This window comes from Rhinopithecus roxellana, chromosome 17 (assembly GCF_007565055.1).
Source record: "Rhinopithecus roxellana isolate Shanxi Qingling chromosome 17, ASM756505v1, whole genome shotgun sequence".
Taxonomy (NCBI): domain Eukaryota; kingdom Metazoa; phylum Chordata; class Mammalia; order Primates; family Cercopithecidae; genus Rhinopithecus; species Rhinopithecus roxellana.
Genome location: NC_044565.1, coordinates 46,624,697 through 46,857,938, shown reverse-complemented (window position 1 = coordinate 46,857,938; position 233,242 = coordinate 46,624,697). Strand labels below are relative to the sequence as shown.

Sequence of the window (233,242 nt, the reverse complement as noted above, 5' to 3'; positions counted from 1 at the left end):
TGACCTGAGGTCAGGAGTTTGAGACCAGCCTGACCAACATGGTGAAACCCCATCTCTACTAAAAATACAAAAATTAGCTGGGCGTGGTGAGGGGTGTCTGTAATCCCAGCTATTCAGGAGGCTGAAGCAAGAAGAATCACTTGAACCCAGGGGGCAGAGGTTGCAGTGAGCTGAGGGCCTGCCATTGCACTCCAGCCTGGGTGACAGAGTGAGACTCCATCTCAAAAAACAAAAACAAAAATTAGCTGGGCATAGTGGTGGGCATCTGTAATCCCAGCTACTCAAAAGGCTGAGGCAAGAGAATCACTTGAACCTGAGAGAAGGAGGTTGCAGTGAGCCCGGATCACGCCATTGTACCCCAGCCTAGGCGACAAGAGAAACTGGATTGTCTCTGAAGGGGAATTGGGCTTCCAGGAGCTGGGCTGTCCTGTGGACCCTGGGGCTGGAGGGGATACTTAATTGTTGTCCAGGTAGCTCAGGGAGCCCCTCTGGTATCCAAGTCACCCTGTCTTCAGTTGTTCACTTGAGTCCTCTGCTTCTGAATCTCACTCTCCACTCCCTCCCTCAAGCCTCACTGTGCCCCTCGCACACCTCACCAGCTTGCCCGCCAAGTAGTTGCCTTGGCTCAGAGCCATGCTTTGGATGGGCGAGGGGTTGGCAGTGCAGGCCTCCACAACCTGTCCTCACACCCAGGCATGCCTGGATTTCCTGCCTCCTGCACCTTGGCCTGCACAGGTGTGCAGGCTTGGCCTAGTCCCATCCCTGCAGCCTTGGAGGCACTGAGGCCCAAATCTGCCCAGTCCTGGGGCCACGCCAGGAGGCCCCGGTGGCAGCCTTTACTGGACCCAGGGACCTGTCAGTGCGTCATGCCACTCTCTCCCCAACAGACCTCTCTGGCTGTTTTGCCCAATGACTTGCTGTAATTACGATGGAAATTAACCCATCTATCTTCCACTCTTTCTGAGGCTCCTCAGTTGAACTCTATGCACCCAGCCCCTCTGGGGCCTCTGGAAAACCAGTCACCGGACCGGAGTGCAGTGCTGGGTGTGCTGTGTAGCTGGGAGTCAGAGACTCAAGCAAGGCATGGCAGGCATTTAGTTCTCTAGGTCATGGGGGACAGCAAGGGTATTTTAGAGGCCTGGGTGCCCCATATCATAGAACTCTAGACATAATTTTGCAGTCGTTTTCTCTCTTCCTTTTTTCTTTTGAGACGGAGTCTCGCTCTGCCGCCCAGGCTGGAGTGCAGTGGCCCGATCTCGGCTCACTGCAAGCTCCGCCTCCCAGGTTCACACCATTCTCCTGCCTCAGCCTCCTGAGTAGCTGGGACTACAGGCACCCGCCATACGGCCGACTAATTTTTTGTATTTTTAGTAGAGACGGGGTTTCACCGTGTTAGTCACCATGGTCTCGATCTTCTGACCTCGTGATCTGCCCGCCTTGGCCTCCCGAAGTGTTAGAATTACAGGCGTGAGCCACTGCGCCTAGCCCTCTCTTCCTTTCTTTCCTTTCCTCCTTCCCTCCGTTTCTTTTTTTTAAATAAAAATGGGGTATCGGGCTGGACGTGCTGGCTTAGGCCTGTAATACCAGCACTTTGGGAGGCCGAGGTAGGCAGATCACGAGGTCAGGAGTTTGAAACCAGCCTGGCCAGCATGGTGAAACCCCGTTTCTACTAAAAATGCAAAAATTAGCCGGGCATGCTGGCACGTGCCTGTAGTTCCAGCTACTTGGAAGGCTGAGGCAGGAGAATCGCTTGAACTCAGGAGGCGGAGGTTGTGGTGAGCCGATATCACACCATTGCACGCCAGCCTGGGCAACACAGCGAGATTCACACACACACACGCACACACACAAAAAGATGGGGGTCTCACTATGTTGCCCAGGCTGGTCTCCAACTGCTAGGCTCAAGCGATCCTCCTGACTGCACCTCCCGAGGCGCTTGGATTACAGTGCGGGCCACTGCGCCCGGGCTACTTCTGCAGCTTAAGCACAGGTTCACTGACTCTTCCGAGAATGCAGCTAACATACACGTTGCTGAAACAGTACTTGTTCACTACGGAAAGCACATTCCCCTACCAGAACATCCCTTGGGGCCGAGTCCCCACATGTGACCCACTGCGTTCTGTGGAGGAGGAGTGCACCTTATTCCGTCCCCACAGCCAAATGCTCGTGAATGTATCGTCAGTCTTCTATCTGGACCCTACGTGCGTTTTTCACAGTTGAGCGTGTGAGCAGGCTGTGTGTGTGAATTTCAGGAGGAATTGGGGCGGCGGCACAGCTCGTCCACCTTGAGAGGCGAGGGCGGCACGCGGGCTGCAGTCCAGAAGACCCCACCCAGGGCGCGCTGCGACCCCGGCCTCCTGGGTCCCCGCCTCCTGCGAGGAGGAACGGGGTCCCCATCAGGCACTCCCCGGGCCGGGCAGAGGGCTCCACGCACGGGCCAACCCCGGCGTCCGGGAAGATAACTCCTCGGGTCCGACGCCCCAGTTGTCGCCGCGTCCCCGCCAGCTCCTCCCACACTAGAACTTCGAGGACGTCGCGGGCGGGCGGACCGTACTTCCCAGCATGCCCCGCGCCCACCGCCGCCGTCGAGGGGCGGGGCCTGCGTGTCGGCGGCGAGGGGCGGGGCCGCGGCGCAGCGCGGGAAGTCCAGATCCCGCGGCGACCGGAGCATGAGCCTAGAGCGCGAGCTTCGCCGTGAGTCCCTCGGGGGTCCCTTGCGCCGGGGGCGCGGAGGCTAGGGAGGGTTTGGGACTCGGCACCGGCCCCGAACCCCGCCGCGGAGGCTCAGCCCTCCTCTTCCTCCCACAGAGCTGAGCAAGGCGAAGGCCAAGGCGCAGAGGGCCGGGCAGCGGCGCGAGGAGGCAGCGCTTTGCCACCAGCTGGGGGAGCTCCTGGCCGGCCATGGTGAGCGCCGGGACCAGGAAGCGGGAGGCAGGGCCGGGGGCTGGGGGCTGGGGCCCTGGCCGGGGTCGGGGGCCGGGGGTCGACGGGCTCTTCCTGCAGACGCCGCCCCAGGTCCGCCCTCGCACCCGCGACGCCTGCCAGGCCGTGCTGTGTCCCCGCCTAGGCCGCTACGCCGAAGCCCTGGAGCAGCATTGGCAGGAGCTGCGGCTCCGGGAGAGCGCTGACGACCCCCTGGGCTGTGCCGTGGCCCACCGCAAGATCGGAGAGCGCCTGGCCGAGATGGAGGACTACCCGACTGCCTTGCAGGTGCAGGCGCCCTCACTGGCCTCGCCCAGCCTGGTCGGCCTCTGTTTGGAGCCCTTTTCTGAGGAGGGAGGCCCGGTCTTCGCCTTCAGGAGCCTCGGGCTGGAAGGGACACCTGGCCTGACGCAGCCTTAACTTCACCGCGCCAGGCCAGCCCTCCAGTGGGGACCCCACAGCCTTTCCTGGGACTGGGGCAGGAGTAGGTTTCCTGGCACTAGAAACCATTAATGAATGTTATTTTAGCTATGTTTGTGTTGGGGGTGGTCAGGCCCCAGCCCGAAAGCTCTCCCTGACCCTGGCTGCTGGAGGCAGGACTGCAAACCCCCACCCCACCAACCCCCAGCCGCCCCTCCCCACGTGACAGCGTTGGCTGCACACAGCGTGAAGCCACTGTTGCCACAGAGCCCTTGGCATGCAGAGGAGAGGCATGTGGCTGACCTTGGCCTGCTCTCTGGGGGTTAGGGGGAGCAGGAGTCTTTCCTTAGCAAGAACAGGGTCTCTGGGTATCTGGCAGTGCCGGTTTGCTTGAGGCGGGGTCAGCTCACAGCAGTGACTTCCTTCCATACTCAGCACCAGCACCACTACCTGGAGCTAGCACATTCCCTGCACAACCACACGGAGCTGCAGAGGGCCTGGGCCACCATCGGCCGCACCCACCTGGACATCTATGACCATTGCCAGTCGAGGGATGCTTTGCTGCAGGCACAGGCTGCCTTTGAGAAGAGCTTGGCTATTGTGGATGAGCTGGAGGGTGGGCAGGCCCCTCCTCGTTTTCTGCCTCCTGAACTGCAGGCCGAAGGCCCAACACCCCCGCAGCCTCCTTGGGCGATCCCGTCTTCTGGGGCCCTCCCTTTGCAGGGCTCTTGTGTGAGGGGTACATGCCCTCCGCAACCTTTCCCCTGGAGATCCTCAGCTCTTTATCCACTCTGTGCTCTGTCTGTAGCAGGACCTTTGCCCCAACATAGGGAAGAGGGAGAGGGTAGGAGAGGCACTGCACAGGCCCCAAATGGGGCCCAAAGCTGGAAACCGCATGTGGGGAGGAAGTGGCTGAGTGGGGGGCATCTTCCAGGGACGCTGGCTCAGGGAGAGCTGAATGAGATGAGGACCCGCCTCTACCTCAACCTGGGTCTTACCTTTGAGAGCCTGCAGCAGACAGCCCTGTGCAATGACTACTTCAGGAAGAGCATCTTCCTTGCGGAGTAAGGCCCTGCCCCACCCCAGGAGAGAGTGGAGTCCCTTGTTCCTGGAGGAAGTAGTCATGGGAGTATTTCCCCCAGAGTCCTCCTGAGAGAGCAGCTTGGCTGGGCCTCATCCCCCATCTCTCACACCTGTGCCTCACACTGGGAGAAGGCCAGGCATGGTTAGGGCCCTGAGACCATAGCATGGCAGGGCTGGGGCCTGTGTGGCATCAGCAGCTATCACCGGTGGGACGCTCCTGGGTGCTCAGTGGCCATCACCCCTCTGCAGGCAGAACCACCTTTACGAGGACCTATTCCGCGCCCGCTACAACCTGGGCACCGTCCACTGGCGCGCAGGCCAGCACTCCCAGGCTATGCGCTGCTTGGAGGGTGCCCGGGAGTGTGCGCACACCATGAGGAAGCGGTTCATGGAGAGCGAGTGCTGCGTAGCCATCGCACAGGTACCTGCTGTGTGTGGCTCTGAGCTCAGGCTCCTGGAGACTTGGGCCTTGGGTATTTTGCAAAAACCTTGCTGTCTTTTGCTCTCCAGGTCCTCCAAGATCTGGGAGACTTTTTGGCTGCCAAGCGAGCCCTGAAGAAGGCCTACAGGCTGGGCTCCCAGAAGCCTGTGCAGAGAGCAGCTGTGTGTCAGAACCTCCAGCACGGTGAGCCTGGGGGCCACAGTGGGGCCCCGGGAGGTGTGTGCAGGGGTGAGCCTGGGGGAGCGTGGAGTCCTGCCAGGTGTGTACAGAGCTCCCTCCCTCACAGAGGAGGCATGAGCACTTGTCCTTGGAGGCAGCAGCTTCAGCAAGAGGGACAGGTACCCTAGTTCCTGACAGGAGAAGACCCCCGTTTTTCTCTGAGCTCAACACAGTGTGTCAGGGGCACTGAAAGGGCGGCCAGGAGACCAGCTGGGCTTTTATTTTGCGGCCACCATCTTCACTGGCAAACTGGAGACAGTAGTTGCTCCCCGAGCCTCCCGGGTGGAACAGCAGGTAGCACGCATGTGGTCCAGGAGTGCTGATGGCCGAGACCACCACTGGAGGTTGGCAGCAGTCAGCCCTTGCTATGAGCCAGGCACCATCCGATTTTTTTTTTTTTTTTTTTTTTTTTTTTGTATTTATGAGATGAAGTCTTGCTCTGTCGCCCAGACTGGAGTGCAGTGGCGCCATCTCGGCTCACTGCAAGCTCCGCCTTCCAGGTTCACGCCATTTTCCTGCCTCAGCCTCCTGAGTAGCTGGGACTACAGGTGCCCGCCACCACGCCCGGCTAATTTTTTTGTATTTTTAGTAGAGACGGGGTTTCACTGTGTTAGCCAGGATGGTCTTGCTTTCCTGACCTCATGATCTGCCTGCCTCAGCCTCCCAAAGTCCTAGGATTACAGGCGTGAGCCACTGTGCCTGGCCCCGAGTTTTTAAGTGTGTTAGTTCTTGTGACCCTTGAGACCACTCCCCAAGATAGACCCTCCTGTTAACCCCCACATAAACAGGCAGGCAGAGGGAGAGGGTAGGGAGGCCACCACAGGGCTCAGCAGCAATAGGTGGAAGAGGCCGAGGAGCCTGTCCGTGAGGCCTGTTGGGGGATGTTCCAGGGAAGGCTGTGACTTCAGCTCTGAACTCAAAGGGGTCGTTAGAACCCCGAGTGGCCAGGTGGTAGAGCTGGGGTCAGGGCCTCCTGTGTTGCCCCCCTGCATGAACCTCTTCCTGGCAGTGCTGGCAGTGGTCCGACTGCAGCAACAGCTGGAAGAGGCCGAGGGAAGTGACCCTCAGGGCGCCATGGCCATCTGTGAGCAGCTAGGGGACCTCTTCTCCAAGGCAGGAGACTTTCCCAGGGCAGCTGAGGCTTACCAGAAGCAGGTATGTGGCCCCGGCTGGGTGGGAGGGCCAGTGAGGTTGGCGAGGCCTGGCCAGGGTGGCAGCCCCCAGCCTCACTGGCACTGCCCCTAGCTACGTTTCGCTGAGCTGCTGGACAGACCAGGTGCCGAGCGGGCCATCATCCACGTGTCCCTGGCCGCCACACTGGGAGACATGAAGGACCACCGTGGTGCTGTGCGCCACTATGAGGAGGAGCTGAGGCTGCGCAGCGGCAACATGCTGGAGGTGAAACCCTGGCTCCCCGCCCGAATGCAGGTTCACCCATGTCTCTGCTTCAGGACTGCCGTTCTCAGGGTGGCCATGGACAGATGTCCTTACTGGACAGGCAGCTCCTTCCTAGGACCGTCCACCCTCGGCAGCTGGGAGGCCGGGCTCCCATTCCGTGTGGGCAGCCAGGGACGCTTGACTGGGGCCTGTTGGACATGGAGAGCGGCAGCCCCCGACCCCGTCCTTCCTCCTGCTCCAGGAGGCCAAGACCTGGCTGAACATCGCACTGTCCCGTGAGGAGGCTGGCGATGCCTACGAACTGCTGGCCCCGTGCTTCCAGAAGGCGCTCAGCTGTGCCCAGCAGGCCCAGCGGCCCCAGCTGCAGGTACAAGAGCCCGTCCCACCCACACTGGCTCCCCAAGAAGCCCAGCGTCGTTGCAGCCTGCCTGCTCCTTGTCCCATATCCCAGCTTCCTCGGCATCCACAGCCCCCAGCTCTGCTTGCCACACCCCCAGTCCTGAGCCAAGCATCCCTCTGCTCCTCAGAGGCAGGTCTTGCAGCACCTCCATACCGTGCAGCTGAGGCTGCAGCCCCAGGAGGCCCCTGGCACCAAAACCAGATTACAGGAACTCAGTGTAGATGAAGATGAAGATGAGGAGGAGGAGGAGGAGGAGGAGGCGGCAGCCACAGCGGAGTGCAAAGCCCTGGAGGCCAGCGAGGTGGAGCTCTCAGAGAGCGGTGAGGGCGGGCAGCACCTGGCATTTTCCCTGGGCCTGCTCTGGGCCGGGCTGGAGAGGGGTGTGCTGTGCTGCCATGGAGCCTGCTCAGGGCTTGTGGCGGGAACAAGGCAGGACGGCCGATGCTTTCCCGGAACTGGACAGAGGAGGTGGTGACCTGCAGGGAGCCTGGGGCAGGCCTTCGCCTCCTGGAGGAGACAGTGGTTGGGAGCCGTGTGAGCGTCAGCTGGGGACATGGTCCCATTAGAGACTCACGTGCCATCTGGGGCCAGGGGTGAGACTGTGCACTTTGAAGAACCCCGGGTGACTCTGAGGGCTGAGCACCTTCCTGAAACCCTCCAGAGCAGGCTTGGGTTTCCTTCAGAGGCCGGCGACATCAGCTGCATGGAGGGCAGGCCTGAGGGACTGGCTGGAGCGGGGCTTGGACTGAAGCCACCTTGGCCATGGTGCAGGGCGAGAAGGCTGAGAGCGGGCTCAGCGGGTAGCTGGGGGGCTGATTTCTGACTGAGTGGTGGGTGGCAGGAGCCTGTCCGTGAGGCCTGTTGGGGGATGTTTCAGGGAAGGCCGTGACTTCAGCTCTGAACTCAAGGGGGTGGTTAGAACCCCGAGTGGCCAGGCAGCTGTGGGAAGTTGGGGCCTCACCAGATTGGTTGCTGCGGGGAGGTGGATCAGGATCTAGAACTGTGGGGAATGCCGCTCAGCTGGTGGGCACAGTGAGGAGCTGGGGAAAGACCCGGGGGAAGCTGGCAGAGTGTGAAGGGCATGGTGACGAGGGGTCACCCAGAGCAGGGACAGAGGCAGGTGTGTCTGCCACCTAGGCAGGGTGGAGGCTGCAAGGTGCAGGACACCCAGGCTCTAGGGCTGACCTGGCCTGACGACACAGCTTAGGAGACAGGGGTGGAGAAGGCCTGGGGTGGAGGAAGACCGGCCCACAAGCCAGTCTGGGTGTGGGGATGAGCGGCTGGCACAGATGGATGGGCCTCGGGCAGGCCTTCTTCTGAGGGAGGGCCAGGTGTGGGTTGGGGCAGAAAGCTCAGGGGTGTGTCTCGAGTGGGAAGAGGGATGGCGGGCAGGAGCAGGATCCCAGCAGGGTCAGGTAGATGTGGAGGCAGCGCTGGGACCATTGCTGAGGAGCCCCCAGAGCCCAGCAGCCTCAGAGCTCAGCCCTCCCATCTCTGGCTCCTTTGTACCTGGGAGTTTGGGGAGCTTGTAGCGGGGTGAGGGCTTCTCACCTGGGGTGGACTTGGCTCTGTTCCAGAGGACGACGCCGATGGCCTGACCCCGCAGCTGGAGGAGGACGAGGAGCTGCAGGGCCGCCTGGGCCGGCGGAAGGGGAGCAAGGTGAGGACGGCACCCTATCCCCACCCGCCCTGCTCAGCAGCCCTGCCAGCTCCTCACACCCCTGCCCTATGCTGGCTTGGCTATGCCCACAGTGGAACCGGCGGAACGACATGGGGGAGACCCTGCTGCACCGAGCCTGCATCGAGGGCCAGCTGCGCCGCGTCCAGGACCTCGTGAGGCAGGTGGGCCCTGCTCTGGGACACAGGACAGGCTGCCCAGCATGGAGGAGCTGTGGGTTTGTGCCAGATTCCCTAAATCTCTCTGACTCTCAACTTCTTCATCTTCAAAATGGGGCTTCTTAGTATGGTGGCACTTGCCTGTGGTCCTAGAGGCAGGAGGATCACTTGATCCTGGCAGGTTGAGGCTGCAGTGAGTCGTGATTATGCCACTGCACTCCAGCCTGGGCAACAGAGTGAGACCCTGTTTCAAAAAAATTTAAAAAGCAGAGCCTGAGCAGAGTGGCTTATGCCTGTAATCCCAGCACTTTGGGATGGCAAGGCAGGCAGATCACATGAGCCCAGGAGTTCGAGACCAGCCTGGGCAACCTGGCAAGACCTTGTCTCTACAAGAAATTTTAAAATTAGCTGGATGTGGTGGCGTGTGCCTATAGTCCCAGCTACTTGGGAGGCTGAGGCAGGAGAATCGCTCGAACCTAGGAGGTGGAGGTTGCAGTGAGATGAGATTGTGCCACTGCACTCCAGCCTAGGTGACAGAATGAGACTCCATCTCAAAAAAAAAAAAAGCACAAAAAAATGCGGTGCCCAGGCCGAGCGCAGTGGTTCATGCCTGTAATCCCAGCACTTTGGGAGGCTGAGGTAAGCAGATCACGAGGTCAGGAGCTCGAGACCAGCCTGGCCAACATAGTGAAACCCTGTCTATACTAAAAATACAGAAATTAGCTGAGTGTAGTGATGCACGCCTGTAGTCCCAGCTACTCGGGAGGGTGAGGTGGGGGAATTGCTTGAACCCAGGAGGTTGCAGTGAGCCAAGACCGCACCATTGCACTCCAGCCTGGGTAACAGAGTGAGACTCCCTCTCAAAAAAAAAAAAAATGGGGTGCCCGCTGTGTGGTACGCATCTGTGTTGCAGATAAGTTGGTCAGCCTGGCCAGGATGGGGGCTAGCCCATGGGCTGAAACCTGGGCACCTTCCCACCCCACCTGCCTCATGCCCCTGCAATTTGGGTGCACTGTCTGCCCACAGGGGGACCGGGCAGGCACAGAGGCTGGAGGATATGCTGTGGCTGGTCCACCTGTCTCAGGGGGAAGCATGTCCTTCACTGGTGACACCTGGGCCAGAGGAGGAGAGGGCAGGGCCACGGGACTTGCTCTGGGCTCTAAGACTGAGGCCCTGGGCCCAGCTCAGGCTGCAGAGCTCATGGGACTGGGGCCAAGCTGTGAGGCACACAGGGCCAGGCTCCTTCCTGTCCTTGGTCACAGGGCCACCCCCTGAACCCTCGGGACTACTGTGGCTGGACGCCTCTGCACGAGGCCTGCAACTACGGGCATCTAGGTGAGCAAGGGACAGAAGGAGCCTGGCGCACCTCAGTGGACACGTGGGGCAAAGAGTCAGTCCTTGGGGGGCATACGGGAACTGGGCTCACGTTTCCCGCTCTGCAGAAATTGTCCGCTTCCTGCTGGATCACGGGGCCGCAGTGGACGACCCCGGTGGCCAGGGCTGCGAAGGCATCACCCCCCTGCATGATGCCCTCAACTGTGGCCACTTTGAGGTGGCTGAGCTGCTGCTTGAACGGGGGGCGTCCGTCACCCTCCGCACTCGAAAGGTGAGCCTGGTGGGGCAGAGGGCAAAGGCGTGGGTATGGGGGCTGCTGTGCCCCTGTTCAACTGATGCCACACAGGGCCTCAGCCCGCTGGAGACGCTGCAGCAGTGGGTGAAGCTGTACCGCAGGGACCTGGACCTGGAGACGCGGCAGAAGGCCAGGGCCATGGAAATGCTGCTCCAGGCAGCCGCCTCGGGCCAAGGCAAGCAGGGCCTCCCATGTCCCTGGGGTTGCTGCGCCTACCCTGAGAGTCCCCGGGCCCTGATTTCGGGAGATGCTCCTTCACAGGTGGAATGGGAGGTGCCGGGCCCCTGCCTCAACACGGATTCTCTCTTCCACAGATCCCCACAGCTCCCAGGCCTCCCTCACCCTCCCAAGTAGCCTTCTGTTTGACCCTGAGACCTCTCCTCCTTTGAGCCCCTACCCAGAACCCCCCTCTAATAGCACTAGACCCCCAGAGGCCTCTCAGGCCCATGCCAGGGTCTCCCCAGGGCAGGCAGCACCAGCCGTGGCCAGGCCTCGGAGGAGCAGGCATGGGCCAGCCAGCAGCAGCAGCTCGGAAGGTGAGGACAGCGCAGGCCCCCCACGGCTGTCCCAGAAGAGGCCTCGGTGCTTGGCCACAGCACAACAGGTGGCAGCCCGGACGCCTGGCCCTGCCAGCAACAATGAAGCAGCCTCAGCCAGCACCAGCCGGGCAGCCTACCAGGCAGCCATCCGGGGTGTGGGCAGTGCTCAAAGCCGGCTGGGGCCTCGCCCACCGCGGGGCCAGAGCAAAGCCCTTGCCCCCCAGGCAGCGCTCATCCCGGAGGAGGAGTGCCAGGCTGGAGACTGGCTGGAGCTGGACACGCCCCTGACCCGCAGCCGCCGGCCCCGCCCCCAGGGCACTGGGGACAGCCGCAGGCCTAGTAGTACCTCCGGGTCGGACAGTGAGGAGAGCAGGCCCCGTGCCCGAGCCAAGCAGGTCCGCCTGACCTGCGTGCAGAGTTGCAGTGCACCAGTCAAAGCAGGGCCCAGCAGCCTGGCTTCAGAAGCCCCAGGAAGCCCCAGCACCGCCAGGATCTCAGAGCCCAGTGGGGACAGCTCTGCGGCAGGCCAGCCCTTGGTGGGTGTGCAGACCTGGAGCAGAGCCCTCTCCCTACTTGGGGGAGGCAGGTGTGGGGTGGAGCCCACTGTGGCTCCTGACTCAGCCCTGCTGCCTTCACCTGCCAGGGTCTGGCCATGCCACCTCCCATCCGGGTTCGAGTTCAAGTTCAGGATCATCTTTTCCTTATCCCTGTCCCACACAGGTGAGACATCGCCTGCCCTACCCTGCAGCCCACCTGTGCAGCTCCATGCCAGGGTGCTCATGTTTGCACGTCAGGGTGGGGAGTCTGACGAGGACTCCCTGGTGTGTTCCTGGAGGACCCTGTGGCTCCCAGGAGTGGCAGAGGGGTGGGTGGTGTGCTGGGCTGCAGGGAGAGGAGGGGCCGGCTACCTAGGAGTGGGAGAAGCAGCTGAGGGGGCTTTTGGCCCTGGGCAGGGATGGCGGGTTCCTGGGGCTTCACCCCAGCTGTGTGCAAGCGGCAGCAGCAGCAGCGCCTCTGTCCCTGCAGCAGTGAGACCCACTCTGTGGCCTGGCTGGCTGAGCAGGCAGCCCAGCGCTACTACCAGACCTGTGGGCTGCTGCCCAGGCTCACCCTACGGAAAGAGGGGGCCCTGCTGGCCCCACAGGACCCCATCCCCGATGTGCTGCAGAGCAATGATGAGGTGAGCCGCGGGAGCCAGGGCCGTAGGGACCGGGAGCCCCCAGGCGGCTCATAACAGTGCCTTCCAGGTGTTGGCTGAGGTGACTTCATGGGACATGCCCCCGTTGACTGACCGTTACCGCAGGGCCTGCCAGAGCCTGGGGCAAGGTGAGAGCCAGGAGAGCTGCAGTTTCTGGGGGAGGCTGTGCAAGGGGATTGGGCACGCAGGCTCCACCAGCCCAGTTCGTTCCTGGACCTCCGGTGTTTTGGGGTGCACCTCCTCCAGCCTGGTGGGTGCTGTGTCCTGTGCTTGGAAGTATGGATGGCAGGGAGAGGACAGCCCTCAGCCCCCATGAGCTGCTGATGGTGAGATGGCAAAAAGCAGCCAAAAGCCTGGAAAGTCAAGCCCAAGGAGGAGAGCCTTGCGTGGGCTGGGAGCTGCTGGGGAAGCTTCCCAGAAAGCTTGTCCCAGGGGGCGTGGAATCTGGCGGTGACTGGTGGAACTTAGGGTGCTACAGACCCATGTCGGCCCCCATGGCCTCACAGTGCTAGACCCACAGGCATGTGCGAGTAGGCGCTGCAGCATGTCCAGTGGGTGACCCCTGGGGCTGTTGAAAAGGGGCTGCCTGGTTTGTCTGGGATTCAGAGGACAGAAAGGGCCGGCTTTGCCCTGGTGACACCACATCCCTCCCCACAGGGGAGCACCAACAGGTGCTGCAAGCCGTGGAGCTCCAGGGCTTGGGCCTCTCATTCAGCGCCTGCTCCCTGGCCCTGCACCAGGCCCAGCTTACACCCCTGCTGCGGGCCCTCAAGCTGCACACAGCACTCCGGGAGCTGCGCCTGGCAGGGAACCGGCTGGGGGACAAGTGTGTGGCTGAGCTGGTGGCTGCCCTGGGCACTATGCCCAGCCTGGCCCTCCTCGACCTCTCCTCCAATCACCTGGGTCCCGAAGGCCTGCGCCAGCTTGCCATGGGGCTCCCAGGCCAAGCCACCTTGCAGGTAGAGGCACAGGGAGCAGTGGACCCTCAACAGCGGGGTGTCAGGGTTCCCATTCTGCAGGTCCCTGGTTGGTCTGGGGTAGTTAGGAGAGCCAACCAGTGCCCAGCTGTGATAGGCTAGGCCAGGCAAGGTGGGAAAGAGACAGCCAAGCCAAGCCCCAAGGGGGACCCTGTCCGTGGGACTGCTGGGGGCTCACTGCCAGCCTGTGTCTTCCACAGAGTTTGGAGGAGCTGGACTTAAGCATGAACCCCCTGGGGGACGGCTGTGGCCAGGCCCTGGCCTCCCTCCTGCGCACCTGCCCCTTACTCAGCACCCTGCGTCTACAGGCCTGTGGCTTTGGCCCCAACTTCTTCCCGAGCCACCAGACAGCACTGGGTAGTGCTTTCCAAGGTGAGCTTGACCAGGCACTCCCTGTCCACTCCCTAGCCCCGGGGCGTTGAGGGTTTCGAGGACCTTCAGAGGGGGCCTGGGCTGGGCACAGGGGCAACACCTGTGGTCCCAGCTACTTGGGAGGCTGAGGCCGGAGTATCGCTGGAGCCACGATTTCCAGGACAGCCTGGCCAACATAGACCCCATCCCTTAAGAAAAAAAGTCAAGGCTGGGTGCGGTGGCTCACACCTGTAATCCCAGCACTTTGGAAGGCCAAGGCGGGCAAATCACCTGAGGTTGGGATTTCAAGACCAGCCTGACCAACATGGAGTGCAGCGGTCATGCCACTGCACTCCAGCCTAGGCGACAAAGTAAGATTCCGTCTCAAAAAAACCAAACAATGTCTAGGGGCCTGGGATGCCAGACCTGGCTCTCCAGGAGGGCCTGGCACCTGGGAGCAATAGATGGATGTGTGGGTACAGGGTCTGCCTCCAAGGGGCATCTGGTGCCCACCCAGCCAGGCTGACCCTCCCAGGGAACACCGTGAGCAGAGTCCAGGCAGCTCAATGTCCGGTGGTCCCCGACCCGTGCTCACCAGCTGAGTGCTGTTCGCCTGAGGCAGTTCCACTGTGAGCCCACCCAGGCGGCAGAGACGGGTCCCAGTGCCAAGAGGCTGGGAATTGGGTATCATCCAGGGGTGGGGGAGTGTAAGGGGGGCAGCAGTGGTCAGTGCACTCCCCTGACACCCCACTGTGCAGAGGCATGTGGCCCAGGACCATGTGGTTGTAGGGTGGGAGAGGGCAAGGTGTCCAGAACTGGGGGGGCAGCCGAGCTTGGACGTCTGACCCCACCCTCCCAGCTGGGAGAACGTGGGCGAGAGCCTTTGCCTCTGCACTTACCACCCCACCCCACGAGCACTGTGTGGTGGTTTCCCCAAAGGGGTCCTGAGGGTTCTGGGCCCAGAACTTGGGGTGGCTACAGGGGTGTGGCCACGTGGAGCTGACAGATTCTGGCCCTGGTGCAGACGCTGAGCACCTGAAGACCCTGTCCCTGTCCTACAATGCCCTGGGAGCCCCTTCCCTGGCCAGGACCCTGCAGAGCCTGCCTGCCCGCACCCTCCTGCACCTAGAGCTCAGCTCCGTGGCAGCCGGCAAGGGTGACTCAGGCCTCATGGAGCCCGTAGTCCAATACCTGGCCAAGGTACGAGGTGGGGAAGGACCCAGAAAATACTGAGCCTCAGAGGCCAAAGGTCCCAGGGGAGCTGGGAGGAGCTCACCTCTCCCCAGAGTCCAGCTGAACTCACTGAAGGGCTCTACAGAGAGGGTTAGAGGTTGGGAGGTTTAGAAAAAACAGCTGGGGGGGCCAGTCGCGGTGGCTCATGCCTGTAATCCCAGCACTTTAGGAGTCCGAGGCGGGTGGATCACACGGTCAGGAGTTCAAAAGCAGCCTGGCCAACATGGTGGAACCTCATCTCTACTAAAAATAAAAAAATTAGCCGGGCATGATGGTGGGTGCTTGTAATCCCAGCTACTCGGGAGGCTGAGGCAGAGAATTGCTTGAACTTGGGAGGCAGAGATTGCAGTGAGTCGAGATCGCACCATTGCACTCGAGCCTGGGCGACAGAGCGAGACTCCGTCTCAAAAAAAAAAAAAAAAAGTAGGCCGGGCACACTGACTCATGCCTGTAATCCCAGCACTTTGGGAGGCCAAGGCAGGTGGATCACAAGGTCAGGAGATTGAGACCAGCCTGGCTAACAGGGTGAAGCCCCATCTCTAGTAAGAAATACAAAAAACTAGCCGGGCGTGGTGGCGGCGCCTGTAGTCCCAGCTACTCGGGAGACAGGCGGGAGAATGGTGTGAACCCGGGAGGCGGAGCTTGCAGCGAGCAGAGATCGCGCCACAGCACTCCAGCCTGGGCAACAGAGTGAGACTCCGTCTCAAAAAAACAAACAAGGCTGGGCACAGTGACTCAAGCCTGTAATCCCAGCACTTTGGGAGGCCAAGACCATCCGGCTAACACAGTGAAACCCCGTCTCTACTAAAAAATACAAAAATGGCCGGGCGAGGTGGCGGGCGCCTGTAGTCCCAGCTACTCGGGAGGCTGAGGCAGGAGAATGGCGTGAACCCAGGAGGTGGAGCTTGCAGTGAGCTGAGATCTGGCCACTGCACTCCAGCCTGGGCGACAGAGCAAGACTCTGTCTCAAAAAAAAAAAAAAAAAAAAAAAAAAAAACAGCTGGGGGAATGCTTTTGTACAGCTGCTTGTCTCAGGCTATGAATTCCTGCCCACCAGATAGGACCTGGGACCCAGAGTGGCCTTGCCCACCCACAGGCAGGTCCCAAGGGGCACACTAGGGGCCTCTGATGCTCTCTCCTGGGGGGTCTTCCAGGCACAACTGGGACCCTATTTTACACCACCACGTGCAGAGTGTGACCCACATCAGGAGAGGTGTTTCCTTCCGATCTCCAAATTGATGGGGGACTCTGCTCCCTTCTGGGCCCCTGGGTGTGGGTGCATCTGCTGGAAGCAGGGAGGGCAGGTGCGCCACTCGGTTTGGCCCCCTCGGGGCTCTGCTCATGTCCAGGAAGGCTGTGCTCTAGCCCACCTGACCCTGTCTGCAAACCACCTGGGGGACAAGGCTGTTAGAGACCTGTGCAGGTAACGCCCTTGCCCTGCTGCCTGCTGGCCTGGGGGTCTGATCACATGGCTCCGGACCCCAGGGAGCTGGGCTACAGAAGGGCCACAGAAATGGTACCAGCTCCGCCTCCCCAGCGCATCCGGAGACATGGCTCCTTCGGTTTCCACCAGCCTCTCAGGCTGTCCTGGAAGGCAGACTACCCTAGGGCTTCTTTCTTAGCATGGGCCTGTGGCTCTTGAGAGCGCCCCTCTGGGCGTGTCCTTGTCACTGCTGTGCATCGGCCCACATGAGGGCCACTGCTCTTACTACCTGGAGCCTCAGTCAGCTCTCTGAGGAGTGTTGAGAGGAGCCCAAGCTGGGCCAGGCACACCCAGAGCTGGCCACTGTGGCCCTGACCCCTGGGAAGGACCCCCAGCCCTAGAGGGGCACCTGCCCCTGGGCCTGGCCCGAGGCTCCCTGAGCTGGGCATTTGTCAGGGCAGCTTTCCTAGTGTTGGGGCACTGGCCTCTGGAAGCCAACCTTTGCACTTCTTCCCACGTTATCTCAGATGTCTCTCTCTGTGCCCCTCACTCATCTCGTTGGATCTGTCTGCAAACCCTGAGATCAGCTGTGTCAGCCTGGAAGAGCTCCTGTCTACCCTCCAAAAGCGGCCCCAAGGCCTTAGCTTCCTTGGCTTGTCAGGTGAGGGCTGGTATGGTGGCCATGCCTGCCATGTTTGGCCTTTTCAGGGACCTGCCTGAGACCCGGGGGCCTCCTCCTAAGGGGCTGTCACTGCTACCAGCCAGGCAGCAAGGCTGGGCTCCATGAGGCTGGGGCAGCAGGGGGCAGAGAGACAGTGACAGAAAGGGGGCATGATCCCAGCTCCTAAAACCATAGGGTGGGGGGCGAGGTGGGTCCCTGCCTCTGGTCTCTCCAACCCAACCTTCAGAGTAGACTATGGCAGGCAAGACCCCCTTCCACGGGGACTTTCCCATTGTCCCTGGCAGGAAGAGGGAGCCCAAGGTCAGGGTGTTGAAAGCTGCCAAGGGACCCTCCCACTTCCTGGCAGGGGCTCCTCTGACAAACCTGCCCAGGCTGTGGTCTCATTTAGCTTGTTTTCTCTTGAGCCACATCAGGGCAGTCCCCAACCTGAGCTGTCTGGAAGACAATCCCAGGAGAGGCTTGGATGACCTGGCTTCCCAGCTGGGGCCAGGGCAGGCTGTGCCCTCCAGGGGATGAGGGCTGTAAGTGAATGTAAGAGCACAAGGGGGAGCTCTGCTGTCTTCCTGCGCCCTGTCTTCACCCCCCAGGGCCAGACCGCCTTTTCCAGGAAGGCACCCGAGTGCTGGTGGGAGATCCCCTCCCCCCACTTCTGGCATCTGTACCTTTCCACCCAGCTCCCTGAATTCGTGAGCTAAGTGTCCTCGAGCCACTCAGGCCCACCATGTACAGATTTGCAAGCAGCCCCATTATGTCCTTATGGGTGGAGACTGACGTGTAGGCATGGACTTTGAGATCGGGCACCGTCAGAGGTATAGAAGGGAGCCCCCCTTCCTCCTGCCTGAACGCTGGCTGTGCAGGGGAGCCCACTCCTTCCTGGAGTGTCATGGGGCCTCTCCTGGGCTCTGCCCTCTGCCCCTCACTACAGCCCTGGGTCCCTCAGGGAAAGCGAGTTTGTTCCCTCTAGCCTGCCGCGGGCACCGGGACGCCGCCGGCCCCCACAAGCGCTGAGGCCTGCCCTGTTCCCTCCGCAGGCTGCGCCATCCAGGGTCCCCTGGGCCTGGACTTGTGGGACAAGATCGCCGCGCAGCTCCGGGAACTGCAGCTGTGCAGCAGACGCCTCTGCGCCGAGGACCGGGACGCCCTGCGCCAGCTGCGGCCTAGTCGGCCGTGCCCCGGAGAGTGCACGCTGGACCACGGCTCCAAGCTCTTCTTCCGGCGCCTCTGACCCCGGCGCCGCCTTTCCCCACCCTCACCGAAGCCCCTAATAAACGAAGCTGCTGGCCGGACGCGATGGTTCACGCCTGTAATCCCAGCTACTTTGGGAGGCCGAGGCGGGCGGATCACGAGATCAGGAAATCGAGACCATCGTGGCTAACACGGTGAAACCCGGTTTCTACTAAAAATACAAAAAATTAGCCAGGTGAGGTGGCGGGCGCCTGTAGTCCCAGCTACTTGGGAGGCTGAGGCAGGAGAATGGCGTAAACCCGGGAGGCGGAGCTTGCAGTGAGTGGAGACTGCGCCACTGCACTCCAGCCTGGGCGACAGAGCGAGACCGTCTTAATTAATTAATTAATTAATTAATTAATTAAAAAAATGAAGCTGCTGCCTCCCTCCCCGTGGCTGCCTGGCAGGCGGGTGGGCGGCGTAAGACGCGGCTTCGCGTCTGCTGCGCCGGTTCCGTCCCGGCCGCTGCGCCGCTGGGGGGCATGGCCGGAAGCCCGTGCGGGCGCAGGCGTGAGGGCTGAGCGCCGAGCTGCTGATGGGGAGGGTCGCCCCCCCGACGCGCGCAGGCGCAGACGTGAGGGGTGAGCGCCGAGTCGCTGATCGAGCCCCGCCCCCGGCGCCATCTCTCGGACCGCGAGCCGTCCAGGTACCCGGGGCCAGTGGGTGGGGAAGGGGCCGAGTGGGGAGAGGCGATCCCGGGCCTGGCACCCTCGGGGCGCGCTTGGGCCCCGGCACAGCCTCGGCTGAGCGCCGCAAAAGTCATGTTATTGGCGTGTTTTAGAAACTGGCTTTTCTTGCTCATTGTCCACTCTGCGAGGTTGCTTTGCACATTCGCTTGTGGCCGCAGAACGTCCGCTTTCGCTGTTGGGCAGAAGTCCCTGCGTGGTTGGGGCGGTTGGCTCCTCGGCCCTCTCCTACCTGGCGGTTCCGTGACGGCTGCCGAGCAGCCTCGGTCCCCACCGCGCGGCTCGCAATGGCCTCGACCCTCGGAGAGCTTGACCCAGACGTTCCCTTCCCACATGAGCGGCGCTGCTCTTTCCCGGCCCTTCGGCGCGGGCCGCCTTCCCTCCCTTGTGCTCTTCTCCCATCCCTGGTAGCACTGTCCACTCCCGCAGTTAGCCGGCTCAGCGCTGCCCTCCCGGGCCTCTCCGCCGAGAGCTGCCTGCGCCTGCCCGCCAGGCCCGCTCCCCTCCCTTCTCCCTTCTCCGTCCGAGTTGACCTTATTGTCCCGCCCACTGGGCCAAAAACAGGGCTGTCGTTCGTAACTCCTTTATTTTAATCCTACCTCAAATCCCTCGGCGGATCTGACGGTTCCACTTACGAAGAGAGAACGTCTGGAGCTGGCCCAGCTTCCGCACTAGGCAGGACCCTCCCACGGCTCCGCTTCCATTCTTTCTCCCCAGCTCGCTGCCCATCTAGAGGCACCTCTCCATCTTCATGCCCTAGGACCCCCTCGCTCGATGAAGCTCCACCCTCAGCTTGTTTGTTCCTCCAAGTTCATACCTACTTAAAGGCGAGCTGTTGCGTGTGTCGTTCCTGTGCCCCGAACTCTCTTCCCGGGCCATCAAATAGCTGCCTGCCTCCCTCATCACCTCCCTCAACCTCCAGCTTGGACCGCACCCCAAGGCAGCCCTCACCCCGCTGTCCTTAGTTTCCACAGTACCTCAGTTTTTCCTGGCAGCCCCCGTAGCACCCTGTGTGTTCACCACTATTGAGCTCGGGAGAGCTCTTCATGGCGCCCTGGGTCTCCAGGACCGGGCGCTTAGGGGCTTTTTTGTTTTTTGTTTGTTTGTTTGTTTTGAGACAGGGTCTTGCCCTGTCTCCCAGGCTGGAGTGCAGTGGCTCAGTCTTGGCTCATTGAAACCTTCACCTCCTGGGTTCAAGCGATTCTCCTGCCTCAGCCTCCTGAGTAGCTGGGATTACAGGCGTGTGACACCACGCCCGGCTAATTTTGTATTTTTAGTACAGATGGGGTTTCACTATGTTGGCCAGGCTGGTCTCGAACTCCTGACCTCAGGTAATCCGCTTGCCTTGGCCTCCCAAAGTGCTGGGATTACAGGTGTGAGCCACCACGCCTGGCTTAGGGGCCATCTTTGAGTCAGCCCTGGCTCTGCTCCCCAGGTCTCAGTGCTGTGGCCCCCACAGAGCCTAGAGGATGTTTCATGGGATCCCAGCCACTCCGGGCATAGGAGGTAAGTGTGGCTGGAAGGGCACAGGCTTTCAGCCCCTGCTGCAGGGGCTGACGGGCAGTATTGGGTATTGGGGGTCAGGGGTGGGGAGGCATCTGACCCTGCTCTCATACAGCCTTGGGAGTGGCCAGGGGCTGATGCAGTTTATCACAGGAGCACTGAGGGCCCAGAAACCTCCAGGCAGAACTGGCTTGGTCCTGCTGGGCAGACATGATGAGCTTCAGTGTGGCCAGAACCGTGGGGGTCCTGGGCACCCTGTGTCACCAAGCCGAGGGGAGAGGCCGTGTGTGATGAGCCTTGTTGGCACTGCATGATGAGTCACGAGCAGGACGTGGCCACTTCTGCAGGTGACTCGGCCAGGGAGCTTCAGTGGAGCTGGGGAGCTGGGCCTGTCATGCCGCCCCCGGCTTCTTAGAGGCGTTATCCTCAGGTGCCCCCACGCACTGATAGGGGTGAGGTTGGAACCCCTGTGCTCCAGCTCCCTCCGGGTTCTTTGGGACCCAGCCTGGGAGGCCTCAGAGAGGAACTGAAATAGAGGCTGGGACTGGAGCCTGCCCTTGGGTTCCCTTTGGGGCCAGCCTGCCAGCTCTCTGCCTTCTCTTGCAGCCCCTGGGAACAAGCCAGAGCTGTATGAGGTGAGTGGTGGGTGCATACCCGGCCAGCATTGGCCAACAGCAAACACCTGTGTGGCCTTGCCAGGGCCCTGCAGTCCCTGCTGGCACCAGCCCACAGAGCCTGCTCTCTCTGGCAGGAAGTGAAGTTGTACAAGAACGCCCGGGAGCGGGAGAAGTAAGTCTAGGCGCCCAGGCTGCCCCAACACACCTGTGTGCATCTGGCTGCCCTGGGGCAGCCTCCCCCAGACCCACCCCACACTGAGAGGTGGGAGGATACAGGGTCAGGCTGGGGAACCATTCCTGAGGCACTCCAGGATGGAGCGAGAGGTGGGCAGAGCTCCCACAGTGGCACCTCCGGGCAGGGGATAGTGCTCTGGGCTCTGGGCTTGGCACCCCAGGGCCCGATAGACAGGTGTGTCCTCAGGTATGACAACATGGCAGAGCTGTTCGCGGTGGTGAAAACAATGCAAGCCCTGGAGAAAGCCTACATCAAGGACTGCGTCTCCCCCAGCGAGTAAGAGCCCATGTCCTTGGAGGCCTACCCCTGCCCTGCCGGGCCTGGGTGCTCCGTAGACAGCAAGAACAGGCGTCTGTCAGGCTGTGAGGTGCCCACCCATGTGGGGCCCACCCAGTGTGAGGAGGGTGCCCCTGGATCTCAGCCAGGGAAGTCTTGGGGGGTGGGGAAGGAGGCGGGCAGAGGGGCAGCCCCTGGAGTGTCATCCGGCCCACTCCCCCACCCTTATCCCTCAGCACAGACAACCTTAAAAGACGGTCGGGAGGCTTGGGGATGTCCCAGGATGTTTTGGGGGGCTTTGTTCGATGAAGTGACAAGATCCTCACAGGCCGCCACACAGGGCCATGAGCTGTGGACTGGGCCATCGTAACAGAGGGCTGGTTGCTGTCGCTCGGGGTGGGCCAGGGTGGGGAGCTGGGGCTTCCACCTGGAGCTGAGCTACAAGCCCCACTATGTGCTCAGGGCCTCGCCCCGCAAAGCTGCTGGCAGTCCCTCCTCCTTGCTCGGCCTGCTTTTGCCTGTTGCCCTGCCCTCTCTGGGAGCTGCTCTGCCTCTGGACCAGCTGAGGGGGCAGGATGAGCTGGGCAACGCTGGTCCCATGCTTGGGCCGCAGCTGACCTCTCCCTAGGTACACGGCAGCCTGCTCCCGGCTCCTGGTCCAGTACAAAGCTGCCTTCAGGCAGGTTCAGGGCTCAGAAATCAACACTATTGATGAGTTCTGCCGCAAGTTCCGCGTGAGTGCCTGGTCCTTCCACCCCCATGGGACGGGGACCGTCGGGCGTGGGTATGGGGTGCCGGAGGGCTCTGGCCACCTGAGGCTTGCTGTCCTGAGAGCCCCAGCACCCATGTCAGCTCCCCACAGCTGGATTGCCCACTGGCCATGGAGCGGATCAAGGAGGACCGGCCCATCACCATCAAGGACGACAAGGGCAACCTCAACCGCTGCATTGCCGACGTGGTCTCGGTGCGCCCCAGCCCCCAGGGCTCACAGGGTTAGGAGGGCCGAGGCCGCCCGCTGCATTGCTGACGTGGTCTCGGTGTGCCCCGGCCCCCAGGGTTCACAGGGTTAGGAGGGCCGAGGCTGCCCGCTGCAGCTGGGCATAAGGGTAGGGTCCTGGACCTCCAGAGCTGGGCAGCACTCTGACTTGTTGGGTGGAAGGGGATCCTTTTAACTAGGGATGAGGGATTGGCAGCCTATGGGGAGGCCCCCCAGGCCACCTGGACTCCTTTTGAGGGGATGAGCACAGTGCGTTCTGGTGGGGTCCTGGCCTCGGGAGAAAGTATGTGGGCCCACCCTCCAGTTCCCATGCAGCTGCCTGGGCAGCCAGGACCTCGTTCACTCAGGAGGCCCGCAGGGTTTGGGAGCAGAGTGCAGTGAGGAGGCCTAGTGACAGCTGTGGCTGGGAAGGGGTTGGGGCCTGTGAGCTGCGGGGCCACCCCCACCCCTGAACACGCAAGCCTTACGTGCACACCTGCCCCCAGCTCTTCATCACGGTCATGGACAAGCTGCGCCTGGAGATTCGCGCCATGGATGAGGTGCGGGCATTGGGCTGGCAGGGGGCCTAGGCAGGAGGGGATGGAGCCGGTGTTGGGGTCCCAGCCGCTGTGTGTCCCAGATCCAGCCCGACCTGCGAGAGCTGATGGAGACCATGCACCGAATGAGCCACCTCCCGCCCGACTTCGAGGGTCGCCAGACGGTCAGCCAGTGGTGGGTGTCCCTCCCCGCCAGGCGGAGCCCCCGCGGTGCCCCTGAGGCCCTCCCCGCCACGCGGAGCCCCCGCGGTGCCCCTGAGGCCCTCCCCGCCAGGCGGAGCGCCGTGGTGCCCGAGGCCCTGCCCACCCCACATGCCCTGTGCTGCACTCCCAGGCTGCAGACCCTGAGCGGCATGTCGGCATCGGACGAGCTGGACGACTCACAGGTGCGTCAGATGCTGTTCGACCTAGAGTCAGCCTACAACGCCTTCAACCGCTTCCTGCATGCCTGAGCCTGTGGCGCCAGCCCCTGCACGGAAGGGCAGAGTCTGAGGCGATGACTCCTGTTGCCCTATCCGCCACACAGGCCCTGGTCATCCACACAACTCACTGTCTGCAGCTGCCCATCTTGTGTCTGTCTTTGGTGTCAGGACTTTGGGGGCCGGGCCCCTCCCCACAATAAAGATACTCTCCGACCTTCCTGCCTAGGTGGCTCCCCCAGGCCTGCCCTGTGTGGTCTCTCCACCCTCCTGGGACTCTGAGCATACATCCCCTCTCACCTGCCCTCCCCCGACCCGTGTGGTGGCCTGGCCCTGGCTCTGTCCCTGCCACTGTGTCTCTCATGGCCTGTGTCACTCGCTGACAGCTGCTTCCCTGGTGGGCTCTGCCTGGGCATGCAGTGGGAGGCAGGGCTGCTTCCACAGCCCCAAGGCCTGGGAAACAGGTCCACCACCTGGCCAGGCATGGCTCAACTCTGGCCACAGGGGAGGCTGAGGCTGCCTGCCACCCCTCCCCACTCCTCACCGAAGCCCAGGGCAGCACCAGGTCTTCTGAGTGCAGTCAGGTCCCAGCGCACCCGGCCAGGCTGGTCTCAGAGGCGGTGTGCTTCATGCTGTCAGCTGCTCCACACCCACCTCTCCACTCTGGTGACTACACCCTGGCCCAGGAACCCTGACTTACTGCAGCTCCAGCCAGTGACTCATCGGGTGGGAGTTTGTCAAGCCCACCACCAGGGCCTCTCCCCAAGCGCCTCAGCAGAGCCCAAGAGTCAAGGCCGGGCCTGGTGGGGAGGCAGTGGGTGGTAGACACCGTCCGTTCAAAGCATGTGCTGTACACCAGCTGCTGCCCCCAGGGAAAGCAGCAGACCACACACGACACTTCTGGGTTCCAAGAGCCACGCTTCACATCTTAGCAACTCTGTTGTCAGGACAAGGGATGTGCCAGGGTGTCACTATAGCATTTTTCTTTCTCAGCGGCTGAGAACACAGCACCTCTTACTATCTGTGGCATTTAGAGCCGATGGAATGAGGTGTGTAGAGAAAGGAAGATGGTGAAAATCAAGTCGCATGGTATTCCGCGGGGGCTTGGGACGTCGAGCAGGAGGGCATGGAGGAGGCAGGTGGGCTCTGCATGGCTGTGTGGGGGCTGCCTCTCAGTCGGCCAAGGGGGGCCATCAAGCAGGATGACAACTTCAGTGGCTGGAGAGGGAGGCTGAATCCCACCAAGAAGCCGGAGGACTGGCCAGGGGCACTGCTCTGGGAAGTGGGAAGAGACTGACCAAGGAGCCAGAGAAGAGCCCCCAGGACAGCAGGGTCCAGGGCACCCGGAGGGAGCTGAGGAAGGGTACTGTTGAGTCGGGCCATGGAGACCTCAGTGTCCTTGACAGGCACACGTGGGTGCAGGGTGCTTCGAGGGAGGACCAGCACCCAGAAACGTGTGTGTCAAGCCGAGCAGATGGCCTGGGTCATTTTGATCTTTTTTTTTTGAGGAGTCACTTTCTGTTGCCCAGGCTGGAGTGTAGTGGCACCATCTCGGCTCACTGCGATCTCCACCTCCCGGGTTCAAGCAATTCTCCTGCCTCAGCCTCCTGAGTAGCTGGGATTACAGGGGTGTGCCACCACGCCCAGCTATTTGTGTACTTTCGGTAAAGACAGTTTCTCCATGTTGGTCAGACTGGTCTCCAACTCCTGGCCTCAGGTGATCGCCTGCCTCAGCCTCCCAAAGTACTAGGATTACAGGCACAAGCCACCACACCTGGCCTGCAATTTTTTTTATTTTACTTTTTAGTTTTCTTTATTTTTACTTTTTTTGAGACAGAATCTTACTCTGTCACCCAGGCTAGAGTGCAATGGCATGATCTCAGCTCACTGCAACCTCCACCTCCCAGGTTAAAGAAATTCTCTTGTCTCAGCCTCCCGAGTACTACAGGCACGAGCCACTATGCCTGGCTAGTTTTTGTATTTTTAGTAGAGATGGGGTTTCACCGTGTTGGCCAGGCTGGTCTCCAACTCCTGACCTCAGCTGTTCTGCCCGCCTCGGCCTCCCAAAGTGCTGGGATTATAGGCATGAGCCACCGTGCCTGGCCTATTTTATTTTTTTTTTACTATGATAAAATACAACAAACTTTGCCTTTTTATCTGATTTTAAGTACACAGGTCAGTGGCATTAAGTGTATTTACATTATTGTGCAACCTCATCGTCCACCTCCAGAACTTTTCCATCCAAACAAAGTGAAGCTCCATCCCTGTAAAGCACCCACGCGCATTCTCCCCTCCCCAGCCCTGGCAGTCACCCTTCTTGCTTTTCTTTTCGTTCTTTTTTTTTTTTTTTTTTTTTTTTTGAGGCAGTTTGACTCTGTCGTCCAGGATGGAGTACAGTTGCGCAATCTCGGCTCACTGCAGCCTCCATCTCCCAGGTTCAAGCGATTCTCCTGCCTCAGCCTCCCGAGTAGCTGGGACTACAGGCGCCCGCCACCTCGCCCCGTTAAGTTTTTGGATTTTTGGTAGAGACGGGGTTTCACTGTGTTAGCCAGGATGGTCACGATCTCCTGACCTTGTGATCCACCCACCTCGGCCTCCCAAAGTGCTGGGATTACAGGCAGGAGAATCTCTTGAACCTGGGAGGTGGAAGTTGCAGTGAGCCGAGATCGCACCATTGCACTCTAGCAGTGGCGTGATCTCGGCTCACTGCAACCTCCACCATGCCCAGCTAATTGTGGACTTTTAGTAAAAACGGGGTTTCTCCATGTTGGTCAGGCTGGTCTCTAACTCCTGACCTCAGGTGATCCACCCGCCTCAGCCTCCCAAACTACTGGGATTACAGGTGTGAGGCACCGCACCCAGCCTGTTTTGTTTTGTTTTTTTAATTTTAATTTTAATTTTTTTTTTTTTTTTTTTTTTTGAGACGGAGTCTCGCTCTGTCGCCTGGGCTGGAGTGCAGTGGCCGGATCTCAGCTCACTGCAAGCTCCGCCTCGCAGGTTTACGCCATTCTCCTGCCTCAGCCTCCCGAGTAGCTGGGACTACAGACGCCCGCCACCTCGCCCGGCTAGTTTTTTTGTATTTTTTAGTAGAGACGGGGTTTCACCGTGTTAGCCAGGATGGTCTCGATCTCCTGACCTCGTGATCCGCCCGTCTCGGCCTCCCAAAGTGCTGGGATTACAGGCTTGAGCCACCGCGCCCGGCCTAATTTTAATTTTTTTATTTGAGACGGAGTCTCGCTCTGTCGCCCAGGCTAGAGTGCAATGGTGCGATCTCAGCTTACGGCAACCTCCACCTCTCGGGTTCAAGCAATTCTCTTGCCTCAGCCTCCCGAGTAGCTGGGACTACAGGCACGAGACACCACGTCCAGCTAATTTTTGTATTTTTTAGTAGAGACAGGGTTCCACCATGTTAGCCATGCTGGTCTCGAACTCCTGACCTCAGGTGAGTTGCCAGCCTCGGCCTCCCAAAGTGCTGGGATTACAGGCGTGAACCACTGCACCTGGCCAACAAACTTTGCCATTTTAACTGATTTTAAGTGCACAGTTCAGGGGCATTAAGTGTATTTACATTATTGTGCAACCTCACCACCGTCCACCTCCAGAACTTTCCTATCCAAACAAAGTAAAGCTCCATCCCCATAAAACACTCACGCGCATTCTCCCCTCCCCAGCCCTGGCAGTCACCCTTCTTTTTCTTTTATTATTTTTCTTTTCTTTTTTGAGACAGAGTCTCGCTCTGTCGCCCAGGCTGGAGTGCAGTGGCTGGATCTTGGCTCGCTGCAAGCTCCGCCTCCCGGGTTTACGCCATTCTCCTGCCTCAGCCTCCCGAGTAGCTGGGACTACAGGCGCCCACCACCTCGCCCAGGTAGTTTTTTTTTTGTATTTTTTAGTAGAGACAGGGTTTCACCGTGTTAACTAGGATGGTCTCCATCTCCTGACCTCGTGATCTGCCCGCCTCCCAAAGTGCTGGGATTATAGGCTTGAGCCACTGCGCCCGGCCTCTTTCCTTTCCTTTCTTTATTTTTTTTTGAGAAAGAATTTGGCTCTGTCGCCCAGGCTGGAGTGCAGTGGTGTGATCTCAGCTCACTGCAGCCTCCACCTCCCGGATTTAAGTGATTCTCCTGCCTCTGCCTCCTGAGTAGCTGGGACTAGACGGGCGTGCCACCACACCCGGCTAATTTTGCATTTTTAGTAAGGATGGGGTTTATCCATGTTGGTCAGGCTGGTCTTGAATTCCCAACCTCAGGTGATCCACCTGCCTTGGTCTCGCAAAGTACTGGGATTACAGGTGTGAGCCACTGCGACCAGCCTGTATTTATTTTATTTATTTTTAAATTATTTTTTCTTTCTTTCTTTTTTTTTTTTTTTTTTTTTTTTGAGACGGAGTCTCGCTCTGTCACCCAGACTGGAGTGCAGTGGCCAGATCTCAGCTCACTGCAAGCTCCGCCTCCCGGGTTCACGCCATTCTCCTGCCTCAGCCTCCCGAGTAGCTGGGACTACAGGCGCCGCCACCTCGCCCGGCTAGTTTTTTGTCTTTTTAGTAGAGACGGGGTTTCACCGTGTTAGCCAGGATGGTCTGGATCTCCTGACCTCGTGATCTGCCCGTCTCGGCCTCCCAAAGTGCTGGGATTACAGGCTTGAGCCACCGCGCCCGGCCTATTTTTTCTTTCTTTCTTTCTTTTTTTCTTTTTTTTGAGATGGAGTCTTGCACTGTCGCCCAGGCTGGAGTGCAATGGTGCGATCTCGGCTCACTGCAACCTCTGCCTTCTGGGTTCAAGCAATTCTTCTCCCTTAGCTTCCTGAATAGCTGGGATTACAGACACCTGCCACCGTGCTCAGCTAAGTTTTGTATTTTTTAGTAGAGACGGGGTTTCACCATGTTGGCCAGGGTGGTCTTAAACTCCCAGCCTCAGGTGACCTGCCCGCCTTGGCCTCCCAAAGTACTGGGATTACAGACATGAGCCACTGTGCCCGGCCTGTATTTTTTTATTAATTTTTAAAATTTATTATTATTATTTTTGAGTTGGAGTCTCACTTTTTCGCCCAGGCTAGAGTGCAATGGCGTGATCTCGGCTCTCTGCACCCTCTTCCTCGGGGTTCAAGCAGTTCTCATGCCTCAGCCTCCTGAGCAGCTGGGACTACAGGCGCCCGCCACCACGCCTGGCTAATTTTTGTACTTTTTAGTAGAGATGGGGTTTCGCCGTGTTGGCTAGGCTGGTCTCGAAGTCCTGCGCTCAGGTGATCTGCCCGCCTCAGCCTCCCAAAACCCTTCTACTTTCTCTGTAGGGTCCAGCCCACAGGGTCGGTGGGTTTTTCTCCCCATGTGGGGACGAGAGATTGTAGAAATAAAGATACAAGACAAAGAGATAAAAGAAAAAGCAAGCTGGGCCCAGGGGACCACTACCACCAAGACGTGGAGACCAGTAGTGGCCCCGAATGCCAGGCTGCACTGATATTTATTGGATACAAGACAAAGGGGCAGAGTAAGGAGTGTGAGTCATCTCCAATGATAGGTAAGGTCACGTGGGTCACGTATCCACCGGACAGGGGGCCTGTCCCTGCCTGGCAGCCGAGGCAGAGAGAAAGAGAGAGAGAGAGACAGCTTACGCCATTATTTCTGCATATCAGAGACTTTTAGTACTTTCACCAACTTTGCTACTATTATCTTTTTTTTTTCTTTTTTTTTTTTTTTGAGGTGGAGTCTCGCTCTGTCGCCCGGGCTGGAGTGCAGTGGCCGGATCTCAGCTCACTGCAAGCTCTGCCTCCCGGGTTTATGCCATTCTCCTGCCTCAGCCTCCCGAGTAGCTGGGACTACAGGCGCCCGCCACCTCACCCGGCTAATTTTTGTATTTTTAGTAGAGACGAGGTTTCACCGTATTAGCCAGGATGGTCTCGGTCTCCTGACCTCGTGATCTGCCCGTCTCGGCCTCCCAAAGTGCTGGGATTACAGGCTTGAGCCACCGCGCCCGGCCTTTGCTATTATCTAAAAGGTAGAGCCAGGTGTACAGGATGGAACATGAAGGCGGACCAGGAGCGTGACCACTGAAGCACAGCATCTCAGGGAGACGGTTGGGCCTCCGGAGAACTGTGGGCGGGTCTGACTGATGTCAAGCCCTCCACAAGAGGTGGAGGAGCAGTCTTCTCTGAACTCCCCCAGGGAAAGGGAGACTCCCTTTCCCAGTCTGCTAAGTAGAGGGTGTTTTTCCTGGACACTGACGCTACCGCTAGACCACGGTCCACTTGGCAACAGGCCTCTTCCCAGACACTGGTGCTACCGCTAGACCAAGGAGCCCTCCGGTGGCCCTGCCTGGGCATCACAGAAGGCTCACACTCTGGTCTTCTGGTCACTTCTCACTGTGTCCCCTCAGCTCCTATCTCTTTATGGCCTGGTTTTTCCTAGGTCATGATTGTAGAGCGAGGAGTATTATAATATTGGAATAAAGAGTAATTGCTACAAACTAATGATTAATGACATTCATGTATAGTCATATCTATAATCTATATCTAGTATAACTCTTGTTATTTTATCTATTTTATTAGACTGGAACAGCTCGTGCCCTCGGTCTCTGCCTCGCACCTGGGTGGCTTGCCGCCCACATTTCTGTCTCCATGAATTTGACTGACTGGGGTCCTCACATGAGTTAGATCACACCTTCCTTGCCCTTTTGTGTCTGGCTGCTTTTGCTCATCACAGCGTCCTCAAGGTGCATCCAAGTCACAGCGCAGGCCGGTTTCCTTCCTTTTTCAGGCTGGATCATGTTCCACTGTGGATGAGCCACAGTGTGTTCACTCACGCGTGTTTGGATATTTGAGTTGCTTCCACCTTTTGAACAATGCTGTTAGTGAACATGGGCTTATGTTTTTTTTTTTGTTTTTTCCTCTTTAGAGTCAGGGTCTTGCCCAGTTGCCCAGGCTGGAGTGCATGAGTGCATGATGCGATCATGGTTCACTGCAGCCTCCACCTCCTGGACTCAAGCAATTCTGCCTCAGCCTCCAGAGTCACTGGGACTACAGGCACCCAACACCACTCAGGGTGCCTTTTTTTTTTTTTTTTTTTTGAGACGGAGTCTCGCTCTGTCGCCCAGGCTTGAGGGCAGTGGCCGGATCTCAGCTCACTGCAAGCTCCGCCTCCCAGGTTCACGCCATTCTCCTGCCTCAGCCTCCCGAGGAGCTGGAACTACAGGCACCCACCAGCACACCCAGCTAATGTTTTCGTATTTTTAGTAGAGATGGGGTTTCACTGTGTTAGCTGGGATGGTCTTCATCTCCTGACCTCGTGATCTGCCCGCCTCAGCCTCCCAAAGTGCTGGGATTACAGGCATGAGCCAAGGTGCCCGACCAGTGTTGTTTTTAAGATGGGCCAATTGCAATGAGCTTGTTGGATGACAGAGTGGGCCTGAGGGGCAGGAGAGTGCAACCCCTCTGCTCTGGGGAAGCCGGCCTCAGGCTGGGGCACGGGCAGCTGAAACCCTCAGCGGCTGCTCCTGGGCTGTGGAAGAGAGTTTATGCAGGGAGGGATGGGGTCACATGAATGGAGGGAATGGAGGAGGCCTGTAGCCCAGCACTGAGGCCTACTGGGGAGGCAGCTCAGGAAGGCCACAGAGTCAGGCCCAGCCCAAGACCTTTGCCCTGAAGCTAAAATAGGCCCTTGAGCCTGGTTTAGAATGGGTGGCCTCCAGCCATAATAGGTCCTGGGGTGGTGTGGGAGGGAAAGGGCCAGTCTGGGACCGCAACATCTTCGGGCTGTGTGTAGAGCTGCCCCCATCATGGTCTCGGGGCCCAGAAATCATCTGCACCCCCAGCGGGCTCCCTTAAGGGCCCCCAGAAGGACACCACGGTGGGTGGCCCAGCCAGAGGGGCACCATGAGATCTGCCGCTTGGCGGGGTGAGGCTGCCAGGGGAAGCACCCTGACCCCAGGACACTGGGCCCAATGCCCGCCCTGCCCCGTCCCGCCCTGCACATGGCAGGACAGAGTCCTTGGGCCTCAGGCATCCAGCTCCCCACCCCAGCCCCACCCACAACACTCAGGGTCAGGCTGGCTGGACTGGGCAAGAGGTGGCATCTGGACTCCCCCTTCAGAAGGCAAAGCTGCCCTGAGATCTGCCTTCCCCTTCCCCCAGACTTCCTGCCATCACCACCACAGTAGAGATAAGGCCTCTAGGCTCAAAGGCCAGAGAAGGAGCCCACAGGGAGGGCAGGGCTGGGAGCCACAGCCTCCCTGCCCCCAGGGCTAGAGCTGGGGTCTTACCCCAGTCTTATCCTGACCCAAGCCCGGCCAGGTGGCTGCCAGGGCCCAGGTCCGCCTTCCTGGTTGTCTGTGTTGGAGCTTCCTGGGGCTTTCTCTGGCTTAAGGGAGCATGACTCAGCAGGCACCTTTTCAGTTCCTTTGATTCCATCGCAGTCCCCAACAGGGACCATAACCCAGGACCCAGGAGGAGGTCCATGTCCCCACCCCCAACTGGGGCCACCAAGGGTGTTGGGGCAGCCTCTGTTGGGAGGGGCAGAGGCATGGACCTGGGAGCTCTCAGGCTCTGGGGGCATCTGTGCACCTCTGCCATCCGTCCCCCAGCTTGGAGGCAGCCTCCAGATGGAGAGCCAGAAGGGGACACTCCGGCCCTGCCCCACAGCTTGAGGGGCAGCAGGAAGAGGACAGAAGCCCACCCAGACTGGCCTGGCGTGGTGGCTCACTCCTGTAATCCCAGCACTTTGGGAGGTCCAGGCAGGCGGATCACCCGAGGTTGGGAGTTCAAGACCAGCCTGACCAACATGGAGAAACCCTGCCTCTACTAAAAATACAAAACTAACCGGGTGTGGTGGCGCCGCCTGTAATCCCAGCTACTCGGGAGGCTGAGGCAGAAGAATCACTTGAACCCGGGAGGCGGAGGTTGCAGTGAGCCAAGATCACGCCATTGCACTCCAGCCTGGGCAGCAAGAGCAAAACTATCTAAAAAAAAACCCACCCAGGCTGCCTGTCCAGGGGAAGGGGCCCAGCCCTCACCCCCCACCAGCACTGGCTTCAGGCTATTGGGGAGGATCTGCCGCTGGAATGGTTAACCCAGGCATCTCCAGCAGCCAATCACAGAGCTCTGCAGGAATACCTGGGAGAGGTCCTCATGCAGGCCGAGCCGGGCGGGTCCTAGCCCAGCCCCAGTCTGGCCCTGGACAACCCCAGCAAAGCTGCCCTCAGCCAGCCCAGAAGCACTGGGCCTTGGCCACAGCAACACCCACTGAGCACGCTGGGAGCTGAGTATGGCGTCCCTGGTCTCGCTGGAGCTTGGGCTGCTGCTGGCTGTGCTGGTGGTGACGGCGACAGCGACGGTGCCCCCGCCTGCTGGTCTGCTGAGCCTACTCACCTCCGGCCAGGGCGCTGTGGATCAAGAGGCGCTGGGCGGCCTGTTAAATACGCTGGCGGACCGTGTGCACTGCACCAACGGGCCGTGTGGAAAGGTAACAGCCCCACCCGACGGGTCCCCCAGCCCTGGCCTCTTCCGGCACGCTCCGCCCTGCCAACTGGCAGCAAAGGGCCCTGGGCAAACTCCAGGAGGCAGAGGAGGCTGGCGGCAGTACCTGGGCACCCTGGCCCTCCCCGCAGGCCAGAGCCCACCCTCATGCTCATGAGGGCAGACAGGCATACCTCTCCAGGGACACACAGTCCCTCTTCTCCCCAGGACCCCAGGGCCACCTCCCCCTGCCGACCCCCAGCCATCAAATTGGCAGTGGCTCCAGGGGAGTCCCCTGGGGATGGGGGACCACTGTTGGGGACCCCTCTCTGTGCACCCTTGTAGTTGGGGAAGGAGAACAGGGTCCTGGGGAGACGGAAGGGCACAAGGGGTTGAGAGAGGATGGTGGACGTTGTTGGGCCTGAGAGGGAGAGGAAACAGGCCTGTGGGGAAGCCCCTTGGCTAGGCCTGCCTCTCCCCTCCCTGGTGGGCCCAGAGCCCCTGCTCACCTGTCTCTGCCCACAGTGCCTGTCTGTGGAGGACGCCCTGGGCCTGGGCGAGCCTGAGGGGCCAGGGCTGCCCCCAGGCCCGGTCCTGGAGGCCAGGTACATTGCCCGCCTCAGTGCCGCCGCCATCCTCTACCTCAGCAACCCCGAGGGCACATGTGAGGACGCTCGGGCTGGCCGCTGGGCCTCTCGTGCAGACCATCTCCTGGCCCTGCTCGAAAGCCCCAAGGCCCTGACCCCGGGCCTAAGCTGGCTGCTGCAGAGGATGCAGGCCCAGGCTGCCGGCCAGACCCCCAAGACGGTGAGGGACAGTCCAGGCAGACCAGGGGAGTGGGTGAGGAGGGCCCCACAGCCTAGGGGGCCAGGCCTGGCTGCAGAGCCTTCAGGGAGCCTGGGGGCCTGGGGAGACACCCGGGAGTCGGCCTCCAGCTGGGGATTCACAATGTGGAGCTCACTACCAGGCACCTGGGGGCCTGCAGGAGCCCCAGGAGGGGTCTCACGAGGGAGGAACCCAGAGGGCTGAGTGCCTGAAGCAGCTGGGCCCGGCAGGGAGGGCTGTGGCTCCAGGGAAGGGCGGGGCTGGTGGGGGTAGATCCTGTAGTTGGCGTGGGAGATGCATCCAGGGACAGCTGGGTGGATGGCAGAACTGGATGCAAGGTCACACCAAAGGCTGAGGCGGAGGCCCCCTCTTCCCCAGGCCTGCGTAGACATTCCTCAGCTGCTGGAGGAGGCGGTGGGGGCGGGGGCTCCAGGCAGTGCCGGTGGCGTCCTGGCTGCCCTGCTGGACCACGTCAGGAGTGGGTCTTGCTTCCGTGCCTTGCCGAGCCCTCAGTACTTCGTGGACTTTGTGTTCCAGCAGCACAGCAGCGAGGCCCCTATGACACTGGCTGGTGAGGCCTGGGCTGGGCTGTGGAGGGGGACACCCCTGAGTCCCCAGCCTCCATGTCCCTGGGGGGCAGGGCTGGAGCCCACACAGACTTGCCGTGCTGACTCTTCTCCCTGCTAGAGCTGTCGGCCTTGATGCAGCGCCTGGGGGTAGGCAGTGAGGCCCACAGCGACCACAGTCATCAGCACAGGGGAGCCAGTGGCCAGGACCCTGTGCCGCTCGTCACCTCCAACGACAGCTCCAGTGTGTGGGACACGGTGAGCTGTGCCCTGGGGTAAGATGGGGCCCCACTGGGGTCTGCTCAGGCCCCTGAGCCTGTCCTGCCACTCCCCAGGTATGCCTGAGTGCCAGGGACGTGATGGCTGTGTATGGACTGTCGGAGCAGGCTGGGGTGACCTCGGAGGCCTGGGTCCAACTGAGCCCTGCCCTGCTGCAACAGCAGCTGAGTGGAGCCTGCACCTCCCAGCCCAGGCTCCCCGTCCAGGACCAGCTCAGCCAGGCAGAGAGTGAGTGCCCAGCCTGGCACTGTGCTGGCAGTGCAGAAGTGGGGCCACATAGGGAGGAAGGAGTGGCTGCGGAGGATGAGGGATGGAGAGAGGGAGCAGGGCCTGGAAGTAGAAACAGCAGACACAGGGGAATGTGACGTCGCCAGGAGGGGAGTGGGGCTTTGAGGCAGGAGCGTCAGCCTGAGTGAGGGACTGGCCCACACTGACCACCTGCAGCTCTGGTGAGTGACGCCCAGGAAGCAGGGGCTGAGTCTGGAAGAAAAGCTCTCACAGCCACCTCACCCACCCCCAGGGTATCTGTACGGCTCCCTGGCCACGCTGCTCATCTGCCTCTGTGCGGTTTTTGGCCTCCTACTGCTGACCTGCACTGGCTGCAGGGGGGTCACCCACTACATCCTGCAGACCTTCCTGAGCCTGGCGGTGGGTGCACTAACTGGGGATGCTGTCCTGCACCTGACGCCCAAGGTCTGCCCCCACCATCCCCCGATCCTGGCCTTCCCTTCCCCACCATGGACTCCCAGGCCATGCCCTCCCAGGGCCCTTACCCACACCACCCCCTGACCCCTGACCCCTCTCCCTGGGTCTTGGAGGGAGGCGCCCTGTGCCCCCGCTAGCCCAGCGCCCCTACTCCCCAGGTGCTGGGGCTGCACACACACAGCGAAGAGGGCCTCAGCCCACAGCCCACCTGGCGCCTCCTGGCTATGCTGGCCGGGCTCTACGCCTTCTTCCTGTTTGAGAACCTCTTCAACCTCCTGCTGCCCAGGGACCCAGAGGTCAGGCTTCTTGGGAAGGTACCCGGCGGGTGGGTGTGCTGGGGGCCTGGCGGACACTGAGCAGCTACCCTCACAGGACCTGGAGGACGGGCCCTGCGGTCACAGCAGCCACAGCGACGGCGGCCACAGCCACGGTGTGTCCCTGCAGCTGGCACCCAGCGAGCTCCGGCAGCCCAAGCCGCCCCACGAGGGCTCCCGCGCGGACCTCGTGAGTGGGCGCCCGATGCCCCACCCCACGCGGAGCCCCTCCCACAGGCCCCTTCCCACGCCCACACTCCCAGCCCCACCCCAGGCCTGCGGCCCCGCCTCCGCCTCCCGCGGTGATCTGGCGCCCCGCCCCGCCGCGTTCCTCCTCTACCTCTGGGCGGGACTTACTCAAGGCTCCTCGCAGGTGGCGGAGGAGAGCCCGGAGCTGCTGAACCCGGAGCCCAGGAGACTGAGCCCAGGTGAGTCCAGGGGGCGACCCCGAAAGGGCTGGGGGATCTGGGGTTTGTGTGGAGCGTGAGCGGGGCCCGGGGCTTGGCGGTCAGGGACAGGCCACGCGAACCCACGGCCGCTGCATCCGCAGAGTTGAGGTTACTGCCTTATGTGATCACGCTGGGCGACGCCGTGCACAACTTCGCCGATGGGCTGGCCGTGGGCGCCGCCTTCGCGACCTCCTGGAAGACGGGGCTGGCCACCTCGCTGGCGGTGTTCTGCCACGAGTTGCCGCACGAGCTGGGTGAGCGGCGGGCGGGGCCTGGAAGGAGGCGGCCGGGGCCGCACGGGGCTGGGCGGGGAGACCGGGAACAGGTGGGCGGGGCTGGTGGTTAGAGCGCGGGACCGAAAGAAGGTGGGCGGGGCATGTAAATAGGAGGGCGGAGCTGTTGATGTGGACCCGCCCCCAGGAGACTTCGCGGCCTTGTTGCACGCGGGGCTGTCCGTGCGCCAAGCGCTGCTGGTGAACCTGGCCTCTGCGCTCACGGCCTTCGCCGGTCTCTACGTGGCACTCGCGGTTGGAGTCGGCGAGGAGAGCGAGGTCTGGATCCTGGCAGTGGCCACCGGCCTGTTCCTCTACGTGGCACTTTGCGACATGGTCAGGATGGCGAGGGGAGGGGCTGCTCTGGGCTGGGAACTGAGCAGCGGAGCTGAGCACGGGCGCTGACCTGGTGCCCACTTGCTCCTCAGCTCCCGGCCATCTTGAAAGTACGGGACCCGCGGCCCTGGCTCCTCTTTCTGCTGCACAACGTGGGCCTGCTGGGCGGCTGGACCGTCCTGCTGCTGCTGTCCCTGTACGAGGATGATATCACCCTCTGATACCCTGCCCTAGTCTCCCACCTTTGACTCAAGATCCCACACCCCACAAACCTACAGCCCAGAAACCAGAAGCCCCTATAGAGGCCCCAGTCCTAACTCTACAATAAAGACACTCTTGTCCTTGGAGCATGGCTGTGCTCTCCTTGCTGGGTGGGAAAGGTCCTCAGCTGAGAAAGGACAATTGCAGCACTGCCTTCTCCCCATAGGGGTGCCTCGAAGTGAAGCAGGAAGAGCTGCACTCAGGGCCCCCCAGGCAGCCAGCCTCAGGCACCCCCTCTTTGATGTGGAGACCCTGCCTGCCTGAGGAGTGGGGTCAGGGAAATTCGCCAGGGTGTGTGGGCAGCAGGTGGGACCCTGTCCCCAAACAGTAATCAGACTTGCTTACCTATAACTGCTTACACAGCTGAAGGCGTATTTCTCTGTCATGGAAAGCAAGCCTGGAGATAATCAGACCAGAGTGTGTGGCAGCCCATGGTTCCTGGGACCCTAGCCTCTTCTGACTCTGAGGCGTTAATCCTGAGTCCCTATGTGGTGGCCTCCTAGGGCTCCCATAACACAGCCTACCACAAACTGAGTGCCTTCAAACCAGAAACTTATTTTAGGAATCAAAGCATCAGGAGACTAATGCTCCCTCTGAAGTCCCTAGGAAACAGTCTGTTCCCCAAGCCTTTCCTGGCTACTGGTGGCCCCAGGTGTTCCTTGGTTTGTGGGCAGTATGACTCCAATCTCTGCCTCTGTCTTCACATGACCTCCCCTCCTCTCCCCTTTTCTTTTTTTTCTTTTCTTTCTTCTTTTGAGACAGAGCTTCAGTCTGTTGCCCAGGCTGGAGTACGGTGGCACCATCTCGGCTCACTGCAACCTCTGCCTCCTGGGTTCAAGCGATTCTCCTGCCTCAGTCTCCTGAGTAGCTGGGCTTACAGGTGTGTGCCACCATGCCCGGCTAATTTTTGAAGGGGGCCAGCCCCTCCACACCTGTGGGTATTTCTCGTCAGGTGGGATGAGAGACTGAGAAAAGAAATAAGACACAGAGACGAAGTATAGAGAAAGAACAGTGGGCCCAGAGGACCGGTGCTCAGCATACTGAGGACTCACACCAGCACCAGCCTCTGAGTTCCCTCAGTATTTATTGATCATTATTTTTCCTATCTTAGTGAGGGGAGTGTAGCAGGGCAACAAGTGGGGAGAAGGTCAGCAGGGAAACATGTGAGCAAAGGAATCTGTATCATGAATAAGTTCAAGGAAAGGTGCTGTGCCCGGATGTGCACGTAGGCTAGATTTATGTTTCTCTTTACCCAAACATCTCAGTGTAGCAAAGAGTAACAGAGCAGCAGCGCTAGATTTATGTCTCTCTCTACCCAAACATCTCAGTGTAGCAAAGAGTAACAGCAGTATTGCTGCCAGCATATCTCACTTCCAGCCACAGAGTGGTTTTCTCCTATCTCAGAAAAGAACGAAAGGGAATGGGCGGCTTTACACCAAGACATTCCAGTCCCAGGGAGGAGCAGGTGACAGACGTCTTCCTCTTAACTGCAAAGAGGCCTCCCTCTTTCACTACTCATCCCTAGCACAGCACAGACCCTTTACGGGTGTTGGGCTGGGGGATGGTAAGGTCTTTCCTTTCCCATGAGGCCATATCTCAGGCTGTCTCAGTAGGGGGAAACCTTGGACAATACCCAGGCTTTCTCGGGCAGAGGTCCCTGTGGCTTTCCGCAGTGCATTGTGTCCCTGGTTAATCGAGAATGAAGAATGGTGATTTTACCGAGCGTACTGCCTGCAAACATATTGTTAACAAGGCACATCCTGCACAGCCCTAAATCCATTAAACATTGATTCAATACAGCACATGTTTCTGTGAGCACAGGGTTGGGGCTAAAGTTACAGGTTAACAGCATCTCAAAGCAGAAATAATTTTTCTTAGTACAGATCAAAATGGAGTTTCTTATGTCTTCCTTTTCTACATAGACACGGTAACAATCTGATTTCTCTTTCTTTTCCCCACAATTTTTGTATTTTTAGTAGAGACGGTTTCACCATGTTGGCCAGGCTGGTCTGCAACTCTTGACCTCAGGTGATCCACCCACCTCGGCCTTCCAAAGTGTTGGGATTACAGGCGTCAGCCATCGCCTCCTATTGACTTTTAAAAGGAGGTTGAGTGTGGCTCAGAGGTCACACGCCTGAGCATCCAAGTGGCCCTTCCCCCACTGCCCAACAAGCAAGTGAGTAGATTTGGATGCAACAAAAACATATTTCCACGCCATTTTCTTGGGCGTAACGATACTTTCTTGTTTTTTTTTTTTCGCATGATTCCGTTTCTAGGTCCTAGGCCCGTGCCTGGTCCAGGATCCAAACTGGAAGCTGGCACTGGGCCCGCCCTGGGTAGGCATCAGTGAGCAAGGCGGGCGGACAGCGCTGGGCTCGCGGGCGCGTTGGCGGCGGGGGTCGCTCTGCGAGGGAACACTGGGCAGCCGGGGGCGTGCGGCCTCTCTAGGAAGCTTTCTCCGAGCCCCCTCTTCCGGACCCCGGCGCGGCTCCCTGCACCCGGGGGCTAGGAGCGGAGTCGCTTCTCCCTGCAGCCGTCCTGGGTCTGGTGGAGACGCATCCCCGGCCCACCCCGAGCAGCTGCAGCCGGCGCCCCTGCGGCTTCCCACCCGCGCTACTCCGCCCGCAGCGGGGAGGCCCCGCACTTCACGCGCTAGGGGTTTGGAGTCTGGACGCCCAGCCCGGAGCCGAGCCGCCGGGCCGCCCCGCACCCCGGGCCACCAGGGGCCGCTGTCGCCCCTGCAGCAGCTCTCACGCGGCGGCGCTGCGCAGGCGCCGAAGCCCGGAACCTTCGCGCCCAACTTCTGGGCCCGGCCGGGCCAAATTCGCCGCCGTCCCGGTTCCCCTCCAGTCGGCTCCAACTGCCAGGTGGGCAGCCGGGAGGGCGGCCGAGGCGGTAGCGCAAGGCCGGCGAGGGACGCGGTACAGGGCCGGGGTCCTGCGCGGGCGACCCCGCTCACTCTTCCTCTCCCGGCCTTGCGCAGCCCGGGTTGGCGCCATGTACGCCGTGTACAAACAGGCGCATCCGCCCACCGGCCTGGAGTTCGCCATGTACTGCAACTTCTTCAACAACAGCGAGCGCAACCTCGTGGTGGCCGGGACCTCGCAGCTCTACGTGTACCGCCTCAATCGCGACGCCGAGGTAGGCCGGGCCCTGGGCGCCCTCCCCGCCCTCCGCAACGTGAGTGCTCTCACCGCCCCCAGTTGCAGATGGAAGAGCCAAGCCCCAGACAAGTTCAGTGATTTGCTTAAGGTTCCCCTGCCTGAGGAGCCAGGATATGACCCAGAATCTCTTGTGCTCAGGTCCTTTCTCGTAGCTGCTGCCCTGTTCTGCCTCCTTCCTGCCCCACCGGGAAGGGCGCGCTGCCTAGCCGCCTTGTTTGCTCTTCTGTTCTTTCAGCAAGTTGTTTGGAAGGAACGAACGCCCACTGTGTGCTGGGTAGCAGATACCATGTGGACCTGCAGACACTTGGGGGAGGGGAACCTCTAAGTAAACACACCTGCCCCTGAAGCAAGTGCTGCTGCGGGGATAAAGGAGTGAATGAAGGAGACTGTATTTCCAGTCCCTTGGTCAGAAGAGCCTGTCTGAGGCAGAGTGGGAGTTTATCAGAGGAAGGACATTCCTAGCACCAGGAACAAGGCCAGGTTTAGGATGGGGACAGACTGTTGACGGGAGTCTTGGTACAGTGGGGCACATGCCTCAAGGGTTTGGGAAATACAGTGGCGTTTTGGTTGCCAGAGGGTTGAAAGCTGGTCCAGGAAGGCTACTTGCAAGAGGCAGTTTCTCCATTGTTCTTGAAGGGAGGAGTAACTCTTACCCAGGCCCAGGGAGGGTGAGAGGAGGGTGTTCCAGGCAGAAGAAACAGCCTGTGCACAGGTCCAAAGCAGTTGAGGGTGGAGAGTCATGCACAATGTGGCCGTAGTGTAGAGTGGATGTGATGGTGGGGATGGAGGGAGGTAGGCTGTGGTCAGGACTGTTCTCCACAAAGCAGGGAGGAGCCACAGGAGGGTTGTGAATAGGGGCTGACCCAGCAGGCAGATGGGTCAGAGGCGCAGGCCAAAGGAGGCCAACCCTCCTGGGCACCTACCCCAGCATACACATGTGTTTGCTGGCCAGGGCTCCCTCCTCTGAAGGCTTGACGAGGGCTGGAGTTTCTGCTCCGAACACACTGTTGGCAGAAGGCTGCAGTTTCTCACCACATGGGCCCCTCCCTGGGGCAACTCACAACATGGCAGCCTCCCTCACAATGAGAGAGTCACCAAGACTGAAGCCACAGTGAGTCCTGTAACCTAATCTCAGGCTGGGTGCATTGGCTCACAATTATGGTCCCACACTTTGGGAGGCTGAGGTGGGATGACTGCTTGAGGCCAGAAGTTCAGGACTAGCCTGGGCAACATAGCAAGACCCCATCTCTACAATTTTTTTTTTTTTTTCCTAGTGAGACAGAGTCTTGCTCTGTCACTCAGGCTGGAGTGAAGTAGTGTGATCTCATGCTAACTTTTTTTTTTTTTTTTTTTTGAGACGGAGTCTCGCTCTGTCGCCCAGGCTGGAGTGCTGTGGCCGGATCTCAGCTCACTGCAAGCTCCGCCTCCCGGGTTCACGCCATTCTCCTGCCTCAGCCTCCCGAGTAGCTGGGACTACAGGCGCCCGCCACCTCGCCCGGCTAAGATCACATGCTAACTTTAACCTCCACCTCATAGGTTCAGACAATTCTGGTGCCTCAGCCCCCTAAACCCTCCACCCAGTAGCTGGAATTACAGGTGTGTGACACGACGCCCAGCTAATTTTTTATTTTTATTTTTATTTTTATTTTTAGTAGAGACAGGGTTTTGCCACATTGGCCGGGCTAGTCTCAAACTCCTGAGCTCAGGCAGTCCACTCACCTTGGCCTTCCAAAGTGCTGGGATTACAGGAGTGCACCGCTGTGCTTGGCCCAAATATAAAATATAAAAGTTAGCTGGGTGTACTGGCCTGTGTGTAGTCCTAGCTCCGTGGGAGGCCAGGGTGGGAGAATCGTTCAAGCCCAGAAGGTCAAGGCTGCAGTGAGCTATGATTGCACCACTACACTCCAGCCTGGACAACAGAGTGAGACCCCATCTCAAAAAAAAAAAAAAAAAAAAGGCCAGGCGCGGTGACTCATGTCTATCATCCTAGCACTCTGGGAGGCCAAGGCGGGTGGATCACCTGAGGTCATGGGTTCAAGACAAGTATGGCGAACATGGCAAAACCCTGTGTCTGCTAAAAATAAAAAAATTAGCCGGGTATGGTGGCAGGCACCTGTAATCCCAGGTACTCCGGAGGCTGAGGCAGGAGAATTGCTTGAACCCGGAGGCAGAGGTTGCAGTGAGCCGAGATTGTACCACTGCACTCCAGCCTGGGCGACAGAGCAAAACTCCATCTAAAAAATGAAGTAGTGGTAATACACTGTTAAACTGTCATATTCTACTGGTCATATCTACCAACCCTGGTAGGGGAGGCGGAGGCTGCAACACCTCCCAGCATTCACTGCAGAGGGCGTCGTGCTTCCGTGGACGCTGGCCACTGGGGGTCGGCCGAGGTGCTCATTCCACATCAGGCAGCAGTGCAGAGCAGGAGGGTGCGCAAGAGTCTGGAGTTGAAGAGTGAGGTCTGGTATGGAGGTAAAGCCAGAGTCTTCAGCCTGGGGGTGGTGTCTGCCCTTGGAAACTGGCACCCAGAATATAGCCCAGGACAGGGTCTTGGGGCACCCCAACATTGAGAGATTGGGGAGATGAGAGGCCATGAAAGAGGTGGAGGTCGCATGGCCTGGAAGGCAGGGGGAAAGCTGGACAGGGCCCTGGAGGCCCAAGAAGGGCAGCTGGGAGGGACTCGACACTGGGTCCTACGATGCTGAGCCTCAGGTGATGTGACCCCGATGGGGCAGGCTGGGGCCATGAGGGGCTGTGGTCTGATTGGAGCAGGGGTAAGAGCCCAGCAGAGGAGGAGAGTCAGTAACAGTGAACAGAGACAACTCTGGAGGAGATGTGTGTAAACTGAAGCAAGAAATGGAGCCGTAAATGCAGGAAAAGAGGTTTTCTTCTTTTGTTTTTTGTTTTTAAGAAACGGGGTCTTGCTATTTTGTCCACACTGGCCTCAAACTCCTGGGCTCAAGCCATCTTCCTGGGGTCAGTCTAGTCATGGCTCTGTAACAAACTGCCCTGGAACATACAAACGAAGTCTTTCATCATAATTGCATACACCTGGAAGTCTGCTTTTCAGGGATTCATCAGAGTGTGGGGATCCCTTGGCGCTCCTCCACCAGGGCTGAGCCTTGACAGGAATGACTTGAAGAGCTGGGGACAGGCCAGATGTGTCTTCCCCGACCCCCACCCCATCCCTCCACTCTCCCCTGTCCCCCAGCGCGGCTAGCTGGGTTTTCCTGGCAGCATGGCGATGTTGGTGTAGTTGAGCTTCTTGCAGGAACTCAGAGCCCAAGGAGCCTAAGGCAGAAGCTGCCAGTCACTTTAAGGGCTAGACCAGGAAGGCACGTCCCTGCCATCACAGTCTGCCCTAAAGGCAGCCTTTAGCCCAGATTCACCTGGAGAGGGAGGGAGACAGCCACCTTTCGTGCAGCTGTCTTTTTTTTCTTCTTTTTTGAGACAGTGTCTCCCTCTGTCACCAGGCTGGAGTACAATGGGGCCATCTCAGCTCACTGCAACCTCTGCCTCCCGGGTTCAAGCGATTCTCCTGCCTCAGCCTCTCGAGTAGCTGGGATCACAGGCGCTACCACCACGCCCAGCTAATTTTTAGTAGAGATGGAGTTTCACCATGTTGCTCAGGCTGGTCTCGAACTCTGACCTCAGGCGATCCACCCGCCTTGGCCTCCCAAAGCTCTGGGATTACAGGCTTGAGGCCCTGTGCCCGGCCTCGTGCAGCTGTCTTGAGTCTGTCCCAGAGAATCGAGTGCAGGCTTGGCTTGGCTTGAGTGTGACCTGCGCACCCATGGCCATGGGAAGGCAGGCACAGAACATGGGCGCAGTGAAGAGGGTGGGGGTGTCTGCTGATAACTCAGTCTCTGGGGGAGGCAAGAAGCAAGGCCAGTTGCACCTCAGGGTGTTGAGGGGCTGTTGCTTTGCAAAGAGAGGGAGGAGAAGGCATGGATAGGAAATGGGTGAGCATGTGGCCTTGGGCAGCACAAAAGGCCCCTTTATGGGGAAGAAAATATACAAACAACACTGTTGAAATTAATAAAAGTCTGTTTTTGTTTTTTGTTTTTGAGACACAGTTTCGTTCTTGTTGCCCAGACTGAAGCGCAGTGGTGCGATCTCGGCTCATTGGAACCTCTGCTTCTCCGGTTCAAGCAATTCTTCTGTCTCAATCTCCTGAGTAGCTGGGATTACAGGCACGCGTCACCACGCCTGGCTAGTTTTTTGTGTTTTTAGTAGAGACAGGGGTTTCACCATGTTGGCCAGGCTGGTCTTGAACTCCTGACCTCAAGTGATCCACCTGCCTTGGCCTTCCAAAGTGCTGGGATTCCAGGTGTGAGCCACCGTGCCCAGCCAGGAAATTCCCAGGTGTTTAGATGAGACATTTGTGTTTTTGACACGAACACCACAGAAGAGGCACACAGCACCCCATCAGTTTCCAGGAGGCCCCATGACTGGTGCTGGTGCTTTGATGCTTGCTTGGGTAGTGCTGGCCTGGACTCCCCCACTGTAAGGTTCTTTCTTTCTTTTGTAACGAAAAGTATCTTGTAGGGACTTATTTTCAAACCCTGTAAACATCCTCCTATTCAAATTTTCGGGTTTTTTTTTCTTTTTTTCTTTTTTTTTTTTTGAGACGGAGTCTCACTCAGTTGCCCAGGCTGGAGTGCAGTGGTGCTGTCTCTGCTCACTGCAAGCTTCACCTCCCGGGTTGCCGCCATTCTCCTGCCTCAGCCTCCCAAGTAGCTGGGACTACAGGCGCCCGCCACCTCACCTGGCTAATTCTTTGTATTTTTAGTAGAGACGGGGTTTCACCATGTTAGCCAGGATGGTCTTGATCGCCTGACCTCGTGATCCGCCTGCCTTGGCCTCCCAAAGTGCTGGGATTACAGGCATGAGCCACCGCGCCTGGCATTTGGTCACTATTTAGCTATTTATTCTGTCCCCGTTCCCCCAGGATGCCAGTTAGACATTAGACCATTTGACTATGTACACATTTTTCTTTTTTTTTTTTTTTTTTTGAGACGGAGTCTCGCTCTGTCGCCCAGGCTGGAGTGCAGTGGCCGGATCTCAGCTCACTGCAAGCTCCACCTCCCGGGTTCACGCCATTCTCCTGCCTCAGCCTCCCGAGTAGCTGGGACTACAGGCGCCCGCCAGGTCGCCCGGCTAGTTTTTTTTTGTATTTTTAGTAGAGACGGGGTTTCACCATGTTAGCCAGGATGGTCTTGATCTCCTGACCTTGTGATCCGCCCGTCTCGGCCTCCCAAAGTGCTGGGATTACAGGCTTGAGCCACCGCGCCCGGCCTATGTACACATTTTTCTTAAAATTCTTCTGAGGCCGGGCGCAGTGGCTCAAGCCTGTAATCCTAGCACTTTGGGAGGCCGAGACGGGCGGATCACGAGGTCAGGAGATTGAGACCATCCTGGCTAACACGGTGAAACCCCGTCTCTACTAAAAAATACAAAAAAATTAGCCAGGCGAGGCGGCGGGCGCCTGTAGTCCCAGCTACTCGGGAGGCTGAGGCAGGAGAATGGTGCAAACCCGGGAGGCGGAGCTTGCAGTGAGCTGAGATCCAGCCACTGCGCTCCAGCCTGGGTGACAGAGCGAGACTCCGTCTCAAAGAAAAAAAAAAAAAATTCTTCTGAGTGGTGGCTGGGCACAGTGGCTCACGCCTGTAATCCCAGCACTTTGGGAGGCCGATGCGGGTGGATCACCGGAGCTCAGGAATTCAAGACCAACCTGTGCAACACAGTGAAACCCCGACTCTACTAAGATACAAAAAAAAAAATATATTAGCCGGCGTGACAGCATGCACTTGTAGTCCCAGCTACTCGGGAGGCTGAGGCAGGAGAATTGCTTGAACCCGGGAGGCAGAGTTTGCAGTGAGCCGAGATCACGCCACTGCACTCTAGCCTGGCGACAGAGCCAGACTCCGTCTCAAAAAAAAAAAATTCTTTTGAGTGGTTACCCGTGTTTCTTGCATGTACACTGAAGTGCAGTTCATCTCTGTGTGTTGACCTTATACTTGGCAGAGGGGATCAGGCGTCCTTGACTCGTCCCGACCAAGAGGGAAAAATTTTTTTTTTTTTTCAGACGAAGTCTCTCTCTAGTCCCCAGGCTGGGGTGCAGTGGTGTGATCTCGGCTCACTGCAGCCTCCACCTCCCGGATTCAAGGGATTGTATCACTTGAGGTCAGGAGTTGAAGACTAGCCTGGTAACCGGGCGCTGTGGCTCACGCCTGTAATCCCAGCACTTGGGAAGGCCAAGGCTGATGGATCACGAGGTCAGGAGATCAAGACCATCCTGGCTAACACCTTGAAACCCCGTCTCTACTAAAAATACAAAAAATTAGCTGGGGGTGGTGGTGGGTGTCTGTAGTCCCAGCTACTTGGGAGGCTGAGGCAGGAGAATGGTGTGAACCCAGGAGGTGGAGCTTGTAGTGATCCAAGATCGCGCCACTGCACTCCAGCCTGGGGGACAGAGCAAGACGCCATCTCAAAAAAAGAAAAAAGACCAGCCTGGCCATGGTAAAACCCTGTCTGAATTAAAAATACGAGAATTAGCCGGACATGGTGGTGGATGCCTGTAATCCTAGCTACTGAAGAGGCTGAGGCAGGAGAATCGCTTGAACCTGGAAGGCGGAGCTTGCAGTGAGCCGAGATTGCGCCACTGCACTGCAGCCTGGGCTACAGAGTGAGACTCTGTCTCAAAAAAAAGAAAAAAATTCCTATTTTGCTTTACTGAGAGTTTTATCATGATGCTTCTATCAGAGGCTTTTTTGTGTCCGTTAAAATGACACGATTTTTCTCCTTAATTTTGACAGCATGGTAAGTTTAGTGATGGCTGTTCTTGTGGAAAACGAGTTTTGTGTTCCTGGAATTTTTGTTGTAATACTCCTGCCTGTCACTGGCTCATCTGCAGGTGTTTTGAGGAGGTTGATGTCACTTCCTGTCCCACCTGTCTGGGGGCTGTTGGGGTGGCCTGAGCCACCTGCGGTGCCATCAGTCCCACACCAGTGAGTGAGTTGTTTTTTTTTTTTTTTTTTTAAAGTTTGTCATTACTTCTGAAACCTTTGGTAGAATTTGCAGGGGAAGCCCTAGAGTTGCCCTTGTCAGTGTGAGGTGGGTATTGGTTTGTGGATGCCTCTTCTGTATCTGTTAACCAGCTTCCAGGATGCCCTCCCCATAGCACAAGTCCATCGTGAAAAATGACCTCGAGGTGGCTCACACCTGTGATTCCAGGTGTGAACTTTGGGAGACCGAGACAGGTGGGAGACCGAGACAGGTGGGTCACCTGAGGTCAGGAGTTCGAGACCAGCCTGGCCAACATGGTGAAACCCCGTGTCTACTAAAAATACAAAAATTAGCCGGATGTGGTGGCAGGCACCTGTAATCCCAGCTACTCGGGAGGCTGAGGCAGGAGAATCACTTGAGCCCAAGAGGCAGAGGTTGCAGTGAGCCAAGATTGTGCCATGCCATTGCACTCCAGCCCGGGTAACAGAGTGAGACTCCATCTCAAAAACAAACAAATAAAAAAACCCACTTTTCCCTTGCCTTGAGGCAATGGTATATAAGTATGCTAGCTAAACTAGCTACTTGGCAAAGAAGACACAGCCTCTTACCATTCTGGGACAGCAGTGAAAAGGGAGGAGGTAGAGAGGCAGCCTGAGGGAGCCCGAGGCGTCAGGATAGCTCAGGGCTTCCTCCTCTCTAACAGGCGCAAGGATCAGTAGCTACAGGTACCCCTTGGCTCTGGCTTCCTATCCTGTGACATTCGGACCCGGGGCCGGTGCTGGGCTGCTGTGAGTGTGCAATCAGGCAGGTTTGGGGGTGTGCAGATGCAGAGACAGTGCACTCTGACCCTGAGTACTTGCCTCACAGGGCCTAGCTACTAGGGAGCCGTGAGGTAGGGTTTCCTGGGGAGGGGCCTGTGCCAGGGCTGTGCTGTGGGTGTGAGAGCATGAACGGGGGTCGCTGTTGGGGGGGTGTGCACAGCTGTCTCCAGAAGCCCCTGGTCTGCTCCGTCCCTCCCTCCCTGCTGCAGAGAGGGTTTGGGCAGAGCTCCCAGGAGGCAGGGGCCAGACTTGGTGGTTTTTTCTCATTCCCTGGATGAGGTGAGCTGCCAGATGTGGCCCCTCACTGCCCTCTCTTTCTCCCCGCTCCAGGCTCTGACCAAGAATGACAGGAGCACAGGTGAGTGTGGTGGGGTGGCCTGGGGCTGTGCGGGTGCCAGTGCGGGTGCCAGGCATGGCTGGGCCCTGACCCTGAGCCCTGGCGTCTCCCCTAGAGGGGAAGGCCCTGTGTGTGCCAGTGCGGGTGCCAGGCATGGCTGGGCCCTGACCCTGAGCCCTGCGTTTCCCCTAGAGGGGAAGGCCCACCGGGAGAAGCTCGAGCTCGCTGCCTCCTTCTCTTTCTTTGGCAACGTCATGTCCATGGCCAGCGTGCAGCTGGCAGGAGCCAAGCGGGATGCCCTGCTCCTAAGCTTCAAGGATGCCAAGGTGAGTGGTAGGCTTGGCGGGGTGGGCCTGGCCAAGTCATGGGAGTGGGTGCCAGGGCCTGGTGGGGTGGGCCTGGGCACAGCTGTTGGTTGCCGGGGGTGACACTGTCAGGACAGGCAGTCGGCAGCCACGGCTGTGCCCTCTGACCCCAGCTGTCTGTGGTGGAATACGACCCGGGTACCCATGACCTGAAGACCCTTTCGCTGCACTACTTTGAGGAGCCTGAGCTTCGGGTAGGGCCATGCTCACGCCCTGACCCAGGCCCCAGCCCAGCCACCCTCCCTCCCCCTGCAGCTGGGTTCTATTGCCCCAAGTGCTTCCCTTGGGGTCTCCTATGCTGGGCCTGGCTGATGCCCCCTCTGCCCCCAGGATGGGTTTGTGCAGAATGTACACACGCCGCGAGTGCGGGTGGACCCCGATGGGCGCTGCGCAGCCATGCTTGTCTACGGCACGCGACTGGTAGTCCTGCCCTTCCGCAGGGAGAGCCTGGCCGAGGAGCACGAGGGGCTCGTGGGTGAGGGGTGAGTGCCAGCTGACACAGGCTGTGGTGCTCGGGTGGGGGGCCCCAGAGCCCAGGCTCCCCTCCCCGCACCCCCTCCTCTCTTGCTGAAGCCCCTGGCCCCCCAGGCAGAGGTCCAGCTTCCTGCCCAGCTACATCATCGATGTCCGGGCCCTAGACGAGAAGCTGCTGAACATCATCGACCTGCAGTTCTTGCATGGCTACTACGAGCCCACCCTGCTCATCCTGTTCGAGCCCAACCAGACCTGGCCTGGGTGAGCCCCCTAAGGAGGCCCCTCTGCGCTGTGGGCCCCCCAGCTGCCTTTGCCTGGGGCGGGGCTCATGGGGCATGGGTGGGGTTTGTGGGGTTTGGAGCAGGGATGATGGGGTGTGGGTGGGGCTTGGGGGTGGGACCTGGATCTCTGCAGGGAGGTAAGGCCCTTGGCTGACTCACTGGCATCCCCAGGCGCGTGGCCGTGCGGCAGGATACGTGCTCCATCGTGGCCATCTCACTGAACATCACGCAGAAGGTGCACCCCGTCATCTGGTCCCTCACCAGCCTGCCCTTTGACTGCACCCAGGCTCTGGCTGTGCCCAAGCCCATAGGTGAGTATCCTGGGAGTGGATGGGGGGTGTGTGGAGGGAGCACTGAGCCTGCCCACCAGCCTGTGTCCACCTCCAGGTGGGGTGGTGGTCTTTGCCGTCAACTCGCTGTTGTACCTGAACCAGAGCGTCCCCCCGTATGGTGTGGCTCTCAACAGCCTCACCACAGGCACCACAGCTTTCCCACTACGTGAGTGTGGGGTGGCTGGGGTGGGGCCAGGGATGGCTTGGGCCTGCCTAGTCGGCCTGACCACCCACCCCACAGGCACCCAGGAGGGTGTGCGAATCACCCTGGACTGCGCCCAGGCCACCTTCATCTCCTACGACAAGATGGTCATCTCCCTCAAGGGCGGCGAGATGTGAGCCCCTCCCCTGCCCATGAACTCTGCCCTCACCATCCCCCCAAGTCCCCTAGGGTCTCCTGGCCCCCTTCCCTCCCCCAGGTCCCCGTCCCCGACTCAGAATTCTCCCTGCCCCCAGCTACGTGCTGACCCTCATCACCGACGGCATGCGCAGTGTCCGAGCGTTCCACTTTGACAAGGCGGCCGCCAGCGTCCTCACCACCAGCGTGAGTTGGGACTGGGGGTTGGCTCTGGGTCCAGGCCTGGTCCCGCCCTCACCCACCTGCCCTCCCTCAGATGGTCACCATGGAGCCCGGGTACCTGTTCCTGGGTTCTCGCCTGGGCAACTCCCTTCTCCTCAAGTACACAGAGAAGCTGCAGGAGCCCCCGGCCAGTGCTGTCCGTGAGGCTGCCGACAAGGTGGGTTTCCTAGGCCCATCGGGCCACCGCCCTTCATGTGGGCACCGCCGTGGCATGCCACTCAGTGCTCCTCCTGCCTCACAGGAAGAGCCTCCCTCAAAGAAGAAGCGAGTGGACGCGACGACCAGCTGGTCAGGTGAGGGCCGGGCCAGGGCTGGTCGGGAGCGGGGCCAGGTGACCCAGGGCTGCGCTCAGGTGAGCTCTCTGTGTGCAGCTGGGGGTAAATCGGTGCCACAGGACGAGGTGGATGAGATTGAAGTGTACGGCAGCGAGGCCCAGTCGGGCACACAGCTGGCCACCTATTCCTTTGAGGTGAGATTGAGGCAGCAGTGCCCCCATCCCAGCAAGTGCCCCCAGCGGCCCCTGACTTTTGCTGTGCCGCAGGTGTGTGACAGCATCCTTAACATCGGACCCTGCGCCAACGCTGCCATGGGCGAGCCTGCCTTCCTCTCTGAAGAGGTGCCCAGGGTTGTGGTCGGGGCTGTGGGCAGGAGCTGGAGTGTGAGTGGCGGTGGGGGGCATAGTCCTCACCCCTGAGTCCTATGCAGTTTCAGAACAGCCCTGAGCCGGACCTGGAGATTGTGGTTTGCTCTGGCCACGGGAAGAACGGGGCTCTGTCAGTGCTGCAGGTGTGTGAGCAGGTAGGGGCGGGTGCCTCCTGGTGGGACCTGGGTGGGCTCACACCCCCATCACACCCCCACCCCATCACCATTCTAGAAGAGCATCCGGCCCCAGGTGGTGACAACCTTTGAGCTTCCCGGCTGCTACGACATGTGGACAGTCATCGCCCCAGTGCGTAAGGAGGAGGTAGGTGCGAGCCCGCTGCAGGGATGCTCTGGGATGGGACCGGCACTGCCTTCTTGTGGACTGGGGGGGGCCCAGGTCGCATCTGCATGCCTGCCCTCACTGGACTGTGGCTCCCAGCCTGTTCCCCTTTGGCCCTGACAGGAGGACAATCCCAAGGGGGAGGTCACAGAGCAGGAACCCAGAAGCCCTGAAGCAGACGATGACGGCCGTAGACATGGATTCCTGATTCTGAGCCGGGAAGACTCAACCATGGTGAGGGGCAGGGCCTGGGACCTCGGGCTGGGGCCCCCTTCGGGGGGTGCCTCCCTCACAGCTGTTGCCCGCAGATTCTGCAGACGGGGCAGGAGATCATGGAGCTGGACACCAGTGGCTTTGCCACGCAGGGCCCCACGGTCTTTGCTGGGAACATCGGGGACAACCGCTACATTGTCCAAGTGTCACCGCTGGGCATCCGCCTGCTAGAAGGAGGTAGGTGGGTGGGGATGGTGGGGGATGGGGCAGGGGGTGAGCCCTGGGGAGGAGCGTGCTGACTGCCCCATGCCCACAGTGAATCAGCTGCACTTCATCCCCGTGGACCTGGGCGCCCCCATAGTGCAGTGCGCCGTGGCCGACCCCTATGTGGTCATCATGAGTGCCGAGGGCCACGTCACCATGTTCCTGCTGAAAAGTGACTCCTACGGTGGCCGCCACCACCGCCTGGCGCTGCAGAAGCCTCCGCTGCACCATGTAGGCCCCTCATTCCCGGCGTCCGCCCATCCCCGCCCCCTGTCCACCGCTGAGCCCACCCCTCTCCCCACAGCAGTCCAAGGTCATCACGCTGTGCCTGTACCGAGACCTCAGCGGCATGTTCACCACTGAGAGCCGCCTGGGTGGGGCCCGTGACGAGCTGGGAGGCCGCATCGGCTCGGAGGCCGAGGGCCTGGGCTCGGAGACTAGGTGCGTGGGGGCAGGGGGCACAGGTAGGGACTTGGGTCCCTGTGGCTGGCAGGCTGCCTGTGACCCTCTGCTGGCCCCCAGCCCCACCGTGGATGACGAGGAGGAGATGCTGTATGGGGATTCGGGCTCCCTCTTCAGCCCCAGCAAGGAGGAGGCCCGAAGAAGCAGCCAACCCCCTGCTGACCGGGACCCTGCACCCTTCCGGGCAGAGCCCACCCACTGGTGCCTGCTGGTGCGGGAGAATGGCACCATGGAGGTAGGTGGTGCCCTGCGCTGTGGCCCAGCCGGCTCCGCCTGCCTGCCTCCACTGACTGCTGCCCACCCCGCAGATCTACCAGCTCCCCGACTGGCGGCTGGTGTTCCTGGTGAAGAACTTCCCCGTGGGGCAGCGGGTCCTCGTGGACAGCTCCTTTGGACAGCCCACTACACAGGGCGAGGCCCGCAGGGAGGAGGCCACGCGCCAGGGGGAGCTGCCCCTCGTCAAGGAGGTGCTGCTGGTGGCGCTGGGCAGCCGCCAGAGCAGGCCCTACCTGCTGGTGAGAACGCCTGACCTGGCCTCCTCTTCCCGTCTTCCCCATGGCCCCGCCCCTTCCCATGGCTCCGCCCCATCTCCCCCACGGCCCCGCCTCACCCTGCCAGGTGCATGTGGACCAGGAGCTGCTCATCTACGAGGCCTTTCCCCACGACTCTCAGCTTGGCCAGGGCAATCTCAAAGTCCGCTTTAAGAAGGTGCCAGTGGCTGGACTGCAGGGGCGTGGGGTGGGTGCAGCACAAGGGATGGGTTTCAGACCGGGAGCCCCTGGAGGACCTGCATGGTTCCCCCCCCCAGGTCCCTCACAATATCAACTTCCGTGAGAAGAAGCCAAAGCCATCCAAGAAGAAAGCAGAAGGTGGCGGCACGGAGGAGGGGGCTGGGGCCCGGGGCCGCGTGGCGCGTTTCCGCTACTTCGAGGATATTTATGGCTACTCAGGGGTAGGCCAGCACCTTTGCAGGGGACTATGGTAGAAGGGAGATGTGGCCTTATCCACAGCATCCTGATAGTGCCTGCCCCTAGGTGTTCATCTGCGGCCCCTCCCCTCACTGGCTGCTGGTGACTGGCCGAGGGGCTCTGCGGCTGCACCCCATGGCCATCGATGGCCCTGTCGACTCTTTTGCTCCATTCCACAATGTCAACTGTCCCCGTGGCTTCCTGTACTTCAACAGACAGGTGGGGCCTGGCCGGTTCCCAGCAGCACTGGCCGATGCTGCCCCAGCTGGGGGCTGAGGGGGTGGGAACAGGAGAAGGGACCATTGGCTCCAACCTGAGGACCAGGAAGAGTGTCCAGAGGGCGATGGGGTTGAGGCTGAGGAGGTGGAACCTGGGGCTTGGTGCGCCAAAGGTCTGGAAAGGGGTGGTTCGAGTTGGGGCTGCAGCCCCTGGGGTCCCCGCCACTGCTCTGCTGACTAGCTGGGCAAGCCCTCACAGGGCCCGGCCTCTACAGTTCTCAGGAGAGCTGACTTGAGCACTAGCTCTGCCCCTTGGCTCTTCTGTGACTTTGGGAGGGTGCACATGCCTTCTGATCCTGGTTCCCCATTTAAGCCACCACAACACTCCAGGTCGCTTGAGGCCCTGACTGGGATGCGGTGAGTGCTTCCCAGGCACCTGAGGACTCAGGACTGTCTGTGAAAGAGGGCAGCCCTGGCTCCCTCTGCCTGCTTTTCATTCCCCAGCACGGCAGTCTGTGGACTCTGTCTGCAGCCTCCAGTGCCCTCCTGGCCTAGCTTTCCCCTCCCCTGTGGCCAACATCCCTAGCCCTAGCTGAGCCTGGGAAAATGGACAGGAGCCCCAGAGGCTGAGCGGCAGCCCATTCCAGGACCTTTCCTGGACACAGCTGCCCCTCACCCACCCCTGCTCCCGAAGAGCTGAAGGCAACATCCCAGGGCTCTTGGCAGCCTGGGCCTGCCTGCCCCTGCCCTTGGCTAGCCCTGGATCCCCTGACCCTGTGCCTCCACCCCAGGGCGAGCTGAGGATCAGTGTCCTGCCTGCCTATCTGTCCTATGATGCCCCATGGCCTGTCAGGAAGATCCCACTGCGCTGCACGGCCCACTATGTGGCTTACCATGTGGAGTCCAAGGTCTGCCCCCCACTCCCACCCCCACCCCCGCCCCACCAGGGACCTTCTGGGCCTGACCACTGGTGTGTGACCCCCCCCCCACTAACCCACAGGTGTATGCGGTAGCCACCAGCACCAACACACCGTGTGCCCGCATCCCACGCATGACTGGCGAGGAGAAGGAGTTTGAGACCATCGAGAGAGGTGGTGACGCCCACACCACGCTCCCCCATCCTCAGCCCCATCTTGGGGAAGCCCCACCCTGATTGTCACCCTTGGTGCCCACAGATGAGCGGTACATCCACCCCCAGCAGGAGGCTTTCTCCATCCAGCTCATCTCCCCAGTCAGCTGGGAGGCTATTCCCAACGCCAGGTGAGGCTGGTCCGGGGTGGGGGCTGCCCAAGGACCCCGGGGCAGCATCCTGAGGCCCCCGGCCCCTACAGGATCGAGCTGCAGGAGTGGGAGCACGTGACCTGCATGAAGACAGTGTCGCTGCGCAGTGAGGAGACTGTGTCGGGCCTCAAAGGCTACGTGGCCGCCGGGACCTGCCTCATGCAGGGGGAGGAGGTCACGTGCCGAGGGCGGGTAAGGGGCCAGTGGGTGGGGTCGGGAGCAGGCAGCCCCTGGCAGCCCCTATGCCATCCTTACAGCCATCCCCATGCCCTCCAGATCTTGATCATGGATGTGATTGAGGTGGTGCCTGAGCCCGGCCAGCCCTTGACCAAGAACAAGTTCAAAGTCCTTTACGAGAAGGAGCAGAAGGGGCCTGTGACTGCCCTTTGCCACTGCAATGGCCACCTGGTGTCGGCCATCGGCCAGAAGGTGTGCCAGTCCCACCTGGCATGTTCCCCCCGCCTCACGCCCACCTGGCTCAGCACCTGCCCCCGCTCAGCCTTCCCTCCGCCCCCAGATTTTCCTGTGGAGCCTGCGGGCCAGTGAGCTGACAGGCATGGCCTTCATCGACACGCAGCTGTACATCCACCAGATGATCAGCGTCAAGAACTTCATCCTGGCAGCCGACGTCATGAAGAGCATTTCGCTGCTGCGCTACCAGGAGGAGAGCAAGACACTGAGCCTGGTGTCACGGGTACGCCTGTGGCTGCGGTGCCCGTGTCTGGGTGGGTACCCACCCAAGGCACTTCTGACACCCCTTCCCGCCCCCAGGATGCCAAACCCCTGGAGGTGTACAGCGTGGACTTCATGGTGGATAATGCCCAGCTGGGTTTTCTGGGTATGTGGGTAGGGCCCTGGGGAGCTGAGGCTCTGGGGGTGGCCGGGGCTGACCCTGGGCCTCTACTCCCCAGTGTCTGACCGCGACCGCAACCTCATGGTGTACATGTACCTGCCCGAAGGTGAGTGCGTCCTCCACCCCCTCTGCCTGGGCTGGGTCTGGCCTGATAGTGACCCAAGGCCTTTCTGGTCCAGCCAAGGAGAGTTTTGGGGGCATGCGCCTGCTGCGCAGGGCAGACTTCCACGTGGGTGCCCACGTGAACACGTTCTGGAGGACCCCGTGCCGGGGGGCCACTGAAGGGCTCAGCAAAAAGTCAGTCGTGTGGGAGAATAAGCACATCACGTGGTTTGGTGAGTGTGGGGGGCAGGTGTGTATGGGTGGGGGGCCCTGGGATTGGCCTGGCTCACACCGAAACCCTCCCCACCGCCAGCCACCCTGGACGGTGGCATCGGGCTGCTGCTGCCCATGCAGGAGAAGACCTACCGGCGGCTGCTGATGCTGCAGAATGCGCTGACCACCATGCTTCCGCACCACGCCGGCCTCAACCCCCGTGCCTTCCGGTGAGCCCCAGCCCCGCCCCTGTGCAGCGCCCCCTCCACCCCAGCCTGCCCTGACACCCCCTGCCTGCACGCCCCAGGATGCTGCACGTGGACCGCCGCACCCTCCAGAATGCTGTGCGCAACGTGCTGGATGGCGAGCTGCTCAACCGCTATCTGTACCTGAGCACCATGGAGCGCAGCGAGCTGGCGAAGAAGATCGGCACCACGCCCGACATAGTGAGTGCACGCCCCAGGTCTGCGCCCGCCCCTCCGTGCGGATCCCCACCCACCCATCCACCCGTCCATCCCCTGCAGATCCTGGACGACTTGCTGGAGACGGACCGCGTCACCGCCCACTTCTAGCCCCGTGGATGCCGTTGCCACCAGCACCACCGCACTACCTCCCACCCCCATTTTTGTATAAAACACAAGGAAAAACATTTTTGTTTGAGAGGAGTGTGTGGTCATTACATGGCCTCCTGGCCCAGCTGCGGTCACAGCCCCCCAACGCGAGTGCCCACGAGGCTCGAGGCGTCCACACCTCCAGCCCCGCCACCTCTGTCGGCTCAAGGCGTAAAGGGCCCCGCAGGCCCCAGGCGGCTGCCGTGGTCGTCGGGCCATGCACCCTAGGTCTCCAGGTACCGGTAAAGCTCATCCGCTGGGGGCACGAGGCTGAGGTGCACCAGAGCACGAGCCAGGAGGGCAGTCAGCCGCATGGCCAAGGTCTCCAGCCTGTGCGGGTCAGGTCACAGGTCAGTGGGGAGGTGGGTCACGGGTGGGAAGCAGGCCCCCGCCATCCACCTGAGCCACAGCAGCTCACCTGAGCGCCACTTCAAACTTGAGCATCTCCCAGACAACCTTGGCATGGCGCAGGAGGCTGGTGCCGTAGACACCCCGGTACGTGGCGCCCACCAGGCGGCTCCAGCCCCGGACGGCCCTGCACACACCCGCATTAGCGCCGCGTCAGCCCCACACCAGCCCCACCACGGGCGCCTGCTCGGGCCACCGACCTCTTAGCCATAAGGAAGTAGCGGTCCACGGGGGCGCCAAGGGCCACGTTGATAGCGCGCACGGTGTTGATGTTGCGCAGTACTAGCAGCATGGGTCGCGGCAGCGCCCTGAGCACCGCCATGATGGCCTCGAAGTGCTCGCGAGCCATGTCCACCATGTAGGCTGCCTCCTCGCGGCTCAGTAGGTGTGAGCCCCACAGCTGCCCCAGGCGCACGGGGCGCTGCATAAGCATCTCGGAGAACAGGAGGTAGTCTGGGGAGGGAGGAGGCTCTGAGCTGGGCTCCGCGCCGCACGCCTCCCGTCTGTGGTGCCCCGGCCACCCCCGCACGCCCTCACCTTGCACCCCCAGTGCGGCTGCGTGCGCCCTCATGGCGGCGTCGTCCCGCAGGATGATGGCCCGCCACAGCTGGCACAGGGCTGCGCGGTCCCTGGGTGTGGATGGGCCCGCAGCCATGAGCCCCCTGTGGCAGGAGAGGCTTGCCCTGCCCCACGCCCACCCGCCCGCGCTCACTTCTCCTCCAGGAACTGGTAGAGCCCATGGTCCAGCAGCACCAGCTCCGCTGTCCCGTCCGGGCCTTTCCGCACCAGAACTAGGGATACAGCCTCTTAGGTCGTGCCGTGCCCACCCCAAGACCCCCCAGCCCCAGGGTAACTTCCTACCGTTGCCAGGGTGTGGGTCCGAGTGGATGAAGCCCGTGTAAAATATCTGCTCAGCAAAGGCCTTGATGAGCTTGTCTGCTATCTGGGGAGAGGAAAGACCTTGCAGTGGACGTAGCACCCGCCCGCCCTGACCCGCCCCGACCCGCACTCACGTCCTTCACCGCCAGTCCCTGGCTCTTGATGGCCTCCACATCGTTGACCTTGCAGCCGGCGCAGAAGTCGGCGGTGAGCACGCGCTGGGGAGAGCAAAAGGCTGGGCTCAGCAGGCCCGGCGCTGTGCCCACCCCAAGGGCCTGGCCCAGCCCACCTTGCTAGACTTGTCCCAGTGCACGCGGGGCACCACGACGTAGGGGAAGTGCGCCAGCTCCTGCGCACAGCGCTCCGCGTTGCGGCCCTCATTCTCGAAGTCCAGCTCCTGGGCCAGGGTCCCCTTCAGGTCCTGGGGGCCAGATGGTGGTTGAGGACCAGCTCTGCCTACGTGCTTGCTCCTGCTGGTCGGGGAAGGGGTGGGGCGGTACCTGGAGGACCCAGCTGAAACCAAAGCTGGGGTGCATGACCTCAATGAGCCGCAGCAGGAGCTCCAGGGTGTGGATGTCCCCGTCAAAGCGGTCCCGCAGGTCGATGTACTGCACCTGCACCAGGCGAGGGCATGGTGAAGACATGGGGTCCCCTGTGCACTCCGAGTCCACTGCTGAACAAGGTGGCCCCCACATACCTTCACAGCCACGCTGGTGCCATCGTGCAGCTTGGCTCTGTGCACCTGTGCCAGGCTGGCGGCAGCAATTGGCTGGTAGTCAAACTCCTGGAAGAGCTCATGGGGCAGGGCCTGGAAGTCCTCAAGAAACAACTCGTCCACCTGGAAGGACAGGTGCTCAGAGCAGCCTGGGGCCACTGCCGGAGCCCACCTCCCTCTGCCTGAGCGTAGCACTCACCTCCTGGAAGCCCCGTTTGAGGGCCCTGTCCTCCAGCACGCGCAGGGTCTGGGTGTACTCGGGGGGAAGCAGGTGGTTGAAGGAGCACAGCCCCTGGCCCAGCTTCACGTAGAGGCCCCCGTTGCTGATGGCCCCTGCCACCAGGGCGTCAGCCGCCCTCTGGTGACATGCAGACATCACCTCCAAGTAGCCCGGGCTGTTCTGACCACAGGCATGGGGAGAACACATGGGGACAGGTGGCTGCCTCCTCAGTCCCACCCAGCCCACCACCTCATGCCCACCACCATGTGCCCAGGGCACTGGGACAAACCTCTTCCACCCCTCGAAGGACAACATTGGTGCACCACCAGTAGTCCAGGGAGATCTGCAGGCCGACCTTCAGAGACCTGCGGGTAGAGGTGGCCTCAGTCTCCAGGGGGACAGGCTCAGGGCCCCAGTGCTTGGTCCTCTTGTCAGAGTCCTCATGGTCTAGCCTCACTCCGGCCAGCCCTTCATGTCCCCAGGGTGAGGCCAAGCCAGGGTCCAGCCTATAGCCCCACAGGCCCGTGTGAGCACAGGGGGGACTACTGAGCTCATGGAGTGTCCTATGGCCCTGCAGGTCAGTCTCAGCTCAAGATCAGTAGAACAGGGCCAGGTGCGGTGGCTCATGTCTAGTATCCCAACACACTGGGAGGCTGTGGTGGGAGAATTGAGCTCAGGAGTTCGAGACCAGCCTGGGCAACATGTTGAAACCCCATCTCTACCAAAAATACAAAAAATTAGGCAGGCGTGGTGGTGCACACCTGTGGTCCCAGCTCCTCAGGAGGCTGAGGCAGGAGGATTGTTTGAGCCCATGAGGCGGAGGTTGCAGTAAGCTGAAATTGCACCACTACACCCCAGCCTGGGCGACAGAGCAAGACTCCGTCCAAAAAAGATCTGCAGTCAGGCGCAGTGGCTCACGCCTGTAATCCCAGCACTTTGGGAGGCCGAGGTGAGCGGATCACCAGAGGCCAGGAGTTCAAGACCAGCCTGGCTAACATGGTGAAACCCCGTTTCTACTAAAAATACTAAAAATTAGCCGGGTGTAGTGGCACACACCTGTAATTCCAGCTACTTGGGAGGCTGAGGCAGGAGAGTCGCTTGAACCTGGGAGGTGGAGGTTGCAGTGAGCCAAGATCGCACTGTTGCACTCCAGCTTGGGCAACAAGAGTGAAATTCGGTCTCAAAAAAAAAGAGGCTGGGCGTGGTGGCTCACGCCTGTAATCCCAGCACTTTGGGAGGCCGAGGTGAGCGGATCACCAGAGGTCAGGAGTTCAAGACCAGTCTAACATGGTGAAACCCCATTTCTACTAAAAATACTAAAAATTAGCCGGGTGTAGCGGTGCACACCTGTAATCCCAGCTACTCGGGAGGCCGAGGCAGGAGTCACTTGAACCTGGGAGATGGAGGTTGCAGTGAGCCAAGATTGCACCACTGCACTCCAGCTTGGGCAACAAGAGCGAAACTCGGTCTCAAAAAAAAAAAGAAAAAAGAGGCTGGGCGTGGTGGCTCACACCTGTAATTCTAGCACTTTGGGAGGCCAAGGCGGGCAGATCACAAAGTCAAGAGATTGAGACCATCCTGACCAACATGGTGAAACCCCGTCTCTACTAAAAATACAAAAACTAGCTGGGCATGGTGGTGCGTGCCTGTAGTGCCAGCTACTCGGGAGGCTGAGGCAGGAGAATCACTTGCAGCCAGGAGGTGGATGTTGCGGTGAGCTGAAATCGCACCACCACACTCCAGCCTGGCAACAGAGCGAGACTCAAAAACCAAAAAAAGATGTGCAGAATGGGCAGCCTGTGTCCATGCCACCCTCACTCCCTGCCACCCTCAAGGGTGAGATGGGGTAGGGGCAGTATGGATGGTGGTGTCCCCTGGAGAGATGGGGCTCCAAGGCTGTCTGTGAACGGAAAGGATGGCAGCAAGGGGGCAGGGCTGAGGCAGCAGAGGTCACAGGAAGGTCAAGGTCACCTGCAGACTGAGGTCCGCTAGGAAGAGAGGAGGACACCAGGAAGGTGGGTCTCCAAGGCCTGGGGAGGCAAGGTCTGCAGGGAAGAGAGCCCAGTTAAGGCAGGAAGTGGGGGACATGCTGGGTGTCTGTTGAGCAGGTACTGGGCTCCTGGGGGAGATTTAGGCAAGAGGATAGGATGCTGGGGTGGAGGGGTGTCCCCAGCCCTAGCCCCAGTTAGGAGGACATCAGGGTGAGGGCCCTGGGGGAACTCTGGGGACCAGCTGGGCAGCCCTGGAATGAGGCGCCAGGCAGCGAGCAGACCACACCCAGGTGCACAGGGAGAGGCTGAGGTCAGAGTGGCTTCTCGAAGGCTGGCCATGGCCAGAGGCCCGTCCCTGCGTTCTGCGAAGCTCGCGTCCCTGCCTGGGGACAGGGCCCACCGTCATTCCTGACGCGCAGCGCTGGCTGCCCAGGTGGGCTCTGTGTCCCCCATCACTCCAGGGAGACCCCACTCAGGCCCCATTCTGGCCCCCGTAAAGAGCAGAGCACCTGGAGTGTGGTGGGTGGGTCGGGCCAGGGTTTCTTTCTCTTTTTTTTTTTTTGAGACGGAGTCTCGCTCTGTCGCCCAGGCTGGAGTGAGTGGCGCGATCTCGGCTCACTGCAAGCTCCGCCTCCCAGGTTCCCGCCATTCTCCTGCCTCAGCCTCCAGAGCAGCTGGGACTACAGGCGCCGCTGCCACGCCCGGCTAATTTTTGTATTTTTAGTAGAGACAGGGTTTCACCGTGATAGTCAGGATGGTCTCGATCTCCTGCCCTTGTGATCTGCCCGCCTCAGCCTCCCAAAGTGCTGGCAGGCCAGGGTTTCTTTTGGAGATGGAGTTGCACTCGTTGCCTAGGCTGGAGTGCTATGGCATGATCTCAGCTGACCACAACCTCCGCCTCCTGGGTTCAAGTGATTCTCCTGCCTCAGCCTCTTACCTAGCTGGGATTACAAGCATGTGTCTCCATGCCCAGCTAATTTTGTATTTTCAGTAGAGATGGGGTTCTCCACGTTGGTCAGGCTGGTCTCGAACTCCTGACTTCAAGTGATCCGCCTGCCTCGGCCTCCCAAAGTGTTGCGATTACAGGCGTGAGCCACTGCACCGGGCTGAATTGAGCCAGAGTTTCTAAATGTGCTCTGGGATTCAAAGGCTACTCGGTGGGCAGTGCTGGCTTTGGACCAGAGTGCATCAGCTTTAGACCCCAAGACCCTCGTCGAGACCCAGGTGTGTGAGAGAAACCTAACTGCCTGTGGCAGGCATAGGACTTGCTTGCAATGGTCAGTGACTGACGACGGGGAAGGCAGGGCCTACAGCCACCTCGTTTCTGTGGCTGGCACTGAGCTGCCTCAAAAACACTGAAGAAACGAACAGGTGACGGAGCTACCAGCAGACGCTCCATGGCGTTTGCCCGAGAAGGCACAGGGAGCGGCCGAGCCCAGCTGCCCTTTCTGCAAACCAGCCTGCCTGTCCTGACAAGCTGCCCCATCTACCCCTACCTGTATGCACGAGCATAAGACCCCAGCAGCACCCTGCGTTCCACAATCAATGCCTGTGTGCATGTGAGCCAATACAACGATTTCTATCACCTAGAGCTGAGTCTGTTGATACAGCAAGCAGTTTTGACAGAGTCAAGAAAAGTTATATCAAAAATAGTTAGGCCGGGCACAGTGGCTGACACCGGTAATCCCAGCACTTTGGGAGGCCAAGGTGGGTGGATCACCTGAGGTCAACACGGTGAAACCCTGTCTCTACTACAAATACAAATATTAGCTGGGTGTGGTGGTGCACACCTGTAGTCCCAACTACCTGGGAGGGGCTGAGGCACAAGAATCGCTTGAACTTGGAAGGCAGAGATTGCAGTTGCAGTAGCCAAACGCAGTGGCTCACTCCTGTAATCCTGGCACTTTGGGAGGCCAAGGCGGGCAGATCAGCTGCAGTCAGGAATTTGAGACCAGCCTGGCCAACGTGGCAAAACCCCGTCTCTACTAAAACTATAAAAATTAGCAGGATGTGGTGGCACATGCCTGTAATCCCAGCTACTCAGGAGGCTGAGGTGAGAGAATCACTTGAACCCAGGAGGTGGAAGTTGCAGTGAGCCAAGATTGTGCCACTGCACTCCAGCCTGCGCAACAGAGCGAGACTGTCTCAAAAATAATAATAATGATGATGATAATAATAATAATAATAATAAAAGGTTCAAATCCTTTTATCCTTGAGGTACTTAAGAGGCCACGTGAAGCTGTGGACTGCAGAGGGAGACACCCCGAGGGCAGGGCAGGTGCATCTCATTTTAGGTCACGTTTGTACACTTAAGGGAACATGTGAGCTGACACAGGAGCCAATATGTGTTGATAAAATTCTTGGAGAGCTTTTACCCTTGGTGCGGGTCTAAGGGGAGCTTTCTACATTTCTAACTTTTCTACTATTAAAATTTGTTATAGTAAACACAACACTTTTGTAACAAAAATTAAAGATGTGAAAAAGTCCCATAGACTTGTGCTTGGGGGAGAAGGGATTTAATTTTTTTTTCTCCTTGAGATGGAATCTCGCTCTGTCGCCCAGGCTGGAGTGCAGTGGCGCGATCTCGGCTCACTGCAAATTCTGCCCCGGGGCTAACACCATTCTCTGGCCTCAGCCTTCCAAGTAGCTGGGACTACAGGTGCCCACCACCACACCCGGCTAATTTTTTGTATTTTTAGTAGAGACGGGGTTTAACTGTGTTCATCAGGATTGTCTCGATCTCCTGACCTGGTGATCCACCCGCCTCATCCTCCCAAAGTGCTGGGATTACAGGCGTGAGCCACCCAGCATTGCCTCACAAGAGCATTTTCTTTTTCTTTTTTTTTTTTTTGGAGACGGAGTCTCGCTCTGTCGCCCAGGCTGGAGTGCAGTGGCCGGATCTCAGCTCACTGCAAGCTCTGCCTCCCGGGTTTACGCCATTCTCCTGCCTTAGCCTCCCAAATAGCTGGGACTACAGGTACCCGCCACCGCGCCCGGCTAGTTTTTTGGTATTTTTTTTTTAGTAGAGAGGGGGTTTCACCGTGTTAGCCAGGATGGTCTCGATCTCCTGACCTCGTGATCCGCCCATCTCGGCCTCCCAAAGTGCTGGGATTACAGGCTTGAGCCCCGCGCCCGGCCAACACAGAGCATTTTCAACATTGCTTTATGTTTGAAGTTTTTCACAATAAAATGTTGGAGGCCGGGTGTGGTGGCTCACACCTATAATTCCAGCACTTTGGGAGGCTGAGGTGGGCGGATCACCTGAGGTCAGGAGTTCAAGACCAGCCTGACCAACATAGAGAAACCCGCCTCTACTAAAAAATACAAAATTAGCCAGGCGTGGTAGAGCGTGCCTGTAATCCCCAGCTACTCAGGAGGCTGAGGCAGGAGAATTGCTTGAATCTGGGAGGCAGAGGTTGCGGTGAGCCAAGATCGCACCATTGCACTCCAGCCTGAGCAACAAGTGTGAAACTCTGTCTCAAAAAAAAAGTATCAGTGAGTGCTAAACTGCTGGAAGGAGGCCAGGTGCGGTGGCTCACGCCTATAATCCCAGCACTCTGGGAGGCTGAGACAGATGGATCACTTGAGGTCGGGAGTTCAAGACCAGCTTGGCCAACACGGAGAAATCCTGTCTCTACTAAAAATTTAAAAAAAATTAGCCAGGCATGGTGGCAGATGTCTGTAATCCAAGATACTCGGGAGACTGGGGCTGGGAGAATTATTTGAACCCAGGAGGCAGAGGCTGCAGTGAGTCGAGATGTCACCAGTGTACTCCAGCCTGAGCAACAGAGCAAGACTCCGTCTCAATAAAGAAAGAAAGAAACAAACTGCTGGGTGGAGGAGCAGTGAGAACAGACACATCATCTCAACTGCCTCCATAGGGCTAATGACAAGGGAACAAAAGGGGAAACTGAAATCGCGTGCCCCCGGCAGGACAGAAGCAGAGCAGTGTCACTCCTGTGTGACTCCTGCCCAAACGGGTGACTGAGTATGAACAGGAGCAAACATCAGACAAACTCACACTGAGAAACAGGAAGCAGTGAAATGTTTCTGGAAAAGATGAGATGGGGAGTATTGTAGGCACGGTGGCCATGCGTGAGCACATGGGCATGGCTGTGTTCCCATAACGCTTTATGTACACATCAGACAGCTGCCACACGGGGCCCATGCAGTTGGCCCAGGGACTCTTGTTGTACAATAATTACAAGCCTGTAATCGTCAAAGGTGTCCAGTCATGTGCGACGTGCCTAAAGAGAGGTCTGACCTCGTCCCTTCTTCAGTCCTTGGAATTTCCTGAGTGATAAGGAGTGCCTCTGTTTTCCATGGTGGCCCTGAGGGTTTATGCTAAGGAGGGACTCCAGGCGAAGACCCACCACTTTGGGGCCTATGGGGATGGGAGTGGGAGGGCTGGGGCTGGAAACTGAGTTCCTGGGATTTTCTGAGAAACTGGAGATTTTCAATCAATTAATACCAAGTATTAATACCCCAATGAAAACTCCAGGCATGGCCCATGTGGTGGCTCACGCCTGTAATCCCAGCACTTCGGGAGTCCGAGGCGGGTGGATCACTTGAGGTCAGCAGTTCAAGACTAGCCTGGCCAACATGGTGAGACCCTATCGCTACTGAAAATACAAAAATTAGCCGGGCATGGTGGCGGGCACCTGTAATCCCAGCTACTCAGGAGACTGAGGCAGGAGAATTGCTTGAACCCAGGAAGTGGAGGTTGCAGTGAGCTGAGATTGCACCACTGCACTCCAGCCTGGGCAGCAAGAGCAAAACTCTGTCTCAAAAAGTAAAAAAAAAAAAAAAAGTAAGTTAAATAAAAAATTAAAAATAGGCCGGTCGCGGTGGCTCAAGCCTGTAATCCCAGCACTTCGGGAGGCCGAGACGGGTGGATCACGAGGTCAGGAGATCGAGACCATCCTGGCTAACACGGTGAAACCCCATCTCTACTAAAAAATACAAAATACTAGCCAGGCGAGGTGGCGGGCGCCTGTAGTCCCAGCTACTCGGGAGGCTGAGGCAGGAGAATGGCGTAAACCTGGGAGGCGGAACTTGCAGTGAGCTGAGATCCGGCCACTGCACTCCAGCCCGGGCGACAGAGTGAGACTCCGTCTCAAAAAAAAAAAAATTAAAAAATTAAAAATAAAAAAAATAAGTTAAATTTAGGTCAGGTATGGTAGCTCACACCTGTAATCCCACCCCTTTGGGAGGCTGAGGCAAATAGATCACCGGAACTCAGGAGTTCGGGACCAGCCTGGGCATCATGGCAAAACCCCATCTCTACTAAAAATGCAAAACATTAGCCGGGCATGGTGGCACACACCTGTAGTCCCAGCTACTCGGGAGGCCAAGGCATGAGAACTGCTTGAACCTGGGATATGGAAGTTGCAGTGCCCAGCTATCCACCAGCTTCCACTCACTGCTGGAGGAAATTTCTGTGAAGCTTCTGGTGAAGTCCTGAAGGCACTTGCTGCGAAGCTGACCTGGGCCTGGCAGATGCTCAGAGGCAGTCAGAACAGGACCCTACCCTCCCTGCCTCCTTCCCACTCTGCCACTCCGTTCCAAGGGGCTTTGGGCTAACAGGTTTCTCTCAAAGCTGAGAGCTGGCTCCACGAGGCTCAGGCTAGGCAGGGCTTTGTGGCTGCAGGAATTCTAGGATCTGACCAAAAGCAGGAATGCCCGCCCAAGGGTTCCAACAGAATGTGTCCCCACCCTCCCCCCGAGTTCTGCACTGTAAGGTAAAGGAGGAAGAAAGGGTCCTGACAGCAATAACCCAATTTTGCCCATCTTCAGGGGCAGAGACAGAGGCAGCCTCCTCTCCCAGGCCCAAACCTTGGAATGGGGCGAGAAGAGAAGGAAGGCAGGGCAGCTGCTTCTCTGCCAGCCTAGAAGCCTGAGGGAGAAGGCACCGGCCCAGGGCTGGAGCCCCTCCCCACTCACAACAAGGCTGATCTGGGGAAGGGCCTGTGGCAGCTGCATCCAGTGTGGAGGACCCTGGTCTACACCCCACCCCACAGGCCCAGCAAGGCTCACTGTCCCTTCAGCCAGTACCTTCCCATGTAGGAAAGGATGCCTGAAAGGCATCTGTAGAATCCTCAGCAAAGCCCTGCAGCCCTCCCAGCCCCACCCCCCATGCCTGTGAGGGCATCTGGAGCAGGCACTCCTGCACGGCGTACCCCCCGCCCACCACGCTGCACCACCCCCCGCCACACCACACCCCCCGCCAACCACTGCTGGGCCCTCCTACCTGCCAAAGCGCCCCATGCCATCCACCACGAGCCGCATTCTCCTCTTCTCCCGTGCCTCTGCCATGACATAGCGGGCTCCAAGGAGCAGGGGCACCCCAATGACTGCGGTAGACAGCACCTTCCTCCACAGGGGTGTGGGGCTCGAGAACCTGAGGGGAGACAACACAGCCTGGAGGCGCCACTCCCCACATTCAGCTGGCTCTGACCTCTGCCCCCCGCCTCCCCGAGCACCACCTCTCACTCCTGTGTGCACAGCCATTCTGACGGTGTGGTCAGCAGAGAACACCACTGCATCAGTGTCCCCTTCCCTGAGCCCCTGCACCAAATACCCCTGCCCCAAAGCCTGGCGCCAGATGGCCATAAGGGGCAGGTCTCATTTGGGTCTGTCCGGAGACCCAGCCAATGGGGCCATGGGACGTGGAAATGGCTCCTCAGGTCAAGGAAACAACTCAATGGCAGGTCAGTGTTCCTCATGGACCGGGGCCACCTACACTGTGGAGATTCACCACCACTGTCCACCTCGCAGGGTTCAACTGGATGGTCATCAGCACAGCAGAGACAGAGAAGATGTGAGGTCAGCACGTGCAGAGTCACATGACAGTACAGAGCAAGGAAAAGAGCTTTGCCCATGCTGAACATAGTAGAATCCCCACACACGCTGTATACAGCAGGAGCCCAATACTTGCTGAATACAGCAGGAGCCCAGTACTTGCCAAATATAGCAGAAGCCTGATAGAGCAGGAGCTCTACGCATGCTGCACACAGTAGGAGCTCCATATATGCTAAAGGAAGCAGGAAACCCCTAATGCTGAGTGCGGCAGGCGCCTGAGCACCCATCTGTTTCTACACCCGGCCGCAGGCGCCTGAGCACCCATCTGTTTCTACACCCGGCCGCAGGCGCCTGAGCACCCATCTGTTTCTACACCCGGCCGCAGGCGCCTGAGCACCCATCTGTTTCTATACCCGGCTGCAGGCGCCTGAGCACCCATCTGTTTCTACACCCGGCTGCAGGCGCCTGAGCACGCATCTGTTTCTACACCCGGCCACAGGTGCCTGAACACTCATCTTTTTCTGCATCCAGCCACATCTGTCCTGGGGATACACGTTCTCCTACTGCAGAGCTCTCGGGAGAAAGAGACCCCTGCCAGGTTCACCGAGCCAGTGGCACTCAGGCAGCTCACCCTGCCTGCCCTCCCTGGCTGCGTCTACCCTCCACAGCCTTCCTGCCTTGCCACCGCCCATCTGCCCACTGTGGTCCAGACTTGCTGGCCTCACCACCTTGTCTGGCCTTTCCTTCTGCTCAGAACCCTCCCTCCACATCTCTTCTTGTTGCTCTTGCTCTTGTGTGACCCCCACCTACAGTCACCCCGCCCTCCTCCAGGCTCTGAATGACCCAGTTTGCTCGTCAGAGCAGGCGCTCCATGTGCACCTTCCTGATTTGCTAGCTGTCCGCTCTAAACGCTGTGGTCAGGGCGTGCCCACCCCTGGGCATAGTCCCATGGGTCAGGACCTGGGGGTCTCTAGTCCCAGCACACCGCACTGAGGAGCAAACATATCTTGCCTTGGTTGGGCGTACAGGAGAAGGTCCAGCCTCGGGCCCTCGACCGCCACCTCTGCACGCACACAGACACCATCCATGCCTGCCCGGGTGAGAGGCACGTGCCCGTGGAGGACTCATTACCTTGGAGGAAGGACCCTGACGTTTCTCCTGAAGAATGCAGCAGGGGACGGCCACGGCTTCTGCCTGCTGTGCAGCAGAGCAGAGTGGAAATGGCAAAGCTGCAACTGCAAAGAGAGGAAATTGTGTGGGATTGAACGAGGCCAGGACACACCCCTGCCCTCAACCACTACCAGTGCTTATCCATGCTGGAGTCTGAGTCAGCCTAACCCTAAACCTAATGTATGAGTCCATTCTCACACTGCTCTAAAGAATTACCCAGGCCGGGCGCAGTGGCTCATGCCTTTAATCCCAGCACTTTCAGAGGTCGAGGCAGGTGGATCATCTGAGGCCAGGAGTTTGAGACCAGCCTGATCAACATGGTGAAAACCCATCTCTACTAAAAATACAAAATTAGCTGGGCATGATGGCGCATGTGTGTAATCCCAGCTACTCGGGAGGCTGAGGCAGGAGAATCGCTTGAACCTGGGAGGTGGAGGTTGCAGTGAGCCGAGATTGCGCCACTGCACTCCAGCCTGGGCAACAGAGAGAAACTCCATCTCAAAAAAAAGAGAACTGGCCGGGCGCGGTGGCTCAAGCCTGTAATCCCAGCACTTTGGGAGGCCGAGACGGGTGGATCATGAGGTCAGGAGATCAAGACCATCCTGGCTAACACGGTGAAACCCCGTCTCTACTAAAAAATACAAAAAACTAGCCGGGCGAGGTGGCGGGCGCCTGTAGTCCCAGCTACTCGGGAGGCTGAGGCAGGAGAATGGCGTGAACCCGGGAGGCGGAGCTTGCAGTGAGCTGAGATCCGGCCACTGCACTCCAGCCTGGGCGACAGAGCGAGACTCCGTCTCAAAAAAAACAAAAACAAAAGAAAAAAAAAACAAAAAAAAAGAGAACTATGGCCAGGCGCAGTGGCTCAAGCCTGTAATCCCAGCACTTTGGGAGGCCGAGACGGGCGGATCACGAGGTCAGGAAATCAAGACCATCCTGTCTAACACGGTGAAACCCCATCTCTACTAAAAAATACAAAAAAATAGCCGGGCGAGGTGGCGGGCGCCTGTAGTCCCAGCTACTCTGGAGGCTGAGGCAGGAGAATGGCGGGAACCCAGGAGGCAGAGCTTGCAGTGAGCCGAGATCGCGCCACTGCACTCCAGCCTGGGTGACAGAGCGAGACTCAGTCTCAAAAAAAAAAAAAAAGAGAACTACCCAAGACTGGGTAATTTATGAAAAAAACAGGTTTGTTTATTTTTTTTAAGATGGAGTCTTACTCCGTCTCCCAGGCTGGAGTGCAATGGCATGATCTCGGCCCACTACAATCTCCGCCTCCCGAGTTCAAGTGATTCTCTTGCCCCAGCCTTCCGAGTAGCTGGGACTACAAGCATGCACCACTACATCCAGCTAATTTTTACATTTTAGTAGAGACGGGGTTTCACCATGTTGGCCAGGCTGGTCTCGAACTCCTGACCTCAAGTGATCTGCCCTCCTCAGCCTCCCAAAGTGCTGGGATTACAGGCGTGAGCCACCGTGCCTGGCCTGGGTTTAACTGACTCATAGTTGCACAGGCTGTCCAGGAAGCATCACTGAGAGGCCTTAGGAAACTTAGTCACGGCAGAAGGCAAATGGGAAGCAAGCACAGTATGGGTGAGGCAGTGGGGGAGCAGAGACAGAGAGAGACAGGGCCAGCGAGAGCGCAAAGGGGAAAGTGTCACACACACTGTTAACCCATCAGATCTGAGAACTCACTATCACGAGAACAGCAAGGGGGATCTGCCCCCATGATCACGTCACCTCCCAACAAGCCCCTCCTTCAACACTGGGAATCACGACGCGGTGAGCTTTGGGTGGGGACACAAAGCCAGGCCACATCACCCAGTTAGTCAGCAAAGACTGTCAGCACCGCCAGGCTCACGCCAGGAAGCCAGGCTCCCAGGTTTGACTCCGGAATGGAAACACTATCCTACCTCCCAGGAGGAAGGCTGAGAGTCCCAGTATCACAGGAGAGAAGGCTAAACGCAGCTTAACCAGAGCTGATGCATTAAATGCTGACAGTTCACCAAACACCCCGTCTCTGAATGTCCCCTCAGTCTCTGCAGGAAGAGATGGCGTCACCACCTGGCTCATCTGGGATGGGACCCACCCCGTCCCTACCCCTGCACTCTCTTGGCAGCACCCTGACCTGTCACTTACTATTTCCTGCTGCTGAGACCACTGACCAGTGGCCAGAGGAAAGCAGTCCTCATCTCAGAAGGAAGCGGCAACAGTGCCCAGCCACGGAATCAGACAGCAGATGCCAACCTTGAAGGTGGACGCCTGGATGGGAGGAGTGGCCTTGTAGGTCACTGTTCTGACAGCAAATGAAGAAACTTACAACTTACTGAGACCCCACAGACGGGGACCCTGTACAGCTTCTACTTGGAGGAGGGGAAGACATGCCACAGCTAGCAGGACACACGTGAAGAAGCCCTTAGGGCCGGGCGCAGTGGCTCATGCCTGTAATCCCAGCACTTTGGGAGGCCGAGGAGGGTGGATCATAAGGTCAGGAGATCAAGACCATCCTAGCCAACATGCCAAAACCCCATCTCTACTAAAAATACAAAAAAAGTAGCCAGGTGTGATGGCGCATACCTGTAATCCCATGTACTTGGGAGGCTGAGGTAGGAGAATCACTTGAACTTGGTAGGCGGAGGTTGCAGTGAGCCAAGATCGAGACACTGCACTCCAGCCTGGGTGACAGAGCAGGACTCCATTTAGAAAAATAAATACATAAACAAAGAAGCCCCACCACAAGACTCTTGACACATCATGCTGCTTTATTTTTGTGACTATGAAAACACCACATAGAACTTAAAGTATAATTACAGAAAAAGAAAGAAAGAAAGAAAGAGAAAGAAAGAAGAAAGAAAGAAAGAACGAACGAACGAACACAGCTCTCGCCGGAAACCTTGGTCTCCCAATCACACTTGACCTATGATGAGGTCTTACAACTCCCTCAACCCCAAATTCTCCAACTGAGAGCTCTTCTAACAAGTCAGGGTTTGGGGGGAAAGGGCAGTGCATAGCCAGTCATGCCCCCCCGGCGCAGACGCTAACATGGTCCTCAACACTGGACCTAGTAAGGAACTGACTTGCCAGCTGGTTTCTGGCCAGAGCTCAGAGCCCTGGAGAAAATTTCAAGGACTCCAAACAACACAAAAGCCAAAGGGAAAAGTCCATGACCTCCTGTCCCTAGAGGATGGGCTGACAGAAACCTCTGCAAGTGCTGATTCACAAGGAAAACCCGAGGCAGCAGGGCAGCGACTTGTAGGTGGGTCATCCACCTGCTGTCTACCCAACCTGCACCTCCTGACACTGGCCACCTCTGGTGCCAGCGCATGCACGGCCAGAGGCCCCACGATCAGGCAGCCGTTCCCAGGGACTGTGGAGAGACTCCGAACAGCAGCTCATAAGTGGCTGCAAGGGAGCTACCTCCAGGTGGTTATCCCAACCACCACTCACCACATGTGTTACCAACAACGCAAGCTGCTTGCATTTCAACGGGCTCCACTGAGTAGGTGAAGCCGGGAAAGTCATGGCTATCTTTTTTTTTTTTTTTTTTTTTTTTTTTTTGAGACGGAGTCTCGCACTGCTACCCAGGCTGGAGTGCTGTGGCCGGATCTCAGCTCACTGCAAGCTCCGCCTCCCGGGTTCACGCCATTCTCCTGTCTCAGCCTCCCGAGTAGCTGGGACTACAGGCGCCCGCCACCTCGCCCGGCTAGTTTTTTGTATTTTTTAGTAGAGACGGGGTTTCACCGTGTTAGCCAGGATGGTCTTGATCTCCTGACCTCGTGATCCGCCCGTCTCGGCCTCCCAAAGTGCTGGGATTACAGGCTTGAGCCACCGCACCCGGCCAGTCATGGCTATCTGATCGTTATCTCCAACAACAGTTTTCTGCTCTCTCCTCAGGAACCAGCACTGCAGGTGCTCCAGCTGCGTCTCTCACCCCTATTCTCATCCAGGACAGAGATCCCTCCAGTAGACGCCAGGCCACCATCACCCTACCCTGGTCCACCAGCAGCCTCGCTCATGCCCACGCCCGGCTCCACCTTGCTCACTGTGGTCCTATCCTGCCACTGCCCTCATCACATGCCAGCGTGACTATTAACTTACAGAATCTGTCTCCCCACTAGACTGAGCAGGGCCACCTCTCACCATCTCTGAACAAGCAGGCACTCGATGAATGCCTGCCGAATGAGACCAACAGCTGTGAAGCACAGGACTGAACAGAACCCCACATGGCCCTGCCAAGCAACAGGCAGCAGGTCACAGGCAAGAGATGGCAGCAGCCCCTGCCTCAGGCTGGTCCTGGACACAACCCAAGTGGACAAGTTCTTGTGCTGATAACCCACAGTGCCTGCCAGGGCCCATGAGGCTGTGCAACAGCCTGACTCCTTTGAATGTGGGGTGCCCAGCACACCCAGACTATCCTCTCTGAAATTCCATCACACAGGAGAGGTCCCCAAGGTCCAGAGAGGTTATGGGGTGGGGGGCAAGCCTGCAGCCACACCTCCCAGAAAGACTTCCCAGAGCCCCATCCGGGGCAATTCTCACGTGACATACAGCCCCAACCTCACCCAGAACATGACCTCTAAGCTGCCAGAAGATAAGCAGTCTTTTAGACGGTGGATCCTCAGGGCCTTCCCCCCACACTCCTGAGCCGTCCCTGGTGACACTTATCCCGGCAGCTCCCCTAGCTTCCAAAGCCTTGCAGTTTGGACAAGATGAAACGGGTGCTCTCTGCCCCAACCTCTCATGCTTTCCTACAGTGAGAGTGCAGTCGGTCTGCACACACAGAAACAACCCCCTTTCCAGAGTGGCTTTAGACCACAGCTGACTACCTGGAGAGCAGCAAGTGTCTGAGTGGTAACACTCACACAGGTATCACGAAGTTAACAACCAAAGGGCGTGCTTTGGCCGCAGAACCACGTGCGTGTTCGAGCGTGTCTGGTTTTCCAGCACCTGCAGATGAGGAAGCTGCAGGGCCCACAGACAGGCGCCTCCGCAGCAGTGAGAAGCAACTGCGGAGTCTCAGAAAAACGCCAGAAACTAAAAACCACGAACGGATGACCAGAGCCTGGGGAACCCAACAGCCCTGTGCCCCTCAACAGGAGGGGAAACTGAGGCACATAACTGTCCCCAAAGTTAGGAAGAGACAGATTGGGAGTCTGGGCGGGGTAAGTGGGTCTGGCGACCACACATGCCGTCCTTCTCCCAGGGTGTGTGACCCTCTCAGCCTCAGGCAGCCCTCAAAAGCGGACTGGACCCAGCCCTGCTCACTGGCCATGAGCAGCTCCTAACCGGGGGCTAAACCAACCTGTCCACTCGCTGGGGTTGGGGAGGGATTGAGTGACCAGCGCGTGGGAAGACTTTGTCACCTGAAAGGAGCTGCACTGAAGGCCACCTCCCAGTCCCATGAAGCACCCTGGGGTCACACAGCTGGGCTGGGGCACGAGTGGGCCGTCCATCCGTGCTATTAATAGCCAGACCGTCAAGGCTAGCTTATAGCCAAACACAAGCTCTGCTGACATTCCAAGAAAAAAAAGGAACGGCTCCGGGAGCCCCTTCCATCTCTTCGGGAAGGGGGTGGGTAAGATGCGTGTCAAGGCCTCTGCCCCGACCCCTCGCAGTCCTAACCGCAGGGACAGTGGAACGGGACCCAGAGGCCACGTGGGAGCCGGGAGACGCCGAGGGCCTGAGAGAGGGGGCCTCGGAGCCGTGGGGAGCGCGCCCCTGAGCCGGGGCAGGGGCGCCCAGAGCAGAGCCCGCCCTGCAGCCGCCGCCCGCAGGCCCGCCGCCTCAGGGCAGGGCGGGCCCGGCGGGGAGGCGAGCTCCTCCGCTCGGGAGGAGGTCCGGGGAGCAGGCTGGGCAGGGAGGGGTCCGTGACCCCGGGAGGCCGCCTCGCGAGGGGAGCGGCGCCAGAGGCTTCCCCGCGGAGCCCCTGCCCTCTGGAGACCGCGCTCTCCTGGGCGCCAGGCAGCCGCCTCCGGGCTGGGCGGAGAGGCCCCTGCGGCTCCCGGTGCAGGCGGCGTCAGGGCTGCGGGTGCGGCTCCCGCCTGAAATCCCAGCTCTCGGGGAGGCTGAGGCGGGCGGATCGCTAGAGCCCAGGAGTTCGAGACCAGTCTGAGCAACATGACGAGACCCCGACTCTGCTAAATACAGAGTTGACCGCGCGCGGTCACGCCTGCGGTGTCAGCTACTTGCAGGGCCGAGGCGGGAGGATCGCCTGAGTCCGGGAGGCGGAGGCTGCGGTGAGCGGACATCGCGCCACTGAGCTCCAGGGCGACAGAGCGAGACCCTGCCTCAAAAAAACAAAGAGGGAAAAAGAGCCCCGAGGATCTACGGGGCGGGGTCTGGGGACCTGCGGGTCTCGGGTCACTGGGGTTGGTGTGCAGGATCTCGGGCGCCCCGGGCCACGAGGGTCCTCACCGGTCGCCACATCTCCGACCACCGCTCCGCTCCGCTCGGCTCCGGCCCGGCGCGGCTTTGCGTCTGGCAGCCCAGCAGTCCCTGCGGGAGGGTGCGTAGTGCGCATGCGCCGGAGCCGAGCGCTCCGCCCCGTGCGCGGTGGGCGGGGCTGCAGGCCACGCCCCGGTCCATGCCGGCCTCCGCGGCAGGGCAGCGTCCCCTGGCGGCCCCCAGAGGCGTACCTTTTGGCGCCCGGACCGCGCCCGCCTGAGAGCGGAGGGTTCCAGTTCAGCACTGGGCGCACTGCGCATTCCCGGGCAGGCACCTGCAGTGAGAAGCACGTGGCTAATCCGGGGAGGGCTGAGCGCTTCCTGAGGTATCGCCCCCTCCTCAGCACTTCCTGCTAGTGTGATTAGAATGAATCTCTTTAACCTGAGGACTCCAAGTCACCACCTGCCTGTGCGAGGGCCAAGGAGATGCCTCTGACTGGGAACTGGAAGACAACCAGGAGAGTGGCCACAGGGGTCCTGGAGCAGCTCCTGTGCCCATGGGGAGACCTACCCAGGGCCAGGGCTTCAGATTCTGGGGTCCAGTTTGCAGCCCCCCTTGGTCCCTGTCACTTAGCTTCTTGTGGGAACGTCAGTGACGTCACAGCCTCCTGCAATGCCCTAGGCTACTACTTCTCACTCTGTGACAGCCCTGGCTGGGTAGGGGCGCCGGCCTGGGCGCTCCATGCAGCCAGCAAGGCTGCTGATGGACTGACGTCACCGTCCCCGAACAGGCCAGGGATCCTCGGGTGCCAACACGGGTCCTGGCACTTACTGCCTGGAAGCCCTCCTAGACCCCACTGGGAGCATGAAATAAAACACCGTCCTGCCGGGCGCGGTGGCTCAAGCCTGTAATCCCAGCACTTTGGGAGGCCGAGACGGGCGGATCACGAGGTCAGGAGTTCGAGACCATCCTGGCGAACACGGTGAAACCCCGTCTCTACTAAAAAATACAAAAACTAGCCGGGCGAGGTGGTGGCGCCTGTAGTCCCAGCTACTTGGGAGGCTGAGGCAGGAGAATGGCGTAAACCCGGGAGGCGGAGCTTGCAGTGAGCTGAGATCAGGCACTGCACTCCAGCCTGGGCGACAGAGCGAGACTCCGTCTCAAAAAAAAAAAAAAAACAACACCGTCCTTGTGGAATCCACCAGGGCTCCTGAGCCAGCTTGGCCCAAGGGTGCCACAGCAGCTGGAAGTGGGAGGTTTTCAGGCCTCAAGGCCTTTTCGCAACTCTCACAAGTGGCCCTTCCTCCTCCCACAAGTGGCCCCTCATCCTCATCTTCCTACATTCCTCTTGCTCCTCCCACTGGGACCGAACCCAAAGGCATCTCTTCAGTGGGGTGGTCCCAGCCTAGGGAAAGCCGGTGCCTCCAGCCCTCTAGTGCCCCTTCTGTTATGGCATGTCTCCTGTGAAGTACGTCATCCCCAAGGTCAAGTATACTGTGCTCAGTGATTCTGTGTGCCCTGCATCACTTTGCTAGCAGGACAGAGATTGGCCTCTAGTCTTCAGTCCCTCACCCCAAAGCCCAGACTAGAACTTGACAGATGGACCTGGGGCCCCTCCCAGAGCCGGGCTTTGTGGTGTGTTCTCATTTGCTAACATCTGCCTTCCCCAGCAGCCTTTCCTGTATAATGGAACAGGTCCAGAAGAGCCATGTGGGCTGACACAGTAAGGCCTGCAGGCATCTGTGCTGTGACGTGAGCAAAGCGTGAGCTGCAGGGCGGGATATGCTGTGCCTTGCCTAGGGGCCCGGGCACTGCCATCACAGGGAGCCTTGGCCATCAAACCGACATGGTTGCCCCATGGTGGGAAGGGTTGGGTGGAGGACTCTGCCACCCACTCTTGGGAGACACCCCCAAAATGAATGAAGGAATGACCTCTGTCTTTCCTGTTTTCACATCACGGGAGCCATACTGTGGCCTAGGGTCCTGCCCCGACTGCAGGGCCCTGGATGGGGTGTGACATCCTGCCCCTGAGGGTGAGGCAGGGAGTCGATGTCACACAAATGAGCCACAGGGCCCGGGGACGTGGTGAAAGCCTTCCCCAGGACCCAAGTGCCCACAGCCTCTGCCACTGCCCCATCCAAGCCCGAGAAATGCAGCTCACTCCAGCCTTTCAGTGCAGCCCCGCTCTGAAGCGCATCCGTCACCTCCCAGCACTCTCATGTTCCCAAAACCCTGTGTTCGTTCCCAGTCTCTTTGGTGTCCGAAACTGTCATTAAAGAAAGAAAGGGCTGGGCGTAGTGGCTCACGCCTGTAATCCCAGCACTTTGGGAGGTCGAGGCGGGCAGATCACCTGAGGTCAGTTCGAGACCAGTCCAGGCAACATGGTGAAACCCTGTCTCTACTAAAAATGCAAAAATTAGCCGGGCCTGGTGGTGTGTGCCTGTAATCCCAGCTACTCGGGAGGCTGAGGTGGGAGAATTGCTTGAACCTGGGAGGCGGAGGTTGCAGTGAACCGAGATCAAGCCATTGCACTCCAGCCTGGGTGACAGAGCGAGACTCTGTCTCAAAAAAAAAAAAAAAAAAGAAAAGAAAAAGAAAGAGAAGGTTAAATAGGTGTTAAGAAGCGTGGCTCTCGCCGGGCGCGTTGGCTCAAGCCTGTAATCCTAGCACTTTGGGAGGCCGAGACGGGCGGATCACGAGGTCAGGAGATCGAGACCATCCTGGCTAACACGGTGAAACCCCGTCTCTATTAAAAAATGCAAAAAAACTAGCCGGGCGAGGTGGCGGGCGCCTGTAGTCCCAGCTACTCGGGAGGCTGAGGCAGGAGAATGGTGTAAACCCGGGAGGCGGAGCTTGCAGTGAGCTGAGATCCGGCCACTGCACTCCAGCCTGGGCGACAGAGCGAGACTCCCTCTCAAAAAAAAAAAAAAAAAATTTCTCTAGAGACAGTGTTGATTGCTTGAGTCCTAGTCTCAAGCAATCCTTCCCACCTCAGCCTCCAAAAGTGCTGGGATTATAGGCAAGAGCCACTGAACTCAGCCCTGACATTTTGATAGCGACAGGAGGTAGCCAAATGCCTAGGCAGATAGAGGCAGGTCCCCAGTGAAACCCCACCTCCAAGCCAGAAAACCAGCCTGAAGTCTGAAAGACAGAACTGCTGGTCTGGGATGAAACCTGAGACCCAGAGCGAGAATTTCTGTTCCTGTTTGCCTGCCCGTTCCTGATTGATTCTTTCTGAATAATGCTTTTATTATTATTATTATTATTTTGAGAGAGAGAGCCTTACTCTGTCACCCAGGCTGTTGGAGTACAGTAGCACGATCCTGACTCACTGCAACCTCTGCCTCCTGGTGCAAGCAATTCTCATGCCTCAGCCTCCCCAGTAGCTGGGAGTACAGGCGCACGCCACCACACCCGGCTATGTTTTGTATTTTAGTAGAGATAGGGTTTCACAGTGTTGGCCAGTCTGGTCCCAAACTCCTGACCTCAGGTGATGATCCGCCTGCCTCAGCCTCCCAAGGTGCTGGGATTACAGGAGCCAGCCACCACACCCGGCCTGAATAATGCTTTGTAGCCAGTTGAATGCTGCCTTTTCTAATACTACCTATGGCCTGCCCTCCCCAATACTGAGGCCATAAAAGCTCTGGACTCAGCCACATTGAGGGGACTTCTTGCCTTTAGGTAGGGGGACCTCCCATGTCGCCTCTCTGCTGAAAGCTCTTTTATCACTCAATAAACCCCCACCTCTTTTATCACTCAGTAAAATCTCCACCCTCACTCTTTGTTTGCCAGTGTATCCCCATTCTTCATAAGTGCAGGACAAGAACTTGGGAACCAGTGCGCAAGCCAGATTCGGCCTAGGTGGGCTGAGTGGACCAGCTGTCTCTGCAGCAGGTAGTATGGTCCAGTGAGGCCCAGGTGGGGCATCGTTGGCTGGAGGTCCCTGGCTTGCAAAGTGACTAAGAATAAAATTGTTCATCAATTTTAAGTCACTAACTTTGTGGTAATTTGTTCTGGCAGCCCTAGGAAATGAGGACAGTGTGTCAAAGGTTCATTTAACTAACTTAGCTGGGTGTGGTGGCTCACGCCTGTAATGCCAACACTTTGGGAGGCCCAGGCAGGTGGGTCGCCTGAGGTCAGGAGTTCAAGACCAGCCTGGGCAACGTGGCGAAACCCTGTCTCTACTAAAAATACAAAAATTAGCTGGACACGGTGCCCGGTGCCTGTAATCCCAGGTACTTGAGAGGCTGAGGCAGGAGAATCCCTTGAACCTGGGAGGCAGAGGCTGCAGTGAGCTGGGATTGCCCCACTGCATTCCAGCCTGGGCGACAGAGGGATACTCCATCTCAAAACACAAACAAACAAACAAATTAACTAATGAGGAAACCAGGAAAATTGTTATGACCAGTTCCAAAGAGAAGCCTACCACAAATTTTATTTTTTGAGATGGAGTCTCGCCCTGTCGCCCAGGCTGGAGTGCAATGGCGTGATCTTGGCTCACTACAACCTCCACCTCCTGAGAATCACAAATTTATATGGAGTAAAGGAATGATAAAAAGCTGAAACATAAAATGCTGAAATATAAAAATAGATGTGAGACAAACTTTTTCCAAAGGAAAAAACAGTGGCACCTCCTCTGGACCAAAATTACTTACATGTGTATAAATTACTTGCATTGCTATCAATTATTTGTAATTTACAGACCCGTAAAATCGTTCAGAGACAATGAAGAGCAGGAACATGAATCACAGTCAGAAAACCTGGGAACCTGAACTCTAAATCACATGCACTTTTCCACTGGAAATACCAGTGATAGGTTTTACTTATTCCAAAGTTCAAAGATTTCATCGCTGACTCCCACTTCCTCTTTTGATTAAAAACAATTTTCAAAAAAGATCACTCAGCCGGGTGCTATGGCTGGTACCTGTGATCCCAGCACTTTGGGAGGCTGAGGTGGGCAGATCACCTGAGGTCAGGAGTTCGAGACCAGCCTGACCAACATGGCTAAACCCCGTGTCTACTAAAAATACAAAAATTGGCCGGGCGTGGTGGCTCAAGCCTGTAATCCCAGCACTTTGGGAGGCCGAGACGGGCGGATCACGAGGTCAGGAGATCGAGACCATCCTGGCTAACACGGTGAAACCCCGTCTCTACTAAAAAATACAAAAAACTAGCCGGGCGAGGTGGCAGGCGCCTGTAGTCCCAGCTACTCGGGAGGCTGAGGCAGGAGAATGGCGTAAACCCGGGAGGCGGAGCTTGCAGTGAGCTGAGATCTGGCCACTGCACTCCAGCCTGGGTGACAGAGCGAGACTCCGTCTCAAAAAAAAAAAAAAAAAAAAAAAATTAAAAAAAAAAATTAACTGGGCATGGTGGTGCATGCTTGTAGTTCCAGCTACTTGGGAGGCTGAGGCAGGAGAATCGCTTGAACCCAGGAGGCAGAGGTTGCAGAGAACCGAGATCGTGCCAGTGCACTCCAGCCTGGGCGACAGAGCAAAACTCCATCTCAAAAAAAAAAAAAAAAAAAAGGCTGACTGCAGTGGCTCATGCCTGTAATCCCAGCACTTTGGGAGGCCGAGGCAGGTGGATCGCCTGAATTTGGGAATTCCAGACCAGCCTGACCAACACAGAAAAATCCTGTCTCTACTAAAAATACAAAATTAGCCAGGCGTGGTGGCCCATGCCTGTAATCCCAGCTACTCGGGAGGTTGAGGTGGGAGAATGGCTTGAACTCAGGAGGTGGAGGTTGCAGTGAGCCAAGACTGTGCCATTGCACTCCAGCCTGGGCAAAAAAGTGAGACCTTGTCTCAAAATAAAATAAAATAAAAAATAAATCACACTAGGCCATAAAATGAAGCTGATGTCAGCAAGTGTGGTCCAATTATTTACACAGGTGCAGAAAGAGTGTAAATGTACCATATAGGCCACCTTATGTTTGCTTTGCTGGAAGTTTTCATAAGAAATATCAAATTGGGGCTGGGTGCAGTGGTTCACGACTATAATCCCAGCACTTTGGGAGGCCGAGGCAGGTGGATCTCTTGAGGTCGGGAGTTCACAATCAGCCTGATCAACATGGTGAAACTCTGTCTCTACTAAAAATACAAAAATTGTCGGGCACAGTGGCTCAGGCCTGTAATCCCAGCACTTTGGGAGGCCGAGGCAGGTGGATCACGAGGTCCGGAGATCGAGATCATCCTGGCTAACACGGTGAAACCTCATCTCTACTAAAAATACAAAAAAAAAAAAAAATTCGCTGGGCGTGGTGGCACGCGCCTGTAGTCCCAGGTACTCACATGGCTGAGGCAGGAGAACCTGGAAGGTGGAGGTTGCATTGAGCCAAGATCGTGCCACTGTGCCAGCCTGAGTGACAGAGCGAGACTCCGTCCCAAAAAACAAAACAAAACAAAAATTAGCTGGGGGTGGTGGCAGACACCTGTAATTTCAGCTACTTGGGAGGCTGAGGCAGGAGAATCACTTGAACCCAGGAGGCAGAGGTTGCAGTGAGCCGAGACCACTTGACTCCAGCCTGGGCGGCAAGAGTGAAACTGTCTCAAAATAAATAAATAAATAAATAAATAAATAAATAAATAAATAAATAAAAAAGAAATATCAGAGTGGACCTGTATTGTTTGCTTGTTTGCAGAGGCAAGAAATGCAATACCTATCATGGGTCAATTTCTATGTTCCTGGGCCTGCCAGGAAATCACCTTCCTGGTCACCTGCAAGGCCTGGGTCCTGCACCCTCAGGAGAATTTGCAGGCACTCCTTCATAACAGCAACCCAAGGTCCACAGCAGCAGCTGGTCATCCGCAGTGAAAGAGCAGAACTCTCCATAGGACACTCTGAGCAAGGCCTTGGTGGCCTAACCAATTCGTCCAATTGTATTCTGTAAAAGAAGAGTCTCTTAACTGAATCTATGTGCTGTGGTTTGAATGTGTCCCCCAAAGTTCATGGATTACAAACTTGGTCCCCAATGTGGCAGTACTGGAGATGGGACCTTTTTTTTTTTTTTTGACAGAGTCTCGCTCTGTCGTCCCAGGCTGGAGTGCAGTGGTGCAATCTTGGCTCGTCGCAACCTCTGCCTCCCGGGTTCAAACGATTCTCCTGCCTCAGCCTCCCGAATAGCTGGGATTACATGCATGTGCCACCACGCCTGGCAAATTTTGTATATTTAGAGAGATGGGGTTTCTCCACGTTGGTCAGGCTGGTCTTGAACTCCTGAGCTTGTGATCTGCCCGCCTCGGCCTCCCAACGTGCTGGGATTAGTCGTGAGCCACCCTACCCTCTTAAAGGTAGGGCCTTTAAGAGGTGATTATGTCTTGAGGGCTTCACCCTCATGAAGGGATTAATGCCATTAATTCGGGAATGGATTCCTTATAAAAGGATAAGTTTGGCAGCTTTCCGTCCAGCCACATGCCTCCCGGCATGTTAGGTGGCAGCAAGAAGGTCCTCATGAGATGTGGCCCCTCCCTCTTGGACTTCCAAATCTCTAGAACCAATAAATCCCAGTTTATTATCAATTACCCAGTCTGTGGCATTATAGCAGCACAAAACGAACTAAGACACTGTAGGGTCCAGCCCTACCAGGCTTTGTGGGTGTTCTCCCCGTGTACAGAGACCAGAGATTGTCATAAATAAAGACACAAGGCAAAGAGATAAAGAGAAAACAGCTGGGCCTGGGGGACAACTACCATCAAGACGCGGAGACCCGTAGTGGCCCCGAACGGCTGGGCTCGCTGATATTTATTGCATACAAGACAAGGGGGCAGGGTAAGGAAGGTGAATCTTCTAAGAGATTGAGAAAGCGAAGCAAGTCACATGATCATAGGACAGGGGGCCCTGACCTCTTAGGTAGCCAAAGCAGAGAAAGAAGGCGGCATACGTCAGCGTTTTCTTCTATGCACTCATAACAAAGATCAAAGACTTTTAAGACTTCCACTATTTCTTCTACCGCCATCTACTACGAACTTCAAAGAGGAACCAGGAGTACGGGAGGAACATGAAAGTGGACGAGGAGAGTGACTACTGAAGCACAGCACCGCAGGGAGGGGTTTAGGCCTCCAGATGACTGCACGCAGGCCTGGATAATATCCAGCCTCCCACAAGAAGCTGGTGGGGCAGAGCGTTCCCTGACTCCTCCAAGGAAAGGAGACTCCCTTTTACGGTCTGCTAAGTAACGAGTGCCTTCCCAGACACTGGCGTTAGACACTACCGCTTGACCAAGGAGCCCTCAAGTGGCCCTTATGCGGCATGACAGACGGTTCACCTCTTGCCTTCTAGGTCACTTCTCACAATATCTTTTCAGCACCTGACCCTATACCCGCCAGTTATTCCTAGGTTATATTAGTAATGCAACAGAGAGTCATATGAAAAGCTAATGATTAGGCCGCGCGCGGTGGCTCAAGCCTGTAATCCCAGTACTTTGGGAGGCCGAGACGGGCGGATCACGAGGTCAGGAGATCGAGACCATCCTGGCTAATACGGTGAAACCCCGTCTCTACTAAAAAATACAAAAAACTAGCCGGGCGAGGTGGCGGGCGCCTGTAGTCCCAGCTACTCGGGAGGCTGAGGCAGGAGAATGGCGTAAACCCGGGAGGCGGAGCTTGCAGTGAGCTGAGATCCGGCCACTGCACTCCAGCCTGGGTGACAGAGCGAGACTCCATCTCAAAAAAAAAAAAAAAAAAAAAAAGCTAATGATTAATGTTTATAATAATGATTGATAATTGTCCATGCTCATCTTTATATCTAATTTGTATTATGACTGTTCTTAGTCTATTTTCTGTATCATACTGAAACAGTTTGTGCCTTCAGTTTCTTGCCTCGGCACCTGGGTAATCCTCCGCCCACAAGACACCATGCAAATACCTGTGTTGCCATGAAAAGTGAGGCGGCTCCAGAAGAGCTCCTGAGAATCAAGGGCAGGAGATGAAAGGACCAACCTCTGGGGAATCTCCAAGATCATTTATGTATTTTATTTAGAGACAGGGTCTCGCTCTGCTACCCAGGCTGAAGTGCAGTGGTACAATCGAGGCTCACTGCAGCCTAGACCTCTTGGGCTCAAGTGATCCTCCTGCCTCAGCCTCCTGAGTAAGTGGGACCGTAGGCTCTCACCACCGTGCTCAGCCAGTTTTTAATTTTTTGGTAGATATGGGATCTCACTATGTTGCCCAGTGCTGAGATGACAGGTGTGAGCCACGGTGCCTGGCCCAAGATGGTTTTAGATATGAGAAAACATCCTGACAGAGACAAGCCCTCAGCTGGGCGCGGTGGCTCAGCCTGTCATCCCAGCACTGTGGGAGGCCGAGGCCGGCAGATCACCTGAGGTCAGGAGTTCAAGACCAGCCTGGCCAACATGGTGAAACCCCGTCTCTACTAAAAATACAAAAATTAGCTGAGTGTAGTGGCACACGCCAGTAATCCCGGCTACTCGGGAGGCTGAGACAGGAGAATCACTTGAAACTGGGAGGCAGAGGTTGCAGTGAGCTGAGATCGTGCCATTGCACCCCAGCCTGGTGACAGAGTGAGACTCAGTCTCAAAAAAAGAAAAAAAGAAAATTAGCCAGGGTGGTGGTGTATGCCTGCCGTCCCAGTTACTCAGGAGGCTGAGGTGAGAGGATCATTTGAGTCCTCGACCTCACTTGAGCCTCAGGCCTGGGCAACAGAGTGAAACCCGATCTCTAAAAAACGAACAAAAAATCAAGGGGTGCACTGTTCCTTCACCCCATAGTCACCTGTACCCGTCTAGGGACTAAGCTGGGCAGAGAACTACAGAACTGAAGGAGGGGAAGGCTCTTCGGTCAGCAGCTCAATCACAGCCGGCAAGGCTTGTGCCCACACGCACCAGAGCAGCATCAGATGGGATGGCCACACATCTGGGAGTGGCGGCTGCACGTGGTGGCCACAGCCTGGCTGGCCCTTTGCTGCTGGTTTTTTTTTTTCTTTTTTTGAGATGGAGTTTTGCTCGTCGCCCAGGCTGGAGTGCAATGGCACGACCTCGGCTCACTGCAACCTCCGCCTCCTGGGTTCAAGTGATTTTTGTGCCTCAGCCTCCCGAGTAGCTGGGATTACAGGCACCCGCCACCACGCCTGGTATATTTTTGTATTTTTAGTAGAGACGGGGTCTTGCCATGTTTGCCAGGTTGGTCTCGAATTCCTGACCTCAGGTGGTCCACCCGCCTCGGCCTCCCAAAGTGCTGGGATTACAGGCGTGAGTTACTGCACCTGGCCCCTTCTCTGCTGTGAGGAGCCCAGAAGACTTTTCCTTGTAGTGAGACAAGGAACAGTGAGTTGCAGGCTTTGCTCCTACTCGGGACCACCCTCTGGGGACAGTGGGGGGTACCGGGTCCGGCTCCACTCCTGCCTTCTGGTGGAGGATGGCATCTCCTCCACATTCCTCTCGGGCAGGATTTCGCGCGTCGGAACCTCTGGTCACTTGCTGTGCAGCTATCCTGCCTCCCAGGGGCCCAGCTCTGGCCCTGGACTCAGCCCTGGGAAACTGTAAGTGAGCAGTGCTCAAGGCCTCGGCCCCGAGGCACCTTCCTGCCATTATTATTCTGACCCCTGCCCCAGTTCCTACTGGGCATGGGCAGGAAGCTCACGGAGACTTCAAAAGGCAGGGGATTCCTCACTCAGGCCTGTGCACCTTGCTCCTCTGCAGCCCGGGGTAGTGCGGCTCACGTGTGGCACAGAGCAGAGGCTCCATGGATGCCTTTGATCGCTGCCCTATGGGAGGGAAGACAGGAAGAAGCTGGGAGGTGGCTCCACCGGCCTCCAGCCCAGGGTGGACAGGAGAGGCCAGGCCCCAAGCATCGGTGTTGATAGTGGTGGGGGCAGAGCGATGAGGGGAAGGGGGCGAGCATGAGACCAGGAGCCCTGCTGCCCACAGCCGTGCCACCAACACCACCCACCTCGTCCCATCCTTGTCCTCATCCTCCCTCAGAAGCTTTCTTCTCTTACCAGGTGACTTCTGAAACTCACTCAACCTGCAGCCTCCACCCACGAGAGCCCTCAGCACCTGCAACCCCCAAAGGGAAGCAGCCGGGTCAGCTGGACAGGGGCCCAGCCTCAGGGGGCAGCATCCTAGAGGGCTGGAGCTGGCGGTGGCCTCTGCCCTCAGAGCTGGGGTTCCTGAGTCCCTGGGAGCTGGCCTGGCCCTGAGGTTTGATGGGGCCCCAGACCAGAGGCTTTCCTGGTCACGGGGGTTCTTTCCGCCTCCGATGGTCCTGCCAAGATAGGAGGGAGTAGAAGCAGGAAGGAAGTCCAAGCCTTCGAAGGCCCACATGCAGGCCAAGCCAAGGACACTCAGAAAGGGCCTCCAGAGAGCCAAACCGTCGCAGGCAGAGCTTGGGCAGCAGGAACAGACCCACCTTCCCCAGCGCCCGCACACTGCCTGCGGCTGCAGGGGCTCCTCTGCAGAAGTGGGGCCTCTTGCCTGTGAGAATGGGCCTTGCTGCCAGGCCCGTCATACTGCTCACAGTTCGGGGTCCTGCCTCCCTGGGGTGGCTGCCCACAAGGTGAAGAAAGCCAGGCTCCTACCTTGGCACGGCCTCCCCCAGCACTTTCTTCCAGATCCTTGCTGCCAGGCTCAGGGGCTCCTCTCAATTAGTTCTTTTGCGGCTCCAGCCCTTTTTGTGGGTGCCCGAGAACCACCCAGCCCAGGACAGGCCATGGTCAGTGCTGAGGTCCTGTTCCCTGCAGATGCCAACACTTACAGGCCCAGGCTGCTCAGGGCCGGGGCAGTGTGCCATCAGCTCAGGGAGAAGGCAGCTGTAGCCAAATCTGCCTGAAGAAAGGGTTTGGGGCCTTTGGGGGTCTGATTGCAGGAGGAGCTGGCACTGAGAGACTAGAGGCTCAGGGGAGGGGGCAATACTTAGGCCAAAGGGTCCCGACGGGCTAAAATCTTAAACTCTGTCTCTTCTGAGTCCCCCTCACTGAGTACCCCAGTGCCTGCACACCAACCCCCCTGGTATAAATCCCTAGCAGGATACTCCTGGGAAGCTAGCAGGCAAGCAGTCACTCCAGGGCTAAGGCTGGACAGGGGGCTCAGCACATTGCAGCCCCATCCGACTGACCCTAATGCCCTTGAGAGGTGCTCGTGGAGCAGTGGCCTTGCTGGGAAGAGGCTCCTCTACTCCTCTGACCACCGAAGCTGGTAGCTCCTGTGTGCCCAGAGAGCCCAGGGCAGTTCCAAGAAGGAATGTGGGGGAGTCTGGGCTCAGAGAGCATGACTGTACGATCTGTGAGACCAGCCTGCGGTGGGTAAGGACCTGCCCAGGGCCTGGGGAGAGGTGGCCCCTGTTAAATAGGCCCGGCCAGGGCTCTAGTTCAGGGAAGCATCCACCCAGAGAGAGGTGCTCAAAGAATTAATGCCAACTCATTAAATAAAAATGTTTTATTATGCAAACCACAGGTAGGTCCTAGACTCAGGGGCTTACCCTATAGCCCCCACCGCTCCCTGGCTCCAAGCCTGCTCCCTGCCCTTTGCCCCCGCCCCGGAGAGCCAGGGTCTCCTATGGAGTGTGTAGGTGTCCACGAGTGTAGCGGTGCGCAGGCCTCCTGGGCTGCAGGCACTCAGGCATGGTGGCAGCATTGAGGGAGACAGGCGTCGGGGAGCGGGGTCCTCACCTGCCCAGGCTCAGGAGTCACAGGGGTCTGCACAGTCCTTTCTGCTGTGGAACACGTGATAGATGCTGGTGGGGGGGAACATAGCAACAGCGCCGAGCAGAGAGCCCACCTGGATGGCCATACCGGCTGCCAGCAATGCCGGCCGGCCCCCGCCATGCAGCAGGGAGCTGGCTGCCACTTTCACGTAGGAGAAAACGCCAAGACACAGCACCCACGACAGCACCTGAGGGGTCACAGAAGCAGCTGAGCGTGAGATGTGCCTGATCCGCGGCAATGCCCCGCCCCACTTCTCGTCCCCTGTGCTCACCACGAGGACCACCCCTGCCGAGGTGCCCACCAGGGGCGGGCAGGGGCTCAGGACTGCCAGCGCCATCAGGTAGCCCCCAAAGAGCACGCCCAGCAGAGAGAGACCGCCCAGCCCTGCCAAGGATCTGCAGTGAGTGAGCAGAGTGTCAGGGCTGACTGTGCCAGGACCTGGCTCCCAGCCCTGAGTTCCACCCACACGGGGCTGAAGCGCCCTTGTGTACCTGCACAGCACACCCATGGCCAGGAAGCAGGCCAGGGGATTGGCAGCACTGCCCAGCACCACAGCCAGGTGGTAGGCCAGACGCCCGTAGGGTAAGCAGGAAAAGCTCTGCACAGCAGGTAGCACGCCGTTGGTCAGTGCATTGGTGGCGGCCAACAGGCCCAGCAGGCAGGCACTGTGGGCTGAGAGAAGCTGATAGGTCTTAGGGTCTGGACCAGGGGTGGTGCCTGCTGCCTGGCTTGGTGGCTCTTGCAATGGTGAGGCCTCTTCCACCTCTTCCTCTGCTCCTGGGGCTCCCACCTGGAGGCCTGATCCTAAGCCCCCTGTGGGTACAGATGGTGGTGGCAACAGCAGCAGGAGACCCTGAAAGGCAGCAGCTGAAGCAACCAGAAGGGCAGTCAGTGCCCAGAAGAAGGTGCTGGCGGAAAAACGCTCAAGGAAGTGGAGCGGGGGGCCAGGGGTGCCGTTGATGGGGGCTGGCGGGCACTCAAGGCGGCCCACACCCTGCACTAGGGCCAGCACGCAGGGCAGCAGGGCACTCAGGCCTTGACCCAGGAAGAATGATCGTAAGAAGTGAGGTGGCAGGTGGCTCAGGAAGGGCAGGAAAGTGACATTAGAGGCACAGCATGCCAGCGCCAGCACAAAGGCCAGTGCTAGGAAGGCCACGGAATGCGACTGTCCTGCCACTGGGACCACGTGGTGCCACAGAAAGGCCAAGAGGGCTGTGCCCACCATGCTCAGCACCTGCACCACCCGGATGGGGACCCGCTCGCCCTTTCCTGGGGCCAGTCGCCTCCAAAGGGTCACCACCAGCAGACCCAGGTTCCCCAGCGCCACAAGCACAGAGACGTAGGAGGGGAGGCTCCAACCTGCAAGGAAGGGAGGAGGCCATGTCAGGGGCACGATGCCCAAGGGAAGAAGAACTGACAGAGCCCACCTTCCTGGGCACACCTGCACCTCCTCCCACTCACCCTCCGGAAGCTCTTTGACCACCACAGGTAGCTCCACCCAGATCCCATTGACCGCAGCCCAGGAGCCCATGCCGAAGAGAGCCACCAGCAGGTGGGTCAGCACCGGATGGCCGGGCGTGGGTGCTGCCATTCAGCCCAAGGCTGCGCTCTTCCAGGTCAGGGCAAAGGTCACAGCCAGTTCTTTTCCCACCTGGGTCCAGAGACGCTTTGGCTCTTCTGGGAACTGAAGACCTCTTCTAGCTTGAAAGAAGCAGACAATTAGGCAGGATACAGAGCCGGAATCAGAACAGGGTGAGACCAGGGGAACTGCGGAAGTCCCGGGCAGGAGCGGGGATGGGGAGGATTGGCTAAAACGTACCCAGCAGCACCGCCCGCCAGCGTCGGGACCCGCCGGCAGGTAGGGAACCAGGAAGCCGGCCTGAGTCGCTGAGGCCCCAGGGGAGGAGGCCGAAGGAGCGAGTGGAGACCTCCTCTCCAGGGAGATGCGGGGTTGAAGTCACCGCAACCACCACCCCAAGCCGGACACGGGGACAAGGCGCCTACCAGCAGGAGCCACGCACGCCCCAGGGCTTCGAGGCGCCCGGGACCGCAGGAGCCAAGTCAGATCCCAGGGGAGTGGCCGGGGCGGCTCTGCCCGGAGGGGCGCCGCCCTCTCACCAGCTTCAGGTGGGCGACCCGGGAGCCGTCCGGTCCCTGCGCCTCCCGGTCCCGCGCCCAGTGCGCTCCCGCTCTAGTACCGGCTTCCCGCCACGCCAGGACGCCGCCGTCCGACCCAGGGACGCCACCTCAGTCCAGACAGCGCAGGACCGGACAGCAGCCACCACCGGACTCACCCGCCGCAACTCCGGGCCCGCCCCCGGCATGGCCCACGGCCGGAAGTCCCGCCCCGGAAGCGGGTCAGCGGGCGGGCGCTGAGAAGAGTCGGGGGGCTGTTGGTCTGTAAGCCCCGCCCGTTCCGCTCCCTGAAGCTGCCCCAAGGGCTGTCGGTGGTCATGGCTGCCCCGGCCTCCCGGCAGGTCCGGCGCAGAGCTCGGGCAGCGCCGCGGGCCCGCTCGGCCGAGGACTGGTGGTGGGACCGGCTGGCGCCGAGCGGCTCGGGGTACCACCTGCTTCCGTCCGACAGCATGCTGCTGGTGCTGTCCGAACCCGGACCCGCCCGGACCCGCGCACAGCGGCGCGCTGTCCGCCGCACTCCCCGGCAGCCGACCCCGGGCCACGCCGCGGCCAAGCCCAAGGCCACGCTCAGGCCCGACCCGGCGCCCTCGCCCGTACCCGCGCCCACGCCCGAGGAAGGGCCCGACGCGGGCTGGGGAGACCGCATTCCCTTGGAAATCCTGGTGCAGATTTTCGGGTTGTTGGTGGCGGCGGACGGGCCCATGCCCTTCCTCGGCAGGTAACTCTGCTGCCGGGCCCGTCGCCGAGCGCAGCGACTTGGGCCAGACGTGGTCCGAGCAGTGGCCCGGGCGGGGGCGGAGGGCGAAAGCATCGCAGCGCGCACCCCTCCGCCCGAGAGCGCAGCCCCTTAGGCGCCCAGTTGGAGTCCCAGGAGCCCGGCTTTGAGCCGGGATGTCCACTGCGCTGCGAGAGGGGGTATCGCCTACGAAGGGGCCGGCATCCTCAGCACGCTGTCCTCCCAGGGCTGCGCGCGTGTGCCGCCGCTGGCAGGAGGCCGCTTCCCAACCCGCACTCTGGCACACCGTGACCCTGTCGTCCCCGCTGGCCGGCCGGCCTGCCAAGGGCAGGGTCAAGGCAGAGAAGAAGCTCCTTGCTTCCCTGGAGTGGCTTATGCCTAATCGGTGAGGGTTTCCCTCTTTCCTTGTCCCCTGGCTCCAGGCTCCTTCTGTCTCCCTGCACCAAGGTGTTGGGTGGGAAGGACTCGTGTGGGAACATTAGTGCAGCTCTGCCTCTGCTGTCGGCCCAGGTTTTCACAGCTCCAGAGGCTGACCCTCATCCACTGGAAGTCTCAGGTATACCCCGTGCTGAAGGTGAGAGCTCCAGGCTGCCCTGCACACCAGCTGTGACCCTCTGGGACTGTTGAGTACTCTAGGAAGTGGGTCAGGCACCTTGGGGACCCAACGCTGCTCCATGGGGATGCCTGCCTGCCTGCCTGGTTCTCCTTTCCTGCTGTTTCCTCCAGCAGGGAGGTGTCAGAGGCGGGGACACCCAAGTAGGCCTGGCATGGGCAGAAAGGAGGTCACAGCTAAGGCGATAGAGTGGGGTTGGCACCAGCCACCTGTTTGTTTCCCTTGTGGATCTTAGCCTGCTCTCTCCCAACCCCAGCTGCCCCTCTGTCTCCCCGCAGCTGGTAGGCGAGTCCTGTCCTCGGCTCACTTTCCTAAAGCTCTCCGGCTGCCACGGTGTGACTGCTGATGCTCTGGTCATGCTAGCCAAAGCCTGCTGCCAGCTCCATAGCCTGGACCTACAGCACTCCATGGTGAGCCCTGTGTCCCATGGGGCCCTGAGAAAGCCCAGACTGGGGTGACGAGTGCTCTTGTATTGGGACCCTAGGTGGAGTCCACAGCTGTGGTGAGCTTCTTGGAGGAGGCAGGGTCCCGAATGCGCAAGTTGTGGCTGACTTACAGCTCCCAGACGACAGCCATCCTGGGTGCACTGCTGGTAGGTTGGCACTGGTGGGAGCACAGCCAGATGCTGAGCTGCGGACTGCCAGGCCACTGACCCTGTGACCCCCTTCCCCTCACCTCTGCAGGGCAGCTGCTGCCCCCAGCTCCAGGTCCTGGAGGTGAGCACCGGCATCAACCGTAACAGCATTCCCCTTCAGCTGCCTGTTGAGGCTCTGCAGAAAGGCTGCCCCCAGCTCCAGGTACCTGGCGCCCTGCCTCTCCCACCTTTTATATGCTCCCCTATCTACAGCCTGGGCCTTGCCCCCAGGTGCTGCGGCTGCTGAACCTGATGTGGCTGCCCAAGCCTCTGGGACGAGGGGTGGCTCCCGGACCAGGTTTCCCCAGCCTGGAGGAACTCTGCCTGGCAAGCTCAACCTGCAACTTTGTGAGCAACGAGGTCCTGGGCCGCCTACTCCACCGCTCTCCCAACTTGCGCTTACTGGATCTTCGTGGCTGTGCGCGCATTACGCCGGCTGGCCTTCAGGATCTGCCGTGTCGGGGTCAGTGGTTCTGGGTTGTGGCCAGGCGCATGAGGTGTGGGGGCCCTTGTGCCATGCTGGGGTCAGTGGTCCTGGGTGGTGGGCAGGCAGGTGAGGTGTGGGTGGTGGCTGAATGGGTGAGGTGTCGGGACCCTTGTGCCGTGCCAGGGTCAGCGGTCCTGGGTGGTGGCTGGGCGGGTGAGTTGTGGGAGTCCTTGTCGCCCTGCAGCTTATGCTCACTCCTCTCACTGCAGAGCTGGAGCAGCTGCATCTGGGCCTGTATGGCACGTCAGACCGGCTGACTCTAGCCAAGGAGGGCAGCCCCTTGTTGACTCAGAAGTGGTGCCATACACTGCGAGAACTGGACTTGAGCGGCCAGGGTTTCAGTGAGAAGGACCTGGAGCAGGCCCTGGCTGCCTTCTTAAGCACCCCTGGGGGCTCACACCCAGCCCTGTGCTCTCTTAACCTCAGGGGCACCCGGGTCACACCCAGCACAGTCAGGTCAGCATCCCCTACCCCAGTCCCTGGAGCCAGAGTGGCTGTCACTGCATCTGCCTGGGGCCTGGAAGTGGTGTCCTGCCTGGCCTGAGAGCTGCAGGGGTCAGAGGGGCATGCATACTGTCCAAGCCCCAGTGTGGGGTGGGCTTAGGGACACCAGGGGGAACTGGGCTTGGCCTTGGTGGCTATGGGTGGCAGAGCCAGGTGTGGAACACCAGCAGGCACAGCTCCCTAGCCTGGCCCAGCCCTTCTGGGGCAACAGCTCAACTTCCCGTGGCCTGCCCTCCCCACAGCTCTGTGATCAGCAGCTGCCCAGGCCTGCTCTACCTCAACCTGGAGTCCTGCCGCTGCCTTCCCCGGGGTCTGAAGCGGGCCTACCGGGGCCTGGAGGAAGTCCAGTGGTGTCTGGAGCAGCTGCTCACCAGCCCCTTGCCCAGCTAGGCAGCCACAGACCTAGGACACCTCAGCCCGCCTGCCCACCCCCTACCTTTGCCCAATTTCAGATATTTGAGCATTTTTTTTAAATAAAACGTTTTTGGGAGCTCTATGTGTGTGGTCCTCAGGGTAGGGTTGGGCAACGGGTTATATCTGATGGAGCCACTGGGGCTACAGCCGACCCAGAGCCTGTGTGTTGTGGGGTCAGGATTGCCCCATGGGCTCTTAGGCCTGCAGGTGGCCATGTCTTTGCCTGCCCACTGTTGTCTCCAGTGTGTGTGTTCTACCCTCAGGAACACTGGTGAGCTTGTCTGTGGTTGCATGTGGGGGGAGAGGTGGGGCCCCGCCCAGCTGTGGGGCTCATTGAGGGGTCACTGCCTGCAAATTTCTCTCCAGCTCAGGCCTGGGGTGTCCATCCATCCACCCTTCAGATGAGGACTGTGAACAGGCCATACAGGGGGCCTCCAGTGGATGGACGGCCAAGAAGTTAATGCCCACCACACGACCTCACCCCGGACTCCCTAAGAGGTGGTTAACAGAGCGGCCCCTTCTAGAACCTGCCCAGAAGTTCTAGAACCCGTGCGCGGTCCACCCTGGGCAGTTCCCTGGCCTCGCTGCCCTGCCAGTCGCCTATGAGCTCCTGCTCCTTCCTGGGCCTGCAGCCCTGGAGAATTTGCTCACCCAGGTAGGAGCGTCGTTGTGGGCAGTGGGCGGCGGCAGCGGGCGAGCGGCCAGGCTGACCACCTCTGCCTGACGCAGATCCCTAAGGCCAGGCCCGGCAGCCTGCCCGCGACCTCCATCGGCTGGCGCTTCCAGCTCTGGTCCCTAGGACTCTCCTGTCCGGAGCGCCACCTGGCCAGGCGCCTCAAAAACAATAGCTTCTACCCATTCATGCAGCAGCAGCCAAACGGTGCGCGCAAGGCTTGGCGGGGCGGGGCGGGTCCGGGGACGGGCCTGAATAGGGCGGAGCCAGGTGGGCAGAGCCAGGGCCCTGGGCGGGGCCAGTCGGTGCTCCTGGGGGCGGAGACACCTCAGGCGAGACACCGCCTCCCCTAGCCCTGCGCGGACCCAGCCAGTCAGGGCCAAGCCCTGGCACCGCCACCCTCGGCTGCGGGCAGGGCCGGGGCGTCCTCATGCGCCGCGCCGCCCCCAGTGTTCGTGCTCGAGTACTACTTGGACACGCTGTGGAAGGGGATGCTGCTCTTTGTCGTCTGCGTGGTCCTGGTCAGCTTGGGCTCCCTGAGAGAGGTGTGAGCCCCTGGGCCCGACCCCCATCGCCCTCCTCCCCCAAGGGCCGGCCTCGCGCAGCTCAGCACAGACGCTGCCTGCGGCGCCCGCAGGTACAGAAGCAGGAGACCTGGGTCTTCCTCGCGTACGGCGTGGGCGTGGGCCTGTGGCTCGTGATCTCGTCGCTGCCGCGGCGCCGCCTGGTGCTGAACCACACGCGCGGCGTGTACCACTTCTCCATCCAGGGCCGCACCGTGTGCCAGGGCCCCTTGCACCTGGTCTACGTGCGCCTGGCCCTCAACTCCGACGGTGACTGGCCGGGAGGGTGGGCCAGGGACGGGGAGGCCGCTTGGGAGGTCAGAGGGGCGGTCAGGCCGGCTGATCCACTCTCCCCGCAGCCTACGGAAGGTGCTTCTTCCAGCTGGTCCTCGGCGGCCACAGGTTGGAGCCGCTGGTGCTGGTGCAGCTGTCGGAGCGCTACGAGGTGGGTTCCGCCCAGACACGCGCCCTCTCTCGGAGCAGGATGACACCGATCATTGTTTAAGGTCTTTGGGTGGGGCCGTTTCCTCACGCAGAGGGTAAATACAATGCAGTCCTCATTGCTGGGGGCCGGAGAGGGCGCCAGGGCTTCGGGCAGGACTGGGGATGCTGCCTGGTAGGGGAAGGAGACGCCTGGACGGCGACTCGGGGTCTGTCCTGTCCCGGCCCCAGTTGAGTGCCACCTGCTTCCACAGCAAATGGAATACTTGGGCCGTTACATCGCCCGGAAACTCAACATCAACTACTTCGACTACCTGGCCACCTCCTACCGGCACGTGGTTCGCCACTGGCCACCCCCTAGCGCCGGTACCGTGATGCGTAAGAACCCCGCGGGTCACAAGCCCAGCTCCTCTCAGTCCAACCTGGAGGTGTGACACCTGGAGGTGTGACACCTGGAGGTGTGACACCTGGAGGTGTGATTCTGAGGGCCTCCTCCACCCCAGGACTGCGTTCTCGGTAACCTCCCAGCCCCACTCTGGGGCAGATCAAATTGTGAGACCCACTCACTGACCTTCCTTTCAATAAAGCTGCCTCAGCTTCCACATGGGTCATTTCGGGGGCAGGAGAGGCACTCTGATGCCTAGGTCTTCCCCTATTGCACACTCCTAGGACCTCAGAGAGCCAATGCCTTCCAGCTGACTGAAGCAAACCCCACAGCTTGGGTTTGAAGGCAGGAACAGCTAGGAGCAAGTGATGGTATATAGTCAGGTCTCTGAGGTTGGGCCCATCACTAGAGAGGCTGGGAACTCCGGCCCCTCAGCCAGCAGCACTTAATTTGTCCTACCTGACCTCAGAGGTGCTGACCAATGCGTGGAATCCAGAAGTCAGAATCTGGCCCATTCTGGATCTGGTGTCTGCTGCTATTCTAACCAGCAATGGGGTGGGGTGCGGCCAGAGAACAAGCCCTGTGCCTGAGGTGCATGCTTGCCCCAATAGCCACAAAGCTGCTGCCGCTTGCTCCAAGGGGGTGGGCGTGAGAGTCCCGGGCCAGGGTACAGGGCCTCCTAGGAGGGAGGATGTGCAGTGCCCCGACACCTGCTCCCCATGCCCACTGGAACCCCAGGCCCGCAACCCTGACACCCGCTCCCCGTGCCCCCTGGAACCCCAGGCCCACGTCCCTGACACCTGCTCACCATGCCTGCTAGAACCCCAGGCCCACGCTCCCCTCTCTAGTGGATCCCCCAGCTCTCACTGCAGCACCTGAGGCCTCCTGAGTGCTGGGGGCTGTTGTGGAAGCAGAGAAGGCTGTGGGCCATGGGGTCCCAGGGAAAGCGGCACCTGGCTCTCCGGATCTTCAGGAATTATCAGCTGAACGTCCCTCCAACCAAGAGCAGCTATGTAATTTGCAGGTCTCCATGCCAAATGAAAATGTGGAGCCCATTGTTAGAAAGTTAAGTGGGGTGCAGTGGTGCATGCCTGTAGTCCCAGCTGCTCAGGAGGCTGAGGTGGGAGGAAAGCTTAAACCCAGGAATTCAAGGCTAGCCTGGACAACATAGTGAGACCCCAGTCTCTAATAAAATAAACAATAAAAATAAAATAAAGTCATTAAGAATTTCAAGATAGGCTGGGCATGGTGGCTCACACCTGTCATCCCAGCACTTTGGGAGGCCGAGGCGGGCAGATCACCTGAAGTCAGGAATTCGAGAACAGCCTGACCAACATGGTGAAACCCCATCTCTACTAAAAATATAAAATTGGCTGGGCACAGTGGCTCACGCCTGTAATCCCAGCACTTTGAGAGGCCAAGGCGGGTGGATCACGAGGTCAGGCGATCGAGACCTTCCTGGCTAACATGGTAAAACCTCGTCCTAGTCTCTACGAAAAATACAAAAAATTAGCCGGGCGTGGTGGCGGGCGCCTGTAGTCCCAGCTACTTGGGAGGCTGAGGTAGGAGAATGGCGTGAACCCGGGAGGCAGAATTTACAGTGAGCCAAGATCGTGCCACTGCACTCCAGCCTGGGCAACAGAGCGAGACTCCATCTCAAATAATAAAATAAAATAAAATAAATAAAGTAAAATATAAAATAAAATATAAAATAAAATAAAATATAAAATAAAATAAAAATAATATTAGCTGGGTGTGGTGGTGCATGCCTGTAACCTCAGCTACTCGGGAGGCTGAAGCAGTAGAATTGCTTGAACCTGGGAGGCAGAGGTTGTGGTGAGTTGAGATCGCGCCATTGCACTCCAGCCTGGGCAACACAGTGAGACTCCAAAATGACAGCAACAACAAAAACCCAAGTATGGGGACTTTCTGAGCCTGGGGCCCTGTGTGACTGCCCAGGTTGCAGGCTAGTGAAGCCAGTTCTGCCTGGAACCATGACTTAGAGTCTCTGCTTGACCCCCAATCCCAAAGCTGCTCAAACTCTGGGCACACAGGCACCCTGACCCATCGCTGGGGCAGGATTTGGGGGCCACTGAAGTGGCTTTAGGTAGTCCCTGGGAGCAATTGTTATTAACAGCACAAGTGCAGGGACCCCCACTCCCCAGAAGATGGGGCTGAAGGTGTCCTAGAGTGGCAGTAACAAACAGGTTTGGGTTGAGGGCTCCATTTCACTCAGGCAGGCAAAGTCCCTCTTCCCTGGAGCTGGCGATCTAAGGGGGCCCAGAATGGAGAGTGTTTGGAGGGGCAGCGTCCCTCTGGCTGGAGAGCTTTGGGGGAAGGGCATCCCGGCAGAGAGCACACACTGCACAAGGGCGTGATACAGGACTGAGCTGGGTGTGCTGGAGAAGCTGCAAGGGGATTGGGCTGGTCAGAGTAGAGAGGATGAGGGAGAAGGAGGCCTGAGATGAGGTGGGAAGGGCGGGCAGTGTCCTTGGAGGCCATAGCTCAGAGCTTTAGTCCTGTGTGCCATGGGACTCTGCTGGAGAGCTGTAAGGAGAGATGCACTAAGACCCAGGGAGGGAGTGGTGGGGAAAGGCCAGGAGGCTACAGGAATTGTACAGGGAGAAAAGGGAGCGGGAGGGACAGAGGAGAACAGAGAGGAGCAAGGATCACAGGCAGTTCTGAGCTCTGGGCTCCCATCGATGGGATTTGCTGCTGGGCGGGAAGTGGGTTGGGAAGAAAAGGGACTCGGGAGTCCAGGGTTTCTGGCCTGGGCACTGGGGCTGGAGGCCATGGGGAGAGGGGTTGGCAGCCAGGAGTTCTGAGTTAGACAAGGCCTGAGGAGCTTATGGGACCTTATGGGGCAGATTTTGAAAAGACAGAAAAGCCCTGGGGAGAAAGGAAAGGGGGAAGCACAGACCTGAAACCATCACACCCTGGGAGGTCCCTAAAGCTAAAGCACTAGATGAGATGTCCCTGGCAACGCAGAAGATGGGGGAGAACAGGAGGAGGGCCAAGGATGGAGCCCCGGCATCAGACACACAGAGGCAGACAAGAGTCCACAGGGGAAGAGGACTGAAACACAGGGAGAAGGAATCCATGTTAAGTAAGATGGGGACTCATAAGAGGCACGAACACCTCTGCAGGAACAGCTTCAAGGAAGGGGCCTCAGTAGCACAGAACTGGGAAGGGGAACGGGGGAAAGAGACAGTGGACAGAAGAGGACAGTAAAGATCACGCAGGAAGTTTCACTGCCATCGGCAGAGAAACCAGGGGGCAGCTTGCAGGAGGAAGGTCTTGCTTGTTGGTGTGCAGGTGCACATGGCCCAACAGATATTTTATTTATTTATTTATTTATTTATTTATTGAGACCAAGTCTTGCTCTGTCACCCAGGCTGGAGTGCAGTGGTGTGATCTCGGCTCACTGCAACCTCTGCTTCCCGGCCTCAAGCAATTCTCCTGTTTCAGCCTCCCGAGTAGCTGGGATTACAGGCATGTGCCATCACACCTGGCTCATGTTTGTATTTTTAGTAGAGACAAGGTTTCACCGTGTTGGCCAGGCTGGTCTTGAACTTCTCACCTCAGGTGATCCACCCGCCTCAGCCTCCCAAAGTGCTGGAATTACTCTGTCTCAAAACAAACAAACAAACAAACAAACAAACAAACCCATAGAACTAGGGAGCTCTATGATTGTGGAGTTGCCCTGCTAGTACTGCATGGCTTCTACTGGACTCTATTTATGTGAAAGAGAGAAATTTCCAGTTTAAGCTACTGTAATTTACATTTGTTGTTGTTGTTGTTGAGATGGAGTTTCGCTCTTTGGCCCAGGCTGGAGTGCAGTGGTGTGATCTCAGCTCACTGCAACCTCTGCCTTCCTGTTCCAAGTGATTCTCCTGCCTCAGTGTCCGAGTAGCTGGGATTACAGGTGCCCGCCACCATGCCTGGCTAATTTTTATATTTTCAGTAGAGACAGAGTTTCACCATGCTGGCCAGGCTGGTCTCAAACTCCTGACCTCGTGATCCGCCTGCCTCGGCCTCCTAAAGTGTTAGGATTACAGGCGTGAGCCACCGCACCCAGCCTATTTGGAGTTTTCTAACAGTTGCTGGCAAAATATGAGTCAAACGAATAAGATTATTAGGCCGAACGTTGTGGTTTGTGCCTGTGATGCTAGCACTTTGAGAGGCCAAGGCAGGTGGACTGCTTGAACCCAGGAGTTTGAGACCAGCCTGGGTAAGATGGTGAACTTTGTCTCTACAGAAAATACAAAAAATGAGCCAGATGTGGTTCCACACACCTATAGTCTCAACTACTTGGGAGGCTGGGCTGAGGCAAGAGAATCGCTTGAGCCCAGGAGTTTGAGACCAGGCTAGACAACAGAGTGAGACTCCATCTCTTTTTTTTTTTTTTTTTTTTTTTTTGAGACGGAGTCTCGCTCTGTCGCCCAGGCTGGAGTGCCGTGGCCGGATCTCAGCTCACTGCAAGCTCCGCCTCCCGGGTTCACGCCATTCTCCTGCCTCAGCCTCCCCAGTAGCTGGGACTACAGGCGCCCGCCAGGTCGCCCGGCTAGTTTTTTGTATTTTTTTAGTAGAGACGGGGTTTCACCATGTTAGCCAGGATGGTCTTGATCTCCTGACCTCGTGATCCGCCCGTCTCGGCCTCCCAAAGTGCTGGGATTACAGGCTTGAGCCACCGCGCCCGGCCTTTTTTTTTTTTTTTTTGAGACGGAGTCTCGCTCTGTCGCCCAGGCTGGAGTGCAGTGGCGTGATCTCCGCTTACTGCAGTCTCCACTGCCTACCGGGTTCACGCCATTCTCCTACCTCAGCCTCCCAAGTAACTGGGACTACAGGCGCCTGCCACAACGCCTGGCTAATTTGTTTTTTTGTATTTTTAGTAGAGACAGGGTTTCACCGTGTTAGCCAGTATGGTCTCGATGTCATGACCTTGTGATCTGCCTGTCTCGGCCTCCCAAAGTGCTGAGATTACAGGCGTGAGCCACCGCGCTTGGCCGAGACCCCATCTCTCAAAAAAAAAACTGGTTGGCCGGGCCCACCCAGCTGGACATGGTGGCAGGCGCCTGTAATCATAGCTACTCAGGAGGCTGAGGCAGGAGAATCGCTTGAACCCGAAAGGCAGAGGTTGCAGTGAGCCGAGACTACACCTTTGCACTCCAGCCTGGGAGACACTAGGGGACAGAGCAAGACTCCATCTCGGAAAAGGGAATGGAAGGGGAAGGGAGGGGAGGGGAAGGGAGGGGAGGGGAGGGAAAATAGTAACTTGACAGTGGAAGAATCTGGCAGACACCACGTTAACCAGGTGACTGAGGTCGGCCTCACCAGTGATGTCACGTCAGCCCTGAGATGATGCAATGAGAAGACCACATCGCCTCTGTGGTCTCCTCCCCACATCCCAAATCCTCATCACGAGAGTGCATCCGACAAACCCCAACTGAGGGACACTTTACCAAAGACTCATTCAATCTATAAAATTGAGCAGTGCTCCTCAAAACTCTCAAGGTCATGAAAAACAGGGAAAGACTGAGAAATTGTGACAGACCACAGGAGACTAAGGAGACACGATGGCTAAAGGCAAAGTTGTATCTTGAATAGATTTCTGTAACAGAGAGAGGACCTAGGTAGAAAAACTAGTGAAATCCAAATAAAGCCTGGAGTTAGCAGTAACATATCAAGGTTGGTTTCTTTCTTTCTTTCTTTTTTGAGACAGAGTCTCACTCTGTCACTGAGACCGGAGTGCAGTGGCGCTGTGTCAGCTCACCGCAACCTCCGTCTCCTGAGTGCAAGCAATTCTCCTGCCTCAGCCTCCCGAGTAGCTGGGATTTCAGGCGCCCAACACCATGCTAGTTTTTTATATTTTTAGTAGAGATAGGGTTTCACCATGTTGGCCAGGCTGGTCTCAAACTCCTGACCTCAGGTGATCCACCCGCCTCGGCCTCCCAAAGTGCTGGGATTACAGGCATGAGTGGCCCAATGTTGGTGTCTTTTTTTTTTTTTTTTGAGACGGAGTCTTGCTCTGTTGCCCAGGCTGGAGTGCAGTGGCGCGATCTCGGCTCACTGCAAGCTCTGCCTCCTGGGTTCACGCCATTCTCCTGCCTCAGCCTCCCGAGTAGCTGGGACTACAGGCGCCCGCCACCTCGCCCAGCTAGTTTTTTGTATTTTTTAGTAGAGACGGGGTTTCACCGTGTTAGCCAGGATGGTCTCGATCTCCTGACCTCATGATCCTCCCGTCTTGGCCTCCCAAAGTGCTGGGATTACAGGCTTGAGCCACAGCGCCCAGCCAATGTTGGTGTCTTAATTGTGACAAAGGAACCATAGGTATGGAAGACAGGCTGGGCTCAGTGACTCACAATGGTAATCCCAGCACTTCGAGAGGCCAAGGCAAGAGGCTCCTTTGAGCCCAGGATTTCAAGCCTGGGCACCGCAGGGATACCTTGTCTATACAAAAAAAAAGCAACAAAAAATTTTTTTTGAGATGGAATCTAGATCTGTCGCCCAGGCTGGAGTGCACTGGGTGCGATCTCAGCTCACTGCAATCTCCGCCTCTTGGGTTCAAGTGATTCTCCTGCCTCAGCCTCCCCAGTAGCTGGGATTACAGGCATGTATTACCAGGCTAGGCTAATTTTTTATTATTTTTATTTTTATATTTTTAGTAGTGACAGAGTTTCACCATGTTGGCCAGGCTGGTCTTGAACTCCTGACCTCAAGTGATCTGCCTGCCTTGGCCTCCCAAAGTGCTGGGATTACAGGCATGAGCCACCACGCCCAGCCAATTTTTAAAAAATTAGCTGGGTACAGTGAGATACACCTGTGGCTGAGGTGCAGGGCCACTTGAGCCCAGGAGGTCGAGGCTGCAGTGAGCTGTGATTGTACCACTGCACTCCAGCCTGGAGAACAGAATGAGACCCTGTGTGGTTTTTTTGTGTGTGTGTGTGTTTGTTTGTTTTTGAGATGGAGTTTCTCTTGTTGCCCAGGCTGGAGTGCAATGGTGTGATCTTGGCTCACTGCAACTTCCACCTCCTGAGTTCATGTAATTCTCCTGCCTCAGCCTCCTGAATAGCTGGGATTGCAGTACAGGCATGAGCCACCAACAGAGTCGTGCTCTGTTGCCCAGGCTGGAGTGCAGTGGCCGGATCTCAGCTCTCTGCAAGCTCCACCTCCCGGGTTCACGCCATTCTCCTGCCTCAACCTCCCGAGTAGCTGGGACTACAGGCGCCCACCACCTCGCCCGGCTAGTTTTTTGTATTTTTTAGTAGAAACGGGGTTTCACTGTGTTCGCCAGGATGGTCTCCATCTCCTGACCTCGTGATCCGCCCATCTCAGCCTCCCAAAGTGCTGGGATTACAGGCTTGAGCCACCGCGCCCAGCCTCTGCTTCTGTTTTTCAGACACACATTTACAGTTGTGTTGTGCAGCAACCTTGCTCTTGTGGCTCCTCCAAAGCTCCTGCCCCAGCAGGGACCAAGTCTGCCCTCGGGCTTTTCTGGGCCACTCCTCATGCCTTTGTCCCCATGCCTCCCCGACAACCCTACCAGAACCATTTTGGAATACAGACCCCCCCCCATCCTAAAACCCTCCCCAGGGGCTCCGACCCCAGCGACCCTGCATCCGCCCTGCTGAGGGCCCTCCTTCCATGCTGTCCCTCCCCACAGCCCTCTCTGAGGACTGCTTTCTCTATCTCCCAAATACTCCTGTGCTCCTGGCTGAGGCCTGCAGACCCCAATTCTCTCCTCTCCTTGAGCGTCACAGCTGGAGCACGTGTCATCGGCCACCAACCACCCAGCAGCAACTCTCACTGTGGCTTCGACCCTGCCCATCGCCGCCCGAATTCCTGGTGGTCTAATGTTGTTGTGGATGAACCGCCGCAGACTGCCTGTCCCCTCCGAGCCTTGGCTTCTTCTCCAAGTCAGTGTCCTCATCTTCTGACCAACTGTGCTCCATCACCACCAGTAATTGCAGCCCATACCTCTCACTTCCATTCAACACCCTATTCTCTGCCCATCATTTCCGTCCAGCAGGGTGGACCCTCGGATCTGGGCTGTCCACTGATTTCCTGGGTTGGAGCCTCAATAGGGCAGGGGTGGGTGAGAATGCAACTGCAGGATCTGAGGGTGGGCACACCAGGGGTTCTGGCTTTGCTGAGGGTGGGGTGCTGGAGACAAAAGAGTGGGGACACCTGACCCTTATGGTTGATGTTTCCACAGCATGGGGCCTGGGAGGGGCAGGGAGAGGTGTGGCCAGCAGCAGAGGGCACAGAGGGTTCAGAGCCAACACTGCACCCACCTGAAGGGACAAGGGGCAGAGCTGGGGCTTGCATCAGGGCGGCAGGAAGAGACTCCCCAAGAGGGGCTCTGCAGAGAGTGGCTAGGGGTACCAGGACTTTAATTGGCTGGGGACCCTGACCCTCTCCTCTCTTGCAACAGAGCCTCCCAAGGCCACAGCTCTCAGTAAGAGACTCGGGGAGGCCTCCCATGCAGGACGACTGACACTTTTCCAAAGCGTGAGAATCGTCCACTGTCCTCCTCCAGCCTCTCCTAGCTGGGGCCCAGGACTGGGGCACCACAGCGACCTCCTGATGCTGGGGGAGAGGGGGAACGGGGAGTCAGGATATTTGGGGGGGTGGGGTGATGAAGCCCAAGTAATTGCGCCCGGGTCGCATGTGCGCTCCGCACCCGGGTCGGTTCAGACTGATGGCCAAGGCCTGGACCCAGCTGTCCCTCCCCGCCAGGGGTCCCGGGAGGCTGCGGGCTCCACCTGAGCGGGGGCAAGGGCCGCCCCAATGGTTCCCGCGGGAGCGCCTGGCCGCGGGACACATGTGTCCCGCTCTGATGCCTCTTCCGTCAAGGGGGCTGGGGGCCAAGGGGGCGAGGAGCTTGACAGAGAGAGGCAGGTATGTGCACAGAGGCAGGAGTGGAAGGGGCTGAGAGGGTGGATGGAGGGACAGGGAAAAGGGGTGAGAGCAGGACGACAGGAATGGCGCGGGGAGAAGGGATGAAGTGGGAGGGGCAGAGGAGAGAAACAGGGATGGGGGGACAGGGCAGACGAACGGAAGAATGGGGGAAGGGGACAGTTGGGGGTCGGAGGGCCCGGAGTGTGGGGACAGAGAGGCAAGAATACTAGGACGTGCGGAGGAGGCCAGGGATGGAGTCGAAGGACAGAGTTGAGGGCAGGGACAGGGTCCAGGAGAAGGCGGTGAGCGCTGGGTGATGAGGGGATCGCGCCTGACACTTCCCGCCGGCGCCCCGAGGGTGTGCCGGGTAATTAGGCCTCGGTCCAGATGGCCCCCCAGTCCAGCAATCAAAATGTTAATTGGCCCCGTGCCTCCGGCTGTGCCTTGGCCCGGCCCCCCCTGGGAGGGAGCCAGGACCCGCGCGGCTCGGCGGAGGGGGATCCCGCCCCTGCCCCCACCGCGAGCCTAGCCGGCTGCCGCTCAGCGATAAGGGGGCGGCCGCTCCCCGCCCCCACCCCTCGGGAGCGCCTGCCACGCAAGATGAATGTCCCGCCGCTGCCGGGGCGGCTGGCACAAAGCGGGTCCGTGGTCTCCACCGCACCCCCCGCGCGGGCGGGCCGGGTCACACCCACCCGGGCTCAGCGCTGGGCCGGGCGGCCAGGGGCGGGGCGCTGAGCTCAGCAAGTGCAGCGCGCCCCCGCAGGCCGTCTTCCCCCGGGCCAGCCCGTCGCGCGCTCCCAGCCGCTGTCCGCGGGTCCGCCCCGCGCAAGGTCACTGCGCGCCGCAACGAGCGCGCTCCAGTATTGCACGCGCTCCCGGCACACCCGCGCCCGGACGCTCCCCAGGGCCGCCCCCGCGACCTTGGTCCCCAGCGGCAGCGGGGCGTGCGGGAGCGCGCTCGGAGCCCGTAGACCCAGATCACCGGGCGGGGCGGGTGAGGGGACAATGGCGGAGCCAGGCCCTAACTGGGGACATAGGCACCCGCGCGCGGCCATTGTGCGGTCCGGAACCCCGGAGCCCCCGCTCCCGGCGCCCGCCATTGGCCGCTGAGCCTGACGTCATGGGGGCTGCAAACGCTGGGCGGGCGGCCGAGGGAAGGGTTATCCGCCTGGTTGCGGGGCTGCCGTGGGGAGCTGCAGCCGAGCGGAAGGGCGGAAAACCCCCAAAGCAGCAGAATTTCTGGAGCAGGGTCGTGGCAGCCCATCTCCAGCTCCACTCCGGCTCGCAGCGACGCCGCTGCGCCGCACACCCGCCCGGGGGGAGAGAGGCGGGGGCGGGGAGGCCCCTCCAGCCCGCACGGGGTCAGCCGGGGTGACCGAGCGGCGGGAGCCACTGCGGCACAGGGCGCGCGCTGCGCTTTCGCTGCCTCAGCACTCGCTCCTTCGGCTCCCCCTCCCCCGCCCGCCCCCGCAGATCCCGCGCCCCGGGCCCCGAGCGAGGCCGGCGGGAGTGGGGTCCGCCCTGCGTTCCTCCTCAGAAGACCCCGAGTCAGGGGCGCTTGGGTCCCAGGCCTGGCTCCATTTCTCCCCACAAGCCCGACAATGCTGCTGGCCGCCGGGCCGCGGTTTCCTGAGCCGCGCGGGGGAATTCCCCACACGCGCAGGCTGAGGCATCCCCGGGACCCCTCCCAGGAGACCCAGGCCGGGGCTCGGCCCAGCGCAGCCATTTCCGCCGGCCTCTCCCCCACCTCTCTCCCCCTCCCCCAGCTCCTGGGCTTTAAAAGCCAGAGGCTGGGCCGGGCCGCAGGCAGAGGCGGCTGCGGGCTCTGGAGGCCGGGCCCAGGAGCAGTCCGAGCGCCGAGCCCCGCCCCCGGAGCCCCTGTCCCTCCCTCCCTCCCTCGGCCCGCCCTCCCTGCGCACCCCTCCCCCCAGGACCCCCGCCCCCCGCCCGCCGCCGCCGCCGCCGCCGCCGCCACTGCCGCTCGCTCCGGCTGCAGAACAATAAAGCAAGCCTCCCAGAGACCCCCGCCGAGGACCCCTGCCCGGCGGCCAAACCCCCGCGGACCGCCCCTCTCCGCCCGTGCCGGTTGAGCGCGCCCGGGCGCTGGCCGCGGTGCTGCCCAGGCCGGCGCTGGCCGCGGTGCTGAAGCTGCCGGCGCTGCCGCTGCCGCTGCCGCCGCGTTCTCCGGGCCCGGCGCCGCCGCCCCCGGGGGCATGGGGGGCCGCTGACTGAGGCTCCGCCGCGGCGGCGGGAGGGGGGGAGGGGAAGGGGGCCACGGAGCCGGGCCAGCCCTGCACCCACTCGCAGTCTCCAGGCCCGGGACGGAGCCGCTCCCCCCCTCTCCGCCCCCCCAGCCTCCTCCCCCGCCTGTCCAGGGGCGGCACTGCGGGCTGGGAAGCCGGGACCAGAGGAGGGAAGGAAGGAAGAGGAGAGGAGAGGAGAGGAGAGAAGGAAGGAAGGAAGGATTGAAGGAAGGAAGGAAGGAAGGATTGAAGGAAGGAGGAAGAAGAGGGATCCGAAGGGGCAACGGCGGAGACGCAGGGTAGCAAGGAGAGAGGACACCACTCGCGCGGCAGCATCCAAAGGCCAGAGTGGGGACCCGCGCTGCCTCCGCCGCTCCTCGGATGGTGACGGGGCCCTGCCGCCGCAGCCCCCCCAAGCCCCGGCTCCGCAGGCCCACAGCGCCGGAGCCCCGCAGGAATCATGCCCAGGTCCTTCCTGGTCAAGAAGGTCAAACTTGACGCGTTCTCTTCGGCCGACCTGGAGAGCGCCTACGGACGCGCCCGCAGCGACCTCGGCGCGCCACTGCACGATAAAGGTGAGCGCTGGTCTGAGACCGGGGCGCGGGGCCTGGGGCTTTGCTGGAAGCGGTGAAGGACCAGAGTGTGGGGGCGGAGGCCAGGGCCCGGGGAAACAGACTGAAGGGAACCAGAAAGGGCAAGAGTCTGTGGCTGAGTCTGGACAGTAGAGGGGAGGAAAGGGAAAGCAGAGGCCAAGGCTGGCAGGGAGAGTGTCGACGCTGGACAGAGGGTGGGGAAGAGGGGGAACTGAGGTACTCGAACGCACACATGGACCCACACCCTGACCCATGCTGGGACAGACAGAGCTGCATGGACGCTGCCATGACGGGACCCAGCCATGCCGGCACACACAGACCTACACTCAGAGATCAGGGCCGCCTTGCCACCCTCTCCTCTTCCTTGGCTGCACCAGGACACCTACTAGGGTTAGCTGGGGAATGCAGGGAGCTCCAGGGAGTAGGCAGGGGGTCCAACTGGGCCGCCCACCTGTCAGAGCAGAAGGACCAGCAGAGGCAGCAGCAGTCTCTTCCCTGAAGCCTGGGTCAGGGAGAGGAAGCAGGGAGGAGGCTGTGAGCAAGGGAGCCCAAGGTGTGGGAGGCAGGGGGAGGCTCTTTGTGTAAGGGTGCCCAAGTTCAAGGACAACTGTCAGCATGCAAGAGAGGGGTCGGGAGTGCCAGCAGCGTGGGGTGGCAGAGCAAGTGTGACCTGCAGGAGTGTGAGCCTGTGTGGGTCCATGTGACTGTGTGTGGCCATGTGACCGTGTGCGCTTGTGTGTGACCCTGTGTGTGTGTGTGTGTGCTCGCCTGTGTGCCACTACATGGGACCATGTGACTCCGAGGCCGTTGTGCACCATGTGACTGAGAGTGTGTCCGGGGTGACTGCATGTGTGACCCTGCGTGAGTGAGGAGGTGGTGAGTTCGGCAGATCAGTGTGCAGCCCACCCTGTGATGGCACACGAGGGCTGATGATGCTGGGAGACTGGGTGTAGCCCTGAAGGAGCCAGAGCATCGCGAGGGGCGTGCATTTGTGACTTTGAGGTTATGCGATCCATCTTGTGCCTGGGGAGCAACTGCAGCTACCGGTATAAGTGAGCTGCCCTCCTCCAGTTCGTCCCTGTGAAGGTGGACGCCCTGGCCCTCTCTGCACCATTCAGGGGCTTGGGAAGGCCCTGAAAGGGGTTAGGGTGTGAGCGGGAGAGGGCAATGTTCAACAGTGGAGGACCCAAGGGTGCAGGATGGTGAGAGAGAGTTGGGGGGAGAAGCAGAGTGCATGGAGGAGCAGCAAGGGCAGGGTCAACTCCAGTGGGTAGCAGGAGAGCTGAGGGAGGTGCTGGTGAGGCCGGAGGAACTGGAGGAGGGAGACGTCTTCAGGTTCCTCCAAGAACTAGAGGGCCAGAGAGGGTCAACATCAAAATGGAGCGCACGTTCTGCAGGCCAGGAGGAGAGCCGGCCAGGACCCCGGAGAGGCGGGACAGACGGGGTCCCTGGGCCGGCGGTCCTGGCTTTGTGCGCCGCGGGTCTGCAGTGTGTTGCATAATCAGGGAAAACTGCTGAAGTGGGGAGAACCCAAGGGGGAGGGGAGAGAGGGTGGGGGAGGAGAGAGAGGGAAGCGCCGCCCCTCCCCCCTGACCTTGAGGCTCCGTGGAAGGGGGGCAGCCGCGCCCGAAGACGCGCCTCTCTCCTCCTCTCCGCGAGGGTGGGGCGGCGGGGGCGGAGCCTGGCCCGGCCCTGTCTCATCCTCTCCTCCCCTCTCTTCCCCTCCCTGCTGTCTCCATCCTCCCTGCCCCGCGGTCCCTCGGCCCCCTCTCCTTTGTCCTCCTCCCTGTTCGCCTCTCTCCCGGACCTGGGTCTCCCGGTCCGCTTCTACTGTCCCCGCGCCCCACCCCCTGTGTGTGTCCTGCCGCCCCACCATTCCCCTCCTGCTGTCCGTCCGCCTCGGCCCGCAGGGTACCTCAGCGACTACGTGGGGCCCTCGTCCGTCTACGATGGCGACGCCGAGGCTGCGCTGCTCAAAGGGCCGTCGCCGGAGCCCATGTACGCAGCAGCCGTGCGTGGAGAGCTGGGTCCAGCGGCTGCAGGGTCAGCGCCGCCACCCACCCCGCGCCCGGAGCTGGCCACCGCTGCGGGCGGCTACATCAACGGTGACGCGGCCGTCAGCGAGGGCTATGCGGCAGACGCCTTCTTCATCACCGACGGGCGCTCGCGGCGTAAGGCTTCCAATGCCGGCTCTGCCGCCGCTCCCTCCACAGCCTCGGCGGCGGCCCCCGACGGCGACGCCGGAGGCGGGGGCGGGGCGGGCGGGCGCAGCTTGGGATCCGGGTCGGGGGGCCGGGGCGGCACGCGCGCGGGGGCAGGCACCGAGGCGCGCGCGGGGCCAGGGGCCGCAGGTGCTGGCGGCCGGCACGCGTGCGGCGAGTGCGGCAAAACATACGCCACATCGTCGAACCTGAGCCGCCACAAGCAGACGCACCGCAGCCTGGACAGCCAGCTGGCGCGGCGCTGCCCGACGTGCGGCAAGGTGTACGTGTCCATGCCGGCCATGGCCATGCACCTGCTCACGCACGACCTGCGCCACAAGTGCGGCGTGTGCGGCAAAGCCTTCTCGCGGCCCTGGCTGCTTCAGGGCCACATGCGCTCGCACACCGGCGAGAAACCCTTCGGCTGCGCGCACTGCGGCAAGGCCTTCGCCGACCGCTCCAACCTGCGCGCGCACATGCAGACGCATTCCGCCTTCAAGCACTTCCAGTGCAAGCGCTGCAAGAAGAGCTTCGCGCTCAAGTCCTATCTCAACAAGCACTACGAGTCGGCCTGCTTCAAGGGCGGCGCCGGCGGCCCCGCGGCTCCTGCGCCGCCACAGCTCAGCCCTGTGCAGGCCTAGGGCGGCGGGGCCTCCCCCAGCCAGGTCGGCTCTCAGCAATACGGCCCCCAAGGGAAGTCTTCGCTGGCGTCCGGGTGGAGGGGCCGGAGGGCGGGCCCCTCCTCACAGCAATAGGGGGAGGGGGGCCCGGTCCCACCCCGCCCCGCCCGCCAGGGGCCTTGCCGGCCCTTTCAAGCAATAGGGTCCCGAGGGGAGACCCACCCCGAGCCCCCTCCCCTCCCCTCCAGGGTGCCCCCGGCTTTCTCCCAGCAATAGGGTCGACGAGACCTAGAACCGAACCTCATCTCCGAGTTGGGTCTCTGAAGACGGGGGTGAAGTGAGGTAGGGAGCGCCCTCCTTCTCCCGCCTCTGCGCCCCTGGATCGCGTCGCAGGGACTCAGGTCTTCCCCACCCCTTCCCAAGCCTTCTAGCGCCAGGCTTGCGGCCCAGACGTCCAGGGAGCCGGCCCCTCCCCGGCAGCAGGCCGGGGCGGAGCAGGAGCGGGCGGGCCTGCAGGGACGCCCCTGGCTCGCAGTCTTCACGGAACTCCCGGGAGTGTTAGACGAGTTGGGGGTCGGGGAGAGGGGCGGACGGCGGCACCTCCTCCCTCGGGTTGCTTCTGGGGCCTCAGTCGGAGTCGCCCTCCTACCCTCGCCTCGCATCCTCTGCCAAATCCGAATTCTTCCAGCCCAGCTTCCCGGGCTCTGTCCTCCATATCGAATAATAATGACACATATCGAATCGCATGGACTTATCCGACCTCCTCAGACCCCGCTTCCGCCCTGCCCCGGGCCCCCACACCCCCGTACCCCGGGCATTCGTGTTGGAGGACGGATTCCCGGGGCCGGCAGGCAGGCCTGGGCGCTGCCCTCTACACACCTCTGTCTTCGCTTTGCGGGTAAAGCCCCCTGGGGGGGTTGCGGACGCGTCGGGTTTCTTTCTTTCTGTATTTGTACGTTTTACTTATGAACGGATTGCACTCGGGTCAGGGAGGGAGCGCTGAACCCCCATCTTGCCCGCCGACGCCGGGGGCTTGGAATGTCCGGGATTACTTTCCACGCCCCAAGGCCCGCCCCTAGCTGGGAGCCTCTAGGGAGCCTCAGGCCCCGTCTCTCCGAGGCAGGCCCCTCCCCTGAGACCCAGGCCCCGCCCCCACTCGGTTGCCAACTTTCGCCCGTCTATGCCAAAGCCTCGGCGGCGACCCCGCCCCAAGGGCCCGCCCCATTGGCCGCCGCCTTTGTGACGTCACTGCATGCAGCCCCACCCCCTCCTCCCGACCCTACCCGGGGCTGCCCGCTCCCCCTCCCTCTTAGGTAGTCCGTTGCCGACTATAGAGCAATAATGCGCACTGCATGCGAAGCTGCCGCCGCCTCTAGAGTTACTGAGAATCAGGTATCCCCTCACCCTACCCACCCCATAGGCCCCTAGATCAGGGACGCTGCGCGGAGCCGGCCGCGCAGACTTTCTCCCCACCCCTCCCCGACCCCCACGGCAGAGCCCGGCGGCTGTAATGGTTCATGGGCGGGGATGGGGTGGTTGCACCCAAGACCCCTCCTTCAGTCATTAATCATTCACTGACCGTTCGTTGAGCACCTACTATGTGCCAGGCCAATTGCTGAGTCCGCCAGGAACGCAGCCATCTGCTGGGAGGTGTGTTTGCAGGACAGGGGTCCAACCGGCTTGGGTGGGCCAGGGAAGAATGGCAGATGCAGAGAGACCAGGTCCCTAGGCTCAGATGCCCCCCACACTCCTCCCCACCTCAACCAGTCCCTGCTGGGCACAACTGGGCTCTACCTTTGACTTAGGCCTTTTGGCTCCAGCTGAGGGGAACAGATCCAGGGCTCCTGGGCCCCCACACAGGTGGCCACTTCTCTGATCCTCTGGCAAACACACATCTGCCATGTCCAGCCAGGGGCAGAGCCATGGCTGGAGAAGAAGGTGCCAGCTGCAGCCTATGGTGTGGCCAGCCTCACCCTCAGCAGCAAGCGTGGCTGCCTTCACAGGGATGACCCGCCGCTCTGCATAGCAGTGCCCACATCCAAATACCCTACCCAACCAGGCGTGGTGCCTGCACAGCTCCCAAGCTGGGGCCTCCCCACCTGTGCCGCATGCACACGCACACACAGGCGCCCCCATCCAACCCCACCCCATACTCCTGTCTACCTACCTAAGGAGAAAGCTGGAGGGCTGTGGGCCCGTCAGGGTCTCCTGCTTCCCCCTACACCCCACCGCCGTGGAAAGCCATGGGCCCCCTCCCGCCCCCATAACTAAGCAGCACAATAACCGACTTAGCGAATTCAGGTAGAAGGAACGTTTAGGTAGCACCTATTTTGTACTGATTCTACAAGTAGGGCCCGAGGTGCGGGGGCCCTCGGGTGGGGGCTGCGGCCGCTGGCCCGCCTGCCCCCACCCCCGCCTGCGCCCCGCCGCCTTGTACATATTCCCACCCGGAATAGGCCGGGATTTTTACTCGGGCCGTGCCCCTCTTCCGCCCCCATTTGGGGCCAGGCCGGCCGGACAGACGGACGGACGGACAGACCTCCTTCCTAAGCACAATAGCACCAGCTCCCCGGAGCGCCGCACCTCCACAAGGAGAATAAATGCCACTCTTGATAGAATCTGGAGTGTCGGGCTGATGTGTCCTGGGCTGGGCACGCTGTTGGGGTGCTTGGGAGGGTCTTCCGAGTCTGGCAGCACCTCAGAGGCTGGTACTGCAAGGGTCAGGCTGAGGCTGTTCGTAAGAGGGCCCTTTCTTCCACTGGGGAGGGCAGGCTTGGCAGGCCCAACCACGGGAGCATCAGGTCTGAAGGCAAAGTAGTTGGCATTTCCCCTGGGGTAGGTGGATCTGCTCTGCACCAGGAACAAGAGCACTATGGAGCTCCAGTCTAAAGTCAGGCCCAGCCCAGGCTGGACAGAGTAGGGAGGGTAGGTATAGTAGGAGCTGCCGTTCCCCGGCCTGGGTGCCTTCACTTTTCTCTCCCTGAAGGAGTTTTATGCTGTGATGGAAGGCCCGACAGCCACCTCAAGCCCTCTGAGATGCTGTTGCAGGAAATGGGGACAGTGGGGAGTTCCAGGTCTGGCCCTTTTCCTGTGGCCGGCTGCCCACATTCTGACCCCCAGGCTTCCTAGATGTGCTCCCCCAGTGTCTGAGGAGGCCTCCATGGATAGCTGGGTTGGACCAGTTGCAGGGAGGAGGTGCCCAGGGGAAGAGAGGCTTCTGCAACCATTGCCCAAGGGCTCTAGACAGAATGAGTAGTGGAGGAGATAAGGGACAGGTAATGGCCCCTGGTAACCAGGTAGGCAGGCATGAGCTGAGAGGCCCAAAGTCTTCGGGCACATACATTCAAACCAGGTCAGTCCTAGGTCCAAGGCCAGCAAAGCTGCCCACACCCTGGCAGGGACAGGGGACAGACCTGCCCAGACTCCCTTGGGATGGAGAGCAGGAGAACCAGGTCTGCAGCATGTCATGGCCTGTGTGCCTGCTACTTGGAGTGGCTGTGGTGCAGGTGGGTGCTCTCTTTGGGTGCCGGGAGGAAGGTTCATAGTCTCACTCCTTCTGAAGGACTCCAACAGTGAGTGACTGGTTCTACTTCTCCAGGATTCTGATGCGTAGAGCAGGTGGAAGGATGGAGGTGGCCTCCCTGAGGCCTGGGATGAGCTCTCCCTGGTACCTCCCAGCCACGGATACAACTTTCCCTTCTGAATGAGTGGCATGGGCCACAGACCACCACTGGCTGTGAACTCTCCTGGGACCCATGCTTCTCACAGGCCTCCTTGGCCCACCCATGGCCTGTAGGCCCTGGGTCAGCCCGAGGCCCCAACCCCCTTCCGGCCCCTTATTCCACTAGTCCTCCAAGGCAACTCGCTTCAGGCTTGGGCCCCCTCATTTGTTGCTGCCCCCAGCAGGGTGATCTGTACCATGCTTTCTTTGATGACCTGGCCATACACACCCTTGTCCCCAACCAACGTCACCTACCCTGACCATTCCCCTCACCCTAGGTCCCAGGGTACAGGGCCTGTCTGGGCAGGGCTTCATCCGTCTCTGGAGCTGCTGCCCCGCCCTGCCCCCACCCCTGGTGGCAAAGCCCTTCCTTAATGGTGCGTCCACAGCCAGTGCTTTCCCGTTGGCTCCAAGCCTGGCTCTGCTCACCATGCCCGACCCATCCTTCCTGGTGGTCCAGTCCACCCTCCCATTGTCTTTCTTCTGTGGCCACTTGCCAGCTTTGAGTTGGAATGCCAACACAGGTTGAGCCGTTGATCTCCTCTGCCTAGCATGAGGCACTCTGGCCAGGTCCAGACCTCTCTGAGCTTGGTGTCAGTCCATACTCAGACAGGTCTGGGCCTGCCTGGCCACAGAGTGTGTCTGCCAGTGACTGTGGTCAATAGATGAATGTTCTGGGAGACTGGGTAGGAGACGGGGCTGGTCCTGACTGACCAAGGCCAATGTGTGAGGGGCTCTCAGGCTCAGTGAGGGCGGCCCCACTCAGCAAGCTACACAAAGGGCATCTGCCAGGTAGCTCCAGCCTGCCTGATATCTGGCTGGCAGCAACCCACAGTGGCCTGTGGTGACAGAACATGTCACCAGGGGGGCAACCAAGGGGGCAGCCCTGTTGCCCACTGTTGGTGGAGCTGGTGGAACAGGATGGAGCTCAGAGGGGAGACTGTGACCAGTCCACAGGAGAGGACCCCACCTCAGGAGAAGCACCTGTTTGCCCCTGCTCACCCCAGAGGAATGGAGGTGTTTCTAGAGTCGGAGTCCTCAGAGAACCCTGGCATCCTGAGATCCAGGATGTTCTCACTCCATGCCCTGTGCAATATGCACACCAAGCCAAGGTGGGCCACACCTGTGGCTGTTGTAGTTGAGTAGTTGCTTAATTTAACATACAAGGTGGCTGGGCTGGTGGTTCATACCTGTAATCCCAGCACCTTCAGAGGCTGAGGTGGGAGGATTGCTTGAGGCCAGGAGTTCAAGACCAGCCTGGGCAGAATAGTGAGACCCCGGTCTTTAGAAAAAATAACAGCAGGCGGGGCATGGTGGCTTGCACTTGTAATCCCAGCACTTTGGGAGGCCGAGGTGGGCGGATCACGAGGTCAGGAGATGGAGACCAGCCTGGCCAACATGGTGAAAGCTCGTCTCTACTAAAAACACAAAAATTAGCTGGGTGTGGTGGCACGCACCTGTAGTCCCAGCTAGTCGGGAGGCTGAGGCAGGAGAATCGCTTGAACCCGTGAGGCGGAGATTGCAGGGAGCTGAGATCACGTTACTGTACTCCAGCCTGGCGACACAGCGAGACTGTGTCTCAAAAAAAAAAAAAAACAAACAAACAACAACAGGGCGGTTGCACAGGCTGTGCAAATGCACAGAAGCCTCTTGAGTCTCGGCAATCCAGCGCCCCAGACTTCTGACATCCTGGAGAGGCTGGCCCAGGTTGGAAACTGGGAGGCCCTGAGAGTTGAGGGAAGTGGAGCTCCTTGTGGAGGGAGTGGGTGGGCCGAGGAGACACCACTAAGGGGCCTGCGCCCTCGCCCTCGCCCTCCTCTCGCCGGGCTCTGCAGGCGGGGAGGTGGAGAGCCTGGGAGTCGCGTGCAAGGCAGGCGTCCTGGTGACGCAGGGCCTGGTGCATTTCTCCAGCTTGGTCTTATGACCTGGCCCTTGTCTGACGTCCCCTAAGGTGAAGAAAACCAGGTTCCTGCCGGGGTAACCAGAGGGCTCGCGGAGCACAAGCGCGCCAGGCACGTTACCGTAAGCTGCGCGCGCGGAAACCAACGCGCTGGGTGGCTGGCAACGCGAGCCGCCGCGGACACGGGCCTGGGCAGGTGGACCGTGGCGCACTAGGCGCTTCCTAAATGATTGCCCCGAGCGAGTCGCTGAGACCCCGTGTGTACACAAGTGGGACGAGGGGCGGGCGCACAGCGGCCAGGAAGCCGGGGCCTGGCGCACCCCCGGACAGGACCTCAGGACCACGCGGGGGCGATGCGAAGTCCGTTCCTGCTGCACGCACTTGCAGCCCGCAGCCCCGGCCCAGGGAGCGACTACGGCTCCCAGGGTGCTCTGCGCCCGCGCGCCCGCGGCGACTACGGCTCCCAGGGTGCTCTGCGCCCCGTCAGCCTCTCCAGGCCCCGCCTCAGGTCGGCCTCGGACTACAAATGGACGTGAGAGGCGGCCGCCCGTTAGTTAGCGGCTCCGGAGCTACGCGGCCGCGATCCTTGAGGCCTACGGGCACGACGCGGGCGGGTGGAACGCGCCGGTGGAGCGGGCACCCGGGCTACGGCGGCCGGCAGGGGGCGGCGGCGGCCGTTGCCGAAGGTCCGGAGGTGGGGCCGCGGGCCTCGGGCGCTGCGCAGCCGGCGGGCCTAAGCTTTGCCGCGGCCGGGCGCGGGCTGAGGCCATGGGCGACCGCGGCGGCGCGGGCGGCTCTCGGCGCCGGAGGACAGGGTCGCGGCCCTCGAGCCACGGCGGCGGCGGGCCTGCGGCGGCGGAAGAGGAGGTGCGGGACGCTGCTGCGAGCCCCGACATGGGAGCCGCGGGGGACGCGCCAGCTCCGGCCCCCAGCAAGGACGCAGACGCCGGCGTGGCCAGCGGCCACTGGGAGCTGAGGTAGCGAAGCGCCTGACCCCCAACCTCTGACCCAGGGCCCCGCGGCTTTCTGGGGTTGGCCGAAGCGCGAGCTGCGAGTCCGAGAACATGGGCCCTGGGCTAAGGGGGGACCGGTGTGCCCTGTGGGCTCTGTGGGGAAACTGAGGTTTAGGGGGAGAGTCACCTGACAAGGTCACTGGGTAGGGGCTCCGGAGCTGGCCTTGGCCAGGCAGAGGGGAGCCAGCAGGGGTCCCGCGTTCGGATCCTCTTGGGTCTGTGCATCCTCAGGGCTCCTGAGGAGCTTTTGGAGGGGCGGGCTGGTGGGGTCCCCGCCCTGGACAGTGTCCCCTTATCTGGAAGGGGTCAGATGAGATCTGGGCAGTTTGTGGTGATGGGTGCTTGTCGGTGCTCTGAGCGGTGCCTTGCAGGTAGGAGACGCCCGGAGGAGGGCTGGCCTGCCGGGGAGGGGCCAGCGGGAGCCCAGGCCTGTCAGAGGACGGGGGCATCAGCAGCTGCCCCAGACAAGGGACAGTGTAAGAGGCATTCTTGTCCTTGCAGACCCTCCTGAGAGTGGCTCCGTGGCCCATTCATTTCTCCAGTGGTTAGGCTGGCCTGGAGCACTGCTGGTGTTGCCAGAACCAGCGTCTGCTGTAGGGACAGAGAGTTGGGTTCTGTGTTGAGACTTCCACCCTCCAGGTGGGGGGTGGGGTATTGGGGTGGTGGACATACCCGTAGGCGGGTACCTGGCTCAGCTGGATGACTGACAGAGAGCGGTGGAGGGAGAGAACCATGGCCCATGGGAAGGACTTGGCCAGCCTGGGCATTGGCTTCCTCCTCTAAGCTGGCCTTGAGCAATCCCCTTGCCACCCTCCATCCCCCCTTTATGGCCTTTACCCTGGCCCAGGGACCCTCAGGGGCTTTGATTTAGAGGGCAGCTGAGGGCCTAGAGGTTATCAAGGTAGAAGTGGGCTGATTTTGGACATTTCGTTGGCAATGATTTGCTCTCTCAGTGAACAAGAACAGAGCTTTCCTTCACTGGGCACCATGGGAGGGGACTGGGGGAGGGCAGGCACTGTCGTGGCCCTCAGGGTGCTCAGTTCATCTGGGAGATAAGATAACCTCAGAAAGAGGCAGGCATGGAGCAGTGTGGACAAAGGTCAGGCACGGAGGCCATGAAGGCGCCGTGGGGAGGAGGGTGGCCCTCCTGAGAGGGGTGCTTGCCTGCTGTGGGTCTGGGGTGCTGGTGAGGGAGGCTAGCCTAGACACCTCCTGCCTGAAAAGGAGGTGTGGCTCCTGGAGTTACCCTCTCTCTAGGAGGCAGGGGGGATGGTTACATGACCTGTGGAGGACGTGGGAATTGAGATCTTTTTTTTCTTTTTTTTTTTTTTTGAGACAAGTTTCGCTCTTGTTGCCCAGGCTGGAGTGCAGTGGCATAGTCTTGGCTCACTTCAACCTCTGCCTCCCAGGTTCAAGAGATTCTCCTGCCTCAGCCTCCTGAGTAGCTGGGATTGCAGGCACGTGCCACCACACCCGGCTAATTTTGTATTTTTGGTAGAGGCGGGGTTTCTCCATGTTGGTCAGGCTGATCTAGAACTCCTGAACTCAGGTGATCCACCTGCCTTGGCCTCCCACAGTGCTGGGATTATAGGTGTGAGCCACCGCACCCAGCCGGGAATTGAATTTTTTTAAGTGTGAGATGAGGGTAGTCCCAGCTTTGCGCCAAGCTGCCATCCGGGGGTAGACAGGGGAGAGTAGTCACCTTCCTGCTTTGCAAACCAGCGAGCCTTTCCTGTGCTTCTGCTGGTGTGGGATGGGTGCAGAGCTCGTGGGAGAGGCCTGGTGAGTCCCTGTCCCTGCCATTGAGGTAGTCTCTCCTTGGGAAGAGGGGCAGTAGATGGCAGAGGTGAGGCCTTCCTGGGACTGGAGGCTGAGACCAAAAGTCTATCTGCTTCTGGGTCTCCAGGACTTGCAGTCCATGTGTGCTTGTCCCTCAGACCTGAGGATCCAGCAGGGCTTGGGGCCCCACTGGCTGTGGCCACTGGACTCTTCTCCCTGCTCTCTGGGTCAGGCCTTGCTCTGCCTGCCTTCCTGGAACTTGGCCTCTAGCGCACCCCCTTGTCAGCCTCACAGCCTCCCCTCCCTCCCACTTCCTGCAGCTCTTGGCCCAGCCCAGCCTTTCCTCTCTGCCGCTTCCTCATTACTCCTTGGGCTTGGGGCCTCTTCCCCTCATGGACACTTCCTGCTCACCTAGGGCTAGGCTCTGGGTGTGAGCTGCTTTCTTCCGGCCCCGTGGCAAGGTGAGGCTATGAGGCAGGCAGGAGAGGGCACCCCTTTCTGCTCTGCCTGCGGCTCACTCCCGCCAGGCCCTTTGCACACACCCAGCAGCCCTCTGCTCACAGGCACCCCAGTCGGGGCCTTCCGGTTTCTGGCTTCTCCCAGGGTGTTTTGTCCCTGAGGTGTCCTCTCTGACTCTCCCTTCCTCTCTCCAGCAGGGTCTGCGAGGTGCAGGGAGCCTGCCCCAACCATCTTGAACCCAGGCCCAGCCCAGAGGCCAGAGGGAAGCAGGCGGCAGCTGGGAGCAGAGCTGGACTCTGCCCCCCCCCATTATGTTTGGCCCTGGAGCTGCACTGTGTGGGCCCCATGTGTGGGACTCACTGGGACCTGTGCCTTTGGACACACTTTGAACCTGGAGACAGGGTGGCGGGTGGGCATGTGCCAAGGTCTCAGTGTTGCTGTGAGACTGAGAGGAGGCCGGGCGCGGTGGCTCAAGCCTGTAATCCCAGCACTTTGGGAGGCCGAGACGGGCGGTTCACGAGGTCAGGAGATCGAGACCATCCTGGCTAACACGATGAAACCCCGTCTCTACTAAAAATACAAAAACTAGCTGGGCGAGGTGGCGGGCGCCTGTGGTCCTAGCTACTCGGGAGGCTGAGGCAGGAGAATGGCGTAAACCCGGGAGGCGGAGCTTGCAGTGAGCTGAGATCTGGCCACTGCACTCCAGTCCGGGCGACAGAGCGAGACTCCGCCTCAAAAAAAAAAAAAGGAGACTGAGAGGATCCTGCTGGCTGGGTGGGCCTGGGGCTACAGGAGGGAGGGCAGGCTGCTCTGAGTCTTCTTGGACTAGGGAGTGGGTGCAGGGACAGCTGGAAGGTGCAGAGGCTTGAGCAGGCCCTCCAGTAGGTAAGAGGGTAGACAAAGGTGCTGTGGGCACAGGGGCAGATCCTGCCTCCGCATGCCGCTCCATGCAGCCTGCCCTCTAGCCCACTTGCCCCGGCCGCACTGGCTGCTTGGAGCTCTGTGGGCACTGGTGGACTGGGGCTTCCTGCTCATGGGGGCCTGTGAGGGGTAGGGGTAGTGCAGTGGGGGTGCTGCCTCCTGGTAGGGCTGGTTAGGCCTGTGAAGGGCCTGAGGTGAGGGCATGGCTGGGTTAAGGAAGGCCTTGGAAGCCTTTCGAGGGGCCCCTGAGAAAGCTTGTATAGGATTGTCTGCAGTGAGTTTTGGGAAGCACCACCCTTTCCCGACTCCTGTTTTCATCTTGGAGGTGGGCACGGATAAAGCCAGCATGGTGTCCTTGGTGGCAGGGGCACACTGTTGTGAAACAGCTGTGGTCGGTAGGTTGTGGTGCAAGAAGGCCAATCCTGAGGCTTGGAATTTTTCTGCTGAAAACAAATGGGCTTGAACTTTGGGAAGAGTGGGCAGTGGAGAGGCCCAGTCCAGCAGACAGCTCAGAGAGGCTGCTGGGCAGCTGGGTCTCGTGCCCCTGCTCCTGTCTTGGTGCTGGGGCTCTTGCGGCATCCACACCCAGCCTCCTGGTTGTGGGCAGGCAATGAGTGGAGTAGGCTGGGGAGATGAGCCAAGGGCCATGGTCAGTTGGGAAGGCAGCTGCCAACTTGGGGAGGGGGTAGGAGGGAGGCTCAGGTGGAGACCACAGCCTCACTGTATGGCCCAAGATGGACCTGGTGGGCGGACACAGGATGCTCAGGCTGGAGCTGGGAGAAGCAGGGGCTGGGGTGGAGCTGCCTGCCCCTGTGTTCCAGTCTAGATGGGCAGAGGGAAAGGTGTGACCATCCTCCCTGCATGGCGGTTTTGTGGGACAGTGTAGACTTGTCAGGAACTGTGTAGGTGTAGATGGGGCAGGTGTTGCACCAACCTTGGTCTTGGGGGGCAAAGGTTGGGCTTGTTGGCATTGCCTCTTGGCCTCCCTGGCCCTTTGCCTCCTGGGCAGGGCCGTCTGACTGTCAACCCCAATCCTAGCTAGCTTGCCTTGGGCACCCTGAGGGCATCTGCCTCACGGGGCTCCTGCCATCACTCTCAGGCCCACTCTTCCTGCCTAGGGGCTCTGAGGGATAGATGTGTGTGGGAGGGAAAGGGAGGTCTGGCCTCTCCTCTTACAAAATTGAGGACTTGGTCAATGCTCTGTGTGGTTTCTTGGTGGCACGGTAGCTGGGGGGTGAGGTGGGCCTGCAGCTAGTGTATGTGAGTCAGCACTGCTTCCTAGGACGTGTGGGGCCTGGCCAAGCTCCTGCTATCCTTGTCCTAGCTATATGGCAGTCCCTCTGTTGGGCTGGGTACCCTCTTCCACCTGTGCGGTATGCTGAGGACCACAGGCAGGGTCTGCCTGTGCCCCTCCAGCACTGGTTGGGAGATCATGGGTGGGCGCCCGCCTCTGTTGGAAGCCTCTTGGCCAGCAGGCACCTAGCCCTGGGTGGGTTCCTTTCAGCCCCCTCAGCCTGGGCTGGAACACATCACAAACAAGTGGATGCTACACCGGCACATGAGGGCCGGATCCCTGCCTCTGGGAAGGTGCATGCCAGGCTGGTGTGTGGCTGGCACTTGGCCTGCCTTTGCCAGTTTGAGCCTGCACGTCCAAGTGTGGGGACCCCTTGGCTCCCGGGTGCTGGGATGGGCCCACTGAATAGGGTGGACTCAACCCTCACCACTTGGTCCCCGCAGTGCTGGGCGGTGCCCCCTGGTCCATCCCCAGGTGGGACCCTGCTTGTGGCCCCAGTGCTAGTCCACAGCCAGAGTGCATGGCCGTGGCCAGAGGCCTCTGGAGAGTGAGACCTGGAGTGTCCAAGCTCCATGTAGGTCCAGTCCAGGCAGGGCCAGCTGAGCTTGCTTCTCCTGACTCTGACGTGCTCTTCCCACTGCTTGGAGGTGCAGGCTCTAGGGGTCCTGAGAGCTTTGCCCTCTGTAGGTCTTGAGGCCACAGTGTGGCTCTGCCTGGTTTCTCCTCCTGGTTGTGAACAGGGAGTGGGGCCTGGGGGCAGACGAGGAGGCTGGGGTGGGGCCTGCGGGGGCGGCCCTGCCCTGCTGGTGTCCACTCAGCGGGTGCTTGTGTTGTGCTCTGTCAGGTGCCATCGCCTGCAGGATTCTTTATTCAGCTCTGACAGTGGCTTCAACAACTACCGTGGCATCCTGAACTGGTGTGTGGTGATGCTGGTGAGTGGGACATGGTGTTGGGAGCAGGTCTAGGTCTAGGTGGGGCTCTGCCCCAGGTAGGCCTTTGCCTGGGAATAGGCTCTGCCACCCAGGGTGTCGGGGCTGGAGCCCCTGTGGGCTGGGGTGTGTGGAGCAGGCTGCACCTCCATGTGGCCACCAGCACTGGACTGTTGGGGAGGGGAGTGGCGGTAGCTGCCCCTGCTGTGGTCACTTGGGCGCCCGTGCACCATATACTTGCTGCTCCCCATTGGATCCCAGGAGAGCCTGCAGGTGTGGTGTGGGCGTGGGGAGGACGAGCAGTGCCTGGCTGGAGCCTGTGTGTTGTGAGCTGGGTCTGAGGGGTGCAGGGCCTCCATGGAGGGCAGGGTGGAGGGGTCTTGCCCTAGTTTGGTGGGAGAGTGGACTGCATGCTCTGTGGACACAAGGCCTCTCTGGCAGGGGATGTGAGAGGAACTTGCTGTGCTATGCCACATGGCCTGCGTGGGTAAGGAACTCTGCAGGCCTGGCCACTACTCTGCAGTCCTCCTGGCCCCTTCCCTCAGCTGTGGGTCTTAGGAGCCCCCCAGGAAGGTGATTAGATGGAGCCCTGTGCCATGTCCGAGGCCTGATGCCTCTGGGTCTGCTTCCCACTGGCACTTCATGGGGTGGGGCTGCCAGCCTCACCCCAGAAGTAGTTGGAATCTAGGCCTCTAAGGGGCACCTGCAGGGCAGGTCACGGGCAAGGGCTGTCTGGGTCCAGCCTCCCCCACTCAGGGCTGATGTGGCTCGAGGCCTTTGACCTTCACCCAGGCGTGTCTGTCTCTGGCCTTGGGTGCTGCTCCTGCGGCTAACCACATGGAAGGGGCTCCACACATCCACACCCCCTACTGCCCATAGTCCTGGGAGGTTCCCTGGGGGTGGCCCGCTGTGGAGGCCCACGAGGCCTGGTGGCTGAGAAGCTGGCCAGGCAGGAGGACAGTGGGCCCAGCGCCAGTCCAGCACTCAGGAGACGCAGCCCATTCCTGGCCCAGGCTGGGCCTTGTCCAGCCCAGGCAGCACTGTGTGTTCTTCCCAACCCCTTGGGCCCGCCTGGCCCTTTGGTCCAGCCCTGAAGCCTTTTCCCTGCTTTGGCTTGCCCATGACCCCCAGCCCCGGGCGTGTGTCCCACTCTGGGCTGCCTGTTGCATTCCCTTTGTGGCCTGGGCTTGGAGATGGGTACCGCCCATTGGCAGCTTTGGCACCTGCCTACTGTCAGCCCTCAGGAGAGGCCAGTGACAGTGTGGGCCACGTGTCCGTGCAGAAGGCCTGTGTGTCAGCCCTGCAACCGGGGGAGGCGGGTCAGTGGCCCTTGTCTCTCTGAAGCAGTCTCCTCTCTCATGAAGCCTTCCCTGACCACCCAGGCAAGAGACCCTCAGTGTTTCCTTGCCAGCGACCCTTTTCCCCAGCACCAGTTCACCACCGCGTGAGGCCTGAGCTCTGGGTAGTAAGCCAGGTCTGTGGCATTGGGGCCCAGCTCATGGAGGTGTTGGTAGTGCTTGTAGATGAAGGAGGAGGTTCCTGTCCTTGCAGAGGGAGACCAAGCACCCAGCTCCAGGCTAGTCCCAGGAGGCTTTTCCCATGGGGGCTCAGTCCTGGGAAGTTGCTTTAGAGCCAAGTGTCGAAGGCTTGGAGGGCTGCAGGAAGCAGAAGAGGTAGGAGGGGCACAAGCCCTGGGAAGCACTCTAGGCCCAGCCCCCCTTGCCACACAGCTGGGCACTGCTCCTGCAGAGAAAGGGTAGGCAACTCCCTCTTTTCAGCCTGGGCCACCAGTGGGGACTGGTTCCTTAGGGCTCCGCTGTTCTGGGGCTGTCTGTGGTTGGTTGACTGTGGGAGCCTGGGGTCCCTCACTGGCTCGGCTCAGGAGGAATGTGAGCAGCTTGGCAGCTGGTCTTTCTGCTCCTGAAGACCCAGGCGTCTGGCAGGGCTGGTTGGTCTTGCTGGCTGTGCCCTCCATGCGGGCCCCTCTGGTGTGACGGGGACAGGGAGGGACTTCCCCTTGCCCAGCACTGGTGTTGGCTGAGGTGGGTGCTGAGTCTCGGAGCTTGGCATGGAGACCAGACAGGGCTGGGTCTGCAAGCCTGAGGCTGCCACCCTGAGCTCAGGCTGGGGATGTGCCCAGAGGTGTTGGGAGGAGCTGGGGTGAGTGCCCTGTGGCCAGGACTAAAGGGGCTGCACCCTCCTGTCCGTCCCTCGCAGATCTTGAGCAATGCCCGGTTATTTCTGGAGAACCTCATCAAGTGAGTGCCTTTGCCAGGTCCCAGCCCTGCCCCACCCATGGTCTGTCCAGGCCCTGCCCCATAGCCCCACCTGCCACCCACTCAGGCCCCCATCCCTCCATCCCCAGGTATGGCATCCTGGTGGACCCCATCCAGGTGGTTTCTCTGTTCCTGAAGGATCCCTATAGCTGGCCCGCCCCGTGCCTGGTTATTGGTGAGCTGGGCTCTGAGGAGGGCCTTGGGTGGGGATCAGGCTGACGTGGCCTTGAACCTGTGCCTTGGTGATTCTGTCCACAGCGGCCAATGTCTTTGCTGTGGCTGCGTTCCAGGTTGAGAAGCGCCTGGCGGTGGTAAGCAGTGCCCCTCACCTGTGTGTGCTTACCCTGCTGTGTGCGCTCCTGGGAGGAGCTGCTCCCTGGACCTGGCAGCCCCTCCTCCAGGGAATAGGAGCCCTGGTTGAGTGCTCTGCCCCCCACTCCAGGGTGCCCTGACGGAGCAGGCGGGACTGCTGTTGCATGTGGCCAACCTGGCCACCATTCTGTGTTTCCCAGCGGCTGTGGTCTTACTGGTTGAGTCTATCACTCCAGGTGCGCCCCCATCCCACCCTGCCCAGCTGTCTTGGGCCAGCCACGGGCGTGGCCTCTGCCTGTGGCCCTGTGGAGGCCTGAGCCCACCTCTCCCACAGTGGGCTCCCTGCTGGCGCTGATGGTGCACACCATCCTCTTCCTCAAGCTCTTCTCCTACCGTGATGTCAACTTGTGGTGCCGCAGGGCCAGGGCCAAGGCTGGTAAGGGGCTGCCGGGGGCTGGGGCTGCCTGCTGGGGGGCTGGGCAGCAGCAGGGCCCCACCCCCCGCCTCCCACTCTGCTGTGTTCGTAGCCTCTGCAGGGAAGAAAGCCAGCAGCGCTGCTGCCCCGCACACTGTGAGCTACCCGGACAACCTGACCTACCGCGGTGAGGACCTCTGTGGGGCTGAGGTGCGGGGCACAGGCCGGGTCTGTTCTGGAACCAACCCCCCATGCCCGTTCCAGATCTCTACTACTTCCTCTTCGCCCCCACCTTGTGCTATGAGCTCAACTTTCCCCGCTCTCCCCGCATCCGGAAGCGCTTTCTGCTGCGACGGATCCTTGAGATGGTGAGGTTGGGGGCTAGGGGCGACCACTGGAGGCTGGGGTCCTCCAGGCTAGCCAGGGCCTCAGCTGGCTGCTCTCTGGTTCCCCCCTAGCTGTTCTTCACCCAGCTTCAGGTGGGGCTGATCCAGCAGGTAAGTGGGGTGGGGCAGAGTTGGGTGCAGCTGGGTGTGGCTGGGAGCTGACACGGTGCCCTCCTTTGCAGTGGATGGTCCCCACCATCCAGAACTCCATGAAGCCCTTCAAGGTGAGCGGCCCAGGTGCTCCTGTGGCTGGGGTGGCTGGGGAGTGACTGGGAGCATGGCTAGCTGAAGGGCTTGTTTCTGCAGGACATGGACTACTCACGCATCATCGAGCGCCTCCTGAAGCTGGCGGTGAGTGTGGACAGGTGGCGCGGGGGTGGGACAGGAGGGGATGGTGGCATGTGGGGGAAGGTTCTAGAACTTGGTGCCCACCTCCACCCCCCTGCCAGGTCCCTAACCACCTCATCTGGCTCATCTTCTTCTATTGGCTCTTCCACTCCTGCCTGAATGCCGTGGCTGAGCTCATGCAGTTTGGAGACCGGGAGTTCTACCGGGACTGGTGGTGAGTGTCCCTGGGGTGTCCCTGGGGGCTGGGATGGGCCATGGTGTGCTCTGATCCCTCTGTGGTCTCTTGGCCCCTAGGAACTCCGAGTCTGTCACCTACTTCTGGCAGAACTGGAACATCCCTGTGCACAAGTGGTGCATCAGGTAGGTGGGGTGTGTGTGTGTGTGAGATGTGGAACATGGCCGTGAACCTGAACCCCTTTCCACACTCCCCCTCTGCAGACACTTCTACAAGCCCATGCTTCGTCGGGGCAGCAGCAGGTGGATGGCCAGGATAGGGGTGTTCCTGGCCTCGGCCTTCTTCCATGAGGTCAGTGCTCTGTGGGACGCCCTGCCTCATCCCTGGGCAGGGTTATGCCCATGGCAGGGATGGCTGGTTCCCCACTCCCTGACATCTTCTCTCCCTCCCACCTCAGTACCTGGTGAGCGTCCCTCTGCGAATGTTCCGCCTCTGGGCGTTCACGGGCATGATGGCTCAGGTGAGCGACTCTTACGTGGCCTCCTCACCCACTTACCCCCTGCCTGAGCCCCTGGGCTGACCCCCCCCATGCCCAGGGACCCTGGAGCCCCCAGCCCTGTGGTCACCATGGCCGACTGACTTGGCCCCTCATTCCCCAGATCCCACTGGCCTGGTTCGTGGGCCGCTTTTTCCAGGGCAACTATGGCAATGCAGCTGTGTGGCTGACGCTCATCATTGGACAGCCAATAGCTGTCCTCATGTACGTCCATGACTACTACGTGCTCAACTATGAGGCCCCGGTGGCAGAGGCCTGAGCTGCACCCAAGGGCCTGGCTTCTCACTGCCACCTCACATCCGCTGCCAGAGCCCGCCTCTCCTCCTGGGCCTCGAGTGCTGGGGATGGGCCTGGCTGCACAGCACCCTCCTCCTGTCCCAGGGAGGCCTCTCTGCCCCTATGGGGCTCTGTCCTGCACCCCTCAGGGATGGCGACAGCAGGCCAGACACAGGCTGATGCCAGCTGGGAGTCTTGCTGACCTTGCCCCGGGTCCAAGGATGTCAATAAAGTGCTGTCCAGTGACCTCGTCAGCCTGCCAGGGGCCTGGGGACTGGTGGGAGGTATGGCCACACCCACAAGGGTGATTGCCAGAGCCATGTGGACAGCTGTTCCAGGGGCCAGGAGGCCTGACGGTCCCAGGACCTGCTGGGGAGAGGCAGCTCCACTGCAGCAGGGTGGGCATGGCCGGTAGGGGGAGTGCAAGGCCAGGCAGACACCCCCATTCCCCACACTCCCCTACCTAGAAAAGCTCAGCTCAGGCGTTCTCTCCTGGCACTACCCCTGCTGGGTGTGAGGGAATCAGCACTCTGGCCCTTGGTGCAGGATGAGCCTGCTTGGCCAACTTGCACCCACCGTGCTCAGCCTCGGCTCGGGAAGAGGTTGCCCTGTTTGTTAGAAGTGGGCTCCAGCCAGGGTGGCCCAGGGATGGGCAGTCCACAGGGCCTTTCTGGTGTGGGTCTGGTGAGCCGAGGGGCTACAGTACACAATGGCTATGTCCGTGGCTAGTCACCTTGGGGCAGGGCTCAGTTTGGCAGCCTCTTTCCTTCACTTGGAACCTGGGCAGCCAGGTGTGCGGGTGGCTCTCAGCTGCCCTCCATGAGGTTGGGGCACCCCTGATCCCCAGGCCTGCCTTGCCCTCTGCTCTTCTGGCACCAGGCTGGGCAGTGCAGACAGTGCAGCCCTGCAGCCTTCAGGACACCTTGTTTCCAGGCCCTGCAATCCACCAAGCTGGACAGATGGGGCCCCCCTTGGTCACAGTGGGAGGTCAGGGGTAACCCAGGGCCCTGCTGCTGCCTTACCTTGCTGGGGTGACTGCTTGATTAAAGATCCCAAGACTGGACCAGGCCCTGGTGCCCCCCGACCTGCAGCTATGGCCCAACAAGGCAGGTGTTCGAGAAGGCCCTGCACCGTGTCCCAGGACTGCACTAGGGGCCTCATCGGCAACCTGCTGGGCTGTGGTGGTGTGGGGGGAGGGCGGGCTACCTTGGTGGTATTCTTCCTCTACCCCAGTGGGGGCTGGTGGGCCCTGAGGTGGAGGCGTTTCCTTGGGCCCTGCTGAGGATGGTAGTAGTGGGTGAGCTCCTGGTAAGGGGACAGGTGTGGGTTCGACTCCTCCATCCCACATAGGCTCCTGTGCCTCTCCCCACCTGTTGGTCAATGGAGCTCGAGAACAAGCTGTTGCTGCCAGATAAAGAAGCAAAGCCTGCTCCACTGCCCACCCCAGGCCCCCTTCCCTTCCTCCACCAGGCTGAGTGGAAAACCCTGAAGCTATGGGACAGGCTCCTGTTGCCTGTGCCTACATAGGAGGGTGCGGGCTATGGCAGGAAGACAGTGTGCCTGCCCCGCATCCCCTGTCCCTGAGTGCAAACACCTTGGGAAGGGGGTTCCTAGTGGTCTTCTGACAGGAGACCTGCAGGGCCAGGGTGCCCACCCCGGTCCCTCAATAAAGAACTGGGAGGAAATGCTGGTCCTGCGGAGTTGGGCAGGCATGGGGCTACCTGCAAGCGTCCGCCTTCCCCCAGGAGGCCACTGCAGCCCAGCCCTTCTGTGCCCTGGGCCCCTCCTCACTGCACCCCCACCCACCATACCACCCTGGGACAGAGGAAACACGTGGGAGGCCACCGCATAGAGCCTGTCTGTTTATAGATCTCTGCCTGTCTTGTCCATCCGTCCGTCCATCCACCTGTGTGTATATATCTGTATATCTCTATGGAACAGGGAATGGGACAGTTGTGTAAAAATCCAAAATACAATTCTGATTATGAACAACCTGCAGGGTCAGTCCAGGTGTGGCTATGAAGCCCCAACCAAACCACAGGACACGGGGTTGGGGGAAGGCAGACTGGCAGGCCGGGGTGACCCTCCTGACCAGAGGTGCTGCCCAGATCTGAGCCCCTGTTTGTCCTCCTGGGGCTATGGTGGCCAACTCACCAGTGCCCAGGACCTCGAGGCTGCCTCGCCTCCTCAAGGCCAGCCCTGCACTGGTGGTGGGGGTGGGCAGGCCACGGCTGGCCCAGCTCCTCCGGGGCATCTAGGAGACAGTGGGGTCCTTGGCTTTGGGAGGCTCTGAGCCTGTCAGCAGGGAGATGGTGGGGTCCTCTGCGAAGCCGTCCCCTTCGGAGAAGTAGGAGCCCTCTCCCAGCTCAAACAGCACCGGCAAGTCGCTGCTCCCGGTGTCCACGGAGCCGGGGTCCAGCAGGAACAGTGGCTGCGCTGTGTAGTGCACCAGCTGCTTCCCTGCGGGGGTGGGGGGGTGTCAAGGCGGTGGGGGGTCAGGGGCAGAGAGGGGGCTGGTGGGACTTGGCTCACCTGAATCCGGGCTGCTGTTCTCTGCCTCGGGAGGCCTGGGGGGCTCCTGGGGAGACAGGAGCTCTTGGATCTGTGGGGTGGAGATGGTATCATGAGCGCTCCTGCTGGTCTTGTTCCCTCTCACCCCCCGCCCGCCTACGCACACTGGCCAGGCTGCTGTCAAGGTCAGGCAGGCTCATGTCGGGCACGGTCACCGAGGGGCTGAACAGCTGTGGAGGAGGGAGGGAAGTCAGAACAGCACCGGGGGCAGGGCGGGGCGGGGCGGGGCGGGACAGGACGCGACTCACGTCCAGCAGGGCGCTGGTGTCCACACTGAAGCCATGGCTGCTCAGCATGGTCTGCAGGTTGTCCAGGTTGGAGTCCATAGCATCCAAGTGATCACTGAGCTCATTCCTGGCCCGGGATGAGGGGGTAGCTGAACCAGTGCCCCACGCCCCACACCCCGATGCACTCCAGTGGGAGAAGGGCTCCCCTTGACTGTATCCCCCAGGCCGCACCCCCGTGTATGCCTGCACAGGCTGGAGGAGGCAGTGCATTTGAGGACCGCCTGGAAGGTGGTGGAGGCTTTGTGCCCTCTGGGGTGCGGCTGGGCCCATGCTGGGCATCCCTTCGCCATGAGGGCCTGGAGGCCTTGGTGGCAGAGGATCCAGGAGACAAGGGGTGTATTCAGCTCTAGTACGAGGATCAGGGATTTCAGTTTTCAGGGTTGGTGAGGCTTCCTGTAGCATTGGGAAAATGGCTGGGGCTGTGCTCAGTGTGTGGGGGGCTCAGTCCCTGCCCTGGTGCTGCTGTGGGAATGAGACTCACGGTCTGGTGGCTGTGACCAAGAAAGCACTAGGCCATGGGGCACACCTGGGCCATGGGACAGGCAGCCAGGCCGGGTACCAGAGGTACCCTGGAGACCCCGCCTGGCAGGAAGTGCAGTCAGCACCACAGTTTGGATCCTGCCAGCACCAGAGACCTGTCCCTGTCACAGGCAATGACCACAGGCCCATGGCCAGGGGAGCCATGATGACATTGAGCCCCAGCCACAGAGGAGCTTAGGACGATGCCGCCCAGACCCGATGCTCATGCCCCGTCAGGCTGGGTCTGGTCCACGGTCGTGTGGGAGGGCCCGAGCTCTGGCAGGGCCCTCCTCCCACCCCAGTGGGGTCAGCGCTAACCCTGGCTGGACTCGGCCATGCGGAGAGGAAGAGGGGCAGGGGAAGAGGCGGGTGACCCCAGACATCTGTGGAGTGCGAGCCAAACTGCAAGATACAAAAACAAGAGCCCCCATTGCAGGCAGGGGCTGGGCAAGCCTGGGGGTGTGGAGGCCAGGCCCCGCTCACCATCTCCTGCCATCTGTCTGGGCAGCACGACCTGCCAGGACCTGTGGCCTGTGGCGAGAGGGTGGCAGCAGCAGGAGGGGTGGCTGAGAGCAGGGCCCAGTAGCCTGCCCGGACACGCCCTTGGCTTCTGTGGCGTTTGGGATTGTGGGGTGATCTGTTTGGCACCTGTCTCCCTCCCCAGCCCCGAGCTCCGAGGTTAGGGGTAGGGTCCTGCCTTGCCAGCTGCCCTGCTCAGCCCTCTGGGACAGTCTGAGCTGAAGCCCAGGGCTGTGCCTCCAGGGGCTGTGGGTGGGGCGGCACTCACTTGTCCAGGCAGGCTACGCTGAGGCACTTTTCAGGGGTGGAGGTGGGCGGGGGTGAGGGAGGCCGGCCCTCGGTGTCCGTGTGGCCCCTGGCGTCCGTGAGGGCTGTGGCGGAGGCGGGGGTAGGTTCACTCTCCCGCAGGATGGAGTCAATGAGGGCGGTCGGGGACAAGAGGGTGTCCACGGAAGATGGGCGCCCGGGACTCGCCTCCTCTACCCGGGGGCTCTGAGGCGGGCTGGGGGGCTCCTCCTTGACACGCACCAGGGGGCTGCTGGACAGGGGCCTGGACACGAGGGGGGCCACGTTAGCTGGTGTCTTGGCCAGCCCCACCTCATCCCCAACTCTGCCCTGGGCCCACAGGGGCTCGCCTCGTTGGGGGACAGGATGGCTGGGGTGATGCGGCCCCCACCTCTCGTCTCTGCTCCCGCCGGGGGAGGCCACGGGGCTGGCAGGAGCCAGCTCGGTGATGTCGGAGATGATGGGCCCGGAGCTGGCCACAGAATCGGGGGCGTAGAGGCTGGAGCTACTGTAGGCCGGGGAGGGGGCCTGCAATCAAAGGCAGAAGGCTCGTGCAGCGCCGGCTGGGGCAACACACCCCACTGCCGCCCGCACGCCTGGACGGGTGCCCTGCCTCCAGCACTCACCGAGTAGGGGCCCGAGCCGTGGACGTGCTCCAGGGAAAACTGCCGGCCGTACTTGGGCATGGAATGTGCTGAGCCACTGTCGTTCAGCATCAGGGGGCTGTGGGGAAGGGTGCAGGTCAGCCGCCACCCCCCACCTCGGGGCACACCTGACAGAGGAGGAGGACGGCCCTGGGCCCCAGGTGGCGGATGCAGGCGTCCCCAAAACCTCACATCTTTCTCTTCACCCCCAGGATCCGGTTTGACTGCACCAGTGAGATCAGGAACTGAATGAGCTGTGGGGAGAGAGGACACAGTCACCCTGGCCCTTGTGGGGCCCCCGCCGGCCCTCTGGCCCTGCCCCCACCTTGTTGACGACTTTCTGTTGCTGGGCATGCTTCTGCCGAAGGCTGGCCACCTCCCGCCACAGAGCCTCATTCTCACTGTAACAGACCAGGCTGGGTCAGTGGAGCCCAATCCCAGGAGCGCCAGGGCTGAGGGAGCCCCACAGACCCTCCCCGCCCACCAGGCAGGCGCAAGGGTAAGTATGACCATGTCTGGCCTGGCCCACCCCAGGATGAGAACTGCTGTGTGGAGGGGCTGGGGGCCAGGGCCAGGGCTTGCTGGTCCCACTGCCCCTCACCCTGCCGGGAACACCTGGTGTCAGGTAGGGTGTTGGGGACAGGAGCACCAGGATCCAGGTGCACCCGGATCCTGGCATCCATCCTGGCCAACACCTGGAGGGCTGCCTTGGACACAGGCCAGGAGCAGACCCTTGAGCCGCCCTTCCACCTGAGAAGCCAGGTTGAGGGAGGACAGTTCTTCAGGCTGCGACACCGGCTGTCCCGTGTCCTGCAGGTGCTCAGGGCCAGGCCTGGAAGTGGCTCAGAGGTGGCCCCACGAGGTGGCCCCACGGGGTGGGGAAGAGCTGTCCCCAGCCAGTTGAGCAGGGCCATGAGCGCGCTCCTGCTGCTCTGGGAGGCTGAGCCCCACCAAGCCTGTGAGTCTTCTTGGGGCCAACTGGGGTTGGGGTTCCCGCAGGCCTGGAGCCCCAAAGTGGATGCGAGACCTGAGCCAGCCTTGCGAGGTGGGCTTGCCTCAGTTTCTCAGGTGCCACCGTGTGTCAGGCCCCTGCTAAGGTTTCCCCAGAGCCGCAGGGTCCTGGTGAGGAGGGGCTGGGGGGCTAGCTCCATAGGCCCAGGCAAGTGTGGGGCAGAGGTTCCAGGAAGGGCCTGAGATGCGTCTGACCCCAGGCCCGAGGCGGGTGGGGTGGGTCTGCTGTGCAGGGCTTGTCCTCAAAATTAGGCTGGTAGGTCCCGCCAAGCTCGGAGGCCAGGATGGCCCAGAGGGCGCTGGGGATGTGCAGAACAGGGGACCCTCCCAACCCCTTCTGCATGTGGAGAATGGCAGCCATGGGTGGCAGGGCTGGGGCAGAGGCCCAGGGTAGATCTGGGTGGAGCAGGAGGTGGGGCTGAGCACCTGGAGCCCTGGACAGGGCCCTGCCCCACAGCACCCGCTGCGGCCCACAGTGCTGGTGTGGGACCTACTGCTTCATGGCCAGGAGCTTGGAGTCCATGCACTCCTGCTTCCCCTTCATCAGCTGCACGTCCGTCAGCAGCTTGGTGACACTGTCCTGGCGGATCTTTATGTCTTCACTCTTCAGGGTGGACACCTGGATCCCCGAGAGGGACAGGGGTCACTGAAGCGGCCCGGGAGCTTGGCAGGCTCAGGCTCGTCCACTGCAGCCGGGTCCCTCAGGAAGCGGGCAGGCTGGGGTGGGAACTCTCAGGGAGGGCCGGGCGGGGAGAGCCGTGGCAGGCGAGACTGGGCGAGGGTGCGGGGCCGGGACTCACACTGGTGACTTTCCTCTTGATGTTCTCAAGGAGCTGCTCCTGGCCGCGCAGGAAGCACGGGTGCTGGAACTCCGTGTCATCTCTCTCTGGCTTGACCAGGCCACCCTGCTCGATGTGGACCACTTTCCGGAAACCATCTGCACATAGCAGGGAAGGGGGCGGCTCTGCTTCAGGGCAGGACGAGACCCCTCGAAGAGCGGCCACTGCCCTGGGAGGCTGCTGCGGGGCTTGGCCACGGTCAGACCCCGCCCTGCCCCTCAGAGCCCACGCCTGGTGGCTGGGTGGTCTTGGTCTAAGTGAGACCCTGTGTCCCCACGGGGCTCCCCACGCCCGATACACGTGGAGTACAGCTCAGGCTTCACGGTTCTTCCTTGGAGACCCCAGGTTCATACCCACGAGGACCCTCCCCCTTGGAAGAGGCAGCTGCCCCCGGCCTCCAGGCTTGCTGGGTTCCATGGCATGCCCTTAGCCAGCACAGGGGCTCCGTCCTTCATCCACAAGGTCCTCCTGCGTCTGCAGGTCTGCCTCCCGCACCTCGGAGTCAGCACTCACACATGTTGAGCTGCCGCACGAAGCTGGCCATGTTGTTGTGCTTGAAATACTTGGGCAGCACCTCCTTGGCAAACTGGCCCTGGTCGAACACATGGAAGCTGTTCCCACTCTGAAAGGGAGACACACGGTGGGTCACGCGTGGTGGCAAGAGGCAGTGTGCCCAAGCCACCCTTCCCCAGGCCACCCCTTCTGAAGCGCAGGCAGTGCACATTCCACCTGATGGGGCTGGGGCCATGGGAGGCCCAGGGGGCTGGCGGGAGGTGAGTTCGTTCCTGGGACCACCTGCCACACGAGCCTCATCTGTGCAGTGTGACCTGCATCCTCACTGTGAGGCCCAGGACTGGGCAGTGGGCAGATGCGGGGCCTTCCTCACAGCCGGGAAGCCCCTCCCCAGGGGTTCTAGAGAAGGCCACGTTTCCACTCACAAAGCACCTGCCGCACTCTGGCCATGCCCACGGGATGGGTGTTTAAGCAGGACATTTCCCTTAGGAACAGCAAAGGAAATTGAGTCCTGACTTCATTACTCCAGAGGAAAACACATTTGCGTTCAGAAATCCAAATTCATTCTTGTTTTGTGACGTGAGACAAGAAACAGAGACAGTCAAACACTGAATATATTCTTCCTCTTCCATTTCTCTCCCAAGCTCAGGCCCAGAGCTATCAGGAGGAGCTGGCGAGGGAGGCATCCCTGCTGGCCGTGGCCACAGTGGCTCAGAGGGGGCATTGAAGGCTTAGGGGACAGCGAGAAGCCCACATGGCGGGGAATGGGGGCCTGAAGCAGGGCCAGAGAGAGGTGAGGGGTATCTGCAGAGGAAGGGGTGGCTGACCCAGTGAAGAAACTGGGGAAGGGCAGTGGGGCAGATTTCTCCCTGCCAGGGAAGGGAGCTGCAGATGCAAACAGGGAAAAAAGCCAGAAAAACCCCCGTGGTATGGCACTAGAAGTGGAGAACCACTTTCCAAAATAGAGAGACGCGAAATAAACAGGGATGTGCGTGTGTTAGGGAGGGAACAGTCACGGAAAGGACCTAAGGCAGCAGGACAGAGATGGTGAAAAACGCCAACTTTCCAGACTCTGAAAATTAACCAAAGAATTACAGTAGCACGGGGAGCATTTATTCCAGAAAAACAGCTGAATCTTAGTAAGAACAGTGGGCTGTGTGAACTTTTTTTTTTTCTGAGACAGGGTCTTGCTCTGTTGCCCAGGCTGGAGTGCACTGGCACGAACACGGCTCACTGCAGCCTCCGCCTCCCAAGTTCAAGTGATTCTCGTGCCTCAGCCTCCCAAGTAGTTGACTACAGGCGCCACCACGCCCGGCTAATTTCTGTATTTTTAGTAGAGATGGGGTTTCACCATGTTGCCCAGGCTGGTCTTGAATTCCTGACCTCAAGTGATCCGCCCACCTCGGCCTCCTGCAGTGCTGGGATTACAGACGTGAGCCACCGTGCCCGGCCAGGCTTGGCAGCATTTTAACATGCCCTATTCCCACTCCATCTGCAGCCCTGAAAACCAACAGCTGCAGTCCCCGTGGGAACCAGTGTCCTGGCAGCTGCTGCGGGGTGGGCCAGGGCTTGGGCTCCTCCAAGACCCCATTCCCAGAGGCCTGGCAGCATCTGCCTAGGAGTCCACGCACAAGGCTGTCTCTGATTTGACTTGAAGCTCTCCTGAATAAAAAAGCTGTTTGCCTAGGCGTGCTTGTTGAAACATTTAGAGGCGACTTTTGAACGCTGTGGCTGCCTGAGGCAGCGCCCGGCCGCTGGGGAGAAGGAGGCGCCACTAGAGGCTCTGAAAAGCTCTGAGATATTCCAGGACATCTCGCAGCCGTACACGTGTGAGCCAGCCCTGAGCTCTCACTTCTGGCTGACCTTGAGCTCTGCGTAAGCAGGAAGGGAAGCACAGTCGGGTTGTCCACGGCCTGGCCAAGTGCTGAAGGCGTCCCCAGTACACACACAGCCCCCAAAGACGGGGACTCGCTGGCTCCAAGCCTCGAGAACATTTCCGCCCCGTCACGACCCACATCAGTGAACGGAACAGAGACTGCAGTGGCCATCAAGAAAGAACAGAACCTTTACAGAAGCAGTCCCGAAAAGCTACCTGGCAGATAACCACAACAAACAGCAGCAGTGACAAATCCTGGGGAGGCGGGGGAGTCCGAGCTCGAGCTGCCACTCTCAACCTGTGAGAGCTCCAGTTCTCCAGCCGGCTGTGCTGGCTCACGCCTGTGGTCCCAGCACTTTGGGAGGCCAAGGCGGGTGGGTTGGTTGAGCTCAGGAGTTGGAGACCGGCCTGGGCAACATGGCAAAACCTCGTCTCTAGTAAAAATACAAAAATTAAATGGTGTGGTGGCGCACACCTGTCATCCCAGCTACTCAGGAGGCTGAGGTGGGAGGATCCCTTGAGCTCTGGAGGTGAAGGTTGCAGTGAGCTGTGATCGAGCTACTGCGCTCCAGCCTGGGTAACAGACTCAAAAACAAACAAACAAACAAAGACTCTAGTTAAAAAAAAAAAACAAAAACGAGATATACAAAGAAACAAGAAGCTAGGACCCCCACACCATACACAGGGAAAAAAAAAGCAATCAATAGAAACTGTCCCCAAAGAAGCCAAAACACTGGACACTGGACTTACCAGGCAAAGATTTTAAGTCAATTATTTCAAATATGTTCAAACAACTAAAGGAAACCACATCTGAAGAACTGAAGTATGAGAATGACATCTCATCAAACACAGGGTATCAATAAAGAGATAAAAATGGTAAAGAAGGACGAAATCAAAATTTTGGAACTGAAAAGTATAATAATTCAGATTAAAAGTTAACCAGAGAGGCCGGGCGCGGTGGCTCACGCCTGTAATCCCAGCACTTTGGGAGGCCGAGACGGGCGGATCACGAGGTCAGGAGATCGAGACCATCCTGGCTAACACGGTGAAACCCCCGTCTCTACTAAAAAATACAAAAAACTAGCCGGGCGAGGTGGCGGCGCCTGTAGTCCCAGCTACTCGGGAGGCTGAGGCAGGAGAATAGCGTAAATCCGGGAGGCGGAGCTTGCAGTGAACTGAGATCCGGCCACTGCACTCCAGCCCGGGCGACAGAGCGAGACTCCGTCTCAAAAAAAAAAAAATAATAAAGTTAACCAGAGGGGCCAGGCATGGTGGCTCACGCCTGGAATCCCAGCACTTTGAGAGTCCAAGGCAGGTGGATCACCTGAGGTCAGGAGTTGGAGACCAACCTGACCAACATCGAGAAACCCCGTCTCTACTAAAAATACAAAATTAGCCAGGCGTGGTGGCTCATGCCTGTAATCCCAGCTACTCAGGAGGCTGAGGCAGGAGAACTGTTTGAACCCGGGAGGCGGAGGTTGTAGTGAGCTGAGATCGCGCCACTGCACTCCAGCTTGGGCGACAGAGCATATCAGACTAGGAGAAGGAGTCAGCAAACATGAAGACAGGTCCATTGAGATGGTTCGGTATGAGAAAAAAAAGAAAAAAGAAGGAATGAGGAGGACAGGAGCCGGCTGGGCGCGGTGGCTCACACCTGCAGTCTCAGCACTTTGGGAGGCCAACGTGGGTGGATCACGAGGTCAACACATTGAGACCATCCTGGTCAACACGGTGAAACCCCATCTCTACTAAAAATATAAAAAAAAATTAGTTGGGCGTGGTGGCCTGTGCCTGTAGTCCCAGCTACTTGGGAGGCTGAGGCAAGATAATTGCTTGAACCCTGGAGGCAGAGGTTGCAGGGAGCCGAGATCGAGATTGCGTCACTGCACTCCAGCCCGGTGACAGAAGGAGATTCTGTTTCAAAAAAACAAAAACAAAAAAACAAAAATGAGCAGAGCCTCAGAGACCTGTGAGACACCACAAAAAGTATAACACAGCCGGGCACGGTGGCTCACACCTGTAATCCCAGCATTTTGGGAGGCTGAGCCGGGCAGATCACCTGAGGTCAGGAATTCGAGACCAGCCTGGCCAACATGAGTAAACCCCATCTCTACTAAAAATATAAAAATTAGCTGGGCGTGGTGGCCTGTGCCTGTGCTCCCAGCTACTTGGGAGGCTGAGGCAGAAGAATCGCTTGAATCCGGGAGGCAGAGGTTGCAGTGAGCCGAGATCACCCCACTGCACCCCAGCCTGGGGGACAGAGCAAGACTCTGTCTCGAAAAAAAAAAAAGTTTTAAAATGGCTGGTGTGGTGGCTCACGTCTGTAATTCCAACACTTTGGGAGGCTAAGGTGGGTGGATCATTTGAGGTCAGGAGTTTCAGACCAGCCTGGACAGCATGGTGAAACCCCGTCTCTACTAAAAATGGAAAAACTAGCTGGGTGTAGTGGCTCATGCCTGTAATCCCAGCTACTCAGGAGGTTGAGGCAGGAGTATTGCTTGAACCTGGGAGGTGGAGGTTGTAGTAAGCGGAGATCGTGCCACCGCCCTCCAGCCTGGGCGACAGAGCGAGAATCCATCTCCAAACAAAAACAAAAACAAACCAAAACAAATAAAATAAAAGTATTAAAATAAAAGACCCTGCCGCTCAATCTTTGTATACTGGCCGGGTGTGGGACTCAGGCCTGTAATCCGAGCACTTTGGGAGGCTAAGGCAGGAGGATCCCTTGAGCCCAGGAGTTGGAGACCAGTCTGGGCAACATCGCGAGACCCCATCTCTACAAAACATAAAAACTCAATATCCGGCAAAGCTATGCTTTGAAAATGGAGAGATTTCCACTCTGGGGCAGCAATGTGAGGACCTTCGTGGAAGCACTTCCTGTGAAACAAGCAAAGCTTACTTAAACCATTTAAAGTCTCAAACTGTCCTAAAGGCATATTAACAGATAAACACTTACGGAGTAAAATCTACCGACACCTGGTACGAACAGTGAGCCTGGTGGTATCTGAACCTCAGCCTCCTCTTTCCCTCTCACCCCAGCTCGCCATGATGGGCACTACACTCAGGGAGGGGAGCAGGAAGATGGGGACCCTTCTCCCCTTAGTTCCCGAACAAGGTTTCCCGGATCTCACGGGCTAGGCAGACCACCAGAGTTTCTCATCCTCACCGACTCCAAGTTGAAGAGACTAAGTTGCTGGAGCATGTGGCCTAGACGCCAGGGGCTCCCTTCCTCCACCTTGCCCATGCCTCAGAGAGGAGCTCGGCCACAGTCACAGCAGGCTGAGGACACCCAGGTCTCTGACCACCTCCCTGCAGCTCCCACCTGATTAAAGCAATTTCAAAACCACAGTATTTTTTTGAGATGGAGTCTCTCTCTGTCACCTAGGCTAGAGTACAGTGGTGCCATCTTGGCTCACTGCAACCTCCACCTCCTGGGTTCAAGCGATTCTTCTGCCTCAGCCTCCTGAGTAGCTGGGATTACAGGCATGTGCCACCACACCTGGCTAAGTTTTATATTTTTGGTAGAGACAGGCTTTCACCAGGTTGGCCAGGCTGGTCTTGAACTCCTGACTGGAAGTGATCCACCCACCTCGGCTTCCCAAAGTGCTGGGATGACAGGCATGAGCCACTGTGCCTGGCCTTGAAAACCACACGTTTTAAATACAGTTCAGGCTTTCTGGGTTAAAACTGCAGGGTAGAGCACCCATGCTGGGAAAGCCAGGCCAAGAAGATCAGAGGCTGCTGTCCTGCCCGGCGCCCAGAGCAGTGGCACAGAGCGAGCCTGGGGAGAGAGGCTGTCCATAAGGAAAGAGCTCTGAAGCTCCCCAAGGAAACTCATTCTATTTGAAAGTTCAGCCCAAGAGTTGCTCTCAGAAACGACAGCTCCTCTCAAGGAAGAGAAACACGTAAAACCACAGGCTTGTTCTTCTGCAAAGGGAAAGCTATGAAGAGCCCTGCTGGGGCCACAACAACCCTGACTGACCTCAGAAACTACCACTGCTCAAAACCCCACGGAACACCCCTGCAAACAATCATCCAAACAGCGAGACCCCATCTACACCAAAACAATGGTAAAAGAGACGAAATCATAAAGAGCCCCCAGTGGAAATTCCAGAGCTGAACAATACAATAACCAAAGCAGAGCTGCTGGCCGTGTGGTAAACGCTTAATTTCCCATGCAACGCCCAAGCTGCTTTTCAAAGAGTATGATATAGCATTTGTGTTCTCAGCAGCACAGCTGAGTTCCAGTGGCTCCGTGCCCTCCTCAGCACCTGGTGGCGTTGGCTGTTTTTTCTTTTTTTTTTGAGATGGAGTCTCTTGCTCTGTCCCCCAGGCTGGAGCGCAGTGGCGCAATCTCGGCTCACTGCAACTTCTGCCTCTCGGGTTCATGCCATTCTCCTGCCTCAGCCTCCCGAGTAGCTGGGACTACAGGCGCCCGTCACCGTGCCCGGCTGATTTTTAAAAAAATTTTCAGTAGAGACGGGGTTTCACCATGTTAGCCCGGATGGTCTCCACGTCTTGACCTCGTGATCCACCCGTCTCAGCCTCCCAAAGTGCTGGGATTCCAGGCGTGAGCCACCGCGCCTGGCCTGTTGGTTGTTCTGGTAGCTGGCACTGAGGTTTTCGTGTGCGTTTCTCTGACAAGTAATGATGCTGAGCATCTGTTCAAGTGCTTATTTGCTATTTGTCTTTTTTTGATGTATCTGTTCAAATCTTTTGCCTTTTTCAATATACGTTTTTATTTTTTGAGACAGAGTCGTGCTTTGTCACCCAGGCTGGAGTGCAGCGGCGCGATCTTGACTCACTGCAATCTCCACCTCCTGGGACCAAGAGATCCTCCCCCCGCAGCCTCCCGAGTAGCTGGGACCACAGGAGCAAACCACCACGCCGGGCTCATTTTTTTTTTTTGTAGAGATGGGTCTCCCTGTGTTGCCCAGGCTGGTCTCAAACTCCTGAGTGGAAGTGATCTACCCACGCTGGCCTCCCAAAGTGTTGGGATTACAGGTGTCAGCTACCATGCTCAGCCACTTGTCATTTATTTATTTATTATTATTATTTGAGATGGAATCTCGCTCCATCGCCCAGGCTAGAGTGCAGTGGCGCGATCTCGGCTCACTGCAACCTCTGCCTCCCGGGTTCAAGCGATTCTCCCGCCTCAGCCTCCCAAGTAGCTGGGACTACAGGCACCTGCCACCACACTCAGCTAATTTTTGTATTTTTAGTAGAGACAAGCTTTCACCATGTTGGCCAAGCTGGTCTCAAACTCCTGACCTCAAGTGATTCACCTGCCTCAGCCTCCCCAAGTGTTGGGATTACAGGCGTGAGCCACCGTGCCTGGCCAAAAATTTTTTAAAAAATATATTCTTGGTACCAGATATATGCTTTACAAATATAGTGTGTGGTTTGCTTCTTAATTCCCTAATAGTGTATTTCAAAGAGTGGATGTTTTTAACTTCAATGAAGTCGACTTTTTTTCCTATTTGGTGATTTTGTCTCCTAACTCAAGATCAAAGGGTTTTTTTTTCTCTAGAAGTTTTGTTGTCTTAGCTCATATTTTAGTCTCCAATCCATTCTGAGTTAGTTTCGTATATGGGGTGAGGTAAAGGACGAGGCTCACCTTTTTGTTTATGGACGTCCAGTTATCCCAGCACTGTTTGCTGAACAGACGATTATTTCTCCATTCAACTAGTGGCACCTTTGTCAAGATCAGTCAGCCTTAGATGGGTGAGTCTATTTCTGAAATCTATAGTCTGCTCCATTTGTTTACATGTTTACATTTATGCTAATATTGTTCAGTCTTGATTACTGGAGCTTTATAGTGTCTTGAAATCAGATAGTGTGAATCTTCTAATTTTGTTCTCCTTATAATAATACTAGGTCTTCTGTCCCATGACCATGGTATTTCTCTCCATTTATTTAGGTCTTCAATTTATTCCCCACCCGGCCTTTTTTCTTTTGAGACAGAATCTCACTCTGTCGTGTGGGCTAGAGTGTAGTGGTGCGATCTAGGCTCACTGCAACCTCCACCTCCCAGGTTCAAGCGATTCTTCTGCCTCAGCCTCCTGAGTAGCTGGGACTACAGGTGCCCGCCACCATGCCCAGATACTTTTTGTATTTTTAGTAGAGATGAGGTTTCACCACATTGGCCAGGATGGTCTCGAACTCCTGACCTTGTGATCTGCCTGCCTCGGCCTCCCAAAGTGCTGGGATTACAGGAATGAGCCACTGCACCCGGCTAATTTATCCCTATTAACTAGCCTGCCAATGGCCCCGTTGATTCCACTTCTGGTGTCCACACCCTGGAGCCATCTCCTCCCGCCATGTACCACGGTTGTCCTGTGTGACCAAACGCAGAGGTGATGCCATTTGAGAACAAACTGTAAAAGCCGTCTGGGGCTCTGGCTTTCTTGGGTCACTTGCTTTTGGAGAGGCAAGCTGCCATGTAACAAACAGCTCTACGGAGAGGCTCACTTGATAAGGAATTAAAGCCTCTTGCCAAAAGCCAGCGAGAAACTGTGGCCCGTCAGCAAGCATTGAGGGAAGTTAGAAGCGTATTTCATCCTCAGTTGAGCCTTGAGATGACGTCAGCCTCAGAAACCTTGAGCTGGAATCAATTCACGAGTCTCAGAAACTGGGACAATAATTTTTTTCTTTGAGAGGTCTCACTCGGTCACCCAGGCTGGAAGGCAGTGGCACGATCTCAGCTCAGTGCAACCTCCGACTCCTAGGTTCAAGCAATTCTCTTGTCTCAGCCTCTCGAGTAGCTGGGACTACAGGCGCCCGCCACCACGCCCGGCTAATTTTTTGTATTTTTAGTAGAGACGGGGTTTCACCATGTTAGTCAGGATGGTCTCAACTTCTGTGATCTGCCCACCTCGGCCTCCCAAGTGCTGGGATTACAGGCGTGAGCCACCGCGCCCGGCCTCTTCTGTTTGCTTTTAAGATTTTCTCTTCACCAGCCTGTTCCAGCACTTTGATTATATAATGTGCCTTGATATGGTTTTGGTTTTATCCTGCTTGAGATTGATATTCTTGGACTTGTGAGCTTACAGCTTTTCAAAAATTTGGGAAAAATTTTGGCCATAATATTTCTTTTGTTTTGTTTTGTTTTTGTTTTTTGAGACGGAGTCTCACTGTTGCCCAGGCTGGAGTGCAGTGGCGCGATCTCGGCTCACTGCAAGCTCCACCTCCTGGGTTCATGCCATTCTCCTGCCTCAGCCTCCCGAGTAGCTGGGACTACAGGCGCCCGCCACCTCGCCCGGCTAGTTTTTTATATTTTTAGTAGAGACGGGATTTCACCATGTTAGCCAGGATGGTCTCAATCTCTTGACCTCATGATCCGCCCGTCTCAGCCTCCCAAAGTGCTGGGATTACAGGCATGAGCCACCGCGCCGGGCCTAATATTTCTTTTTTTTTTTTGAGACAGGGTCTCTGTTGCCCAGGCTGGAGTGCAGGAGACTCTGTTGCCCTGGCTGCAGTGCAGTGGTGTGATCATGGCTCACTGCAGCCTCCACCTCCTGAGCTCAGGTGAACCTCCCGCCTCAGCCTCCTGAGTAGTTGGGACCACAGGTAGGCACTACCATGCCCGGCTAATTTTGGATTATTTATAGAGATGGGGATCTCGCTATATTGCCCAGGCTGGTCTTGAACTCCTGGGCTCAAGCAATCTGCCCACCTCAGCCTCCCAAAGTGCTGGGATCTCGGGCAGGAGCCACCGTGCCCGGCCTTTTGGTCGTATTTCTGTATTCTCTTCCCCACTGTTTTCTGGAACCTCAAATACGTTAGACCACATGATATTCTCTCCTTGAAGCTCGGCTAAGTTTTTGCAGTCCTTTTTCTCTCTGTACATCACTGTGGATAGTTTCCATTGCTTTTAGTTCGGGAATCTTTTCTTCTGAAGTTTCTAATGTTTTGTCAAACCACTGCGGTGAATCTGAAGAACCACCTTTTTACTTTAGAATACATGCCCTACACCAGTGTCCCCCATCATTAACATCGTGCCTTTGTGTGGTGCATTTGTCTCAAGAACATTAGACACATTGTTAACTAAGGCCCATATTCTATTTAGATTCCTTAGGTTTTCACCCAATCCTTCCTCTGCTCCAGGATGTCATCCAAGATCCATCCAGTTGTCACATCTCCTTCAGTTCCACCGGCTCTGACACTTTCCAGACTTGCCTAGTTTTTGAGAACCTTGACAATTTTGAGGACTCGTCAAATAGTTTGGGGAATGTCTCTCAATTTGGATTTGTTTGATGTTTTTTCATGATTAGCTGTGGTTACGTATGCTTTTGGGAGGAAGATCAAAGAGGTAGAGTGCTGTTCTCATCATCCTATCAAGTATACAACAGGCCGGACGTGGTGGCTCATGCCTGTAATCCCAGCACTTTGGGAGGCTGAGGCGGGCAGATCATGGGGTCAGGAGATCGAGACCATCCTGGCTAACACGGTGAAACCCTGTCTCTACCAAAAATACAAAAAAATTTGCTGGACATGGTGGCGGGTGCCTATAGTCCCAGCTACTCGGGAGGCTGAGGTGGGAGAATTGCTTGGACCCGGAAAGCAGAGGTTGCAGTGAGCCGAGACCGCGCCACTGCACTCCAGCCAGGTGACAGAGCAAGACTCCGTCTCAAAAAAATAAATAAAATAAAGAGTACACAACGGGGATATGCATGTCACTGCTGATGGTGACCATGACCCCTGGTGAGGCTGTGCTGCTGGAGGTCTCCACTGGAAAGCTGCTCCTCCTGCTCTTGTGCTCTGCTCTTTGGAAGGGGTCACTAGGTGCAGCCCAGGCTTCTGGAGTGAGAGGTAAGCATCACCTCCTTGAAGGGGAACTCTCACAGTAAACAACGTGGAATTCTTCTACGTGGGAGATTAGTTCCAGTGACATTTTGTCCAACTTGCTTCTTTTCTGTATCTTCCATTTCTCAGTCTTTTTTTTTTTTTTGAGACGGAGTCTTGTTCTGTCGCCCAGGCTGGAGTGCAGTGGCGCGATCTTGGCTCACTGCAAGCTCCGCCTCCTGGGTTCACACCATTCTCCTGCCTCAGCCTCCCCAGTAGCTGGGACTACAGGCGCCCGCCACCACGCCTGGCTAATTTTTTGTATTTTTAGTAGAGACGGGGTTTCACCGTGTTAGGCAGGATGGTCTCGAACTCCTGACCTTGTGATCCACCTGCCTCGGCCTCCCAAAGTGCTGGGATGACAGGTGTGAGCCACTTCGCCTGGCTTCTGTCTTCAAGAGTGCCATGTGTACTCCATGCTAGCAGGCCGTGGTGTTTCCAGGGCTTGCCTTGCACTTGTTTCCGTGGCATTGGGAGTGGCCTCTCCTTTCCAGCTTATTCTGCGCCACTTCCAGGCTGTGGTTCCTCTAAGGTCTCATGAATGCTCTGTGTATTTAAAGTGGCTTCTACACTGTAGCTGGTGGGAACTGAAATAACCACGACCCCGTGTGAGTCCCGTCCCCTTACACTTACTCTTCCTCTTCAAGTTGCTCTTGGTCCAGCTTCACGAGGTTTCACTTTGCACCAGCAAATCGGATCCAGCCCAAGATGCAAGCAGGCTCACGTGCAGCTTGTCGGAGCTCTTTCCTTTTGGGCACAACTCCTTCCTTTCTGGTGCCATACCCCACAAATTCTGGCTGCCTCAGCTTCCCCAAAGTTTGGGTTTTGTTGGGTTCTCTGCACGTGAGTCTGCAAATTGCCTCCACGCAGAAAGCCTGGACAATTTTTTGGTTTACCTCGGTCTTCACCAGTTTTCTTTTTCTTTTTTTTTTTTTGAGACAGATTCTCGCTCTGTGGCCCAGGCTGGAGTGCAGTGGCGCAATCTCAGCTCATTGCAACCTCCATATCCCGGGTTCAAGTGATTCTCCTGCCTCAGCCTCCCAAGTAGCTGGGATTACAGGCGTGTGTCACCACACCCAACCTATTTTTGTATTTTTAGTAGAGATGGGGTTCACCACGTTGGCCAGGCTGGTCTAAAACTCCTGACTCTAAGTGATCCGCCCGCCTCGGCCTCCCAAAGTGCTGGGATGACAGGAGTGAGCCACCGCACCCAGCCCTAGTTTTCTAATGTCTGAATGTTGTTCAGTGGCTTCTTATGCCTTAAGGGTTAAATCCAAGTTGAACATGTCAGGCAATCCCTACCTTAGGGGCCATTATGAATTTCACAGGGTCTGCTGGTGAACCCATCAGAGAACCCAGTGTCTCATCTTCCTGCCTCAGTGGAACAAGGTTCCTCCTCTGCTGACCACAGGCGCCTCCTGGAGGAGTCACAGGTCATAACTGCGTATCACGAAGACCTGCCACCGGAAATGGGAGGCCCCTGGCTGGTGTGAGATGCCACACGCTGAGAAGTGTAGGCGTCAGCAAACCCTGAAGCTTGCAGTAAACTCGGAGCCTGTGGCCTCATTTTCCGCAGCACTGTGAAGGACCTGAAACGTGTGTGAGATCCTGCCTGTAGGGACACCTTACATAGGAAGTGTCTGTGTCTCTGAGTGTCTTCTCAAAGGGCTCCCTGGCCCAGAACGTGAACAGTGCCGTATTCTACAAGGTGGCCGCACAGCCCAGGTCACAAGCCTCTTGTTCCAGCCTCCTGCCAAGTCTAAGCTCTATCTGCTGATGGGTGTTCTGGGCTCCTGGACTTGGCTGGCTTCTCCCTCTCTGGGTCCTGGGAGTGTGGGCTTTAGGAGTAGCGGGAACGCATGTGTGAGTAGCTGCAGCCCACGTGTGGGGAGCGGGGACCACCGGGGTCAGGGCATGGAAGCAGTGAGGGAGGTAGGAAGCGCGAGCAGGTGCAGAGAAAGTGGCTTACTTTGTGGCCCTGCTCCCCGGTGTGGTTCTGTCCGTATCTGAGCCGCCCGCACCTTTCTCGTTAACACTTTTCTTGTTTCTGCTCAGGAGGAGCTTCCAGCATGTTCTCGCCACACAAGGACCAAGAGCAGCACAATCGCCCTCACCTCTCATCACATCTCTCATCACCGGCTGCCCTGCACCTGTGTGGTGGTTACCGCTGCTCACCGTGGCCCAGGGTCACAGGGAGGAGGCTGTTGAGACATCTGGGACCACCTCCTCTCCTTAGACAGCCTCCCTCCCCCTGCCAGACCTGGAGGAGACCCTGGAGCCCACAGCCCTCGACAGACCCGATGGAAGCTGCTTGCTTCCTCCGGGAAGGCACTGTGAGCCCCACGACCCCTCTCCAGCTGTCCCTGCACACAGGCTGACTCCTCCAAAACTGAGAGACTTCCAGGGCCAGGCTGTCCATCCCTGGTCCCTCGATAAAGGATGAGCAAACACTGGCCTGCGGAACTGGGTGGGCACGGGGCACTGGAGGCATCTGCCCTCCCCGCAGGAGGCTGCAGCCCAGCCTTCTGTGCCTGGGCCCTCCTCACCGCACCCCCCACCACACCATCGGGGTAGAGGAAACACGGGAGGCTACAGCACAGAGCCTTTTTAGTTTTTATTTATTTTTTGAGACAGGGTCTTGCTCTATCACCCAGGCTGGAGTGCAGTGGCCGGATCTCACCTCACTGCAAGCTCTGCCTCCCAGGTTCGCGCCATTCTCCTGCCTCAGCCTCCCAAGTAGCTGGGACTACAGGCACCTGCCACCACGCCCGGCTAGTTTTTTGTATTTTTTAGTAGAGACAGGGTTTCACTGTGTTAGCCAGGATGGTCTCAATCTCTTGACCTCGTGATCCACCCACCTCGGCCTCCCAAAGTGCTGGGATTACAGGCGTGAGCCACCGTGCCTGGCTCCAGGTGTGTGCCTTCTTATGGCCACACCAGGAGATGCTCTGATCCGGGCACACATCAGGCCCTCCAGACCCTGCAGCACTCCTCACAGCTGCTGCTGTGGGGCCTCCAGCATCTTGGGCCAAATGCCAGATCATCCAGGGTGGGGCCAGAGGGCCTGCTAGGTCTTGGTGGCTCTCAGAACCAGGGAAGTAGGGGTGGCCCTGCCTGCCGTGGGAGCTCCGGACACCATCTGTGGCCAGGGTCTGAGTTACTGGGTGTGGCTAGGTTGGCTCTGCTTCTGTAACTCCTCATGTGCTTATGAGTAGACGCCCTGCCCCCTGCCTCACTGCAGGGACCACTCTGCTCCCAACTGTCCACCCAGAGACCCTCCACAGCAGCCATCTGACCACTGGCTTTCAGTGGACCTCTCCCACGGGATAGGCCGAGGGCCTTGGTGACCTCCGGCTCACTCAGTCTCAGGGAGCCCCAGGGTCTCAGCACATCCTTCTAGAGTCCTTCCTGCTGCCAAAGAGAAGGGAGCTGCACCCATGAGGCTGGGGCCAAGTGAAGACAGTGAAGCATCCAGGAGCCACATCTAAGGAGGCCCCACTCTCAGTGCCATCCAAATGCAGGGTGGGTCTTAAAAAGGAATGCCTCAGGGCCCGGCGTGGTGGGCTCAAGCCTGTAATCCCAGCACTTTGGGAGGCTGAGGTGGGAGGATGGCTTGAGCCCACAAGTTCCAGACTAGCTCGGGCAATACGGCGAGGCCCTGCGAGACCCTGTCTCTGCTACAACCTTAAAAAAGAAAAAAAAAGCCAGGTCTGGTGGTGTGAGCCTGTAGCCCCAGTGACTCAGCTGAGGCGACTGGATTACTTGAGCCTGGGAGGCAGAGGCTGCAGTGAGCTGCAATCATAGCCCTGCACTCCAGCCTGGGCAACAGAGCAAGATCGTGGCTTAAGAAAAAAAAAAAAAGTGCTTCCTTAAATTTTGCACCCAGGTGCCCCCCCGGTGCCTCCTCTGGTCTCACCCTGATCCTGAGGCCTCTATCTACCTGGGTTCATTCTAACCTGCATGACCATCATTCTAGCATTTGTCTGGCATAGGTCATGTGGCTGTGCCTTGTTCTCAGGCCTCAGCATGGAGTCCACAGCTGCCCAGGGCAGCCACAGTTAGCCCTGCAGGGCAGGGGGAAGTAGGGCTGGGCCGGTCTCTTTTTAGAACATGATCAGGTTTGAAAACATTTTCTACTCTCGCTTATGAAATACATGTTCACTTTTTTAGCCGGGCGTGGTGGCTCACGCCTGTAATCCCAGCACTTTGGGAGGCTGAGGCGGGTGGATCACTAGGTCAGGAGTTTGAGACCAGACTGTCCAATATAGTGAAACCCTATCTCTACTAAAAAATACAAAAATTAGCCGGGTGTGGCCTGGGCAACAGAGTGAGATTCTGTCTCAAAAAAAAAAAACAAAACAAAAACTCAGCAACAACAACAAAATGAAGTATATGTTCATTTTTTTTAAAAAAGTACTTTAGAAAAACATAACTATAAAAATTATCCGGGCTGGGTACAGTGGCTCACATCTGTAATCCCAGCACTTTGAGAGGCTGAGGCAGGCGGATCATGAGGTCAGGAGTTCTAGCCCAGCCTGACCAACATGGTGAAACCCTGTCTCCACTAAAAATACAAAAAAAATTAGTCGGGTGTCGTGGTGGGTGCCTGTAATTCCATACTCAGGAGGCTGAAGCAGGAGAATCACTTGAACCCAGGAGACAGAGGTTACAGTGAGCCGAGATCGTGTCATTGCACTCCAGCCTGGGCAACAGAGGCTCCATCTCAAAAAAAAAAAAAAAAAAATCTGTAATCTCACCATCTCAGATGTGAAGATTACTTTTCATACTTCCTCATCTTGTTAATAAAGGTGGGACAAAATCATAGCCTGTAAAAAACTGAGATGATGCTGAACCTAGTTCTGAGGCTTCACTTTCTGCTTTTGTTTGCGTCTCCATGCTGTCAAATTCTCTGAAGAGGCTGCTGCCCTCCTGAGTCAGCTGCAGCCCAGCAAGGCCCTAGAAGAGCCTCCGCTGGTGGACAGAGGAGCTGCTGCATGCAGAGGAGGAAGCTGGGCTGAGGGCTGGCACCAGGGCACGGGGCAGGGAGGCTGTGCGTCCCTGGTCTCACGGGTCTCAGTTCTATGAAGCTGCCTGTCAGTCCAGGTATTCAAGTCCCCCAACCCCATCTTTGGCTCTCAGTGGTACTGGATCCAGGTGCACCTTTGGGAGAAGCTGTTAAGAAGTTGGCTGAGGGAGGACCACCCACGTCCATGCCCATGCTCCTATGTGGATCTCCCGGGATCATAACCTTGTGGCTGACATGTTTCCTCTCCAAGGCAGATGGGGCTGTGCTGTCCTCCACGACTTGCTGGGTCCCCTCAAGGCCTCTGCCTGTGTGGGTGGGGTGCTCATGGGAATGAGGGTCTGGGGGGTGGGAAATCAACCACCACAGGGATGGGGCCATAGTCCCCACCAATAGTCCCTACCACATGGGCTCTCCTGGACAGTGACCTGGCATTCTGCCTCCAGTGGCTGCAGTGGGAGTCCTGATCTCAGGCCAGGGAGGGGAAGTGCAATGGTTATCCAGACCTGGTCCCATTCCTGGCCAGGCTCAGTAAAGTCACTGGCCAGTTTCTGGGCCTCAGTCTCCCCCAAGTTATTCAGCCTTGAGAATGAGTCACCATGCCTGTGATTCTGCCTCATCTTCTTGTGTCAAACAGGGAAGGTTTTTCTTGGCAGAATGGTGGTAAGACTTTGGGCCAGGAGACTCTCCCAGAGAAGGCAGCAGAGAGCAAGAGCACCAGGGCCTTTGCAAGGCCTCTGAGAGCCAGCTGGGCCTGGGCAGTAGATTTGTGGGAGGGTCCCCTGTTGGGACTCTGCTGACATGGAGTCCTCAGGGCTTGGGTGAGTGCTCTCAAAGCCACAGGATGGGATGATCACCTCCTTTCTCCAGGCCACGCAGCCAGCGCCAGAAAGCTCTGCAGCTCCCTGCACAGTCTGGAGAAGGGCTTCCTTCCAGTTGGAAGTCCGTGTTTCTATCTCATTGACATGCTCGCCCCCACTGCTGCATCCTGCACCAACCATTGCCACTTTATACTGAGCAGGTGGAACCAAACACTGACATTCCAGTCGGCTCCCCATCCCTCTCCAGGGAGAACAGGCCGCAGGTGGTGCACCTGTGAGTAGAGTGGAGGCTGGCCACAGGCCTCATCAAATCTGCCTCCCTTGCTCAAAAGCCCTGCCCAGAACATGCCTCGGTCTCAAAAAAGAGTACACTGGGACCTAACCCACATGCCTCATAATCTTTTAAGCAGAAACGGCAAGCAGATTATGGGACAGGACAGATCATGCTAGTAGGATTAAGCTTAGAATATCCCAGATAATCTCAGATGCCCCTCCCACAATGGGGCAAGAGAGTACTTCTGAGGGTTAAGGGGAATAACAAAAAGAAGGAAGGGCCGGGTGCAGTGGCTCACACCTGTAATCCCAGCACTTTTGGGAGGCCAAGGCAGGTGGGTAACTTGAGGTCAGGAGTTCCAGACCAGCCTGACCGATGTGGTGAAACCCCATCTCTACTAAAAATACAACAATCAGCCTGGTGTGGTGGCGGGCACCTGTAGTCCTGCCTACTCGGGAGGCTGAGGCAGGAGAATTGCTTGAACCTGGGAGGTGGAGGTCGTAGTGAGCCAAGATCGCACCACGGCACTCCAACCTGGGCGACAGAGCGAGAATCCGTTTCAAAAAAAAAGAAAAAGAAAGACGGATAAAAGAAAACAGAAACATGGGAATATTTCCTTTGCACAAAAATGCCAAGGTCTAGAATGAAGAGATGGTGAAATGAAGTCAGCCTGCAGGAAGGCGCACTGTGCCGTAATGGGACTTGGGGATGGGAAGGCCGACACAGACAGAGGTGTCAGCAGGACAAATATAAAGTGTTTCTAACAAGAGCTAAGATTTCCAGTCCTCTCTTTATTCCCAAACACTCTGTAGGTAAAGCAGAGCCTCAGTAAACCCGAGAAGCAGAAGACCTGGCCTCCTGCCTGGGGCAGCTTCAGTTCAGACTTTTCTTCATTCCTAACAGCAGAAAGAGGCTGTGCAAATGGGAGGCACTCAGCAGAGCCTGAGGAACTCTGGGGTCTTAGCTCCTGGGAGGCCACACATGCTTGGTGGCACCCCGCCTGTCACGGTCCCTCCAAAAGCTCCCAGTGATCAGTGGCCTTTCTTTTTTCTTTTTTTTCTTAGACCGGGTCTCATTCTTTGCCAGGCTGGAGTGCAGTGACGGAATCTCGGTGCAGTGCAACCTCTGCCTCCCAGGTTCAGGGGGTCCTCCTATCTCAGCCTCCCAAGTAGCTAGGACCACAGGCAAGCACCACCACGCCCGGGTAATTTTTTGTATTTTTAGTAGAGTCGGGGTTTTGCCATATTGTCTTGGCTGGTCTCGAACTCCTGGCCTCAAGTGATCTACCCGCCTCCACCTCCCCAAGTGCTAGTATTACAGCAAAGAGTGACCCCGCTCGGCCAGTGTGGCCTTTCTTCAGGCCATCACTTGCCAGCCACAGGCTGTGGCTCTGCCCCTCACCGGACACGACGTCACAGCCGGGATGTGAACAGCAGATTCTGATCTCCAACTCCAGACAATCACTGATTTACTTCTGCAAACCGGAGCTGTCCGGTCTTGCAGGGTCGGACCGTGTAAACAAGCCTGCTGCCAGGCAACTGAAGACAGAGACGCGAGTAAAGACGCCCCACAAGGAATGAAAAACAAAACTCCTCTTGGGAAACCCAGATTTGGGATTCGGAAACGGGCTTGAGATCAACCTGAAGCTCCATGACGTCTTAGTTTCTGTTTCCACTGCCTTTCCTTTTCCACTACAGCGACGCCCTCCGCTTCACGTGCCAAGTCCTGACTGTCTCCGAATAGTTGCCGACCCAGCACCCCGTAGGCCGTCCCCCGGGGACGCCGATGTCCTCTGGAGCACAGCGTCCGCTGGCGAAGCCGGGTGCTTGCCCTAAGCGCGGACACTTCCGCAACCGCCCAACAGTTAGCAGAAGCCCGATGCAAGGGACGCCCCATTCTCCCATCCCAGGGAAACTTCGCTGGGGCAGCGGTTGAATCGGGTGTGGGTCTCGCAGCCGCTTTCCCAACTTAAGGCTCTGCGTCTGGGCAGGCTCGGGACCCGCCGCCCTTCTCTGGCGGGGGCAGGGCAGGCTCACCGCGCGTTAAGTCGAGGTGTGGCAGGGCCCCTCCCCGCAGCCCTCCCGCGCCGTCCACCGCGGCCCTGCTCCCTCCCGGTCCCCACGGGCCCCGCGCCCGCGCGCTGCCCTCACCGGGCTCCAGCAGATGAGCGCGTCGGTGTCCGGGTCGCTCACGAGGGTCCACAGCTTGGTCAGGAAGGCCGGGACGTTGCTGGGCCCCGCCGCGCCGGGGCCCACGGGCAGATCCATCTCGGGCAAGGCGGGAATAGGCGGAGGGAGCGGCCGCGAAGAGGGGCCGAGAACCGGGCTAACGCCGTTGCCGCGCCAGCCGTCCGGGCCGAGCCGCCGCCCGCTGCGCACACACAGCCCCAAGGCCCAGCATGGCCGCCGCCATCTTGCAACGGGCGCGCTGCCGCTGCCGCCGCCGCCGCCGCCGCCGCCGCCGCCGCCGCCGCCGCCCTCTCGCGTCACCCCCGGCGCGAGCACGCAGGCCCCGACCCCGCCCCGGCCCCCGGCCCCGCCGCGCGCCTGCGCGTGTTGGTCCCGCCCCCCAATCCCTGTCCGCCAATCGGGGCTGGGCTGGGCGGGGCGCGTCCTCCTGCGCACGCGGCCCTGTCGCAGCCGGAAGCGGCTTTTCGGGTCGCGGCCGGCGCGCGGCGGGACATGGCGGGTTCTCGGGGCGCGGGGCGCACGGCGGCGCCGAGCGTGCGGCCGGAGAAGCGGCGGTCGGAGCCGGAACTGGAGCCTGAGCCCGAGCCGGAGGTGACTGCGGCGATGCGGGGCGGCGAGGCGCGTCCCTAGAGGGCCCAGCGGGCACGTGGCCGCGCTGTGGCGGGTGGGCCCGGCTGCTGTCACCTGGGCGCCCGTGCCCAGTGAATCGGCCTTGGGCGTGGGCGCAGCTCCTCTATCGGGGGGGTCTTAGGCAGAGCAGACTGCAGAGTGAAGGACGGCGTCCGGGAAGCAAAGAAACGGTGTGTAGGGAGTGGGGATAAGCGCCCCTTGCAGCAGCCTCTCCGGCCGTTCCATTTGTGCGTCCTGCCAATAAAAGGGCTCGGCTTGCGCCCCCAGTAAATGCTTAACCTACTTATACGCTAGTTAATCGCGTTTTTATGCTCATGGGATAGACATGAGAATAAGAAAACCTGAATAGAACCCAGGTTTGCTGCGTTTGCTGTATCAGAACTCTCTGTTGCCCTCTGCCAGCTCAGCCCCGTCTTGGTTGTGGGGATCGTCAAGTTGGGTGGTGGAGGGAATGGACAGCCAGCCCCTCACAGCCCCCTCGGCCGCGCTGGGTTGTTGAAACTGCCCCATTGCTTTGTGAAGCGAACTCAACTCATCCTGGTTCCCATGGGCTGAATGGCCCGCAGGCCGCTCTAGGCGCCAGGTTCTGCTGCTTGCACCCTTCAGCTAAATGGTCCTCAGGAGCCAGTTGTTTGCGCCCAGGCCATGCATGCCATTTCCACTAGTTATTGTGATTGTGGAGCTGACTGAGTACCAAGACACATCATGACTGTGTGAGAGAGGCATTGTGTGAACACTCAGTATGTAATAGCTAATACGTCTGGGTCGTACCTTAAGTGAGACTTGTAAACTATTAGGAAAGCAGTAAAATCTAGAATTCTGCATTCAACTGCTTCCATTTTCTTTTCTTTTTCTTTCTTTCTTTTTTTTTTTTGAGATAGAGCCTTGCTCTGTTGCTCAGACTGGAGTGCAGTGGCACAATGTCGGCTCACTGCAGCTTCCACCTCCCGGGTACCTCAGCCTCCTGAATAGCTGGGATTACAGATGCCTGCCACCACCGGCTAATTTTTGTATTTTTAGTAGAGATGGTTTCACCATGTTAGCCAGGCTGGTCTTGAACTCCTGACCTCAGGTGATCCACCCCCCTCGGCCTCCCAAAGTGTTGGGATTATAGGCGTGAGCTACTGTGCCTGGCCTTCAGCGGCTTCCTAAGAGTCTAAGTTCTTGTTCCACTTTCTAAGGCCAGTGAAGGACCTAAACACTGTGTGTGCTGGTGTCATGCAGCCAGCAGGGCTCTGCTCAGAGAGAGGAGTGGGTGAGTTGGTGCGTGGTTGCAACTGGAGTCTGTCATTCCTGTGACTCGTCAGCCAATCCTTTCGTTTTGCTGATCAATGGTTGGTCCCAATCTGGTTAAATGAGGCTTCTGCTTCAGGTGGTAAAAGCCCTTCGGGGACCCCGGTTCTCTTCCAGCCCCCAGCCCCTTTTCTAGTGACCTCATGACTCTGGGGCCTTGGATGCCAGCGTGAGGTGTGGAGAGGGCTTAGGCAGGCTGTGTGAGGGAACCAGTGAAGTCCAGCCTGGCCTGACCCCACAGGGCCTCTGGAGCGGCAGTGATGGTAGAGAGCAGTGTTAGTTCTGCGCTGAGAGCTGAGCTCCAAGAGGAGGAGGTTGTCCTTGAAAAGCCCCTTCCCCGTGAGGTGCTAGGAATTAAAATGTCGATGCCAAAGGCAAGAGTCTGTCTTGTCAGTGGAGGTAGAAGATGAGGAAGGCTCAGGTTGGGTGGATGGTTTTGGTGGAAGTTTGTGACTAGAGGGGTGTGGTCCTGGAGGCTGCATGGAGCTGCTGGTGGGTGCCTGGAGGGGTGAGAGGCAGCTCTTCCTGCAGTGTTCAGCGCCCCATGCCTGGAGGGGCAGTTGTCACCAACCCAGTGTTTCCTTGCAGCCTTCTCTCCTCTGCACCTCTCCTCTCAGCCACAGCACCGGCAGCGATTCTGGCGTCTCCGACAGTGAGGAGAGTGTGTTCTCAGGCCTGGAAGATTCCGGCAGTGACAGCAGTGAGGATGATGACGAAGGCGACGAGGAGGGAAAGGACGGAGCCCTCGGTGACGAGGGCCACAGTGGGATGGAGAAGACCACTGAGGAGCAGGTGCAGGTGGGTGAGCGAGGAGCCCCCTCGAGGGCTCACCCCCATGTGCAGGTGGCCTTGGGCTTTCTGAGGCTGCCACCACACTGCCTTCTCCACTGTCCCTCAGAACCCCGAGGCCCGCGTCCCTCCTTCGCTGCACCTGGGGCACACTTGGGCTCTAGAACGCTGGTTTCCATCCCCAGTTGTGTGCCGTTCCCAGGAACTCTGAAAATCCACATGCCTGCGCCCTCCGATGATGCTTGGGAAACCCTCCTGGCAACAGGCTGGGTTTCCTTGAGGCGGGGATTTTGCTGCCTGGGATCCAGTGGCAGGACCCCTCCCCAACGAGGGAGCTGAGCGGTGTGGCAGGGCTCAAGCAGGCGGCATGGGGGCCCCAGTGGAACCCTCCCGGGCCTGACCCCACAGGGCTTCAGGGGCCTGAGCAGCCCGTGGGTAGAGAGTTTGGCATTGTACCTGTTGCAGCTGTGGTGGGGAGGGTGCACCCTACTCTTATTGAGAACAACAGGAGAAAAGCACACTTTAACTAAAACACAGCATTTGTTAGTTTTTATTTACTTTTTTGAGACAGAGTCTCACTCTGTCGCCCAGGCTGGAGTGCAGTGGGGTGATCTTGGCTCACTGCAACCTCCATCCCCTGGGTTCAAGCAATTCTCCTGCCTCAGCCTCTCTAGTAGCTGGAATTACAGGCATATGCCACCACACCTGGCTAATTTTTGTATTTTTAGTAGAGAGGGTTTTGCCATGTTGGCCAGGCTGGTCTCGATCCCCCGACCTCAGGTGAGCCACCATGCCCTGCCTTTTTTTTTTTTTTTTTCCTAAACGGAGTCTCGCTCTTGTCGCCCAGGCTGGAGTGCAGTGGGGTGATCTTGGCTCACTGCATCTTCTGCCTCCTGGGTTCAAACAAGTCTCCTGTCTCAGCCTCCCGAGTAGTTGGGATTACAGGCGCCTGTCACCATGCTTGGCTAATTTTTTTTTTTTTTTTGAGACGGAGTCTCGCTCTGTCGCCCAGGCTGGAGTGCAGTGGCCGGATCTCAGCTCACTGCAAGCTCCGCCTCCCGGGTTTACGCCATTCTCCCGCCTCAGCCTCCCGAGTAGCTGGGACTACAGGCGCCCGCCACCTCGCCCGGCTAGTTTTTTGTATTTTTTAGTAGAGATGGGGTTTCACCGGGTTAGCCAGGATGGTCTCAATCTCCTGACCTCGTGATCCGCCCGTCTCGGCCTCCCAAAGTGCTGTGATTACAGGCTTGAGCCACCGCGCCCGGCTTTTTTTGTATGTGTAGTAGAGATGGGGTTTTGCCATGTTGCCCAGGCTGGTCTTGAACTCCTGACCTCAAGTGATCTGCCAGCCTCGGCCTCCCAAAGTGCTGGGATTACAGATGTGAGCCACTGCACCTGTCCCAGGATTTGTTATTCTAAACATTCTGAAAATTATTTGTAAGGATTTACTCTCCCAGTAGTTTTGGTGTTCTGGAAGCTGTGGCCTTGGCAGAGGCTCCCGTGGGAGAAACCGAAGAGCCGTGGCTTGTTCATTGTGTGCTGGCTGTGTTGGGCTGGCTTGTTTACTAGGAAGAAAAGATTCAAAATCACACTTAATTCAGGGTTTAATTATAACACTAACATATACAGAGAGAAAATGATGTGCTCTGTTGACAGAGGTTTGTAAGATTATGGACAACTACGTTACCCCTTCTTGAGTTTTTAAAATGACACAGTACTGGGCCAGGCACAGTGGCTCATACCTGTAATCCCAGCAGCTGGAGAGGCCAAAGTGGGAGGATCGCCTGAGCCCAGGAATCCAGGCTGCAGTGAGCTATATGATAGAGTCACTGCACTCCAGCCTGGGTGACAAACAAGACCCTGTTTCAAAAAAAAATTATAAGATACAATGTCCTGGCCTGGCGCGGTGGCTCAAGCCTGTAATCCCAGCGCTTTGGAGGCCGAGACGGGCGGATCACGAGGTCAGGAGATCGAGACCATCCTGGCTGACATGGTGAAACCCCGTCTCTACTAAAAAATGCCAAAAAAAAAAAGAAAAAAAAAACTAGCCGGGTGAGGTGGCGGGCGCCTATAGTCCCAGCTACTCGGGAGGCTGAGGCGGGAGAATGGCGTAAACCCGGGAGATGGAGCTTGCAGTGAGCTGAGATCCGGCCACTGCACTCCAGCCTGGGCGACAGAGCAAGACTCCATCTCAAAAAAAAAAAAAAAAGATATAATATCCTGGAAAATAATTTGGATATTACAGCAGCACCATTCAGTAGGGTGGAAGCTCCCACTCAAGGCCTTCACTCCGAACCAGTGAGCACAATTAGTGCTCTGATGTACATCTTTCTGGGTCTTCTGTCCCTTTTTAAATTAGGGATTTACACATTTACATGTTAACGATTTTTTTTAGTAAATTCTTTCAGCTGGGTGTGGTGGCTCACGCCTGTAATCCCAGCACTTTGGGAGGCGAGGTGGATGGATCACCTGAGGTCAGGAGTTCAAGACCAGGCTGGCCAACATGGTGAAACCCTGTCTCTACTAAAAATGCAAAAATTAGCTGGGTGTGGTGGCGCATGCCTGTAATCCCAGCTACTCGGGAGGCTGAGGCATTAGAATCACTTGAACCCAGGAGGCGGAGGTTGCAGTGAGCTGAGATCGCGCCACTGCACTCCAGCCTGGGTGACAGAGTGTGACTCTGTCTCAAAAACCAAAAAAATTTTTTCACATAATAGCATACCCAAGTATGTCCTGCGGAGTCTGGGGAGGCGCCGTCTTCTCTTCTCGCTGCTTGTCTCCTGGCCCCTGGAGCTCCAGGTCCTCTACACTGCCAAGTGCGTGCTTACCCTGCCCATTTCCCTGCTCAGGTTTCTGTGACCACGTAACTGGCTGCCCCACGCAGGGTATTTTCCAAAGCGACGCTGTCTGTGCTCTGTGTGCTCCGTCATTCAGCAGGGCCTGAGGCAGCAAGTCCGGCCAGGCTGGCGGGGCGTTCTTCAGAGTTCCCCACGCCGCTGGCTACTGGCTGGCCCGAGGCCCTGCCTGAGGCCCTGCCCTGTTGTGGTGCGCATGCCTCTGCCACGTGTCCTGTGCTTTAGCTGAGAGGCCGAGGCCCTGCCCTGCCGTGGCGCCCATGCATCTACCTTGTGTCCTGTGCTTTAGCTGAGGGGCCGAGGCCCTGCCCGGCCGTGGCGCCCATGCATCTACCTCGTGTCCTGTGCTTTAGCTGAGGGGCCGAGGCCCTGCCCGGCCGTGGCGCCCATGCATCTGCCTCGTGTTCTGTGCGTTAGCTGAGGGGCACATTGGGCCCTGTTGGGGTGCTTTCAGTTCTAAAGTGTGATCCTCATGACTGGGTTTAGATTATTCCAGGTCAGGAGAATGAGTTGAGGAGGTGGGGGTGCTTTCAGCTTCTTAGTGGGAACCCCTTCCTTTTCCCCCGTTTTCCCACCCATTCATCAGAAGCCACCCAGGCACCTCGGCCTGCTGAGCGACTGCTCCCTCCTGACTCCCGTCTGTGCCCCTCTTGAATGGTGGGAGTCCTTTCCCATCGTGCCCCCCTGCAGGTGGAAACGCAGCTGGCAGCCTGGTGCTGCTTCCTGCGTGTTCTCTTGGCCGTGAGCGTGGCCATGTGAGGCCTCCCAGGGTGCCACCAAGATGGCCCCGTCATGTCCAGTTGGTGGCTTCAGGTTAGGCCTGTTTCTCTGTCATCCTGAAGCAGTCCAGGGCTCCTTACGCCTGTAACCCCGCCACCTCCCACTCATGTCTGGGTCCAAGGGGCCGGGTCACCGGGGGCTCTGCCAGCCACGCTCGCCTGCCACAGCCATCTGGAGGAGTCTGCCCCCAATGCACCTCCCCTGATGCCCCAGCCAGTGGTTGTGGGTCTTCAACCCAAGAACCCTTCCGTTGAGTGGCTTCTAGAGTCAGTGCCCCTTGGTCTTGGGAATATACACCACAGTGACATAGCAGCTTCTCCTACACTGCTGCTAAGTGTCCTTGTTCTGCTGTGGGTGCGCCCAGGATTCTGTGATCCTGGCCAGGGCCACTCATGTGGTCTTGCAGACAGTTCCTGTCTCCCTCCTGTCGCTGTTTCCTCCACAGTGGTTGGCAGGACATGGCCCCAGTGGCCTCTGCCTCGTGTGTCTGAAGGACACCCCAGCCACAGCGTCACGTCTGGACGCTGGAGCAGTGGCGGGTGGGGCTGGGCCTCAGGCAACATGCGTGTGTCACGTCACGGACACTCAGGCAGCGTCACGTCAGACTGGAGCAGTGGCGGGATGCGGCTGGGCCTCAGGCAACATGCATGTGTCATGTCACTGACACTCAGGCAGCGTCACGTCAGACTGGAACAGTGGCGGGATGGGCTGGGCCTCAGGCAACATGCGTGTGTCACGTCATGGACACTCAGGCAGCGTCACGTCAGACTGGAGCAGTGGCGGGATGGGGCTGGGCCTCAGGCAACATGCGTGTGTCACGTCACTGACACTCAGGCAGCGTCACGTCAGACTGGAACAGTGGCGGGATGGGGCTGGGCCTCAGGCAACATGCGTGTGTCACATCTTGGACACTCAGGCAGCGTCACGTCAGACAAACAGTGGCGGATGGGGCTGGGCCTCAGGCAACATGTGTGTGTCACATCATGGACACCTCAGGGACACATGAAGTCAGGCCGGGCGAGAGCCTCACTCCCCAGGCCGCCCAGCCCTCAGTGGATGTACCTGGCCTAGGTGGTGCTGTGAGGAAGGGGCTGTGTGACTGGCACGGGAGGGAGCTGGGGCTTTGTCTCTGCCATCCTGGCAGCAATGCGACTGATGGGTCACCTTCAGAGAGCCTTCTTCATAAATCTGATTCCAAGTGTGTGCCCCATGCCAACCCAGACAGGCCCGGGCGACCTGCGGAGCACCCCACCGTGGGAGGCCCTTGTAGCAGGGAACCCGGTGACTGCTGGGGGTCAGCTGCTGGCAGCCCCTGTGGAGACTTGGTCTGGGGGGACCAAGGATGGGCGTGCGTCTGGCTTCAGTGCTGGGCCACAGGCTTCCCTCTGGCTTTCTGCCCTCAGGCCTTTAGCGTTGACACGCCCTCGAGCCTGCCTTCTTGTGAAGGGCTGTGTAATCACACAGCATTCATGGATCAGGCGCACCTGGCATTGTAGGGCCCTTGCGGATGCTCAGGTGATCCTAAGGGCATGCCAGGGAATGAGTCTCCCACCTTTCCCTCCTGGCTCCTGTTGCCGCGTCCAGGCAACTACTGTTTCCAGTGCTGAAGTCTCTTTCCGGGACGTTCTAGACACATCCAAGCTCGCACAGGTTTTGAATGGTGGTTTCCTAAGAGAAAGGGCAGCCGTGCGCTGTCTCAGGATGGTTCTGTCTGGGAGGCCGTGGCTCTGGTGTGGACGTGCTTGGTGCCTGCAGAGTGGCTGGCAGCTCGGCCTCACCAGCTCAGTGGGTGGGCAGTTGCAGGCTTCGGCTCTTACAGTTGGCCTGACGAGAACGTGCTGTTTCTCACATGTGCACCATTCTTGGGATAAATTCCAAGAGAATTTCTAGGTCAAAGGGTAAATGCTTTTTTTTTGAGACTGGGTCTCACTCTGTCACTCAGGCTGGAGGGCAGTGGTGCGATCTTGGCTTACCAAAACCTCAACTTCCTGGGCTCAAGGGATCCTCCTACCTCAGCCTCCCTAGTAGCTGGGACTACAGGCTCCCGCCACCATGCCTGGCTAGTTTTTTTTTTTTTGGAGACAGAGTCTTGCTCTGTTGCCCAGGCTGGAGTGCAGTGGTGCGATCCCGGCTCACTGCAAGCTCTGCTTCTCGGGTTCAAGTGATTCTCCTGCCTCAGCTTCTAGCGAGGCAGGGATTACAGGCACCTGTCACCACGCCCGGCTAATGTTTGTGGTTATTTTTTGTTTGTTTTTTGAGGTGGAGTCTCGCTCTGTCACCCAGGCTGGAGTGCAGCTGCACGATCTTGGCTCACTGCAAGCTCCGCCTCCCGGGTTCATGCCATTCTTCTGTCTCAGCCTCCCAAATAGCTGGGACTATAGGCGCCCGCCACCACCTGTGGCTAATTTTTCTATTTTTAGTAGAGACAGAGTTTCACTGTGTTAGCCAGGATGGTCTCGATCTCCTGACCTCGTGATCCACCCACTTCGGCCTCCCAAAGTGCTGGGATTACAGGTGTGGGCCACCGCGCCCAGCCTAATATTTGTATTTTTAGGAGAGACGGGGTTTCACCATGTTGGCTGGGCTGGTCTCGAACTCCTGACCTCAAGTGATCCACCTGCCATGGCCTCCCGAAGTGCTGGGATGACAGGGTGAGCCACCGCGCCCAGCTGTCAATGCATTTAATTTTGAACGTGCTTGGAGCGTCCCTCTGCGTGGCAGTGATGCCATGTGCTCCTGCAGCCGCCCCCAGCTGCTTCCCGCCACCAGCATCCCTCATGACATTGCTTCTTCATCTTTTCCTCTTGTTTAGTGATGTTTTTCTTTGATTAAGAATGAGGCCCGCGGCCGGGCGCGGTGGCTCACGCCTGTCATCCCAGCACTTTGGGAGGCCGAGGCGGGCAGATCACAAGGTCAGGAGATCGAGATCATCCTGGCTAACACGGTGAAACCCTGACTCTACTAAAAATAGAAAAATTAGCCGGGCATGGTGGCGGGTGCCTGTAGTCCCAGCTACTCGGGAGGCTGAGTCGGGAGAATGCCATCAACCCGGGAGGCGGAGCTTGCAGTGAGCCGAGATCGCGCCACTGCACTCCAGCCTGGGCGACAGAACCAGACTCCGTCTCAAAAAAAAAAAAAAAAAAAAAAAAAAAAGAATGAGGCTCGCTCAGCTGGGCTTAACTGAAAAGATAAAAATAAAAAGAATGAGTCACAAGCCGGGCCCAGTGGCTCACACCTGTAATCCCAGCACTTTGGGAGGCCAAGGCAGGTGGATCTCTTGAGCCCAGAAGTTCAAGACCAGCCTGTGCCATATAGTAAGACCCCATTTTTACAGAAAATTTAATAAATGAGCCGGGCGTGGCAATGCGTGCTCGTGGTCCCAGTCCCGGAAGCCCTTCTGTCTTCCCTTTGGTGGGATCATCCGTGTACTTACCTGGCTGGAAACCCTCATGGTTGTTGCCCAAGGGCAGGACAGCTAGCTGGTTCTTGTCATTTTGGTCTGAGCTCCCTGGGCCAGGAGCCCTTTGCTGTTTTCTGTTCGTTATCTGCCGCCATAACAAACTGCCCCAAACCATAGAGCCTTTCTTTTTTTTTTTTTTTTGAGACAAGAGTCTTTTGCTCTTGTCGCCCAGGCTGGAGTGCAATGGCACGATCTCGGCTCACTGCAACCTCCGCCTCCTGGGTTCGAGCGATTCTTGTGCCTCAGCCTCCTGAGTAGCTGGGATTACAGGTGCCCACCACCACGCTTGGGTAATTTTTTTTTTCTGTATTTTTTGTAGAGAGGGGGGTGTCACCATGTTGGCCAGGCTGGTCTTGAACTCCTGACCTCAGGTGATCCGCCTGCCTCGGCCTCCCAAAGTGTTGGGATTATAGGCGTGAGCCACCGTGCCTGGACACTATAGTGCCTTTCAACAACAAGCATTTGCTGTCTGTTTCTGGGGTCAGGAGTCCTGGCGTTTTGTGCAGTTCACTCGAGGAACAGGGCCTGGCTGTGCCCTTCCCAGCTCCTCCCCTGACTATTGGCACGAGGAGCTCAGGAGTGAAGGTGAAGAAGGGTGCTCTGTGTCTGGGAGTGGTCGATGGATAGGGATGAGGGCAGGGACAGGGCCCGAGAAGATGGGGTGGGTGCTGTACCTCCCCTTTCCCTTCCTGGGGTATCTGGTCTTGGCCACAGCAGGGCCCACAGCTGTTGCTAGTAGCCTGCTTGGGGCCAGTGGGTTTGATTTATTTTTGTGTATGTGTGGTTTGGGGGCAGGCATCCCTTCCCACCCCTCACGTCCCTGCTACAGCGACCCCTCTTTCTGGGTCCACCTGCTCTGGCCAGCCTTACCCCGGTGCCCACCCCATCTCCAGCCTCCCTGCCTGGGGCCTGGTAGTCCTGCCTCTTAATTGCGTTCCGTGCTACCTACGTGACCTGAGAGTTCTGTCTCCTGGCCTGGTTCCTACTCCCTGGGACCTTCTCCAGCCCCTGCCCTTCCCGCTGTTGACCGTGTCTGTGAGCTGTCCCACTGGAGGGGCGCCCTGGGCTGGGTGCCCCCAGCTCTCCACTGACCAGTTGGGGAGGAACCTGCCTCCTGCCGGCCTGTGCCTCGCTCCCTGTGCCCTCCAGCAGCGCCCGGCGGCGGTTGGGCCAGAGTGAGGACGGGGTGCAGTGCCTTCTCTTTGTCACTGGCGTCTGGTGGATCTGTGGGGTCCGTGCGCTCAGAGCTACTTTATCCCTTCTGTGCTCATTTTGATTCGTTTTTTCCCCCGTGCTTGGCTTTGTCTTTTTATTTACCTGAGTTTTTTCTTTTCATTCTTTTGTGCAGAAGTTTGTTTTTATCCATTTAATCTGCTTGCCACAGTCAAGAATGTGAGAAAAGACTGGGTGTGGTGAGCCAAACCTGTACTCCCAGCACTTTGGGAGGCCGAGGCAGGTGGATCACTTGAGGAGTTCGAGACCAGCCCAGCCGACATGGTGAAACCTTGTGTGAATCGCTTGAGCCTGGGAGGCGGAAGTTGGAGAAAGCTGAGATCATGCCACTGCACTCCATCTGGGGTGACAGTGAGTGAGACTGTCTTGAAAGAAAAAAACACAAGTAAGAGAAAGCCTAAGACTTAGTATTAAAGTGACAATTCCAGATTTGTGTGTGTGTTTTTTTTTTTTTTTTTTGCGACGAATCTGTCGCCCAGGCTGGAGTGCAGTAACCTGATTTTGGCTCACTGCAGTCTCCACCTCCAGAATTCAAGCAGTTCTCCTGCCTCAGCCTCCCGCTGGGATTACAGGTAAGCGCCACTACGCCCAGCTAATTTTTTGTATTTTTAGTAGAGACGGGGTTTTCCATGTTGGCCAGTCTGGTCTTGAACTCTTAATCTCAACTGATTCGCCTGCCCAGATCTCCCAGAGTGCTGGGATGACAGGCGTGAGCCACCGGGCCCAGCCTTCCTAGAGAATGTAAGGATTGTTCAGCCTGTGCCGGAGCATCATGCAGACTCTTGGTCGGGGGATCCCGCCAGCGTCTCAGCAAAGGCTCTGGGAATGGCAGACGGCAGGGCGTGTAGCTGCAGTGTGGGAACCCTGGACTCGGGCCCCCTGTTGCTGTGGTTCTGGGGTCTGGGCGCTGGTGCTGTCTGCTGGAGAGTGGTCTGGGGCTGCAGCTCTGTGGAGTCTGGAAAAGGCTGCGCAGCGACTCTCACCAGCTGGTTAGTGGAGCCCACCGTGGGCGAAGTTGCCTGGGTGTGGACCCCAGAGCTGGGGATGGGACCAGGGCCCAGGGCTGGTGGTGGACTCCACTTTTGCCTCTGCCCGTGGCCTTGCTTTGGGTTCTTTTGAAGACTGTTGGCTCCAAGCTTCTTGGCCCCGTGGGGGAGTCAGGCAGCTGTTCTGCCATCTGTCCTGGCACTTTGCAGCATGAAACAGATATTTTGTAGCATTCTGGATTCGAGGGGTCAGAGCTCAGGCCGAAAGCAGTAGGGTCAGTACGCCCCTAGTACAGTGTCGCACTGGGGGGCCGGGGAGCCCCAGAGGGTTCTGGTACATTCCACCTGAGGAAGATTGACACTCGGCTCACATCCTGTGCTCCGGGCCTTGGGTGAGGATCTCAGGCGAGCACGGCCAGGCCTCTTGTGCATCCAGACCGTCCCTGACAGCCATGTTCACGCAGGGTACCCCTGTCCAGCCGTCGCCCTCCCAGGGCTCAGGGCTGCAAGGACACCGTCTCCTGTGATGGGCAGAGCAGCACGGCGCTCACGACCTCAGCCCAGAATCCTGTGGCGTCAGTGTGGGCTGCCTCCCTTGGGTGGGTAAAGCAGCCACAAGCCCACCCAGATTTGCGGGGAGGGGGGACATAGACTCTGTCTCTTGATGTGATGAGAATCAAAGGTTTGTGGCTGTGTTTCAAAATGGTCATAGTCACCCTATGCTTGCCAGATACTCTTCCCCCAAGGCTCCTCAGAACCTCATTCCACAGCCAGGGTCTCATCTAAACCAGGCCTGGCACATGGGAGTCCTTGGGCCCCCCTCTGCACAGCTGTCTGCAGTGGGGCACCAAGTCACACTGGAGTGATCTCTGGTCTGTGTGGCTGGGCACATGGCTGGTGGTCTTGGAGCCTGTGGCGGTCATGGCACACAGTAGTTCTTGGGGCCTGTGGCGGTCGTGGCACACAGTAGTTCTTGGAGCCTGTGGCGGTCGTGGCACACAGTAGTTCTTGGGGCCTGTGGCGGTCGTGGCACACAGTAGTTCTTGGGGCCTGTGGCGGTCGTGGCACACAGTAGTTCTTGGGGCCTGTGGCGGTCGTGGCACACAGTAGTTCTTGGGGCCTGTGGCGGTCGTGGCACACAGTAGTTCTTGGGGCCTGTGGCGGTCGTGGCACACAGTAGTTCTTGGGGCCTGTGGCGGTCGTGGCACACAGTAGTTCTTGGGGCCTGTGGCGGTCGTGGCACACAGTAGTTCTTGGGGCCTGTGGCGGTCGTGGCACACAGTAGTTCTTGGGGCCTGTGGCGGTCGTGGCACACAGTAGTTCTTGGGGCCTGTGGCGGTCGTGGCACACAGTAGTTCTTGGGGCCTGTGGCGGTCGTGGCACACAGTAGTTCTTGGGGCCTGTGGCGGTCGTGGCACACAGTAGTTCTTGGGGCCTGTGGCGGTCGTGGCACACAGTAGTTCTTGGGGCCTGTGGTGGTCGTGGCCCGTGATGGTCGTGGCCCGTGGTAGTCGTGGCCTGTGATGGTCAGGGCCCATGGTGGTCTAAGGGGCCTGTGGCAGTCATGGCTTGTGGTGGTCGTGGCCCACAGTGGTCCTCGGGCCCGTGGTGATCTTGGGGCCTGTGGTGGTCGTGGCCTGTGGTGGTTGTGGCCGTGGTGGTCTTGGGGCTGCTGGTGGCAGCACACACGGCCAGTGCCTCGTGCAGGGTTGGTCTCCATGCCTGGGAATGACCCTGCCACTCTTGGGCTCTTCCCCGTAGTTACCTTCTTTTTCTCTGAGATAAAAAGGGATGTTTTTTGGTGTGTATTTTCTCTGGGCTTTTGAGTTCCTGGTGATGTACTTTCTTTAAAACAAAACGTGGGTTTCCTAGGTACCTGTTGATGAGTCGTTGGTGTCAGATGAGCCATCAGCACAGAGCTCTTGGATGCCAGCCGTCTCTGTGCTGGGCACCCTGCGGCTAGCGTGGGCAGGGCCCTGGGGATCCTTGGCAGTGCTGAGGTGCCAGGTGTGGGGTCCATGGTGCAGCGCTGGGTTCTCTTGGTCTCCTTGGCACCCTGACAGCGATGTTCTGGCTCTGGTCTCCGGGCACATTGGCACTGCTTCCCTCCTGCCGTCCACGTCCCCAGCAGAACCCTCTTGTGGGCGGCCCTGGGAGCAGAGTTGTCTTCCCACCGACCCAGGACACCGCAGCTCTGTCGCCGTCCTCTCCCAGGAGGTGAAGGGAGAGCCCGTGTCACATGCCTGGTTGGTGGCAGTGGGGCATGGCCTGACTGGCCTGATGCTGGGCAGGGGAGGCTCTGGTGCAGTCACAGTAGGGGACTCCTGCGCTTGGACACCGTTTCTGGCTGGCTGAACCTGCTGTGGGTTTCTCCCTTTGGTCCTCATGGTGACATTCTAGCCCTTGGGCTGGGCAGAGGCCATAGAGGGTTCAGGGACTGCAGCAGCCTTTCCTGGGCCCCAGCGGCCCTGGCACCCTGTCCTGCGCTCCCTGTCAGCAGCTCCCTGCCCACCGGTCAGTCCTTCTGACCCACCTGCCTCTGCCCAGTGGCGCTCGCCTGCGCTCTCTCTCAGCTTTGCTTCACCCTCACACGACTCTCCGGCTCCATCAGGCTCAGCCCCTCCTCAGGAACCCCTGCACGTGGACCCCGCATCCCTTGTGTCCCCCAGCAGCGGAGGTCCTCAGTCAGGTGGCACACCACTGTGGGTGGTGCTGGAGGCCCTGGAGGACCTGGGCTGACTCCAGGCATGGGCGTGGCGGGAGGAGGTCCTGTCCCCAGGAGTCCGGAGCATGGCGTGGGCTCGTGTTCCGTTGTCTTTGTCGTTAGGGTTTTAGTGGCCTTTTCCTCTAATTTTTACATTTAAAAAAATATGTTCAATGCCCCGCAGCATTTGCCTCCAAAATCTGAAGGGGCCTTCTAGGTCAGGCAGTTCCCAGCAGAGGCCTCCCCTGCCCACGTCGCCCCTGCCCGCACCGCACTGCCCCTGCCCTTCGGGCGCTGGGCCTGGCTGAGCGCTGTCGCCCCCTGGTGGACTCAGTGTGCCCCACAGCTGTCCCACGGGGATGCTGTGCCCCTGGACACCCAGCCCTTCCCAAGGGCGCCTCTGCCCCCTGTCCAGAGCCTGCCTGTGCCGTGGCCTGTCCACATCCAGCACAGGGGCTACGGGGCACAGAGTGCTGGGTGACAAGTCTTTTGTCCACCTGCCAGGACCCTGGGACTGTGGCCCATGAGCACCGAGGCTGGGACTCCAGGGTATGGTGCTTCAGCCCTGGCCACTGCGAGCGGTCGGAAGCCCAGCCGATACCCATGCAGCAGAGGCCAGGTGGGGGCAGCTGACCACCACTTGGTGTGGAACTGCCCTTGTGCAGGTCTGGGGCTTGGGGCCGGGGCCTCGTGTCTGCTGCGCCTCTGGGGGCTTGTGTGCTCCAGGCAGGGGCAAGAGCTCAGTGTCACTGGGTGCCCCAGGCCACTGTCAGCGGCAGGGGGAGACGTGGAAACTGAATCCTTCCTTCTTCCTGGCCTGGGAAAAAACTTAGTCTCCCATCTCTCTATATTGAAGGAAAAAACAGGCAGGGGAGGGGCCCGGGCCGGAGGGAAGAGGGGCTGGGGCGGGGGTGGGGGCGTGCCCGCCCTCGCTCTGGGGTTCCTGTGCCCGAGCACTTTACTGCCCCCACGGGTGAGAGGTGGCCTGTTTTCCCCATCAACCTTGGTTCCGCCAGTTTTCCCCATCAACCTTGGTTCCGCCAGTAAACCCGATCCGGTTGGAGCCATCCTCACCTCCACAGTTGAGGGCAGAATCTGTTTTCCAGCTTGGGGCGTGAATTCTCAGTGGCGCCCACTCTCTGACCCGGTGGGATGGGGTCGGCCTAGGCTGAGGATGTGGTGGGTGGGAGGATGCTGGGCGCCAGGGAGCCTGTGGGGGCTGCAGGCCTTCTGAGCGTTTGGGGCCCTGTCTGGGCCCTCTGCTGGCTGGACTGGGCTGGACATGGCCCCCGAGATGGGTGGACAATGTATGTGCCCTGCCCCTTCAAGGGCATTGCCCCCGGTGACGCTGCTGTGACAGCTGTGTCTGCTCCTTCCCCCAACCATGTTGCCCCCATCCCAGGCGGGGCTGGGCAGGAGCCCCACGTGGGGCCTCAGGGAGGAGTCCTGCGGCTTTGACATGAATGGGGGTGCAGGGTGGTTGGTGGTCGGTGGGCGTCTTAGTCCTCAGGTGCAGGCTTTGCTCCTGACTGCCCCAGTGGCCTCCGTGTCTAGCCTGACCCGGGTCAGCCTAGGGACAGAGGCCTGGGGAGGCTGCAGTCCAGCCCTTATAGAGGACAGGGCCGTGGTGCCGGGCGCCAGCCACGGCCCCCAGAGGCCCCCTTAGAGCTGGGTGTTCTTGGCCTTGTGCTAAGGCCTGGGCCAGGCTGGAGCCGCTCAGAGTTGGGGCGGGGGTGGGCTTCCCGGGTCTGGGATCCCCCCAGGGTCAAAGGACATGCTGTATCCCCTGAAGTAACCATTTTCCCCCTCTCTCTGCAGGACGGCAGCCCTGGCCCGAGGACAGAGGTGGCGAGCGCCCGGATTGGGGATGAGTACGCGGAGGACAGCTCTGATGAGGAGGTGGGGCTGGGGCTGCTTTCCCACTGGGCAGGGTGGGGCATCTTCCATCACAGCCTAGCAGGTGCTGGGCGTTGGGGCCGTGGTTGCCCTGGGGGGTGCTGGGACCTGCCCGCAGGTGGGCCACACTGTTGGGGCCGCAGCAAGGCTCCAGAGGCCCGCGTGGGCGTCCTGGCTTGGGGCCCTGTTCCCCGTCTGCAGGAGCAATTTCGGGGTCTGGGACACAAGACTGCAATGTGTGTGTGTCATCATTGCCTGTGAAGGGGAAGGACCTGGGTGTGGCTCCATGCCCCTGTGTCAGGCCTGGTCTGTGGACAGGCCCCGGGGGCTCCTGTGTCTTCTGCAGGGTGGCTGGGGCTCCCTGGAGACAGTGTACATGGTCTGGGTAGGGGTCATGGGCATGGGTGGTGCTCCTGTCATGTGTGCTGTGTGGGGAGCCACATTTTGGCTGTGGGCCAGGTGGGCAGGACAGGGCCATGGCTGCCTCCTGATGTCCTGATGTTCTGGCAGTGGTGGTCTTTCCCTTCCCCTGGAGTCCCCCCCAGCCCCTGGTGGTGGCTGATGTGGGCCGGGGTCATTGACTCTGACCTCTGAGTGAGTCCCAGGAGCACATCTCAGGAGGGGTTGGAGGTCGGCTGTTTCTCATAAGGAGCTTGCAGGCGAAGGGGGACGCGTGCTGCCAGGCTGGGCTCTGCTGGCATGGAGAGGCTGGCACTGGGCTGGGCTCTGCCGGCGTGGAGAGGCTGGGACGGCGGGCTGTGTCCAGGAGCAGATTTGGCTGCGGGGGGCTGCCCTCATTTGAGAGGGTCTGGAAGCTCTGAGAAGCTCTGAGGCCAGAGGCAGTGCCTGCCTGTACCCTCCTCAGTGTGGCCTGGCCCCAGGGTGGGACTGGTCCCCGTGGAGCACCTGGGTGTGAGGCGGAGGCCCCTTTGGGCCCTGGGGGCTGCGGGGGAAGGAGAAGGCTTTGGTGTAGGGCCTTCCCGAAGGAGCTCTTCCTCCCTGCCTGTCAGGGGCTGTCCTCTCGGGGCCTGGGGGAGACACGCGTCCCCCTCCCGCCAGGTTCCTCCCCCATCCTTCAGCTCTCTTGGCTGTGGCTGCAGGAGCCTTGGCCGCCCGCCCGATCCGGTCTCTGCTGCGCGTTCAGAGAACAGAGACAAAACAAAATAAATTGGTTTCCTGGCCGGAGCAGCGGGCTCACTCAGAGAGGGGGGGCCACGCCGCGCGCTCCTTGCCTGTCTCCCCTCCCCCTCCCGGGGGCTCTGGCTGTCGGCAGCCACATCCTGTCGGCTACTTTTTTATATTTGGTATTTTGAGAAATCGATGATGATTGTAAACGGAGTGCGGAGGCCGGGGGAGGGGCCTCGGTAGGGCCTGTGGGACCCTGCTGCCCCTGGGGGTGCTTTGCCAGGCCTGTCCAGTGCCACCACCGCCTGCCGGGTGGGCAGCCCCCTGCTGTGCCGGGAGGAAGCCGGCCAGGGATGTGGGGGCTGCTTCCTCCAGTGATGACTATCCCACATGTTGGTCTGAGTGACGGCGAGCGAGCCGGGGTGCCGCCCGGTGCTCCTGCCAGCACAGCCGGCCAGCGGCTCGAGGGGGCGGCAGAGCTCAGCTTTCAGGAGCCAGGCCAGGCCAGGACAGATGCCTCCCGTCCAGAGAAGTCCGCATCTGCCTGGGCCTCCTTTCCCTTGGAGCAAAGTGGGGTGGCCCCAGGGGAGTGATTTGGGGCCACAGGTGGGCAGGAAAGAGGCTTGGGAGGTGGGAGACAGCCTGCAGCTCTGCGATGAGACAGTGGGGTGAGGAGAGCCGGGCCCGTCAGGCAGCCCCGTGTCCTTGGAGGTGGTCGTGGCACCAGGACCATGGTCCTCCTCGGCACTGGGCAGAGCTGGCTGGGAGAAGGCCGACCTCACTGCCAAGGCCCTTCAGGACTTTGAGGAGGGCCCCTGGCAGCAGGGCAGGGAGGGTGCCGCTGGGGCGTGTGCTCCTGCGAGCCGCGATCTCAGCTGGAGCGCAAGGGCGCGAGGGTGGCAGTGGCTGTGATGCTGAGAAGGTCGGGCCAAGCTCCTGCTGGCGGGAGGTGCCTCCCCACCACCCCCTACCCACCTGCCTCCCCTTCTCCTCAGGCCACTTCCCTGCTCTTCCTGGGTCTGGATCCAGGGCCTGGACCTGGATGACACCGGGGCTTTGGGGCCTCTCACCGCGTCAGGGACCCCCTGCTGGGCGCTGACATTTGAAGACCAGAGCAGCCTCTCTGTGCCCCAGCTCTTGGTCTCCTTATTCCCCTCCCCCAGGTGCGCCGGCAGAGGGAGGCGGGTGGAACCCCTGGAGGAGGCGCTGGGCCTGGCTGGGGTCCTGCCGCCCGGCAGTGGGGGGCCCCCAGGAGCCGGCTGAGCCGTGGCTGCCCCGCCCCCGCATGGCCACCTCACCCCTCTCCCACCGCGCCTGGAGCTTCACAGACGTGATCTCATCCAGCCGCTGGGACCCCCGGGAGGTGGGCCGGGGTGGAGGGGCGGGGCGAGGGGGTTGCTTGGCCTTTGCAGAAGCAACCCCTCCACTTTGATTTGAGCCGTTGGGAGAAACTGAGGCCGGGCAGCTGCTCAGGCAGAGGATGCAGCCACCCACCCTTCCCCTGCCTGTAGCGGTGTTTGTCAGGAGAGTGTGGCAGGCTGAGGGGTCAGGGTGGCCGTCAACTCTGGCCGGAGGAGCTGCCCTCTGCGGTCCCTTCCCCGTGCCTGTGGTGCTGGCCTGGGGCCATCCCCCGCAAGGCCTCCACTGGGGTCTAGAGTCTGGGGCTGGGGTGCAGCCTTGCCGGCTACCCGGTGCCCCTGACCCTGCCTGGGCTGTCAGTCGGGTTCCCGCAGGGATGCAGCCGGGCCTGTCTGCGTCCAGAGCCCATGGTCCCCTCTGCTCTCGCGCCAAGCGCTGTTAATGGCTTCTCCCAGCTACTGAACCGGCAGCTGCCTCCAGCGCTGGCGGCCTCCCGCTCCTCCGGGCTGCCCCCGCCCCCGCCCCCGCGTCCTGGCCCCGCGTACTCAGGCTTGCGTCGCTGCTGGCAGCGCGGCCTCAGCTCAGGTTTCCCGGCGAGTGAACGGCCCTCCCCACGCTGCTTGTGGAGGGCGCCCAGGCCTGCAGACCGCCCCAATCTCCCTGGCGGCTGTCCACCCCCGCGGCCGCCTGCATGCCTGCCTCCGAGGGGGCTGCTGACTGTGCTGAGGCTGGCCCTTGGGTCTGGTCCCTTTCCACCGAGGAGGGAAACGGGCGCGCCCTGCTACCCAGGCTATGGGTGGGTGTGTGTAGCCTGACTGCTGCGTGCCCCTTGGCCAACTTGAAGGCCCTCCTAGGCCTGGCCTGCTGCACTCGGTTGTCCTGTTTGGGAGAGGAGAGACCCTGGGGTCAGTGAGGAGGGGCAGGGAAGCCAGGGCCCTCATGGGGGCACCTGGGGCTCTCCGATGAAGCAGGGCCGGGCAGTGGCTGGCAGGTGGGAGTGGCTTTCCGAAGCCGCGTCCTTCTGCTTTGGGCTGCAAGGGTGGTGGAGGCCCTGGCCTGCTGTGCCCACTCGGGGCCAGCGTCCTTGGCAGCTAGAACCTGGGTGGGCAGGTGGGGGTTCTCTACCGGGCTCTAACAGAGGCTTTGTCCTGAGGCTTGCAGAGCAGCCTGTGGAGCGGAGCTGGGGAAGGCATTGGAGGGCAAGGTCTGTTGGGCAGGTGGTGATCAGGCTGCAGGCTCTGGGCCTTCTGGGGAGGTTGGCTGTGGAGAGCTGGGTCTGGGTGTGTGTCCCAAGGCTGGGGCTGTTCCGCAGGGGATGGGAGTCCCAGGTGCATGTGTGTGCATGGATCAGGACTGGGGGAAAAGTCTCCAGAATGAGATTTTGGAGGTGTCCGGAGTTGGGGGCTGAGCGGGTGTGGACCTCTGGAGCCCTGTTCCCACCCCGCCTGGAAGCTGCAGCTCTGAGTTGTGGGACTCAGAGCAGGCCGAGGAGTGGTGAGCACTGGGAGGTGTTGGGGGGATGTTGGGGGTGTCATGCCCCAAGCCTGTGCCCCACCCCCAGCATCCTGCAGGAGTTTCTGGGAGCCCCTGCTTATGAGACGCCAGGCATTGGGGTGCTCTGCCTGAGAACAGCCATTGTCCCTGGGCCATTCCCAGCAGAGACTGAGGCAGGCCAGGTCTGGAGGAGCCCCTGGGTCAGTAGTGGCCTCTCTCTAGACTGCAGACCCCCAGGGGGTGACTTGCTGCCCTCCCAGCTGTGGAGGTGCCAGGACACCTGGGTCAGTAGTGGCTTCTCTCCTGTGGTGGAGGTGCCGGGAGGAGGCCGAGCTGTGTGCCTAGCCTCTGGAAGGGCAGATGCGTGGTTGGCGGGAGCAGGGCCAGAGGTGAGGGCCTCTGGGCTGGCGGCTCCTCCTGCCTGGGACCCCACCTTGGGCTGGGGTCCGCTCAGCTGGTTTGGACTTTGAGGAGGAGGAGGAGGAGACCAAGCAGGACCTGGCTTTCTCCCCTCTGGCCCCAGTGCCAGGGCCCAGCACCCCTGCTGGAACCTTCAGTAGGGTGAGATGCAGCAGGTGAGCCTCCTGCCCTGGCCTTGCCCTGAGCAGTTTGACAGATAAAACCCTGAGGAAGAGGAGGAGGAGGCGGCGGCGGCCTCATGTCGCACAGGAAGGCCGTGTGGCGCTCTGAGACAGGCGGGCGTTTTGTGCAGGGGAGCGGCGCGAGTGCTGAACACTACCCGCATTGTAATCGGAGAGGGGCTGGGGAAGAGAGAGACTGAGCGAGGGCGGCTGACCCCGCGCTCCCGGGGGACAGGTGGGAGAGGCGGAACGAGGAGAGAGTGAAGGATTCCAGAGGTGGGCCGGCTTCCTCTCTTGCAGACAGACACGGGAGGAGGCGGGCAGCGGGCCAGCCCCATACCTGCAGTTCCAATCTGTGGTCCTGACAGCTGCAGCCACTTTGGGGAGGGGGAGGGAGGGGGCTCATCGAGAGCGGAAAAATCCCAGCCGACACATCAGCCGGTTGCGGCCTGTGTCCGGTGCAGTCTGGGCTAGGGGCCTTGGGGCTGGGCGGCCCCCGGGAGAGCCCTGATGCTAGGTCTGTGTGTGCCCCCGGCCGGCCGGGGCTCTCCGTGCGGGGCCTGACCCAGAGGGGTCACATGTGTTTCCTGGCAGCCCACAGGTGCTGCGCAGGGCGGGGCGGGCGGTGGGCGCAGGCAGCCTGATGAATCATGTGTCCCGCCAGCAGCTCGTTCCCCAGGCTGGGGACAGGAGCTGACAGCTGAGGCCCAGCAGAGCGTTTCCAGCCCCGCTCGGCTCACAGGGGCGGCTGCTGGCCCAGGGTGCAGGCTGGGGCCCTTTCCGTCCCAGCTACCTCTGTGGGGCACAGGCAGAGGGAGCCCTGGGTCTCTGTGGAGGTGAGGCCAGCACTCTGGGAAGGGAGCCAGGGGCTGTGGTGGGCAGGGGGCACCTGCCACTCCTCTGCCTGGCGGCTGTGAGCTGCGAGTGGGTTCGGGTGGGCCACCGCGGGCCTGGGGGGTCAGCCCACGCCACCCCCGGTCTGGTTTGAATTTCTGGAGCAGTGGAGGGTGACGGAGTGTTCCTCCCCCGCCCCTCCCTTCTTGCTGGCTGGCGGGCCGGGCCCTCGGCCGCTGCTACCGGTGCAGCTCAGGGAGCGGCTGGGCTGGCTGCCCAGGCCTGAGGCTGGCCAAGCTGCAGCCGCGGTCGGAGTCAGGCCCGCAGCGGAGGGCCTGGCTGTGAGTACTGCACCCCAACCAGCAGGGCCCTGGGGATCCTTTCAGCCCTGAGGCCTCCGGGTTGTTGTTCCTGTTCCCTTCTGGCCTCGTTAGACACCCCAAACTCTGACCCCAGTCCACGGGGGCTCTGACATCCCTTTCCCCAGCACTCCCTCTTGACCCTGCCCAGACCTCCCCACCCGGGCCCGCACCTTCCCACCTGCTCACGTCTGGCCTCCTGCATTCCTGCTCCGAGCTGGCTCTGCCCTGTCCTTGGTGCCGGCCGCCGAGGCCCCGCACCTGCCTGCTCAGGCCAGCAGCCCCTGGTGTCCCTGCCCTGGGGACTTTCAGTATCTTCCATCAGATTTGTCCCCAACACTGACCGGCCACTGAGGTAGGGGGTTGATGTAGAGGTTTGCAACCCCCACCAGGCCCAGGTCTGGAAATGGGAGGCCTGGAGGTGAGGAGCAGGTGGGCCATGGACCCTCCCTACAGATGTACACCCAGTGTACATAGGGTGCTATGCAGAGTGCCGGTCTTGGCCATGCTCCTGGGTCCACCCTGCTCCTCACTCACAAGCGCCTTGGTGCCTGGGAGGGTGGCGGGGCAGGGGTGTGAGGAAAGCTCCCGAGAAGGGAAGGGGCCGCCTCAGCCCCTAGCTGCATCCCCATGTCCCCCTGGCCCTGGCTCCCCGCGGGCGGGGGCCTCTGCAGTGACTGAGCTTGTCCTCTCCTCCCTCCCTCTGGCCAGCTGTGGGCTCCTGCAGGATTAGGGAGAGGAAATTTGGGGTTGGGTTTCTCTCTGAACGAAACCTGCCGTTGTGACTTTTTTTATCCTGTTATATTTCTATCAGATTGGACGCAGCCCCCCTCTAGCCCTTAATGGCTCTGGCTTTGAGAATTTCCTCCAAAATTACACCACTGCTTCCTGCTCTGCCGTTCCCTGGAGCCTGTCTTTGCAGAGGAGGGGCAGTCCTGGGCCAGCCCTGCACTGATGCCCACGTGGGCCACAGCACCTGGTCTCCCCGGTGGGGGTGCGTCCGTGCCTGTGCTAGGGAGGGAACTGTGGCCAGCCGCCGCCCTGACGCCCGCACCTGGTGCCGTCAGCCATTGTCCATCCAGCCGGAAGTTAGGCTGTGGCCTGGCAGGGTTGGGGGGAGGTGGTCCACACAGCACCGCCTGCCTTTCTTCTCTCTGTGCCCACTGAGCTCACACCACTAAACGGTAATTGTCACCTGCAGGGTTTTAATGGCCAGCCAGCTGTGCGCAGAGCGCTGTGGGGGCTCAACCCACCTCCTGTGGTGGGCGGGGTATTCAGGGGGCTGGGTGGGACATGGTGGTGGGAGGAGGATGGCCAGGGGTCCTCCTTCCCATGTGGGCAGTGCTTCCAGGGGCCAAATGGCCCTGGTGCATGAGGAGACGCCCCTCTCTCCAGTCAAGCCCCTTGCTGGGGCTGGGCGCCCACCCCCTCTGCTGGGCAGCACAGCTTGCTTCACTCCTTGTGACCCGAGGCCAGATGTAGCACCCTCCTCACCCTCAGGGCCCCTGGGTGCCCGGCAGGCCCGAGAGTGGGGCACCCCTGCCCTGCTGCCGCCTCCCTGTCCCTGCCTTGTGGCATCTCTGCCTTGTGCCTCACCCTCCCCATCTTCTGCCATGCAGCTCCTCCCCCACCCTTTCTCCCTGCGTGGCTCCCTCATCCCCACCCTGCAGCTTCCCAATAGGAGGCTCTGTGGGTGAGCTCAGCCTGTCCTCACCGCCTCAGCCCAGGGAGGGGTGGCCCTGAGCCTGTAAAGTGGGGGCTTCCTAGGGAGCTGGGGTACTTGGCCTGAGGAAGATGGGACCACCAAGGGTGGGAATGGAGGCTCAGGCTGGGGGTGAATTCTGACAGTTGGCCTCCATATTTGGAAGATACTGTTTTGTTTTTAATTATACAAAATTTTCAGACTTTATATTATCATATCAAAAACACAAGACGCCAACACACAGTGGCCGGAAGAAAAGCCAGCGCAGAAAGTTCCAGTGGGCCCGGGCAGGTGCTGGGGCCAGCGCAGAGTCCCGCTGCCGGCGCCTGTCTGTACGTCCATCTGTCCCTCGGCCCCGCTTGCAGCTAGGGCTGGCCTGGGGCATGCTTGTGGCGGGCCTTGCCCAGCTCAGGTCCAAGGTGGGGGCTGTCTGCCGTCACCCTGGGTGTTCACCTCCCCCAGCAGCGTCTGCCTCCTGGCTGCTGCCGGCCACCTCCTAACTGCGAATCGCTGTCTTTCTGTCGCGGTCCTTGCTCTGCAGAGGGGAGGGAGGAGTGTCAGGCCCCAGCAGAGTCCAGCGCCAATCTGCACCTCTCTGGCCTCCCTGCTGGGTGCCATCTCAGGTGGCCAGCACTGAGGCACCTCCTTCCCGGCTCTCCCCAGCTTCCCTCAAGCGTTTTGGGGAGGGGAGCATACTGCTGCACAGCCGAAATTGTAAAATTAAATTTCCCAGATGTTCAGGCCCCAGGAGCTCGCGCGTGCTGTCTGGAGAGGAAATGGGGATTGGGAAAAGCCGTGCCGTATTTTCTCCCTGCTCACCCTGCTTTTCCGGTGCCACCAAGCACAGCAGGAGCTGTAAATCACAGCTGGCCAGCGTCTCCTGCAGGGGCCCTCATCCCCAGCCCCCACATCTCCTGCCAGCTTCTGCCTTCGTGTCCCATGGCCCACATCTCGGGCAGCCCTAAAGGACCTGGTGTCTTGGTGTGCAGCCTAGGTAGGGGACGGACAGCAGGTGCCCAAGATGGCTTAGGCCCGTGGTGGGCCGCAGGGGCTAAGACCGCAGGGTCCTTCCTCTCTTGCCTTGCAGCCTCTTACTTTCTGAACTCAGCTCTTTTCACTCTACCTTTCAACTTGCTGAAAAGGGAAGCTTGCAGTGGCCTGGTCCAGCTCCCAGCCTCCCCGCCCTGGGTGGGCCCCTTTGGGCATCCCTGGCTGTTACCCCTCATGCAGCTCCCTGGGGGTGACTCCACACTCCACTGGGAGCCGGGTGTCCTAGGGCCGCCCTGGAGAGGAGCCCCAAGAGAAGGCCCCAGCCCCCAGCAGACCTGTGTTACAGGTGTGCCTGCCTGTGCCCTGTTGGGGAGCCCTGCCCGCGTGGCCTCGCCTCCTCTGCCTGGCAGGTGTGGACTGAGGGGCGCGTTGGAGGCCCCCTCGGCGCCCCACGGCCCGTGCTCACCAACTTTCTCTGGTTGCTGAGGCAGAAGGTGCAGATCTGTTTGGGCTGGGTGTTCTCGCCGTCGCGGGCGGGAGGCGGCGGGGGCGGGGGCGGGGGGCTGCCGGCGCGCGCCGCGTGGAAGAAGGCGGGCCCGGAGTGGCAGGGCTGTCCGTCGCCGCAGGCCTCGCCTGCCAGCAGCACGTTGCCCAGGTGCGAGATGTAGCTGGAGGCCAGGCGTAGCGTCTCGATCTTGGAGAGCTTGCGGTCCGCGGGCTCGGTGGGGATCAGCGTGCGAAGCGCCGTGAAGGCCGTGTTCACGCTGTTGGTGCGGTCCCGCTCGCGCGCGTTCGCCGTGTGCCGCTGCCGGGGCTCACGGCCTGGCCGGCCCCCCGGCCCCCCGCCCCCGGCCCGTCGGCCCCCCGCCCTCCGCCGGGCGCCTTGGAGGCCGCAGCGCGCCGCGTGCACGCGACAGGGTTTCTCGTCGGAGCCCGAGCTGTCGCTGCCGCGGTCCTCGTCCTCCGACAGCGGGCTCACCTCGGGGTACAGGTAGCGGCCCGGCGGTGCCGGGCGCAGCGTGGCGAAGGACATGGGGCCGGCGGGGGCGCGGCGTCAGCTCTGTCGCGCGCTGCTCATGCCGCCTCCTGCGGCCACCGCGGGCCTCGCGGGCCGGCCGGGGCGAGGCGCAGGGTCTCGGCTGCGCCCCGCGGTGGCAGCTGCCGGGCGCCGCGCGCACATGTGCGTCCCGGGCTGGAGCGGGGCCCCGAGCCGCGCCTTTATAGCGGCGTCCCGGCCCCTCCCCCGCGCACGCCCCGCCCCTCCCAGCCTGGAGGCTCCTCGAGCAGCGCCCGCCGCATCCCCTGGCCTTCTGTGGCCACGCTTGGTTGGGGGCGGGGGTCTTTGGGGCATCGTTCTGTCTCTGGGGATGCGGAGGAAGCGGGAGGTTGCTTCTGGGCTGTAGTTCCTCAGGGCGCCAAGACTGCAGTGCCCCCCTCCCCGGGAGAGGGGAGGAAGGTCAGCGGGACCCACCACCCGGTTTTCTCCTGTGGCACAACTGAGTTAACCCAGCCGCCCTGGCCCTGCTGCCTGACCGCACCCTGTCTGTCTCTGCCTCCCATGTGCGCCAGCGCCTGCTTGTGCCAGGCCGTGTGCAGGGGGCGGGCACAGGCGAGTATTCAGGGGCCTAGAGCTCAGTCTGCCTGTCTGTCCTGCACCTGCCTCTCCAGGCTTGGCACAGACTGTGCCTCCTGCTAGGCTCTGGCCAGGTCCCCTGTTCCTGTGCTGTGTGGGCCTCTCACCCCGTGGGTCTCCTTCTTGCCCCCTCCTCCTTCCCCTCTTCCTCTCCAGGGCACCAGGCCCCTCAGGAAACACACACATACCCCCATCATCCAATTTGGGGATGGCCCCTTTTCTCCATGGGGAGGAGAGGAAAGGACCCTCAGCAGGGGACAGGGCCCAAGGGGTCCCTCCTGCGGCAGGGGACCCCACAGGCTCCCAGCTGTGCTCTGTCTTGCCTGGGCCCCTCCCCGTGGCTACTGTTGCAGGAAGCAGCCGCCTGGGCAGCGGTCCCCAGGCTGGAAGGAGCGAGGGTGGCGGCTGGCAGGGGCTGCAACCAGGAATGTACGTCCAGGAACATGGCTGTTCTGCCTGTGGAGGGGCCGAGGGCAGATGGTGGGGGGGTCCCCCACAGAGGTCTTGGCTTCTGCTTCTCTGTGGAATGGGTCAGTTGGGGTCTTCCCTGAGTCCTCATCTTACAGCTGCCCACTGCTGCCTAAGGCCCCTGCCAGGGGAGGGAGCCCGCGGGTGATGAGGTCATCCCTGTCTGTGGCTGCCCAGAGCCCTGGCCAAGGAATCCAGTGAGGGGGGAGCTCTGGGGTTGGCACCACTTCAGTGGAAAATGTGAAGGTGCAGCTCCGGCGCCTCCGAGGGCGGGGGTGGGGGCAGCGTGGCCGCCGTGCCACGTCAGACCCCAGGGCTGGGGAAAGGGCGTAGGTCAGGGCCAGTGACCTCAGGGCACTTGAGGCTGGGCCTGCACTCACCCTGCAACCTCCTCACCTGCTCCCCTGGGTGGCCCGAAGAGGGGGTGGGCCTTGTAGGGTCAGATACTGATATGGTGACCCCCGGCCGCAGGACATCCGGAACACGGTGGGCAACGTGCCCTTGGAGTGGTACAACGACTTCCCCCACGTGGGCTACGACCTGGATGGCAGGCGCATCTACAAGCCCCTGCGGACCAGGGATGAGCTGGACCAGTTCCTGGCCAAGATGGACGACCCTGACTACTGGTGAGGGCCGGCGGGGCGGAGCCAGCAGCCAGGGTGGGCCCGAGGGATGGGGCAGGGCTGGCGGGGTCTGACTGGCGGTCTCCAGGCGCACTGTGCAGGACCCGATGACAGGGCAGGACCTGAGGCTGACGGATGAGCAGGTGGCCCTGGTGCGGCGGCTGCAGAGCGGCCAGTTTGGGGACATGGGCTTCAATCCCTATGAGGTAGGTGGCAGCAGGTGGCCCTGTGGGGGGGGGGGGTCCTGGAGGCACCAGCAGGGCCTCAGCCACTCTGGCCCCCACGCCCACATCTTTTCCCCCAGCCGGCTGTCGACTTCTTCAGCGGGGACGTCATGATCCACCCGGTGACCAACCGCCCGGCCGACAAGCGCAGCTTCATCCCCTCCCTGGTGGAGAAGGAGAAGGTGGGGCCCCGTGCCCCTGGGGCTTGGCCTGGGCTGCCCGCCCCACACTGCTTGTCCTGAGCCAGCTGTCTGTGCAGGTCTCTCGCATGGTGCACGCCATCAAGATGGGCTGGATCCAGCCTCGCCGGCCCCGAGACCCCACCCCCAGCTTCTATGACCTGTGGGCCCAGGAGGACCCCAATGCCGTGCTGGGGCGCCACAAGATGCACGTGCCTGCACCCAAGTTGGCCCTGCCAGGCCACGCCGAGTCGTACAACCCACCTCCTGAATACCTGCTCAGCGAGGAGGAGGTGGGCCTGCATCCTGGGGGGTCGGGGCCCCGTCCCCATGCTCCCCTGTGACCCTCCCCACTCGTCTCGGTCTCCACAGCGCTTGGTGTGGGAACAGCAGGAGCCGGGTGAGAGGAAGCTGAGCTTTTTGCCACGCAAGTTCCTGAGCCTGCGGGCTGTGCCTGCCTACGGACGCTTCATCCAGGAACGCTTCGAGCGCTGCCTTGACCTGTACCTGTGCCCACGGCAGCGCAAGATGAGGGTGTGTGGGGGCGGCACACTGGGGGGTGGCACAGGGGGCAAGGCTGACCTGGCATTCTCCTGCCAAGATGAGGGTGTGTGGGGGTGGCACACCGGGGGGGTGGCACAGGGGGCAAGGCTGACCTGGCGCTTTCCTGCTCCAGGTGAATGTAGACCCTGAGGACCTCATCCCCAAGCTGCCTCGGCCGAGGGACCTGCAGCCCTTCCCCACGTGCCAGGCCCTGGTAAGTGGAGACTAAGGGGCTGGGGTTGCACCCTCTGAGTCTGGCTCTTCACCGCCACTTCCTCCTCCTCAGGTCTACAGGGGCCACAGTGACCTTGTCCGGTGCCTCAGTGTCTCTCCTGGGGGCCAGTGGCTGGTTTCAGGTGGGTCCAAGCTGGGGGCAGCCTTGAGCTGTGGGGGCAGGTGGGATGGCCAGGTGCTGAAAGCTGTCTCTTCTGCATCCAGGCTCCGACGACGGTTCCCTGCGGTTCTGGGAGGTGGCCACTGCCCGCTGTGTGAGGACTGTGCCCATGGGGGGCGTGGTGAAGAGTGTGGCCTGGAACCCTAGCCCTGCTGTCTGCCTGGTGGCTGCGGCTGTGTAAGTGGAGGCCCTGGGGGCCGGGGAGCCAGGGGTGGCACTGTGCTTAGGGGCTCTGTCTGGGCCTGGCTCACAGGGAGGACTCGGTGCTGGTGCTGAACCCAGCTCTGGGGGACCGGCTGATGGCGGACAACACAGATCAGCTGTTGAGTGCCTTCGTCCCGCCTGAGGAGCCCCCCTTGCAACCAGCCCGCTGGCTGGAGGCCTCAGAGGAGGAGCGCCAAGTGGGCCTGCGGCTGCGGGTCTGCCACGGCAAGGTGTGTGGGGTGCGCTGGGGGTGAGGCTGCAGTGGGAGGGGCCTGGCTCAGCCAATCAGCCAGCTTTGCCCTCCTGCAGCCAGTGACGCAGGTGACCTGGCACGGGCGTGGGGACTACCTGGCCGTGGTGCTGGCCACCCAAGGCCACACCCAGGTGCTGATTCACCAGCTGAGCCGTCGTCGCAGCCAGAGCCCGTTCCGCCGCAGCCATGGACAGGTGCAGCGAGTGGCCTTCCACCCTGCCCGGCCCTTCTTGTTGGTGGCATCCCAGCGCAGCGTCCGCCTCTACCACCTGCTGCGCCAGGAGCTCACCAAGAAGCTGATGCCCAACTGCAAGTGGGTGTCCAGCCTGGCAGTGCACCCTGCAGGTGAGAGTGGGGGGTGGTGCACCCTGCAGGTGAGGGGTGCAGGTGAGGGGTGGGGGGATGGTGCACCCTGCAGGTGAGGGGTTGGGGGGTGGTATACGCTGCCGATGAGGGGTGCAGGTAAGGAGTAGGGGGGCGGTGCACCCTGCAGGTGAGAGTGGGAACACCTGCATCACAGCCTTTGGCCCTAGGTGACAATGTCATCTGTGGGAGCTACGACAGCAAGCTGGTGTGGTTTGACCTGGATCTTTCCACCAAGCCATACAGGATGCTGAGGTGAGGAGAGCTGGGGGTGGAGGAGGCCAGCAGAGCCCCTCCCTCCAGCCTGAGCCTGCCTTCCACCTGGTTTCCTTCTCCCAGACACCACAAGAAGGCTCTGCGGGCTGTGGCCTTCCACCCCCGGTACCCACTCTTCGCGTCAGGCTCAGACGACGGCAGCGTCATCGTCTGCCATGGCATGGTGTACAAGTGAGTGCTGACCCTGCCTGGCCCCCTCCCCAGGGCAGTAGTGTCTGTCCATGTCCTGAGCCCTCCTCGTCCCCACAGTGACCTTCTGCAGAACCCCCTGCTGGTGCCCGTCAAGGTGCTGAAGGGACACGCGCTGACACGAGACCTGGGAGTGCTGGACGTCGTCTTCCACCCCACCCAGCCATGGGTCTTCTCCTCGGGGGCAGACGGGACCATCCGCCTCTTCACCTAGCTGTCCCGCCGACGTCAGGCTGGGGCGGTTGTGCTGAAGTCAATAGAGCCTTACTCTGCGCTGCCTGGTGCTCCCACCTTCTTGAATTGGGGTTGCCAACAAAGCCGCCCCCACCACAGCGCCGAGCCTTCCCCTCAATTTTGCAAAAACAGTGGGGACAACACGCCCAGCCCAGGGCACCCTCTGGCCCGTCCCCTAAGAGGCCGCGGCACTGCATCCTGTCAGTCACTCGCTGGGAGCAGATGAGTTTATTGGGCACACAGACTCCCACACCCTGTCTGGCCTCACTGAGGGGCTGCGGTTTGGTCCCTGGCAGGGCGTGTTCTGGGGCCAGGCCCCTCCAGCTGTGTGCCCAGGCTGGGGTCCTCGGGAGGCCCTGTCTTGGAGCTCAGGCACAGGTCTGGGTGTGTACTCCTTGCTGGGGGCGCCGGCCGGAGCCTCAGGCGAGCTTCACCAGGCGGCCCAGGGCCTCAGCAGCCCTGGTCCGCACCTCGGGGGCCGGGTCCTTCAGCAGGATCTGGAGCGCTGGGGGCAGAGGGAGGGGCTGCCTGGGGGGCTGTGACCTCGGCATGCCCAAGCCTGCGCGTGGGCCACGCTCTCCTGACAGCCTCTGCTGGGAGGCTCAGGAGCCAACGGAAAGATAGTTTTTCCTTTTTTAGTGTTTTTTAAGCTCTTTTGGAACAGTTAAGAAGTTTCCGTGAATTACTAGAGACGATGAGGTCACCAGTGACAGGGAAAAAATCCTGAAATCCAGGAAAATCACTTAGTCCCTGCGGGTGCCTACAGGGTCAGCAGGGCCCAGCGGAGGGGCCCCGTGGAGGGGGTGCTCACCCGAAATGAGCTGATCCAGGTCCACCTGCGGCTGCTGCCTGGGCTCTGCATGCAGCACCAGGAACCCTGTGAAGTGGGGGCATCAGGCAGGGCTGCCGGGTGGCATGGGGGCGGGGCAGGGGGTGCTGCTCACCAGTGAACAGTGGTGCAGCAGCTCGGACGTCCTCCCAGCTGCTCTTGAAGTAGAACAGGCAGGTGGTCAGCAGGCGGCCCAGGAGGTCTGGGAAATGGTGCATCTGGAGAGAGGCCTGGTCAGCGCCGCCTGGCCCCGCCCCCCACGTCCGGCCCCGCCCCCACTGACCCCACCCCTCACCAGGTGCTTGCAGGTGGTGTTGAGGAACTCCCCGAAGTGCAGGGCCCGTCCCTCCTGCAGGTGTTTCTGGAAAGCGGCTGAGAGCTCTTCACACGCCAGGTTGGGGCCACACATGCGCAGGGCGAACCTGCAGGCCTAAGGGATGCGGCACTGAGGCCGAGTCCAGTTGAGGCCACTCACCCCATTCCACCCACCCCCTGGCTACTCACGCTGGCCACGGCGGCCTGAGGGTCCTGCAGGTGCAGCAGCAGGGGCGCCAGCCCACCCACCACCTGCTCGAGGAAGACGTCCTCACAGTCTCCATGGCAGACTTTGTTCAGGTGCCCAAAGAGGGAGATGGATGCTGTGCGGAACTCCATCTTCTCCTGGGAAGGACATGCAGCATATGGCCCCTCAGGCTGTGGGTGTCCTTGCCTGGCACAGGCCAGGAAACCCCTTGATGGGTGGGGGCTGCCAGGCCCAGCAAAGCAGCACCCCTGCAGATCCGTGCTCTCCACGGTCACCTGGCCGCGGTGGGAGAGACAGGGAGAAGGGTGGGGCTGGGGCTGGGGCTAAAGCTCAGAGCAAGCAGCAGGAAGGGCTGGGGTCCCCTCCCCTCCCCACCCCTCCCCTTCCCCCCCTCCCCTCCCCACCCCTCCCCTTCCCCCCCTCCCCTCCCCACCCCTCCCCTTCCCCCCCTCCCCTCCCCACCCCTCCCCTTCCCCCCCTCCCCTCCCCACCCCTCCCCTTCCCCCCCTCCCCTCCCCACCCCTCCCCTTCTCCCCCTCCCCTCTGCATACGCTGTCGAAGAAAGGCCGGATGCGGATGGCCACGTGCAGCAGCCCTGAGCGCAGGTCCCAGGCCTCCACCAGGTGCACCAGCCTTGCAAGGCCCAGCATGGCCTCCAGGGCCACCGGGCTGTGAGGGTTGTCCCCGTCGTCTAGCCCGCCAATCATGGCTGTGAGGAGCTGGGGGCCGTGGGCTCGCACCTGAGGACACCCTACACTCAGCCTGGGCCCCAGAGTCATCGTCTGCCACCCCACAAGACAGGTGACCTCCATACACACACACCCACCCATGCTGCCTGGGCCCCAGAGGGACTGGTGGCCACCCCACCTTATCAGGGCAGCCGGAGGCCAGGTTGGCCAGGCCGCGGAGCACCAGCCTTCGCACGCTGGCGCATGTGTCCTTCTGGCGAGCCGCCAGGCTCTCCAGCAGCGAGTCCAAGAGCATCAGGTCGTTGGCCACGTTGCTGTTCAGCAGCTGCAGGCAGAGGTGCTGTGACTTCCCCCTCCCTGCTGACCCCAGGGCCCAACCCCCCAGCCCAGGCCCAGAACACGCCGGTGTGGCAGACAGAGGTGGTGGACCTACTCCCTGGGTCTCAGATCAGTGGCGACCCTCCCTGTTGTGCTGCTGGGGCCTGCTCTGTCACCCACTGTGCTCTGCTGCATGGCCTTGGGCAAGATTTTGGAGTCTTTGGCCCACGACACCGCCAAGGGCACCTGGGGTCCCAGGGACCAGCCCTGTCCAGCAGGACTTGGGGATACAGGCTGCAGGCAGCCTGGGTCCTCCTCTCACCAGAAACAGAGGGCGTGTGCCTGGGCAGGACTGAGTTCTGGCATGGGGGAGGAGGTGGCTACCGTCCACGTCCCCTCCTCGCAGGCTGCGGTCGAGGGGGCCTTTTAGGAGTAAGAAAAGGGCATCCCAGGCCTGTCCTGAGCAGGAGCCCCACCCTGGTGCCCAGCAACCCTCCCTGGAAGGGCCTACCTCGGCCAGGAAGGCGGTGGTGGTCACCTTCTGGTTCTCATATGCACTGCTGTGTGTGCAAGCCAGTGTCTTCAGCACCAGGGGGAGCCGGGGCCCTGCATGCTCAGCCATGGCCCTGGGAAAGGGGGCCGCTGAGGATGCAGGGGCTGTTGCTGTGCTGCACCCTACCCAGGCACCTTCCACCCTGCACAACCCTGGTCCACTCCACCACCAGCTACCAGGTTCTGGGAGTTCTAGGTCTCAGAGATGCCTCCCAACTTGCCTCGCCAGGCCTCTGCACAGGGGTCCCTCCCTATCCCTGCCCAGAGAGCAAATAGGCAGGAGGTCAGGCCACCATTGGCCTGACACACATGGGGCCCCCACCTGATCCCAGTCATGTCCTGGGTCCCAGAGATCTGGTGGAGCCCAGCCAGTGCTGCAGCCGCAGTGGGCTGGGCCCGCTCAGCTCACCTGGCCAACCTGGTGGCCCCCTCCTCATGCCCCGCCGAGGTCCTGAGCAGCTCCCAGCCTCCCTCTAGGTCCATGCGCTGTGCCACGTCCTCGCTGCCGCTGCGGAGCAGCACGGCCCGCAGGGTGTCCACTGCAGAGCTGCAGGATTGCCAGGGTGCTCAGCTGGTGGGGCACACACACACGCCCACCTCCCTTCCCAATGAGCCCTTGATGTCTGCACCCAATGTGTGCTGCCCACCTGGTGCCTAGCCCTATCCCTGCCAGAGCCACCCTCCAGAAAGCAGGCTCTGGAGGCCCCCCATTTTCCCTACCCAAGGCAAGGTCACAGACGTTGGCTTGGAGGTGAGCTAGTAGCAAGATCAGCCTGTGGCCACCCGGCCACCAGCCTGAGAGCTGGACACAGGGAAAGCCCTCTGGCTGCACCTACCTTCCTTTCTGGACACCCAGATGCTGCTGGGCACCCATACCACAGGCACCCCATCCCTGGGCCTGTTCCTGCCTGGAACTTTGGGCTCTCACACCTGTACCCCAGGAGACTCCATAGCCCTCTGGGAGGCAGGCAGGCCCCTGATCCACTCCGTGTTGGCTGAGGGAGGCTGGCTGGCAAGTGAGTGGGAGGATGGTGCCAAGAGCTGGAGGGGCTGCAGGGATGCTGAAGAGCAGGTGCCGTGGGGGTCAACCTGGCCAACTCTCCGCCTCTCCTGACTCCAGAGCCCCACCAGGCAAGCACCTTGCCCTCTGGTCTCCCTGGCAGTGGGAGGCAGGCCTAGGACTCAGGCCAGAAAGTGGCAGGGAGAGTCTGATGTTGAAGCTAATGCTGGGTCCAGTTTGAGCCTGCCATCGACCATCGGCTCAGATGAGCCCTTCCCTGCTGAGGCTGCCCCACTCCTGGCTGCCAGTGGGTGGGGCGTAGTATGCAACCCAGCAGGCAAGGTCTGGGGCAGAGGATGCCCTGCACCAGCGTCCCCACCCAGCAGGACCCTCCCTTGCAACTCCACAGCCCCCTGCCACGTGCTCTCCGGTGCCTACTGCACCTCACACTTAGACCCTCACCGCCTTTGGACCTCTGCCCCCACAAGGCTTTGTCCTTAGGAGCACCTGGGCCAAAAGCAGACAACCCCTGAGTGGCATGGGTCATGTGGTGACCGCTGGTTGTGGTGACAGTGCCACTGCCCTGGTCACCTCCTGCCAGGTGTCCCAAAGGCCCCCTGGTGTGCTGGGGTGGGCCTAGCAGGGAGCAAGTGGCCCCTCCAAGCTGGGGGCCAGGCCCTGCTCGCCTGGATGGTGTGAGAGGCCCTCATGCAGGGGGTACCTAGGAGGAGGGTGTGGTGGGCACAGGAGCATGGGACAGCCTTGTTAGAGATCTGGTGATGGGCTCCATGAGGCTTCTGGGCGGTTGGGCACACAGGGCCGGTGATGCCAGCAAGACTGAGGCAGCCTGAGAGCTGGACAGGGGCTGTAGGAGCTGAGAGCCATGGGGGTCTTGAAGCTGAGGAAGGAGGTGCTGGGGGCCTGCTCCCAGTATACCACTGTCCCCATGGGTGTGCCTGGGTGGTCTGGTGCTGACCCACAGCAGGGCCAGTCCCTCACACGGCCCCTGATGACTGTCCCCAGGCTTCTCTCTCTCAGGGGTTCCCTCCCCAAGGTAGGACATGGTAGAAGGCAGCTCTGGGTGAGCCAGGAGTCCCATGGTTCCAGTGTTAGGCCCTGATCTTTGAGCCCAGGTAGCCTGGGTGCCAAGGGGGCTTCTAGCCCTGAGAACAGGAGAGCCAGCACTGACCACAGGCAGAGGAGAGAGCCACACCAGTCACTACAGTTCCTGGGAGATGCCCTTGACACGTACAGGCTGGGCCAGCCGCAGTCGGAGGGAGGACCCACAGGGCCACAGTTCAGCTGGGCCTCATGGTCTGAGCCAGGGCAGCTCTGCCTCCAGCTCCACACCCTGCTCCAGGCCTTGAGGCTTGCAAGGCGCCATCTGGACCAGGGGCTGCACTCCAGGCTGCAAATGGCGCAGGCGCAGCAATTCACAACCAACTTTGACAAATGTAACGGGAAGCATGTGTTTGGCTCAGAAATGTGTTAGTGATTTAGATGAGGGTGCCTCCCTTGCTTGTGTGCCCAGGACATTTAAGAATGTGGCACCCACAAGGGTCTGACCCACTGGAGGACGGCCTGTATGCTCTGCAATCGTCCCAGTGGAGGGGTACCTGGGGGTGGGCGTGGGGCCTGCAGCCCTACAGCTCAGAGGCAGAGGCACTGACTCGCAGCAGGCCAGGGCCAGGGGCTGGTGACTGCCCCCCATCCCATTGACATTTTCCACTCCGTTTGCTAGGGGCAGAGCAGCCCTGGCAGCTGGCCCCACTGGGGTTTACGAGCTGGCCTGTGGTGAAGCAGCCTGTGGTGCTGGGGGAGGGGGGTGAAGTAAGGCTGTCCCCCTGGTGTGTCCTGGCCAAGGTGCACACCCAAACCCGGGCACCTGGGTGGGACGGAACCAGAGCTCTCCTGGGCAGGCAGGGCATGGCAGCCCAGCATTCACATGGCCTCGTGGTCCTGGGGTCAGGCCACACAGCCACACCTGCCCAGGGTGTCCGCTTCCTCTGTGCTATGGCCCCAGGCAGGTGTGTAGGACCTGAAATGCTGTCATGTCAGGCACCGTGGCAGCTCTCACACGTGGGGCTGTGAGCACATGCCAGAGGCCGCTCTGCTGGGGCAGTTTCAGGGACAAAGCTGGTCCTGCCATGGTTGGCCCCAGCCTATACCCCAAAGACTCCCCACAACTCCACTCCTAAGAGATGGCACCACCCTGATCCTGCCTGAGATGCCACACAAAGCCCCCACCACCGGCCTGTGTGTTCATCACCACTGCGCAGACCGCCCGCAGAGGCGAGGAGGGAGGCCTTCACAGCCAGTGTGAGAACGGTGGCCATGGATGTCACCACTGACGGCTCAGCCCTGCACCTGGGTGAGGCACCAGCTCCCTGGGAGCAGTCACTCCCACGCTCCCCATGGTTCAGATCTGCCGCCCGCCCCCACCATGCGCATGCGTGCACACCCATGCCTGTGCTTGCGAATTAGTACTGGGGGTGGGAAGTGGGGACCCAGATACCTGCAGGGTTCCAGGTTCCTGGCGGCTAGGGCTGGACTGGCTCCCCTCCTTTCCTGGGCCTGCAGGTTCCGGGGCAGCTGGACACCCACGGTGCAGCTGACACGCAGCAGAAGCGCCACGAACAGCTGCGGGTAGAGCTCTAGCACCGCAGGCCCCGCTGCAGGCGTGGACAGGACCTCGAATAGTGCACAGGTGGCCTGGGGGAGACGTCACCACAGGGCCATGCCTCCCTCCAGGCCACACGAGATCTGAGCCTGCACCCAACGAGCCTGCACCCTGTGTGCTCCCATGCATCCCATGGGTGGAGCCCCAGGGAGCTAGCTGCAGCACAGGAAGGGCGAGGCACACCACTGCATGGCTTGGCCCTCAGGTAGAGGCAGGAGACGGGGCCAGAAGGGCAGCCAGCCTTCACAGGACAGACCTCAGGCCATCTGTTCTCAGCTCCTCAGAAGGGAGGAGGAGGGAATTCTCACAGCTGCTTTACTGCTTAAAACATTGCCAAGCTGGGTTTATTTTTTTCCCGCAGGATAAAACATGAAGTGGTCTCCCCTGGGGGTCCACACCTGTGAGGCCTTTACGAGCCTGAGCTCAGAGCTCCCGGCCTGGTACTGCCGCCAGGTGCCCGTGGCGTGGCGTCCAGGCCACCTCATTGAGAGGCCCCCCCCACCCCGGGCACCCAGGCAAGTGGGGCAGGGACAGAGTGTCAGCGTGGCTCCGAGAGCCCGACTCACCGAGAGAGGCAGCAGCGTGGCCACACGGTCTGGGGTGCGGCCCAGCAGGAAGGCCCGGGTCTCCTTGAATGGGACGTCCCTACTCATCTTCTCCAGCAGTAGTCCCAGGACCTGAGCAGCCAGGCGAGGCTCCACCGCCAGCGCCCGCCACAGCATGGAGGTATGGCTGAAGCAGGGCAGGAAGAGAGTCACCTTGAGGCCGGGGCTGGTCACAGTGCTGCCGGCACCTGGGCTGGGCATCCCTGCCCACTGCCGCCTGGGTGCCGTGGACCCTGGCTCCACGACGCTCAGACATGGCCACCAGGCTCAGCTGCAGCCAGATGGGAAATGGCCTCTTGGCCTCAGACCTGAGCTCACCCCTTCCTCTGACTCCAGGGGTCTGTAAACAGAGCTGGCAATAAAGGACACAGAGAAAAATCTGGGCCTGTACATACAGGGCCCAGGGCAGTGGTGAGGGAGGTCCCTGGGGAGCTGCTGGGAGGGAGAACAAATCTTCCCTGGAGGAAGCAGCATCTGGCCCAGGCCTCAGAATGGCACAAGGTCAAAGAGCGCAGCTCCCAAGGAGACCCGGCCGTGCTGCCAAGAACACTCGGATGCCGCTGCAGACACATGGCGAGGCAGCTATGCTCAGCGTTTGCAGAAATAAACAACAAACTTTAAATATGATGGGAACTGGAAATTCTAAACAGGTAACAGCAAATTTAAAAGAAAACCAAACAGCCCTTTTAGAAATGAAACACTAATGTACTCAGTGGACATATTTGGTGCTAGTCTAGATACAGTAGAAGAGAGAAACAGTAAATAGGAAAATAAGGAAATTACTCAGTGAATAGGAAGGTAAAAAAATTTCAGATAAATTATTCCAGAGAAAGAATAATGTGGGAAGGCAGAGGACAGAAGAAGAGATGCAGAAGATGGAATGAGGGCTAACGTACATTTGATGGATGTCCCAGAGGCAGAGGAAACAGAATGGCTGACAAGGAGAAGGTTGGGTTTTTCAGAACTGATGAAATATACTGACCTACAGACAGGGAGCCTCGAAGCCGCCTGGCAGAACAAATGAAAAGCAACCCCCACCTGCAAACTGCAGATGAGCCACAAGCAGGAAGTGGCCTCCTCGACAGACGCAATGCTTGGAGACTTCACCTGGCTCCCAAGAGTAAGGACAGAAGCCAGAAACAGTGATGCACTGTCACACACCTGAGCAAACGCACTGAACTAGGGCACTGAGCCACAGAAAGAACAGTCACAAGGAATGGCCAAATAAAGGCATTCTTAAGTAAACAAAGGCAGGCAGTGTGTCCCTGATCCTTGTGGAGGGACTTCCAGGAGACGTCCTTCAGGCAGAAGGCAAGCAGCAGAGGGCTGGGCATGAGCGTGGGGAGCAAATGGCCTGGCAGGAACGTGGACAAATGCGCAGGAGGGCAGGCACACGGCATGTGCCAGCAAGGACGTGGTGGCCATCGCTGAGGCGCCAGGAGGCCACAGACTCAGCCTCGGTGGCCCCCATGAGGCTGTATATGACAGTCAAGCCAACCTGTGCCCAGGGCACGGCTGGCAAGCTTCTGACCAGGACAGTGGCTCAGGCCTTGGGGGCCGGATGACCTCTGGCAGCTCATCAAGCCTGCCGCTGTAGTGCCAGAGCAGCCACAGACAGCGTGGAAGTGGATGAGGCGGCTGCTTCCAGAAGCTTTAACTCATGGACACTGGAATCAGAATTTCCTATCATTTTCATGTGTCATGAAATATTCTTTTGGTCTTTTTCTGACCATTTATGGATGCAGAACCCATCCTTAGCTTAGGGGGTGGCAGGGTAGAGATGGCCACAGTGACTCCACTTCCTTTTTTTTTGAGACAGAGTCTTGCTCTGTCGCCCAGGCTGGAGTGCAATAGCGCGATCTCAGCTCACTGAAACCTTCACCTCCCGGGTTCAAGCAAGTCTCCTGTCTTGGCCTCCCAAGTAGCTGGGACTACAGACAGCCTGTTGCCCAGGCTGGAGTGCAATGGTCCAATCATGGTTCACCACAACCTCCGCCTCCTGTGTTCAAGAGATTCTTCTGCCTCAGCCTCCCGAGTAGCTGTGATTACAGGCAGGCACCATCACGCCCAGCTAATTTTATTTTTAGTAGAGACGGGGTTTCACCATGTTGGTCAGGCTGGTCTCAAACTCCCAACCTCAGGTGGTCCGCCTCTCAAAGTGTTGGGATTACAGGCGTGAGTCACTGCGCCCGGCCAATTTTTTTTTTTGAGACAGAGTCTCGCTCTGTCGCCCAAGCTGGAGTGCAGTGGCGCGATCTCGGCTCACTGCAAGCTCCGCCTCCTGGGTTCACACCATTCTCCTGCCTCAGCCTCTGGAGTAGCTGGGATTGCGGGCGCACACCACCTTGCCTGGCTAATTTTTTGTATAAGTAGAGACGGGGTTTCACCATGTTGGCCAAGCTGGTAGCAAACTTCTGACCTCGAGTGATCCTCCTGCTTCAGCCTCCCACATTGCTGGGATTACAGGTGTGAGCCACAGTACCTGGCCTCAATTCCACTCTTATTACACACACCTGAAAGAGAAATGCATGCCCTACCCACCAACAGACACTCCCAGGAACATTCAAAGCATCGCCATCCCCAGCAGCCCCAAACCAAAAACAACCTGAATGTCCATCACCTAGAAACAGATACACGGTGTGGCCCACACGGCACCCAACACCGCCCGGCAAGGAGAAAGGATAAGCAACAGCACCGCCGTGCTAAGCAGAGGCCGGGAAGACCCAGCACACTGCACAAGCGCCAAAACCTCTAGTGGCGGCGGTCAGGTGGCCCTGACCCTCTAGGGGACTGAGGGGCACACAGGAGCCTGCTGGGGACCAGACACCTCCTCTGCCTCGACCTGGAAAGTCCCGCAGGGCCCAGTGGCTCCATGCTTGCCCTTTGTGTGAGCCACGCCTCCATGGAAAATGAAAACAGTGACTGATGAGCCAGGCGGTAACCGCGGAGGAAAGACAAGTCAATGCTGACTGTGCCCAAGAGCAACGGTCATGATGACTCGGGCGCCCAGCAGCCCAGCCAGACCCAGACCTCAGCCTACATTCGGGGCCCATGCTGGACTTCAGTAAGGACACATGCAGCCACCTTTAGGGCAAACACTAAAAGAAAGGGAACAGACTGCAGGATTGCAAACTGAGTGGAGAAAGTGAGGTAAGAGAGACACTGTCAATCTGAAAAAGGACAAGAAAGAAGATTTTTAAAAAACACAATGCGTAACAAAGAGGCAAAAGATTTGACAGTGGATTTAACTCACTCTATCTGTAACAAAATGCGGCTATTTACCATACAAAAGGTTTAAAACACACAGAAAGCTCAACAGTACCAGGAAAGAGCAGGGCCACCAGACAAGTGTACCTCTGAGCAGAAGGTGCCTGCGGGTCCCCCCTGCCAGGAGGAAGCGGGCACTGCAGCTTGGATGCACTTAATGGGAGGGCCTCAGAGCACATGAAAAAAAGCAAACCTGACAGGCTAAAGGGCCAGGTGCAAGGAAACCTGCGTCCCCACGGCAGCCTCGTGCCCCCACCTGCCAGGGGAAGGGTCACTCTGCCTTGCCCAGCATGGAGTCTCCAGGAGGTCACAGGCAGCCAGGTGCCCCTGGGCCAGCCTCTGTCCACGACTAAGATGGCAGAGAAAGAAAGGGCCAGCAGACCCATGCTCTGGAGGCCTCAGCGAGGAAGGGGGACCCCAGTGGGCTGGTGGGTGGTAGACACACCTTGCCCTTTGCTGGGAGCTGGGAGGTGTGAGTTTGGGAAGACATAGTGATGTATGGTACAGACAGGGTTGTCCTTGGGCTCCTGAGGGGCTCAGATCAGGCAGTTCCTGGGGGTCTGCTCACAGGCAGTAGTGGACGCCCTGCAGAGGACAAGGCTTGGGGCAGCTGGAACCAAGACGCAGGGTGGGGGGCAGCCTCCAGTGTCTGCTGGAGCCTGGGACTGACAGAGCAGCCAGGCAGTTTCGGGGCCTTAGAGGAGGGCAAAAACAGCAGCTTCCCTGTGGGGGTGCTGTGCAAGGCCCACCGGGGCCAGTGAGGATCCCGAGATGCCTAGAGAGGAGCGGTCCCCCTGGGAACCTGAGAGCCTGAGGCCTGTCTCCTTGTCATTTTCTGTCCCACGTGGCCTAGAGCCATGGGAACTCATGCAGAAAGCTGGGGTACAGAGCCAAGGTGCAGAAAACCAGGGTGCAGAGGCGGGTGGAGGGCTTGGGGAGCAGCATTCCAGAGGAACCCCTAAGCCTGCAGTCTGGACTAGGTACCTGTCCAAGGGCAGGGGGCTGCCCAGGAGGCTGGACACCACGGCCGCGCAGTGCTGGGTGGCCAGGAGGTACACGCTGTGCTGGGCAGCCGGCAGGACGTGCTCTCCCTGGGCCTCCTGAAGCTTGGAGCGCAGCACACTCACGATCTCAGGCACCTGTAGGTGGGCAGGACACGGTGGTCAGGCCATGCGTGGGGGACAGCCGTGGGCACACCTATGCCAACCCAAGGGGGTGGGGCCATGAGGGAGGCCCCATGAGACGCAGAGCTCTGTACTGCTGCTGCCAGCCTGAGGCAGGGCCAGGATCCCCCGTGGGCCACGGACAGCCCAGAAGCCAAGGAACTGGAGCCATGACCTGGATTCCTCTTGCAAAGTGGCTAGTGCCCTGGGAGGTAGAGGAAGTGCCGAGGACACATGTGGCCCAGAGGTTGGTGTGGAGCTGGGCAGGCAGCCAACTGTGCCAGCGGCCCCATGCCCTCACAGCATGCCTGCTGGGTCCAATTCTCAGGCTCCCCTGGCAGGCCCACCAGAGTCAGGACCCACACAGCTGCCAACTGCACCCATGCAGGAGTTAGGCTGGGAACCTGGGCGGACAGGGAGAAGGAGACAGATTCCCAGACCGAGGCTGGAGCTGGGCCTGACATGGAAGGTTGGGACTTGGGGGGCTGTGAGTTTGCCACTGTCCTGCTGCTCCAGAAAGCAGGTGAACGGAACATGGGGGAACATGGGCAGGAGGACGCTGGCCCTGGGACCCCCAGGCCCACCCACCACAAGTCCAGCAGCAGCACAGCATGTGAGCCTCACTCTGGGGGACGGCCATGTCACGAGGGGGCTCCCTGCCCATGGTGGGTATTGGCCCGGGAGTCTCCTCTCCAGCCTCAGCCATGGTGACCCCTACTGCCAAATGCCTGCTGCACAGCTAGAAAATACCACGGTCTGGGGTGAAAACAAACAAAGCAATGGGCCCCGAGGTCAGGCTTGCCTCACCCTGGAGGATGGCTGACAGACTGCGGGCTCCACCCACCCCAGCGTTCCTGGGCCACCGCTAGGGTCCTCCTTCCTGGCTGTGGCTGAGGGACCCGCCTGGGTAGCTGGAAAGGAGAAGGGGCTGGTTCAAAGCGCAACAGCAGGTCGAGCTGGAGGAGATTCTGACGGCAGAACCTTCCGGACCGGGCCAGGCCACACCCACTCATGTGGTGAGGCCACAGCATGGCGTGGGGAGACACGGCTGGTGAGGGGTGCAGGAGCCATGCCCAAGGGAAGCTGCACAGGCACAGGCTAGTCCTTCCTGGTCACCGTCGCTCTCAAAGGAGCTGTAGACCTCTTGACGCCCTTTTCATTCCAAGACCTCCTGTGCGGAGCTGAGCGCCCAGCCCCGGCAGGAGCAGCGTGTTCTGATGACCTGTGTTTCTTTGCCTTTTTCTTCACCTGTGAGCCCCTTGTCCTGCGGACGCTGCCTGCTGCCTGCCTGTTGGTTTCCTCTGCACTCCTGGCTATTGGCAAGTTTTGACAGCGAGGAGGTGCTGAACTCCGAGCAAGTATTTTTCCACACCAGATCTTGCTCCTCAGCCCTCCAGGGAGTGACTCTCGCAGACAGGCTTGCTTCAAAGCCAAGACCAACCTGACACCCCGTGATGTTATCTGAGCTGCTGGGCTGTGCCACCTACACTGGCAGCTGACACAGCCTCTCCATTCTCCTGAGCACTGTGAGGGGTAACGACTCCCCTGCCGACGCACAGCCTGGGTGACACCAGCGGGCGCCCAGAGCAACCACTTCCACCACCTTAGCAGTTATGGGTCCACTGGACCCGCCCACCTCCTTCCCATCCATGCTGGCATTTTATTTTTTCAGAAATCAGTTGCTTTGGTGATAGCTTTCCAGGTGTTTTGGAACACAGCTGTTCGTGGACATACACTCTGCTAACTGCACACATTTTTCCTCTTTCACTTCACTTTTTGCTTTTATGGATGTCGGCTTTTCCTGTGACTTGTCTCACAAGTCTTGCTGTCTCAGTGGGTTTACTTATCTTCTCTAATATTTTCTTTACTTTTGCATATTTATTTCTTCAACAACTCGAACCCATTGGTGCACATGTACACTTGAATCTATGCTTTTTTTGAACTTTAGAAATAGCCCGGGTGCACTGGGTTGTGGTGGAGGGCTTGCAGGGTGGGGGCAGTTTCCAGAGTCACCTCTTAGCTGAGAATCCCCAAGTGTGGACCCTCACACCCAGTCCTGAGAAGGCTCCTGCTTCTGCAGACTGCTGGGCAAAATCCATGTGGTCCCAGGACGCAGGGCAGCATTCCAGCTGCCCGCTGTGTGAGGCTCGGCTGCGCCCCACACCTTCCAGGCTATTCTGCCAGTCTCTGGATTGTGGCTCCTCCCTCAATGGTGAGCCCCTGTGCAGGGTCCTCTCCCTTCCTGTCATGCTTGGCCTGGGTCACTGAGACATAATTCAGCGCCCCAGAGCCCACCCACTCACCGTAAGTGCACAGTTCCAGGATTCCAGTGCACTCAGGATGTACAACCATCACCCCCAAAAGAAACCCGTCACAGTCTGGGCAACATGGCGAAACCCTGTCTCTAAGAAAAATACAAAAAATTAGCTGGGCATGGTGGTGCACACCGGTAGTCCCAGCTGCTCGGGAGGCTGAGGCTAGAGGATCACCTGAGCCCAGGAGGTTGAGCCTGCAGTAAGCCATGATCACATCACAGCACTTCAGCCTGGGCAACAGAGTAAGACCCTGTCTCTCTCTCTCTCTCTCTCACACACACACACACACACAGCCCATCTCCATTAGCAGTCACTAATTTGCTCCCCAGCCCCTGGTCACCTCTATTCCACTGTCTGTCGCGACAGATTTGCCTGTTCTGGACACTTCATGAAAATGGGCTCATGTGATTGTGGCTTTTAGTGTCTGCTTTTGTTGTTGTTGTTTATTTGTTTTTGAGATGGAGTCTTCCTCTGTCCCTCAGGCTGGAGTCCAATGGCGCAATCTCAGCTCACAGTAACCTCCGCCTCCTGGGTTTCAAGTGATTCTCCGGCCTCGGCCTCCTGAGTAGCTGGGATTACAGGCTCCTGCCACCATGTCCAGCTAATTTTTGCATTTTTAGTAGAGATGGGGTTTCACTATGTTGGTCAGGCTGGTCTTGAACACCCGACCTCGTGATCCGCCCGCCTCGGCCTCCCAAAGTGCTGGGATTACAGGCATGAGCCACCGCGCCTGGGCAGTGTCTGCTGCTTTCACTGAGCATGGTGTTTTCAAGGTGCATCTGCCTCACAGCCTGTGTCAGGGCTTCATGCCCCTTTATGACCCAATAATATTCTGTCGTACGGATGGACCACATTTCCTCTACCCATTTGCAAAGTGATGAGCCCCTGGGATACTTCCCAGATGGCATGAGCGGTGCTGCTGGGAATGAGTCGCTGTGTGCTTCGTGCTCTGTTCTTAGGAAGATCCCTGGGCGGGACAGCTGGGTCACCTGGCAACTCTGAGTTTGACCTTCCTGAGGTGGCAGCGCCACTTCCACCCCCACCTGTTTGTTTCATGTGGAATTTCCTCCTCTCCTGTCCCCTCCTTGGCCTCCCCCGCACACCGCCTCAACCCTGGGAAGGCTGCCTCCTCCGTCGGACACGCCCGGCCTCAGGAGAGCCTGCTGTTCTCTGTCATGCTCTCTGCGCTCTCTACTTCATGGTCATCTCACACTGGGGGAGGTCGCATGTCACCCCCTAGGGCCACAGGTTCTGATTCAACGTCAGAGGAACTCAAAGCCCAACAGCATCAACCTGTCTCAAAGAAGTCCCCCCAGCAGGGTCTCAAGGCAGGGAGGAACACAGAGGTTCGCCATGATGGCTGGGTACATGACACTGGCGGCAGGTGTGCCTGCTGGGCTGTGCCGTAGGCCTGCTCAAAGCCTTAGCCAGGGGTCAGCAATGCCCCTGCCCAGCTGGGCTGTGGCGAGTGATGTCTATGCAAACCTGGGCTGGGAAGAAAATAGCTGGACAGCTCCGCTGTGCAAAAAGCAGCCCTCTCAGAGGCCAGCCACAGCCTCAGTGTGATCCAGCCACTCTACTTCTTGATATGTCCCCAAATGAACTGAAAATAGGGACTTGAAGAGAAATTACACACCCACATTCAGGAGAATCTGCCCAAGTGTCCATGTACAGACACACTGAAAAGCACATGGCACATCCCACGCCGGGGCCGACCCCAGCACCCAGGCCGCCACCGCCAGCCCGGTCCATCCCACGCCGGGGCCGACCCCAGCACCCTGGCCGCCACCACCAGCCTGGTCCTTCTCTCACCATCCGCACAGGTGGCCAGGGTACCTCACTACCCTCAGATCTGACCTGGGGCCCCACTGCCTGCACAATAAAACCCAAGCCTTCAAATGGCCAGCACTGAACCGCCACCCTCTGGCCCTTTGTTCCTCCCAGGTCCCGATGCCAGCATCTGTACCCTCAACCTCTTCCTCCTACCATGCAGTAGCACTGGACTTGCCCTTCCAGAAACCACACCGTGTGCAGTCCTTGGCACGAGCCCTCCACCAACACTCTCCTTTTTTCCACTGCTGCATTCCTGTTCTTGCCTCTCCAAGGAGCTATGTGCAGTATATGTATAGCCAATGGAGAAACTGTATCCAGGACATAGAAAGCACCCCTACCAGCTGGGCGTGGTGGCTCATACCTATGATCCCAGCACTTTGGGAGGCTGAGGTGGGTGGATCACCTGAGGTCAGGAGTTCAGAAGCAGCCTGGCCAACATGGTGAAACTCCGTCTCAACTAAAAATACAAAAATTAGCTGGGCGTGGTGGCGCACGCCTGTAATCCCAGCTACTCCGGAGGCTGAGGCAGGCTTGCTTGAATCCGGGAGGGGCAGAGGTTGCAATGAGCCGAGATCGTGTCACTGCACTCCAGCCTGGGTGACAGAACAACACTTCGTCTAGGGGTTGCGGGGGCGGGGAAGCACTCCTACTAATCAAGAAGAAAAGCGCAGGCGAAAGACTGGTATCCTGTCAAAGCGACACAGCCGAGTAACCGGTAAACATATAAACACGTGTTCACCTTCACCCATCACTGAGAAACACAGATGAAACTCTAGCATGAAGCCGCTGCAAACTCATTTGAAAAGAGTGGGAAACCCAGCGATGGGCAAGACAGTGGCACACCAGAGCCAGCCGGCCTCCTGCGGGAGGGAGAGGGCCCCACCCAGGGACACTGGCTGGCAGCCCTGGGATACACACCAGGGCCTGGCCTTCAAGCCTTGTTGCTATCGTGGGCCTATCCCCCGCTGCAGTGTGCCCTCAGCTCCAAAGGACCTGGACCCTGTGACAGCCCCAACTGGAAACTGCCCAGGTGTTCACGGAGACAGACAGATGAACAAACGTGACACATTCGCAGCTCAGTGCAGGAAAGGGACACGTGTAATGACAACAGGGCCAACCTCACACACATGTTCACACCAAGGGACCACAGGACGGGCACCGACTTCCACGTATACAACACGCACACCAAGCCACAGTGGTCTGCACTGTGGGGCAGTGGTGGTGGCCCAAAGGTTGACAACTGGAGCTTGAGGGGAGGACGTAGGAGTGGGTAGGATGCTCCACTTGTAGGTGCCCGTGCAGCCTTCTGACACCCTACACTCCGCTGCTTCACTTTAATACTGAGCTTGAGAATGCCGTAGTGCAGAGACTGGGTCCCCGGCCATGGGCCTCTCCAGGACTCACGAGCACCCACTCCAGCTGGCCCATGGGAGCCCTCTGGACCCAAAAGGATCTGAGAACAGGGATGTGCATTTCTGCTGTCGCGTCACAGGCATCTGTGCGGAGCGACTGCCTCTGCACGTTTGGCAACAACTGCACGGAGACTGCACAGTGAGAGGCGGTGGTGGGGCTGGGACGGCCCCAGACACGGGAGCAAAGGGAACGAGAATTGGGGCAGCACGAGAGCGTCCCGCGAAGTGCCAGACCCTGGAATCCAGGGCTGGGCAGCCTCCTGGGGACTCGGGGAGCCCTGCGTCCATGTCCACGCCAGCAATGCCAGCAGGGGGCCCAACCAGGGCTCGGGGAACCATTAGCGCTTTCACCCGCCTTTCCATTTCCTTTTCCCCCCTTATTCTCTCAGCACTTGTTTTTGCCAGATTTTAACCCCCGTCTTCAAGACATAAGAGAAAGATTTGTCCACAGTAGTCCTGCAGGGAGAGGGGGCAGAGCAGTGAGGGTCACACCCGAGGAGGGCCGGGCAGGATGGTCCAGGCCAGACCAGGGCCAGACTCACTGTTTTCTCCTGCGGTGCCACCTCTCCAAGAGTCTGCCGCCCCGCCCTCGCCTTGACGCCCCACCCCACCGCACACCCTGCCGCCCCCTCCCGGAGCCGCCGCTCCGCCCCCTCCCACCTTCTCCCGGAGCCGCCGCCCCGCCCCCTCCCACCTTCTCCCGGAGCCGCCGCCCCGCCCCCTCCCACCTTCTCCCGGAGCCGCCGCCCCGCCCCCTCCCACCTTCTCCCGGAGCCGCCGCCCCGCCCCCACCCGCCCCCTCCCGGAGCCGCCGCCCCGCCCCCTCCCACCTTCTCCTGGAGCACGCCGCCCCGCTCCTGCAGCAGGCAGTTGATCATGACGGTAGCTGCTCGGGAGCAGTTCTTTTCGGGGTCTCCCAGGGCCTCAAACATGGTTAGCAAGAGGCTGATGAGCTGGTCAGGTGGGAGGCGCTTGGCAATAATCTAGGAGGAAAGCGATGCCTGAGGTTAAGGAGGGAAGGGGGGCACCCCCAACGCCACTTCTCCGGGGCATCGCGTCTCAGGGGCTCCCGTTAGGGTGGGAGGCCACGCCCCTTCTCGCAGCCCCGCCCCAGCCTCCCCGCCCTGTGACTTCAATGAGCTCGCTGCACGCGGGTGGGGTCTCCTTCTCCAGAACCTGCCAGGGCCTGCTGGAGCCTGGGCGGGCTCCTGGAAGGTGGTGCCTGGGCAGCTGCAGGGCTGAGGTCACAGCACCTTCGTCGGGCTCCTTCTGACTAGTGAAGTGGGCTGGGAGCATCCCTATGGTGCAGTCGCCCTGGAGCTCTCTAAAACACGGGGTCAAGGGCAGATAGGCCTTAGCTCACACTTGTGATCCCAGCACCAGAAAGGGCCCTCGTGACCTACCCCTCCTTCCTTTGTAGGAGACACAGTCTCTGGACCTGGAAGGCCTTTCCTAAGCACCAAATGGAGACAGGCAGTGTTCCAGCTTGGGGACCCACATGAGAGCACGGAGGGAGGGGCAGCTTTCTTATCCCCTTGGAGGGACTTTTTTTCCCCCCCTGAAATGCAATACTTTAATAATACTCAAGTTTGTGTTCTAATATGCTGAGCCTCAGAGTGGACCTGGCAGGCATAGGTCGTGGGGGGTGGGGGACGCAGTGCCCAGGGCCATCATCCTCCCTTCAGATGGCAGTGGACAAAGCACCTTGACCAGCTGGAACCAAAGGTAGGGCCTGCTCCTGGCCCCTTGGCAAGAGGGCTAGAGCCCGCTGCACTCTGCAGGCGATGACCCTAGCCCCCCACGTGGCTCTTGGGTAGGCTTTGGGGACAACATCACACAGGGCAGCTGCTGGAGATTCTGTTCCAGAAACCTGCATTTTCACGAGAGCAGGCCAGGGTGTCAGTGGCAGGCAGAGGGCAGCTGGGCCTCATGGCACCCCATTCCCTCCTTGGCCTCTGCCAGGTCTCAAGACAAACAGCACCTTCCTCTCGTATGGACTGCACTGCCCCAGCGTAGGCAGGTGTGGGTGATGGGGCCAGTGCAGGGCAGCGCCAGCAACTAATGCAAACACCCAGGCCCTGCCCCATGCCCACTGGCCATGGGTGGCACTTACAGAGGCTAGGGGAGGCCAGGTGCTGCCTCGGAAGTCCCTGTTAGCCCCAGACAGTGCCAGCCTGCCTTCCGGCCGCGGAGCTCCCAGCTGGTACCTGGCCTATGCTGTGGCAGGTGTGGAAGAGAATGGTGGGGTCAGGGTGCGCGAGGCCATCCTTGAGGCTGAGGAGCCGCTCCGCCACGTCATCGCGGTAGTCCCGGGAGAAGCCTGAGAGGCGGCAGGAACGAGCAGTCCGGCTCAGGCCCTCCCTGGCGGTCCCGCAGCCTGGACTCTGCACCTCATCCCTCCCGGCACCCCTGAACGACCACCGGCCCCCACACTTCTGATAAGGGCTCACCCTCATAGCCAAGCTGGAGGTAGAGCAGGGAGTAGACGCAGTCGACGGCTTCCTGGCGGGTGACAGGCCACAGGTCCGCGCACCGTGGGGAGAAGAGGCCAACAAGAAGGCCCAGGTTGTGGAAGGGCACCAGGGCCTGGAGGAGGAGATGCCTGGGCTATTGGAATGCTGGGGATGAGTGGATGCCACCTATGCCACCTGCACCCAGAGGAGGGCTGGAGTGTGGCCAGGAGTGTTGCTGGTGTCCACGAAGCCCTGGGCCCTCACTGTGGCCAACACAGCCCCCAGTGAGTTCCTCCCTCCCCTCTCGCTGCAGCGTGGGTGCTGCTCAGCTCAGCTCTGACCACACCTCATCTACACCAGGGCCACACAGGCTCCCAGGCTGGGCCCCTACAAGAAGGAAGGCCAGGTCATGCTGACATGGGCACACAGGCATGTGCAGGCAGACGGACAACTGGGGTGAGGAGGGGGCCCCAAATGGGAGGAGTGCACGGGCTCTGCCAATTTGGGTGAGGGGCAGGACTGTACAAGACCCCCTCACACCCCGACTGGTCCTGGTCCTTCCTTCCAGAGCCTTTCTGCTCTCCTCAGTCCTGCCCCTCCCATGCTCCTATAGTCAAACACCTTCCTTCTACTTCCACACCTCCTCTCCAGCAGATGCTCCTGTCCCCCTCCCACCACCTGGCTCCCTTCTCAGCCCCTACATGCGAGGCCTTCCTGGGAGGTGCTCCCACCCTGCCCTTGCACAGGATCCTGGGCTCAGAAGCTCCTATCAGATGGAAACCTGGTATCTGCTTGGGCACCGCTGAAACTCCTCATCCCCAAAATCACCACTGATGAGAAAGAATTTCAAGTCAGAAGGGAAAGGCTGGAATGTCAGAGTAAGACTGCAGGTGACCAGCCACTGTTCTCAGGCTAGGCATCCATCACACCATGTACCAAGGTAAGCTTCAGCCAGACCAGGGTTATGTGATGAGCAGGCCATGAAAGCATGAGGTGGGAAGAGCCCTGAACACACAAGATTTGGCCACATAAAGAATGAAAGTTTTGGTTTCAGCTGGGCGCGGTCACTCATGCCTATAACCCCAGCATTTTGGGAGGCCAAGGCAGGCAGATCACTTGAGGTCAGGAGTTCAAGACCAGCCTGGCCAACATGATGAAACCCCGTCTCTACTAAAAATACACAAATTAGCTGGGAGTGGTGGTGGGCGCCTGTAATCCCAGCTACTCGGGAGGCTGGAGCAGGAGAATTGCTTAAATCCAGGAGGCGGAGGTTGCTGTGAGCCAAGATTGTGCCACTGCACTCCAGCCTGGGTGAGAGCAAGAGACTCGGTCTCAAAAAAGAAAGAAAGGAAGGAAAGGAAGGAAAGGAGGGAGGGAGGGAGGGAAAGAAAAGAAAAGAAAAGGAGAAAGTTAGTTTTGGTGCATTAACAAAAGGCCAGGTGCAGTGGCTCATGTCTGTAACGCCAACATCTGTAATCCCAGCACTCTGGGAGGCAGAGACAGGAGGATCACTTGAGCCCAAGAGTTCAAGACCAGCCTGGGCAATGTAGCAAGACCCCATCTCTACAAAAAAAAAGAAAATTAGTTGGGTGTGGTGGCATGCACTGTAGTATCAGCTACTCGGGAGGCCAAGGCGGGATGATCACTTGAGTTCAGGACTTCCAGGCTGCAGTGAGCTGTGTTTGCACCATTGCCCTCCAGCCTGGGCAACAGAGTGAGACCCTGTCTCAGGGTAAAAAAAAGAGAGAGAAAAGAAAGCCTAGAATAATCCTGATAGATGACAAAAAGATATTTAGCAAAATCTAGTATCTGTTCCTGATAAAAGTTTTCATTAAAACAAATAGATGCTTGTGGAACATGATAAAAAAAAAATTGCCAACCAAATCAAGCACTGCGCTGAACAGTGAAGCCCTGGAGACCAGAGGTGCACCTTCCTCCCGGCTAATGGTGGGCCCCGATGACAACGGACTCTACTCTGAGCAGCCATCCCTGACAACTCCTGGCCCTGACAGGCCCTCAATCCACGTCTCAAGGAAGAGGACTGTGGTCTGAGCTGGGGTGGCGGCCAGAGGAAGCCAGGAAGGCAGCTCACACTCCGGGTCATGAGTGCCACAGGCGGCAGCATCCGGGCTGGGGACCCAGGTACTCACGCTGACACGCAGCTGCTCCAGGAAGTGGCGCAGCAGGAGGGCGCTCAGGCCCAGGGCCCGCGCCCGCTCGTGACCTCTTGGGGACTTGATCCACGGGCTCAGGTGCTAAGGAAGAGGAGGCTTCACACAGGTACTGCTCAGAGGGCAGCCCTGGGAGCAGGAGCCTTGTGCATCGTGGGCCAGCTCAGTGTCCCTGCCAGGCCATCCTTCCCGGGCTACAGGGGGCCAAGCCAGGGACCCAGAGTGGTGCCAGCCTCAGGCCACCATAGCTCCTCTGGCCCTGCCACTCTGTCCTCCAGTCTGGTCACAGACACAACCCAGCCCAAGTGGAGCCGGGGCCAGCCGGGGCTGTGGAAGGACAGGGTGGAGGCCGCCCTGGTCCTAGAAGAACACACTGAGCACGGGGGTCAGCCCTACCCTCGCCCACCACAGTGCCACCCTGGTCATGGCCCCCAGTCAGGAGCCATGGGTACCTGTGGGCCCCTCCATCCCCGCGCCATGCAGTGGTGGGAGAGGACAGGCTCCAGAGGTCCCACCTGGGTCAGGGCCTCCCCATCTGCTTGCCGGCCGAGATGGGAGGGGGTGCACCTGCCTGTTCATAAACCACCCCCAAATGTAGAGAGCACCACACTGTCCCTAGGGCGCCCCCATGCGGAGAGAGGCCAGCAGCCAGCTGGAGTGCCCTCTGTGCCCCCACCCCATCCCCATGACAGTCCCCCTGCACACCTCAATCATGATCTGCAGGCCTTGGGGGGTCATGTTCCGCTGCAGGAGGCTCGTCAGCAGACCCTCAAGGGCGTGCAGTGTCTCCAGATACAGGGACTGGAAGGAGAGCCAGGCCGTGCGGCCCCACCAGTGACCCTGCCGCCTACAGCGGCCTTCCTGCCACTCTCATGGGTGTGAACACAGGCAAGGGAAACATGGGGATACCTTCTGGCAGCCTCCGTCCTCCTCCTTGGGCTCAGGCAGCAGGGCCATGACGCTGTGCAGGCAGCTACGGATCACATCCGCCTGGGCCTGCTCGTCCAGCGCCGGCTCCACAGAGCTGAGAGGCAAGTTAAGGGCCGCAGACAATGATCCTGAGGCTGAGGCCCAGACACCCAGCAACCCAGGCCTGTGCGGGCAGCACAGCCTCTGCCATGTTTACTCTGCTCCAGACCACGGCGGCACCCCACGCAGCACACGCACACACGTGTAAGCACGCACACACACACACGGCACGCACACACGCGCACACACACGTGCTCACGCAAGCGCACACGCGCCCATAGGCGCATGCACACGCGCACACACACATGCAGGCACACACGCACACACAGGCACGCGCACATACACACACGCACACACGCAGACGCACGGACCTGTGCAGAGGCAGGAAAGGATACACCAAGTAAGTGCAGGTGAGCATGGCTTTCTTCCGAATAGGTGTCCTCAGGGAGTCCGGGGGCTCTGCCCTGATTAACTCCTGGGTGAGGCAGGTGCATGACTCAGCCCTTGGAGGAAACCCTAGCCCTCCTCCCTGATCAAGCTCCGTCCCCCAGCCTAAGTGACACGAGGGGCCCGAGGAGCAGAGCCCCATCTGTCCCTACATGGCCCCTCCCATGTTCCCAGGCTGTCTCCATGTTATCACCTTCGGTGCCCCCAATCCCCACCTCTGGCCTCAGTCTCCCAGGAACCTGCCTGAGGACCCACCAGGCCACGGCCATGCTCACCATCATCTGTGCCACCAGCTCTGCTTTCCGGGTGAAGTGGAAGGAGCCAGCCTGGGTGCTGCTGCAGATGGCGCGGCTGACCATGCACACACTCTGGACGAGGCACAGCTTCAAGGCTGGGTCCTGCAGGGACACAGGGCTACAGGAGACGCCCACACCCGCCCTCCAGGGCTGAACCCACACACACCCCCGTTTCTTTCCTCCGAAGCCAGACGTGCTGCGCTCTGCTCTCACAGGAGCTCTCCAGTCAGCTCTCTTGCTTATCAGTGTCCGTGTGGAAGAAGCAGGGGGGCCACCCAGGGGTTCCCCCGTGTCACACTCCAGAGGAGACAGGCCACAGAGCAGACGCTGTGTGGTGTGACCAGAGGGCTCCCCACAGCAGGAGGAGAGTCCTCCGGGGAGTGCTAAAGGGCTGGGAAAAGAACCTCTGAGAACAGCCCTGCCCTCCCAGCCACTGCAGGAGAACCAGAGGGCCTGTTCTTCAAGGAGGGCTGACTGTCCCGAGAGAGGGGCTTGTCAGGTTAGTGCCAGGGAGGCCAGAAGGGAAACTTGTTAGTGAGGCTGGGGTGAGGCCTTGGGGGCCAGTGGAGCCTCCACTGCCACTTCCACTGGCTTTGGGCCTTGTTCCCTCTCCTAGGTGGTCACTGGGGTCCAGGGGAGGTACAGCCCCCACGAGCACTGGGGAGCAGAGCCAGAGGAGGTTCCAGCTGTCCTGGGATGGGAGGGGCTGGCTGAACTCCCTGGGGGGCGACAGCCCACGACCCCGCCCCTTGGAGGCACAGACGCCTCCCTTCTTCCCACTGCCGTCCAGGGCCCAGGCCAGGGCAGGAGCCCTGGTGATGCTCTCAAATGCCCCGTGGGGACCGAGATCAGGAAGCCCCAGCAAGCACCCCCTCCGGCCTCTGCCCATGAAGCTCAACCCGCCCAGAGGAGAGCTGAGGGGAGAAGCCAGTCCAGCACTTAATTCCTACACACTGTACCTTGGTTTCTACCTTTACTCCCAGAACCTGAACAACAAAAAGTGAAATGAATTAAGATGTGAGTCCCCGGCAGCCCCAGCTCCCCTGGCGTGGCAGCCCCAGCTCCCCTGGCGTGGCAGCCCCACTGTGATGCCCACCTTGGTGTTGAAGTGCTGGCAGATGTTCCGGAGGATGTCTGACTCCACTTTGGCCAGCACCAGCTCCTGGGGGGCCCGGGCCGCCACGTGCCCGTAGCACAGGACCAGAGCACTCTTCACCTTCTCTACCTCGTTCTCGCTTCGATCCTGAGAGGTCAGAGGAAACAGCAGGACTTCAGTTACACAATTATACTCCCCGACAGGAATCCTTGGCCTCAGAAACTCCTGAAGTCCTCCCAGAAGAAGGGCCAGAGCCAGTCAGTGACAGCAGAGGTGTGCCCCCGCCGTGGCCAGAGCCAGTGACAGCAGAGGTGTGCCCCCGCCATGGCCAGAGCCAGTGACAGCAGAGGTGTGCCCCAGCCGTGCAGGGCACCGCCTGAATCTGGGGAGGGGGAGAGCCTCTTTGAAAGGGGCAGGAGTACAGGCAGCCAGCCAGGCATGGGCCCACTGGATACTGAGTAGCAGAGGGCCGAGGGTCAAGGTAGTGCGGCTATGTGTGAGAGTCAGGCAGGAGGCAGCTGAGAAGAGCTTGAGGCCCCATCCTTGCTGCACTGCAGATCAGCCTCGATCCACACAGCAAGGGCTGGGAAGCCCTGCGTGCTTGGTCCCGCCCTGAGATGCTGTAACTGGGACAGTTACGGGAGAAAGAAAATAGAGGGACCACAGCCGGGATGGGGGCCTGCGGTAGAGGTCCACTCCTTCCTTAAACCAGGCTCAGGCTCCGCCAGCACAGCCGGTGGCTTTGGCGAGAACGCAGAATCTGCTGGCCACCAGGGGGCAGAGCCCCTCTCATCACCCACGCCTGGCAGAGACGCGGCCCTGGCCACAGCTACGTTTGCCTCAGGGAGGCCACTCTGCGTCCCTCCCCACTGGGAGCGCCCACGCACAGGCTCCACCCATGGAAGGAATGCAGGAGCAAAAATTGCTCCAGGGACGCAACCAGCTTCCTGCCCCACTCCAGCCTGCAGGGCACCCCCGAGCCTCAAACTTGTGGATAGACAGCTGTCCCCAGCCCTGCACGGTGTCAGCCTAACCTTAAAAATGTTGAGAATGCCGATGGATTTTCTGAAGACCTCTGACCTCACGAAGTCCTCCAGCTGGGCCAGCGTGTCCTCGAGGTGGGAGATGGCACAGATCCCGAAGCAGCAGGCGAGGCCCTGGGGGGCAAGACACTTACCCCAGGCAGGGGAGGGCACACGCTGCCACACACGCACGCACACGGTCACGCGTGGACACGGGCACACCCACATGTACACACATGCGCACACTTGCATACACATCAACAGATGGCGCAGACACCCTCTCTGTGCATACACGCACACCATACGTGTACGCACACATGCACACGCAGGCATGCAGCCTGGCTGGCTGCCTCAGAGAACAGCAGGTGGCCGCCGACCTCCAGCCCTAGGATGTCTGGGGCTTCTGCAGGGAGAGTGGCCCCACCTCACGTTCTGCCTCCTCCTGGTATCTGGCTGTTTCCAGCAGCTCTTGAAGGTGCTTCCTCACCACCTCCTTACTTGAAGCAGCACCCAGGGTGGTTCCTATGCATTTGTACAGGAAGTTCTGAAACAAAACCAGACAACGAGAACATGGCTATGCCTGACTCCTGAGTACAGGGAGACCCAGCGCTGCCACGGGGCTGCCCCTGGGGTGCACCTCCTGCCCACAAACTGATGAGAACTGCAGGGTGAGTCCAGGGCAACATCTGAGGAATAAGAGGTGGGGCTGGTGGGCTCTCGCACCTCCTGGCCCTCAGCCACCACGAGGCGGCTCTGCCAGGCCACCAGGGCCACGGGAGACAGGGCCCAGACAGCAAGTGACAGACACGAGACCCAGGAACTCAGAGCCCAAGTACCACACCGAGAACGCCAGCAGGTGCCCCACCTTCTCCTGGGGTGCCTCATCATAGCAGGGCAGCTGCCTGCACAGCTCCAGGCTCAGCTGGCAGATCCACGTGTTGTCAGAAACGATGGCCAGGGTGTCTTGCAGGAACTGCAGGCCAAGACACCACTGAGAGGCCGGGAGCCCGACCCCTCCCAGGGCTGGGTGGAGCCTGGGCACATCCCCATATGCTGTGGCTGCAGGGGCTGCAGGCCGCCTTCCAGCAGAGTCCGGGGGAGGCAGAGCCAACCCTCAGGGGACAACCATGCCACAGTTGGCTCACCAGGCAGGGCGAGAGGAGGGCCTGCTCCTTGGCTCCTCAGCCACACCATGAGGTGAGGTTGAGGCAGGTGGCCCAGCCTCTGCCACCCCAGCACCCCCCAGGCCAGACAACACCTTAAGGCCCAGGATGGGCCCTGCCCCGACCACCCCCAGCCCTCACCATCAGCAGCTTCTCCTCCCACTCCTCCTGTGGCAGGGTCTCTTCCGTGTGCTCTGAAATGACAGCCGCGCAGGCCAGTGGGGTTCAGAGCCCAGCACCTGCCCTGGAGCTGGGGATGCTCAGCACAGACAGACCTCACCGCCCCACTGCCCCCCACCTGCTCCCAGGAAGCACCCTGCGGGAGTGCTTTTCAAGTCCCAGGTCAACTGGGGCCTTTCTTGGACCACAGGGTAGACTGCTTTTTCCAATTACACAACCCTAGTCCCCACTGGCAACCCTAGTGCCACCTGGCAAAGGTGGGATCAGAGCTAGCATCTCCCTACCCTGAGACCTGCCCTCCCCACAGGGCTATGCACCCCATCCTGACCCCGGGCTCACCATCCAGGTACCCCAGCAGCAGCGGGACAGTCGTCTCCCAATGCTGACCCAGCAAAGGGTGAATGTTAGGGTGCAGAACACTGAGGAGACGCAGCGCCGCCACCCCACGTCCGTCCCCCAGGTAGGGGCTGGAAGACACAACCTGAAGAAAGGCAGCGTGGAGCCAGGTCTGAGCAGGGAGCACCAGCCGTGCCCACAAACTGCACCTGCAGGGCCACAGCACCTGACGGGGGGGCCTGGCTCTTCCTGAAGCTGGGCCACCCACATAGAGAAAAACCACGCCTGAGCCCTGACTGCAGCTGCCCACTGAGAAGGTAACTCCTTCCAAGCCTGGGTGGAGCACAGGGACACAGAGTGGGGCACCCGGGCACGCTGTGAAAGGGCAAGACTCACCAACAGTCTTGCGGTTACAGCATAGGGAGACGGGAGGCTCGCTGGAGATGAGAGGTGGAAATAGTCAGTGGGGGTTGCCTGTAGCCCTGGGGTGGGGGTCGGGAACTGGAGGATGGGGAAGTGGGGACAGGAGCGGGGAGGTGGGGTACGGCGCGGCGCGCACCATGGGCGTCGTACTGGATGAGGAAGGCGTCCGCCCCGGCCTCCTGCCTCTTCTGCGCCAGATGCACGAGGCTCCTGCAGAGCGGAGTCAGGGCCCTGGTGAAGCGCACAGGAGTGAGGAATTGGAGCAGGTACGGCCAGAGGACCTAGGGGAGTAGAGGGCCTGGTCTGCATCCACCCAGAAGGAGGTCCCATGCAGATAGGGCCCTGCCAGAGCTCTGAGGTGGAGACAGACTCTTTGCTGGGCCTGAGCACCCTGGGCCACTGCCCTGGAGAGCTCTGTTGTCGCCAGGCAGGGACGGGTGCCGTGCACTCACGTGACTCATCCTGTCCACGGTGGTGCTGACCAGGTAGAGGGTGCGCACGCTGACGGCCCGCACACTGTCGGCCTTGGGGTCCTTGCTGCTGGGACCTGGCTTCTCAGGCTGGAGGAAGGCAAAAGGCAAAGGTGTGCGTGGGCGGCCGTGGTTCTGGGCCTGAGGACACAGCTTGCCCGGAAGCAGGGCAGACCCTGGGCCTCGCTGCGGGACACAGACATGTGCGTGACCTGCCACAGACAGAAAAGGCACTCTCCGCTAAGATCACCCAAGAAAGCAGGCTCACCTGCCTCAGTTCTCATCTCCAAAACAAACAAAACCTTGAGCATTTGCTAAGCTACTGACTCCATTAAAAAATAACTGCTCATGACGTTGCAATGCCTGCAGGGGAGGAAAAGGATAGCCTCTGTGGGAACATAAACCATGTCAGAAAACCTGGTTCCCACTAAGACACCACCCAGCCTCGGCAGCCACAGTGGGCTGGATGCCTGCTGTCCTCTCTGTATGCTCAGCTCCCCGGCAGGCAGCCCTGCAAGAAGATGACTTCTGTTTCCCACACGTTCCATCCAGGTTTTGAAATACCAAAGGGTAAAAGCTCAGCGACAAAGCGACATATTTGGAAAAATGGCAACAGCACAGGGACTTCTAATTCCTCTCTTTCAGAAGCCAAAAGTCACTCAGAAAAAAAAAAAAATAGTGATATTTAGGCCTTGAACTTCCATTTTTACAGTAGGCTCTAAAAATACAGATAGAACTTTATACCAAACATGCACAAACCACTTTGAAATCCTGACCATTAGGCCAAAAATAATACTGCAACCAACACTTAAAAGCAGAAATCAACCCGGCCAGATTCAATATAACAATAAATCCACAACAACCATGAAAACCTATCGACCTGGAGATTTTAAAGATCATAAAAGAATCATTTGGGTTACGCCAGGTGCGGTGGCTCAAGCCTGTAATCCCAGCACTTTGGGAGGCCGAGACGGGCGGATCACGAGGTCAGGAGATCGAGACCATCCTGGCTAACACGGTGAAACCACGTCTCTACTACAAAATACAAAAAACTAGCCGGGCGAGGTGGCGGGCGCCTGTAGTCCCAGCTACTCGGAGGCTGAGGCAGGAGAATGGCATAAACCCGGGAGGCGGAGCTTGCAGTGAGCTGAGAACCGGCCACTGCACTCCAGCCCGGGCGACAGAGCGAGACTATGTCTCAAAAAAAAAAAAAAAGAATCATTTGGGTTAACAAAGAAACCAAATAGAAATTGCAAAATACCCAGTAATGAACATTGAGGACATACTGCAACTCCACCAGAAACACGAACCTGAGGACACAGACCAGGGCAATGCTTATGTGAAAAAATGCCCCCAGAGTACTACAACAGGGAAATGAGGAGACAAGAGCAAGGAAAATCCCAGAGACAGGGTGTGAAAAAGTATAACCGTGAAATAAAGAATTCAATTCAGGAAACAAATAATGTAATGATTCACTGAGGAAGAAATTACTGACTTGGAAGAACAGGCTGCCGAAGGCTTCAAGGAAGAAGAAATTTAAAAAGAATGGAAAAAGAAAAAGCTGAAAGAGGTGAAGACAGCAGTGCTAGCCTTTGGATAACGGATACACCAGAGTCAGTGAGACACAAAAACAGGAGCAAGAAATACTCAAGAAATAAAAGAGCGAGCTTCCCAGAAACAAGAGACCAGTGGTTCATGGAAGGGACTGCAGAGCGGAGGCGCGGGCAGCCCCAGGTGAGTTGGGACGCCATCCTGCGCCAGAAAGGGCAGTGGGGCCTCAGGACAGGGGCCTGTGTGCTCCAAGGGGTGCTACTGACCAAGTGTGGGACAGTTTGAACACCAAGGCCAGCAACAGGGACTGCGCATGGACCCCTGCATCAAACAGCAAACCACTAGTCCACACGGAGAGAGATGCATGCACACAAGAATAGGAGCGGCTTTGTCACAACAGAGGCCAAAGAATCAAGTACAGGAGGATCACTGGAGTTAGAAAACCATCCACGGATGATAAAAACAATTGATGTTGACTAAGCATTTATTTATTTATTCATTTATTTTGAGATGGAGTCTCGCTCTGTCACCCAGGCTGGAGTGCAGTGGGGTGATCTTGGCTCACTGCAACCTCCGCCTCCCGGGTACAAGCAATTCTCCTGCCTCAGCCTCCCGAGTAGCTGGGATTACAGGTGCCCGCCACCATATCCGGCTAGTTTTTTTTGGATTTTTAGTAGAGATGGGGTTTCACCATGTTGGCCAGGCTGGTCTTGAACACCTGACCTCAAGTGATCCACCCGCCTCAGCCTCCCAAAGTGCTGGGATTACAGGCGTGAACCACAGCACCGGGCCTGATGCTGATTAATCACAAGAAGATATTTACTTAATCCCAAAGATCTCCCTACAAACTACTTATTTATTACAAGGCAGAAACAGCAACTTTCCAGTGCAGAAACCGAGCACAGACAAGTGAGCAGAACTAACAAGATCAACACTGAAACAAACCAACACGAGGACCCCTCGATATGATACATTGGTGGGGACACACCAAATTCCACGAGATTCCTCCCAAAACTGCATCACCTGGGTTAAATCATGAGGAAACACCATCATACTTGAGCTATTCAACAAAATAACTGGTCTTGATTCTTTGAAAGCATCCAGGTCAACAAACACAAGGGCAGGAGGCTAACAGGGCACAACAGTCACACACTGTATGTGTCTGGGCTGTACCCTGTGCCACAAAGCAGCTAAAGGGGCAGAACTGGGATGACCCAGGAAGTGCATGGATCAGGTGACATTATGGCCTCCATGTTGAATTTCCTGATTGCAACATCTGGACTATGGTTGTGCAGAACAAGGTCCTTATTCTTAGGAAACAAACAAGGCATTCAGTAGTCAGTGATAAAGGGACATAATGTCTCAAATTTTCTCTCAAATGAGTTGGAAAAAAATTGTGCACGTATATACCTGTGTGTGTACAAATTACACAAATATCACACAAAGGCATAAGAAAAGCATACACCATGATCTCTTATAAATATAGACATGAAAATCCTCAACAAAATACCAGCAAACTGAAGACAATAATGTATAAAAATGATTGTACACCATGACCAAGAATGCGAGTTTAACATCTGAAAATCACCTAATGAAATATACCATATCACTAAAATAAATAAACAAAAGTGACAAGCTCATTTTAAACACAGTAAAAAACACATCAAATCTAGTACTTCTTCATGATAAAAACATTCAGCAAAGCAGGACTAGAAAGTGGTGTCCGTGACCTGATGAAGGCCCACAGCAGGAATCGTACCTGATGGTGCTGGCCTAAATGCTTCTGCACAAAGAGAAGGAACAAGACAAGGGTGCCTGCTTGCACCAGTTTTATTCAACAGTATTGGACGTTCTAGCTGGGGCAGTTAAGCAAGAAAATTAAAAGGCATCCAGGTTGAAAAAAAGAAGTAAAACTATAGTTGTAGATGACACAATCCTTACAGAAAATCCTAAGAAATCCAGTAAAAACTATTATAACTAATAAGCAAGTTCAACAAGGATGCAGTATACAAGATCAATATGAAAGGATAATTGTAGGCCGGGCACAGTGGCTCACGCCTGTAATCCCAGCACTTTGGGAGGCCGAGATGGGCAGATTGCCTGAGCTCACGAGTTCGAGACCAGCCTGGCCAACATGGTGAAACCCTGTCTCTACTAAAATACAAAAACAAATCAGCTGGGCATGGTGGCGGGCGCCTATAATCCCAGCTACGCGGAGGCTGAGGCATGAGAACTGCTTGAACCCGGGAGGCAGAGGTCACAGGGAGCTGAGACTGTGCCACTGCACTCCAGCCTGGGCAACAAAGTGAAACTCTCTCAAAAAAAAGAAAGAAAGAATAATTGTATTTCTATACAGTAGCAAAGAATAAACTGAAAATGAAATTAAGAAAATAATTCAGACCGGGTGCAGTGGCTCACATCTGTGGTCTCAGCACTTAAGGAGGCCCAAGGCGGGTAGATGGCTTGAGGTCAGGAGTTCAAGACCAGCCTGGTCAACATGGTGAAACCCCATCTCTACCAAAAAAAGAAAAAACAAACAAAAAACCCCCCAAAATTAGCCAGGCATGGTGGTGGGCACCTGTAATCCCAGCTACTCAGGAGGCTAAGACAGGAGAATTGCTTGAACTCGGGAAGTGGAGATTGCAATGAGCCGAGATTGTGCTACTGCACTCCAGCCTGGGAGACAGAGCAAGACTCTATCTAAAAAAAGAAAAGAAAAGAAAAGAATTCCATTTACAATAGCATCAAAAAGAATAAAATATTTATGAATAAATCTAACAAAAGAAGTGCAAAACTTATACTCTGAAAACTACAAAACATTAAAATAAAGACCTAAAAATATAGAAATACCTCCCATGTTCACAGATACAAAGATTTTGATATTGTTAAGATGGAACTACTCCCCAAACAGATATACAGATTCAGTGCCATCCCTGTAAAAATTCCAGGTGACTACTGTGCAAGAATTGACAAGCTGATCCTAAAACAAATTCACACGGGAATTCAAGGGACCCAAAACAGCCAAAATGATCTTGAAAAAGAACAAAGTTAGAGAACTTGTACCTTCCCAATTTCAGAATTTTCTACAAAGCAACAATGTTCACAGCAGCATTATTCACAGGAGCCAGAAGGTGGCAGTACCCCAAGTGTCCAGGAAGGGACGAAAGGGTAAGCACTACGCCGTCTCCACACACAGACTGTTGAGCCCTGAAGGAGGGAAATTCTGGCAGGGCTACACCATGGGAGAACATTTAGGTCCTTATGCCGAGTGGGAGAAGCCAGACACAAAAGGACAAATGCTGTTTGCATCCACTTACATGAAGTACCTTGAGTAGTGAAATTCATAAAGGTAAATGGTGGGGCGCAGGAGCTGAGCAGGAGGGAATGGGAGTTAGCATTTAATGGGGACAGTTTCTGTTTGGGAACATGGACGAGCTCTGGAGCTGGAAGATGGTGATGGCTGCACAACAATGCGAATGTGCTTAATGTCACTGAAGTGTGCACTTAAAATGGGTTGAGACAGTCAAGTTTATGTTATTTTACCATAATAAAAATGGTTTGCTAAAAAAGCAATCATGTCCAGGTGCTGTGGCTCTTGCCTATAATGCCAGCCCTTTGGGAGGCCAAGGCAGAAAGATTGCTTGAGCCCAGGAGTTCTAGACTGGCCTGGGCAACACAGAGAGACCCCATCCCTACAACAACACAACTTGAAATTAGCCAGGTGTGGTGGTGCCCACCTGTGGTCCCAGCTATTTGGGGGACTGAGGCAGGAGAACTGCTTGAGCCTGGGAGGTTGAGGCTGCAGTAAGCCATGATTGCATCACTATACTCCAACCTGGGTAACAAAGCAAGACTCTGTCTCATAAAAAAAAAAATTAAACGAAACACTCAATATAATCTACCATACTAACAGTCAAAAGAAGAAAAAATACATAATTTCACCAACAGATGCACAAAACTGTTTCAATTTTGACATTAATCCATAAAATCCATCATAATGTCTCAGAAAACTAGAAATAGAAAGGAGTTTCTTCAAGCTGATAAAGGGCATCAATGAAAACCTGTTATAGGCGGGAGCAAAAACAGTGGCTCTCATGGAGACAGACAGTAAGTAGGCTGGTGGTTACCAGAGGCCGGGAAGGGTAGAAGGTAGGGGTATGAAGAGGGGCTGATTAATGGGTACAAATATATATTCAGAAAAAAGACCTAGTATCCTATAGATCAGTAGGATGACTATAGTTTACCCTACTATAGATTACAGATTATAGTATAATCTATTGTACATTTCCAAATCGCTAGAAAGGAATAATTAGAATGCTTCTAGCCTAAAGAAAAAACCCAACATGCAATGTATTTAAACCCTTATTTAAGTAAAACTTGTTTTCAGAAAAAAAAAACCAACATGCAAGGTGGTGGATATCCCAGTTTCCCTGATTTGATCTTTACACATAACATGAATGTATTAAATTATCATATGTACCCCAAGTATACGGACATCTATTATGTGTCAATAAAAACAAGCAAGCAAGCCCATTCGGGCGTGACCTTGTTTCACTGAGCTCTGCTTTACTGGACGTCACAGGTGCTGCATTTTAACGAAGTGGAAGGTCTGGGGCAGCCCTGTGTCCAGCAAGTCTATGGCGCCTTTTTCAACAGCATGTGCTTGGTGTGTGTCTCTGTGTCACATTTTGCTAATTCTTGGAATATTTCAAACTGTTTCATTAATATTGTATCTGTGATGGTGATTTGTGATTAGAGATCTCTGATGTTACTATCATAATTGTTTTGGGGTGCTATGAACTGCAATATATAAAACTGCAAGCTTAATCAATGAATGTTGGGTGTCCTGACCCACTGATCAGCCACTCCCCACCTCTCTCCCTCTGCTAGGGTCTCCCTGCTCCCTGAAACACAACAATGTTGAAATGAGTCCAATTAAAACCCTACAGTCGCCTCCATGTGTTCATGTGAGAGGAAGAGCCCCACATCTCTCACTTTAAATCAAAGGCCAGAATTGATGAAGCTTAGTGAGGAAGGCATGTCAAAAGCTGAAACAGGCTAAAGGCCAGACCTCTTGTGCTAGTCAGTCATGTCATGAATAAAAAGGAAAAGCTCTTGAAGGAAATCAAGTGTCACTCCAGTGAACACACGAATGATAAGAAAACAAAACAGCCTTATTGCTAACCTTGAGAAAGTCTGAATGGTCTGCATAGAAAATCAGATCAGCCAAACATTCCCTTAAGCCAAAGCTTAATCCAGAGCAACTCTCTTCAACTCCGTGAAGGCTGAGAGCGGTAAGGAAGCTGCAAAAGAAAAGCTGCAAGAGAAAAGCTGGAAGCTGGCAGAAGTTGGTTCCTGAGGGTTAAGGAAAGAAGTCATCTCCATAACAAAAATACCAAGGTGCAGCAGAAACTGCTGATGGAGAAACTGCAACAAGTTGTCCAGGAGATTAGCAAAGAGCATTATTATTATTATTATTATTATTATTTTTGAGACAGAGTCTAGCTCTGTCGCCCAGGCTGGAGTGCAGTGGCGCCATCTCAGCTCACAGTAGCCTCTGCCTCCCAGGTTCAAGTGATTCTCCTGCCTCAGCTTCCCGAGTAGCTGGGAATACAGGTGTGGTCCACCACGCTTGGCTAATTTTTGCATTTTCAGTAGAGACGGGATTTCACCATGTTGGCCAGGCTGGTCTTGAAGTCCTGACCTCAAGTGATCCGCTGGCCTCAGCTTCCCAAAGTGCTGGGATTACAGGCGTGAGCTGTAATGAATGCAAAGGAAAAGCTAAGAGAAAACAAAACAACCTTATTGCTGGCATGGAGAACATTTTAAGAGCATTTTATTATTTCTTTCTTTCTTTTTGTTTAAGACAGAGTCTTGCTCTGTCACCCAGGTGGGCAGATTGCTTGAGCTCAGGAATTTAAGACTAACCTGGGCAACACAGCAAAACCTATCTTTAGAAAAACAAGACAAAACAAAACAAAAATTAGCTGGGTGTGTTGGTGTTGGTGTGTGCCTGTAGCCCCAGCTACTCAGGAGGGTGAGGTGGGAGGACTGAGTCCAGGAGGTTGAGGCTGCAGTGAGCTGTGATTGAGCCACTGAACTCCAGCCTGGGTCACAGAGTGAGACCCTATTCCAAAAAAAAAAAAAAGAACATCATAAGGTGATTGATTGCTGCCACAGACAGTGATTTCTCTCACAGATCTGGGCAACAAGAATTGAAAACCTTCTGGAAAGGATTCACCATAGTAGATGCCATTAAGAGCATTTGTGATTCATGGAAAGAGGTCAACAAAATCAGCATGAACAGGAGTTTGGAAGAAGCTGGTTCCAAACCTCATGGATAACTTTGAGGGGGTCAAGACATCAGTGGAGGAAGTCACTGCAAATGTGGTGGAAACAGCAAGAGAATTCGAATTGGAAGTGGAGTCGGAAGATGGAACTGAATTGCTGCAATCTCATGATCAAACCGGAATGGATGAGGTGCTGTTTCTTTCGGACGGCAAAGAAAGTGGTTTCTTGAGATTGAATCTGCTCCTGGTGAAGATGCTGTGAACATTGTTGAAACGACAACAAAGGATTCAGAATATTCCATAAACTTAGTTGATAAAGAAGTGGTTGGGTTTGAGAGGAATGACGCCCATTTTGAAAGATCTACTGTGGGTAAAATGCTATCAAATAGCAGTGCATAAGACAGAAAAGTTTAGTGAACAGAAGACTCCATCAGTGCAGCAAACTTCATCATCGTCCTATTTTAAGAAATTGTCGGCTAGGCCCAGTGGCTCATGCCTATAATCTCAGCACTTTGGGAGGCTGAGGCAGGTGGATCATGAGGTCAGGAGATCGAGACCATCTTGGATAACATGGTGAAACCCCATCTCTACTAAAATACAATTAGCTGGGTGTGGTGGCGTGTGCCTGTAATCCCAACTACTTGGGAGGCTAGGCAGGGAAATTGCTTGAACCTGGGAGGTGGAGGTTGCTGTGAGTTGAGATCACACCACTGTATTCCGGCCTAGCAAGAGAGCAAGACTCTCCGTCTCAAAAAAAAAAAAGAAAGATATTGTCACAGTCACCCTAACCTTCAGCAACCACCGCCCTGATCAGTCAGCGGCTGTCACTGTCAAGGCAAGACCCTCCACCAGCAAGAAGATTATGACTTGCTGATGGCTCAGATGACCCTCAGCAATTTTTTTTTAGCAATAAAGTGTTTGTAAGTTAAGGCACGTACTTTGTTTTTTTAGACATAATGCTATTGCACATTTAATATACTACAGTATAGTATAAACATAACTCCTTTTTTTTTTTTTTTTGAGAGGTTCTCGTTCTGTTGCCCGGGCTGGAGCATAATAGTGTGATCACAGTTCACTGCAGCTTCAGCCTCCTGGGCTCAAGCAGTCCTCCCACCTCAGCCTCTTGAGTAGCTGGGACCACTGGCGCATGCCATCATACCCAGCTAATTTTTTTAAATTTTTATGTAGAGACAAGGTCTGGTTACAATGTCCAGGCTGGTCTCAAATTCCTGGCCTTAAGCGATTTTCCTGCCCCAGCCTCCTAAAGTGCTTCTCCAAACAACATTCTCTTTTCTTTTTTCAGATAGGGTGTCACTATGTCACCTAAGCTGGAGTGCAGTGGTGTGATCACAGCTCACTGCAGCCTCGACTCCCTGGGCTCAAGTGATCCTCCCACCTCAGCCTCCCAAGTGGCTGGGACCTCAGGCGTGAGCCATCAGGCCCAGCTAATTTTTTTTTTATTATTTATAGAGATAAGGTCTCACTATGTTGCCCAGGCTGGTCTCAAACTCCCAGGCTCGAGTGATCCTCCTGCCTTGGCCTCCCAAAGTGCTGGGATTACAGGTGTGAGCCACTGCACTGGCCCAGCATTCAACTTTTTTTGTGTGTGTGACAGGGTCTCGCTCTGTCACCCAGGCTGGAGTACAGTGGCATGATCTTGGCTCACTGCAACCTCTGCCTCCCAGGCTCCAGTGATCTTCCTGCCTCAGCCTCCAGAGTAGCTGGGACTACAGGTATGCACCACCACACACAGCTAATTTTTTGTATTTTTTGTAGAGATGGGGTTTCGCCAGGTTGTCCAGGCTGGTTTTGAATTCCTGAACTCAAGGAGATTGAATGATCTGCCCGCCTCAGCCTCCCAAAGTGCTGGGATTACAGGCATGAGCCACTGTGCCCAGCCCCTAGCATTCTTAATAGTAAAAGGCAGTATGTTCCCCTTATGGGAACGAAGCAGGGGTGGCTGCTCTCACTACTTCCGCTCATTCAGCAGCATACTAGAGACTTCACCAATGCAGTAAGTCAAGAAAATAAAAAAGGTCATCTAGATTTACAAATAAAACTGCCTATATGAAGACATGATGCTCTATGTAGAAAATCCCAAAGAATCTATAAAAAAGCAAAGCCACAGGATACACGGTAATATCTAAAAATCAATTGTATATTCTATACACTAACAATGAACAGTTAGAAATTGAAATGAACAAAACTGTAACATTACCATGGCAGTAAAAACAAAATAGCTTTTAAAATCTAACAAAATACCAGAATATACAGACTCTACATGCTGAGAATTACAAAACACTGGTGAACAAAATCGAAGAAGACCTAAATAAATGTAGAAATGTACTGTTTTCATGGATTGGAAGACTGAATATCATCAACAAGATGACTCTAAAATTTAGAGAGAAAAACAGAGGAACTAAAATAGCCAAAACATGATCAAAAAAGACCAAAGATGGAAAACTCACATTAACCTGACTCCAGAACTTACTGTAAAGCATCCAGGTGCAGCAGCTCATGCCTGTCTATCCCAGCATCCAGGCGCGGCAGCCCACACCTGTCATCCCAGCACTTTGGGAGGCCGAGGCAGGTGGATCACTTGAGGCCAGGAGTTCGAGACCAGCCTGGCCAACATAGTGAAACTCCATCTCTACTAAAAATACAAAACTTAGATGGGCGTGGTGGTGCACGCCTGTAATCCCAGCTACTCAGGAGGCTGAGGCATGAGAATTGCTTGAACTGGGAGGTGGAGGCTGCAGTGAGCCAGCATGGCACCATTTGACTCCAGCCTGAGTAACAACAGAGCAAGACTCTGTCTCAAAAACAAAACAAAAGAAACCTTAAAGCCATGGAAAGACAGTGTGGTACTGATGACAGATGATGACAGATTCCACAGATGAGCGGAGCTGCAGCATTAGAGATAATCCATACGGTTTCCTGATTTTTGACGAAGATGCAAGGCAATTTGTCAATGTACAGAGAAGAGTGTTCTCAACACGTGGTGCTGGGACAACTGGACATTCACATGCAAAAAAACGAGCCTCAAGCACACCTCAACAAAAATTAACTCAAAAGGCTGGGCACGGTGGCTCACGCCCGTAATCCTAGCACTTTGGGAGCCCGAGGTGGGAGGATCACCTGAGGTCAGGAGTTTGAGACCAGCCTGTCCAACACGGTGAAACCCTGTCTCTACTAAAAATATAAAAATTAGCCTGGTGTGTTGGTGCACGCCTGTAGTCCCAGCTACTTGGGAGGCTGAGGCACAAGAATTGCTTGAACCCAGGAGGTGGAGGTTGCAGTGAGCTGAGATCACACCATTGCACTCCAGCTTGGGCAATAGGAAGAGACTCCATCTCAAAAAAAAAAAAAACTAAAAATGAATCATAGGCCTATATGTGAATCCTAAAACTTAAAACTTTTAGGCCAGGCACAGTGGCTCACACCTGTTAATCCTAGCACTTTGGGAGGCCGGGGCGGGTGGATCACCTGAGGTCAGGAGTTCAAGAACAGCCTGGCCAACATGGTAAAATTCTGTCTCTACTAAAAAATATATAAAAAATTAAAAATTAGCCAGGCGTGGTAGTGCATGCCTGTGATCCCAGCTACTCGGGAGACTGAGGCAGGAAAACTGCCTGAGCCTGGGAGGCGGAGATTGCAGTGAGCCAAGATTGTGGCACTGCACTCCAGCCTGGGCAACAGAGCGAGACTCCATCTCAAGTAAACTGGCCATTAAAAAATAATTAAGGCCCGGAGCGGTGGCTCAAGCCTGTAATCCCAGCACTTTGGGAGGCCGAGACGGGCGGATCACGACGTTAGGAGATCGAGACCATCCTGGCTAACATGGTGAAACCCCATCTCTACTAAAAATACAAAAAACTAGCCGGGCGAGGTGGCGGGCGCCTGTAGTCCCAGCTACTTGGGAGGCTGAGGCAGGAGAATGGCGTGAACCCGTGAGGCGGAGCTTGCAGTGAGCCGAGATTGCGCCACTGCACTCCAGTCTGGGCGACAGAGCGAGACTCCGCCTAAAAAAAAAAAAAAAAAAAAAAAAAAAAAAAAATTAAAACTTCTGCTCTCTGAAAGACAGGGTTAAGAAAGCAGAAAGACAAGAGTGCAACAGACCTGCAAGACAATATTTATGGGCAGGCGCAGTGGCCCATACCTATAATCCCAGCACTTTGGGAGGCTGAGGCAAGTGAATCACTCAAGGTCAAGAGTCAGAGATCAGCCTGGGAACATAGGCTGTCTCTATTCAAGAACAAAACAGTATGTATTAAAAGTTAAAAAAAAAAAAGAAAAAAGAAAACAAAATATTTATAAGCCATAAATCCAACAAAGGACTTGTGCCCAGAATATAGAAAGATCTCTCAAAATTTGATAATAAGAAAACAACCCAATTGGAAAATGGGCACAAGAAGTGCCACCCATGGTGGCTGGCGCATGCCTGTGGTCCCACCTACTTGGGAGGCTGAGGCAGGAAGATCACTTGAGCCCAGGAATTTGAGCCCGCAAGGAGCCATTATCGTGCCACTGCACTCTAGCCTTGGCAACAGAGTGAGGCTTTGTCTCTAAAAAATTTAAAAACAAAACAAAAATTTAAATGGAAAAAAAAAGAAAGTTAGGTGGGTAATAGAGATAAAACGGCAAAATAATAACTAATTCTAATCTTTAACTCATGTTTCTCCAAAAACCTTGAAGGGGAATCTACATCCAAGCGAGACTCCCTGGATTTGTCTTCTTCTCCCCAGTGGCCCTGCACCTGACTGCTCCAGAATCATTTGGCCACCCCTTGGGCTTCACCACAGAGCCCAGCACCCAGTGGCACCACAGGGCCTGCCACTGCCACTCACCCCCTCTGCAGTGTGTCTGGCAAACACCCCAAGGCCCACTTGTCTCAGAGCAACATGTCCTGCTTTGCTCTTTGAACATTTTATCACAAATAATTTGAAACATGCAAAAGTAGAAAGGTCGTTACACTGAACCCCACACATCAAGCAATGCAGACTGAGAGGCTCCACAGAAACAGCAAGGTGCTATGGTTAAAACACGAGTGCTGGGGTGTGGTGGCACGCACCTGTCATTCTGGCACTTTTTCAGGCCGAGGTGGGAGGGCTGCTTGAGCTCACGAGTTCAAAAGCAACCTGGGCAACATAGTGTGATCCCATCTCTACAAAAAATAAAAAATTAGCCAGGTGTGGAGGCATGAGCCTGTAGTCCCAGCTACTCAGGAGGCTGAGGGAGGAGGATCGCTTCAGCCCAGTTCAAGGCTGCAGTGAGCTGTGATCTCGCCAGTGTACTCCAGTCTGGGTGGCAGAGCGAGACCCAGTCTCAAAAGTAATAATTATTATTATTATATAGATAAAAATATTTGAGTCTGTGAGATTACATCTATTCAAAATGGTTTTTCTTTTGGTTTTAGAAAACCTTAATAACGTTTTCTAATATTCAAAGAAACTTCCAACTCCCAAACCTTGGGAACTAAAAGACTAAAACAGAGGCCTTGGCTCTCCAGGTCATGCCTAATGACTCATGGAGCTGCTGTGAAGACGCTGAGGTCAGAATCAGCTGAGCTGGTGGTGGCCCACCTGCTGGGGCCTGCAGAACAGACACGTGCGCAGCTTCCTCACTGACGACCACGCACTTAGAGGCAACATCACAGCATACTCTCCCCGAGCTCTGATGTTTCCAGATAAATTCACGTATCCCACTTGGGGCACAGCAGGCACTAGAGTGATGGTCACGAGAACACAAGGAGGGCGGCGTCTCTGTTCTCAGCTGGCCTTGGTGGACAGACCAGCTTTGCCAACTTGAAGAACCAGACCCAGAGCCAGGGACTTGAGTGCCGACGTGCTCAGCAGCCAGCGGGCAGCAGTGCAGGGTGACAGAGGCTGTCTAGACCATCTGTGGGTTATTTTGCCACGTTCTGCCTTGCTCTCCTTCAAGAAGACATTGGCATTTGTACAGTAACTTCTTAAATAGAAAAGCCCCAAATAGGACAAACTCTCTATTTCCTGCTTCTGCATTCTGAGTCCCGGGAGCTGCCGAGAGGACTGGCTCAGTGCAGAGGCTCTGACTCAGAAACCAGAGGGAGCCGGGCACACTGGCGTGTGCCTGCAGTCTCATGGGGCTGAGGCGGGAGGGCCGCTTGATCCCAGGAGTTCCAGGCTGCAGCGTGCTATGATCACACCTGAGAATAGCCACTGCACTCCAGCCTGGGCCACAGAGCAAGACCCTGTCTCTATTAACAAACAAAAGACAGCAGAGGGCACCTCCGCACGCAGACTGCAGCCCACACATCCACCCTCTGCCGGGCCAATGGCTCCTGATGAGAGTGCCTAACACAGGTCAGGGGCAGCGTGGGCCTAGGAGGCAGGTGAGGTGGCAGCCTCTTACCTCCTGCTCGGGGGGCAGCGCGCACTGCTGCACGATGTACTCAATCATCACCTCACCTCCAGGCTGCTCCAGGTAGCCGTGGTGGGCCATGGCACTGATCACCTGCACCACTGCCCGCTTCACCTGCCCAGAACAAATGGGAGATCAGGAAGGGGATGCAGAGACTGCCATGCCAGTCCAGCCAGCAGAGAGGAACCTCACTCTTCCTCACACCCACACCCACACGTGCCTGCACCTGCAGCTACACTGACACCTGGACCTGGACCTACCCCCACATCTGTACCTGGATCTACCTGCACCCACATCTGGGCCTGCACCTGTACTCACACCTGTACCTACCTGTATCCACACCTGGGCCTGTACCCACATACCTGCACCAACACCCACACTATACCCACACCTATGCCTGTACCCACACTTGCACCTGTGCCTGCATCCATACCTGCACCCACATCCACACCTAAGCCTGCTCCCACACCCATACCCATACTTACCTGCATCCACACCTAAGCCTGCTCCCACACCCATATCTATACCTACCTACCTGGGTCTGCACCCACACCTGTAGCTGGACGTACCTGTACCCGCCTGCACCTGTGTCTGCCTTTTTCTCTGTCCCTAGGCTGTGTGGAGGTCCCTTCGCCCCCAGAAGGCAGCCTTCCCTCTGCAGAGGGCTCCTCCCAAAGCCACCCTGCCCCCATGCTGCCTGTGCATCTGTGGCTGCCCTTCCTAGGCTCCAGATACACCGTCCCTCCCTCCGGGGCTCGCCCTGGCCTCAGGGGATGGGGCTGAGGTCCTTCTGAGCTAGCTTCTCTCGTGTGATCCCCATGTTTCCTGCGTGCACCATAAATCTAGTCCCTGAATCTGCAGTTATCACCCAAACAATCCTAGGAGTTGAGCCTGCATGTCCAGCCTCACCCAGTAACTCGAAGGCACAGCCAGGCCAATGTGGCCAAACCAGCCATTCCCCTGAGCCATGGCTTCCGCCCGTGCTGCCTCCCTGGGGATCCTTTTCTCCAGCATCGCGACCATGCCTTTGCCCCTTCAGCTGTCTGGTCCAGTGTCCCCACCCCGAGGAGGCTTCTCTGAGCACCTCCTCCTGGTGCTATCTCAGGGAACAGGGTGGGTGTGGAGGAGCGAGCCGGTTGGTCCCAGACTGCACAGACTGTGTGTTTAACCACCTGGCATTGCAGGCGTCCAAAAGGACCAGAAAACCCTGTCAGGGGCATGTTGGGAAGAGCTCTGAACGTTGGGGAGTGTGTGGGCACGTAAGGGGCACCGCAACAGAGGTGGCACGGGGTCCGTTCAGTAGCTTCTGGGGAAACACAGCAAGAGTCTCACAGAAGGACCCAAGAGGAGGCAAAGGCCGGAGCAGCCCCAGAGGGCTGGGCTCTCTGCTCCCCTTGTAGCAAGCAGGTCCTACCCAAGACAGCAGCCCCTGGGTAACCTGAGTGCAGTCCTCACTTTCGCAAAGATCCACCCACCCAAAGACAGGCCTGGCCTCTGCCCTGGGGTCCTGGGAGGTCATCACGAAGCCCCAAATATCTGGCCTGGTAAGAATGTTCTTGTCCACCTGGGGTCTTGGGCCACACCAGATGGTCTCATGTGACAGGTGGGGGCTACGGGCCACGTGGCATCAGCTCCACCTCCAGGGGGGCTAGAGACAGCTCAGCCACGAGGGCACCAACCGGGTCCACATGACAGACCCCAAGGCAGGAGCTTCCCTAGTTCTGATGCTCTGTGTGCGCTGACTCACATTGCTGCTGAGAGGAGGGGCGGGGGTCTAACGCCGTCTGTGACCCCAGGGGAGGATGGGTGGGAGCTCTGTGTGTGGGCCCTCCTGGATTCTGTCCCAGGCACCCCAGCCATGACTGACGTGGACCTGCATCCTTTCGCTGCAATCACCATGAGCATAGCAGCACGGTGAGCTCCGGGTCCTTCTAGAGAATCACTGAGCCTGAAGGAGGGGCTAGGGACCCGCGGGCCTGTAACTGGTGCCAGTGTAGGGTGGTCTTGGGGATTGTTTCCTGAGTGAGATGTGGGAAAAGCACCAGCCACACACTGAATGGCACACTGTCATCCTTTGTTCCCAAGCTCAGTCCAGTCGAGGGTGGTGGCCGCCTGGTCGGTGGGTGACCTCACAGCATGGCCTGGCCACACCCTGCAGCTGCCTGGGGTGTGGTGGTGCAGCCTGGGCTGGCCCATGTGGTTTACCTTGCTGTTGGTGTCCAGGAGAGGAAGCCTCATGGAAGAGAGGATAAAGGGCTTTTTATCTTCCATCTGAGCAGCTGCAAGAAACAAACAGGACAGCTCAGTCTACCACTGAGATGAGGACCTCAGGGTCCCATATCCACATCACCAGGGGTCTGGCCTCCCCGTGGTCCCTGTGTAGGAGGAAGAGGGAGCATAAGCAAAGCATGCCCACTTTTCTTCAGGGGACAAATAATTCACTTTCCTCAAATAACATCGTTCTACCTAATTCAAAAGCTAAGTGGCTGGCAGTTTAGGGCGGTCGTAGAAGAATGGCCTGAGTCAGGTACACCCAGGTTCCAACGCCAGGGAAGTTCCTTCAGTGTTTCTCAAGTGCTACAGCGTCAGAATCACTGGAAGGCAGATTAAGCACTGGGGGCAGGGTCCTCTCCTGCTCCCCCTCCAGGCGCTGACTCAGCAGGTCTTGGGGGGCTCAGGTGTGCATTTCTCACACGTTCCAAGGTGAGCTAATGCTGCTGGTCTGGGGATCCCCTTGAGAACCATCAACAGGGCCTTCATTTTCTGACATTTAAACGGGGATAAAAAGTGGATATCAAAGAGTGGCTGAGAGACTATAACGATGAAGGATGCTGGGAGCAGTGCAGGTGCCCTCTGAGGCCCACTGCACAGGACAGGACTGCTGTCCCACACAGCAGTCCTCGGAGAGAAGGGTCACCACAGCCCCCATGCCACGGATGAGCAACTTGAGGCCCCAGGGACTGTGGAGCAGCCTCTTCATGCCTGGAACTCAATGTCTTAAACCTGCACAGAAACCCCATGCCCCGGCCACTCAATGCGGGCACACCCGGGTAGAACACCTTGTCCCTCACTGTCGGTTTCCAGGCCAGCTGCAGCTCTCTATGCCAAAGTTCCCCTAATGAATGCTCTGAGTTGGCATTTAGCGCTTCTTTGGGATCCCAGCTGGTCTTTTCTCTGAGGGTTTGGGACACTCCCTTATAGGAACTCCCCTGTCACATCTGGGGCAACTCCAGTCCTGGGTTAGGAGGATGAAACAGACGTGTGCCATAGAAGCTCAGAAAAGACAGGTTCCAGATCTAACCATGACACACAGAATAGTGCTTTTAGAAGATGCTGTAGAAGGATCTTCATAGCCTCAGAACTGGGAAGTATAGAAGGCAATAAGAAAAGATGTAAGGGGCTGGGCGCAGTGGCTCATGGCTGTAAACCCAGCATTTTGGGAGGCCAAGGTGGGTGGATCACTTGAGTCCAGGCGTTGGAGACCAGCCTGGACAACATGGACACACCCCTTCTGTACTAACCCCTTCTGTACTAAAAAATACAAAAATTGGTCAGGTGCAGTGGCTCACGCCTGTAATCCCGGCACTTTGGGAGGCAGAGGCGGGCGGATCATGAGGTCAGGAGATCGAGACCATCCTGGCTAACACGGTGAAACCCCGTCTCTACTGATAATACAAAAAAATTACCCGGGCATGGTGGCAGGCGCCTGTAGTCCCAGCTACTCGGGAGGCTGAGGCAGGAGAATGGCGTAAACCCGGGAGGCGGAGCTTGAAGTGTGCCAAGATTGCGCCACTGCACTCCAGCCTGGGCGACACAGCAAGACTCCGTCTCAAAAACAAACAACAACAACAACAAAACCCCAAAAATCAGCTAGGGGTAGTAGTACATGCCTATAGTCCCAGCTACTAGGGAGGCCGAGGCATGAGAATCACTTGAGCCCAGGAGGCGGAGGTTGCAGTGAGCTGAGATCACACCACCACACTCTAGCCTGGGCCACAGAGCGAGATCCTGTCAAAACAGGGGAGGGGAGGGGAGCGGAGCGGGGAGGGGAGAAGGGGAGGGAAGAAGGGGAGGGGAGAAGGGGAGGGGAGGGGAGGGGAGGAGAGGAGGGGAGAGGAGGAGGGGAGGAGGGGACAGGAGGGGAGGAGGGGAGAGGAGAGGAGGGGAGGGGAGGTGGGAAGGGGAGGGGAGGAGGGGAGAGGAGGGGAGGGGAGGAGGGAAGGGGAGGGGAGGAGGAGAAAGGAGAGGAGGGGAGGTGGGAAGGGGAGGGGAGGAGGGAAGGGGAGGGGAGGAGGGGAGAGGAGAGGAGGGGAGGTGGGAAGGGGAGGGGAGGAGGGAAGGGGAGGAGGAGGGGAGGAGGAGGGGAGGAGGGGACAGGAGGGGAGGAGGGGAGAGGAGAGGAGGGGAGGGGAGGTGGGAAGGGGAGGGGAGGAGGGGAGAGGAGAGGAGGGGAGGGGAGGAGGGAAGGGGAGGGGAGGAGGGGAGAGGAGAGGAGGGGAGGTGGGAAGGGGAGGGGAGGAGGGAAGGGGAGGGGAGGAGGGAAGGGGAGGGGAGGAGGGGAGAGGAGAGGAGGGGAGGTGGGAAGGGGAGGGGAGGAGGGAAGGGGAGGAGGAGGGGAGGAGGAAGGGAGGGGAGGAGGAGGGGAGGGGAGAGGACCACTCTGAAGTTCAGTGAAGTTCAGAATTTCTGTTCATCAAAACAGTATGAAGAGAGCTGGAAGGACAGCCACTGTGGTGGACACAGCAAATGGTGCAGGGAATTCCAACAAGTTGATGAGAAAAAGACTCATCAACAGAAAGATAAAAGATGTGAACAAAAATCCCAACTGCGAACACCCATGCAATGCCACTGGGCTTCCCCGCTGGCCAGAGAGACACAGGATGACGGCCTGACGGGAATAGGCGCAGGAGTCCGGTGCAAAACCTCATGAGAGTAAGGATGCTGGAACAGGTGGAATGCTTGGAGGCTGCTGGAGAAGCTGGCATGGGGACACTGGAAAACACCTCACCTTCATCTAAAAGGCAGAGGATACATACACGTAAGACCCAACAAGTCCATCTCAGGTAATGTTCCTGCCCCAGAGGAGCCCTGACATGCGCAGGGCAGCCTGTTTATGACAGCAAACTGCCAAGAGCCTGAGCACACACCACACTAGGATAGGGGCTAATGGGGCACTGGCTTCCAAGCCATGGGGCAGGACACAGCAATGGAAGTGAGCAGACGGGTACTAACACAGCCACCAGAGGAATCCTGACAACGCCCTACTGGACAAAGCAGTAAAACACAGACTACAGCAATATGATCCTATTTCTATAAAGTTCAGAAACCGGCAAGACCACATTATATTACTTAGGGACTCACACAATGGTGGCAAAACTAAAACAATAAGGTCTGGTCCCACAAAAATCAGCCATGTGCGGTCGTGCACACTTGTCGTCCCAGCTCCTCGGGAGGCTGAGGTGCAAGAATCGCTTGAACCCGGGAGGCAGAGGCTGTAGTGAGCCAAGATCGTGCCACTGCACTCCAGCCTGGGTGACAGAGCGAGACCCTGTCTCAAAAGAAAAGAGAAGAGAAGAGAAAAAAGAAAAGAAAAGAAAAGAGAAAAGAAGAGAAAAGAAAAGACAACCAACAATAAGGTCTGGTCCCTGAGAGTCAGTGACTGCCGTGGAAGGGCCGATGGCTCGGCTCAAACACGACTTCTTAAACCTACCTGTGTGTTCTAAGAACTTTCGGCTTGGAGAGGTTGAGCATCCCTTATCTGAAATGCTTGGGACCAGATGTGTTTCAGATTTTGGGGCCTTTCAGAGCTGGGAATATTTGCAAATACATAATGAGAGCTCCTGGAAATGGAACCCAAGTCCAAACACAGAGTTCATTTATGGTTCATATACACCTTATACACATAGCCTGGAGGTATTTCACACAGGATTTCTAAAATGTTGTGCACAAAACAAAGTTTGTGTACATTGAACTGTTAGAAAGCAAAGGTGCCACCTTTTAGCCACCCATGTGCACAATCTGTGGTTGTCTGCCACTCCCATCACTCCTGACTCAATTTATATGCTACCAATAAGCAATCGTTTTGTTTTGTTTTTTTAAGTGATGGGATCTCACTATGTTGCCCAGGCTGGTCTCCAACTCTTGGACTCAATCCTCCTACCCTGGCCTCCAAAAACGCAGGGATTCCTGGCATGAGCCACGATGCCCAGCTCAACAAGCAATCATTTTCTTACACTTATTCACACATAAGAACTTAGCAGGAGGCCAGGCATGGTGGCTCACGCCTGTAATCCCAACAGTTTGGGAGGCCAAAGCGGGTGGATCACGAGGTCAGGAGTTTGAGACCAGCCTGGCCAATATAGTGAAACCCCGTCTCTACTAAAGATACAAAAATTAGCCGGACATGGTGGTGGGTGTCTGTAATCGCAGCTACTCAGGAAGCTGAGGCAGGAGAATCGCTTGAACCCAGGAGGAGGAAATTGCAGCGAGCTGAGATCGTGACACTGCACTCTAGCCTGGGCGACAGAGCGAGACTCAGGTTCCCGAGTAGCTGGGACTACAGGCGCCCGCCACCACCACGCCCGGCTCATTTTTTGTATTTTTAGTAGAGACGGGGTTTCACTGTGTTAACCAGGATGGTCTCGCTCTCCTGACCTCGTGATCCGCCCGTCTCGGCCTCTCAAAGTGCTGGGATCACAGGCGTGAGCCGCCGCGCCCGGCTCTTTTGTTTTTTTGAGACAGTGTTTCGCTCTTGTTGCCCAGGCTGGAGTGCAATGGTGCGATCTCGGCTCACTACAACCTCCACCTTCCAGGTTCAAGTGATTCTCCCGCCTCAGCCTCCCAAGTAGCTGGGATTACAGCCTGACCATGTTGGTCAGGCTAGTCTTGAACTCCTGACCTCAAGTGATCTGCCTGTCTCGGCCTCCCAAAGTGCTGGGATTACAGGCATGAGCCACTGCACCTGGTCCGTGTTTCTTTTTTTCTTTTTGAGACGGAGTCTCGCTCTGTTGCCCAGGCTGGAGTGCAGTGGCATAATCTCGGCTCACTGCAAGCTCTGCTTCCGAGGTTCATGCCATTTTCCTGCCTCAGCCTCCTGAGTAGCTGGGACTACAGGGGCCGCCACCACGCCCAGCTATTTTTTTTCTATGTATAGTAGAGACAGGGTTTCACTGTGTTAGCCAGGATGGTCTCAATCTCCTGACCTCGTGATCTGCCCGTCTGGGCCTCCCAAAGTGCTGGGATTACAGGCTTGAGCCACTGTGCCCGGCCCATGTTTCATTTTTTAGGTGAGAAGAAACCTCAGATGCAGCTGAGGGACCAGGAAGCGGTCCTCTAGGGAGGAGAGGCATTCTGCCAGATGCTTTTCAAAATGATTCCTCCAGGGTCATCTGCCTCACTAACAGTGGTTTTTGTCTTACACATCACTCTGATTTTGTACACTGCCATAGTTTCTTTCTCTGTTACAAGTCCCGCTGCTGCAGCTGCTGTTCAGTAAGCCCATCACACACTCAACATGGTGTTTCTGCACATTTTCTGTAGTGTTAAGGTCATTTTCTTTTTTTTTTTTTTTTTT

At 58.7% G+C, this 233,242-nt stretch overlaps 15 protein-coding genes across 55 annotated transcripts; 10 read left to right on the top strand and 5 right to left on the bottom strand.

Moving 5' to 3' along the window:
- The first annotated feature begins 2,622 nt into the window (after positions 1-2,622).
- Positions 2,623-18,094, top strand: TONSL (tonsoku like, DNA repair protein). Of its 5 annotated transcripts, XM_010375214.2 has the most exons (26): positions 2,623-2,694; positions 2,809-2,904; positions 3,068-3,210; positions 3,778-3,958; positions 4,277-4,406; positions 4,675-4,846; positions 4,936-5,050; positions 6,096-6,241; positions 6,332-6,484; positions 6,726-6,851; positions 7,012-7,204; positions 8,462-8,544; positions 8,637-8,726; positions 9,983-10,055; positions 10,163-10,326; positions 10,402-10,525; positions 10,665-11,425; positions 11,533-11,609; positions 11,916-12,069; positions 12,137-12,215; positions 12,745-13,046; positions 13,265-13,436; positions 14,440-14,615; positions 15,998-16,071; positions 16,599-16,732; positions 17,785-18,038. In XM_010375214.2, the coding sequence occupies exons 1-26, from the start codon at positions 2,670-2,672 to the stop codon at positions 17,976-17,978; spliced, it is 4,137 nt and encodes a 1,378-aa protein (XP_010373516.1). In that variant the 5' UTR covers positions 2,623-2,669; the 3' UTR covers positions 17,979-18,038. The 5 variants fall into 5 exon arrangements, 4 of the variants coding, with proteins under 4 accessions (XP_010373516.1, XP_030777200.1, XP_030777202.1 ...); XM_030921340.1 differs by having other exon boundaries at positions 3,778-4,406; XR_004054388.1 differs by lacking the exon at positions 15,998-16,071 and having other exon boundaries at positions 3,778-4,406; positions 17,785-17,920.
- A 447-nt stretch (positions 18,095-18,541) lies between these two features.
- VPS28 (VPS28 subunit of ESCRT-I) lies at positions 18,542-23,467 on the top strand. Of its 2 annotated transcripts, none has more exons than XM_010375215.2 (10): positions 18,542-18,623; positions 20,099-20,169; positions 20,773-20,801; positions 20,918-20,955; positions 21,205-21,294; positions 21,923-22,028; positions 22,157-22,258; positions 22,777-22,830; positions 22,911-23,002; positions 23,162-23,467. In XM_010375215.2, the coding sequence occupies exons 2-10, from the start codon at positions 20,133-20,135 to the stop codon at positions 23,277-23,279; spliced, it is 666 nt and encodes a 221-aa protein (XP_010373517.1). In that variant the 5' UTR covers positions 18,542-18,623; positions 20,099-20,132; the 3' UTR covers positions 23,280-23,467. The 2 variants fall into 2 exon arrangements, with proteins under 2 accessions (XP_010373517.1, XP_010373518.1); XM_010375216.2 differs by lacking the exon at positions 18,542-18,623 and adding an exon at positions 19,935-19,994.
- Positions 23,468-32,390: 8,923 nt separating this feature from the next.
- SLC39A4 (solute carrier family 39 member 4) lies at positions 32,391-36,780 on the top strand. Of its 3 annotated transcripts, XM_010375217.2 has the most exons (12): positions 32,391-32,694; positions 33,213-33,494; positions 33,891-34,083; positions 34,200-34,336; positions 34,414-34,585; positions 34,878-35,050; positions 35,221-35,358; positions 35,435-35,566; positions 35,750-35,804; positions 35,927-36,079; positions 36,246-36,433; positions 36,526-36,780. In XM_010375217.2, exons 1-12 carry the CDS (start codon positions 32,497-32,499, stop codon positions 36,652-36,654), a joined length of 1,950 nt encoding a protein of 649 aa, XP_010373519.1. In that variant the 5' UTR covers positions 32,391-32,496; the 3' UTR covers positions 36,655-36,780. The 3 variants fall into 3 exon arrangements, with proteins under 3 accessions (XP_010373519.1, XP_010373521.1, XP_010373522.1); XM_010375219.1 differs by lacking the exon at positions 36,246-36,433; XM_010375220.2 differs by lacking the exon at positions 33,213-33,494 and having other exon boundaries at positions 32,432-32,694.
- Positions 36,781-39,462: 2,682 nt separating this feature from the next.
- On the top strand, positions 39,463-56,269 carry CPSF1 (cleavage and polyadenylation specific factor 1). Of its 2 annotated transcripts, XM_010375222.2 has the most exons (38): positions 39,463-39,561; positions 39,678-39,835; positions 48,021-48,048; positions 48,220-48,353; positions 48,506-48,586; positions 48,723-48,874; positions 48,981-49,127; positions 49,319-49,458; positions 49,535-49,645; positions 49,721-49,814; positions 49,936-50,023; positions 50,094-50,216; positions 50,301-50,352; positions 50,431-50,528; positions 50,601-50,675; positions 50,765-50,845; positions 50,934-51,023; positions 51,165-51,275; positions 51,350-51,491; positions 51,571-51,749; positions 51,823-51,959; positions 52,041-52,215; positions 52,289-52,495; positions 52,599-52,688; positions 52,789-52,932; positions 53,015-53,167; positions 53,958-54,074; positions 54,167-54,257; positions 54,342-54,426; positions 54,498-54,639; positions 54,724-54,876; positions 54,965-55,141; positions 55,219-55,285; positions 55,359-55,406; positions 55,480-55,635; positions 55,716-55,845; positions 55,923-56,061; positions 56,140-56,269. In XM_010375222.2, exons 2-38 carry the CDS (start codon positions 39,692-39,694, stop codon positions 56,185-56,187), a joined length of 4,329 nt encoding a protein of 1,442 aa, XP_010373524.1. In that variant the 5' UTR covers positions 39,463-39,561; positions 39,678-39,691; the 3' UTR covers positions 56,188-56,269. The 2 variants fall into 2 exon arrangements, 1 of the variants encoding a protein (XP_010373524.1); XR_004054383.1 differs by lacking the exons at positions 55,923-56,061; positions 56,140-56,269 and having other exon boundaries at positions 55,359-55,635; positions 55,757-55,845.
- A 2-nt stretch (positions 56,270-56,271) lies between these two features.
- On the bottom strand, positions 56,272-74,901 carry ADCK5 (aarF domain containing kinase 5). 10 transcript variants are annotated; one of them, XM_030921325.1, is made up of 18 exons: positions 74,819-74,861; positions 70,544-70,666; positions 70,318-70,443; positions 68,372-68,475; positions 66,690-66,839; positions 59,505-59,552; positions 58,738-58,813; positions 58,428-58,628; positions 58,211-58,351; positions 58,014-58,127; positions 57,803-57,934; positions 57,648-57,731; positions 57,496-57,577; positions 57,347-57,425; positions 57,172-57,263; positions 56,835-57,087; positions 56,645-56,761; positions 56,272-56,556 (listed from the first exon to the last, which is right to left on the bottom strand). In XM_030921325.1, the coding sequence occupies exons 5-18, from the start codon at positions 66,752-66,754 to the stop codon at positions 56,451-56,453; spliced, it is 1,590 nt and encodes a 529-aa protein (XP_030777185.1). In that variant the 5' UTR covers positions 66,755-66,839; positions 68,372-68,475; positions 70,318-70,443; positions 70,544-70,666; positions 74,819-74,861; the 3' UTR covers positions 56,272-56,450. The 10 variants fall into 10 exon arrangements, with proteins under 10 accessions (XP_030777185.1, XP_030777183.1, XP_030777182.1 ...); XM_030921323.1 differs by lacking the exon at positions 70,318-70,443; XM_030921322.1 differs by lacking the exons at positions 70,318-70,443; positions 74,819-74,861 and adding an exon at positions 70,982-71,011.
- A 12,257-nt stretch (positions 74,902-87,158) lies between these two features.
- On the bottom strand, positions 87,159-89,787 carry SLC52A2 (solute carrier family 52 member 2). 12 transcript variants are annotated; one of them, XM_030921313.1, is made up of 5 exons: positions 89,450-89,785; positions 88,907-89,146; positions 87,937-88,804; positions 87,717-87,840; positions 87,159-87,632 (listed from the first exon to the last, which is right to left on the bottom strand). In XM_030921313.1, exons 2-5 carry the CDS (start codon positions 89,034-89,036, stop codon positions 87,420-87,422), a joined length of 1,335 nt encoding a protein of 444 aa, XP_030777173.1. In that variant the 5' UTR covers positions 89,037-89,146; positions 89,450-89,785; the 3' UTR covers positions 87,159-87,419. The 12 variants fall into 12 exon arrangements, with proteins under 12 accessions (XP_030777173.1, XP_010373525.1, XP_030777170.1 ...); XM_010375223.2 differs by having other exon boundaries at positions 89,265-89,780; XM_030921310.1 differs by having other exon boundaries at positions 87,162-87,840; positions 89,740-89,787.
- FBXL6 (F-box and leucine rich repeat protein 6) lies at positions 89,780-93,045 on the top strand. 4 transcript variants are annotated; one of them, XM_030921301.1, is made up of 9 exons: positions 89,780-90,299; positions 90,544-90,702; positions 90,828-90,891; positions 91,209-91,340; positions 91,415-91,522; positions 91,614-91,637; positions 91,796-92,027; positions 92,261-92,507; positions 92,798-93,045. In XM_030921301.1, the coding sequence occupies exons 1-9, from the start codon at positions 89,899-89,901 to the stop codon at positions 92,943-92,945; spliced, it is 1,515 nt and encodes a 504-aa protein (XP_030777161.1). In that variant the 5' UTR covers positions 89,780-89,898; the 3' UTR covers positions 92,946-93,045. The 4 variants fall into 4 exon arrangements, with proteins under 4 accessions (XP_030777161.1, XP_010373530.1, XP_010373529.1 ...); XM_010375228.2 differs by having other exon boundaries at positions 91,614-91,646; XM_010375227.2 differs by having other exon boundaries at positions 91,614-91,727.
- Positions 93,046-93,166: 121 nt separating this feature from the next.
- TMEM249 (transmembrane protein 249) lies at positions 93,167-95,248 on the top strand. Of its 3 annotated transcripts, XM_030921316.1 has the most exons (4): positions 93,167-94,187; positions 94,280-94,475; positions 94,565-94,650; positions 94,901-95,248. In XM_030921316.1, exons 1-4 carry the CDS (start codon positions 94,134-94,136, stop codon positions 95,078-95,080), a joined length of 516 nt encoding a protein of 171 aa, XP_030777176.1. In that variant the 5' UTR covers positions 93,167-94,133; the 3' UTR covers positions 95,081-95,248. The 3 variants fall into 3 exon arrangements, with proteins under 3 accessions (XP_030777176.1, XP_030777175.1, XP_030777174.1); XM_030921315.1 differs by having other exon boundaries at positions 94,280-94,650; XM_030921314.1 differs by having other exon boundaries at positions 93,167-94,475.
- An 11,066-nt stretch (positions 95,249-106,314) lies between these two features.
- On the top strand, positions 106,315-112,207 carry SCRT1 (scratch family transcriptional repressor 1). Its single transcript, XM_010375230.2, has 2 exons — positions 106,315-106,750; positions 108,679-112,207. The coding sequence occupies exons 1-2, from the start codon at positions 106,636-106,638 to the stop codon at positions 109,608-109,610; spliced, it is 1,047 nt and encodes a 348-aa protein (XP_010373532.2). The 5' UTR covers positions 106,315-106,635; the 3' UTR covers positions 109,611-112,207.
- A 3,495-nt stretch (positions 112,208-115,702) lies between these two features.
- On the top strand, positions 115,703-128,341 carry DGAT1 (diacylglycerol O-acyltransferase 1). Of its 3 annotated transcripts, none has more exons than XM_010375234.2 (17): positions 115,703-116,187; positions 121,521-121,608; positions 123,823-123,863; positions 123,971-124,056; positions 124,140-124,192; positions 124,324-124,429; positions 124,528-124,629; positions 124,721-124,795; positions 124,873-124,976; positions 125,067-125,087; positions 125,177-125,218; positions 125,301-125,345; positions 125,444-125,556; positions 125,637-125,702; positions 125,781-125,868; positions 125,975-126,037; positions 126,177-128,341. In XM_010375234.2, the coding sequence occupies exons 1-17, from the start codon at positions 115,979-115,981 to the stop codon at positions 126,330-126,332; spliced, it is 1,458 nt and encodes a 485-aa protein (XP_010373536.2). In that variant the 5' UTR covers positions 115,703-115,978; the 3' UTR covers positions 126,333-128,341. The 3 variants fall into 3 exon arrangements, with proteins under 3 accessions (XP_010373536.2, XP_010373535.2, XP_030777441.1); XM_010375233.2 differs by having other exon boundaries at positions 125,067-125,105; XM_030921581.1 differs by lacking the exon at positions 125,067-125,087.
- Positions 126,754-128,341, top strand: LOC104671702. The gene is given in 4 exon segments (XM_010375298.1): positions 126,754-126,760; positions 127,174-127,526; positions 127,529-127,930; positions 127,933-128,341. Coding segments are annotated over 4 exon segments (804 nt in total). The 3' UTR covers positions 127,975-128,341.
- On the bottom strand, positions 128,196-152,796 carry HSF1 (heat shock transcription factor 1). 2 transcript variants are annotated; one of them, XM_010375231.2, is made up of 14 exons: positions 152,526-152,787; positions 133,538-133,646; positions 132,986-133,122; positions 132,680-132,804; positions 131,500-131,575; positions 131,367-131,428; positions 131,157-131,253; positions 130,922-131,058; positions 130,514-130,795; positions 130,045-130,128; positions 129,169-129,274; positions 129,025-129,090; positions 128,882-128,951; positions 128,196-128,809 (listed from the first exon to the last, which is right to left on the bottom strand). In XM_010375231.2, exons 1-14 carry the CDS (start codon positions 152,640-152,642, stop codon positions 128,604-128,606), a joined length of 1,674 nt encoding a protein of 557 aa, XP_010373533.1. In that variant the 5' UTR covers positions 152,643-152,787; the 3' UTR covers positions 128,196-128,603. The 2 variants fall into 2 exon arrangements, with proteins under 2 accessions (XP_010373533.1, XP_010373534.1); XM_010375232.2 differs by lacking the exon at positions 130,045-130,128 and having other exon boundaries at positions 128,199-128,809; positions 152,526-152,796.
- Positions 152,797-152,993: 197 nt separating this feature from the next.
- Positions 152,994-183,261, top strand: BOP1 (BOP1 ribosomal biogenesis factor). 2 transcript variants are annotated; one of them, XM_030921578.1, is made up of 16 exons: positions 152,994-153,155; positions 155,076-155,285; positions 169,113-169,193; positions 180,207-180,361; positions 180,447-180,564; positions 180,663-180,764; positions 180,842-181,054; positions 181,134-181,295; positions 181,438-181,518; positions 181,591-181,660; positions 181,743-181,875; positions 181,952-182,132; positions 182,212-182,500; positions 182,689-182,773; positions 182,858-182,965; positions 183,044-183,261. In XM_030921578.1, exons 1-16 carry the CDS (start codon positions 153,057-153,059, stop codon positions 183,195-183,197), a joined length of 2,241 nt encoding a protein of 746 aa, XP_030777438.1. In that variant the 5' UTR covers positions 152,994-153,056; the 3' UTR covers positions 183,198-183,261. The 2 variants fall into 2 exon arrangements, with proteins under 2 accessions (XP_030777438.1, XP_030777439.1); XM_030921579.1 differs by lacking the exon at positions 155,076-155,285 and having other exon boundaries at positions 153,019-153,155.
- SCX (scleraxis bHLH transcription factor) lies at positions 176,801-180,211 on the bottom strand. The gene is made up of 2 exons (XM_030921582.1): positions 178,101-180,211; positions 176,801-177,179 (listed from the first exon to the last, which is right to left on the bottom strand). Exons 1-2 carry the CDS (start codon positions 178,665-178,667, stop codon positions 177,141-177,143), a joined length of 606 nt encoding a protein of 201 aa, XP_030777442.1. The 5' UTR covers positions 178,668-180,211; the 3' UTR covers positions 176,801-177,140.
- On the bottom strand, positions 182,728-231,402 carry MROH1 (maestro heat like repeat family member 1). Of its 4 annotated transcripts, XM_030921574.1 has the most exons (32): positions 231,380-231,402; positions 227,875-227,948; positions 225,661-225,783; positions 211,412-211,519; positions 211,096-211,240; positions 210,933-210,973; positions 210,540-210,681; positions 210,162-210,214; positions 209,723-209,830; positions 209,282-209,401; positions 208,870-208,992; positions 207,836-207,982; positions 207,699-207,725; positions 206,719-206,841; positions 206,392-206,471; positions 205,937-206,051; positions 205,733-205,828; positions 205,007-205,111; positions 202,854-202,989; positions 202,611-202,723; positions 201,234-201,386; positions 194,665-194,819; positions 190,375-190,540; positions 189,644-189,840; positions 186,538-186,675; positions 186,088-186,202; positions 185,437-185,583; positions 185,121-185,309; positions 184,551-184,706; positions 184,342-184,476; positions 184,029-184,264; positions 182,728-183,722 (listed from the first exon to the last, which is right to left on the bottom strand). In XM_030921574.1, exons 2-32 carry the CDS (start codon positions 227,938-227,940, stop codon positions 183,668-183,670), a joined length of 3,813 nt encoding a protein of 1,270 aa, XP_030777434.1. In that variant the 5' UTR covers positions 227,941-227,948; positions 231,380-231,402; the 3' UTR covers positions 182,728-183,667. The 4 variants fall into 4 exon arrangements, with proteins under 4 accessions (XP_030777434.1, XP_030777436.1, XP_030777437.1 ...); XM_030921576.1 differs by lacking the exon at positions 205,733-205,828; XM_030921575.1 differs by lacking the exons at positions 207,699-207,725; positions 231,380-231,402 and having other exon boundaries at positions 183,417-183,722; positions 184,029-184,094; positions 184,162-184,264.
- Positions 231,403-233,242: the final 1,840 nt, after the last annotated feature.

Excerpts from the sequence above, each read along its gene's own strand:
- VPS28 (XM_010375215.2), top strand. The coding sequence starts at position 20,133 with ATGTTTCATGGGATCCCAGCCACTCCGGGCATAGGAG. Across the intron at positions 20,956-21,204 it reads AACGCCCGGGAGCGGGAGAA|GTATGACAACATGGCAGAGC; the intron begins GTAAGTCTAGGC and ends GTGTGTCCTCAG. Across the intron at positions 22,259-22,776 it reads GCATTGCCGACGTGGTCTCG|CTCTTCATCACGGTCATGGA; the intron begins GTGCGCCCCAGC and ends ACCTGCCCCCAG.
- MROH1 (XM_030921574.1), bottom strand. The coding sequence starts at position 227,940 with ATGGAAGATAAAAAGCCCTTTATCCTCTCTTCCATGAGGCTTCCTCTC. Across the intron at positions 211,520-225,660 it reads CGCTGCCCCCCGAGCAGGAG|CCTGAGAAGCCAGGTCCCAG; the intron begins GTAAGAGGCTGC and ends GCCTTCCTCCAG. Across the intron at positions 209,402-209,722 it reads ATGAGGCACCCCAGGAGAAG|AACTTCCTGTACAAATGCAT; the intron begins GTGGGGCACCTG and ends GTTTTGTTTCAG.
- CPSF1 (XM_010375222.2), top strand. The coding sequence starts at position 39,692 with ATGTACGCCGTGTACAAACAGGCGCATCCGCCCACCGGCCTGGAGTTC. Across the intron at positions 50,846-50,933 it reads GGGCTCTGTCAGTGCTGCAG|AAGAGCATCCGGCCCCAGGT; the intron begins GTGTGTGAGCAG and ends TCACCATTCTAG. Across the intron at positions 55,636-55,715 it reads TAAGCACATCACGTGGTTTG|CCACCCTGGACGGTGGCATC; the intron begins GTGAGTGTGGGG and ends CCCCACCGCCAG.
- SLC39A4 (XM_010375217.2), top strand. The coding sequence starts at position 32,497 with ATGGCGTCCCTGGTCTCGCTGGAGCTTGGGCTGCTGCTGGCTGTGCTG. Across the intron at positions 32,695-33,212 it reads CCAACGGGCCGTGTGGAAAG|TGCCTGTCTGTGGAGGACGC; the intron begins GTAACAGCCCCA and ends CTCTGCCCACAG. Across the intron at positions 35,051-35,220 it reads TCCTGCACCTGACGCCCAAG|GTGCTGGGGCTGCACACACA; the intron begins GTCTGCCCCCAC and ends CCTACTCCCCAG.
- SCX (XM_030921582.1), bottom strand. The coding sequence starts at position 178,667 with ATGTCCTTCGCCACGCTGCGCCCGGCACCGCCGGGCCGCTACCTGTAC. Across the intron at positions 177,180-178,100 it reads TCAGCAACCAGAGAAAGTTG|AGCAAGGACCGCGACAGAAA; the intron begins GTGAGCACGGGC and ends TCCCCTCTGCAG.
- TMEM249 (XM_030921314.1), top strand. The coding sequence starts at position 94,073 with ATGCGCCGCGCCGCCCCCAGTGTTCGTGCTCGAGTACTACTTGGACAC. Across the intron at positions 94,476-94,564 it reads CCTGGCCCTCAACTCCGACG|CCTACGGAAGGTGCTTCTTC; the intron begins GTGACTGGCCGG and ends CTCTCCCCGCAG. Across the intron at positions 94,651-94,900 it reads AGCTGTCGGAGCGCTACGAG|CAAATGGAATACTTGGGCCG; the intron begins GTGGGTTCCGCC and ends CTGCTTCCACAG.
- SCRT1 (XM_010375230.2), top strand. The coding sequence starts at position 106,636 with ATGCCCAGGTCCTTCCTGGTCAAGAAGGTCAAACTTGACGCGTTCTCT. Across the intron at positions 106,751-108,678 it reads CGCGCCACTGCACGATAAAG|GGTACCTCAGCGACTACGTG; the intron begins GTGAGCGCTGGT and ends CTCGGCCCGCAG.
- HSF1 (XM_010375231.2), bottom strand. The coding sequence starts at position 152,642 with ATGGATCTGCCCGTGGGCCCCGGCGCGGCGGGGCCCAGCAACGTCCCG. Across the intron at positions 131,254-131,366 it reads CTGGGGGTGAAGAGAAAGAT|CCCCCTGATGCTGAACGACA; the intron begins GTGAGGTTTTGG and ends CCTTCCCCACAG. Across the intron at positions 130,129-130,513 it reads AGCGTAGCCTGCCTGGACAA|TTTGGCTCGCACTCCACAGA; the intron begins GTGAGTGCCGCC and ends TGTATCTTGCAG.
- ADCK5 (XM_030921320.1), bottom strand. Across the intron at positions 66,840-68,371 it reads GTCAGGGTCCTTCCTCCAAG|GTTCTCGAGCCCCACACCCC; the intron begins GTAATGAGTCCT and ends GTCTCCCCTCAG. Across the intron at positions 57,935-58,013 it reads GTTTCAGCTGGGTCCTCCAG|GACCTGAAGGGGACCCTGGC; the intron begins GTACCGCCCCAC and ends TCTGGCCCCCAG.
- SLC52A2 (XM_030921310.1), bottom strand. The coding sequence starts at position 89,036 with ATGGCAGCACCCACGCCCGGCCATCCGGTGCTGACCCACCTGCTGGTG. Across the intron at positions 88,805-88,906 it reads GGTCAAAGAGCTTCCGGAGG|GTTGGAGCCTCCCCTCCTAC; the intron begins GTGAGTGGGAGG and ends CCTTCCTTGCAG. Across the intron at positions 87,841-87,936 it reads GCCATGGGTGTGCTGTGCAG|ATCCTTGGCAGGGCTGGGCG; the intron begins GTACACAAGGGC and ends CACTCACTGCAG.
- TONSL (XM_030921340.1), top strand. The coding sequence starts at position 2,670 with ATGAGCCTAGAGCGCGAGCTTCGCC. Across the intron at positions 10,056-10,162 it reads CTGCAACTACGGGCATCTAG|AAATTGTCCGCTTCCTGCTG; the intron begins GTGAGCAAGGGA and ends CCCGCTCTGCAG. Across the intron at positions 10,327-10,401 it reads TCACCCTCCGCACTCGAAAG|GGCCTCAGCCCGCTGGAGAC; the intron begins GTGAGCCTGGTG and ends GATGCCACACAG.
- FBXL6 (XM_010375227.2), top strand. The coding sequence starts at position 89,899 with ATGGCTGCCCCGGCCTCCCGGCAGGTCCGGCGCAGAGCTCGGGCAGCG. Across the intron at positions 90,300-90,543 it reads CCCATGCCCTTCCTCGGCAG|GGCTGCGCGCGTGTGCCGCC; the intron begins GTAACTCTGCTG and ends CTGTCCTCCCAG. Across the intron at positions 90,892-91,208 it reads AGGTATACCCCGTGCTGAAG|CTGGTAGGCGAGTCCTGTCC; the intron begins GTGAGAGCTCCA and ends GTCTCCCCGCAG.
- DGAT1 (XM_010375233.2), top strand. The coding sequence starts at position 115,979 with ATGGGCGACCGCGGCGGCGCGGGCGGCTCTCGGCGCCGGAGGACAGGG. Across the intron at positions 124,193-124,323 it reads TTGAGAAGCGCCTGGCGGTG|GGTGCCCTGACGGAGCAGGC; the intron begins GTAAGCAGTGCC and ends CCCCCACTCCAG. Across the intron at positions 124,977-125,066 it reads TGCGACGGATCCTTGAGATG|CTGTTCTTCACCCAGCTTCA; the intron begins GTGAGGTTGGGG and ends GTTCCCCCCTAG.
- BOP1 (XM_030921578.1), top strand. The coding sequence starts at position 153,057 with ATGGCGGGTTCTCGGGGCGCGGGGCGCACGGCGGCGCCGAGCGTGCGG. Across the intron at positions 180,362-180,446 it reads ATGGACGACCCTGACTACTG|GCGCACTGTGCAGGACCCGA; the intron begins GTGAGGGCCGGC and ends GGCGGTCTCCAG. Across the intron at positions 181,661-181,742 it reads GGGCCAGTGGCTGGTTTCAG|GCTCCGACGACGGTTCCCTG; the intron begins GTGGGTCCAAGC and ends TTCTGCATCCAG.